Consider the following 276,662-nt stretch of genomic DNA (forward strand, 5'->3'; position numbering starts at 1 on the left):
GGATTTCTCTACACAGAATAACAAATGCACAGATAGTAAACACATACAACACAAATTGAAATTCTGCAGTATTATAAGCACAACTAACAAAACCCCAACCAATTAAAAATCAATAAAGCAATAAAATACTCCGCAATTAAATAAAATTTGAAGAGAATAATACATTAAAACACAAATAAAAAATTTAAAAATAAGAATAAAAAATTTAAAAATGTATATATATTTTAGTTTTTAGTGTTTTAATTTTAATCTAATTAGACAAAATATAGAATATAAAGCAGCTTGAAAAAAGAGCAGTGCAAGGTGCTGTCCGTGGTTCTGAATTATCCACAGACTCTCCATTCTGCTGAATAGGACAGATTGAAGACAACACCATTAATTCTGCATAGTTATGTGTTAAAAATAGTTCCACTTGAATCTCTCTATGTTGTGTGTCTTTCAAAATGTTTCTGTGTTTTTGCATTCCCGAAGTCCACAACAAACAAAATGACACTTAATGCCTTTATACAACAGGAGACAAAGTGGCTCAATACTCCAGCATAACAAGAAAACTGAATTATGAAACACCCCCAATACTTCACAAACATGACCAGAAATTACATCAGTCTGACTCTGAATACTTTTGTCCACACATATTAGCTTTCTCAACTCGGCCGGCAAATGTATTTCATGCCAAAATCTATTCCACTCAGTTAAACTCTCTCCTAAATTGCTAAAGTGTCAATGGGTCATCCATCAATGAAAGTCTTTTCAGCACAAATCCTCGGACACTTTCTCTTTGGTCACACACTTTCACCTTGACTCTCTTAAAATCTCAGACTGGGGCAAAATGTTCTCACACTCAATGGATTCAGAGAGGGAGACAAAGCCTCTTTCTGGCTTGCTATGGAAGCTGTGCATGCATTTGTCTGGGGATTGAGGGTATCGATCTGTAGAGGGGTTATCTTGAGGCGAGGATGTGCTGGTGGTATAGCAGCTGTATAGGGTGCTTTTGAGCAGACAAAGGACGGGCATGAGAAAAAGAAAGGAAGTTGGGCTTTGATTTATGGGTCTCATTGGCTAGTGGGTGTCTCTGGTGACAATGTCGGTATACAAGGATGAATGCACAAACATGCATGTGTGCGCACACACATATAGACATAGACATAACCCTACTAATGCTATCGCTTGCTTGTCGCTCTGTAAAGCTCATTGCACATGTTTTATGTACAAATTATATCTCCATTCACAAGAAATTTGCATTTTTGCAAACAAACAAACATATTCACTCTCAAAAGCTGTAATGCATTGGTGTGGCATTCTCAAAAAAGCATTGAGTCTGATTAGATAACCATAATTCAAAAGGACCGCATTGTCCCTATAGAGTTGTTCTCTTTGCATGGCTGCTTCTGTAATGATGCATAATGATACATCCACATTATTGCAGAAGCTCAACTTGTGCTGTTACTACAAAACCTCAAAGCAGTGTTTTCAGCATGTTTTGCAATCATTCAGTGGGATCCATATAAAAATGTTGTGTGTGTCAACACTTCACTTTCCCTAATTGCCCATGGCATGCTGGGACTGTTTAAACAAAACCCCACCACATTAGCTTCACACTGCTCGGTATGTGAGAGGTTAGGATCTTTCGCACTGCTCTGTGATCAGCTCTAACCACCCAAACATGGCCAACTCCACTACGAGAGGGGCTGCAAAACCGAACTGGAATCAGAAGAGGGCAGTTCCTTCCGCCTTGGAGGGATTACAGCTTTACCGGAAGAGGGAAGGAAAGAAAGGTTAAGCCACTGCTGGTTGCCAGATTCAGCACCTTTCTTTTCGCAGTGTTCATGTGCGCCTCACGCAGAGGGTCTAGCCCTTTATATTAGAGCACAGTGTTAACAGGACCCAGAGAGGAAACAGCACAGCAATCGTTGAGAACAGTAAGTTACTTATTTTAACTAATAATATATATTACAGTTTTTTACAATCGCTATGACAGTTTTTTCAATACATTTAACAAGTTTCCTAAACTCTTAACGCACTAACACACCTAAAACACACATTTGGCAAAACGGTTAATTTCATGCTCAAAATCACACATTGTAAACTAAACTCCAAAACTAATTTTCAAAATACAATAATACACTAACACAATACACTATGTCAAACAAAACACTGCAAGCATGTTTCAAAATCAAATAATTATTCAAAACACTAACACATGTTCTCTTCCAACAGCAACATTTAGTCAATCATAACACAATGACAAAAAAACAAACAAAAAAAACCACTATCATCAGCTGAAATTACAGAAACTGCATTATTTTATATGTGTCAGGTCTGCCCTTATACAATATACAGTATAATGTATTGATCATAGATTGTGTTTTGCACTGCAGTTTTTTTTTTTGTTTGTTTTTGAAGTCTCTACATTTTGGTTTTGTTTGTAATGTATGCATTTGCATTTTGTTGTTGTTTTTTGCAGCAGAAATTCAATACAACAAAATAAATGACCCTTCTTAGAGTAGCTTTATAGAATGTATGGTTTATGAAAAAAGAAGACAGAGACAGAATTGCTGCAGTAACGGCTTTATTTGCAACAGGACATTTCTGCAAGATAACAAAAATATGCAATATAGCTGCCATTTACAGTATTACTGTATGTGAAAATACAAAATATACAAACAGAAAAGGCCATCTTCTAATCTGCCCGGTCTTCTGCATTTGTCCACATGTTCTCATCCACATCATACCTGATATCTTCCCTGGCAAGGCATCTTGGGAAGAATCTTTTACAGTAACATGCCTTATCCACCCCTGGCAGTGTTCAGCTGTGATGTCTTGGTATGCAGCATCTTTTGCATACAGGAGGGACATTTGGTCCTGTGGACTATGGTCAAAAACCTTTCATCTCCAGGCTGAGAAAACTCCTCAATGGAGTTGAGGAAAGGGAAGTAAGGGGCAAGGAAAACGGACATCATCCTCTGATGGGCGTCAAACCAGCAGGATGTGACTAGACGGGAATGGTGGAATGCCACATTGTCCCATATTTGCATAACTTCAATCAGCTGTTTCTCACTAGCAATGGAATAATGTGAAAATACAAAATATGCGAACAGAAAAAGCACCAGAATAAAATAAAAAAATAAAAAATAAAAAAGAGTCATCTTCTAATTATTTGCATAATTCAATCAGCTGTTTCTCAGTAAGAATAGAATAAAATACAGGGGATATATTTGTGTTTCAATTCACAATATAAACAGCTGTTTACCTTGACTTTAGCCTGTAAGGTTAGGTTTAGAACATGGTGTTATCTGTTCTGACATACAGTGTTAAAGCATTGATAAATTTGGCAGTAAAAATCCATTGTTTTGGTCTTGTTTGAGCTTGTGTGTAAAAGAAGTTCAAGCATTTTAAATTTGTGTTAATTATATGCATTTTGTGTTAAAGCAACAAGAAATGTGTTAATAGTATAGCTTACACAGACAGATGTAGTGCTAACTGTGTTAAGAGTTTTGGAAAATTGTTAAAAGTACTGAAAAATCTGTCATAGCAATCGTAAAAAACTGTAACTAAACTAATGTTTGATTTAATAACCATGTGTTTGATGAAACGCGCTTGTTCTATTTTATAGGTTTGAAGCCATATGAAATGCCTTTTTACAGATTTTGCAGAGATAGATAGATAGATAGATAGATAGATAGATAGATAGATAGATAGATAGATAGATAGATAGATAGATAGATAGATAGATAGATAGATAGATAGATAGATAGATAGATAGATAGATAGATAGATAGACTTTCTGTAGCTTTGAATACTTTGAATGTCATGACTAACCAAGGCATTCATGCAATTTTAAGCTTTTTCTCTGGAAGTTGATAACATCTGCTTGCTGTCAGCAGCGGACTTGTCCAGGTTAACCTCAAGATAAATCTCCATCGGGCTGCAATCTCTGTTCTGCGTGATATTTGAAATGTGCCTAAGAACAGAGCGCATTATATATACTGCCTAAACTGCTTTTCTTGTCTGGTTTAAGCTGGTCTTCCAGTCTGACCAGCTGAAAAGTGGTCAGAAACCGTCTAAAACCAGCCAGCAGACCTGACAAGGATGGGAGACGAGAAATGTTGCTGTCTTTTTTTATGCTATTTTCTCAGTCTGTAATCTACGAGAACATGTTTGTTTTATAAATTTTTAAAAAAGGAAAAAAAGAAGAAAAAAAATGTAGCACTTGTTATTTCTGCAATAGCCGAAACAATTGCATTCTTTGGTCCATCTTTGCGAAGAAAATAGGCGAGGTTTGAGCATTTCCCCGAGCGCGAGCAGCAATGCAGTCCAATCAATTACGTTTAATTAAATTCACTTAAACTTCCAGCGCGCTGCGAAAGAGAAGCATTTATTGATAATGAATTCAGAGCGCTCCTCCTCCTCCTCTCGTACTCCTGCTCGCCGCTGCGCATTAAGAGACAGCTGGCGATGAGAGGAATATCCCTCTACTCTCATCTCTGTCACCTCACTTGTGTTTTCCTCAAGCACTGCGGACAGAAAACGCTGTGCGCGGAGCTTTATAAGACACGGCACGAGGAGGATGCGGACCGCCGGGGTTTGGCCAGCGACCGTCACTCTCCTGGTCCCCTGGGACTGATTTTCGGTCAAAAATATTGAATGGGCGTTTGTATCGCCGTCTCCACTGATTTCCGTGGATACCTGCTCGGATATTGTGTGACACGGCTTCAGGATGAAGAGGATGAACGTAAGCACTTCAAGTGTGTTACTGTGCAAGCATGCTGCCTGCATTCGGTGTGTGTTGAAGCGCGGCTGAGTTTATTTTGTTTGGCATTGGCTTTACTGTACGATTAACGCGCAACTTTATCGTCTTCGGATGCGTTTCAGGTGTAATGTTAAGGCATGAAACGCGACTAAGACAAATCTATCTTCAACTCTTAGAAACAAGGATTAAGATTCGTTGTTTGCTGAGACAGACATTTATCGATTGTTCGTTCCATTTGTGCGGAGATGCAGTTCGTGACCGGGTGCGTTTACGCGTTTACGCGTTTTTTTTTTTTTTTTTTTTTTTTTTTTTGCTACATCATTAACACTGAAAATAACACACTGAAATTAACACTTTATAATGATAAAGTGAGAAAGTATAGGCTACATGCTCTAGTGTGCCTTCTTACAAAGGCAATAGCAGGCATTGCTCAAACATAAGTCATTTACAATTAATTAGAAATGGGAATCGATTCTGGATGCGATTCTGATTCCTTTTAACGATTCAGTTTCCTTGACGGCTCTTCCTCTTAGTAGGCTAATAAAGAAAAATCCGATTTTTGATTGCACTCATCAGTATGTTGCATTTCTATAGGTAATATAGGAATTAAAAAGAACGTTTACACAGACTTTTAATTTGCTTATACCTTTATCAAATAAGTGGCCCTAACTACAGTTACTTAGTAAAATGCAATTAACTAAGTAAGATACAAATGCCATTTCATTCATTCATGCATTCATTCATTCAAATTCATACAGCTAACAAAACTCATAATGTCTATCTTTAAATAAATTAAGTCTACAACATTTGGGGGAATTTCTTTCAACTTGACAGCGTTCTAAAAACGAGCTGGAAAAAGACAAGAGCACATTGGAACGCAATCAAGCGTTTTGACGCTTTGACCATACCCTACCGTATAACGCCTACTACGGTCACAGAATTTTGATGGGTCACAGCTAGAATAAGGTGTAACACCGGCTCATTTGTTCGGGAATCGCATTACACTGACCGCTGTGTTTTGTCCACGTTCACACAGCTACAGATAAGGTTGTAAATCGTTAAGAGAATGCTAAATACGCTTACTTTTACACATCCGTTCAGTGATTAACAACAGTGACAACCTCATTTTAATACCAAACTGTCTCCCTTTAATTTTAACAACTGACAATCAAGTAAACTTGTGCGGAACCGTGAACTTCATTCACTAGGCTACAAGTGACGCCTGACGGGTATTTACTCATTTATTAAATAAGGTTGTTTAATAGTGTTAAACTATTTACTTGTTATGGACGCCACCATCTTTAGTCAAATAGCATTCTAACAGACGACTCTTACAATTTCTGCGATAGCCTTTAGTATGCTTGAAAATCTTGCACAACATGGATTATTTAAAAGATTAAAACATCTAGAAAATCTTATGAGCCATAGAAAATCTTACTCAACATTTAATAAACGAATCCAATCTAGATGCCAGTTCATCTGTCAAATCTAGTAGCCTATGCTGTTCCGAATTCAGCCACTGTCACTATGGTTACGAAAATAGAGAATTGAAAAGACACTTGACATAAGTAATTTGTTTATACAGTCACACCCGTTAATACATGTTTGTTAATCCCAAACACTTGACTGTGAATGTAATTTTTTTATTAATTAAAACAAAGCAGCTCATAAGATTCATTGTTTGGGGAGTCTGGCCATGCTTTATATTTTTGATAAACTTAAAATAACTGTATCAGGGTAATTTTTACAGGAATCGGACTGCACTGGTCGCTGTAAGTTTTGCGGTGTAAATTCAAATGCAAACTGCTTCTGAATAGAAACTGGTGCTTGTTTGTCAAGGTGCGGTCATGTTTACCACTGTTCAGCAGATTTCCACAGGCGAAACCCAGTCATTTTAATAGGAATCCACACGATCCGGCATTTCATGTGAACCTCAAAGATTTCTCCATATTGATTTTGTAACTAGTTCAAGTTGGTTACTCAGATTCATCACAATGGCAACAGAAATGTGCTCGGGTTTAAAGTGCCAACTGTGCTTTATAATTCATGACACTATTGACAATATTGGAATTTTTTTGCAAATGTGACCACATTCTCAGTCTTAAAGAAATTCCACCAAATTGTGTGTACATACGCAACCATCCATCCATTCCAGTCCTGGATTTCTAAAGTTGTTAAATTCTGTTTGCAGCCTCGCTGGAAGTCGCCACCCATGTGGCCGTCCGTAGTGGGCAGCAGGCAGCCCTGTCCCCGTGAATCTGCTCTGCGTAAGGCAGCCATTAGTGGGAACGTCCTTGCACTCCCACCGTTCCATGTCCCCACGGGCAGGAGCGTCCGGGTCTTCATCTGTGCCAACCCTGATGGTAAGTAGCTTTTTCCCTCACTGTAAATGTGAAAAAATATATATATACTTTGGGTTCTTCATAGTGCCACACTCAAAGAAGTCATTTAAAGGTTCACCAAATATCCTTTCCTAATAATGAGCTTACTGGATGAACCGTTTATGGTCTTTAGAGTTCTCAATTTTGCAAACTCCCCAGAGAACTTACCTTTAAAATTGGGCCTAGAGGTTCTCCAGAAGGTTCTGCCAATGTGATGACGAGGCACCATTTTGGAGTTCCTAAGATCAAATATCTTTCATTTCTAAATAGTTTAGATTATAGGTGCATGAATATGTGTGTATGAGAACTTGAGAATCACCTGGACCCAAGGACCATACTGACGGCAGTGCACAAACACACTGTTCTGTCAACCAGACTGACACCTGTTAATGCGCGAGCGATGTGTTAGACGTGCTTTATCATCCAATGTGTTAATGAAAAAGATTTTTCAGTAATGAATTCAGATGGCAATGACAGTTCCACATCATGCCGTTTCATAACACATGCTGCCATCCTCAGAGATATGGCCATTGCTAATGTCTGCAGGACCGCTGTCCCGTGTGCTTTGACAAGAGCAGCAGTGACAGCAGTTAGTGGAGCCGTCTGTCTCAGCACTGAACATGGGTTTCAACAGTCCACAAAAACACTGGCCAAGCAACCGTGACACAAAATACTGTGCTGCTTTACAGTCATACAGTCTCTAATATTAATATAGGGGAGCTCTTAGTCTTCAGTTTGCTCGTGGCTGTGCTTAACAGAGTGGGAATTTCTTGCTTCTATCCTGAGAAATCGGTCATCATTTCCACCATCGATTGCTCATTTTTACATCTTAAGGCTTAAACCCAGGGCTGCATAGAATTGACCTCAGATTTAATGAGTGCCAGGGGAACTAGGCGGCACATACAGTATGCAGTCATAGATTTAAATATGGGCTGCAGGGAGACCTTAAAATAGTCTTCTAATCTAGGAGTAAACAAGCCAAGGGAAAGTATAAAATGGGTTAGGAGGGAGATAGAGAAAGAGGAATGGAGAAATGAGCGCAGAGAGGTGAGAATGAAGTGAAAGGGGAGAAGATACCGGTGAATAAATTAGATCGGCGCAAGGACGTCTTAAAATGATGACCTTTCAAGCTGAAGGAGTCACGATAAAGACTCCTCTAAATCGCAGCTATAACATTGGCGACCTCGTCATATTCCACCCGTAGATGCACTCGTTCCTAATGCACATGGATGTGGTTACATGCATTATTCCTACAGTAAATAATAATAATAAAAAAAACAGGCCATTATTTACTGGTAAATAATAGTATCCATTATATATATATATATATATAAATGATTAATTATAATATTAATATTATAACTACTATGTACTTGCCATTTGTTACAATATACTTAACCCCTACCATAACTCTAAACATACCTCAAACTCATTAGCAGTAAATGTGGGAATTTTCCAGAACATAGCTACACAGTAAGTCCATTTTGTAGGTATTTAATGTTAGAACATATATAAAGTGTGAACAAACTTATTATATAAGTTACTTATTTTATAATTATTTTAAATTATAAGCTGGAATGTGTCATGTTAAATACTTTCTCATATACCTAATTTAATATGAAGAGACAATAAATAAGTCATTCATGCAGCTGATTGATTTTCCTGAAAAGTGTAAACACTGTGGCTCTGTAGTGCTGTCAAACACTGTTCAGTTTGTTTGAGTATCCTGACCAGCCGATACAGCAACATTGGCTCAACCAATGTGTGAGCTTGGGGCAGGACTATTTGTTTGTTTGGCCAGTAGCAGCCATATGGCGTTTTTCGGAAAACCTGCTTGAAATGGTTGTTATTTTTTGCAGTTTTATTTTTCATTTAATGAAGCTAATTTCAGCTAAGTTAAATAGCTTTAATTTCAAATAAAATAGTTCCCACGTTCAAATACCATTTTGTTAATCACATTCAACCTTCAATGAATTTATGCAGTGCAACTTGGTCTTATACTGGAATATTGTAAATAGAGTCTGAAGCCAATTTTCTGCTGAAATAGGAGATTAGAGAGATTTTGTTCTGGTCAAAAGCCCTGGAAAGTCCACTACTTGAAGATGGTTTAGAGAGAGGCAGAGGTGACGGTGTGTGTGCTGACTGAGAGAGTGTGAGGTGGAGTGTGGAATCTAATGTACTGAACCTGTAGATGCACAACTTAGAGGTGATGTCAAGGTAGAGAGTTAATGACACTTTCAGTGGCTGAACAAGCCAGCTGGGCTTTGGTGCAATGCTCTTCCCCCTTAAGCACTAGAGGGAGCAATTTATACATCACAGATTTACAAAAAGGGAGTTGGCCTTGCACACAGAGACTCATAACTACTGTTATGTCTTACTATTCTCACTCTTATACATCCCCCGACATGAGAGGAATGATTTCAATTGGGTTAGAGCTATTGGAGAAGTCAGCTCTGTGATTTAGGGGGTCTACTAGGGGCAGTTAGGAGAGCAGTTGCTGGAGTCTTGCTGAGGTTGAGATTGAGGCTTTGAGGAAATGAATGTGATAACATTTATATGTTTGTTTTTATTGTTGTTGTTGTTTGTCTCTTTGTAGGGTAACCAAGGGCAACTAGAGTTTTATGTGCAGGAGTTTTATTCTGCTTTAGGGACCTTGAATTTAACGCCACCGTGTTATAACAGCATGCGTGGTGTTAGCCATTGTGATTTATTATGGTGTATTCAGATTGCTTTCAATGCTGGGTTAAATGGGTTAAAGGACAAGTTCGGTATTTTACACTTAAAGCCCTGTTTTCAGATTGTTTCTGATGAAATAGAACGGTTAAGATTGAAATTTGGACACATGCTGCTGGCCCGAGAATTTTCGGTTTCTGTGGTAGCACCCCCCCCACCTCCACAATGGCTGCATAGGTGCACTGGAACAATCCTTCCTAAAACGCATTAAACTTTCGTTTACAAAGACGTGAAACTCACCGAGTGGTCAGGGGTGTTCACTGATATGCTCACACAAAAATCGCTGCAAAAGATGCTTTCCAACAGGTGTTTTACCATTCTTTGTAAAATTGTGGACCTATTTTTCCATACGCCTCACACCCGTACAGTCTTCCGTTGAGAGCTTGAATAATAGACACTCCAGCCCACAAACAACCCCATTTCCGTTTCCGGCGGCGGAGTAATACCGTACCTCACAGCACATCCAATACAAGTCAATGGAGTTGGACAAAAACTACGATAAAACCTGTTGGAAAGCATCTTTTGCAGCGATTTTTGTGTGAGCATATCAGTGAACACCCCTGACCACTCGGTGAGTTTCACGTCTGAGTAAACGACAGTTTAATGCGTTTAAGGAAGGATTGTTCCAATGCACCTATGCAGCCATTGTGGAGGTGGGGGGGTGCTACCACAGAAACCGAAAATTCTCGGGCCAGCAGCATGTGTCCAAATTTCAATCTTAACCGTTCTATTTCATCAGAAACGATCTGAAAACAGGGCTTTAAGTGTAAAATACCGATCTTGTCCTTTAAATCAACACATCCAATGGCCCTTACCAATCATGGCCTCCTAATAATCCCCTTCCATTGAATTGGCTCTATCACTCTCTTTCCTCTCCACCTATAGCTGGTGTGTGGAGAGCGCACTGGCGCCGTTGTACTGTGGCTGCCGTCGCATCATCCAAGTTGATCCTGACTGGATTGTAAAGCACTTTGGGTGTACAGTAGTATATGAAAGCGTTATATAAATGCCTCATTCATTCATTCATTCAAAACAGGCTTATTGGAAAAACGTACCTGAGGCAACATTTCTGCAAAATGCAAAATATGTACCAATACAACTCTATAGTGCTGCGCAAAACGGAAAATACGTACCTGGACAAATACATACCGCTGCAGTTTCCAAAAGAAATGAACACTGGAGGCAGTAAAACAGCAAGCTCATTTGATCCTTTTCATACAAAATTATGATTTTATTCATCATAATGTATATTATGATAGACTTATTTTCACGCAGCTCCTTGCAAAATATTATATTATGACCTCAAAACACTTTTTACCATAGTGCACGATTTGTCAACGAATACTCTGGAGTTGGCATCACTTGACCAGCTCCATATGTTTGGCTTTTCTGACATATTAAGCTTGCTCGGTTGCTCAGCTGGTACAGAATTGTTCTTGAGTTACGACAAAAGAGCTCAAAGACGACTAGAATCAAGCTAAAAGGGCATGGTTGCTTCAGCAATTGCGTTTTTATGTCACATTTGCTTTTGTAAACTCTTATCAGGTAGGTTTAGGGTTTAATGTAGGTGTACAGTTTTTAAAACGCGATGGACCAATAACTTTGGCACATTTTCCCAATGAGCCTAGGCTGAAAAAGTCACTATGTAAAATTCTCTGAATGTATAACTATTTCAATTTTAGGTTCAATTGAGGCTGTTGGTAGATGTCACAATGACATGCTCTGTGGCTGAAAAGCATCTCTCTTTATTTATTACAATTTTAAAAAATGACATTGTAGATTTTTTGAGTGCTTTTAAAGGTGCATTCAGTAGTGCAGTGCAGTGCAAATTTAAAAGTTTTACGCATAAATAAGTAATCCTCTGAATGGTGTACAGTAGGGTTGGGTATTGGTTGGGTTTTATCCGATACCAGTACCTACTCGGTATTTTTCAAACGGTTCCGGTGCTAAACGGTTCTTAAACCGGTACTTAAGAAAACGAAACCGCACACACTTTAGCAAAAAAATAATACCTGTGTGTGTTTTCTGAAAAAGATTTTCTGATTTCTGATTAAATTAAAAATTGTGCCGTTTAAAAGGCTATTGATGTAGCCGAAAACACTTAAGTTAAGATAAAAATGTTGTCTTCTCATATTATTTATATATATTATATATATATATATATTATATTACGTATTAAATATTATTGACTTTTACAAAACAGAGAAATATCTGACACTGAGCAGAAATATTTAACACACATAGTATAGCCTCATATAAATATACTTCATACTTGATATGCAAGATTTGCAGTTGGCATTAAAATACTAGACTTACCCTTAAGAGGAACACTGCAGCTGAACTTGAACTTTAGTCAAGAGTGTCAGAGGTTTTGGGTTCTAATCCACATTCGAAGTTTTTTGTTTGTTTGTTTGTTGTTGTTTTTTAAAACCGATTATGCTCATCAGTGGTTGTATATCAAGCAGGGACACTTTGTGTGCATTAGGCTATATTTTTTTATTTCACCAGAACTAATAGATAGGCTATGAGGCGCCGTCTAGGGCTTAAATCGAACTTCATTCACGCACACATAAAACGCTTGCATACACATATTCTAAGTAGTCACACTCACACATACATGTATACTGCTGAATGCTCCAACTATATGAAATGCACAACGTCACATCTAAAGTCTCACGCACACACACACAAACTCGCGCACATACTCATCTGAGACGCGAGCACACACACACAAACTCGCGCACATACTCATCTGAGACGCGAGCACACACACACACAAACTCGCGCACATACTCATCTGAGATGCGAGCACACACACACACAAACTCGCGCACATACTCATCTGAGACGCGAGCACACACACACACACACACACAAACTCGCGCACATACTCATCTGAGACGCGAGCACACACACACACACACACACAAACTCGCGCACATACTCATCTGAGACGCGAGCACGTGCGTTCACGCTAGATCGTCTCTTATTTAACAAACGAACTAAAGGAATGCTCTGCTGGTTAACTGGAGATGTTTTGTTATTGGATCATTCGTGCCGCGGGATGTTTTATAGGGGGCGGTGAAAAAGTCCGGCACCGAAATCAGGCACCGAAAGTTGCGTTCTTATTCGGTCTCGATACTACCGTTTACGTCGGAACCGGTTCTCTATTGGAACCGGGTTTCGGTACCCAACCCTAGTGTACAGTCACATTAGATGAAGACTGTTCTAGTTTTCTATAAAAAAATTTAAAAATTCTATAAATTGTCAAATGTCAACTTGCTCACGCAATTTTTCACGCTCGTTTGCTGTAGCCTCTGTATATACGCTAATAGTGTAGAGTTGTTTGGTGATGCGAAGAGCTAAAATTAGACAATGGAACACACTTATTATCGTCCTTTACCAGTCAAGACAATGGGAAAATCAATACTTGTACGGCCTAAGAAGCAGAAAAGGTCTCTAGACAAAACACAAGCATAAACATTGGTACGGCATACACAAGATAGAAAGATTTGAGTAGTGTTGCCCAAATTGCCATTTTTTGTTGGTTCGGTAAGGTAATTATTGTGTAAACCGCTCTCTAAAATGTACTAGTATCAGTTTAATTTACATAAAACTCAGAGACAATCGTACTGATCCACATCAGTAGATGGAAGTACAGTATCTTACACTATTGTGTTATCGCTACTTGAAGTACACATAGAACAGCAATGTTAGCGCTAGCAAAATAACTACTGAATGCACTTTTAAAACTGTAAGAAGGGTTCTTGGAGACATCAGCCAGTTAGCATTGTCATGACTTCATTTTCAAAGGCTCCAAAGTGATTAGTCACATGGCATTAAATTACAACTTAAGTGATTGGCTCAAAAACAACTCCCATGAGCAGAGATAGCAGACCTACGCCAACTGAGCAATTGCCATTGAGATATCGTTCTTAAGCTATGATAGACATCCTTGGTTGAGTCAGTATTACTGTTTTGGGATAGTCGAACAGTTCGAACGAACAGTTTGATACTTTTCGGGAGTATCAAACTGCTTATTTATAGTCGTATCAGCATGTTAAACGTTGATAGTATTTTAACATAGAAAAGATTAACACTCTTCACCTTTAATGCAGCATTATTTCATAAGCATTGCATTTAAAAAAACACTCAAATGGCTTATAATGATGGATAATTATGTGCTTTGAATATTCAGATAATTTTTTTGCCTTTGAGCTTTTGGTAATTAGTTTACTAATGCCATGTAGCTAATGGATTGCCAACAGGAACGTGTTTTAGTCACAGATGGGATTTCACTCAGTCGTTAAGCACACTTGGTCAGGCGCCTTTGATGGGGAGCAATTCTCGTTCCATCGTCCTCCATCTTGCGACCTCACCTAATCCCTCAGAGTCTTGTGCTTCAGCATCAGACAGCTGTATCAATACTGAGCTCATCTATATGCGACCATCCGTTCAGAGCCCGTGCTGCTGGAGACACATGTGAGAGCCCCATGGGAGGGACTGAACAAAGGCTTTAACCCAGATTATAGACAGGAACAGACACATCATTGAGAGTGAGATGCACGCTTGCTGCTTGAGATTCTAAATGACACCAATATTCATAAACTATTAAGGCGTTTAAAACGTTAAGTGACTATAAAGAAATGTCATTGATGGTAATGTGGCATCTATTTTTGCTAGACCATACATACCATTCAGTTCTAAAATGTACGTTGTGGGAACAAATTCTTAATTTGTAGCCACAATTTCTTGGCTGTGTAGGGCTCTGTACATTCGAGAATATTCAACAAGAAATATGTTGCAGGACCTGATTTTATTAACTGAAAAATGATTGACACATGAAACATTAGAATACATGAATACATTAGAATACATGCCAAAATGGAGCCAGGTGGTTGGAGGGTAGGGATTGTGACATTAGTTATTCCTTTTTGACAAAAGAATGCTAACCCAATTTTTTTTATATTAATTCACACAGAATGCGTTATAGCGTTTCAAAAAATCAAAAAAAAATTTGACCTGTTAACTGAAATGCACAGAAAAGGCACAACCCCCCCCCCCCCCCAAAACTGATACAGACAAGTAGAAGAGAAAACTATGCTTCAGAAGGGTTGAAATAATGCATATAAAATGGCAAAGAAGCTCAGATTTCCAATGATAATTAAAGCTTAGCAGACCAAGAAAGGCATAGAGCGAGTGAAAAGGGAAAAAAAAGATCTAGAAAGAAAACCATGTGATACGTTATAATGGTAAAAAATCTAGCATCTAGCATATGTTTAGACAGAAAAACAATTGAAAAACAACAGATGAATGCAAAAATGAATTCTGTGTGTGAACGGACATTAAATCCTGCAATGTGCGCTAAAAGTAAATTTAAAGTTCACTTTAAATGCATGGGAGCTAAAAAAAAATCTAATTCTTCTATACATCTGAGATGTTTAAAGTCAGCCTTTCAGGCTTTGATTGGGGCTACAAGGCTTTATTATAGAAATTATAAGTCTTGTTCAAGTCTTTTATTTCTTACAGCCTTTCACGACGCCCTCCTTCATCTTTCCTCGCTTTCCTTCCTTTATCCATTCAATGCAATCTGGTTCAATAAAAGCTTTACTGGCACCACCCACCCCCATAGTGAATGAGCTCACTAGTTTTCTCTCCTCTTTTTTTATATCTTTCTTTATCATTCTCAATCATATCAGACACTTCAAACATGCAACATGTAAATGTGAAGGCCAGTACCTCGGCTCATATAGCCGATGGTTCTTTCATTTCTCTCTGTCTCTATTTTTCTTCCTTTCTTTTTCTTTCTCTCTATGCACATTTCAAACCTATATCTTTGACACAATTTCCTGATGGATACACTTTGAAAGCTTCAATCTGTTATGGAAATGCACTGTATAAAGTGCTCCCCAGTGCGTGGCACGTTAATTCATTTATGACTATATGAAAGTATCTACTTACGAGGTGCTTTTCCCTGGTGTTTTGCCAGTCTATACGTGTCTTGTCTACTAACGGGACAATAAAGTGGTCTAAAGATTTTCTTTTGTTCTGGGGATGGTTTGTTGCATGTGGGGAGATTATTTCAACGTTTCATTATAAGACCATAACCTTTTTAAAAGAAGCTTCCCAGTAATGTTACAGGTTTAAACTCCTCTGTTGTTTCGTTTGTGTTTAAGGTCTAATGGTCTAGTCACTTTTACTGTTGTTTGACCAATATTGTAAGCGAAATCCAGTCATTGCAATCATGAATTTCACGTGAGGATGAAAGATTACCCTTGCTTATTTTACACCGGGTTCAAGTTGGTCACGTAAATTCACCGTGTTGAACAGAAAGCTGCTTGGTTTTGAAAGTGAACGAGATAATTCACCTTGTATCTACCTTTTTGTGACCACATGTTTTTAAGTTCTTTGCTTGCTTGGATAGTCAGTTTATCGTTTTTGTTAGGGTGAAAAGAAGATGAAAGTATAGAAAGGTAAAAAGCATTTATCACTGAGAAAGTCTGGAAAAGAACAAAAAATTGCACAGGGAAACATAGTGCAAGAGAAAAGTGATAGGCTGAGACTAGATACTTTATAGGACAGCCCCAAAAAAGAACTGAATGGAAAGTTATAAAAAATTTAAAACCTGAAAGCCGCCAAAAATCTTGACTAGGCTGACACAGATAGAGTTGCTGTAGTGAGCTGTGACACGCTATGTTGGCTGCCTGTACCCAGAGGGTTCAGAGCACATGATTGGCCTCATCTTCCACAGAGAGCTCTTCAGTCTGATTTTCCCATTCTCTGTCGAAATATCAACTATCAGCAGAGAGCCTGACCAATAACAAACTGATACTGACAAGTAGAAGAGAAAACCATACTTCAGAATCAAGTTCAGTTACCCTTCGTTCTCATTCCAAGGTAAATCAAAGCTTAGCAGACCAAGAAAGGCATAGAGGATGTGGAAAGGGAAAGAAAGATGCAAAAAGAGATGTTTGACTAAGGTCATCTACTATGCAACCTTGAAATCAGACTGTCGTCTTAGCGAAGCGAATTTCATATTCGTATTAGAGACTATTTTAGGTGTCAAAGGTTTGTTAATTGCAGCTTTAATTGGTTTGTGAATAGGGTACTGGGGGTGTTTGAGAGTGTTTGTTTATTTTTGCCTTGGTACTAGCAGCTGTGTACAGTAGTAAATACAGTAAGGCTGAGTATCCTCAATGTGTCAACTCTCATATTGTCTCATATTGCCCTGACTTTCTGTGACAAAGGGCATCATGTAATATTCAACGACATCCACTGCTGCTGTGTGCAAGATTCTGAAGGCATTAGTAGAAATGCTGCTATTTTGCATTTGTATTACGTAACACTTTTGTTCACTACAAATTAATTAATAATTGAATAATTTAATGATTTTTGCTTTAATGACAGCCAGGCTGCATGAACTGCACAAGTTTGTTTGTCATACCTGATCATCAGGTTCTCCAGCATGATTTGAGATGATCTTCAACGGAAGAAGAACATTGACCATCTGAACCAAGACAAGTCACATCAATGTCTCTAATTTACTTGTTTGATTTGAATACTTCTTAGTTTTATGTCATCTCGTGAACAGAAAGATTTCATAAAAAAAAACATTTTCAGAATCCTGCAACTTTCTGTTTATTTCCAGGTTTTGAATCCCAGATTGTCTATGTGATCACAGACGTCGTGCTTGTTTTTGCTCTGCTACTAGCAGCAGAGAACAGTAGTGACTACAGTGTAAGCCGGGGAATCTCTGTTTTCAAGCCTTGCTGGCAGCTATCCCCTGAGAAAAGAACAGAGTGTTGAAGTGACAGGGACTAAAAGAGAGATGTTTGGAAGTGTTTGTATGTGATTTGCTCATAAGCATTCATGCATATGATGGAAAGTATCTGAGAGGGAACGAACTACAGTGGTATTTTGGACAGAAACACCATAGAATTGTTTGAAGTATGTTACTGTAAATACCACGGTACATGACTACAGTAATCATTCATTTACAGCGTTGTTATTATTAACTGAAAATTAAGCTATAACTATAAAAAAAAAAAAAGGCTGAAATAAAATATAAATATTAGATGGAAAGTAAAAAATAAAAAAAACTTAAACGAAAATTTTAAATGTTGCTTTGGCAACTAATAAAATAATAGATTACAGTTTTTCTCGATTGCTTAAACACATTTCTTGAAACTATGCCTCGTATTCTCAAAACAGTAAACATAAATCCATAACGTCTCACCCAATTCCCCAAACATCCTATGTTCAGGTCAAAATGAAGCTCTACACTCCATTCACTCTTGTTAAAAACCAAACTTTGCCCTCAGACATCACACACAAGCCCTCACAAACACACACACACTACAACATAGTCTACACACTGGAGCAATACATTTAAATGTATGTTGCTAGTGGTTCCCCCCCTCACAAACCTTTTCACATGATGAACACAAAAGACACAACCAATGGATATATTGGCACATTTTTATTCATTCATGTACGACACAGTATAACACACACACACACACACACACACACACACACACACACACACACAAATATATATATTATTCCGCCTCAGCATCCCGTCTTTGGTCTGGGTCAGGCCAGAGAATCTCGTCCACATCACTGGCCCTAGCCAGGCAGAAGGGTAAAATCCTCTTGCATGCCTGTTCCCCGCTGGCACACATCAACTGAAATATTTGACAGGCTTCTTCCATTTCATTGTCTCTGTGTCCTGGAAAAATAGTACTGATTACTGTAACTGTAACACATCCTTTTTACAAAATGGAAGCATTCAGAAAACTCTATCTGTATGTGAGGCAATATGATGCATTTCTTTTTACAGTTTTTTCCAATTGCTAACATACAATTTTCCAAACTAGGCTGGTTTTATCAAAATACTTAACACAATTCACAAAACCACACACCAAAACTGCAAAATACCTAATATATCTTGCAAAATGAAGCACTGCAACCAAAACTACATATAGCATTATCAAAATCGAAATGGCACACACATAATTCATATTACCAGATTTTGTTTAACCAACTACACACTGTTGAGCATAATGAAAAGCACTCTCATATGCTTTGCCGTAATACTTACTGTAAATAGTTCAAATTGTAGAAAATTCTTCAGATTGTTCACATGCACAGAAATATTTGCAGATACACACACATGCTGTTGAAACATTTATTTATTTTATTTTTCACCAAACAAGTCAGTGCAACATATGCACAGCAGATATATTTACATTGAACATATGCTCACAAAAAACAGTAAACTGAAAAAGATAGAAGTGTTAACAATTACAGTTTTTGCCCGTTGCTTGAACACATTTTGCAAAACTTTGCTCATTGTGCCAAAACTCTACACACAAGTAAACATGACACAACACTGGGAAATATACCATTCACATCTGTGTCAAATTGAAACTCTACTATCAAAACCTAAACTCTGCCATCAAAACCTAACATTCCTTTGTCAAAATGTAACTCTGATGACAAAATGACACATACTTGCATCATATGCATACACTTTCAGATCAGGGGGAACACACTAGTCTACTTTATATAAAACACTGCAGTCTTGGATTTTCACTGTTTATTCAGAAGGCATATTTTCAGGAGGCACATTTTCAAACAAACAAAAACGCAAATAGGCCTACTCAATACTGTACATTGCAGCACTGTACATTGCAGTAACATGAATTCAGATAAAGCAAAAAATAATAATAATTATAATACAGTAATAGAAAAAAGACTATACTGTAAACACAGAAAATCATGGCAATTGTGCATACGTGGGCTCATGGATCCCGCCGTCTGTTGGGGTCTGGCCACAGGACCTCATCGACATCGCAAGCAATGTCTTCTCCCACTAGGCACCGGGGAAAATATCCCCTTGCATGTCGAAACCATCCATGGATTGCTGTCACCTGAATGTCGCCGCAGGCCTGTTCCAGGGCATGTGGTTGGCGGTCATATACACGCCATATAGCTCTTATAGACATATAGTCCTTTGACTCTGACACTGTTCCTCTCAAATGGGACCCTGTAGAGCTGCTTCATGGTGATGTTGTGTTTTCCCAAGATGCGTCTGATGGTGGTGATGCTCACATGGTTTATGTTGTTGAACACTTGCCTGTCTGCAAGTATTTTCTGTCGTATCTGGTGGAGACGGATGGCATTGTCTGCCCTCACTAGGTCCACAACGGCAAGTTCCTGCTGTTGTGTGAACAGGCGTTGGCGTCCTCCCCCAGAAGGTCTTCTAGTCATTCTAGAGAAATACAAACACAAATTGTCATCGGTTTGCTTCTTTTTCTTACAGTACTTTACTGTATATACTGTATCATCCACTGTACTGAAACATCTCAATATACTGTAAGTAATCATGGCAGGGGCGTAGCACAAGATCCCGGGCCCTAGGCAGTCCTGATGGCCCTCTCTCCCCTTGGCGCCTAGTAATCAGTACTGGTTTTACCCCCAGTCCGACGCCCCTGAATCATGGTATGTTTCACAAAAACTACCACTTTGGCTGCAAAAGGAGCATTAGCACCCTGCAATACCCTGTACACGTGATGTGGTAATGTGATATACTGTAGTACAGTGCTGTAAATACCATCTGAGTAGAGTAGAAGGTAGAGAGGTGAAGACATACCTGTTTTCTAGTCGGAATGTTCTTACAGTATTACAGATGCCACTGTGAAGCGGCTTAGATGTGGGTGGACTCTCTGCCCAGCTTCCCTCATATCAGGCCATGGTTGATGACATGGTCCACCAAAGTTGCTCTTATATCATCAGAAATAGGGGTCCGTGCATGGCCTCTTCAACCTTGACCTCCTCCTCCTCCTCCTCCTCCTCTTTTTGTAGCTGGCTGATTGGTGTTCAGTTTTGCAAGTATGTGCCTTCAGGTGTGTATTTGAGTGGTTGCAATTACCCGATGTGTTTTGTATTTTGGATACATGGGTTTTCCAAATGGCACCCTGAGATTTCATTTTTGAACGAAGTGTCTTATGTATGAAATAGAGTGTAGTATGCAGGACCAAGTGTGTTGCATAAAGGAGTAAGTGTGTTGCAGAATTGCAACTAGAGTGCAAAGCAGCGCTTTTGTTTAAGGTATGGGTACATGTGTTTGAGGTATGGTAACAAAAGCTTCAAGTTGTGTTACTTTAGTCTAAGCATGGGTCTATAGTGTTCAATCAACAGGCAAATACTGTAAGCATTGAGGTGTTTGGCCAGGTGGCACATGTATCGGCCAATCAGCTCATGTAGTGTCATTTTGAATGTTAGTGTTTTGAAATGGCAAGCATGTGACTTTATGTCAGATTGTTGTGTCTTATGCAGAGAACCGTGTTCAGTGCATTTAAAAAGTGCCATTTTGAATTGCAAAATGTGTGTAAAGCAGAAAATGTGTTTAGACTTTTGGAGACTTGAGAAGAGGTTTTGCTCTCTGTGTGACAGTTTAAATAATTGTGCTGTGCTGTGCATGCCATTTTAGTGTGTTAGCAATTGGAAAAAAACTGTATTACATGTATGTGTTGTAACAGCACATAGTACAGCTCTCAAAAGTTACAGAGCAGTCTGAAGTAGATCTACTGTACCAGTTTTTCTCCCGGAAGGTTCTTATGATTGAGGCGACGGTGAAGCGACTCAAATTTGGCCTTACTCTTAGCCCAGCCTCCCTCATAGTCATACCATAGACATGGGCAACTAGAGTGTCTGTCTCCTTCCTTGCCCTTGCCCTTCACCTTCCTCCTCCTCCTTCTCCTCCACTCCAGTGTCCTCAACCTCTTCCTTCATGTCTTTCTGGATCCATTGTTCCAAAACTGAATGAACTCTTGCCCTTTTATCTATCTATTGAAGGTTCTGATTGGTGTGTGATCAATTTTGACTCTTAGTGTTGCTGTTAGTATGCTAATTTAGCTGAAGTTGTGCTGACTTGAGTGAACAACATTGAATGCTAGTGCTTTCTAAATGACAACATGGTGTAGGCAATAAGAAATGAAGGGATTTGTGTGTTTTGCAGTGACAGTTCAACAAATCTGACTCATGTGTCAAAATAGGGGAAATAGTGTTTATGGTTTAGGGAAATGGATGTGCTTTTTGATAAATGGCGTTATGGTTTTGAAATTGTAGTTCAAAAGCCTGGTTATAGTATTTAAGCAATCAAGAAAAACTGTAAGTTGAAGTACTAAAATAAAAAACTAAAATTGAAAATCATATTTTTTTTTTTAGGAAATTACAAAAGTAGGCTACATAACAAAATTACTAAAAGAATGAAACCAAATATAAATGTATATATAAATATAAAATATATATTCAAATATAAAAATAAAAGCTAATTTAAAATATTAAAACATACTATAATAGTATGTAAATAATACAAACAAATTATATGAAATTAAACTATGATATACTATCAAAGACCATCACTGTACTTTGTTATTGACACACTTTTTTGCAATTGCACCTTTTTTAGAAGTCTGAATAAATCCATATACAGATTAAGGGGCAGATTTACTAAACAGGGCAAATTGTGAGAGCGCAATTCCAAAACAGCGCAGATGGGAGTGGAAAGTTCTGCATGTGATCTACTGACAGCGCGCAAATTAAAGAAGTCAGATCATTTCCATAACGACCAACGCAATCTACCAGATAGCGTCTGGTTTAAGACGCGTTTTTTTTTTTGGGTGGTAAATAATGGCACAACTACCAGTACATTGGCGAGCGCAAACCTTAGTAAATCACCTTGCATGATTCATTTAAATACTCTCCTCCCATAAACGTTGTGTCTGAAATGGAAACTCCTACAAATGCATATGCAATAAGGTCAGCCGCAAAAATAACCCTGTCCACGTCTTTTCAACGCTAATTTTTCACTGCATGTCTTTGGTAAATCCTGGCAGTAGTTTTTTAACACCAAAAGAGGGTTTGCGCTGGCGCAAGCTATTAGTAAATCTGGCAACTAAGACTTACAAACAAAGATGTATGAATATTTACAGATGATTGTTTTCCCTTTCTGAATATTCATGTTTGTTTGTGTTTTGTTTGTTGTCACAGATACAGAAGCAGAGAGAAATGCTCTGAAAGAACATGTCTATCCCAAACTACGAGACTTCTGCAGGGAGAACTATGGCATTGAATTTCAGGTAATACAGCCATAATACTCTTCAGCAACCATTAAGCTCAAGACAAACAGATTTCTTTCTCTTTTTTCTTTGCTAACCTTCTACCTTTTTTGATTTTACTCTGTGGGCTGGAAAGATAAAGTTTCTCAGGGACTATTATGTGATCTCAGCACTGATATGCTCATGTAAGGCGAAAGCATGTCTCTCTTATATTCGCCCTCGGGAGCAAGGCCCGGAATCCATCTCTCTCTTCCCCTCCTCTCCTCTGGAGTGATATTTACAATGCAAATGTTTGTTGTCATAGTGAATGGAGCAGTGGGGAGATTTCCATCATGCAATTTGATAATTAAATGCTTAGAAGAGGCACCGTGGCCATTGGCGCAGACAGCGTGCTGAGATTTAACTGAGGCTACATTGGTGTGGGGCTTGACCTGATTTCAAGACCACCCCCTCAAGTAACAGATCTTCATGTATAAGTCTATGCCTTGTTAAATTCAAACCTATTCTGTGATTTTTTAGATGTAGCTGACATTGATGGTTAGTGACATTTAGATGTAGTAACATTGAAAATTGTGATAATCCTTCATTTTCTTTAAAATTGTAAGAAAAACTCTTTGCATTTTTGTAGTTTGTTTCATTTCTGTAATATTTTGTGGCGGAATATCTTTAATGATAAAATGTGTATTGTCACAATACTTTCTCTTGTCCCAACTTAATTTGCAGAAAGTACAAGGAACCCTATAGTGAACAATCATGCTGTACAGTATGAAAAATTGATATTATTTTTGAAATTGGCCTAAGATTACATTTAACAGTGTCATTCAATTATTAGTGATGAAATGGAAGTAGTGATATATCTTTTCTTTCGTATTGTGACATACGTCTGAATGAAACGGATTATCGAAAAAGAAAAAAAAAATTATTTGAAGGAGACAGAATGTGAGCTTGCAGTCAATTGCAATTAAGGGCAAGTTCAAGTCACAAGAGAGAAGTCTCACGTTTCACCAGAAGAGTTTAGACATTTTGATAAAAAATAATGAGGTAAATAAAAAAAATAAAAAAATAAATGGCATGAATGAATTGTTTACAATAAGATCAATAACATGCATCCTTAAGACAATCAGTAATAAAATAAATAACAAAGAAACAAATTACAAGCAATATTACAAAGACACAAATGAGGTAAACAATGCTTGTTTTTTCCGAAGTAGCCTACCTAACAGCAGCATTTAACAATAGCAAGTTTTCAAGTAAACATACAGAAATTGAAAAGAAAGTAATCAGAAGTACAATAAAACTAATTCAATTAATTAACTAATTCATTGTCTTAACAGCATGATTTTTCAAAATAATACATTATTACCGATTCAGAAATTAAAACAAACTATATTGCCAGTGAAATAGCTTTATTGTTAATTTCTTTAGTCTAACATGCTCAGTTCTAAATGGCTTATTTAATCTAAAGTTATCCGCCAAGTGCAGTGAGGGTTTTCTCTTTTTCTTGTCAATATGGTTTAGTTAATGCTAATATCTAGTTATTAACTAGTTATTAATTAGTTCATGTAATTATTATAGACAGCAGCAGTTATTTTAGGCTTCATTTTCACTGCACATATTTGACAAAAATCCCATCTGTTTACATAGACTTAAGACATAAATGGCTGTGTTTACATAAATACTTAATCTGTTTCATCCCGCTCCTTTTCGGACATATTGTAATTATTGTTTATAATACTTTATAGATATTGTTTATTTCTTCAGTATGTTGCAACATACTTATTGTATTTTTATCTTTTCTTTTCTTTTTATCTTTTCTTGTTTAAAATAACATAAAGAAAGAAAGAACACTTCAAAAGGACAGGTGGTTTTTATAATGTGCGTACTAGCCGCTTCAGCTCAAGATTTGCGCTATACCACCACATGCATTCAAGTTATACATATTTTCACTTCTTGCTTTCCCAGGGAATTGAACCCATGACATTGGCATTGTAAGCGCCATGCTCTAATGCTTTAGCTACAGGAATACTGGTATTACATATCTGGAAATTCTGGTGACATTAACAAACACTCTGTAGCATTAAGTGGCCTGGTTTTTTCATTGTCTCATCCTTCAACATATGAGCCGTTCTATCACTGCTAATCCTTTCATGATAGCTTAGTCACATCAGGTGTGACTGATTTGAAAGTGAGATGAGACATCAAGGTCAGTCATCTACCCCAAATTATTCATTGATCCATTGTGTTATACATGTTTGGAGTGTTGAATGAAACCATCAGATATCTACAGTAGCCATAGTAACTGGTCAAATAAAATTTCTTTAACTGTAAATAAAAAAATGCCATTGAAACTCATGTTCTAATGCTGAGCCTCAGATCTCAGTGTTTATAAGTTGAATTAAATAATTATATGTCCAGTGGGCCTATAACAGCACATTATAGTTTTTGGCCTAATGTTTTGATAATCTGATATGATACATTTAATGTTGTTGATCACTGCAGAACTTTCGTTTTGTGGCCTAATATTCATAAGGTCTAATTTATATTTCAAAATTAATTTAAGAGTTTTTATTTTTATTTTTTATCTTTCACAATGTTATAAATACATTACAAGTAAATGTGTCTTGTTTTAAAAGGAGGTTTTTATTATCTTACTGGATATGTTGGTCAATAAATTGGCCAAATAATTGTTGGCTAATAAATTACTCTTTTGCATTTAATTTATCACATTTTCATTTAAAATAAACTGACAGGAAAGCAAAGTTATTTTCAGAGAGGAGAGGAAAACTGTGAAACGACTGGGGTGAGAGAGAGAGAAGGTGAGAGAGATAAATGAGAGACAGACATAAAAAGAAGAGAGTTCTCTCAACCAGAAAATATGATGTGGCAAATTGCGATTCTTTCTGGTCACCGTTGTTTGATTCTATTTCCTGTGACGTCCCTGAGAGGGATGGATGCTGGATTGAGTGTGTCTGTGTACATGTGTGAGCTTTGTGTGTGTGTGTGTGTGTGTGTGTGTGTGTGTGTGTGTGTGTGTGTGTGTGTGTGTGTGTGTGTGTGTGTGTGTGTGTGTGTGTGTGTGTGTGTGTGTGTGTGTGTGTGTGTGTGTGTGTGTATTCATTTATGGAAGGCTCTATCCTTGTCCAGTCACAGCACACATGCACACAGTAAATCCCTTTAGCAGTGGTGGGATATCAGGCCTGAAAGCGCTGTAACATGACAGTGTGGGACCTTCTCCGATGTGGGGAACGAATTACAGCATAAACCTTCTTTATATGACAACTTATAATGATAAGACTTTATTTTTTAGTAAAATTTTTTTTACACAAAGCATGCATATCGTGTTTACTCTTGGTTTTCCGCTTATATGTATTTTAATCAATAATTTATGGTTTATTACAGTTGGTTATATGTTATGAGATTTTACCCTCACCTTAATTGATATCATGATATCTGATTGCAAAATATATTTATTTCTATTAAAGGTTAACCGATAGTTGTTTTTGCCTATTTTAATAACTAAAACTGGAACAAATGGCAGATTGTTTTTAATCACAGATCACAATAATATCAATTAAAACTTTCTACTTAATGAGAAAATGAACAATAATGACTTATTAAAATAAAGTAAATACATAAACATTTTGATAGTCCAATTTAGACATTCTGCTAACTAATAAAATGACAAATACCAGTCATTAGAGTACAAGTAGACTGTCTGCTAATACTTTATTTTGATGCGCCCCCCCCCCCCCCCCCCCCCCGACTATAAGTAGCTTTGCAAGTGTCATCTTATTCTACTAACCCTAACTCTAAATTAACAATCTAATAATACTCTAATGAGAGTTAGACATGTAGTTGCAAAGTAACATATAGTTAGTAGAATGTCAAAATGGACCGCTTCCTAACTATTGTTGCTTCCGTGTGGTTGCCCTGCACGCTTAATAAACAAACTACAGCTGGTCCAAAATGCAGCAGCTCGAGTTCTTACCAGAACCAGGAAGTATGACCATATTAGCCATATTATGGTTCTGTCAACACTGCGTTCTCGAGCCACCAGGCTCTGTTTTGTGCGGATGGGCGGCCGGAGCATGTTGAGGGTTTTATGTTAGAGCGGTGTCGTGTTAGCGGCCCCTAAGTTAATAACTATCTAATAATGATCTTCGCAACGGAAGTGAATCAATCAATCAAAACTAACTTTAGCTGGACAATAACTTTATCCTAGAACTGCTGTAAAGCCAAAACAATCTCTGTTACTGTAATTTCCTATTATCACTGTAAAGCTGCTTTGAAACAATTCATATTGTTAAAAGCGCTATATAAATTAAGGTGACTTGACATGACTATTGACTTCTGAAGCAAGTAATCGGATAATCAAAAGTACGTTGGATGATCATAGTTATGTCTCAAAAAAACTCAGTGATTTTAATTAATCTAAAGAGGGCTAACTGATAGTTCAACAAAGCGACAATCAGTCGACCTCTAATGTAATAATGGAACCCACACAATTTTAAAATCTTTAATTGTTTATTTTCCTGCAAACACAACTAAAATATAAGATCTCTTTCCCCCATATGACCGTCTCGCTGGCCACAGAGGTTCTCACTGTCTTACTCAAACCTCAACTGACCATTTGAACAACTGTGTAATCTGTTCACTAACTCCTGATTAGCTTCCAGTCAACTTGATCACATCAACACAGGCCGAGCCTTCACACATCACACACACACACAAGCACAAAGTCCTGTTTTCATTCTAACAACACTTCTTAATGATGGGCTAAATAATCCAATGAGAGCGCAAGAGAGCTGTAGGCACTTGCACATTGCTGGTAATACTGTTTGGCTGCCATGACGACGGCGAGGTTTGATTACAGGGTTGGAATCAAGTCTAAATGTGTCAGGTAGCCTACTGAACCAACTCATACAAACACATATATTAATAGTTGGATTCGCAGAAAATGCTGAAAAGCATATGAAAAGCTTGTATGTTCATACAGTTTTTGAGAGTGATAATGGTAATTAGGTTCATCTTGCTGCTGAACACAAGACTGATGCTTTAAGTTGTGGGGCATGGTGTCACACTACATTGGGTAGCATAGAGGGTTACAATGGAACCTGCAATTAAAGGCACACTATGCAAGATTTGTACCTTAATATAACAGCTTCAAAATAATTTCGATTGTAAAACGAACTCGTAGTAGGGTGAATCATCCCGATAGCAAAGCAGGCTGGCAAAACCAGCAATGCAGGTTTGAGAGGTGGCGCCCGACAAATCTCGCGAGAATCACGACTTGCTTTACGGCACGACGTCACATAAGCCGCGTTTCCACCGAAATTACCCGGAACAATTTGTCCCAGGAACTTTTTTCCCAGGAACTTTTTTTGCCCCAGACCGGTTGCTTTCTGCGTTTACACCGCGGTCTAACCTCAAAGCGCTATTTCAATCCTGTTATAGTGAATTTGTAACATGGTTTGGAGTGCCTAGCAATAGATGACAATGTGTAAACATAATGACTTCATAATAAAAGCTGTGGCAGAAAAGAGACGAGCACTGATAAAGCGTGTTCAGTAAGCTCGTAATGCTAACGTTAGATATAAAATTTGTATGTTATCAGCTATTGCGGACATTGACCGTGAGATGGCTGGGACGAACGCGCAGAAAGTTTCCTCTTCCACAAATACCCTTAATAAAGCCTGAAACTCGTCGACAGTCCACCAGTTTTTTTTATTAAATTCCATATTTGCAGACAGACAACTCTTACTGCATGAAGCCACGACACGAACCGCAATAGATTTTTTAAAAAGGGAGGTTAAAAATAAATAAATGCTGCGTGGAGTCATCCAACCAAAATGCGGCATGAACACAACCAATCAGCTTGTGCAGCGCAAAAGTCCCACCCCTGAAAGTTCCTGAACTTTGAAAAAGTACTACCTCATGAGCAGGGACTATCAGAGGGGGAAATATTTACCCGGAACTTCATTTAGACCCTGGTTCCTGCGGTGTAAACACATCGAGTACCAGCCCAAAGTTCCTAGTTCCCGGGGAAAGTTCCTGCGGTGGAAACGCGGCTATACATCAAGTAAAACAATTGCAACACACAGCACAATTTATGAAACTACAAAAATATAAAATGTTACGAAAAATACTATTTGGTTAACAAATAAAATGTAAAGGATAATGCACATCCAGTCGGTTGTTATTGCAAAATAAACCCCGACTAGAGGAGCTTCTCAATATTCAAATTGATGCTTCTTCGTTTCCTCGCTCCTCCGTCCTCCAGTCTGTGACCCGGAAACTGATCAAAGGTAGCCATCTTGAAGGACTTTCAAATTTTCTAACTGCTACGTGAGGAGGCGAGGAGCGAGGAGACTTCCAGAGAAGCTATGAGCAGGGATATACAGTGGATCCCATGCGGAAGGCTTTCTTGTAGAGAAGCCTGACGCACGTATAAATTCTCTTCCCCTTCACATATGTCACAATAATTTTTATAATAATAATAATAATAATTTTGCAGTTTAAATAAACCATATATCACACATTTTTCAACAGGGCATCTTGCTTCATTATTATTATATATGAATTTCTTAAATAATCAGACTTCAACAACATAAGGGCAGATCCTCTGAGCACAGCCAATGGCGCTGTTTAGTGACGCTTGAGTGACCAAGAACATCCCAATATTGGGGTGTTCTTGGTCACTCAAGCGTCACTAATTCCTTCGATTCCTCCGTTCTCATTTTCTTTCCTCGCATCCTAAGGGGGTGGAGCTAAAACGCAAGGAAAGGAAGCAAGGAAAGGATGCAAAAATTAACAATGAGAAGCACACAGGTGTGTCAGTTTCCCTTGTTAAGCTCGTTTACCCCTCTGTTTATTAGCCCTTGTATTCTCTGGTTCTCTTTTGGTTGTTGTTTGATGTCATGCAGGTTTTCTGTGGTTCCCCGTGTTTTATTTGTTTTTCCTCAGTGTTATTTTGTTCCTGAAATGTTTATTTTCATTAAAATCTCCCTGCATTTGGATCCCTCATCTCTGCTTGCCGTCTTTGATTCCTCAGATCAGTGACACGTAATGTTTAAAGCTACTATGTAATGTTTGACCGTCTAGCAGTTGATGCATAAAACTAAATGTTAAGGAGGAACATTTTTTTGGTAATTACGTGAGCTGTGCTTTGGCTTCGCTATTCTGCACGAATTAATCTGATGGCTTGAAGCGTAGCGCTGTGCCCATGGTTACAGAAGATTGCCTTCAGTATGAATGTCACTAACAACATAAAAACTTTCCTAATAATGAAATCTGTAATATCGCCTCAGGTTACGTTTGTAACCCGGTTCCCTCACGCACAAGTCATGCGAGTCCCCAGGTGTCTGATACCTCTGACGCGGGGGCACACGCTCCTTGAAGCATTTTGTGCTGGTTTCCATTGTACTAGCCTCTAGAAACACTATAACATTACAGGCTGTCGCCGGCCAATGTCATTGTCGTGTTTGGATATGCGCTTCAAACACCGGTCACTCCGAAGGCATTCCCCATAGTGTCCTCTAGGGCGGGGACGCAGTGCAAGTTCCCATTCGAAAGGGAAACACTACTTGGGAGATGGTTTCATGTTGTACTCGCTCGTTATTTACATTTTGTTCATTTAAAAAAGAAGTTACAGTGTAGCTTTCATTAAAATGTCATAACTCCAAGTGAAAAGACAGACTTCTCTGATGACGTATGCCAGAATTCTTCAATCATTTAGTACCCTCGAACCCCACCCCTCCATAATCAACTTCATGCTTGCATTTATTTTTAAGTGCAACAGCCATATCTCCAAATTCAATCAACAACCAATGAATAAAACCAAGACCCTGCCCTATATATTTTATTTTTTATTTTTCAATAATTCGTTACATCTGGATGTATGCCAAAATATGAAAAATATCTGTCGCTATTTCCGTTTAATCACAAACTAGACACAAAACTACTGCTGGAGAAAATGCACAATTGGACTTTTGACGCCAAACCTTATAGTTAGAGATTATATATAATCTTTGAATGTATAGAGATTGTGACAACTGGTCCTACTCTCTCCTATATCTTTTGTTATGTTATTGTGATCAAATGAATATCCTTTAGAACTTTCCTGTGGAACTATTGGACTTTATGACATCCTGAATATGTGAGTTAACCCAGGAAAGTGTACTGGGGAAAAAAGCATACAAGCAGTTTGTGCCAGAGTTAATTGCCTTGCTTGAGGTTATAAAGGTGGTAGAGTTCCAGTCCAAAATTGTCATGCCCTTCACTCACTAACTTCCCTCCGCCTCGTTCACTCGGATGTGATTGCTTACGTGACATAATTGCCCACTACTGGCGGAACCTTTGCAATAGGCTGAATTGGAACGTGCTAAGCCCTTGATCACTTAGAATCCACTATGGGGTTGATTTTTTTTTTTTTTTTTTTTTACCTTACGAAATTGTTTAATGCAGCATTCTATAGGTGTGTTTGAGTTGTTTAATAATAAAAAAAATAAAAAATAAAATATAAAATATATATATATATATACTGTATATAATTAAGATATCATAGAGTTGTTTTTGGTGGGGTAAATTAAACGCAATATGCGTTGACGTCACAATCGTGTTGCATTGTGGTATCAAAATCGAGGGAGCGAGGGTCTGTCCATATAAACTTCCCTCGTCCACTTCACAAAGTGAAACACACTTCAAAATGGTGGCAGGGATTCCCCCGAGGGGAAGTGCTTAGGGTAGTTTGCAAGTGCGTGTCTAAAAGTGGACTGGAACACAGCCCTATGCAACCATCATTTGGTGGCTCATTCGCACTCCTCAGCAGGCTATGAATCCAACCCCAACCCCTCTGGTCACCCTGGGAATTCATGCCCTGTTGTGTAAGTGCTCCATGCTGGTGAGAGCACATTGTATATGTCAGCACTCATTGGTGCTTCAGCAGATGAGAAGGTGAGAAAAAGGGATGGAAAACAGCCGAAGGGTAAACAGAAAGAGACAGAGAGAGAGATGAAAAGGTAGAAGGACCGAGATACAAACGCTCATTCATCTCAGGGTTTGGAGGTTATGTCTTGCTGTTGGCTCGTTGATCTATGGATTTGCATGGAATTGAGGTGGGCTTCTACATTTTCAGGTGGAATGCATCGATTAGCCATTTTCAGAAAGAAAAAAAAATCGGCCATTTCATCCCAGGCATAGACATGATTGATGTAAAGGTTTTATGGTTTTAACATTTGTTCTCTCCTCTCTCTCTCTCTCTCTCTCTCTCTCTCTCTCTCTCTCTCTCTCTCTCTCTCTCTCTCTCTCTCTCTCTCTCTCTCTCTCTCTCTCTCTCAATCTAAATTGAAAAGGCAAGCAAGCTAGGCAGCTGGTTGCCATAGCAGTAGTCTAATTGCAGAGGCACTCAAGGGCAGTGCATTGTGGGTAGTATGAGATGAAATAAAGGCATGGAGATTGGTGACTGCTCCGAGGGGTTGAGGAACATGGTTCTCTCTCCAGGGTGGGGGAGCTAACAGCCTCTTAAATCAGGGGACTTCTGACATGCCTTTTTATTCCTTGCTTTCTGCCTTTCTCTATCTTACTCTTCTCATTTCCCGTCATGCCTGTTTCCCTCCAACTTTTGCTCTCATAGATGGTTGTGCTCCTTCTTATCTTCTTGTTTTCGATAATTGAACGTTTTAAGCGTAAGATATAGTGTTCGACCACCATACACGTTGGAGTATCATATTTCTCTTTTAATTGGCCCTTAATGGGGGCCATCAGAGGACTCATTTGTCTTCTCCTAAAGTGATACGTTCATATAGAGACAGAAGCCAGAAGGATGATAAATCATAACTCTTCTCAGGAGAATCTGTGGGCCTTTTCATCAGGCTGAAACTGACAACTGCATTGTAAAGATGTTTGTATCCTCCTCTCAGTCGTTTTGAATCTCATCATGAAATCTGCTCATAACTTCAGGATATCAAACTATTTGACTCTTATGGTGTTTACCAATTAGATTAACATTTTCTATTTTGCAGAAGTTGTGATCGCCGCAGGCAGCCATGCCAAACCGAATCTTAGATTACAATTTTTGCTTACTGATACAGTATAGCTGTCTGTGTAATTATATATAGTCAGTGTGCTAGTTCAGAATAAATGAAAAAAGAGCAAAAACAATTTTCTCTCTCAAAGTATATCATACCCCATGTTTCAAGGTGATTAATTTAATTAGTAATGTGTTACAATGTAATACTAATGTAGAACATTCTGGACCTTAAAAGTTTCATTTTTCATAAAAATTTGTGTTCAGAACCTTACCCTTATATACTGTATTACTACTATGGTAAGCCTAAAATAATGATTTAGCTGGACGGTTGACTTAATAATGAACTCCTAAGTAACACTATGTTAAAAAAAGACATATATATAAATAGACATAAAAAAATAATTACATTTCAAAACATTAAAATAGAAAACTTTATATTTTTCTAATAAAATTTCACAGTATGTTTTACTGTATTATTGTTTAAATAAAAGCAGATTTGGTGAACATAAGAGAATTCTTTCAACAACAAAAAGAAAATCTTACAGACCCCAAACCGGCTGTCTATAAATAAACAATAACTAACCAATATGGCCCTGATATACAGTATTGTTTTCCCCTACATTTTTGTAACAGTAAATTCATGTCACCATTAAGTAATCGATAGCATGTCACCAGATGCCTAGCCATTTTGGTTAAACCAGATTGTTCATAACAGCAGATTTATTTATTAATTTTTTTTTTTTTTTTTTTTCACATGCAAAGACGTGCCTGTTCTTTAATTCAAGGCTGTTCTGTGGGTTGTTTTCTCTGATAGTTTTCTGCATGCTTTCATTCCCTTTCGTTCTATCTCCAAGGCATCATCAGAAAGTTCTCTGTATAATCGTGAAAACCGAGGAGAAAAGAGAAGAAGAAGCGCGAGACGTGGTTCTTTGAAGACAGATTATAGAAACAGTGAAGCCTGAAAGTATTAAAACCTGTCAACAACAGTGCTTGAGTTGTTTTGTCTGTGAATTTTCCTATGGTTCGGTTTGAGAGACTAGTTTATGGTTACCTAGTTTGATGTCGCTTCAAATGTCTTACCAGGGCATGTTTTGAATTTAAATGTAGAACTTTTGCAGCATTGACATTGATACTCTTTTACCCTTTATCACCAGCCGTTTGGGATTTATGGAGCATTATGTTTGCAAATCCTCAGTTTGAGCTGTGCAATTATGTAAATACAGTCATATTTGCCTCATGTTATGAAATTTTATGGCCAGAGCCCTTAGTAGCTGAGTAAACCTCATCATCATTTCTATGGATGCACTATTAGTGGAAAATGACAGCTTTTCAGTCTATTTAACTCCACGCAGGGTTGTAATATACTGTGTTTAATGATACTCATTATGCATGTGTTTTCTTTTAAAAAACATGATTGTGTAGCCCTATGTGGTGTAGATGTGGGCTTTAATGCATTAAGGAAAGCAATAAAACAGAAGTCAGTATCTGTATTAGTTCTTTGCTCATGATACCAGTTAAAATGTAGCTGTTTTCATAGTTCATAACAATATGATTAGGTTGTCATTTACATATATGGGCATCATTAAAATTAGATGACAGCTGTCGTAATTTAAAGAATCAGTGGCAGAAGCTGTGTTCATAAAATATTTCTCATGTTAGCATACAGGGAATACACTAATACGCTATGGTGGATTTTGCTAACTCATCCACTCATTACAAAACTTATGCTTTAGGTCCCAAAAATATCATTTTTTTGCTGAACATCACAGCTTTTTTAGTGTCTGTCAGTTCCTTGATTAATTTTCTCAGGTTTGTTTTTTTGAAAAGCATCAGATGCAAGCTAATTATCTCCATGTGTCCCTCTTTCAGTCATTCAGTGAAACCTGAGCAGGATGTGTTTGTCGTCTGTGTTGTCATGTCCAGATGTTTGGGCTTCTAAACCTTCTATATACCTTGTTATCAGTCTTTCCCGGGGGCTGTGCTGTCACACTCTAATTGCTTGGTTAGTTGATAGTTAAGATCCATCAAGCTCAATGTGTGTAAGTGTTTGTGCACGAGTGTCAGCGCGCGTGCATGTGTGCGTGTGCGTGCGTGTTTGTTTGTGTGTGTGTGTGAAAGCATGACTGATTGCACTTACTCTGTTCTCCCACCACTTACTCCACAGCCAGCAGCCAAAACACAATCCAGCAAATTAGAAAACTTCTGGCTAGTCTTTACTGTGATCTGCCAATTACAAAGCATGATCAAACCTGACCATGTCACTTGAAGCCTATTAGTTCCCTTATGAAAACGTAGGGATATTTTCAGTCTACTTTTTAAGTATTTCTCAGAAATATAATTTATGTACTTCTCATAAATATACTTAAAATTGCACTTAAGTATACTTAACTTTAAAAGTTTAAGTATATTTGGAATATACTTGTACTCAATCTTGATATTCATAAAAGTATAATTAAGTATTCTAAGTATACTTGGCTTGTAGAAGTGTTTAATCTTTTGATTGAGTAGCCACATTTGTCAGCACCTTAGGCACATAGCCGGGTCTAGGGTGGAGAATAGCTCTCACTCTGCCAGGAGCGAACTCGAGGCAAGAGGGCGCAACGGATAGCGCCTGCAGGTCCCCGACTCTTTTTAGGGACGTAATAGCCAGCAGGAAAGCTACTTTTAAAGATACAAATTTCTCGACACCTCGTCCAAAGGTTCGAAGGGTGCCAGGGATAACCCTTCAAGAACCACTGCCAGGTCCCACGTGGGGACCCCCCCATGACAGGCCTCATCCTCCTAGCTCCACAAAGGAAACGTACTATAAGTGGGTGAAGGTGCCCACCCTTAGAGGCATGTGGAAGGCAGCTACAGCCGCCACATAGACCTTAAGCGTGGACGGGGAGAGTCCGTCAGAGAAGCGACTCTGGAGGAACTCCAGCACTGAAGCCACAGGGCAGTTAACTGGGTCCAACTGATGTTCTCTGCACCATAAGTTGAATACATTCCATTTTAATGCATACAGTTTCCTCGTGGAGGGGGCTCTAGATTTTAGGATAGTCTCAACAACCTCAGTTGAGAGACCAGCATTTACGAGCCAGAGGTATACGAGGTATTGTGCCCCCGGTCTGAGAAAGAAGGTCCCTCCTGATCGGGATTTGCCACGGAGGGCCTGCTAGAGGACCTATAATGTCTGAAAACCATACTCGGGCCGGCCAGTATGGGGCCGCCGGACCCTCTCTAGAACCCCTGGGAGCAGAGCGATCGGGGGAAATGCGTACAGAAGTTGCCTCGGCCACGCCTGCACCATGGCATCCAGTCACAAGGGAGCTGGATGAGTGAGGGAAAACCAGAGAGGACAGTGAGTGTTCTCGTGAGAGGCGAACAGATCCACTTCCGCCTGACCGAACTCCCTCCATATCAGCTCCACCGTCTCGGGGTGGAGTCTCCATTCCCCGGGCCTCAGCCCCTGCCTCGACAGGATGTCTGCTCCCATATTTTTGTCCCTGGGAATAAACATTGCTCTGATTGAGAGTAGTTTGCCCTGGGACCACAGAAGAACCTGATGTGCCAGTCTGCATAGAGGGCGCGATCTCAGGCTCCCTGTCGATTTATATATGAGACCACCGGCGTATTGTCTGTTCGCACTAGAACATGATGGACTCTGAGGTCCGGAAGGCAATGTCTGAGAGCCAGAAATACTGCCAACATCTCCAGGCAATTGATGTGCCACGAAAAATGGTGGTCCTTCCAAAGACCCCTGGTATAGCGGCCTTCCATGACCGCTCCCCAGCCTGTGAGGGACGCATCTGTGGTCCCTATTTTTCTCTGGCATGGTGCTCCCAGCACAGGGCCCTGGGACAGGAACCATGGTTTCTTCCACATGACCAAAGAACAAAGGCATCTGCGCGTTACTTTGATCGTGCGAAATGGGTTCCCCCTTGGGGAAAACCCTCTGGTCCTGAGCCACCACTGCAGGGCCCTCATATACAGACCCAGAACCCTTTGAAAATGTTTGACAGTGATGGCCTGGCCTAACTTGATATTCGTTACTGTGGTTTAGATGGTGTTTATACGAGCAGGAGACAACTGTGCCCGCATCGTAACTGAATCCCACACTACCCCCAGGAATATAGTTCTCTGTAGAGGAATTAGTGAACTCTTCTTGACATTGAGTCTCAACCCCAAGCACCTCAGATGGTTCAGAACAACATCTCGATGTTGAACCGCCATCTCCTCCGACTGTGCCAGAATGAGCCAGTCGTCGATGTAGTTGAGAATGCGAATGCCCTGAAGTCTAAGTGGAGCTAGAGCGGCATCCATGCATTTCGTAAAGGTGCGAGGTGACAGTGCTTGGCCGAATGGAAGAACTCTGTATTGATACGCGTTTCCCCCAAAAACGAACCTCAGAAACTTCCTGTGCTGGGGAAGGATGGATATGTGGAAGTACGCGTATTTTAGATCTATTGTGACAAACCAGTCCTTGGACCTGATCTGACTCACAATAATAGGGGTGGTTAGCATTTTGAACCGGGCACGAGAGGCAACACTCTCCTTCTGCTGCTGCAGGTGCAAGGAGCTGGCGGCTGCATCGTGGGACTGCCACCTGGAACGACGGTGGGGGATTAGTTGTTTAAATGCGGCTGACTGTCGTTTTGCCTCCCGAAACCTTTCGACGACACGTTGACTGCGTCGCCGAAGAGGCCAGAAGGTGATATCGGGGCATCGAGGAGGAAGGCCCTGTCCTTCTCCCCAATGCCCGACAAGTTCAGCCACAAGTGCCTCTCTGTTGCTACCAATGCTGACATGGAGCGGCCGATGGCACAGGCCGTCTCCTTGGTAGCATGGCAACGCAATGCGCTCAACGCAATTCTTTAATGTCATTGAGGGCGACTTCCCCGCTGTCGTCCACCTCTTTGAGGAGGTTGGCCTGGTATGCCTGCAAAAGCCCCATCGTATGCAGGCATGCACCAGTCCGACCTGCCGCCATATATGCTTTCCCCACCAAGGCTGATGTAGTACGGTAGGGCTTGGAGGGGAGCGACAGAGCTCTCAGGGACAATGCAGCGTTGGGCGAGAGATATGTTGCTAACGTCTCTTCGACCCGCGACATCGTCCCATAGCCCTTCTCTTTCAAGTCCACGATGGGTGAATATATGTGTATATTGGGGCTCGATAGACAGGCCGAGAAGGGCTTATTCCATTATTAATATTTTTTATTAAGAAATGGGAGGCTCCGGCGCGAAGGCTGTGACCGGGCTTGCAGGAAGCGCTCATCTAGTTTTCTCTTTCTCGTCGCGTCCTGCTTTTCTGCTGGCTAATCGATATTTAATTTGGTCACTGCCCTGGTCACAACCTCCAGCAGCTCCTCGAAGGCAGGAGATTGGGGTGGGGAATCCTCACATTCTCCTGCCTCGATGCTCAAAACATCTAACTCCTCAGAGCCAGATAATTCGAGCATCGGGTCCTTGTCACGGGCGGAAGAAGCCGCAGAGTGGGCTTCCGACCCGTGCGCGGGACCAATGGAGCTGGCTGCTGAATGCTTAGAAAGGGCAAGGGGACGCACACTGCCTGAATTGTTTCTCTTTGCTTGCCATAATATGCTTCCTTCATTTGCTTGAGTGCAGCGTTAGACAGACAACACCAAATAAGACAGAACAGTAACACAGAATGCTTGCTGAAGACCAGAAAGCTGACGCTGTTGTGATCCGGCGTCCCTTTATATCTTCCGCATCACCGTCACATGCGACGTCACGAGTGATGTAATGACGCAACACCAATCGAGATTGGACTAGTTCCATACAGGCTTCAGACACGTCACGTTGAAGGCATTCCCCAATGTGTCGATTCTCGACGCAGCGTGAGTTGTGTACTCAAAGTTTACTACTGTTATACTTAAAGTATACTTAAAAGTATAGTTTTACCAAAAAAGTGGATCAATTTAATCTCAAGTAATATTGAAATAGTACACTTAGAAGTATACTTCTAGTACATTAATATTAGTATACTTACTACATAAAGTATACTTAAAATATACTTGAACTTTACTGAAGTATACTTAATAAAATTCACTTTTAAACTTATATATACTTATTTTTTTGTAAGGGTTGTCATTTCTGGGATTAAACATGCCTGCCAGGTTCTTACTCCAGATGACAATGAATAAGGTAAATGAGTGTGTTTACATGCATAGTCTTACACTGGTTATGCTTAATAAACCCACAGCATATAAAGTCAGACATGGTCTAAACAAAACCAGATTGCCACACAGTGGTTTGTCCATTACCCTGATTTCACTCATATATGTGACCCTGGACCACAAAACCAGTCACATTGAGCAATTTTATGAAATTGAGATGAATAAATAAGCTTTCAATTGATGTATAGTTTGTTAGGATAGGACAATATTTGGCCGAGATACAACTATTCTGGAATCTGGAATCTGAGGGTACAAAAAAATCTAAACATTGAGAAAATCGCCTTTAAAGTTGTCCATTTATGTTTGCGATTGTGCTGCATTCACTCACAAAAATAAATGTTTTATACATTTATGGTCTGAAATTTACTAAATATCTTCATGGAACATGATCTTTACTTAATAGCCTAATGATTTTTGGCATAAAAGAAAAATCTATAATTTTGACCCATATTTGTTGTTGGCTATTGCCACAAATATACCCGTGTGACTTATGACTGGTTTTGTGATCCAGGGTCACATATAAACATCTTTAATGGCATTATGGCGGCACATATTTGAGGTGCACATGTCTACAGTATTTGCATTTTGACATCAAGACCAGAGAAAAACCTGTTTATTTCAAATATAATTTCCTTCAAAACCTTAACAGCATGCTGAGATTTTTGCCCATTACTCAAATTGAATTGTGCATAATGAACTGATAGATCAACATTATTGTATATAAACACATTCGACAAATTTTAAATATTAAAATGTATAAATTGGTAACACTTTACGATAAGGCTGAATTCGTTAATGCATTCGCTATCATTAACTAACAATGAACAGTGCTTTAGAAGCATTTATTAATCTAGATTCATGTTAACATTTACAAGTACTAATACATTATTATTAATTATTATGAATGAACAAGAGGCATTAACAATAAACACTAGCATATTTATTAAATTACCTATAAATTAACATGTAATTAACACTGAGTTACACACTGTAAAAAAAAGAAGTTACATATTTTCTAGTTAATGGGACCTTTTGATTCACAAATACTAAGAAATGTGAATTCCTTGTGTAATGTGAAACAAATACTGTACATAAAAACACATTATAGTCCCAAATAGTGAAACAGTTGTCTGAACAAATAATTTTATATTGAGCAAATATAGCTGACATTTTAAGGGGTTGTGAGTTCCCAGCATGCACTGAATGAATACATTATGTGTTTATTGTTGTAGGATACAGTTAATGTCTGATATAGCCTACTTGCTCATTCAGAAACAAAGATGTCATAGCTTACTTCACATGTGAAACGTCCTATAAAACTATAGTATATTATACATCAGTTTGTTACTAGTTTAAAAACAAGAAATCTGTAGCTGCCTTCACAAATGTATTGGTCAACCAGGCATTTTACATTTAGTGAATAAACAAATTAAAATTGACAAAACAAAGTAGTGTTACTTAGGAGTTAATAAAGTCAGTCGTTGAAATACGGTAACTTACAAATTTGAATCTACATTTTTCCAAATCTACATATATATATTTTTTTTTACTGTAGTAAATGCTGCAAAAACAAAAAAAATTGTTAATCATTTAGGTCATGAACTAATAATGTTAACAAATTTTACTTTATTGTAAAGTGTTATCATTTTTCATGACAGTGAGGGAAAATTTGGATGGATTGAATGGATTGAGGGGGAAAAATTGCCATGGATTTTCCCTTTGACATTATAATGTATACTTACAGAAGCAAGACATTTTTCATATGAAGTATTTCCCTCTTCTTAGAAGTTTGATTAGCATAGAGAGCTTGAGTGTAGAGTTCACATTATGTAGGGAGTCTCTTGTGCTTTATGTGCTCTTGGATGGAAGCCATGATTGAATTCGTTAAATGAAATCTGGAAGGAAGGCAGGGCTCACAGTGGCTTGGTTTTTGCCAGCCGAGCAAAAGAAATGTGTTTGGGGTCCTAAAGAGCTATGCGAATGGCACCAACATTTTTTTGGACTTGCTTTAGATTGTGAGAAAGAGAAACGTAACCAGCATAGACACATCAAATCAACATCAAATTAAACAAATCACACTCATACTCACACATTGAACAGACGTGATCAGCACACACAGAAACACATACTTGATTACCGAGTCCTTCAGCGAGACGCGCTCGCATGCGTGCAGCAGGGAGAGATTCCCCCTGAAGCGTGTTTGCCATTTGAATTATCTGCGCCAGTGACATTGATTCTGACAAATGTGTCCAGGGATATTCCTGTGTCCTGTCATACTGGTGCTGAGGAAATGTCCTGTCTCTCTTCATTAAGTCCAGTACCACATACACACACAAAGACAGGAGCCATTTTTCTATCTCAATTTCTTGTTCCTCTATTATTTTGCCATCATCAGGTACAGCTTTTTTGGTGTGTGGATGTAAAAGTGTGTGTATGTGTAAATGTATCTATGTTTGTGTGTTTTAAGCAGCAAATTTGTGCTTCTGCATGTACTGTACACTTGGGCAAAAACAGCTGAATATACGAAAAGTCAAGGCCAGAATTTCTTAAATGTTTCAATTTCTTTTTTTACGGAGCCTCGCTCATGACATGCGGGAGGGGAGGGTCTAGGGGGATATATACATTTATATCGTGGCCACGGATTAACAATTCATTCCCACGACTTACTAATACGTCAGCACATTTTACTCATTTGTTCCCTCGTTTTACTAAATTGTGGTCACGTAATAATTTGTTCACTTGTTTTAGTTAAATCAAAATGAAGGAACGAATTATTAGGAACGACTATTTCTTAGTTCGTTGACACGGTTTACTAACAAGTTCTTAATTCGTGGGAATTAATTCCTAATTCGTGGCCACAATATATTAGCCTGGCAAGCCAGACCTACATCAAGATGTTAGGTCTGGCAACTCATCATTGGCACGGCTCAATCCGAGGGGCGGGATAAACAGTTGTCTCTCAAAATCCCTCTGCACGCAATAGGATAGTGCTACAACCAATCAGAGCAACGAAGAAGGCTAGTTGGTATATTCAACTTTTGCCGTATCCAGTCGGCAAAACTCCGAACACATCTTCCTTTTTTTTTTTATTACTTAAGTGCCGTTCTTTGCTCTTTTCTCAAAGAAAAGCTTAACTCCAAGTCCTCCAGAGTCGCGGCCAAAGCCGATTCGAAAGACCGCTGTTCGCCAGCAGCAGCAGCCATTCTTTGTTTTCAAGTAGCAGGGAACCGTCGCAACTCTGTCGTCATTATGCTAAGCCCGATGTGATTGGCCTGACCTGAGTTTGGTTTTTCCAGCTCGAAAGTCAATGGAGAGTTGCTAGACCACACTGGCTGCAAAATACATTTTTGCTGCCGCTAGGGTGCGTCTAGATTTCTAGGCTAACAATATATTGTTATTCCCTGTCATGTCATGTGCGGGGCTCCGTACTTCTCTGCCCAAACACCACTGCAAATTAATCTCAGTCATGCTCCCAGATATAATGAATCATATAAACTTTTGGTTTCTATGAAATTGGCCTATAAATAACAACCACTTTTACAGTAGAAATTCAATAAATTAACTACCGTTCAAAAGTTTGGGGTTGGTAATATTTTTTTAATCCTAATAAATGCTCACCAAGGCTGCATTTATTTGATCAGAAATCATGTATAAAAAAAAATTAAAAAAAATCTTTCTAATATGCTTTTTGGTGCTCAGAAACATTTCTTGTTCTTAACAATGATGAAAACAGTTGTGCTAGGCCTACATCCTTGCTGAATAAAACAAAAATAATTTATTTCACAAAAATATCTTACTTAATAAAAAAATTGGAGCGGAAGTGTACCATAAATATGTTAAAGAAAATTCTGTCTGGATATTATCTGTCATAATTTTTTAATCACTTAAAATAAAATTTAATTCAAAACAAAACAAAATGACTGTTGCAAAATAAATGCCACACGTCTGTGGTTCCCTCTCTCTCCCTCCCACTGTTGTCATTCTTTCAAGTCCTTCCATAGCTCCTCCGTGGAACTCGAGACCAGTGTGCTGTGCAGCGCTCGTTTCTCCGGCCTCGCTGTGTTCTCACAGCTCTCAACCTTGCCCCTCTTGCCAAAAACATGAATAATGAGCTAGATGTGAAATCCCCTTTAAGATGTCTTTCTATTAGGGGTGCGGCAAAATATCGATATGGCGATATCTCGCGATATTTTCTCCCGCGATCGATTCTCGATGCGCTCTTGCCAAGTATCGATCTTAAAGTCCAACTGAAATCAAAATTGACCCTATTTACTTTGTTAGCGCATATTACTAGTCTTGTGGTGAACAATTAATCCGTGCAAGTTAAAACACAGAAAAAATTTGTTTGCCATCGTAATCTTTAATCAAAGTCTGAAAAGTTACTTCCGGTCTGGAATGGCGTCCCTTCTCTGATGACGTAGGTTTGAGGACTTGGGTTGGGAAACGCTTAACCACTCCCTTCAAATCGTTAGTCTGTAATGAGCGAGAGATGGAGAGGAGGAGCGCTAGAGTAAAACCCTGCCCTCTGTTCAATATTCCGTTTTACTGGGAAATACGTCACAGCACTGAAGAAAAGTCGTTTGCAACTTCCGGTTCACGCGGACTTTAAAAGCCGTTAGGGCGGGCGTACACGGTGCAAGTTCGGACACTCGGGAGGTCGTGAAATTGCACACGTTGCGAGTCAGTTTAATTGATAATCGCGTCAAAGCAGCTGGTACACGGCACGACTGTCCTGCACGAATTTTCTCCCGAGCCGGCAGCAATCACGTGGGCTTTCGCGCTAAACACAGAGACCGTCATGTTGCATGCATGCAGGCAAAGCTTCAGATAGAAAAATGACATAAATGTGTGTGCAAATGATTTGTTGAAAAGCAGAGAACAGTAGCCATTCCTTTCAACTAGGGCTGTCACGATATGATATCGCGATTATCGCATCCAAAATAAAAGTTTGTATTTTCATATTAAATGTGTGTGTACTGTGTATAATTATTTTGTATATTTAAATACACATACGTGCATGTATATATATATATAAAAAGTTATTTAGATATACAATATTTATATTTATATAATATAAATTATATATAAATCTATAAACTGTATATGCATGCAAATATTTCTTAAATATATGCAAGCATGTGTGTGTATTTATATACTGTATATAAAATAATTCTACACAGTACACACACATTTATTATGTAAATACAAACTTTTATTTTGGACGCGATAATCGCGATATCATATCGTGACAGCCCTACTTTCAACATAAAAACTTATTTTTAGAGAGAGAGAGAGAGAGAGAGAGAGAGAGAGAGAGAGAGAGAGAGAGAGAAGTGTGTGTGTGTGTGTGTGTGTGTGTGTGTGTGTGTGTGTGTGTGTGTGTGTGTGTGTGTGTGTGTGTGTGTGTGTGTGTGTGTGTGTGTGTGTGTGTGTGTGTGTGTGTGTGTGTGTGTGTGTGACAGTGTATGCGCACGCTGTATGGTTGCTGCCACACAGTGTATGCGCACGCTGTATGGTTGCTGCCACTGAGGTATAGCCCCATCGACGTGGTTGTGTATGATTATGGCAATAGGGGACAGCTGGTGAAAATCGGGCCGACTCCCCGAATTTTTTAAACATGTTTAAAAATTGTCGGGAGGTGCTCGTAACGTGCTCGTAACGTGCTCGGCTCGGCTCGTGATTCCTCTCACACGCTGCGAGCCGCGACCATGCGAGCATCATCGATTCCACTCGATTTCTCCCGAGTGAAAAAAATCATCTGCGAGCAAAACAAAAATAGTGTCTGTGACTGTTTTGTTGCAACTGATAAGACACAAGTTGTTTTTGTTATTGTGTTTCATCCAAAAAAATAAATGGAGATTCATTTTCCTAATAAAAAAAAATTTTTTTATTTCTTAAAACATGATATATTGTGAGTTATTACTGATAATATATCGATTATCGCAGTATCGCCATATCGTGATATTATCGGTATCGTGAACAATGTATCGCGTATCGTATCGTGAAGTACCCAGTGATTCCCAGCCCTACTTTCTATCCTAGTTTGTTGGGTGGGTGGGTACAGTATACACTGATTACATTATGAGCTGTCACAGGTGAAGCGCATATCGTTGATCATCTCCTAACAAGGCCACATATTAAGGTCTGGGTAAATTAGATGGTAAGCAAACAATCAGTTCTTGTAATCAACATGTTAGATTCAGGAGAAATGGACAGGAATAAAGATCTGAGTGACTTTGACAAGGGCCAAATTGTAATGGCAAGGAAACTGGATCAGACTATCTCTGAAATGGAAAGACTTGTGGGTTGCAGTTACACCCCTTCATGACAATGGTGTTCCCTGGCGGAAGTGGCCTCTTTCAGCTGGATAATGCACCCTGCCACACTGAGTGTTGTCCTGGCCTCCAAATTTTCCAGATTTCAATCCAATTGAGCATCTGTGGGATGTGCTGGACCAACAAGTTCCACCTTGCAACCTACAGGACTTGTAGGATCTGCTGCTAAAGTCTTGGTGCAATATACCACAGAACGTCTTCTTGTAGAGTCCATACCTCATTGGGTCGGCGTTGTTTTGGCAGCAACAGCATATTAGGCAGGTAGTCATAATGTTTTGGCTCATCGGTGTATGTGGAGAAATGAGTTCAACTAATTGAATGAAAATGATATGGCAGCTCAGCATATTGTTCTTCATAATAATCAGTATAAAGGATAACCCTTTTGAATGGCTTTGTGTGAGGTTCTTCAAAGACAAACACAGAATTATTAGCAGCTCTTAATTATGAGCAGTAAGCAGGGAAATGTGTCTCAGCATGAGTGTAGCGTTTAGCTGACTGCAGGAACACATTCTCAGCATTGCTCTTCTTGTTACGTTCCCCTCTTCCTTTCTTTCATTCTCTCTGTCTCTCTCTATCTCTTCCCTCATTCCTCTCCCTGTGGTTCCTTTTAACGTGCTAATGTGTGAAAGAGTGTGGAAATTCATACTCTTCCAGGCATTCATTACTCCCCAGATCTTTCTTACTTGGTAATAAAAAAGAATTAGGCATTAGTTAAGGGTGTTGATATACAGTAGGTCTACGAAAATGTTCTCTCTCTAAATTCTTTTTTTCATTGAAAAGAAAAAGAGTAGCCAGAACATTTTGCTAAACTTTTCTTTTTGAGTTCAATAAAGGATTTATTCATTTTAGAATTAATTTAATGAAAATTATTTATATCTTGCAGGTCCGGAAATTGTGTGTGTAATGTTTAGGTAAAAGTTTGTAATGTTTCAGTGGCTAAATCTTGATGTTTTAAATATCTGTGTATGTGTGTTTTCCAGGTGGTGGACCTGTACTGGGGCATTGATCCAGAGGAGTGGGATAGTCCGGAACTGCAGAGACTACGGATGAAACTACTGGAAGAATGTCTGAAGACTGCAGCCGGTCCATGCTTTGTTGTGGGTATATATGACATTTCATCAAACCCTAAACCAGCAACTTTATGAGGGAACATGTTTTAAATCCCTAATACATCATTAAAAATATAGAATTGGTGGTATTTTGGGTTAAGGTTACGGAAACTATAGTTACCATGGTGAATACACAATACTAACATGGGCTGTTAATAAGACATAAGACATATGGACACTCATACTGATGAATGATCATCATACCTGCATGCAAATCCTTCCCAGCTTAGACACAACGTACGTAATTTACTTTTTGTAATTGACAATGTAAACAATGTTGCATGCCTGTAATTTTAACCGCACAACACTTTCTGCGTGAACCGGCCATAACAATTTAGGAAAATAACATTTGTATTATCACACTGACATATAGCCTGACATCATCTCATCTGACAGCAGATACTGAATCAGTCAAACACATCAATCTAGTTCATTTACATAGAAAAATAATGGAAAAGTAGCGCAGTGGAATGGTAAAACGTGTTTTGTCTCAGAAGTGCAAAGTCTTTGCAGAAGTCAACAGCTTCCGTGCACATCTTTCAAAATCTTTCAAAAGTCTTGCATCAGAAATACATTAAGATTTAGTTGTTGTTGTTTCTTTGACTACACACTCCGTGACCCACTCGGAACGGTCTTGCAACCCACTTTATCAAGAAACACTGCTGTATCTTAAATGAGCATTTCCTTGTATTTATTTGAGAAAATATGATCACCAGTGCTCACAGACTTACTGAATAATTGAGTGCACTGTTGGTTACTGTCTTTACTTCATTTTTATTCATGTTTTTAACAAAATCTTTATTCATAAACATTATATAATTCTACAGAATCAAGAAGAAGAAGCTATCCAAAGTAAAAATTCACAGACTTGTTTTTTATCATATTCAGACTTTTTTTTTTTTTTATTGAATCATTTTCAAATGAATAATGTTTGGTTATTTTATATATACAAATGTTATTGTAGCGATGGTTATGCATGTGATATTTACGTCCTTTTTAATTAAATATATAAGACTATAGACTTTATATCAGCCGTCGGCCACCCTGCTCCATAAGATGTCAGCAACAACTATCAAAAAATCCATATTGGTTGCTCACTAATAGTAATATGCAGTATGGATAAATGAATAAATATATACAGGCAGCTTCTGTGTCCAGTGTGCCACCTTTGCAGTGTGAAGACGGCTCAAGAAAGAGGAAAAACACATAATTGATTATGCAAATATTCCAGTGGCATCATTACTGTCAGATTTTCAACATCAAACTTTCTAGTCGAATATAGGGATAGTAATACTACGTGTAAGGCAACTCCCTTATAACCGTACAACCTCACACCTCTAAAACTGAAGCATAGCACATACAATACAGTGTGCTTTGAAATCTTAGAGCGGCAGTAAAGCGGAGTTTGGGTGTGGGTATGATGTCTCTCTAGTCAGTGATAGAGAGGGGCTGACAGATAGACCTCGTGTAACACCCATATGGGAGCGAAGCACTTGAGTTCACTCGCTGGATGGAGCTCATTGTGCTTCGGTAACTCTCTCTCTCTCTCTCTCACACACACACACACACACACACACACACACACACACACACACACACACACACACACACACACACACACACACACACACACACACACACACACACACACACACACATATAGCAAAATGACTTTCAGATCTCTCAGCATGGCATGAGGAAGGATCTGGTTTAATGGCTGATGTTGTGAGAGATATGAGATCATGCAGAAGAAGTGAACCACACACACACACACACACACACACACACACACACACACAGTTCCAGAGCACCAGGTGGGTTACTAACAGATGAGTGGATTTATAAGGAATATATACATTCACACATGACCACACACACGTGTGTGTGTGTGTGTGTGTGTGTGTGTGTGTGTGTGTGTGTGTGTGTGCTGGGGGTTCAGAATCAGTTCTCAGGTGTGGAGAGAGATTGATTTTAAATTATTAAAATGTAAATGAGCAATCTGGGCAAGAGGATTGGGATCTAATTGGAGTCAGAGAGCAATGTTTGAGGTGAGGCAGAATATGTGTGTGTGGTAAAGTTAAGTGTGAGGTGAAGTGGTGTGTAGGAGCCGCTGAGCGGGGAACACTTCTAATTGTATCCTTGCTTTCTCTCTCTCTTTGTCTCTCTTATGCACGCACACGCATGCTGTCTTACACTTCACATTAGTGATGCTCACCATGGCCTTGTTTCCACCTGGTTTTAACATGCATTTAAAATGCATTTAAAATGCATGGCGGCTCGCCTCAGGGTGAGCTTAATTTCTCATTTGTGGTTCGCGATGAGGATGAGCTGTCGATTGCAGCATTGGAGGGTGGGCTTGCGCCAGGGCTCAAAATTAAAATATTTAATTGGTAGCACTGGTGCTCCCATCTTCAAAAAGTTAGGAGCACCAGAAAAAAGTTAGGAGTACCTCTACTAAAATGTTTATATAGATATAGAGTGCCAAGCATTTATTGTGCTTGGCACTCTCCCCATGTTTAATCTAGCTCTCACACTTAAAATGTGTGAATTAGTGATGCGGTTATATCCGCGGATAATACGTGGCTCTGGCAGGCCATTTGTGAGTGGGTCTCATCTCTGGATGAGAGATAAATAAACGTTATGTTGGAAATATATGATTTTCTTTCATCAGGCACTAATTTGCAGACTCTCATTAAGTTACGCAGTTCCGGGGTCCACTTGTTTAAGCAGCAATGGAGGCAAAACCTCCAGAGAAATTTAAAAAAGGAATTAAAAACAAAACAAAAGAAAGGAAGGAAGGAAACAAAAACAATATGATTAGATAATCTGGTTGTATATGTACTAACATATTGGTGCAGCAACTTTTGAAGATATTTGGGTAACAAACCTAATGCCTAAAGCCAAACCTAGGCTTTTTAAGCCTTGCACAGAAACAGACGGAGGCGATCAAGCACATCCTGCCCCGACGGCCAGCTGTTGCCTCCACCCTGCTGTCGGCTGCAGCGCCTCTGGCTGTTCATCGCCGAGGGCATCCCCTTGTGTCGGCCTCCGCTCCCACTCAGCCTAAGCAGCAGCCTCCACCCAGGCCACAGCGTGGAGCCGGCCGCAGGAAGACCACCCAGCCCGTCCAGGTCTCCAAGCAACCCTGAGACAGGCGACCCTGAGATGGAGGAGATAGCTCTTCAGGAGATGGTTACCGCACCACTCCCTCCCCCGGAGGAGGGCCGGGTGGAGAATGTTACATTTTCTTAATGTTCCGCCGCTGGCCCCACAGCCAGCAGTAACCAAAATTTCAATAGAGCAATTTCCTCTGTTCTCTTCTTGCTGGTCTTACAGGTGGAGATCGCAGTCCTACTGGCGAAGGACGCGATCGAGCCGGTCCCTCCAGCCGACATGAAAACAGGGTTTTACAGCCCCTTCTTAATTGTACCCAAGAAAGGCGGTGGGTTACAGCCAATCTTGGACCTGCAAGTCTTGAATCGGACCCTTCACTAGCTTCCGTTCACAAAATGCTAACACAGATGCACATCTTTGGATGCGGCCGTCCCCGAGATTGGTTTGTAGCGGTCGACCTGAAGGACGCGTACTTTCATGTCTCGATTCTCCCTCGACATAGACCATTCCTGCGCTTTGCGTTCGAGGGACGGGCATATCAGTATAAAGTCCTACCTTCTGGCTGGCCCTGTCACCCCGCGTCTTCACGAAGGTAGCGGAGACAGTCCTTGTTCCTCTGAGAGAACGTGCAATTCGCATCGCAATCACAAGATCAGTTGTGATCAGTGGTGCCCAGTCACCTCAGCCAGTTTCGGCTTTGGGTCAACTGGGAAAAGAGCAAACTTGCCCCCGTGCAGAAGATCTCTTTTCTCTGTATGGAGCTGGACTCAGTCAGCCAAACAGCACGCCTCACAGAGGAACATGCTTGGTCAGTGTTGAACTGTTTGAATTCGTTCAAAGGCAGGACAGCGGCTCCGCTGAAACTTTTTCAGAGGCTCCTGGGGCATATGGCATCCGCAGCCGCAGTAACGCCGCTCGTATAGCTTCATATGAGGTCGCTTTAGCACTGGCTTCATGGCCAAGTCCCGAGATGAGCTTGGCAACGCGGCACGCTCCGTGTGACAATCACCCTGGCCTGCCGCCAAACCTTCAGCCCGTGGTCGAAGCCTTCGTTTCTACGGGCAGGAGTTCCCCTAGAACAAGTGTCCAGGTATGCTGTTGTCTCCACGGATACCTCTGCCACCGGCTGGGGGGCCACGTACAACGGGCATGCAGTTACGGGGATCTGAACATCTTAAAAACTCCTGAACACCTTAGCAGAACACCTTTCACCCTCACGCAAAATTCCAGATAGCGTGGAATCGAACAACAGTATTGAAATGAACAACAGTAAATGTGACTGCACCTCTGTTTCGTCACAGTCTACATATTTTTTCATGGAAGTACTACTGAATGAACAAACCCTTGTTTCTCCTTCAGAAAGGAATCAAATGAAAAGGATAAGGAGAGCAGCTACTGTACATTTTACACCCAGAATACTCTAGCAACCATACAGCTTAAACACCAACCATATATACCTTCTAAAAACTTTTGAACGCTATAGCAGAACACCTTAGCAACTGCAATTCAGTGCTCTTCCATCTACCCACACCCTTCTTGCATTGTGGCAGCAAGTTTTACATGAGTGGAAAATATACGTCACATTTTTTATCTAGTTTGCTTGCATTTTTTGGATATTTTTCAATCTGCTTTATTTCCCAAACCAAACTTTCTCATTGAATTCCTGACACGCTTTCACCTTTAACCACTCTTTAATTGTCTTCTCAACCATCTCTTTTCTCTCGCTCTCGTCCTTCGAGAGGTTTCTATCTCTGTTTCTGTTCCACTTCACACCTCCATCTGTCTCCCACCTTCACCTACATTCAGTGCTCTAGTGTCCATTTCACCTCTCCTTTTACTCTGATTTGTGTGTCTACTGTTTCACTTAATCCTCCTCTCTGTCCTCTTCCTCTCACCCTCACCCCTCTCTCTCTTGGTCCCTCGCTCTCTCAATCTCTTTCACTCTTAGGAAATTATTTGAAGTGTATGACCTCCATCCATGTCGGGCAGAAACTACTCTCACCTTATTAGCCTTTTTTTTTCTGCTTGAGCATTAACTGGCAGGTTCTGCTGCAGTATTCAAATCACTCCTTTTTGTCACATAAAATAGTGATGTACTAATAAAAGTACTTTTGCTGCAGTTTAGTTTGTTAAAACCTTTTTCAGAAAGTTCAATTAATTTAATATATTTTTTTAAATATGTGATATTTCATTAAACACCATTCAAAAGTTTGAGGTCAGTAAGTTAAAGATTCATATTAATATTTTTTGAAAAAAGTCTCTTATGCTTACCAAGGCATTATGAGATCAATAATACAGTAAAATTGTAACAGTGAAATTATTATAATTTAAAGTAAATTTTTAAATCAGTCAATTAAAAATTTCTATTTGAATATATTTTCTTTTTGAGACTTTGGCCTCTAAATGCAAATGTACAATCAAATTAATTTCAATTAAAAGACATGGGGGGTCCATGTAAGTTCCCAAAAGTTGCTAAAATATTTAATGTTCACTATCGTTCCAAAGTTATACAAAGGATATACAAGTATCTCACGAAAGTGAGTACACCCCTCACATTTCAGCAAACATTTTAGGATATCTTCTCAAGGGACAATACTATAGAAATTAAACTTGGATATATTTTAGAGTAGTCAATGTGCTGCTTGTATAGCAGTATAGATTCACTGTCCTCTGAAAATAACTCAACATAAAGCCATTATTGTCAAAATAGCTGGCAACAAAAGTGAGTGCACCCTAAGTGATAATAGCTGTACGTCATTTAACCATGCAAAGCCCCATGTCCTATTCATCATTTTCATGTTTTTGTCTGCTTGGCAGGATCATACCAATTTGTGTATCTTGTATTAGAGCATTGAGTACAATTCTCTCATACTGACCACTGGATGTTCAACATGGCACCTCATGGCAAAGAACTCTCTAAGGATTTGAGAATTAGAATTGGTGCTCTCCACAAAGTTGACCTAGGCTATAAGAAGATTGGTAACTCCCTGAAACTGAGTTACAGTACAGGCCAGAGTCATACAGAGGTTTTACAAGACGGGTTCCACTTGGAACAGGCCTCGCAAGGGTCAATCAAAGAAGTTGAGTCCTCGTGCTGTGCGTCAGGTGCAGAAGCTGGTTTAAAAAAACAGACACATGAGTGCTGCCAGCATTGCTTTAGAGGTTGCAGAAGTGGAAGGTCAGCTTGTCAGGCCTCAGACCATACACCGCACACTGCAAGTCGGTTTGCATGGCCGTCATCCCAGAAGGAAGCCTCTTCTGAAGCTTGCTCACAAGAAACAGTTTTGCTGAAAGCAACCTGTCTAAGAGCATGAATTACTGGAACCGTGTCCTGTGGTCTGATGAGACCAAGATAAACTTGTTTGGCTCAGATGGTGTCCAGAATGTGTGTCGACGCCCTGGTGAGGAGTACCAACAAAATTGTGTCTACAGTCGAGCATGGTGGTGGTATAGCATCATGGTCTGGGGCTGCATGAGTGCTGCTGGTACTGGGGAGCTGCGCTTCATTGAGGGAAACATGCTTCATTAACAACATGTACTGTGACATTCTGAAGCAGAACATGATGCCCTCCCTTCAGAAACTGGGCCGAACGGCATGATAATGGCCCCAAACACACCGTCAAGATGACAACTGCCTTGCTGAGGAAGCTGAAGGTGAAGGTGATGGAGTGGCCAAGTGTGTCTCCAGACCTGAACCCTATTGAGCACCTGTGGGTCATCCTCAAGCGGAAGGTGGAGAAGCACCATGTGACTAACATCCATCAGCTCCATGATGTCATTTTGGAAGAGGATCCCAGCAACAACCTGTGCAGCTCTGGTGAACTTCATGCCTAGGAGGATTAAGGCAGTACTAGATAACAATGGTGCTCACACAAAGGGCCCTATTTTAACGATCTGAAACGCAAGTATCAAGCGTGAAACGCAAGTAACTTTGTGGGCGGGTCTCAGCAAATCTAAAATGGGTTGGGCTGAAGTAGCTTCATTACTCATAGGTGTGGTTTGGGCATAACGTCAAATAAACCAATCAGAGCATCATCTCACATTCCCTTTAAGAGCAGGCGCTCTTGTTCCATAGCGGATTGCTATTATAACGGCGGATTTGCCAGGCGCACGCCAGGAGCGGTTCACAGCCGAGGAGACCGACGTTCTCATCAGGGCCGTAAAACACAGAGAAGTGAGTACACTGTGTGTAGATGAGATAAGCAAAGTGTATGCGCGTTGTGCACACGCTACATTATGGCCAAGCATGCACCCTTAAAATAGCATATGAATAACATGCGCAACGCGTCATTTATTCCTGTGATGGAAAAGCTGTATTTTCAGCAGCCATTACTACAGTCTTCAGCATCACATGATCCTTCAGAAATAATTCTAACATTATTTTTCTCAGTGTTGAAAACAGTTGTGAGGCTTAATATTTTTGTGAAAACCCTGAAACATGTTTTTTCAGGATTATTTGATGAATAGAAAGTAAAAAATTTAAAAAAAAAAAGCATTTATTTGAAATACAACTTTTACCATAACAATGTAAAGGTCTTGGCTGACACTTATGATCAACTTGATGCATCCTGAATAAAATTATTTATTTTCAACATTTGAACAGTGTCACAGGCTGTGTATAAACTCATGAAAACGAAGGAGAAACAGGATAAATGTCTTTAATGACAAACTCAGGAGATCAGAGGGGTAAATCCAACATACATGACAAAACATCAATGAGAACAGACAGAGAATGAAGGAGAACACGGGGTATAAATACACAGGGAGTTCAAGAGTGTCTAATTTAGAGTGCAATTCAATTCTATTTCAGTTGATTACATGTCTATTTCGTGTAAAAATAAATTGCAAGTCTCCATCTCTGCTGAATGCGCTACAAAGCCACAATGTTTTCACTTTTTGCCAAAATCAGCCTACAAATGGCTTATTTTAGCTGTATGTACTACATATTAAAGGGATACTCCACCGTTTTTTCATATTAAACTATGTTATTCCCTTAACTAAGACGAGTTGATACATACCTCTCTCGTCTCAGTGCGTGCACTCAATCGCTCTGTCTTGCGGCGAAACTTTGTTAGCACTTAGCTTAGCCCAGTTCATTCAATATGGACCAAGCAGAGAAGTGACCAAACACCTCCACGTTTTCCCTATTTAACCCTTTCACACGTAAGTTTAAAATATTCTGACTGACCCCCCAGCGTGAGTTTTTCAAGGCGACCGTTATTTAGAATGTGTCACTTTATGGTTTCCGTGGTGACGCGTCATTGATTGTCACGTGACACACCGCAGCAACAACAGAGCTGAATGAATGATGATCTGCTTTTATGTCATTTTTCCTTTTTTGTTCAAAATATTCACAAATTTGTTAGATATGGCATGAAATATCTGATATTCCGGTTGTCAAATATATGCAAGTGGAAGTGTTTTGTTGTTTAAACACATTTATAACGATCGCGTTAGTTCAGCTGTATTCGCGATGGGCGCCGCCATCTTAGTTTGTGCCGCAGACGCGCAGTTCAGAGAATCGGATCTGTTGGATTTACAACACGTTAATTCATCCACTTCTCCCGAAATACATACAAGTAAGTGGCAGATCAACTGGGAGAAGAATAGAGTAAACTTTAAAGTTACTTACACAATGTATCTGATATGAATAAAACGAATTATAATGGAAAGGATTATTATTGCCTCTTCCTTTGACATCAGTGTGTATTTTACGAACTGTAATGTATTGTTTTTTTAGTACTTATATGTCTGGAACCTAAAATAAACATTATGTGGTTGAAAACACTGAAAAGTTGTGATATATGACAGCTCTGAGCGCGCCTGTCTCTGGCTCAGCGTCAGCCAACGCGCGAAAGCACATTTGAATTTAGCAGTTGATCACGTCATGCACTGACCGTTCTAATCACACCGGTGTGATCGTACGCTCCAGGGACCAGCTTAGACTGATCACACCGGTGTGATCGTACGTGCGAAAGGGTTAAATACAGTTACTCGCGTAGTGTAACTCGACCTAGGACGGTGACACAAAACAAAACGTTGCGCTTTTCTAAGCGTGTAAAATGGATAACTATATTGTATGGCGGAATACCATAGCAAGTGCTTGTAAGCACTTCGACTTGGCGCAGTAATATCTTCACTAGAGGGAGCGGGGGCCGGTGAGAGGATTTTTCACGAGTGAAGATATTACTGCGCCAAGTCGAAGTGCTTACAAGCGTGGAGGTGTTTGGTAGCTTCTCTGCTTGGCCCATATTGAATGAACTGGGCTAAGCTAAGTGCTATCAAAGTGTCGCCGCGCCCCAGAGCGATTGAGTGCACGCACTGAGACGAGAGAGGTATGTATCAACTCATCTTAGTTAAGGGAATAACATAGTTTAATATGAAAAATCGGTGGAGTATCCCTTTAAGTTGAAAGTATGTTACATTGAAAAATCACACACTTCACCTTTACTAGACCGGGCAAGATCCAGGCCACTTTTCTCAGTGGTCTAATTAAAATTTGATAAACTCGTCTCCTTTGCCAAAGAGACATATGGTTAGTCGTTCTGACTTGTGCACTTTTAGTAGTTACTGAGAAGTTTCCTAGAAACTCTGCTGGCTTTTCCCAAAGAGCACTTCATTATCTCATAAGAGAAAGAATAGAGGTCAGTTTGCAAAGAAAAAGTCTTGTCCCTTAAACCCCTTTGGATGGCCCAAAGCAGACTTGGGTTCAAAGCCTGTTCCCTTTAGACCTCATGGTTTGGAGTGCAAGTACAAGAAAACCCTGACACACTTGGAGCTCTCTAAGCGTTTGATCTATATGTGGGATTTCCTCCATGAAGTTCAGTGATGTTGTCTAGTGCCATTGCATGGAAATACATGTATTTGGGTCTATTTTAGAGTCAAAATGAGGCTTTGATCAGACAGATCAGATGTGAGCCGGTTTGCGGCTGACAGTTCTAGGTTGCATATGCTGGTGTGTCTCTAGAGAAGGTCTCTAGGCAGATTGAAATTGTTTAATTTAAATGTGACAGGCAGAGATGGGTAGAAACGAGAGAGAAACACTCAGATTAATATGGAAACAGACTACAGGACTGCTAAAACTGGTAACATTTAAACAGATATTACATTTTAAAGAACAGTCTGACTACAAACATCTACACACATTCATTTTGAGTTTGTAAGTTATTTTTAGCCTTATTATTTCAAATGTATACACTACTGGTCAATGTTAAAATATTATGTTAAAAGATTTCTATTTAAAATAAATTATGTTCTTTTGAACTTTTTATTCATCAAAGAATCCTTGGGGGAAATGATCACGGTTTCCACAAAAATATTGAACAGAACAACTGTTTCATTGATTTTTCATTCAATTCTGTGATTGCAGAATCACCAAATCCAGGAAGGACTGAAAATAAGAGCACCAAATCATATATTAGAATGTTTTTTGAAGGATCATGTGACAGTGAAGACCAGAGTAATGACTGCTGAAAATTCAGCTGTGCCATCAAAGGAATAAATTAAATTTTAAAATATATTCAAATAGAAAACATTTATTTTAAATTATAATAATATTTACCAATATTACTGATTTTACTGTATTTTTGATCACCTTAGGACCTTGGACCTTTATGTCTTTTCATTGTGATTTATTTCATTGTGCATTTGCATTTATAGCCCTGAGTCTTAAAAGGAAAAAACATTTTCTTTTTGAAACTGTTCATAATCTTAAACAATGAACTTGACATTCCTCAAAGATGAGTTAATCCTGAACAACACTCCCCACACTCTCCACTTCCCACATTGCTCTGAGGTTATGGTTTCTTAGAACAGTAGCAATAAGACAGACATCAAAGCTTGTGCAAGAGGAGACAGCAGCTGAAACTCACTGTCACACAGCCTGGAGCAGAGACAGAGCGAGAGAGATGGGCAGAAAGAGCCAGAAGGAATGAAAGAAGCATAAAGAGAGAACTCTAATAGAGCCGCAAAATAACATAAGAAGTAGATGATAAAAAGAAAGCGCTATACTCCTAATACAACTTCAAAGTGTCTGTTTATTCTAGTACCTGTTCATGTGCCATCAAAGTGTGTCACAGTATCAAGGGATTGTGTCTCACTGCACACGGTCCAGAGCACTCACTTCCATTGGCACTGAATGTTGAGGGGCTGCACAAAGCATATAATATCCTCTTGTTTTGACCATGCTAAGGAAAAATACTGGCCTATCTGGAAGTAGACTGAGCAAACAATTTCAGAGGCACTAAGCAACACAGATAGCACTATAGGGTCTCTCTCTCTCTCTCTCTCTTTTTCTCTCTCTCTCTCACAGACACACACACACACACACACACACACACACACAAACACACACACCTTGTTCTTTATGCCTAAGGGTGCAGATAACAGTGTGTATCCTCAGTGTGTATAATGCTTATTTGTGTGAGTGTGTGCGTCTCAATTGCCAACAGAACATATCTCCACATGACACCCTAACGCTCGTTTGACCAGTTTCTCACAGTCTCTCTGTTCCTGTTATCCATTGTCTGAGGCTGTGACAAAGACAGCAGCTGGAATGTCCTTCAGTTTTTGTATTTGAGCATAATAATATTAATAATAATGTTATAATAAAGTCACAAGAAAGCATCACCTTCTTCCCTTCAACCCATGTTTTTTTAAATATTTTATATACTGCTGTTTTCACAACCACAGATTAAAGATTGGTGGAAGAGAATCCTCACAAAAATGGATGTCCAAAATAATAAAATAACAATAATAATAACGTTTATTACAGGTCAAAAGATTCAGAGTTAGACTTGGTCATAAAGCATTGCTCATTTTCCACATTCAATGTGACGAGATTTCATGAAATTGTGAAGCCTGAAATTGAAACCAAATGATTTTCTGACATTTGCTGGAGGCTGAACAGTGCACACGTCTGAGCGGGATGATGCCATGCATTTTTTCTTTTCACGGTTTCATTCTGGTATTCAGGATGTGTGTGATTACATGATATTTGCACTCACACCAATCAGATGAAATCAATAGTGCCTTCACAAAGTTGTTTTTAATATTTATAGTTCCCCATCTTTCAGTCACTACAACGCTATGTCGACTGACAAATGGGGTCTCACTTGGGAGCCCCAGTCATTAGTTTTAGTTTTAGAAAAAAAAAAAGGCCAATGGAATTGGCGAGGGGAATGGCCAATAGAACTGTCACTCCCCCTTACATACAGGTATATAAGATGGCGGCACGCATCCACTCATTCAGATTTTTACTTCTGAGCTGAGTGGTTGCACAGCGATCACTCTTCCAGTCACCAAGCAATGAGTGTGCTACGGAGATTGTTTTACATCGCATTCTGCGAGTTTTGCCATTCTAAAAGACCAGTGCATAGATAAGTGCAGCAAAATTCCCCTGGGCGCTTCAGTGCTAAGAGCAGATTTCCCTAAAAGAGCAAGCATGGTCGGTAAGTGTCTTTTTAAAGATGCCTTTCCGTACGTGTGTTTCTGGATACAGTCGTTTCCTGTCTTCATCTGACGGCCATGATCACTGTCTCACATGTCTGGGGCGAGAGCATGCTGAGATGGCATTCGTGGATGGTTCATACCCTCACTGCAATGACTAACACTGTCGACACTACGGTCGCGACTCTCCTTCCTCGTGAAGGCTGGAGTCTCTTCTGCTGATACACAGGGTTTTTTCTTCTTTCTGTCTATGGCCAGCAGTACCCACATTTTAAATAAAATAGCAGTTTCCTCAATCTCTGGGATATACAGGGTACGGTCTTGCAGTGAACAACGCTATGCTTCCTCATTCCCCAGTTTGCGCCCTGCGTGTTTACGTGGAGCGCACGCAGAGCTTCAGAAGCTCTGAACAGCTGTTTGTCTGCTTTGGAGGTCAGCAGAAGGGAAGGGCTGTCTCCAAGCAGGCCCATGGATGCCATCGCTTTGGCGTACCAATCCCAAGGCGAGCCGTGCCCCCTCATAGTGAGCATCCATCCGTTACCTCCTCCTGGGCGTTGGTACGTGGTGCCTCTTTGGCAGATATCTGCAGAGCTGCGGGCTGGGTGACACCTAATACCTTTGCGAGATTCTGCAATCTCTGAGTGGAGCCAGTTTCTTCCTGTGTGTTGGGTACAAACAGGTAATGTGTGGGAAGGCTGGTGTCTCGCTTGCAGTGCCATTCCCCTCTAATCATTTGAAATGATTAACCCTGGTCTCACACTGTTCATACTTAATTAATCCTGGGTATTCAGATTTCAAGATTTCATACTGTTCACTTTTAAACCCTGGGTTACCATTCTTATTTGCATATTTACGAGGCCAGTTTACAATGTCCAGTCAATGTTATTGACCTCATAATATGCTAATAAGAATGCAGCATGCACTGGCATGCAACTGCAAAAGCTTTAAGGTATTCAAAACCCAGTGTTAAAAGCGGTGAAATTCTTCAAAATTATAAGTTTGAACTCTTGATTTACCCACAGTTAAAAATGGCCTTAGTCCTAAAAAAAAAAAAAAAAAAAGCCAGGGCTGTGCACAGTGACTCTTTTTTTACTCCTGCTTTTACACGTTGCTTTGATATGTTTTGATTGAGGTGTAAATACTTTTCCCCCATCTCTTTCCCAGGGGCTCATTGGAGAGAAGTACGGCAGCATTCGGGTCCCAGGAGAGGTGGAGTCAGCCGAGTTTGAGATGATCTTGGATGCGGCGGTGGAGGCGGGACTAGACACACGGATCTTGGAGGAGTGGTACTGTCGAGATGAGAACTCGGTCCCGCCTGCCTACTACTTGAAACCGAAAGCTGAGATGCTGAAGAACTACCAGAACTCTGTAAGTAGGAAGAGCAGGAAGGTATAAATAAAAGATAATATATTTGAAGAATTAGGACTTCCAGCTTTTAGAAAAAAATAAACTCTTGTTGGTGCTAAGAAAGGAACAAAGAAAAATCTAACTTTTTAAAGAGCTAACACTATACAAATGGAGAGGAAATATTTTTGATTGATTTAAACATTTTCTTACAATATCTTGGTTAACAGAGTTGAATGATGGAAAATGATTGAATGATTCCTCTGTACACCATCGTTAAAAATGTTGGGGTCTGTAAGCTTTTTAAAGATTTTTTTAAAGAAGTAGTGACCAATTATAAGGTTCTATCTCCGTTTAGGGTAGTTCTGAGATATTGAGCATCAAAGTTTTTACATCTCAGCTGGCAATGGAGAGATGGAACCTTTTTATTTTATTAATAACTACTAACAAAATATTTGTTTACAAAAATAACACCACACAGGCATTAATAAACACCTAATGGATCAGATTATGTTAAAAACTCAATTTCGACCAAAAGTGGAGATAGAACCTTATAATTCTAAGCTCACGAAGTATCTTATGCTCACCAAGGCTGCATTTATTTTATTTAATAAAAAATACAGTACATTTAATAATATTCTGAAATAGTATTACAATTTAAATAACTGTTTTCTATTGTAATATATTTTAAAATCTATTAATTTATTCCTGTAATGGCAAAGCCATTTCCAACAGTCATTACTCCACTCTTCAGTCACATGACCCTTCTGAAATCATTTTAATATTTCTTCTTATCATTACAGTTGAAAAAGTTTAGAGGAGGTCAAGACCTCTGTGGTGAGAGAGGTTTCTTTTTGGTTGTCCCAAGTGTAAGGTAAACTGTACAAGGGGATAAACTGCAATTGTTACATTAAATAGATATTTCTACCTGATCTTACCCTTAAAGGACAAGTTCGGTATTTTACACTTAAAGCCCTGTTTTCAGATCGTTTCTGATGAAATACAATGGTTAAGATTGAAATTTGGACAAATGCTGCTGGCCCGAAAATGTTCGGTTTCTGTGGTAGCACCCCCCACCTCCACAATGGTTGCATAGGTGCACTGGAATAATCCTTCCTAAAACGCATTAAACTTTCGTTTACAAAGACATGAAACTCACCGAGTGGTCAGGGGTGTTCACTGATATGCTCACACAAAAATCGCTGCAAAAGATGCTTTCCAACAGGTTTTATCGTAGTTTTTCATCCAATACAAGTCAATGGAGTTGGATTGAATGAAAACTGTTAACTTCTGATCTTGATCTGCCTCTTTTCTACAAGGCTAGTCTAAATCGCCTTATTGTCTTTGTTTGTGTCCGAATATTTTAAACTCAAATGGCTGCCCAGCCTCTCAGGTGAGTTCTGACCAATTAGACACTGGCTACGTTTACATGCAACCAAATAATCCATTAGTAATCATATTGACGGCTCAATTGAACTGAAAAGCCCTTAGTCACCTTAATCGATCCGATTGAGCTCGATCCGAATGAAATTTAGATCAGATTGAAAGGGGTGGTTTATTCCTTTTATAATCCAATCGAGAGGACATGTAAACCCTTGATGGGATTGAAAACCGAAACTGAAAGGACTGCGCGTGTGCAATGATGTAGAAATAGCATATGAAGCGCTGAACGAGCTGTTCTTCCTGTTGAATAATGTGTCATATTTATGAGTGTGTTCATTCTAAAATTCTCCTTTCAGCGTCTGTGAAGTAAAGCAGGACAACGTTCCACCAGTCCTTGTTCTTTCGGGTTCTCATCCACAGACGACTGGTTTTTGGCGTTGGGAGGGGCATTTTTACTGTGTGATGTTTTTACTTCCAGTTTTTCCAGTCTTACACTTGGCTCATCTTTACAAGCTTGTATGGCCATAAAGGTCTTTGCTGGGGGGGTTGTTAGTTTGCTCAGACTGAATGGAGTCTCGAATGGCATATTGTCTGATTTAGGTTCCTGCATGTTGATCTGGAGTTTCTATGAAATTCTGCTTCTTGATTAGTCTGAAAGATTCATTTGGGTCTGGTTCATTCTCAAGTCCTACAACTACATGAGGCACATTTTTAGGTTACCATTTTTTTTTTCAGTGTGGTGTTTCATTAACAATTGTGTAAACAGAAAATGCAACTGGAACATGAATTTAAACACCCAAAGCAAGATAGGGGACTTTACCACCTCATTTCAGAAGTCTAGCAAACACCAATGCTTTTGAGGCACATGAGAGGGCAGTCGCTATACATCCAGGATTACGTTCAGCTTTCAGCAGGTCTGACCTGTCCCGCACACACAGAAACAACCTGTAAATGTCAGTGGCTGACTGGTGCTGTTTTTGTTTTATATGGAGAGCTGTAGAAATGGTAGGCCTGAGAGAGAACACTGGTCACCGCTTATAGAGTTTATTAGCTTCATAAATTTAGTTTGCCTTTCATTAAACCTCACCAAGGCCTGTCTCCTCCTTTCTTATACACACACAAACTCTGTTTCGGTCACGTTGGTTGCAGCAAGGATAGTTGAGAGGCAGAATATTCGAAAATATATTGAGAACTCCGCAGCTAGGGTCCTCACATGGGAAGGGCTTTTTATATTGCTGCCCCAACTCTCTGGAATTATATTCCCCAACACATCCGCAACCTTTCATCATTACACGATTTCAAAAACCAACTTAAAACATATCTTTTTGCTACTTGTTTCCCTGACCCCTGACTTTATGTTCTGATTTCTATGTTTATGTACCACTATCTATTATGTTATCCATCTCAATTTATTTATATTGTTTCATGTCATGTTTCTATGTCATGGTTATTTGTACTTTATTGGAAAGCGATCTTGAGTTTCCTGAAAGGCGCTATATAAAATAAACGCATTATTATTATTTATTATTATTAGGATCTAATTCAGCAGTCCCTTTATTTAACAATATAAACAAAAGTACCAGAAACGCAGCAGCACTGGATAAACGCCAGAGAAGATACAGTCCATCAACTTAACACTGAAGTGAGAACGAACAGGTATAAACAAAAAATTAGGGCTATATATACACAGAGTTAGTTAATTAACTGGAACAGAAACAAGTGTGTAACTAATCAGAAACCATGGAAACAAACAAGAAAAGGTAACACAGACAAACGGGAACAGAACAGAACCAAACCAGAACACAATGGATGCATTTGAAATCTTATACTTCCCTAGTAGGTGATAACAGAAGTATGTCCGAATTCACAGTACTCATAAAAGAGTAGGCAAAAAGTACCCGGATGACCTACTACTTCCATCGAGATTCTAAAGTGTGCATACGATGGACACTTGAATATCCCATGAGGCCATGGGAGAGGATTGAAGCATGAAGTGACGCAACTGATGCCTGTAGGTGACGTGATAATTACAGCATGGCGAATGTAGTACATCCGACATTCATACTATATAGAATGTACTTTTTTCAATTACTTATTCAAAATAAGTACCTACCCAAGAATGTGCGATTTCGGACGCAGCCAATGGACCAAGCATACTCCTGACAGTTTCACTTTCTATCACACACACACACACAGAGAGAGAGAGAGAGAGAGAGAGAGAGAGAGGAGATCATGTAGTGTGTGTATAAATCAGGTTGCAACGCAGAGTGGCTGCAAATTGAGAAAGCGTCTGTGAAGCTGAGGGTCTCTGTTGGACTAAAATGAGAAAAACAGCAGGGACTGAGGATCTACCTGCACTCAGCAAAAACACCCACTGACCCACTGAGAGACCGCTCTCTCTCTCTCTCTCTCTCTCTCTCTCTCTCTCTCTCTCTCTCTCTCTCTCTCTCTCTCTCTCTCTCTCTCTCTCTCTCTCTCTCTCTCTCTCTCTCTCTCTCTCTCTCTCTCTCTCTCTCTGTCTCTGTCTGTTTCTGTCCTCTGTCTCTCTGGTAGGTGACTGGGTTCATGACAAACACTTCCTAAAATATTACTTCAATAACACAGTGTGTCTGCTTTCAATTTCTCTGTTCAGGCAGACAGAGCAATTTGTATTTTTTTTACTTTTTGACATCCTGCTACATTACATTTCAACTTTTAGAAACGTTCAAAATTTTGATTTTGAAAGCCATAACCTTTTCCCAACCTGTTTCTCATCCTCTGATTCAAACAGTCTGTTTTGGGGGTGTTTCCCCTTTTAGAGTTCAGTGTTAACGCCCACTGTTATGATTGGCTAACATCATTGGCTAAAAGTAGTTTTAAAGGACAAGTTCGGTATTTTACACTTAAAGCCCTGTTTACAGATCGTATCTGATGAAATAGAACGGTTAAGATTAAAATTTGGACACATGCTCCTGTCCCGAGAATTTTAGGTTTATTTAGCTTCTGTGGACCTATTTTGCCAAACGCGTCACACCCGTGATTCTTCCGTTGAGAGCTTGAATAATAGACACTCCAGCCCAGTTGGTGGCGATAATGCACCTTTGCCAATTGCAAGCAAACCACGGGCATTAGCGAAATAAACCTAAAATTCTCGGGACAGCAGCATGTGTCCAAATTTCAATCTTAACCGTTCTATTTCATCAGATACGATCTGTAAACAGGGCTTTAAGTGTAAAATACCGAACTTGTCCTTTAAGATGAAATACATTACTTACAGTTTGCGGCGGCGTTGGGACCCAGAATAGTCGGCACGGCCTGATCTTTAAGCAAAAGTTTTCTGGCAAAGCCAGCATCATACTGCGATTTGTTCTCAAAACAGTCATCCTTGAAATGTAGAGAACACACGCTTAAATTAACACTGCCGTGACTGGGACGTCCGCAAAAAATAAACTGCATCCATTTTTCCCTGACGTCTGGATCGTTCAGCAGCGTATTCAAACATTTTGTTTGTCCACAGCTAGGAACAGCACATCTGCGTGGCATCGCAATCTTCTTGTAAACAAACCCACTCGCTGTACGTCGACTGAACACCTGTGGGCGTGACAACGATGCGATGATGCGAAATGAGGCGTAGTTGTCTTGCGCTGGAGGCGGTCATATGCAAACGACTGGTACGTCACTTCGTACCGTGACGTCACTTCTTACCATGGATCCCCAACGAGCTGTAATTAGAGCTTGATTAAATAAATGCTTTGTTTATAATGGGGAGGACGTCTTAAGCTATGAAACTTGCAGGAAGTTTTAATGGTACAAAGACCTCTTATATACCAAAAGATCAATGCAAATTTGGTTTCTCATGTCATGACCCCTTTAAATTCATTAGCTGCTATAGGTAAATAACTAGAAGAATAACAATGTGCACTAAACTGTAAAATGATTTGTGCTACAAACCAATGTGTTTATGAATATGAACTAGTACATGACAACAAATACCAGTTTGCAGTATTAAGCACCATGCCGGCATGGTTTTGTGCTGCTAAAATAGCTGGAAATGACTTATACCAGAAGCCAGAATTCAATTAGACGAGTCATGTTTTAGCAAATGTATTCATAAAGTACAAAACTAAAATAATGTAGGAGCTGTGGCACAGCAGTTTCAGGTTTGATTTCAGGCCTGTGTCTTATCCTGATGCCCCTTCTCTCTCCCTCTATTTGGCTGTCGATTATAACAAGCATATAAATAGCCAATAAATAAATAATTAATTAAAAATAGAAAAATAACTTACATTTACAGTCATGTTCTTGGCACATTCTGTTTATCTGATTTGACTTGGTATAGAACAGTGCAAATATATTAGTGATTATGTGCGGTGACAGTGAAATTTCAGTGAAAATTTGCAGTCAATAAAGATCCATTATATAACGCCAATAGTGTAGCGATGTATGAAGCACAAAATGGTTTGTGCTAGCTATTCTAGCATTACAGTTAAAGCAAAAAATTTTAAACAGTACTAATGCATTTGTTATTGCTTTTTAGTGGAATGAGAAAAGTGTTGATTAATATAACTGGGACAGGATATGATGTGGGTTTTCTTTTGTATAGGTTCAAAAGGACAATATCCAAACAATGGAACCTTAAATAATTCGATGACTCCGTATGTACTTTTACCCCACAGATGGAGTCAAGCAGCATATCAAAATCAAAGAACGACAAGGCATGGAGGGCAGTCTCAGAGGAAATCAAGAGGATCTTAAGAACTTCTGTTTTACAGCTGCAGGAGAAGGGGACCATGACGAGCGATCAAGCCAAGAAATTCCTCTGCTCAGGTAAACTCTAGTTATTGTTACAGTTATGATTGAGCTCACAGCTAATAAATGTCTAGTGCTATTGCACATGGCTTTAAATGCCTGAGTTGGTTTGGAATGTGTTTTGCAGTACATTGAAACTGAAGTTGTCAAAACCTTTCATCAAAGTTATACATGAATTTTGAACAATACCCTTTTTTGTCTTTTTTGATCCACTTCAAATGTTGAGTACTGTGTAACAGGGGTACTCAAATTTAAATCACTTATTTTTCACTGAGCTGAAGGTCCACAGACTCATCATGGCTATAATACAACTTGATATTTTTTTATATACATTTTTGCTCAAAATGTGTTTTGATTCATTGTGGCGTTTAATGTTCCCACTCTTAAAGGCGTCCTATTATGCTTTTCCACTTTTTCAACTTTAGTTAGTGTGTAATGTTGCTGTCTGAGCATAAAAAAGATCTGCAAGGTTACAAAGATCAAAGTCCACTCCAGAGGAGGATATTTTATTTAACAGAATCCCCTCTTCAAGAACCAAAACAAACGGCTCGTTTGGACAACAACGCGATTTTTCCGGATCTTATGAAGTCACAATGGTACTCATTTAAATAATCTGTGCCTACAGAATATGCAAAAAGGGGACAAGGCCTGGTTAAGCTGCATTAGAGAAGACAGTGTTGTCGCTACGTCGAAGAGACATACTTTTCTCGACCCCTTTCCCAAAACTCATTAGTTTGACCTTCCTAAGGCTGACTACCTTAAAGTGGTTAAAATGTATTTTAAACACTGTTCCTGAATATCATAACTACAACGTTTATCTGTGCGCTGCACATTTTAAGGAGAACAGCTTGTTTTCTGTTTTCTCGCTTTTGTAAGACGGTTCACCACTCCTTAGGAAAATTAAGCAGGATTTTGTGATCGATTACTGTTTGTTTTACCTTAATTTTCCGACAAATACTGTATCATGATTAAATGGTGGATACATCATATCTATAATGTATAAGAAAATTGCAAAAATTACCACTCTGAAACGTCCTGTGAAATTAGTGCTTGCAAAGTCCGTGCATGAAATCCGTTCTGCATGATCCTCTTGTTCGTTAACATCGTCAGGGTCTGAATTGGGCTCGAATTGGTTTGAAATTGACGCCAACCTTATTTACACTAGAGTGGAACTTGCAGTTATGGAGGGGCGGGACATTTCCCGGGACGTTTTGGCTAAGTGCTGCCAATCACAACACATTAGGCCAGCTAACCAATCACAGCACATTTTGTATTTCTGAAGGAGGGGCTTCATCGAAATCGGCGTGTTCAAGCCAGACTGGGGAGAGAGGTGCTGTAATAATGTAAAGTATGTGAAAAATAATGCGTTTTTCGAACAATCAAGCATGAAAACATATTCTAGTATATCCCAAAACAAAATCAAGACTTTGTAAAACAGCATAATAGGACCCCTTTAACAATCATTACCCTCTTGCTGATTTAGTGCTTCTGTTGTGGAGAACAAATGCATACTTGTTTATCATCTTTACGGTCACTGTAAACACTGACAATTTGGAACAGGCCATTTTCGTAGCTCTTCCGACATTTACTGTTTTGCTAACGGCATTCTGAAAAACAGTTAGCTACCTGAGATATGTCAATGTCAATTCGTTAGGACTGAGAGTGTTACGATACGCTGCTCTGAATGGGCATAGCCATTCACACAAAGCTTTTATACACACATGCTTATACAATCACATAGGGCCTGTTAAATTTTCATCATCTTTTGTGTCAAATCCTTAATTTTTTTTTTACAATCGCTAGGACACATTTTTCAATACTTGGGTCACTTTTTCAAAACTCTTCACTCGTCTATGTGAGCTAAACTGTGGATCATTTATCATTTATTTGGCACAAAATTAATTCAATGACTACATCTTTCAAATGACATCAGTTCTTTTCATCTTCTTTTATACTTTCTGAAGGAGAATTATTGCCAGTGTTTTGGTGGAACGAACTTACTTTGAGACATACAGTATATGAAGTGTTTTGTTGGGCTGAGTGAGTTTTGGAGGTGAGATTAACTGTTTGGCCGAAATTCATTTTGGTAATGGTATGATGAGTTTTGAAAAAGTGGCTTCAGTATTGACCGAAGCTTGTTAGCAATTTAAAAAAAAAATGCAAACATGAAACTAAAACTGCTAGTAGGTGGTGGCAAATGTTACTATAATGAGTTAATCATTAAGTCACTCACTTAAGCCGATCGTTCATCTTTGGAAGACAAATGAAGATGTGTTTGATGAAATCTGAAAGCTTTCTGTCCCTCCATTGACAGTCTATGCAACTACCATTTGACGTTTCAAAATGTTCACAAAGAGATCATAAAACTAATCCATATGAATTGAGCGGTTTAGTCCAAATTTTCTGAAGAGACATGATCACTTTATATGATCACCAGATTGAATTTAATTAGTTGTGGTAAACGGAGGCTCAAGCATGTTTGCTTAACTTGTGAAAACCAATGAGGTTCATTCTCACTCGTTAATCATGTTCGGTTGAGCTTCTGTTTATGTTCGCTGATGAATGTTTATATGTGAATAAAAGCTTAAATTCAATCTGTTCATCATATAAAGCGATTGTGTCTCTTCATAAAATTAACAATCTCTTAATGAACTTTGAAGCGTCAAAGTGGTTGTTGCGACTGTCAACAGAGGGACAGAAAGCTCATGGGAAACCCTATGAAATGGGGACCAAATATCCCGAAAAGGACAGCAATGCCAGAAATGTTTGACCTTGTGGGAACATGTTTTTGTCCCCACTAGTAAAACAGCTTATAAATCATACTAAATTATGTTTAAGCTTAGTGGATAGAATATACAGTTTGTACAGTATAAAAATCATTACGTCTATGGAAAGTCCCCGTAAAACATGAAAACCCAACTCGTGTGTGTGTGTGTGTGTGTGTGTGTGTGTGTGTGTGTGTGTGTGTGTGTGTGTGTGTGTGTGTGTGTGTGTGTGTGTGTGTGTGTGTGTGTGTGATTTGTGTACTACACAATGTGTGAAGCAATTTCCACGCACCAGCCAGCCACATCAAGTAAATCTGAGAGTCTTAAAAGGCACAATTTTGCTCTGAACGCTTCAATGGTGCTTGATGCTTAACATTTAGGTTGTTTGTCTGTAGAATTACATGTATAATTAAAAAGGATGAATCATGCAACAGAGTCGTAGTTTAAAGCTTTGTGGTTTCAGGGAGAGGTCGCATTCAAAGCTCACAATGAATGTAAATGTTATTTTTATCCCGCTCTTGAAAGTCATTGTGACTAAATTAAAATTCGCCTGCATTAGCCAGCATAAGAGGAGATCTAATCAGGCTAACTTGATTCATCCAGGTTAATCCAATATTCAGTGATACAGTTAAGTCTCATCACCATACCCCACATTAGAGACAGTGGGTCGGCACTGGAGAAAGAACAGATTTACTGCTCACTCTTTTATGTCATCCTGGAAGCATGGGCTTATAATTCAATCACTGATACAGTTAAGTCTTCATCTCAACATGCAGTAGATATGAAACAACCACATTCAGAGGCTCCTCTATGCAAGGCATTTTTTCTTACGCGAAGAATAATTAGCTCTTAGTCGCAGTCTCGCAGAGGTTCCTTTCATTAAAACTGAGGTGTTCTGTCTGACTTCAGAGCATCAGTGAGTCTTTCCCTGAACTGCTTGTGTTCCCTCTCTGATGTCTGATGAATGTGGCATCTTGTAGGTCTTGCAGGTTTGCAAAACTCTCCCACTGTTTTCACCATTAAAAAAAAAATGGTGTTCTCTGAGAACAAACATAAAAGACAGTAATGTTGGTCTGAGATCAGATTTCCACTGTCTCCTCTTGATCAGTTTATTTTGTAACACAAGACATCACATGTAATGATAAATTATCAAATTTGAGGTAATTCGACATCACATGTAATGACAAAAGATCAAGTTTGAGGTAATTTGATCTAATATGTATTACATTTATTACAATAAATGTATAAATTATAACATATTTTAGACATTTTTTTTTTTAACTAACTGTTGAATAAGTGCAAGGATGGTATTTGAGGTAAAAAGCCCCCATGAAAAGACCCACAAAAACACTGCTTAGCATTGGAGGAAAATTCAGAATGTCTGTCTGAACTGTAACAATACTATTTTCCATAAATGAGGGGAATGAACTTGTGCTGAGTGGATTCACATTGACTGCTCCATTTACTATGGAGATTCAAAAGTGAAGTATGCATGCACTAACATTATACATACAGAATTATATTTTTATAAAATACTTAGAGGTTATGAAATGCCAGAAGTGATACAATTGGTGCACTTTGCTTTAGTACTTATTTTGAATAAATACTGTATGTACTTGAATGGAACTAATATACATTTAAATAAAAAGTATTTGCATATGGTGACCAGATTTTTTCTAGAAGCACTTTGTGTTTATAAAATAATGATATTGACTTGCCATATTAGTATTTCCCTTATATGTATAGGTATATACAGTACTACATTGCTGTAGTAGGACTTTTACACACACTTACCATGATTTTAATCATTTTTAATTATTTAAATTATTATTTTGATTACTAATATCAGAGTGTGAGGAAAATGCATATGAGATTTAAATGCAGAAACTCTTTCCTGGGGGATTTGCAGTCGTTTACTTGTCGACTTTGCATCCCCCTCTCTTCTCGTTTACAAAACAAGCTGCAAGTATGCGATACTAAGCTTACGAGGTTGGCAGGCTATCACTGGAATGCTGCCTTTGGAGGTCTTTGATAAAACCAGGCAAGGCTGGATTAAGAGATCATATCACTGTTTTTGAGACGGATCTAATCATTTGCTAAGGACTAGCAAACGATGGGGAAGTGCTCACATCATTACATCAAATTAAGTGTGTTTTCTGAAAGTGCCATGGAAGTGTTTTGGGAGTAAATAGTGGCAGAGATGAAAACCATGAATGAAACGCCTCGGTTACGACTGTAACCTCGGTTCCCTGAAGAGGGAACGAGCGTTGCGTCGAAAAGCTGACGCTATGGGAACGCTTTGCGTGATGACGTCTTGAAGCACATGTAAAATCAGTCCAATGGTGTGGCGGAACGTCAGAGGCGGGTGACGTCACGTACCAGGAAGCTATAAAAGCCGGCCCGAAACAGAAAACGAAAGCTTCGTAAAGTCTGAAGTCGCGCTGACAGGCATGAAGGAGATATGGCAAGGCGACGCAACGCTCGTTCCCTCTTCAGGGAACCGAGGTTACAGTCGTAACCGAGGCGTTCCCTTTCAAGGGAACTCCCGTTGCGTCGAAAAGCTGACGCTATGGGAACGTCTATACCAACGCCTCCATAGCTACAAATGTCTGTCCTGTGTGTAATCATGTGAGCAGCACTAAGAAGACAAAACATGAGACCCTAGAGTAGAGTCTAAATCCAGAGAGTAGAACCTGACGAAGGTGTGCGGTGAGGACCAGCCTGCCGCATCACAGACGTCCTGTAACGATACTCCTGATATAAGGGCCTTAGAGGCCGCCATACTCCTAGTAGAGAGCGACCGGACAGCCAAAGGAGAAGGCTGTCCAGCCGCCTCATAAGCCAGTGAGATAGTCTCAACCACCCACTTGCTCATCCTTTGCTTAGACACTGGACCTCCCTTGTTAGGGGAGCAAAAATCACTTTTACGCCACAGGGCAGCTCTGTGGACATACGCGTCTAACGCCCGAACAGGGCAAAGCAAATTATTCGCCTCCTGGTCCGATTTCGAAAGGGAGGAGGACCTCCAAGTGCCACGAAGGAAACGAGATACCAAGGGGTCTTTCCCCACAGACATTCCACCCAAAGGACTGTGGTAAGCACCTATGGCCGCCACATAGACCTTTAAAGTGGACGGGGTCAGACCTGCAGTGAACCGTTCCTGCAGGAACTCCAGCACTGTACCAATTGGGCAGTGGACTGGGTCCAACCGACGGTCACTACACCAAGAAGTGAATACTCTCCACTTCAGGGCATAAAGTTTCCTCGTGGAGGGAGCTCTGGACTGTAGAATGGTCTCAACAACCTCGGTTGAGAGACCTGACTCTATGAGCTGGGCCCCCTCAGAGGCCAAGCCCACAGGTTCCACAGTTCTGGCCGAGGGTGAAATATCGAGCCCTCTGCCTGGGACAGAAGGTCCCTCCTGACGGGTAACTCCAGAGGATGCCCGTCGAGGAGGGACACAAGATCGGGAAACCATACTCTGCCCGGCCAGCGCGGGGCTATAAAAAGCAGGCAAACCCGGTCCCTGCGAACTCTTTCCAGAACTCCCGGGAGCAGAGCAACTGGGGGAAAGGCGTACAGACGTAGCCTCGGCCACGTCTGTACCATAGCATCCAGTCCCAGAGGAGCTGGATGCGTGAAGGAGAACCAAAGTGGACAGTGAGACGTCTCTCGAGACGCAAACAGATCCACTTATAATTTCCATATCAGCTCCACCACCTCGGGGGTGGAGCCACCATTCCCCGGGCCTCGGCCCCTGTCTCGACAGAGTGTCTGCTCCTATATTCTGGACCCCGGGGATGTAGGCTGCCTTGAGTGACAGCAACTTCCCCTGGGACCACAAGAGGATATGGCATGCCAGCGCAAACCCCCTTGATATAGGCGACTACCGACGTGTTGTCCGTATGTACTACACATGGTGTCCCCTGAGACCTGTGATAAAGCTCCTCAGAGCCCGGAAGACAGCTAACATCTCTAGGCTATAGAATGCCAGGAACGATGATGGTCTTCCCACAGACCTTGAGATGAGCGACCCTCAGGATCGCTCCCCAACCCGTGAGGGAAGCATCCGTCGTTAGCAGTTTGCGACGACAAGGAGCTCCCAGCACTGGGCCCTGGGACAGGAACCAAGGTTTCTTCCACATAACCAAGGCACGTAGGCATCACCGCGTGACCTTGATTGTGCGAAATGGGTTGCCCCTCGGGGAAAAACCCTCTGGTCCTGAGCCACCACTGCAGGGGCCTCATGTGCAGCAGTCCAAAAGGTATCCCGTTGGAAGCTGCTGCCATGAGACCCAACAGTCTCTGGAACTGTTTGACAGTGAGTAGCTGGCCTAGCTTTACACTTCTCACAGCTGCCAGGATGGAATCGAAGCGTGGCGATGACAGGCGCGCCTGCATCGACACTGAATCCCAAACCACGCCTAAAAAAGTGGTCCTCTAAAATGGAGAAAGCACACTCTTCTTGGCGTTCAGCCGTAACCCCAACTCTTTCATATGGGCGAGAACAACATCTCGATGTTGAACCGCCATCTAATGCGACTGAGCTAAAATCAACCAATCGTCGATGTAGTTCGTGATGCGAATACCCCGGAGGCGCAGAGGCGCCAGAGCTGCATCCACGCATTTGGTGAAAGTGCGGGGTGATAAAGCTAGGCCGAATGGAAGAACTCGATATTGGTATGCTTTGCCCCCGAAAGCAAACCTCAGGAACTCCCAATGACACGGACGGATGGAAATATGCGTCCTTGAGGTCTATCGTGACAAACCAGTCCTCGGACCTGATCTGTGGCACGATTTGTCTCAAGGTTAACATTTTGAACTTGAGCTGCATGTACTCGTACAGAACTCGAAGATCTAAAATGGGACGCAATCCCCCGTCCTTTTTTGGAACTATGAAGTACCGGTTGTAAAACCCGGTTTCCCTGTTGGAGGGGGGTACATATTCTATGGCCCCTTTCTCTAACAGAGTGTTTACTTCCTGTTCCATAACCAGAACCTGCTCGGGGCCCACCACTGTGGGCAGGACCCCCATAAACTGCGGTGGGCGTTAATAGAATTGTATCTAATACCCTTTTTCCACGGTCTGCAGGACCCAACGAGAAACATTTGACAGTAGCTTCCACGCTGTCAAAGATTCTACTAGAGGTACCAGTCTCTCGAGACTGGTTTCTGGATTTTGTTGCTGTTGAGTAGTCGGTTCGTCGCCCTGTAACGGCGCACCGGCAGGGAACGACCAAACAGACTGCTCCAGCACCCTCCTCAGAGGGGGCGGGCATCCCGAGGCCACTACGTTTCCGGGTGGACCTTGAGATATGTGCTCGCCGGAGACCGCTGCGCCCTGTAACACCGGAGGCGGCAGGGTTGGCAGAACGGTCCCCTGAGGGCACCGAAGAGAGACGGCACCGTATTTTTCTCCTGCTGTTGAGTAGTCGGTTCGTCGCCCTGTAACGGCGCACCGGCAGGGAACGACCAAACAGACTGCTCTAGCACCCTCCTCAGAGGGGGCGGGCATCCCGAGGCCACTACGTTTCCGGGTGGACCTTGAGATATGTGCTCGCCGGAGACCGCTGCGCCCTGTAACACCAGAGGTGGCAGGGTTGGCAGAACGGTCCCCTGAGGGCACCGAAGAGAGACGGGCACCGTGAAAAGAGGTGTTAACCGCTCTGCTTCGGGGGGACTACCCTCATTTGTCCTGAGCCCTCAGACATCAGGACTTTTTCCCAGCAGCCTTCTTGGCGGTAATAACGGTCCGCAGATCCGTTTTACCCCTCGAAGACTGCTGGGTTTGAGAGCGCCCTCCGTGTCCCCGAGATTTTTGTGGGGGAGCACGAGAGGACACACTCTGTTTTTGAGTGGCACGATGTTCAGCGCTCTTTTTAGAGGAGTGAGGCTGCTCCCGCTCAGCAGCCTCAATGAAAGAACGGCGGGGGAGAAGTTTTTGTAATGCAGCTGCCTGTTTAGCAGCTTCCTGAGATTTAGCTACCGCACTGTTTACTGCATCACCAAATAAACCAACAGTGGAAACCGGAGCATCTAAGAGAACGTGCTTTTCTTTCTCTTTTATATCGCTCAAATTGAGCCACAGATGCCTCTCAGTGGCCACCAGGGCTGCCATAGACCGCCCGATTGATTTAGCGGTCTCCTTGGTGGCCCTGAGAGACAGATCTGTGGCTCTGCGTAGTTCAGCCACTGTGTCAGGACCAATTCCCCCGCCCTCCTCTAAATCCCCCAATAATTCTGCCTGATAGGCTTGCATAATAGACATCGTATGCAGACACGCTGCAGCTTGACCAGCGGCTGCATACGATTTATGAACCAGAGATGATGTGAATTTTACTGGCTTAGAGGGAAGTGAAGGAGCTTTCAGGGAAGATGCCGTTGCTGGAGAGAGATAGCTCGCAAGCGTCTCCTCCACCTTCGGCATCTCCCCATAACCATATTCTTTATATTTGTGAATGGAAGAATAGTGGGATGTTTGTGGTGCATACACTCTGTATGAAACCGGTTTTCCCCACGATTTCGACACCTCGGTGTGGAGATCGGGGAAAAACGGAAGGCTTCTTCGCTGAGGCTGTGTACGAGATGGCAGGAAGCGTTCGTCGAGCTTACTTTTCGAACGAACGTCCTGCCTATCCTCTGGCCACTCAATAGATAGTCGGTCAACTGCTCTAGTAATAACATCGAGCAGTTCCTCAAACGCATGAGACTGAGGTGGCGAATCCTCAGACTCAGCTTCAATACTCACAACATCCAACTCCTCAGAGCTGGACAGTTGCAGTATTGGTGCCTCCATCGGGGGGGAAGAAACCGCAGCGCGTGCTTCCACACCCTGATGAGAGGCACTGGATCTATCAGAAGGATGTTGAGATAAGGCAGAGCCCGTCTCAACATCCACTGATAGATCCATTTGCGAACCCCAGGTCTGTGATTGCCGCCGTGCCTCGGCAGCGGCGGGACCCGAGCCCTGGGGAACGCGATCGGGATCGGATCACGATCGCGGGATCGCGATCGTGAACCGAGCCAAGCGGGATCGGAGCGAACGCAATGGAAGCGCGTCGCAATGCACACAGTCACCACCCTCGAGTGCTGACTGGGCATGCTCCTCACCCAAACAAACAACACAAAGAGTGTGAGTATCACCTCCCGTTAAATAACGCGGGCAGGGATGGACACACACTCTAAACTGCTGCTTGCTCGCCATACTGAATATATATATATAATATAGACAGACAACACCAAATAACAAGGACAGATTCAACACAGAGCGCAACTGAAGACTCAGAAAGCTTTCGTTTTCTGTTTCGGGCCGGCTTTTATAGCTTCCTGGTACGTGACGTCACCCGCCTCTGACGTTCCGCCACACCATTGGACTGATTTTACATGTGCTTCAAGACGTCATCACGCAAAGCGTTCCCATAGCGTCAGCTTTTCGACGCAACGGGAGTTCCCTTGAAAGGGAACTAAAACATTATCATGCAGAACTGGGTAATTATTATGCTCTCTCTGTTTTCTCCTGTCTTTTAGCATTAGAGGATGAACTGGACTTCGCATTAGGCAAGCAGACCCCTGCCTTCCTCAAGAAATGTGTATGTTACATCCGGAAGATATCCAACTTTGACCGCTTCGCTAAACTCCCTGAGATGGCACGCTACATGGACATCGTTGTGAGCGACGACCGTGTCATGAGAAACCAGGAAGCCTACGAGCGTCTTCTGAAGGTCAGAGACGAGTTCGTTCCGATGGTAGTGGCAGCATCCAATCTTCGAGTCTACTCATCGGTCACTCACTGTGACATGAAACTTGGCTACTCACAGGAAGTAGAGAGCCACTACGTCGAAGGTCTGTGTAAACAGTTTTATGAAGACATGGTGGATATCATCCAGGCCACGGTCCAACAGAACTTTGACACAGAGACAGATACACTCTATGACGAAACCATACAACACCTGTCGCTGTGCAAGACATTTTCATCTTTTTATGTGTACAAGAGTGAAGCCTTGGACATAATCCAGGAGTACGTGTACCCCTCTAAAGGTGGTCGAATAACTCCCCTAGTGGTGTATGGAGGACCCTGCACTGGAAAGACCTTGTTACTTGCTGAAGTGGCAAAACAGGTGAAAAGCATGTATAGTATGCATGTATGTGTGTGTGGTGGTGGTGGTGGTGGTGGTGGTGGTGGTGGTGGTGGGGGGGGGGGGGGGGGGGGGGGGTAGAGGTAGAAAGCAAGTGTGAACACACTGACCTGCTTTTTAAGGCCATCTGGATGCCGGCACATGTTAGATTAATGCTGCGGGATGCCTGTATTTTGCCTACAGCTGTACTTTGCTTCTTCTGACTTAATATCTGATGTCATGGCATGAGATTCAAATTAACATTAAGGCATTTTGGCCTACTGTTACATGTATTTGCCAACCGGTCAAGAATTTTTTTGCATCACACAGTAATCCAAATACAGATCATTGCATTTACAAGCTTAAAAAAATCGCTGACATAATTGATAATAATAATTCGATATAATTATTCCTATCTATCAGCTTCAGCCAATATTTAGTGCTTATATAGATCAGTAGTGTATGTGTATGTCATGTGTTGATGGTCAGAGTCGACTGTGTTGATAAGTTTGGGGGCGAGGAACAAAGGAGGAAGGGTAGTGTTGACATTTCCCATCACCCATGGCAACCCGTCATAGACCTCAGCCTCTAATGTTAGTTCACAGATGATGAGCCTGGGGACCTTGACTAACTCCCTCGTCCTTGCTGATGTTCTCTCTCTCTTACTGTCCTTCTATGTAACATACACACTACAGAGACACAAACACTCTAAAATATTTATATATGAAATGCATTTTACATGGCCACACATTGCATGCACTTTTTATAATCAATTACTTACTCCTAGCATGATCTCATGTTTGGTACAGCTAGCACGTTTTACACTTCCCATGTCAGTGCAGTACTGTACTAAGAATCATGCAGCCAATATGAGCACAGTGATGCAGTCAAGCAGCAATCTGAGCACACACACACACACCCCTTGGCTAATCACACAAATGCACCGTCCTCTTGAAAATGAGGGCTTTGGAAAAGCGTATTATCATTAATTGTCAGCCTCTCCAGACAGAGATAAATAATATTTCATGTTTCCCTGAATCACAGCTGGGGGCACCCTTTAACCACATCCAAGAAAGAGGTATTGTGCTAAGGATGAGGGAACAATTCAAACTGATTTAGAAAATCCTTGGCACAAGAAATCCAGTGCTGACTCTATTGCTGTTGAGCACATTCGGTTATTTGCTATAGCCTACAGTCATTCATCTTGGTTTTCCTTCCTCACAATCTGAGTTGTTAAGGTTAGTGTACAGTGGATCTACTAAATAATGGATGGACTAGTGTCACTCGAGTTTTGTTTGCTAAAGTCATACTTATAGGTCACAGCAGTTCCTGGATTTTTAACCAGCAGTTCCTGGATATTTTTTTTATAAGAACAGGACATAGGATCCTGTTAAACATTAAATAATAATGTAAACAGTAGTTGTATTTTATGTAGATCATATCTAATGTCAAATGGCCAAGCTAATATAATCAGATTACATAATGATCAGTTTTGCACAAAATAACATCTTGAGCTTTACCTAATTGTAGCCTACAGGTAATTGTAAATATTATATGACTTAACACACTGGAGAATATTCAGTAAAATGTACATGTATGCTGTATTTCTGAGCTTCTGTTTCATTTTCATTTGTTTAGGCCTATTCTTGGCTACAGAAAGAGATGGGACCAGAAACAGACCCAGTGGTCATTGTCAGATTCATCGGCTCCACTGACTTCTCTGCTGACCTCCGCACCCTGCTACAAAGCATCTGTGAGCAGATTGCCATCAACTATCGGTGCCTGATCCATTTCTTGCCAAACAAGATCCAGGAGATGAGGGAACTGCTGGTGAATTTGCTCGGGGAGTCATCATTCCACCGACCTCTTGTCATCATTCTGGATGCCTTGGAGCAGTTGTCAGATGTTGACGAGGCCCGAAAGCTGTGGTGGCTGCCTGTCCACCTACCACGTACAGTCCGAATTGTAGTGTCCACCCTGCCCAACAAGCATGGGATACTGCAGAAACTACGTTGCCTGATACATAACGAAGATGGTTATGTTGAACTGATGCAAAGAGATCGCAAAGCTTGCAGTCAGACACTTAAACAGCAGCTTCTGAGTGTCAAAAGGAAGGTGACCTCTGGCCAACAGATATATGTGAATGAGGCAATGGCTAAATGTACACTGCCCATGTTTGTCAATCTCATCTACCGAGAGGTAGTTCACTGGCGGTCGCACAAGGATGTGGATGACAAATCGTTGTGTTCCACAGTGCACGAAAGCATTGAGCAGCTTTTCTACTCTATCGAAAACAAGCTTGGCTCACGCTTTGTCTTTCGGGCACTGGGCTACATCACGATGGCACGGGCAGGCCTGACAGAGCTGGAGCTAGAGGATATTTTATCTTTGGACAACAGTGTCCTTGGGGACATCATGGTGAGCTCTAATCTTAAAAGCCCGCTGCGTATTTCTTACGATTTCATAGCCCGGCTAAAAGAAGAACTTGAAGGTTATTTAGTGGAGCGTCAAGTCCGTAATGTAACACTAATGGTGTGGGCAAATCGCCATCTGCATCTCATAGCACAGAAGCTATACCTTAGTAATGAAGAAGATGTGCATCAAATGCATAGCCTTTTGGCTGAATACTTCCTTGGGGCTTGGGCAGGTGGTAGAAAGAAGATTTTCCACTGCGACAATAATCATTTAGCTTCACTGAATATCTCCCAGCATCGAAACCCTCATCAACAGCAGAGCCTTCATGGCCATGACAAAGCTTCTGCTGACAAGCACTCTTATGACAGACAGACACCCGAACAACCCTGGGTGTTCCAGTGTAACTTGCTGGAGCCGGATATCTTCTTTGTCAACCATCGAAAGATGACAGAGCTCACATACCACCTGACAAGGAGCGGCCGAACAGATGATCTCATGTATGGTGTCATCATGAACTTTAGCTGGCTCTACACTATGATAAAGATAGGGCAGTTTGACAAGGCCCTGTCAGACATCGACCTAGCTTACAGCTACACACAAGAAAAGGAGCTAAAGTTTCTTGCAACTACTCTCCGCAGTATAAAGCTCAAAGTGACAAAGAATCCTGCGTCACTGTCTGCTGAGCTACAGCAAAGGCTCCTTCCGGTTGTCACATCCCTTCCCAAGCTCAGACACCTACTTCTTGAGTGCGACAAGGACGGTCCTAAATACTGCTCCATTGTGCCACTGCATTCTTCCATGGATGTCACCTACAGTCCTGAGAGATTACCACTCTCTTCTAGCTACATGCAAATTGTGGAGATTCTACCTACATTAGCTCCAAACATAGTCATTGTGGCCCTCGAGGATGGATCCGTCAGCACATGGGATGTTGAGAGTAGACAGCTGCTAAGACAGATAGACACAGCAAGGTCAGTTGTTCTTGGCATCAGGTTAACCACAGATGAGAAGTATCTGGTAGTGGCCACTACAAAAAATACACTGCTCATTTACGACAACCACAAGTCCTGTTTGTTGTCTGAGGTCGAGGTAAAAGGATCCAAGCACTGTGGCATCACCGGCGGGGTGGCGTTCATCAATGGATTCACCTTGTCCAGCCACCATGCCTTAGCTTGGTTGGAGGCAAGCAAAGACGTCAATGTGATTGATTTGCTCTATGGCTGGCCTTTGTATCAGTTTCATTGCTGGTATGAGGTAACCTGTGTCCAGTGTTCCCCAGATGGAATGTATGCTTTCTGCGGACAGTATCTCAACACGACCACCGTATTCCACCTTGGTAGTGGGGACAAGATTGCCACAGTAACTTCTGAATTCTCTGGTGGTTTTGTTAAGTCAATCCTGATTCTTGACACAATCAATCAAATGGTGATGATTGACAATGAGGGCAGTCTCTCCGTGTGGAACACCAAAGATATCACAAATCCTAAGCTAATGGAGGATTATGACTGCAGAGGAGATGAGAGTGAGGTGGTGGGCATAGAGCTCTCAGAGGATCAACGATCCATCCTCATCTGCAAAGCAAGTAGCATTGAAGTGCTGGACACCAAGATTTGGAAAATGGCAGAGAAGTTCAAGGCCAAGCGAAGTGAAAAGTTTGTGGCGGCTGTTCTCTCCAAGAATAACCAAAGTATAATAGCCTCCATGGAGAACACATCATCAATATTTGTGTGGAGAAGAGACAGTGGGCAGTGCATGGCCAGCTTGATAGAGATATCTGGAGCCATTGTAAAGCTGATCAAATCAACACACCATAACTTGCTGCTGTCTGTGGCCAGCAGTGGCGTGCTTTCTGTGTGGGACATCGACATTATAACAGCCATGTCGAACATTGATAAAACTGGAAAACCCATCCAAAACCTGCAGCTCTCTGGCCGAGAGGATTTTGTATACACCACGGATGGGTCAGAGGTCATTCACAAGTGGAACTACAGCACAGGTTTCATTGAAATGGTGTTCAAGCATGAAGGACTCGTTGAGAACTGCGTCCTGACGACATCAGGTGACCTAATGGTGACATCTGATGATAAAAGTAGTCAGTACATCTGGCATACGACCACAGGTGAGAATATATTCCGCATCAATGGCCAGAGAATCTCACAGCTTCTCATCACACACAATGATCAGTTTGTTGTGTCCCTTTGCGAGCAGAACGCCTCTCGTGTTTGGAGGCTCGCCACTGGTCACAAGGTATGCAACATTCTGGTAACACTCCAGCAAGCCCTCATTACCACAGCAAACACATTCCTTGTGGGCGCCAACAAGAATAAGATGTTGGCTGTTAGCTTGTGGTCAGGTAGTGTTTCCAAAAAATTTATCTGTGACGATGGGATCACAATTGTTAACTTTAAATTAATCCCTGACAGTCCCGATTTTGTCGTCTTTATCACCTCCAACGAAACTGTTTTCATCTGGAGTGTCGCCGATGAGTCTGTGTGTAGGCGGGTGCAGCTGCCCACCAACTTCTTAAAGAACTTGGAAGATTTCCAAATATCACCGAATGGAAAGTTGGGCATTGTGTCGAAAGGTGATGAGAACATCAATGTTCTAGACCTGCACAGTGGTAAACTGCGTCTGGTCCATGCTGCTGGCATAATATGGCGGCAAAAGCTCTCACGGGACGGACGCTACTTAGTGTACATCTGTTTCCGGAGTTGCGATGAAGATGATGATGCAGGTGTGGTTTCAAGTCTGATTGTCATGAGATTGGCAGACGGTAAGAGCATCGGGACCTGTTCCCTTTACAAAACACCAACCTATCTGTGCCTATCACAGCGAGCTCTTAACATCATTGTGGGATTTGAGGATGGCAGCATTGGCACCTACACAGTTGTAGACCGTGTGGATGCTGCTCTAAAAATCAAAATCGCCACCTCAAACAGTCGGCAAATCGTTAACAATGCCTCACAGAAAGTACGACCCAAGTGTAGCACCAATGCCTTCAAGACCATTGCTGACTGTGTGTGGAGAGAATCCACTGAGGTTTTCTCTCGGGACAGTCCTATCAATGTGTCTGACAGTGGGGAGCCAGAGACCACAACACCCACAAAGAAAACTGAACTGCTGCAATGAGAGCGACCTCTGTAGGACATTATGGGCATAAAGGAACAAGGCCAGGTTTGGATACAGGTGATTATTGTTTACAGCCACTTTGATTCAGCTGCACAGATCAGTATCTGGATAACACACAGCTAGCCAATTGCTATTAAGCTGCACTTAAGCTGCAATCAGTCATCTTGATTTCTCTTATTTATCATCAACTTACTGTCACACAGAATTAAATATTTCAATATCAATATCAACAAATTAATTTGAAACAGATGCCATTCATTGCAAAAGCCAGTCCAATCGGCTTTATGATATGTTCTTCCTTCTCATGTGTATGCCAATGTGGCCATATAGTTCAGATTTTGTATGAGTTTAGTCAAATCAAGCCATAATGTCACTTTATACAGAAGCATAGAGAAATGTAATACATTTGTAGCCATATAAGTGTTGCTGCCTTTTTTTTCCCTTCTTTTTTTGAAAATGTTCATTATGTCTGTTTATTAATGTCCTCTGGTACTGTACTAAAATGGAAACTTATGTACATATGTGTACATATGTATTTTGGCTGCTGCAGTTTGTGCAACTTCTTTAAAATGCTACGTTGTGCTAAATGCAATCAAAGTGAGTGCCTGGATTTTAACTTTTTCTTTGTTACAGAAATTGATAAAGGGAAAATTGCAGGGAATTTCTAAACAAAAATACCTTAATACAAATATTCATCATTACGATAAACATTCAGCATACAACGAATACGAATTTTAAATTACAGCATCCAAATGAGGATCATTGGAAAGTATATTTCAGTATTCAGAGTACATGTATGGTCTGGAGTCATTATGAGGTTCTTAGTAAATTCAGAATGCATTCTAGACTTTCTCTGACCAGAGTGGCATGAAAGTCCATGTGTGTCAATTGCTCTAAATGACAGACAGTATTACATCTATCCTCATATTAAATTATTTATCAATGCCAATAATTACTGTCACTCTAGCTTTCTGATCAATCATATATATATATATATATATGAAGAGTTCAGATGCAAAAGCCTCTAAATGCCATCTGAAATTTTCTTATAGAATGATCATTTTGATCAAGCTTGTGTATTTAAGTTCAGTAATTTCACTTAAATGTCAATTAATAGGTAATCTTCATTGCCATTTAAGTGAAATTATTGAATTTAAATATACAAGCTTGATAAAAATGATCATTCTATAAGAAAATTTCAGATGGCATTTAGAGGCTTTTGCATCTGAACTCTTCATATATATATATATATATATATAAACATACACATACACTCACCTAAAGGATTATTAGGAACACCATACTAATACTGTGTTTGACCCCCTTTCGCCTTCAGAACTGCCTTAATTCTACGTGGCATTGATTCAACAAGGTGCTGAAAGCATTCTTTAGAAATGTTGGCCCATATTGATAGGATAGCATCTTGCAGTTGATGGAGATTTGTGGGATGCACATCCAGGGCACGAAGCTCCCGTTCCACCACATCCCAAAGATGCTCTATTGGGTTGAGATCTGGTGACTGTGGGGGCCATTTTAGTACAGTGAACTCATTGTCATGTTCAAGAAACCAATTTGAAATGATTCGAGCTTTGTGACATGGTGCATTATCCTGCTGGAAGTAGCCATCAGAGAATGGGTACATGGTGGTCATAAAGGGATGGACATGGTCAGAAACAATGCTCAGGTAGGCCGTGGCATTTAAACGATGCCCAATTGGCACTAAGGGGCCTAAAGTGTGCCAAGAAAACATCCCCCACACCATTACACCACCACCACCAGCCTGCACAGTGGTAACAAGGCATGATGGATCCATGTTCTCATTCTGTTTGCGCCAAATTCTGACTCTACCATCTGAATGTCTCAACAGAAATCGAGACTCATCAGACCAGGCAACATTTTTTCCAGTCTTCAACTGTCCAATTTTGGTGAGCTCGTGCAAATTGTAGCCTCTCTTTCCTATTTGTGGTGGAGATGAGTGGTACCAAGTGGGGTCTTCTGCTGTTGTAGCCCATCCGCCTCAAGGTTGTGCGTGTTGTGGCTTCACAAATGCTTTGCTGCATACCTCGGTTGTAACGAGTGGTTATTTCAGTCAAAGTTGCTCTTCTATCAGCTTGAATCAGTCGGCTCATTCTCCTCTGACCTCTAGCATCAACAAGGCATTTTCGCCCACAGGACTGCCGCATACTGGATGTTTTTCCCTTTTCACACCATTCTTTGTAAACCCTAGAAATGGTTGTGCGTGAAAATCCCAGTAACTGAGCAGATTGTGAAATACTCAGACCGGCCCGTCTGGCACCAACAACCATGCCACGCTCAAAATTGCTTAAATCACCTTTCTTTCCCATTCTGACATTCAGTTTGGAGTTCAGGAGATTGTCTTGATCAGGACCACACCCCTAAATGCATTGAAGCAACTGCCATGTGATTGGTTGATTAGATAATTGCATTAATGAGAAATTGAAGGTGTTCCTAATAATCCTTTAGGTGAGTGTATATATATATATATATATATATATATATATATATATATATATATATATATACAGTGTATATACAGTATATATATATATATTGTATATATACAGTCTTGACCACAGCAAGACTGACAAAGTCTAATATTAAAGAGGAAAAGTATATTTATATTTTATTTGATCCGGCAAACTGATACTGAGAAGGCCATCACCTGACTCGGCTTAATCCAAGATAATAACACTTTTAATGCTATTACTTTTAAAGAAAGTGTAAATTATTGCATCAAAAGACAGTACAACTGTACCAAGCTACAAATGGCGAGTTTTGATTTGAGGACTAAACCACTATTGAAGAGTCATGTGTAGCATCTCACCAAGGGTATCTACGCCTTAACAGTTGGTTTCATCTTATACAAAGGTGTATTTGCTAGTGTTAGCTTATGTTCTTTGTGAGGTAAAGGTTGAATGTGTGCTTGAAAAAAATAATACTTTGTACTTTCATGTTATAGGTGACTTAGAGATATTTATGAATCTATTTATAAATGGTGTTTGCCAAGGCAGTGTTTGGTGGTTGCACTTTATTTTAAACGGGTTGTTCACAGAGGTTGACTTTCAATAGGCGTCACGAATGCTAACTATACTGTTTTTGCCTTCAGTTCTCTGGCATGTCGCAAAAGAAAGTAATTTCAACAAAACGATCAGCCATGCCCCATTCAAACTCTTCTCTCCATAACTCAAGGGCTATTCCTTCAAATTGTATGTTTACCTCTGGAAATACTGACACATATACAATACTGGCCCATTCACAACCCACAAACTGTAGCAGTATTCAGGTGTGTTTAGCCTCTCCCACTTAAGTGTTTATAATCTATAGATATCATACAATATTTGCCAAAGTTTTATTTATTTTTTTATTTAATAATTATTATTTGTTTTCAGAATGTTAAATGGTGTTGTGACCTACTCATTACTTTCATGGACTTCTCTGGCTTTGTTGTGTTTGCTAGCATAACTATGAAAAAGAACATGCATTATCTTTGCTAAGATACTGACGAAGTCCATCTCTATTATATAGGAATGCCAGTTTTAGAGTAAATTTGAATGTGTCGATATGAGAGCAGTTGAACAGTATATTATATGTTATGTAACCTGAATGACTTTTAACTACATGTTTGCAAAACATAGTTCACATACTGATATTGAATGTGTTTATCGTATTATTTGTATTGTCAAGATTGAAGATCCCTGTTTAGAGATATATATTTTCATAAATGTTGTACTTACATTTTGTTACAAAGTTGTTTAAGTATTCTGAGAAGAAAATAGAAAAAATTGTGTCTGAAAGCAATATGACTTAGTGTGTATGCATTGTTTGTATGGAACATTTTAATGTAATAAAATGGTTTTCTTTCTGCCTATAAAATCTCATTACTTCTATATGGGTATATTGGTCTAAGAAAATATGAAACATTTATTTCTTTGAGAGGACTGAGTGGCTTATAGATATGTAAAAGTATAGCCTACTTAATTTTTCAAAAACTTGCTGTTATACCTATTGTAATCCAGCTAATACTAATCTTTCTTTATTGAACTTTTTATCACACTGATTCCTCATGAGGCATATTGTATAAATGAGGAATGCTTTGTTAAAAAGATTCCCTACATGCCACAATCAGAAGCTGAGACGTTGAATGATTTGACTGATAATAGTTTTACTCCCCTGTGCAACGCGCAAACAAATGTGTTAAACATTTTCCAAACAGTGGGCAGGTGCTTTACCATATCAATATTTCAATTACTGCTTGCAACACCTGGATTCTCTCGCACACGTGTGCAGCAGTGCAGGCTCCAACACACAAACACCACCATAAACAAATTCTAGCTCAGGGCAGGAATGCTGGTGTGTGGTCTCTATGGAAACTGAACCCTCAGCGGCATCTGCCCCCTGTCGTGATGACTATGGAACTGTGTATGAGGGGAAAACAAATGCATTCCCTTTTTTTTACATAAACTCATCACAGCATAGATGCTCTTAGTCATCTCTCCCCAGGAAGTCACTGTGCTGTAACTGAACAATTGTCACCAAATAGTCAATATTTGTACTACTAAATATAGCCTACCAAGTTTATTCTGATCCTCCTCCTGTTTCTGCTTTTATTTCCTGGTCTGACTTCTTTTGTACTATGATGCAATCTTACAGCAATTCGGCCCTCATTTTGTACCATATATGTGCAAATTTACTCTTAAAGTAGTTGTAAATAAAGCATACTTTTGATATACACACTACCATAAGCAAGATTTTTTGAACTAAATATTTTAGTCTCATCAAGACTGCATTTATTTGATTAATATATATTTTAAAAAAAATTTTTTAAATGTAATTAATTCCTGTGATGGCAAAGCTGAATTTTGAACACCCACTGCTTCAGTCTTCATTGTCACACGATCCTTCAGAAATCATTCTAATATGCTGATTTGGTCCTTAAGAAACATTTATTATTGATGTTAAAACAGTTGTACTGCTTTATTTTTGTGGGAACTGATACTTTTTTGTCAGGATTATTTGATGAATACAAAGAGAACAGTATTTGTTTGAAATATATTTTTCTGTAATTATGCAAAAGTCTTTACTGTCACTTTTGATCAATTTAATGCATCCTTGCATACAAGTGTGCATTTATTAATTAACATATCTTATTGGCCCAGAGCACAAACCGCTTTGATAATATCTTGTATTTAAAAAAACTATACACTGCATGATGTTGACTGAAAAAATTAAATAAAAATTTGATTGTAGCAATATGATTAATATACAGTTGTCAGAAAAATCCAGCAAAGCCTTTGAATGTATCTTGGATTCTTTATGAATGACTGCTAAAATATGATCTGATGGTTATGTAAATCTTGACCATTTCACAATTTAGGGGGGAAAAAATCAGAAACAACAATAATATTTCATTTACCATGGCCATAAAAAGATCTAAAGATTCTTAATTATAAATATTGACTTGACTGAATTGAAATATGATTCAAAACTCATTACAAAATCTATTATCACGATAAGAACATTTGAACAGAGAGGTTGGAAAAGGTGTGGAGCATTTACTTATGGTGTACACCCAAGCACTTTCATGTTGTATTACTGTAAAATTACTACGTACAGCTCTTTGGGTCTCATTGTATCCTGCAGCTGTTGATCTACTGCAGAATTACATATGGAAGATAATGACATTATGAAACAAACAAGCAATAAAAACAAGTGCATCATGTAACTCGATCTCCTAAGTAAAGATGGAAAAATTGACAGACAGAAAGAATATACACACCCATGTAAGAGAGTGAAAATAGGTGTCCTGTTGTCATTCTCACTGTGCGCTATGGTCACATGGATGTTACTTTGAATAAAATTCAAACTTGTGTTTTGATGTATTATTTACTATAGAAACAGTAGTGTTATATTCAAATGTCAAAAAAAAAAAATATATATATATATATATATATATATCCTACAAATGTAAAAACAATATGTGGTCCCCACATATGATCTCTAACAGCATTGGCAAATGGACACATGAACACATCTTTTTAAGAAATAACTTCTAGCTTATACAGACACTACTAGCCCAAGAAAATTACAGTAACATTAACTTAAAAAAAATAGCACCAAGAATACACATACATGTATGCGCAATTGTGCATATGTTTGTTTTTCTACCATAGTGAGGACTTTCTGTTGACTATTTTGTTTTATATTCAGATGACAAGTATGATTTAGCTGATTTATGGGCAACTCAAACAGTCAGGGCCATTTGAAATATCCTCACAAGTCAGTTTTTGCCATGTATCACTATATTTGTGAAGACATTTTAAAAATGTTGGCCCTCAGAAGTTTAAGTCAAGCCTGTACTCTCAGATTTCAGATTTAGATGTAGCTCACTTAGCCTATGTAGCCTACAAAATTGTCCCCAAAATATGGTCACGTAGACACACACATACATACACACACACACACACACACACACACACACACACACACACACACACACACACACACACACACACACACAACACATGTAGAGAAAGAAACAGCAAGGATGTTTTGACTTGATATTAATACTCAGAAATGAACTTGTGACTCATTTACAGTATCCTACATGAAGCTTCCGTTAACAGTTACACAAAGATATCCCTATGTCACCTTCAGCTGCCATTCAAAGGCGAAAAAGATAATTTATCACAAACATTCAGACTAGTCGATCAGATTATTGCTTAACCCATGACATCACACTCTCTTCTCCTGACTACTGATTAATTTTGAGCAAACACTCTGACCAATAACAGAAGGATTACAGAAATAAAGCCAGTGGCATTTGCTCCAGCATGTAAACGGTCACACTGATATTAAGTCTTTAAGGCCTAAGTTCATAATATATATAATATATAATATATTTTATTGTAATAAATGTTTTGCTTTAATTGCTTTATTTAGTTCAAATCCACTTGTATGCACCTGCCTAACATGCCCAGCAAGCAATGTAGCGTTTAAAAGACGTAGACCTATTAGCCGTCCAAACACAGCCCAGACGTCTAAAACAAGGCAAAATTTGGGCTGTCAGTGAAAATGTTATAGGTTTAGACGTCAAATTGCTTGCTGGGATGTTTGCTGGCATTGCCTACACTGCATGACGGTCATTTGTGCTGCTGAAATGATTTCCCAGCGTGCCAGTGGTTTAAACAGTGTTTCCCAGTTCGCCGCGTTTTCCTGATCCCTCGTCACATGGTTTGTCATTAATGTGCCGAGCACAGGCCTTTCCTTGGACTCAGACTGCCATCTGAAATTCAAATGGACGTGTGCAGGAGGCACGGCAGAGCGGAGTCACGGGGGACCTTCATCATCTCAGAGTCGGAAGCAGTAACACAAGGGGAAAATAAACATAAGGAAGGAGGAGGAAGCGGCTGCGATGTGTGCGCGACGTCTTCAGGTCATGGAAGAAGTTTTTTTTTGGGACACTTCGCTTTTTGAGGTCGCTTCTGTTTTAGTATATTAGGAGATACGAATTGGGAAAATAAATGAACGCCGGAGTTATTCGTAAAATTGTAGCCCCTCTGGCAAACAACTACCACACCTTTATCATCAGTGTAACAGGTAAAGGTTTTCGCTTAACGCGCTTTTTCATATAAGAGCTCAAGTTTTTCCTCTCACCTGTTGCGCGGATCTCAATATAGACGGATTGAACGTTTGGACAATATGAAGACACATCTTTAAAAGATAAACAGTAAGTCTACTTACTTTATTAGAACAAAAAATAAAAAAATTGTTTGCCCGTATCATTGCCTTGTTGGGAATATGAGTGAGTTAAACAACATAAAAAGTCGATTAACTGGTGTTTGGTAAGACTTATTTAAAATGTTGATAAAGCCTGTGCTCGACTGTGCATGTATTTACGCTAGAAGAAACACGGTCGTATGGAGGTGTAGTTTTTTCACTGTTAAAAGATAGTTCACTCCAAAATAAAAAAATACAAATATTTAATCTAGCTACTCACTCTCATGTCAAACCTATATGACTTACTTCTGTGGAACACAAATGGAGAAGTTTGAGAGTCTGTGCTGAGCAACATTTTCCCTGCAGTTACAATGAACAATGACTGAAGATATAAAGCCTCAAAAAGCAAATATGATAAAATATGTCCACGTGACTTGTCTGCTGTATTTAAAGCCTTCTGGAGCATATGAGAGCTTTGTGTGAAGAACAGACTGAAATGTATGTTGTTATTCACACATACCATTTCCCTATCCATTGAGCTTATAACAGCTGTGACTGAATCATTGCTATTGCTTCCCTTTTGAGTCGCCATAGGCTATATTGTCATTGACATTACTTTTACTGTGAACCGATGGCAGTAGAAAAAGGCTTTTACCTTAATAGGTGAAGGTGTGCAGTTTGTAAAAGGTGTAGATTTCCGAAGGATAATGTGACACTGAGGAGGAGGACTGAAGTAATGATGGCTGAAATTTCAACTTTGTCATCATAGGAATGAATTACATTTTAAAATAGAAAATGAAGTAGTTTAGTTTGTTTACACTGAATTTTTATCAAATAAATGCAGCTTTGGTTATCATAAGACTTTACCAACCCCAAACTTTTGAACGGTACGTGAATTAAATGACATCTTATTAAACCCTTTTGACACTTTTAAAGTTAAACCCAAAATTCCAAGCTTGTTTCGTGATTTTGATGTACTTTTTATATTGTATAATCTAGCCTTTATCAGGTAGTATCTCCATATATTCTCGGTAGGCTTGTGTTAATGTTTACAGTAGCCGTGAGGGGGGAGTGAGCAGGTTTATGCAGTTTGTGTTTACAGTCAGACTCAGTGTTTACTTTTGAGCAAGGTCTGCTGTGCTGTGAAGGTGTGGTCTGAGGTGACCAACAAAGGGCCACTGGGCCTCGTGCTCCATCAAGCTCCGGCATTTTACCTTGACATTTACACTGCTAGTGTGTACACAGACTAGCCTACATTGTACATCTGAGCATGACGTTGTGTAACACAAAGCAGCACCTTTTTCCATGGTTCACTATTCACAGTTTTAATCTCTCAATCTCTTTCCCTTTAGCCATTTCCCACTTTGTAAGCAGGGCTCTGTTTGAATGGCAGCACGTTTAACGATGATAAGGATTTTTTTAGTAGTCTGCAAAAAAAAACGAAAAAAAGAACATGTTGTGATGCACAAACCACCCAGGGCCTGTGTGATCCCATGACTGTGGATCTCTGATCATGAGCGCTAGTGTTGTGTAGATTTCATGTAATAACGCAGTATTCATAGATGTACTGGAGAAGGTTTTGCTGCTCTGGAGAAAATGAGTGAATTCTGTTTCTGAGTGTCATGGGATGACTCTTAGAGAAATAAAGCTGTTCCTTTTTTTGTTTCATTTTGGCCCTGCAGGCAAGATGTAAATGTTTAGAATTGGAAAATGTTCATTTGATTATCTCTTGTGATTTGGCAGAATGCTGTAGCTACTATAATTGTAATCAAGTGGCACTGTATAATGTTTGTATGTAAGAACACAAATAATATAATTTAATATATATTAAGAGACTTCTTTCAAAAACAACAACAAAAATCTTACTTTTGAACGGTAGTGCATATATGCGTAACGTTTAATATATCAAATGTATCACACTATAGACATATTCTGAAAACATGATTTCTTTAATTGAAGCTGGACATACAATTAGCCTATTAGTTATCAATGATAACTATTTCTAGAATTAGCATTCTTGTAGCTCAAACAGTAGAGCATGGCGCTAGCAACATGAAGGTTATACGTCTGATTGCCAGGCATTCACATTTACTGATTTTAAGCTTTCTGAATTTCAGCCTGGTCTCATTTTTTCGTTACTACTTACGAAAAAGTGTACTTTTTTAAAGGCTGTATTGTTCTCTCGCTGTAGAAGACGCTTCATGTGGTAACTGGTTTTATTCAAGTTAAAATATTTATGATGCATCAACCTGACTACATTTGGTTACAACATCAACAACAACATTTCCCAGGGTCAGATGAGGTAGAAATGACATCTTAAGGTAACGACCTCACAATTTCACTAGTCAATTTATGTACATGATTAGGATATTCAGATTTTTTTAAATCAGATATAAGACAATAGAGTATGTGTGAACAAGGAAGTGGCATTTGGGGACTAGATGTTGAATTTTATCCCTGCAAGGAACTAAATGCAAAAAAAAATAAGAGACTCTTTTATCAGTATGACACAGTTTTTATGCCTCAGGATGTAAGGTGGATCCTTGTTTTGTATATTTAGCGTATATTAAGTGATGATGCAGTCTCAAGAGGGCTGATTGTGTAAGCGCTGGTCTTCTGGTAATGAGGTCATGGCAACAGTGTCCAGGGCAGCACACCCACATTTGGCAGTATTTCAAGACCTATTAAAAAGGAGCTTTAAACGCGGTTATATTTTACACGGATGTGATATTTAGCTGGTCCAAACATATGGAGAAATATGTGAGATGTTCGTCATTGGATAGTCTCTTTTTTTTTTGATCCAACCAGATAAATAAAGATACAGAAATTACACTTTTAAATGTTTCCAGCTTTGTGATGGATTCTTCATGTTTCTTCCATTGTTAATGACCCTTGTCAATTTCATGCCATCTGTCTGAGTCCATATGGCGTAAATACTGTAGAAATGAACGGGAGCATAACACATGCTGAGGGAAAGAGAAATGCTAAACCAGTTTTCCCACTTGTCTAAACCACACCTTCGTGAATCTGATCCCTCTATGTATTAACCCTCCACCTGTACAAGACAGACACATCATCCAATACTCAGTTACACACACACACACACACACACACACACACACACACACACACACACACACACACACACACACACACACACACACACACACACACACACACGTATTGGTGGATAACCTAATATCCTTACTATCCCTCTCTCTCTCTATTTCTCTCTCTGTTTGTGTATTAGTCAATGAACTTTGTGAAAGATTGGCCCTGTCGTTAAGGTACAAAATATTGTTTAAGAGTAAGCCATTACCCCAGAGGCGTATATCTAAATGTAAGTCCTTGTAAATGACCCAGAACTGTGTGCGCCTTCGATTTGAGGAAATGTAAATTTGCTTCTTTCCTGTGTTCGGGTGGACAGGGTTGTGTAATGTTTTGACTGATAACATAAACCAGCATTTTAGCATAATAGACTAAACTGAGATGCTGCCACAACAGAGATCAGCTTCCTGTTCACTTGTACATTAAATAGATGCATTGCACACAACAAATAGCTTGGATGTAATGTAAAGAAGCTGGGTGTTTCTTGAGTTATAGACACAGTTGCAGTGCAAGTATAGATAATGTATATAGAATTTCTGCTCACTTTCAGCAGACTCCCGCGCTCTTTAGAACATTTGCAGTACATTCACAGCAGATGGTTCAAAATCCAAAAATATAAAAGTGAGGTGAGCAACGCTATGCATTTTGCAGCCTTCCTCTGCGTCATTTTTACCAAGCAACAGGGGTAAACAGCTGCTGCTTTGATGCAAATGCACAAACGTGGTTCAGACCCAAATTATATCATGTTAACACAATCCAGCTGGGGCAATCGATCTCTGCTTCGGAACAGGCAATCAAACTAAGTGTGAAAGCACCCTAGGTTTTGGAAACTTCTTGTAATACCTTATTCATACTTTTCAAATGCTTTATTATATATAGATTTGATTATTTTGCCCTTGTCCCAGAGCCAGACATTCATTCTTAAACGATTCACATACAAATATTCTTATAAATTATTTATTTTTTTAAATGAATTATACAACACAACATTATAATGATTTTAAACAAATAGTGAAATAATCATCAACCATTTCAAAACTTATTGTATACAAATTATTTACATAATTTTTTTCCCCATACTGTCCCCATATAATTTCCATTAGGACCAACAACTGCCCTTAATAAAGGTTTTGCAAATAGTTAACGTACTTTATCAAGAAGTCAACAGTGTCAGTGAAATATGAGACATGATGTGTTTAAAAACAAGATACAAATCACTTGTAAACATTTTTTATTATTGTGAATTATTTCCAAGCTGTAATTTTGTCCCCAAAAAAAAGAGAAAGAAATGCATTCATAAAAATGCTAGCTATGAAAGTAGCCATAGCAAGACAAAAGAGTTGGTAATTTTCTTCCAAAAATGTTCGAAATGTCCACAGAATGCCATTAACTCCTTCCCCCGCCATTGACGGAATTTTCCGGCAATCCATGTTTTCACTGTTACAGTGGGGAGAACAAGTATTTGATACACTGCCAATTTTGCAGGTTTTCCTACTTACAAAGCATGTAGAGGTCTGTATTTTTTATCATAGGTACACTTCAACTGTGAGAGACGGAATCTAAAACAAAAATCCAGAAAATCACATTGTATGATTTTTTAAATAATGAATTTGCATTTTATTGCATGACATAAGTATTTGATCACCAGTCAACCAGTAAGAATTCTGGCTCTCACAGACCTGTTCATTTTCTTTAAGAAGCCCTCCTGTTCTCCACTCAATACCTGTATTAACTGCACCTGTTTGAACTCGTTACCTGTATAAAAGACACCTGTCCACACACTCAATCAAACAGACTCCAACCTCTCCACAATGGCCAAGACCAGAGAGCTGTGTAAGGACATCAGTGATAAAATTGTAGACCTGCACAAGGCTGGGATGGGCTACAGGACAATAGGCAAGCAGCTTGGTGAGAAGGCAACAACTGTTGGTGCAATTATTAGAAAATGGAAGAAGTTCAAGATGACGGTCAATCTCCCTCGGTCTGGGGCACCATGCAAGATCTCACCTCATGGGGCATCAATGATCATGAGGAAGGTGAGGGATCAGCCCAGAACTACACGGCAGGACCTGGTCAATGATCTGAAGAGAGCTGGGACCACAGTCTCAAAGAAAACCATTAGTAACACACTACGCCGTCATAGATTAAAATCCTGCAGCGCATGCAAGGTCCCCCTGCTCAAGCCAGCACATGTCCAGGCCCGTCTGAAGTTTGCCAATGACCATCTGGATGATCCAGAGGAGGAATGGGAGAAGGTCATGTGGTCTGATGAGACAAAAATAGAGCTTTTTGGTCTAAACTCCACTCGCCGTGTTTGGAGGAAGAAGAAGGATGAGTACAACCCCAAGAACACCATCCCAACCGTGAAGCATGGAGGTGGAAACATCATTCTTTGGGGATGCTTTTCTGCAAAGGGGACAGGATGACTGTACTGTATTAAGGGGAGGATGGATGGGGCCATGTATCGCAAGATCTTGGCCAACAATCTCCTTCCTTCAGTAAGAGCATTGAAGATGGGTTGTGGCTGGGTCTTCCAGCATGACAACGACCCGAAACACACAGCCAGGGCAAGTAAGGAGTGGCTCCGTAAGAAGCATCTCAAGGTCCTGGAGTGGCCTAGCCAGTCTCCAGACCTGAACCCAATAGAAAATCTTTGGAGGGAGCTGAAAGTCTGTATTGGCCAGTGACAGCCCCGAAACCTGAAGGATCTGGAGAAGGTCTGTATGGAGGAGTGGGCCAAAATCCCTGCTGCAGTGTGTGCAAACCTGGTCAAGAACTACAGGAAACATATGATCTCTGTAATTGCAAACAAAGGTTTCTGTACCAGATATTAAGTTCTGCTTTTCTGATGTATCAAATACTTATGTCATGCAATAAAATGCAAATTAATTACTTAAAAACCATACAATGTGATTTTCTGGATTTTTGTTTTAGATTCCGTCACTCACAGCTGAAGAGTACCTATGATAAAAATTACAGACTTCTACATGCTTTGTAAGTGGGAAAACCTGCAAAATCAGCAGTGTATCAAATACTTGTTCTCCCCACTGTATATGTTAGGCGGAACTATTACACATAGTTCCGAATGAGTACCGAATCTCCGGATCAAAACACAGACGGAGAAGAAGGAAAAAACGAGCGATAGCATATGTAAGCAGATGCACATGTAAAATAACCTGATCATCAACATTCAACAGCATATAAATCAAAACTGCCTAACATTACTGACTGGGTGCTGGTGGCACGATCTCAATCTATGTTTTGATCATTGTTCGGAATCTGATCTGGATCTGAACGTGATTTTTCTCAGCTTTTTGCTCCAAAATTTAGCTTTTTTATCAAACTTACCCACATTCAAGTGTTGATAAAAAAAGAGTGCACAAAGCTAGTTTGTTTTTGTTTTAAAGCAGAGGCTCTGTTCTTTTTATTTTTATATATTGCATGTTCAGATATTAATAAAACAATTAATAAAATATTCTGGGGGCCATGAAATTGATGAAATTATAAAATGCTGGTGCTGACTGGCAACTTTTTTTCAAAAACGCTGGCGGGAAAAGAGTTGAACGCAAACTACAACTTGTGTGGTGGAAATGTTAATGACTTTTACAAAGAATTGACAGAAATGACAGAATTCTTAGTAAGACATGCATGTACACTATTGAAAATTGTTAGTAGACAAATTAAACAAACTAGTGAGAATGTGAAAACACCCTATTATAAGCTGCTTTCTATGAAGCAATAATAAAAAAGAAAACAGGACAGCGGCAGCATCTTACAGGTGTCTATGAGAGGATTTCAGTGTGTCAGAGCTGTATAAGTGAAATCAGCTGGTCATTAATAGCTCTGATTATCTCTTGATACTGGTTTATCTGACAGTTTGCTTCACATTGTTATCAACAAATTGAAAGGAAATGAACCATTAGTGGCTTGTGTGTTCGTTTATCTTGGCAGTGGAAGGCCAGTGCATGTGTGTAGGTCTGTGTTGGCACACACTGCAGTTGAACCAGTTGAAGGGATTTGAACGTTTGAGTAATGCTCAGAGCAGAGCATCTTCTAAAAAGTGTTTGTGTGTGTGCGTCGATCAGTCATACTGTGTGTCTGCCTTTGAGCCTAAATGCGTAAAGTCTGTGATTTAATGCTATCGCTGTGTGTGTGGATGCCTACCTGTGTGTGTGTGTGTGTGTGTGTGTGTGTGTGTGTGTGTGTGTGTGTGTGTGTGTGTGTGTGTGTCTTATAGGTTAAGGGCTAAGGAATGGAAAAACCCCTCATTTTGTTGCAGGAGATTAAGCATTTGTCACTTTCAAGGCACAGGCCAGAAAGCTGAACTGGAGGGCACACATTCTACAGTGATGAGAAATTCCCTTCTCCAATTTATTCCAATGGAGAAATGTCTGCCAGTGGCATATAGCTCAGTTTTCAATCTGCCTCAGTTTCAGCCCGCAATCTCCAGTAATCTCTACAGGAATCACCTTTCTCAATAGAACATTTCAATTCTGGATATAGAGTCTTGGATATGCCATTCATCATAACTTCATATCAAATTCTCTTGAATCTGTTAATCTCCTGGCCATCTGTGATGAGAGTTAAAATCCTGTAATTGTTTCTTAAAGAGCATGGTTAGTGATGAAATTCATGATGGATTTAGTTGGTAAATTTGTTGATTTGCAACCATCTTTGTGTTGTTTCAATGTCAGTTCTAGTTTATGTAAATTAACAATGTGTACTCTTTCTCCTTTACCTGCTCCCAGATATCCCTGTTTATTTGTCTGCTAATTTTGTCATCTTTTTAAAAACTACTGATCAAACTTCTGCATTTGGCACAAAATCAGAAATGCATTATGGGTGTTGAAATATTTGGCAAAAGGCAACGCCATAGCCCTTTATCTCTGTTTTCTCTACTCATTTCACAAGTTCACACTTACAAATAATCAGATAATCAGTTAAAGAGTATGCATATTTGGCGTGCTGTCTGAGGGGAGGGCTCCGAGCTTGGGATTTGGCCCGAACCCAGAGCACTTCTCCCGTATCCCAGGCTGGGATAGGAATCAGCCAATAGTGAGTCGTCGTGGTGGCGGAGGGATGCAGAACACTGTTGAGGAACAAAGGCGAGTCTGCTATGTACTGTATATAGCTATATACATGTAAGCCTCCTCTCGTGCTGATTGGATAGATCATTTCAACGTGTTCCTCCCGAACTTTGTTAATAAAACATAATGTAGCACAAACTTAATTTATTCTCATGTTTCTATAGCCAGGTGTTATTAAAAGCCCATCTTGCCAGTGGTGAATTACCCTTTTAATGATTTTTTTTGAACCAGTGTTGTTAACTAAAACTATTAAAAACATTTTCCTTGAAATAAAAATGATACTTAAACATTTTGTCTTGGCAACTAACTGAAATAAAATATGTTTAAAGGGTTAGTTCGGCCAAAAATGAAATGTCTGTCAGTAATTACTCACCCTCATTTCTAGTGATGCTCCGATCAGCATTTTTGGGGCCGATCACCGATTACCGATCACCAAAATCATGATCTGCCGATTGCCGATCACTGCCGATCACAGAATGGAAAAATGCTAGAGTCAAGAAAATCTTGAAGAACCACCAATATTTATTTAATTGTAGAAAACAAGATAACATAAGGCTACTGTAGGCCACCTTTTCCAAATAAGGCACAGTATAATTTTTCAAAACAAAGAGGGGTCAGGCAGACTACAATGGATGTAGTTGAGGAACTAACTACATCAGATCCAAAAAATAAAATAATGACAGTGACATGTGAGGTTATTAAAACAGTAAGTCCCGCCCCTCGACTGCCAAAAATAAAAGTGTTCGAGCGAGCAAAATCAGCAGGCGAGAGGAGATCAAGCGCGAGAGTGTGGGGAATGATCATGCGTGCGCGCGAGGGCAGAGATGTCATGCGCCCGCGCAGGGTTTGAATGAGCTCGCGAGTTCCCGTTTCCTCGCGCGTAGATCTGTTATCCTCTCTCGAATGTCATTTACCGCGCGCGCCAGCATCAGTTGTGCGCTCGTTTATAATTGCCATTGAATTACCGTCATAGGAGAACTCATTTTGCCACTGTTAAGCAAGTTCTGCTCTGCTGTTGTGTTGCCGCGCATGCGGAAAAGTTGCGCGAGTTATTTACGTCACGTGATCGGCTTTTTTGATCGGCGCTTTTGGGGGTTGCCGATCAAGCTATTTTTTGCCAATATCGGCCGATCATGATCGGCGGCCGATCAATCGGAGCATCACTACTCATTTCGTTCCAAACCCATAAGACCTTCGTTCATCTTCAGAACACAAATGAAGATATTTTTGATGAAATCCAAGAGATTTCTGTAAGGGCTGAACGATTAATCGCACTTTACATGTAATCGCACTTAAAATCGAGATGGCTTATCGCGATTTTAAAATCGCAAAGGCTGCGCTAATTTTTTTTATGCGCAGCTTGTCATTGATGTACGGCTCTGTAAACGCTGCTCCATCTGAAAGCACTGTGAATTTGAGTAACTTATAACATGCATTTGAAAAAAAAACACGCGTCAAACATCTTTCCAAAACATGAGAAGCATTTATGAACCTCTTGTCCAACAACAACAGACAACATTTAATAACATGCATTTACTCCAAACTCACTTCATAACGACAGACAGTTGAGCATCCTTCTGTGAGATGATGTGCCTTCTTACACAAAATAAGGCAGTCGTGTATTTATAAGTCATGTTTAATCAAAGCATTTCAATCTTCTGTTTATTCAGATACAGCGATTTCCTGGAATGATGCGCATTATTGTACTTCTGCGGCGGGGCATATTTATCGTGTTTGCGTGAGAGCGCCCTCTGGCGTTCAAATGGGGCAGTATTTACTACCAATCAGCCGCACTCCACTGACAAGCTGCGCATAAAAGAATCGCAGCCTTTGCCAAATCGCGTGCGGTTTTATTGCGATTAATCGTTCAGCTCTAATTTCTGTCGCTCCATAGACAGCAACGTAGTCACCACTTAGTAAAGATATGGTTAAATAGTCCATGTGACTACAGTGGCTCAAACTTAATGTTATAAAGCGACGAGAATACTTTTTGTGTGTGAAAAAACTAAAATAATGACTTTATTCGACTATTTCTTCTCTTCCCTATCAGTCTCTGATGCTGTTCACGTTGTAAACACAGTGCAGCGCTTCTTGGTTTTACGTCAGAACGTCAGCTCAGTATTGGCTGGCTCCTGCATCAGCTCCACACGCATGTGTTGTGGTGCTCACTTGAACAGCGTCGGAGACTGACAAGGAAGAGAAGAAATTGTTAAAGGCATACTATGCAGTTTCCGTTTTTGTCAAACAGAAACCCCTAGAGTCGTTGTGGAGTACTTGTGTTTAACGCTACTTTCGTAAATACCACTCACGCAGAGCCGTCTCTGCACTCTTCCGACCGCGCTTTCTTCGTTTTCTTCATCGACTCTGCCATGATTCACGTCTGAAATGCGTGCTAGTGTCTTCCATAGAGGCTGCTTCATATGTTGTTGATGTGCCGTAAAGAAAGTCGAGATTCTTGCGAGATTTGGCGGGGCGCCACCTGTCAAACCTGCATTGTTCCTTGCCCTCATTGCTGCCGCTTTGCTGTCGGGGTGATTGAACCACTGTAGTATTATACTATTATAGTACTATTTTAACAATGTCTTTACTACCTTTCTGGGCCTTGAACGTGGTTTTGACGTTGCTGTCTATAGGGGGGTCAGAAAGCTCTCGGATTTCATCAAAAATATTTTAATTTGAGTTACGAAGGTCTTACGAGTTTGAAACAACACGAGGGTGAGTAATTAATGACATAAATTTCATTTTTGGGTGAACTAACCCTTTAAGTTGAACTAAAACTGAACTAAAATTTGATTTAAAAAAAAGAAAAAATGACGAAAACTTAAACTAAATTTAAAACAAAAATATTTATAAATACTATAATTTTTTCGTTAGTTTACCCAAAATCTCAGTCTTCCAATGAAAATGATTCTTGCTGGTGACATATGCCCCTCCACAATTGACTGCAAGCTCATATTCAGATCTGCTGCCATTTAGTCAACAACCGATGGATAGAAGCAAGTCCCCGTCCTAATTTTTTTTCCGATAATCCAAGTTTCATTGCGACTTTAATTTCTTTCATTCTAATAATGTGTTAACCATACATGAAACTTTTGTCAGTGTAGTGATGGAAAGGTAGACGGTGTTCTATGCTGACTGCTGTAAAATGCAATAATCCCTAGCAGCTGACAAAGATGTTCCCAGGTGCCAGTGTCGTACTCCTGCTGTCAAACATCTGTGCCACATCTGCCTGCTAATCACCTAGCAAAGCTCTAGCCAGTTTCTTGTGTCCATGGCAATCAAGTTATGTTTCAGGATTTGTCTATAAATGTCTTCCAAATTTTGAATAAAGTAGCTTAATAATACAGTAAGTATAGAATTACAGTATACTTAACATTGTATGCATGTCATATATACATCTAACCAACTTGTTAGTTAGTGGTAGAAGGCTTCAGTTCTTAATCATATTTTAAAATCTTCATTACTCAAATTCAAGACAATAAATCTTTCAGAAATGTTTCACATACAGACGTCATATTGACTCGCAGTAAAGACTCTAGTCTAATTGCAGTGTGTTTTGAATTTTTCCACTTGTTAAATCATTTGCCTTTCTGTCACAGTGACTGGCTCGTCAGTAAACATGCACAACAAATATTGCTTAACTTGATATACCTGTTAAATTGAGCCTTATTTGTCTTAGTTTCAATCCCATGTGATGCAACAAGTGAATTAATTTAAGTAATTTTTGCTTCCTTAATTCTTAACTATCAACATTACATTAAATTCAGTTGTGTTCAAATTAATGTTTTTACCCTCGATTGGGGCATAATTAAATGAAAATGTAATGTAAAATGAAAACGTTACAGTTAGAAACGTTACGTTTTTAAGTTTCACTTAAAATGTTTAGTGAAATAAAATATAAGTACTGGCTACAAAAAGAATAAAAGAAATACAAAAGTGAAATGAAATAAGTTGAAGTTGAAGTAGGCTACTAAAATTATTAAAACTAAGTGAAATAAAAATTAATTAAAACAATTATATTAATAAAAAAAAAAACAAAAAAAAACAATAACTAATGAAAATGACAAAAACACACACAATTACTAAAACTAAATAATTAGTCCCATTGAGATTCAGAATCTCTTTTACAAGAGAGACCTGGCCAAGGTAGCAGCCAAATCACAACAAATGCAGTAATATAAATAATATTAAAACAACACTGATGTAAACGGTCTTCACAATGTGATAATATGGGTTTCTTCTGCATTGGCTTTAAATGTTTGTCTCTAACATATAGAACACGTGAGGTGACTTTTCCATGCTGCTGCCTCTCTCTGGAGAAAGGGAGGGAGTCTGGGAGTTAGGGCTGCACGATATATCGTTTTAGGATCGCTCTTGCGATGTGCGCATCTGCGATAGTCACATCAAAGGATGTGTGATGTCACGTATGGGCATTGTAGTTGATCCGTACGGATCGGGACCACAACATTTTCGGAACTTTAACCATCATATAGAGAAAGTTTATCATGTTCTGTCTTTTTCATTAATCTTAATTAAACAACAAAACGCACAGAAAACATGTGTAGCTTTAAAGGGCACCTATTATGACCCTTTTCACAAGATGTAAAATAAGTCTCTGATGTCCCCAGAGTATGTATGTGAAGTTTTAGCTCAAAATACCCAACAGATATTTTTTTACAGCATGTTTAAATTGTCATTTTTTGGGGCTCAGAAAAACGCGCTGTTTTAGTGTGTATCCCTTTAAATGCAAATTAATTGCTGCTGCCGACCCAGGGGGCGGAGCCTCACGAGCTCGCGCTTCAGTCAGGACAATCTCATCTGATGATATCAGAACAGAAACTCTCAGTAGCATGTTCATTTTGACTCGTAGTCGGACAATAATGCCCACAGGGCCAGATAATATATACTGTATGGAGATTAAACAGGTATAGTTTAGCTTAATTATGGTTATAACTTTGTCATCTGCTTTTATCCACTATTAATACAAGCCTGCTGTAGCAGACCTCGTCCGAATGATGACCAAAATATACTGATTAGTGGTGCAACGGATCATCATTGATCCGTGATCCGTTCGGATCAATATCTTCGGTTCGGCACTCACGTGATCCGCGGATTGATTGATGAAAAAAAAGTTGTGCGCATGTTCAGTCCACACACAGCGTGGTCATGGCGAGCGTTATGAACCGCAGAGAGCGTGACGCCTCATTCGCGCCGCAAAACCTCCAGACGTGCATAAACGCGTCTTTACATTGACTTCACATTGAAATCACTCGCGCCAGACGCTCTATTCGCGTTTGGTGTGAACGCAGCATGGGTGACGGCGAGAGAGAGAGAGAGAAAGAGTGCCTGCGAGTGCGAGCGAGCAAGGTAATACGTTGTCAAATATGTTTAAACTTAAATGAACTACACAAGTAGTTATGTCTCTTTGTATTAATTTGTCCTGTTATTGACATAGGCCTAATGCACGTCATTGACAAAATGCGCAACCAGATGTTCGAATAATTCGAATATGTGTTTTTTAGAGGGAATATTCGAACGTCATTTTTGAGCAATTTTGACAGCCCTATATGACAGTGGAAACACATAAAGCATTGGTCCATGTTTAAAGGAAGGAGATGCCTTTTTATGTTGCACTTTAAGTTGTTTTTCATTAATTATGTTAAAAAGAAGATATTATGCCTTGTGCACTTTAAGTTGATTTTATATATTTTAATTTAACAATTTAAAAGTGTTAATAAAGAAATAAAATAAAATTTTGCTGATCCGAAAAATGATCCGATCCGTGACTCTGATCCGAGAAACGATCCGAACCGTGAGTTTTTTGATCCGTTGCACCCCTAATACTGATGAGTTCAATGAAGTTTATTGTACATCACACAAAAGATGAAGTGTTAGTTTTACTCCAGAGAATCACTGTAAGAACAGCTAAATAAACACAGTATAAGATGTGAGCATTAAAGTCTTATCCATAAACTCTCTCTCTCTCTCCCTTTCATTATCATGGAACATACACAGCGAAGTACACAAAACACTCGTTACAACTAACAGCTAACAAATATATACACACCTTTTCAGTCTGTGCTTAATAAACTGGTACACTGTAAATCCGTAAAACTATTCGATGAGCTGTCATAAAGTGCGCGCTCTCACTTTAATTTCTGCCGTGGTCAGTAATGTTAGTCCTGTCGCTCCGGAGAGTGTAATCTGGATCACGAACAGTTGGTACAGATCCATCCTCGAGTAAGAACGAGAGTAAATGAAGACTGATATGTTCATTCTGACATCCAACAACAAAACACCTCAATCGCTTAGGAGACATTCTTGTCTACAGCTGCTCAAGCGTCGAACAATGGCGGACTGTGTTCAGCCATAGACTGTGTCCAGCTCACTCAGGGCGGGTCTATGCTCAAACTGAAGTGTCACTCAACAGTCGTGGGAGGGGCCTGCGCAATTCTACGTCACATTGCGCTGAATCTGAGAACAGCTCATTCTGAGACAGTGATTTATTGAGATTGTAAAAAAACACTGGGTGGATTTTTATCATTCTAGGGTGGTTTTGCTCACACACTGCCAACACACATTTATGTTCAAACACCATGTAAAAGTGAATTTTGCATAATAGGTGCCCTTTAAAAAAGATTATATTTAACTTATAAAAATTACTGAAGATTATGCAGTGTTATTTTACATTTGATTATTGAATTTCTGTACCTGAATTCTGTTAGACTTACCTGAAACTACAAACCGTTTTTTTTATAATTTTTTTTTATCTTTGTTCTATTGTACCTATGATTATATTTTGTTTATTATTTTCTATGCAGATGCACTCCCCCTACAAAATCACCACAATCATTCTAGAATGATTAATTCTTTCCAAATAGAGCTATTGAAGTCATCTGGTGAAATTGTTTCTTTTCATATCGCTACATCTACCACAGAAAAACTAAATATTTTCAGGTACATGTCAGTTTTTTCCAATATCGTGCAGCCCTACTGGGAGTGTCTTTGTTCTATTAGATGGATTTTTTCCCCAGACAGAACCATCAATTATTTACAAGGCAACTTGCTCATAAAGAGCACAAGAAAGGCCAAAGCCTGAAATGGCCTGACAGGCCGTGGAAAGGTCAAAGCATCTGTGTTGCTTTTCACAAAATGAGGATATATTAATAACATTTTATTTTACTGGCCACTGTTAGGAGTAATCTAGAATGTCACAAACACATGTGACTGTCCGTCCTTGTGTCCTGAAGGCACATACCTGGCAATATCATGCCAAGTTGACTCCATATGTCATGTCACTATTAAACAAAATGAAATGTCCCTATATGGCCTGGCAGATATTACTGAAAGAGTTGTTCAGAGATCACACCTGTCTCTGTGGAAATGGCACAATATAATCTGAACACATCAGCCAATCAGAGTGGTTTATCCCTGTCATTAGTGCTGCTTCCCACTTTGCCTACTTATACTACGCCCTGAAAGTATGTACTATTTTGTGAAGAAAAAACGACATACCTTTGAGTGTGTAGCAGAAGAGTAGACAAGCTTTGGTACATGCAGTCATAAACAAGTCATGTCATACAGTTGCATCTTTAACGGACACTCTGTCACATAGTTACATGCATCCTGTTATAATAAACTGGCCTGTCAATCATCTTCTCACAGTTAACATCCTCCACATTGTATTTAATTTAATTTCTGATCATATTGGAGAGAAAAGTGGCAAACACTTGATGCATTTAAAAGTTAATGGCAAAATGGATATTTATAAAAGTTCACATTGTTGTTGCAAAAAGTTGTTTATTAGGTTAAATGTTTGATTATTCACTCAAAGCCCTTTTTCGAAATCTCTACTTAACCGTTGGTCGTGCACAACCGCGTTTACAATGTTTGTAGTTTTTAACACATTTTATTGGTGTTTGTAGTTCTGAACCGAATCCTCCTCTAAAGCGCAGTGGGTTGTGGGCAATATTAGCCATTAGTGTGTACGGATCCACATTTCGAAAATTAACCGGAAATAGTAGACGATCCAGGGACTTTTCGCATACTCTTTTCAACATACTATGCTTTGGGACACACTTATTCTAATCTCACATACTATTTAGGATAGATAGTAAGTATGCACATTAGAAATCCTAAAAAAGGAATGGCACATTTGGTGCATACCCATGTTTTGGTTCAGTTGGTTAGTGTGCACAGGCAAAATGTACCCGAGTCCGCTTGTGAAGATGGTCTGCCGTGGTTCACAGTTGTTCGCTAAAAGAGTTTGGCGACTTTAAGTTTATCCTTGAGTAGTTCCGATTTCTTTCCCGTGTCAGCAGGTCTCTTTACACTGCTATAACCGTGATCACGTCCACATGTTCCAACAGCTGAGGTGAAGAATTAGCACACTTACTGAATAGCCCTTTGTTGAAATCATGTTCACTCTCCTAAGCACTGATTCAGTAGCCTAGTTCTGGCACAACACTTCATTCTTCAAATACCTTTTTAACAAATGTAACATGCGTATTGCAATCAACACATTAGTCTACAAGTACACTGTAAAAAAAACAAAACAAAAAAAAAACACTATGGTAACAATGTTTTAGATATTATGGGATGGTATATTGGTGTCTGTATATTTTACAATTTAGATTTCATTGTGATATATTGTTAATATACCAAACTCTGCTTTGTGCCTCTGCTACGTACTGATAACCACATAGAAAAAAGACATGATGAATGAGAGATCATCATAAGTGGCCTGTCCATAAAACATGGACAATATGTAGACTGTGCACTGGGTCATACAAACAAGACACTAAACTAATGCAATAAACATGAATAACAACATACAACACAAAACACCCTTATTAAGTCAAGTCAAGTCAAGTTTATTTGTATAGCGCTTTTCACAATACAGATTGTATCAAAGCAGCTTCACGGTATTAAATTAAAATAATACAACAAAGTTTGTTTCAAGAGGAATTTATTGATTGATAAAATTTAATTAAATATCCCCAACTGAGCAAGCCAAAGGCAACAGTGGCAAGGAACCGAAAAACTCCATCAAGTGACCTAATGGTGTCCTAAAACTCCATCAGGTGACCTAATGGAGAAAAAAAAAACCTTGGGAGAACCAAGGCTCAGTCGGGGGCCAGTTCTCCTCTGGCATTTATGAGCTAGAGGCCGGATTGTAGTTTGAACTGTAGGATTATATGAATGCCTGGCTGAAGAGATGCGACTTTAATCTAGTTTTAAACTGGGAGAGCGAGTCTGAGCAACGAACAGTATCAGGAAGACTATTCCAGAGTTTTGGAGCCAAATGTGAAAATGCTCTCCCTCCTTTGGTGGTTCTGGATATCCTAGGTATGACCAAAAGCCTTGAATTTAGTGATCTTAAAGAGCGCGATGGATTATAGGGTGATATAAATCCCTAAACGGCTTAGCTCCAGTCTATTTAACGGATCTTCTAAGTCAGTAGCAATACCTTGTAATTAATACGGAACTTTATAGGTAACCAATGCAGTGATGATAAAATCGGTGTTATATGATCATATTTTCTTGATCTCGTAAGAACTCTAGCGGCGGCATTTTGGACTAACTGTAGCTTGTTTACTGAGGATGCAGGACAACCAGCTAATAAAGCATTACAGTAATCCAGTCTCGAGGTCATGAATGCATGAACTAACTTTTCTGCATCAGAAACTGATAGCATATTACGTAGCTTAGCAATGTTTCTAAGGTGGAAAAAGGCTGTTTTTGTAACATATGAAATATGATTTTCAAAAGACAGGTTGCAATCGAGTATAACACCCAGGTCTTTTACTGTAGAGGATAAAGTAACAGGACATCCTATGATGTTAAAGTTGCATTGTGCGAGGTTTTGTGGGCGGTTTTTTGAACCGATAAGTATTACCTCTGTCTTGTCTGGATTTAATAAAAGAAAATTACGCGTCATCCAATCTTTTATATCTTTAACACACTCTGTCAATTTGGAAAATTTAGCGTTTTCATCCGGCCGTGATGAAATATATATTTGAGTGTCATCAGCATAACAATGGAAACTAATTCCATGTTTCCTTATAATATTTCCAAGTGGCATCATATATATTGAAAATAACAGAGGGCCTAATACAGATCCCTGCGGCACTCCATAGTTTACTGGAGTTATGATCGATTTTTCTCCATTTAAATAGACAAAATGGTAGTGGTCAGATAGGTATGATTTGAACCAGCTTAGTGCTTGTCCTTGAACACCAGTATAATTTTGTAGTCGATCTAAGAGTAATGTATGATCTATAGTATCGAACGCAGCACTAAGATCAAGTAAAACTAGTATTGAGATACAGCCTTGGTCAGAAGCTAAAAGTAAATCATTTGTGATTTTAACGAGCGCAGTTTCAGTGCTATGATGCGGTCTGAATCCAGACTGAAACTTTTCATAGATATCATTTTGTTGCAAGAAAGAGCCCAGTTGAGCGGACACCACTTTTTCTAATATTTTAGACATAAATGGAAGATTTGAAATGGGTCTATAATTTGCTAGATTATTATGATCTAATTGTGGTTTCTTAATGAGAGGTTTTATAACTGCCAGTTTAAATGTTCTTGGAACATGACCTAAAGATAAAGACGAGTTAATAATATTGAGGAGAGGCTCTTCCACTACAGGTAACACTTCTTTCAGTAGTTTAGTTGGTATAGGATCTAATAAACATGTTGTTGTTTTAGATGAAGTGATAAGTTTATTTAACTCTTTTTGTTCTATAGTTGTAAAGCACTGTAATTGTTCTTGCGGGGTGATAATTGAAGCTGAATTATAAGGCGCGATTGAAGATTGAACGTTTACAATTGTGGTTCTGATGCTTTCTATTTTCTCAGTGAAGAAGTTCATCAAATCATTACTACTGAACTGTAACGGGATATTTTGTTCGGGTGACGTCTGTTTATTTGATAGTCTAGCCACGGTGTTAAATAAAAACCTTGGATTGTTTTGGTTGGTTTCTATTAGTTTGCGGAGGTGCTCAGCCCTGGCCGCTTTTAGGGCCTTTTTATAACGTGACATACTGTCTTTCCACGCGATTCTAAAGACCTCTAAATTAGTTTGTTTCCATTTACGCTCTAAAATACGGGTTTCTCTCTTTAAAACATGCGTAGTATTGTTATACCATGGTGCTTTATTTTTCTCTCTGACCTTTTTTAATTTAATAGGTGCAACCACATCCAATGTTCTAGAGAGAATGGTGCTCATAGTGCTAGTTAGTTCTTCTAGTTCATCTGTTTGTTTGGGTTCAGGCGGCAGCTGAGACAGATTAGATAAGCAATTTGAGAAATTATCTATGGTGGATGGGAGGATTGTTCTGCCTGGTTGATAACGCGGCGCCGCATGACATATTACAGCAGTACGTAATATGCAAGTTACCATGTAGTGATCAGTGACTTCATCACTTTGTGGAATGATATCTATATCGGTTGGATCGGTTCCATGTGATATAATTAAATCGAGTGTATGATTAAGACGATGTGTTGGTCCGGTGACGTTTTGCTTGACCCCAAATTAATTTAATAAATCTGTAAACGCAGCTCCTAACGCATCATTTGGATTATCTACGAGTATGTTAAAATCTCCAACAATTAATGCTTTATCGACATTGACTAATAGGTCTGAGAGAAAATCTGCAAACTCTTTTAGGAAATCAGCGTAAGGCCCTGGCGGTCTATATACGGTAGCCAAGGCTAGAGATAATAGGGATGTTTTTCTAACATCTAAGAGCGTAACATTTAGTACAAGTACTTCAAATGAAATAAACTTATAACCCGTTTTCTGAGTAACATTTAGAATATCTCTATAAATGGTTGCAACACCTCCGCCACGACCAATCAGACGGGGCTCATGCTTATAACAGTATCCAGGAGGAGTAGACTCATTAATACCGAAATAATCATTTGGTTTAAGCCAGGTTTCAGTAAGGCAAAGTACATCAAAGCTATTATCTGTGACTATTTCATTTACAATATCTGCCTTAGGTGTGAGTGATCTAATGTTTAGAAGACCTAGCTTTAGAAATAGTTTTTGTTTACTAATAGCAACATTTTCTGTTTTAATAACAATTAGATTTTTCCTAGATCCTGCATTTAGATTTATTATTTGATCTCACTAAACGAGGAATAGACACGGTTTCTATGCAATGTTCTACACTAGTATTTATATCAGTTGAATTGGTGCAGCAGAGACTATGATTTGGACTTTTGGTTACTAGTCAAAGGGTATTTAACATTTTGGAGATGTTATCTGACAGAAGATCCGCTCCGAATCTGCTTGGGTGTAAGCCATCAGCACGGAAAAGCCTAGGACGCTCCCAAAACAGATTCCAATTATTTACAAAGAGCAGTTTCTGCTCATTGCACCATGACATTAACCATTCACTTAGCGCAAATAATCTGCTGAACTTTTCATGCCCTAGTCGGTACGTGGGAAGCGGTCCTGACACAATGCTCGTTGTTTCAGGCGATGTGCTGCGTACCGTATCGATTAGATTCCTGAAGTCTTTCTTCAGAACCTCCGTCTGGCGCAGCCTGATGTCGTTCACTCCCGCGTGCAGGACCACAGTTCCGACGCGCTCGTCACCGTTCAGGATCTCGGGAACGCGAGCAGCGATTTCAGAAACACGAGCACCAGGAAAGCAGTGACTTTGCACCTTACTTTTACCTAACGTAGCGTGTACGTGCCGAACGATGGAATCGCCGATGATCACAGCATCGCGTTCTGTTTCGCGTAGAGGGGAGAAGCGGTTTTGTGTGGATAACTCGAAAACCGGGAGGGTCGGAGAAAGTCTTGGTCTAAACCTGACTCGCGTCTTCCGCTGCGGAACCACCCAGGCTTCGTGGTGGCGTGTTGGAGCCGGAGTGAACGAGACCATGGCTGATTGCGACCGATGCTGAGGAACGCATGGAGTAGACGCGGTCGGAGTCAGCGGGTTAGTAACGTTAAACACTGATTTGTGTGCATCGGCGCGTGATGTTTCAAGAGCCAAACACCGGTCTCTCAGCTCGGCCTGTCTCAATAAAAGGTTGTGGATCTGTTTCTCAACAGCTTCCAGCTCAGACTGCAGTGCGTGCAGCTCAAATGTGTCCTCACCTGCACCAAACGGTAGACTACTTACATCTGATATATTCGCCATTTTAACAGATGGACAGTGAGTTAGCAACGAAGCTACCAGTGATGCTATCAATATTAATACTAATTTATGACTGAAGTCTTGGATATAATCTTGGATATAAAATGTTTGTTTGTAAGTGAGTGTGGAGAAGACGCGTTCAGCCGTGATCCACGGACGTAACCTTTAAGAGTATGCAGCGTTGGATCACTAATAGGCTTGAGTTAATCTGGAAATCACTAATCTGCTCAACAGTCCGTGTTGTAACTATGAGGTTTTTTAGGTTTTTTAGTGGTAGGGGTGTAGAGTAGACGCACGATAGGCGAAAAAAATGTTGTTTGTGAGTGTGGAGAAGACGCGTTCAGCCGTGATCCACGGACATAACCTTTAAGAGTATGCAGCGTTGGATCACTAATAGGCTTGAGACGCGTCTGCTCAACAGTCCGCGTTGTAACTATGAGGTTTGAGCAGTAGTGCTTCTCAGTGAGGAAAAGTAGAAAATGTTCGTTGTAAGCGAGTTTAAAGAGAAAAATCAAGAATTATAAATCAAATCGATAGAGCTCCAAAAAAACAACGCATTCAGACATGATAATAACAGGACAAGACATTACTCACCGTGTTTGATGAGTGTTTCTTACTCACCTGAGCTTTTATGAACTCAAAGGCGCGAGAGAAAATGAATAAATAAAAATAGCTGAGCGCACGGGTGGCGCGTTAACAGGCTAGCGAATTACTAGCGTGTTGTGCTAGTAGTAACGGAAGCTAGCGATGTTGGGTAAGCTGTATTTAGTAGTAGTATAAACAACTAGAAATTGTAGTAAATGATGGTTCAAAACAAGGAAATACTAAGTAAAATAAACTAAGACGGAGCTTACAGCACCGAAGCAAACACACTCACAGCAGGCAGCGAGGCAGACAGGAGCAATCCAACCATTAGTATTATTGAGGAAAAAATGTAAATGATATTTAATTATAAAATATACCATTAATCACTTCTGGGAATCACTTGTTTTACTATTGTAAAATTGACTGCAATTCATAGTTTTTTACTTGCAGAAACACTACATTTGACAATATTGTCATTGTCAAATTTTGTATTTTACAATAAAAGCATATATGGTAAGGTAAGTAAAGTTAATGTACAATCTCTAGAATGTTAAACAAACAGTGACCCCTTTTGTGTCTCCACAGGTTCTCTACACAACTGTCCAGATGGGTTGCAGTTGCTGTAGGATGATAAAAGGGTAAGACGGAAAGTATAAATAGTTGAGAAAAAAAAATTTCTCAAGTATTCTGTCTTGAAGATACTGATATTTCTCACATACCTGCTGTTGTTTAACAGCAATGTCAGATTGTAGTCTCTCAAAACCTGACCTGAGAATTGATTATTTTTTTAAACTCTGATTCAGCAATGCTCTGTTCTCTGTCAGTGGACGTATTCCTTTGGTTTATATCTTACACTTCAAAATATATGTGGGTTGTTTTGATGCAAAAAGTTTAATTCACAGTAAATACACACAGATTCACACTCTCAAACTGCCCTTTAATTGCTTAATGTCACATTTCTGGGCTTAGCTTGAGCTGCGAGAATTGCCTCATGCAAATACTACAAATACATGCTTTCTTATGGCATTTAACATTAGCGTGTAGTGTCTGATTGGCTTAGTGTCAAATCTGCGAAACAACACCCACATATTTGAACTTGATTTAATATGATGTGAAAGTATACAATTCTAAGAGTTTAGCAAGATTGTATCAGGATGTTCTACTACATAAAATTGTATTTTAATACCACAGGCCCACTTTTAACATACATACTTAAGGGATCTAATTCTGCTCCTACGAGGCCACCTTAATGAAAACCCTAATGAAACACACCTGAACCATGTAATCAAGAAATATCCAGGCAGTTTTTTTGGAGCAGGTGGAGTTAATATCTGCAGGAAAGCGGCCCTTCCAGGAGCAGAATTAGAACCCCCTGACGTACTGTTTGCATCTGCATATGTGTTAGACACTTGCTAAATTTCCTCAAAATGTATTATTACTGGCACAGTTGGTTGTGCACATGTTTAAGACATTTAAGTGCTGTTGGCTTATAAGGAGCCAGGTACAAGCCAGCTCTCTTGTGCCTACTTTCCTGTCTGCACTCTTCTGTCCTATAAAATAACATGCAAAAAAAAAAAAAAAAAAATCTTCATACTTTGTTCATGTATTAAAAATTGCAGTGACCACTTTTCTTCATCTTAAAGTAAAATATTTAAACATCACAAAATTACCCTTTTACAAGGGGTTGTGTGCAATGTTAGGTGAAAAGATGCACATTTTTGAAAATCCACTGGGAAAAGTATGCAGTCTGGGAACTGTTTAGGGTGGATAGAATGTGAAAAGTTCCCAGGCTTGTCTTGCATTATGTCAAATGCTGCTGCTGATAAACATTAGCATTCTACTCTGTTGCAACTTTTACCAGGCAAAACGGCTTTCATTACTAGTAGGCAGTGTGTGTTTTTATGGGGGCAATGTTTACTTAAGTTAAAATATCTTATCCTGTCAGGTAGAGTGGAAAATTCCATTTTATCCACCCTGAAACTGTTAATCTAAAATGGATTTAAGCAGAGATGGGTGCTCAAACATGTGGAGAATTTATAATGAATGTAGTAGTGAAAATGGTCTCATGTAATACATTGCATCAAATACACTAAATGTATTGAATATGACTGTGGAGACGCACAAGGACAGGCAAATAAATACATGAAAATCTTTTGAGTTTGACTTTGGCTGAAAACCTGCCTCTATTTTTCCATGTGGATTTTCGGCTGGCAAAGGGTGTGAAAAACAGAAGGATCTCAGCAGGAAGTGTCTGACAAAAATACACCTGGCACACTTTGCCACACACACACACACACACACGCACATACAATAGTTTTTGATACATGTCTCTCATTCTCTTGTTGTTTTCACAATTCTTGTGTTTACTGCCTATTTACAGTGTAATTTGGTGTATAGATAGAAATGGAAATATTGTTATGTCATAAGGTGGAAAAACAAATCCCTAAAAGAGGAAATAGGACACAATACAATGTTATCACTCATAGTAAACCTGTTTTTATAAATGCCGTTTCGCTGCAGTGACTGTGCTTTCGTCAGTAAGGCCGTTTGCCTGTACTATGCAAATTATTTCAGGTTATCAAGTTACAGATTTTATTACAGCATTTTAAAAGAAGTTGTGTATTCGGGGTATCTTTTGAAATTTCACAACAAATCCTGTTACATTTCACAAAATATCTTTTTCATTCTGGTTGCTAATATATTCAGTGTCGGAATGATCTTGGAGGGAGAGAGAACGCAACATTCCAACTTAAAAAAAAAAGCTCTTTACTTCAAGGTCAACCATCGGTCAACCACTAGTTTTGAAACAGTGTTATTTGACTTTATATCTTATATGACTGGTTATTGAATAGGGGTGTAACAATATATCGTGTCACAATATTTCGCCAATACAAAAATGCAACAATATGTATCGTGGATATAGTGACAATATGTAGTATTGTGTATAGCTCACCCAAAATAAAAATTATTGTGAGAAAATATTCAAGTTTACAGAGATTTAGTGTCAGTACTACATTAAACTACTATATAATATATATATATATATATATATATATATATATATAATACAATGGGGAAATATTTGTGTAAAGAGTGGCCTACATTATTTTAGATATATCTAGTCAGTGACAGAGTGCAAGCATATTCATCTAAAATAATTCTGTATTTTCAGCTTCAGAATCATGAATATCTTTATTCTGGTGTCACCATTGTTCTGTGCATTGGGTTACCAGCACCAAGTCCAAGCCTATTCATTTACACCCCCAATGTAACACCAAATTTAGCATTTTAATCAACAGTACATTTTTTGTTAACCTTTTACCATATGTCAAGTCAAGTCAGGTTTATTTGTATAGCGCTTTTCACAATACAGATTGTATCAAAGCAGCTTCACAGTATTAAATTTAAATAATACAACAAAGTTTGTTTCAAGAGGAATTTATTGATTGATAAAATTAAATTAAATATCCCCAAAATATATCCATATGTCTTGGAGTATCGCAATAATATCGTATTGTGAGTTCAGTATTGTGACATGAGGGTATCGTAACGCCTCTATTATTGAATCCAAAGTGGGTTATAATGTTTATTTCCACTAAAAAGACCACCAAAAGTAATTTCATTAAACCCTTTTCTCAACCCCCTCTCTGTTTCAGCTACATCTATGATCCCTCAGTCCCAGTAGATGTTCCTGGTCGGAAGCGGGACCCCACCGGCAGCTCTCTGTATCAGTCTCACACATTCCCCGAGGAGGCGGACCACATCCACAAGAAGCAGGGCTTCCACAACCTGGGATACAGCACCCAGCCCAGCCCAACCAAACTCGACATAGACAACAACCACATCAACCGGCTCCATGCTAATATTCCAGGCGAGCAGATCCGATCGAGCCCAGCGGAGGCTGACCCGAGCCTTTACATCCTCCAGCCCGAGGGCGAGGGGACGCCCATAAAAGCTGCTCCAAACTTACACGCCAACCAACCCTTACAGAACGAGCTGATGTTGGGAACGGAACCGGGTAAGCGAGAGGAGAGATTCCGAGACTCTGGCCTGGGCAGCGGGGGGATAACAGACGGGACAGAGGGATCGGATGGTTATCCCTATGGACAAGAGGAAGAAGACGAGGACAGGAAGAGCAGGCTGGCCGGTACTCCGGACACAGCCGATGAGGAAAGCGTGCTGTCTGTGGACATGCACACCAGCAGTACAAGCCTCTCCTCAGCAGACACAAAGCTCATGGTAGAGGACAGAGAAGAGAGAGAGCCCTCGATTGTGATAGGAGAGCAAGAGAGAGAGAAAGAGATGGATTGTGTGAGCGTCACTGAATCAATGGTGGCCGAGGCTTTGGCCGCCCTGGACGCAGCGACTGCGGGAGAAGATTCTGAGTGACGGTCAGGTGACGCACTACTGAATGGGAGATTTCCATACTCGCTCTCTCGCTCGCTCTCCACCTTTGAATACAGCCAAATTATAGCGCTCATAAAATGGAGCTTTCCTACAGTCAGTTTGTAGGTACTTTTATTTTGAATGGAAAAAAATCAAATGAAGACTTGATAACAGGAACTGCTGCTTGTTTACACAACAAAAATTGACTATTTATGAGATGTACTGAGCAAATGACGGTCATCTGTGCAATCTGATTCGGAGGCATGGACAAACTCCATTCTCAGACCAAACAGAACAGATTTTTGGATGATTTTTTTTTTTTCTCCGTGCTGTTTGCGTATACAGCATAATAATCAAATAAGCTGTTTCTTATCGTCAAATATTATTTCAACGTGATGAAAGCCCTCTCCTTCTGTAGCTTCCGTGTGGAGGTCGGGCTAAATCAAAGCACTTCATAATTATTTTCATACATTTTCTATACAAAGAAGTGGTGAAAAGCAAATAAGCCAGTGTCCTGGGGTGGGGTTACTTCTGTGCTTATTGTACTTTTAGAGATGTTATATAATTATCAAACTGCTTATACAGTGAAATCAAGCTCAGTCAATATGCTATTTCTTGCTTGTTACACTGTGAATATATAATATACCCTCATAGAGCTGTAGGACGACATGTGCTTTATTTGTACACATAAATGTACAGCAAGAAATGGAAGGAGATTGTGGGTGAATCTCATGAAAACAGATTTCAACCTGAAATTAAAAATAGGGAAATTTTATTTTGCATAAAAATGCATATTTATTCTGTTTTAAATGAAATATTTTATTAAAATACAACAATACTATCATAACGTATAAATACTATGTACAATATAAGTAATATAGTTAGAGAACTTTGACAGTGCAGTAAAGAAAATCTGATTAGAAAATACTTAATTGTCATGGAAATAATGTGACAGTGCAAAGAATCTTAGTGGTAAAAAAAAAGGCTTATTTTATGCAAAATATAATTTCTTTTATCCTTATATTTTTTTCATATCTATTCATTATAGATTCACCCTTGTATATTTATGTTCATTGTGCACTGTGGACTATTGGGGTTTGAAAGCGGTAGCGTGTAGAGCAGATTCAGGCCAGTGATGGTAGTTGATGCTCTACACTCAGGGGTTAAACGCTTAACTAGTCCTGGTTAACTATCAGAGGCCTGATGAAAAGAACCCTTCTATGATCACTAGAACTCTCATCTCATGCAAACATTCCTATACATTAGATTTTCTTAAAAACTAATGTAGCCCCATATACAATAAATATTTTTTTTTGAATTTGCACGGTACTTTATGAAGGTCATCGAGTATTTCCAAATGTTTTACCAAGTATGCATTGGTTGAACTTTATGTATTGGTCAAAATCATTTCTTTTAAACCTGTTAATGAGTAAATGTTATCGACAGGAAGTGATTTTCTAATGACATGGCATTGAATGATTTGAATCTATTGCACATTCACGGTGAATACACTGTGTTCATTTTCCATTCTTTCTGCCTTTACCAGAGGACTAAATTGTCACATGAAACTGGGGAAAAATAAAAACAATGTGCTTGATCATAAGACTTGCGATGCAATCTGTTGACATTTCTGTCTTGTGGCTAATGATGCCATTGGGCCTTTTATATAATCTAATCATATCTCCCCTCCAGCCCTCACTGGACAGTGGAAGACATGTCCTAAAGTACGTGTATGACTGCTATATTGTGCTGAAATCCAAAGAGATCACATATTGAGAATCGTGAGGTTTGTAAAGGTCTGCAAAAAGCCTGATGATAAATTATTAAAACATGCTTAAGATACAGATGTTATGAACTATTTTATTTTCTGATGAGCGTAAGGGTGAAAATAAGCCATGCTTGACTGTGTATACTATTAAATGGCTTGTATTGTGAACTTTGTTTCAAAAGATTTTAGTCCTGCAGTTCCGTTTTCTAACTGCGAGAAGTCATTTTTTATTTCTAAAAATCCATCAGTTTGTTTTTTGTTTCATTGTCGATGATTTTGTGCAGCAAAACCCCTTTTTTAATGTTACTGATTGATCTTTAATGTCTGTCTTTTTTAAGGATTCTTTGATGAATAGAAAATTCAAGAACAGCAATTATTTGAAATCGAAATCTTTTGTAACGTCGAACATGTCATTAGTCACTTTTGATCAATTTAAAACAATTACTGAATGAAAGTAACATTTAGAAGTTAAATACACCATTTGTGCAATAACTAAACCAAAATTCAGTCTCCTTTAAAGCCAAACACAAATGATCAACACCAAAGGTCCAGCTGTTTGTACATGCAGCACAGACAACATAAAAGTACCAGAATAAATCTGCTGCTGAGTGTACACGTCTCTTTAAAGTCTGTGTGGGCTTGAGTTAATGATTCACGAATCCCAAAACATATCCAGACTAATAATACTCTACAGCAGGTTAACCATTTATATTCTCCAGACTCACACGGTTACTGCACATTCTTGTTGCTTAATGTTACTTTGTTCTTAGAAATACCCTGATGCATAAAGTACAAAAATAAAACAGTGTATATGATGCTCAGTCACATACTTTCCAATAGGTCATGGGTAAGTAGGCAGCGGTCACGGGGAGATGGGAAAGAAAAGCCTTCAGCGTCTGAGTTTTGGGTCATTGAAGGTCATTAATGCTGCACCAGTCACCTATTAACAGACCCTCACTGATCTTTAACCCCAGTCCAGCTCTAGAAAACGTACTACACGTCCAAGGACTTCTCAGGTCTCACTGTGGATGTAGGCTTTGAGAGTTTGTTGTGCTGAGAAAGTTTGAAGGACATACAGAAGTTAAAGTTTCAAAGAATCCTCAAAAAGCCATTACCTTTGAGCTACACCAACAAGTGTAGCAAAATAGCAAGTGCATTCTGTGTGGGAAACTGTTGTCTCGTGCTCAGCATGGAGATGACGTGGTTTTTCGGGTAAAAGCAGCAGCAAAACAACCAGTCCGATGTTAGTTTAATCTTTTTAATGTATAAATTCTGGGTACAAAACTTTCAATAAAATTTAACAGTACATTCTCACTCATTTTATTGTTTGTTGAACAACTCATAAATGTTTCTGTTTACACATTTTCTAAATGTCTTAAATTATTGTGGGTTTCAGAAGTTACAGTACTTGAAGTGACCATTTCAATACACATTGAGATTTAAGTTGAATCTGAATTTGATCAGGAAGGCTATGGGCGTCTTATTTAAACGAATCATTCCAGCACTTCAACAAGCTCATTTGTATTGAGCAAGAAAACCTCCAACATCCAGAGGTTCACCTGTATAGTGCTTGAACAAGAACAAGGCAAAACATAATCACTGGCACTATATCAACATAATGAAAATACTAATGAAAGAAAAAGTACATAAAAAAAACAAAAACAAAAAAACAATGTATTTATTGGAAACTAGTTTTGATTAAAATGCTCAGAACTATTAAAAGTCCTTTATTTTTGCCTATGGTTGGCACTAAAGCAAGGACACTTCTCTTTTTTTGAGGTACCACAGTTTTTTTTGTTAGTTTGTTTTTTCCAAAGGTAACAATAATGTTAAGTATAGTGAAGGATACAGTCTTATCTATTGTATACACTGGACATTATATTAATTTATGTGCTATAGACTTGAGAGAGCGTGGGATTGATGTTGATGTTGGACGCATGCAAAAGCTATACTGAATCATGAAACTAAGAATGTTTAACATTTTTAAACCGTCGAGTGTTCGGATGACTAGTGAAATGATCACAGTCCTCTAAACCCAGACTAATCCATACACCAACAAGCAAACTTCCAGTCAGTTAAGGTGCTCGCTAGGTTGATCAAGCTATTAAATGTGAGATTTCATTGATTTACAGAAAAATGTTTTCAAAACAATTTAAGTCGTTAAAAAAACAAAAGGTGAAAAGTTGTATTTAGTGAAGAGATGGAAGCCCAGTCCATTTAAGACGATGGCAGGTTAAGAAAAAAGTTTGTTCTGGATTGTAACCAGTGAGATGTTTCATGGCTCCGTTTTTCCGTGTTTATCACAGCTTTCAATAAAAAGAAAAATTTCGAACAAAACTTTCCACTTCCTCGAAGAAGCCCAGAGAGGCACATACCAAAGATCTCACCATGGCGCCAGGTTGGATTAACTATTGACACGCTCATAGCCATTAACAAGCACAAATGATGCCATCCACCACTGATAATGACGTGAAGATGTTTGGCATGGGTTGGGAAAGGTGGGTTGGCATAGTGACAGGTTAATGTATATAAAACCGCTTCTGCTGTCTTTCCACGATCGACGCGCCACATGACAGATAGGAGGGTTTGCATTCATCCTCCTCTTTTCCTCCTCCATTACCACATCTATCATCACAGTTTGAGGCGTTTTCACTCTCTAAATTCCTCTTTGGAAGTGTGGCTTCCCGATTAAAATCTTTTTAAAATGTCACCAGAGAAGCAGAAGAACTATACAGATGTCACTTTGCACTGTCTCTTTTCTCCTAAAGACAAACGACACACAAAACAAGGGTAAAATTATCACTTGATAAACTGTAGAGTTTGCTTAACGTGCATTAAGGTGATTAGAGAAATTTCTGCAAAAATGCACAGGCAAAAATGTTTATTGTCAATAGGTAATGGCCTATGGTTTCCGTTATGCCAAAAAGGCATAATTGCAAAATCCATATAAAAAAAAAGGAAAAAGTCATAGAATTTCATGGAATTTACAGTATAACGTGTGACGGTTGGTCAGTGTGGTATTTGTCCCGCCCCTCCTCTACTGTTATTGGATGGCTGGTTAAAAACTGTCAAGTGCTGCATTTTACCTATACAACCGCTCAATGGCTCATCACGCTGCTGCAATTTTTCAATATACAGCGCTCCCTTTGCAGACAAATAAATAAATGCTTTTTGGTGGACACACAGCCTTAGGAATGACAAACCATCCCCGGGCAAAATGTGTTTTCTTGTACACTAAAGCTGCTCACCTGTAACTGTGGTCCTGTGCTGTGTTCAGGGGGGTTAGCTGTAGAAGGTGAAGAGGGGACACTACCATTGGGCTCAGTGATCAGCAACGTCCGTCTTTCACGTGCCGATTTGGGGTCGCACTTTGTCACCCGGAATCTAGAGAAAGAAAGGAAGATGTAATGAAAGCAATGTCCGCACAAAGCCCAGACTTGAATCCCATTTAGCACATTTGGAACAAAAGCAGAGAGCCAGGCCCAGTCCAGTTCTTCCCACATCAGGCTCAGTAAAGCATTTCTATATGGACCTGCTTTGTGCACAGTGATGCAGACATATAGACCAAAATGTAAAAAAAAAAAGGGCCAGACTAAATCGAAGAATGGACAGTCATTCTAAAGTTTAACTGGCAGATTTGCAACAAATTTACAGATTAATAAATATCTAGTTTAGTCATGAAACTCCAGATAGCACAGGCTGAATGTAAAGGCATTATATGCAGTCTGTTAGCGATCACAGTTTACGATATGGCACAAGCTAGTTGATTCTGCAGCATTTAAATAATCGGGTTCGATGTTTGCTGTAAGCTGGTCCTCTGAAACCCTCTACGTCCCCAGGTCCACCTGTCTAGATCTGCTATGGGATTTACATACAGTATGTCTATTCCTGCAGCAGCATCTAACAGAAACATGTCTGTATCTATTGGCAGGATCAACTTCGCACTTGCAAGACCAAATACATTAACACTGTCATATCTATTAACATGCTAAAAACTATTTAGTTGTAATGACTGAAATATTTACAATAAATATCTACTTTATTGTATAAAAATATACATGCATCATAAAAAGACCTGTTATTTCATAGTTACGATTTTAGCGCATTTCTTTTCTTCACTACGGTGTGCTTTCGTTTCTCCCAGAAAGCTAAAACTTAACGTCCAAATGAGTTAGATCAGTGATTGTTGTAAAATGCAGTCTATGCTGGTAAACTACAGGACGTGCTCGATTATAAAAAGAGTTATTGAATCTGAATTAAGCCGCTGTTCTCCAAGCGCCTTTTGTGCGCTCACTCTGAGATAGAGTGGGAACACGGAGAAGCAAAGTATACTTTAAGCTTCGGGTTCACGTCCAAATAGTCAAATACATACGGAAATATGTCAAAGTTTCTTGGCTCTAATTTCTTGGTGAGTATTCGCTTAAACACAGTCAGTTATGTCTTAAGTGAACATAAACAGTTGGGAAATAAGTCGCATGTGTAGCAGTATAATAGATACGTGCATTAGGTCTTAAAGTGACAGAAGCCCAATAAACCTGCTGCCGTCTGTTTCAATGCTAATGAAAACACGATAAAAAAATTTTAAATAAAATAATAATAATAATTCACTGTTCTTTAGTAGATTTAGAGCCAGATATACAAAACAGGGCAACTTGGTGTGAGAGTGCAACTCTAAAAAAGCACAGATGGAAGTGGAAAGTTCTGCACGTGATCTGCTGACAACATGCAAATTAAAAGAACACAGACGCAGTCAGATCATTTCCATAATGACCAATGCAATCTACCAAGAACAGCATCTGGTTTAAGACATGCATTTTTTGGGGTGGTAAATATGGCACAACTACCAGTAACCAGCATTGACTAACGCAGACCGTAGTAAATCACCTTGCATGATTAATTTAAATACTCTCCTCCCATACATTTTGTGTCTGAAATGGAAACTTCTACAAATGCATGCTGTTAGTAAATCTGGCCCTTAGTAGGATTAATTCATACAGTGAAGACTATTTGATTACTTTCTGTTGATAAAGACCGTTCTGTTTTTGTTTTTGTTTTTTTTTATTCAACAGAAAAGCTATATTTGTTAAGCACTAAGTTGCTCCTAATCGAATGGAATATGTTGCTTGCTAATAAAAGAGTTGTCAATTCATGATACTTTCTCATCACTTACTTTTTTTTATACTTAAAATGCATTGTTGTTGTTGTTAAAAATAGCTAAATAACCCCAGTAAGCCTTCTATTTATCATGTAGTATTAGTTATTTCGGTGATCGGTATAGGCCAATACTGTTCCAGTGATCGGTAATCTACCCCAAAAACCCTGACGGGAGCACCCTCAGTGTTTCTGTATGTAAAACACACCTGCCCACAGACAGCACGGTGACCTCTCCTATGTGACTGCGTCTCTCCAGTTTCTTGCTGGACGAGCGTCTCATCAGAGGCCATTTTTTCTGGTTGCAGCGGTTGCAGATATTCTTATGTCCTCCCATTCCTCCGATGGTGTGCAGGTGGTTGCAGGTGTGTTTGGCTGTGCTGGGCGGCAACCCTGGCAGAGCAGGGCTCTCTGGGCTGCTGGGTGTGTTTGGAGAAGTTGGCGTCACAGGGCCACTGTAGAAAATTAAACAGAAAAATATCAGCTTAACTGCATGAAATACCCAAGATGACCTAGTTACAGTTGCCCAAATGTGTTATGTACAACAGAAAACACTGCGCTGGTTAATGTGGCCCACAATGTGCTTAACTTGATATTTGAAATATTGAAAAAACGAATATTTGAAATGTGTATCAGCATAATGCACACTTTCACACGCTATTTAAACAAAATAACTATTTATGCAAATAACTATTTATACTAGCTATTAGCTTAGACCTTGGATCATGACCCATGAGTATTATCATTAAATATTTTTATAGCATCGGTTTACAATCTCAATTAAAGCTGCATCACAGTTGGTATGTTTTGATTCATTATTAATGCATTTTAAAATGACATTTATTTCTGTGATGGCAAATCTAGATTTACTTCATTTTTGATCCTTCAGAAATCATTCTAATATGCTTTCATTCTAATAGGAATAATGTTCAAAAGAAAAGCATTTATTTAAAATAGAAGAACAATTTCTTTACTGTCACTTTTGTTGGGTTAAGGCATCCTGCTGAATAAAAATACTAATTTCTTTAAAAAAAGAAGAAAAAAAAACCCTTACTGAATTTTGAATGGTAGTGTTTTGAATCGATTCACCTAAATAGACACTCTGAACTACACTTTTTAAATCAAATAAATGCAGCCTTGTTAAGAGACTTTCAAAAACATTTTTAAAAATCTGTAGTGTAAAAGTTTAAATAACACCATATTTAGGTACATGTTTATTACCATGTACTAAATATTGCTCCTTGTCTTTACTGAATCTACTCGGCGACAGTGGCTGTTTGATGGAAATGATGGTTCTTCTATCTCATTTCAGACATGTATTGTTATATCATTAATTTCAGATATATACGAATTGTTCCGAATATAAGATTTCCCAGATTATAATACTACACCCACTTTATAAAGATGTATCTTTTGGAAGAAGGCTTTTTGAGGACCAAAATCTTGTCTTTTATAAAGAAAATTTAATTTATTTTCAAATAAAATCATATGGAAGATATGCAATATTTTAATTTTAAATGAAATGCCATAAACATACATACATACCATAAACATAACATGTAGTTCTAATTTCCAGTAGATTTCACAATGACTGATTTCTCACCATTTTTATGTACAGTGACAGTCGCAGGCATGTCAAAAAACACAGGTGTTTTATCCACATTACCCATCTGGCCCAGGGGATATGAATGTTTTTTCCTTAGGCCGATCACACAGCACTGAATAGACAGCTGTTTCTCCCTGATTTCTTTCATTCATCTGAATTAAGTCAGAGGGCAAGCGCCAGGCAAGACCTGTTCTGTGGCGTAATGCTAATCTATTACGCTGCATCATTCTTACGCCGCATCAAAGCGGCTGCTTCGAAGAAATTGACAGGCAAGTGTGTCAGTACGCAGCCGAAATAAGAAATAAGGGGCATCGCTGGTGGGTATGTTCAGCTCTTTGGCGATTTCCAGTGCCTTCAGCTGGATGACGGCTCTGGTTATGGGTAACACCTCATTGCTTTTTTCAGCTACATACTGACACACTTGCCAGCCAATTTGAAGCGGCCACTTTTAGGACCGCAGTAAGCTTTTCTTCGACTGTTAGCATTTTTAAGACTGTTTGGGCTCGCGGTCTTCTACCATTACTGTATATACGCATGTATTTGTTTGTGTGTGTGTGTGTGTGTGTGTGTGTGTGTGTGTGTGTGTGTGTGTGTGTGTGTGTGTGTGTGTGTGTGTGTGTGTGTGTGTGTGTGTGTGTGTGTGTATATATATACACACACACACATACATATATATATATATATATATGTATGTGTGTGTGTGTGTATGAATGAATGAATGAATGAATGAATGCATATGCATGTGTGTGTGTATATATATATATATATATATATATATATATATATAAAAAAAAGCTTCACCTTTCACAGGTATTCTATTCTATTCTAGCTGAAATGCAGCATAACTGTTACTTTAGACAAGCAGACTCTCTCCCCCGCTGCTTTATCTGTCTTTCTCCCTCTATTTATTTTGTCCTTCCACTCTGCCAACTAAAAGAGGGAAATGTAGTGGTCTTCTCTTATCTGTCTTCATTACACTGCGGGATGTTGTTCTGCTCTGTGTGCATACACGCGCGTGCCTCACTCGAGAGGCAGGGGAAGAGCAGCACAAAGATACTTCAATTGTCACCTGCAAGAGGGACTATGAGGAACATAAAAGAGGAAGAGACACACACGCAAACGCACACTACACTACGTATTTTCGGTTTGTTTAGCAACGGAGAGCCACAACTAAACAGTGCAAGATCAGTTTGATCATTTATAAACACAAATGGTCCTGTCCCCTTAATGCAGTCATTAAGGAGACACGGTTCTGCTGGTTGCCATGGTCCCGTTTGCCCCTGCTGGTAAATGTTGAAACTACACCATCTTGCTGCCAGTTCTGGGGAGTAGTTGCGCGTAGCAACGTTAATAGCTTTTCAGTAACTTGACAGGAGTGACATTACTTTTAAAGTAACGTTAGTTTAGCGTTTTCAGTAGCGAGCTATTTTTTTCAATCAAGTAGCCTGTAGTGAAATGAAACGCTACATCACTATATTAAGATGCCTGCAAAAGATTCACTCTTTTAAGTCTGTTCTTTTCAATGTATGCGACAAACAGTAAGCAGAACAATCCAAATCAGTTCGAGAATAAGTCTGAATCATTCATCTTGTTTACTCTAGAACTGAAATGCTGGCTGTGGTAAAACAGTACAGAGATATACAATGATATGGTAAAGAAAAAGAGCGCTGGTCTGAATGAAGTGAAATATTTACCTAATATCCACTGAGAACAATCCTGGAATATTCAGCTTGTAAACAACTATGTACCGCAGGTAAAGACGTTGCACGAATACACCATGTTTTTTGACATGTATACCTTTAACAATGCTGTTAAACTGAATGTACGATGCAAAAGGTTTGCTGAAATATCCACAACATTAACACTGAAATATGAGTGTGCACCACTGATCTATATAATGACATTCTATATAGATCAGTGGAGTGCACGCATAATATTTTGTTGCTATAGCACAGTACAGTAGGGTTCTGTGCACTTTCTTCTAGAATCATTATTAGTCCAATTCATTTTTAATATTAAAACAAAGCGATTTAGCATCATCGAGAACTTAATTTAACAATGGATAAGAAAAATGTGATCTACCATTTTTGTTTTTCTCCCCTTTACAGTTTTTCAAAAAAATAAAAAAATAATTCTGCACATATGGAGGGATTTTTGTTTCTATTCTTCCGAGTATGTGGGATATTGCCTTCCTCAGCATTGCCATGTGGATCAGAGAGAAATATCCTGAACAGTGCACAATGATCCAATAATGCATTTTAAACTTCTTTTCATATGAATTTCATAAATGCAAAATACATACTTTATCTATACATTGTTATTTGTAATTTGATAACCGTAATCAAATAACTATGCACATAAAATATCGTCTCTTCAAGCAGCTTCAGAGTAGTTAGCTACTTTTTCTAGTAATGTAGCTAACTACTTTTTCAGAAGGGTATTGTCTGTAGTTAAACTACTCTAAATTAGGAATTGTAGCTTGGAAGTGGCAAAACTATCTTTCCCATGATAGCTGTGTATCCTAACAAAAGTAACATCTACTGTAAATTGCAAACTCCACCCCTCCACTCATAAGCCACACCCCCAGCCTCCTCCCCCATTGAAGCCCTGGATCATTTGGAGCACCTCTCCTTTTTTTCCCCCTTTTCCATTGCTCTAAACCTATCACCTTCCGTATGCTCTGCTCTTCTTTATATCAGTCTCATTCTCGACTTGAAGCAAATTCACTCTGCTGCTTATACAGCGTGTGAGACTCAAGCAGAGTGACCTCATTGTTCACCCAAATCTGGTATTCACATGAATGCTCAGACCAAAAAAAAAAAAAAAAAGACATACCACACACACAAAATTAGAGGACATTTGGGGGGAAATAATGTATTAAAGGGAATTTCCAAAAATTCCGTCATCATTTACTCCCATTCCTGTTGTTCCCAAACCCATATGACTTTCTTTCTTCCATGGAACACAAAAGGAGACATTTTGAAGAATACGCTGGTTGAGCTTTTCAATGTAATGGATGTAAATAAATAAAAAATGGATATCCAAGCCTCAAGAAGGATAAAAAAGGACCATAAAGGTATCAAGTAATTTATTTTTATATTTTTAGTATTGTAGTATTTTTATGTAGCGTCTGGACCAATCAGACAGACACACACAAATTATTCATTTATTTTATGAATAATCCAGCAAACTCACACTCCCAACAAATGCCTGTGAAACGTCCCCCAAAAACTAACATCCCAAATTAAGTTAACACACACTGGCAGAACCCGGTGTCTTGTTACAGGACACACACAGAGACTGATAAGAGGATTTTACGATCCAAAAGAATGTCCAGAAAGCTGCGACTCTTACTTAATTCTCACTGAGAAGGAGAAATAAACCCTGTTAATTCTATATATTCTATATATAACCATTTGAGAAATGTGTAAACATGTATCTAATTTTCCGATCTCATGAATTTCCTTTAATGTGGTTGTCTTTTGTATTCTTGTAAACTCTATTGGGTTAATATTTCAGACTTTGGATAATATTGTTAACCAAATCAAATGTGTGGCATTTTTGGTATCTATAAACTCCAATCTTCATCCCCGTTTTGTTAATTTACATTATATTCTGCTAACTTTGTGACGCATTAGTATTATAAGCATCTTAAAGATTCTTGTGTTAAACATCCAATCAAATTGCATGTTCAAAGGGACAATGGGTTGTAAAAATGTCCCTCCAAAGGGAAATCTTCTCATTGGCTCACACAGCTCCAGAGGTTGTGCCATCTTCATGCTTTAAAGTCACTGATCAGCTTAGCTCTCGCTTAGTTCCTTTCTGAAATGCTGACGTGAAGATGATGCTGAACTAGAAGCCTCTAAGGACCCACCAAGCTTGTGCCAGGCTGCGGCCTTGTCTTTCCATTCACCAAAGATCCTATGACTCCCACTGGTTCTCTCATCAAGACAACATCAGCAAAGATCAACTGGAGCCTCAACAGATTGCATCAGGACAGTTTAATTCAAATGGGCGAGACATGCAAGTATCAAACGTAGTCTCATTATTTGATACATTAAGTATCCGTACCCCTTTAAAGAAGGGCGTGTTAGAACTAAACTGATGGTTTGCTCAAGGCTGTTGATCTGCTGAATTTCAAACAATGCTATAATTTCTTGCTTTCCTGTATTCTGCTTCAGCTCTATTTCCCTTGGTAAACTGTATGCATGTGTGTGTGCGTATGTTAGAGTAGTTTAAGTGTTTAGACTAGTTAATAAAATCTTGTTCATGTCACACGTAAAGTTGTCCGTGTCTCAAGCTCATAACTGGAGTCAGTAATCATATAGATTTTGGCTACTGCTCTTAGTAGTAATGTAAATTAAGAAAGACATTTCCCATGCCCCGGAAATGTACATTTCTTAGAGTTAATAAACAATTAATCCTGAGTGTTCACGGGACAAACAAGTTAATTGATTGTAATATTGATTTACGACAGTAAGTTAATTATATTAACTGATCCAAATATTCATAAATCAATTATAACCAGTTATTATTGATTATTAATATTTCATAGAGATAATTTGCTACATTTATATTCAAAGTAAATTATATTTTTTGAAAAATCTGTAAAAAAAGAAAAAAAAAGTAAAGTTTTTAATGAATTGGTTGAACCTATCGAAATGATTCATTCAGGTGCTCTCACTGATCAGACTACAGCAATTTTCTTGTGTTAAAAGCTGACTGGAGGGAAAGATTATCAGTGAACAAGGACTATCATATAAAATCAGAAGCCCTAAAGAACACATTTACAGTAGGACCACTTTTAAAATACTGTCATGGTCCTTTTGAACTCTAGTTGAGGTGCTTCAACATCGGTGTTATTCACCTATCATTTCCCTCTGATTTTAGGGAAAAATTATGGGTAGGGTTAGGTTTAGGGGTAGGGATAGGGTAAAGACTACATTTTGGGACAGGAATGTTATTCCAGGATCAACAAAATATGTTGATCCAGGAAGATGTCTTACTTAGCAAAATCACGGTGACCGACAGAACATTAATTTTTTATGAGTGAACGGTCCCTTTAATCTAGCGACTGATGTGCAAGACTTTGAATTACATAAGATAAAATATAACATCTCAGGATGAATAAACATTTACTCATGTATTTTGAAATGTTTCAGGAATATGGCGTAGTATAGCTGAGGTAAGGAAAAAAAGTGAAATGTCACAATTTTTTTTATCTTTAATCTCATCCAGTGATTAGATTAAAGATGATCTTGATGATAGAAGTCATAGTACCAGGTAATGAACTGTCACAATCTATAAACTGATGTCATGATGCTGGTAAAATAGAGCATGATAAAACTGATTTCTTTTATGTATCAGGGTGGAGACTGCTCCACCCAGACTCATATTTCATGACTCCTCTGTATATGCGGTTTTGAAAGATCATTCCTGGATCTTATTCTGGCTTGCAGCACTGTCAGTGATTGATGCTTCTTTGCTTCATGGTGATTTTCCCCACAATGTGTCATATGAGACAGGCAGAACCACTTCGATCCCTCAACACGAATCTGTCCTGTTTTTCTGCTGCCGTTATTTGAGAAGTGACAGCGCCATCTTTTGGAGGGATGAGGTACTGCTTTACAAAACACCTTTTGAGTTTTGTAAGCAGTGGTTCACTTGTAAAACAAGCATGAATGTTTTTCTAGTGAATCATGTGATCAAGTATGCTACTGTGCTTTAAAAAAATACTCTGAATACATAATGAATTCATTTACCAGCATAATAAACTGAGTGATAAGTTTAATTAAATAATTAAAATGTATTTTATTTGTCCCTCTTTAAACTTAATTTTATGTCATTTACGCAAAAACAAAAAAGGTTTAAATCAGGGTTAATATCATTAGCTAAAACTAAAACTGTATATATCCATTAGTTGAAAAACTTAAACTAAACTAAAATTAGAAATGTTGCCTTGGCAATAAACTGAAATAAGTTGAAATAATTAACTGGAAATAAATAAAAATAAATAAATAAATAAAACAAAAGCACATTTTGAAATTACTATAAATTATACTACAATTAACATGAAAACTAAAAATATAAAAGCCAATTCAAAATATGAATAAAACTAAATTGCACTGGTTTAAATACACTTTTGAATCCTTGACGCCACTGTAGTGTGTGCGCGCGCGTGTGTGAGTGTGTGTGTGTGTGTGTGTGTGTGTGTGTGTGTGTGTGTGTGTGTGTGTGTACACTTTACGAGGGCCAAATGTCCCATTATTGTCATATTATGACAACCAACTAGCGAGGACATGTCACTGGTCCTCACTAGTTAAAAAGGCTTATAAATCAGCCAAAACATATTTTTATTTAAATCTAGTGTTTTGCACATGTTTCTGTGTGTAGGTTTAGGGGTTGGGATAGGCGATGATATCCTTTATACCATTAACTTTATATGTAAAATCAAAGGAAGTCTAATACATTGAAACAGAGATGCGTGTGTGTGTGGCAATGAGTATGTAAGCATATGATTTGATTTTGAAACAAATTCAAAACACCATCTGCGCAAATTATGAACAACTAAATTAAAACTGCAGATGTACATGCGGTTATCAAAACACCATTACAGAAGACACAAATAACAAGTATAAGAAAGTCATAAAGGAGGACTCACCCCTCTGAGTCTATACTGTCCTGAACCATGGCTTGGAGTGCATCGGAGTTGGCTGGTGAAAGAGAATGAGAGTTTATTAAATGACTTCTTAAATTCGCACAGGGAAGAGTCTACAGCCTCAGATGCAGAACCATTTGCTTGACTGGATTCTTCAGACTAATGAAAGCAGCAGACTGCCTTCTGATGCACATAATCGCACTGGACACAGGGCAGCTCCAGGCCATCAATACACACATTACAAATATTACTGTAAATCACATTTCACAGCTGTACAGGTCTCTTATTAATGCAACAGAGGAAGACAACATGGAGATGCCACACTAAATGTCATTTTCATAGGGTGGCACTTGAATTGTGCAACCACTGGCATTTCACAAAACTTTCAGTTCCTTCCATTCACACAGAAGAGCATCTTATCCATTTTAAGAAGTTGGCAGCTACATGAATTGTGTTCTGTGCTGCTATCATGCATTGTGACAAAGCTGTGGAGATGGTGAAATATGAAAGATAAACACGAGTAATGTTCATACATCACATTGAGGGGAATGAAACGTTTTGAAATGCTGGTGATCAGGAGGAGTAACCATGGATTGACTACTGATGTTTTTCTAAACAGGTCTAAATAGACTACAGTTCTGCTATTTTCCATTCTCAGATCAGAGTTTCCATTTCACACAACTGAAATGTCCTTGTATTCCTTGTATCCTGAAGTACTTTCGTTTATCTTCAGAACACAAATGTGACCCTTTGTCACATGAAAAAAAAAAATTTGTCGGTAACCAGACAGTTGATGGACACCATTGACTTCTACAGCAGGAAAAAAATACTATGGAAGTCAATGGTGTCCATCAACTGTCTGGTTATCGACATTTTTCAAAATATCTTCTTTTGTGTTCAGCAGAATAAAGAAATTCATACAGGGTTAGAAACAACTTGAGCGGGAGTAAATGATGACAGAATTTTCATTTTTAAGTGAACTATTAAAATATATTTATTTCCAGGTTTAAGTAGATTGTGTGAAGTCAGTTGAAACCGCTGAAGGTATTTGAATTAGCCCGGAGACACTCATCGGAGCTGATTAGAGAACATGTCGATTCACTGTTCTGAGGTCAGCTGAGGATTGTTAATGCTCCGTCACAATCAATGCTGCATCACGATCAATGTGACTGACTGGTTACCACATCTCATATTTCCCTCAGTGTATACAAACCCACAAAGACATGCTATCAGTTCTGAGAAGCCTTGTGTCCTGTGCTAATCATTAGCAAGTAGTGTGATGTCTAAACTTATCTTTATCCTCACATTCATTCACCTTACCTTCATTTTTCATGATGTAGTTAACAATTTGTCCCACCGTGTCAGCGTTGGCATCACTGAAGGTGTCATTCAGATCTGAGAGAGAGAGAGAGAGAGAGAGAGAGAGAGAGAGAGAGAGAGAGAGAGAGAGAGAGAGAGAGAGAGAGAGAGAGAGAGAGAGGTTGTGTTAAAAATAGAAGAACAACAGTTTGTTCAACTGAATATAAGTCACCTTGCTTTTGTTAGAAAAATTAATAAAGTGAAGATTAAAAGTTTAAGTGATGTTTATTTTTCACACACAAAAAAAACTCAGCTTGTTTAGTGTTGAGCAGAACCAAAGCAGAAATGCAACAACAGAGGGTGACAAAACATACAGAGAAAGTGTGCTGGTTTAACAGCATTTGTCTCCAACTGTCGTCACAAACCAACTGTTATTAGTGTTTGTTATTTCATCACATTCAATATGCAGGTGGTATGAAACATTATTTTTGCTGACACAGTAGTACTACAAAGGACTTGCTTATGATAGCAGAAAACACTAACATTTACAAAACTAACTATAAATACGGTCTGTTGACTTCAGTGAAAGGATTCAAAAAGGCATCTGGATATGGATGGGAATTTCCGCAAAACTACTGCTTAGAGGGGGCCGCTTACAGAAACACACACACACACACACACACACACACACCACCCATGTCCTTCCTGAAGCCATGGACCCCTGCTTGAAAGGACACACTTCCTGTGTTGGATCATTTCACAGCTGGGAATCAAGACAGAGAAATATGTAGTTCTGGAGTCATATAAAGTTGATGATGACTAATCTGTATTTGATCGTTTTTGATTTGCATGTATTAATCTACAGCTAAATAACTTCCATACACAATGCCAAAATACCTGTAGGGTCAGTCCAAGTTTACAAACAACAAAAAAGCCAAAATTACATCCACAATGATTACCCCAAAGCCGTGTTTCAGTTTCGCTCTAATCAGAGCCACAATTACTGTAAATCCATCCACAAATTAAATCAAATCACTGGACCCAAAGATCCTGATGAGAGCAGAGGCTCATGGGAAATTGGTGAGTGGCTCTAATTACTCTCAATATCTTTTAACAAATATATAAAAAATAAAAAAAACTTTCAAGAGGAAATGTATTGTAGGCAAAATAAAAAAATAAAACGATTCTAGACAAAGCAGAGATTATATTTACAGCACTTGACTCAGCATTGTTATCATTAACAAAAACGGTAACATTTTACAATAAGGACTCATTACTTAGCATTAGTTAGTACATTAACTTACATAAACTATAAATGAGCAATAGGCCTATATATTTACAGCATTTATTAATCTTTGTTAATGTTGGTTAATAAAAATGTTCATGTTAGTTCACAGTGCACGAACTAATGTTAACAGATCAATTTTTTTTATTTTAAATAATGTATTCTCTAAATACATTCTAAACATTCTCTAAATGTTGAGATTAACAACTAGATTGATAAATGCTATAGATGTAATTTTCCATTGTTAGTTCATGTTAACTAATATACTGTATATGCCATTATATAAATATAAATGTTGCCTTGGCAAGCTGAAGATACTGAAACTAAAATGAAAATAAAGATAAATCAAAGCTATAAAGAAATATTCAAACAAACATGAATAAAAATGACAAAAGCACATCAATTATTAAAACAAAAAAAATTAATATAAATAAAAGCTAATTTCACATATTAATAAATGTCACTGTCCAGGCAGATTATAAAGGGAAAAAGATCCATTTCTAGTGCTCAATAACATGCAATTGGATATGGGTGGACCCAAAGATTTGAAGACAAACGAAAAGACAAAGAGAGAGAGAGCGAGCGAGCGAGAGAAGGTTGTGTCAGGTTGAACAAGTCCACACACTTTTAAGTTTCCTAGAATTCAAACAATGCCACGTGAACATTCCTAGAAAAGTATGCAAACCATACATAGAGACTTTTAAAAATAAATACATTTAAAAACCATATAAAATTAGAAAAATAAAATTTTTGATCCTTTATCTTAAAAGTTGATAAGAAGAGAATGTGGGCCAGTTTCCTGGAGCTAAAACGCCTCCTTCAGTTTTAAACAACACAAAAACTGGTTACGAACAATAAACGTAAGAAAGGTGAACACCGAGAACAATACAATACAATTTGAATTACTGTGGCCAGCCCTGCTCTTTACATAAGGTGCGTCAAATTCTCTTCCTATAGTTTGTTCTTTAGCATGTTCTCTAGCATGTGTGGCGTATCTTTGGCAGGACGACCTGTAGTTTCTAGTGTACTTAGGTGCACACCTCACACTGTACTTGCCTGCGCAATGAACATAAATGGTACCTCACATTGAGCATCTTGTTGTTGAATATATGTGCGGGTACTTTTTGAAGCGTTCAAATTCTGGACCTATCAAAAAAATTATAATATATATATATATATATCTCAGACACTAAAGTGACCCAATCCATTTCTAGGAACCAGGGGGTGTATTACAGACACTTTCTATCTTAGTCTTAACTTAATGTATGGTAAGTAAATTTAGGATTTTTCAGAAATTCTTATTACAGAGGCAAATCTTCACTTGATTTAGGATTCTTATATTAATATCTTACAAAATCGTATCTTATGTCTAGCTAGGAAATCTTAACTCTCTCCATTGAGTTCGACCAAATACGCGCAAGCTGCTGCTGCGAGGTAAACATAAGATTAAAATGGAGAAACAACATTGGCATGCTTTTAATTTCAGGGCTGCAGATATAAAAGTTTTGATAAGCTCGGTAGAAAAGGTCAAATCTCTTCTATTTGGTAAGTTTTTACCTTGGCTCACTCTCAAAGACAAAGACAGAGAGCGGGCAAGAGTTGCCGAAAATGTGTCTGCGCCTGCGGTATCTGGCGTTTACGGTACTGTATCTGTTCTGTGATGACTCATAATGGCTACCATAATGTTGGTCGCAGTTTGTGTTCTAACTGTAATATTGCATGTCGTGGGAGTAATTATTTACAAGTATTTTGTCATCGAAGTGCAGCACATTATCTGGATCTTGCAAAAGTCTCTCCACCATCAAACATCACTGCTCTTCACCTTATACAATTAATAAAATGTAACGTCATTCTCGAACAAAACTATTGTAGTGTGATTTTTACTATTGGCTTTCAAAACGTTTTGAAGTTAGGAGGGGTTATCCTAAAGTTAAGACAGTTTTCAGGATTTTTTTGTCGAGTTAGGATGCTTCTGTAATACCCTTTTCCTATTTGTAGTTAAAATAAGCTAATGCACTTAGGAAATGTTATTCTGTAATAGCTTTTGTCCTAAATGTGGTCCTAACTGAAATTGCCATGGTTACCAAACAGATAGGATAGGATTCTAAAGTTAGGATCTTTCTGTAATAATACACCCCCAGTATATTATAGAGACATGAGATGGATTCTTTTGACCTAACCCAGTAAGTAACAAACGTACAAGTCGCAATCACAGAGAACGGTTTATGTTATGCTGCATAAACTAGGTCAGTCGGCCCGGGGAACACTTCCTATAACACCCGATGTACTTGTTAAATCATAAAAAGAACGGCATCTACGCAAATTTTAGTCTCTCTGTTTATCCCAAGGTTTACTGTAATCAGCCGGATCCGGGCTGTATCCAGATCAGATGGTGGAACTGCGCCTAGACACAACCACAACACATGATGTAGTCAGCCGGATCTGGGCCAAATCCAGATCAGACGGTGGACCTGCGCCTAGACATGACCACAACGCATCCCTGACGTGTCAGCAGAGATTGTGTCAACTCTCCCCTGTGAAGGACTCGACAGCCATCGGCACTGATCCTCAACAAACCCGTCTCCATACTGGCGTGACTCCAATCTTCAACCAGATGGAACTGGATAACTATTCTGAATGTTCCGATCTGATTTCTGACCTGTAATGCCCCCTGAATCATAATCATACACTGTCCGCTCGATAGCCAGAGGAGAACTGGCCCCCGACTGAGCCTGGGTTCTCCCAAGTTTTTTTTTCTCCATTCTGTCACCTGATGGAGTTTTGGTTCCTTGCCACTGTCACCTTTGCTGCCTTTTAGCTAGCTTAGCTGGGGACACTTAATATTCAACAATATTATTGATCTGCCTGCATTGACACCAATTATATGAGAACTGAACTGAGCTGGACAATGACATCACAGTTTTCTCCAGAGCGGCTGTATAGATAAATTAACTAAATTAATAACTTTTTCACATCAAAAATGAACCATCACTGAACTTACCTAAGCAGGACTATGACACTATTTTCTTCTAGTTCTGCTGTACAGCCGAAACAAACTTTGTTGCAGTATTTTCCTGTTATCACTGTAAAGCTGCACTTTCTGTATTGTAAAAAGTGCTAAATAAATAAAGGTGACTTGACAAGACCTTTATTGGCTGTTACTCACATTTTCTTAAGAAAATGAAAGTCAATCTAGTTTGTGCAGCACTTTTCACAATACATATTGTTTCAAAGCAGCTTTAGAAAATAAAGGCTAAATGCCATCAGTAAGACGACTGTGGCAAGGAAAAACTCCCTAAGATGAGGAAGAAACACGATGGAGTGGAGTATTAAGTACTGGCTGTTCTCCAATCTAAAATTGACGGTACTAAAACTGATTACTGTTAATACTTAATCAAAGACATGTCAAAACAATGAGAAGATGAATATTTTTTTATGAGATAAAATAAGACTAGAGTGAGTGTGCTAAAAGAGGCTTAACAGAAGGGGCTACAGTTTTTTCTTTTCCATGACATTTCTTCACCTCTCTTCCAAAGCAAAGAATGTCTGAAAACAAGAAAAAACTAAATTTGCTTTCAAGTGGGCTGAATATAAATCTTCGCTTAAGTCCGCCATCCCACAAGAACTTGAAACACCATGGAATGAGGTCACGTATCCACTTAAAACGGTCCTTCAACTGATTGCTAAGAGGAAAGTAGTTTAAAAATATTTACTTCTTCAGTTTTCATTTTCATTTCAATCTACTGCTTATACACCATACAGCTTTCAAATCATTTTAATAAACAAACCATCTGACTTCAGCAAGCAACGAGGAGCCAAATAATAGAAAACAAATAAACAGCTGCTGCTCGAATGTTCATTTTAAGATCCCTGATTTCACAAACTCCTTCCTGCAATTCACTGCCCATAACAAAAATCACAGGAACTGAATGATGAGGTGCCATTTATTTTGGAGGAAGTTTGACCATCTTCAGCCATTTTAAGAAACACGGTCAATTTATGCAAAATATTAACCAAATTTCAACAAAACACTCACCTCCTTTTTCTGGATCTTTATCCTCTTCAACCTCCTCTTTCTTAAGCTCTTCATCTTCTGACTCGGTTGTACAGCGGTAGCCCTTCCTCTTCAGGATGTGGCAGATGAGGACTCCCAGAAGCCCCATCAGAAAGAAGAAAGGCACCAGACCAAAGGCAATATACTCTGGGTTACCTGAGTTCCCTGAGTTCCCAAAAGTCTTGGGAGCTGAAGAGAGGAGACAATCAATTAATAAAACAAGTTTGGTAACACTTTACTTATAGCCATTATATATATATATCTTATACTGCATATAACTATTATGGCTATTGATTTGATTTAACGTGTTAATTTAATTCATTAGTTATGGCGAAAAATAATGCATTAAAATGATTAATACATTAAACACACCCACCCCAGACCTATGCAAGTTAGGGGTGTGCGATATGACGATTTTTTATCGTGGACGATTAAAATGTCTCCACGATCTGGTTTTGAAGAAATATCGTAGTACCGCGCATTCTCAGTTGCTGCTCAGTTGCTGTTGCTGTCCCAACATACTGAACAACGCGACGTATATTCAGATCAAATGTTAACGCAGCAGAACGGGACACTGCAGTTCACAAAAGTTCATAATTTGCATGTGCTTTAATGCCTTGTCGGTTAAACATTTAATTTGCGTGCTGATGCGCTGTTCTAACGTGTGCGTTTCTCAGCGCGTACATGTGAAGCTCACATGCACTAAAGCCAGTCTACCAGCGCCAGTCTACTGGTCTAAGTTATCTTTCGAGTCTTATTGTGCTAATACTGTTATATACACACAAGGTTTACATAAACAAAGTCGGTGATGTCTAAAGTGAAAGCAAACTTGAGAAAATTGAGAGAAAATCTGCTTGTCAAATGCGTGTATAAAAGACGCGTCGAATGCAGCTCTTAAAGAGACAGTAGTAATAGTAAACACGCTGCCGTTTGTCCTTAAAGGGATAGTTCGCCCAAAAATAAAAATGATCTCATTATTTACGCACTATAATGTTGTTCCAAGCCTGTATTAATTTCCTTCTAATATTTTTCTAATATTAATATTTTGAAGAATGTGGCTATCCAAACAGTAGCTGGTCCCCATTGACTTCCATAGGAGAAAAATATACTATGGAAGTCACATTCTTCCAAATAACTTTTATTTTCAACCGAAGAAAGAAACTTATTCGAGTTTAAAACAACTTGAGAGAGTAAATTATGACAATTTGACTTTTTAGGAGAAATATCCCTTTATTGTTAATAAAACAACAAAATGCAAAGAGAAAATCACTCACTGCTCTTGACTGATAACTTTAATAGTAGCTTTAATAAGTATCAATTTATAATTTATACAGTGAAGTCTATGTTTTGTTTTATTTTTATATTTGTTCATTTAATTACTTTCTTCAATGCTACTGTTAAATACACCTGTAGCTGAAAACAAAGCACTGTTTATTTAATTTGGATATTAAGTTGTGTGTGTAATGTGTATCTTTGATCTTAATATTTAATAACAAAGAAAATAATGACAAATATTTTTTATCTTTGCCCCGTCTGCCATTCTTTTTTATTTTATATTTTATATTTTGTTACCTAAGGCTTTGTTTTTAAAATATGGACATTAGTTTGGCTGTAATGCTCAGTCACAAAATAGTAAAACCAACATAAAAAAGAATCGTGATAAAATCGTTAATCGTGATTTTCCTGAAAAAAATCGTGATATGATATTTTTACCATATCGCCCACCCCTAATGCAAGTCATCTAAAAATTCATACAGTTGATTGGTGACGAACATGAAGCAGGGCAACAAACTTACTCCGTAATGGAGCCTGTATAGAATGGCCCTAAAACTCAAGATATCAGGGCAAAAATGCCCCTGCATGAGTTATGTATATATATCATTATATAGTTAACAATATCACACAAGTAACAAGCACAATATCACACAAAAATAGTTCTTATTCAATTCTTATTCAATAAATAAGAAGTTAATATTGTGTTATATTTTAGACACAATATTGTCTGCTAGTGCTTTTACTCAATTTTTCCAACAAAAATATTACCTATAAAGAGCATACAGAGCAGAATTGTTGTATGTCTCAGAACAACACACAGTGGTGTTTAATTTCTATTAATCCAAATGCCAGATATGTCTTCAGTGAAGTTAAAGGGGTGGTTCGGGATTTTTGACATCGGACCTCATTTTTAAGTCAGCCTGGTTGTTATTCATCAGTGGAGACATTTTATTTTATTTTATTTTCCAGTCCTTATATTTGGATAGTTAGCCGATGCTAGGCTAGCGCGAGTCAATGGTATATGTTAGCCAGCCATTAAAAACCATTTAACCCACTCCACAGTGCACCAAACGCAAATCAATTATAACACTAGACTATCGATGTATATGTCCGTTGAGAGAATAATGTTAGAAATCAAACTTACCTTTTCATCACATTGCATTAGTTATAATTTGTTCCCTGTAATCATAAGCCTTGTCTACAGCAGCAGCGGAGTGATATTGATTACCTAGGCAACCGAGTGAGCCGGTACACACATGACGCAAGTGTATTTACCTGCCGCAACTTTGATATCGCTGAGGAATGCTAGCTAACGTTAGCTGGATGTAACGACTGTAGTGCGCTTCTGTTCTGTGTTTACTTTTTGCCGCATTACTAACCGGAGCAAAGTAAAATTCCGCAGCTGCTGAGAAACTAGTTCCTTTGGGATCATTGAGATGAAAGGTAAGTTTGATTTCTAACATTATTCTCTCAACGGACATTTGCATCGATAGTCTAGTGTTATAATTGATTTGCGTTTGGTGCACTGTGGAGTGGGTAAAACGGTTTTTAATGGCTGGCTAACATATACCATTGACTCGCGCTAGCCTAGCATCGGCTAACTATCCAAATATAAGGACTGGATAATTTTGAAAAATAAATGTCTCCACTGATGAATAACAACCAGGCTGACTTAAAAATGAGGTCAGATGTCAAAAATCCCGAACCACCCCTTTAAAACTATCAATCGGAAGACAACCTTATGTGTACCGCCAATGTGCATTTCATTTTTCAATATTATTAAAAAACCCATTAAAGGTTCACCCCCCAAAAAATCGAATGCATTATACATAAACCAAAAGTTCTATATGGTACAAACTGACAGAGATTAGTAAGATTAGATTGATTTTATAGTTACAGAGATCAAAGACTTTGTGACAAAGGGCTTTGTGTACATATCTGTTAATTTTTATATACTACTAATGTGCCCCTTGAAGTTGACCAAATTTACACACTTTCTGTTCTCTGGGAAAATGAACCAAAAATAATGATTACTCGTCTTGCACTCAAGGGTATAAAATTTTTTTGTCCAATTACATGTTGGCAAGAATGAGAATGTCCCTCCCCTTATAGCATCTAGGCGTCTTCAACTGGATTTAACCGCTTTGCAGTCGAGAGAGGAGTTGAAAAGTGCCCACCCACTTTTTCCACAGCCTCGCTTCCAGAAGTATTTTTCGCATAGGTTTATATATACACAAAATGACTCTTTCGCACAAAATCGACAATTTAGTTGACACATTTCTAGATTAAATCATAACTTTATTCAGTTACTAGGCTATACTCTGAAACTTTTGCCATAGAGGAGAGCTAACAGCAGAATTAGCTCAGCTTATTCAATAAGTGCTGAGAGCTAGTGTCTGCACAGACAGAAAAACACATTACACAGCTCTAAATGAGACAGGCCAAGTGTTTGGTCAGTCAAATACATAGAGGATGACAGAAAGGGCAAGAATGAGTGAAAGCAAAGGCTGCAGAGGGAAAGAATGACCTCGGAGAACAGCACAGAGGACAGACACTGGCATGGTATCCTGCAGTGAGTGACTCAGGGGATCAGTAATCCCTGTAAATTTCCACTGTACAGTTACACTCATTTCATCACTCTCTACATCTTTTACTCATAACCCTTTACGTATTGCCGAAGAAATACCATGGTACTCTGATATAATAATTTCCATGTACCGAGGAATTTACATTTTACTCAAAAAAAAAAAAAAAAACACACAAATTTACCAAGGAACCATGTGATAAAACCAATCGGAACACCTTTGCAACCATACAGTATATAAACACTCTGGCAATCTCCAACATCACAGTAGCACCATATCATTAATTTTCTAAAGAAAATTCCTATTTTTTTCCATTGCAAAAAATACATAAATATAACAGGTTTCGAAACTGGCAGTAATGTAAATTTTAATCACAGGTGCATGGGAAAAGGTGTTTGTTCCTAGAGTCTGTCAATAGTTCTTGAGAAGAATATCGGTTGTTGACTTCAGATATAATGTCTCCATTGATCCCATACAAAATTAATTTCCCTTCTCAAAACAACTCCCTCAGTTTCCGAGGATTCGCAAACAGGTTTCTCTCTCAGTCTCTTCCCTTCATAAATTCATAAAAGCAGAAAAAAAATAATCAATATGCACACCAACACCTGACTTTCACCCAAAACTCTTATCTGGAAAAATCGAACACTACACAAATAACTCTTTATTCAAGCATGTCTTGCACACCAGAGGTCAAAGGGTTATATAAACTGTATTTTGGGCATTCCTGCTCATCCCTGCTCAGTCTCTGGGACTGAACTCTGACCCCCAATAAGCTATGTGCCAAGCACACATGCAGACAAAGAGCCAATTGTAATGTCTGTTACTGCATGTCTGCATATCACATGCACTGATGCTTGGACTTGCTACATTTACAGACCGCAGAGGCCTACAATACAATGTACTAAGGAATGAACGTACACAATCGGCTTCTTGACTTATGCCTTTGTCTGCTGGTAAGAGGTGATATGTTTACAAGTGTACAAGTGTTATATGTTTGGCAACAGTTCTTCTAACCCTAATCAATGGAGTGTGTAGCTTGTACAAAAATTGCATTATATGACCCCTTTAAGTCTAATCGAGCACCAAAGAGTTTTAATGAATTTGAGGTCTGGACTCAGAGGTGCCAATTCATGTGTGAAAATAATTCTTCATACTCCCTCCCAACCATTCTTTCACAGATTAAGCCTGATGAATCTTTACATTGTCACCCTGGAATATGGCCATGATGTGTCTTTCTACATGGCATATATGCACACACATAGATGTGGCCTCATTAGTGGTTGTGTCTATGGTCTTCCGGCCGCCATATTGGAAGGGTCAAATCCGGTCCGTGAACATTCAAGAGCAAGTTGACAGTGTCTGCAACTGTAGTTCGACGCATGTATGAATATCTATATTTGCAATAGACTTCAGCAGATGATTTTGCTAAACTAACATACAAGGCGAAGGCGACAGCTAACATGACATTAAAAAGTTACACTAGTAAAAACCTGTGATAGTAAAGGCCAATTTATACTTCTGCGTCGGGTGCGCGTAGAAGGTACGGCGTAGCATACGCATTGACGTGTACCATACGTCGTACCCTTCGCCGTACCCTGACGCGCACCTCCTCAAAAATGTAACTACGCGTCGCGGCGACGCGGACCGCAAGATCTGTGATTGGTCGGCTGGATAGCATCGCGTTTCCTCCTACGCATTTCCGGAATGATCTTCTGCACTCTGCACCGCCCGCCCGCCATTTTTTAAATCCGAAGATCAGTGAAGAGCCATGGAAATAGACCAAGTGACCGAGAGATTGCTTGAAGAAGTGCGGAAATACAGCCATCTGTATGACTCCTTCAGTCGCCATTGCTCGTAGAAACCTAAACTCAAAACAGCCGCGAGGAATGTAAACACAGTGGAACATTAAAACCCACCCGCGCCAACTAGCGTTTCGGCGGTGTAACTGCAGAGCAACACAGACATTCGCAGAAGTATAAATGCTCACGACGGCGTCGCCTACGTGCGTAGCCTACGACGTACACTCGACGCAGAAGTATAAATTGGCCTTTAGTTATTACAAAAACACAAACTAACACATTCTCACCTGTGAACTGTTATCTGATTTCTTCGGGAATTTAAATCTCTTGATCCTTACGGTGAGTGACGACACGCTGACCGTTCCAAGATGGAGGGAGTGCAAAGATGTGTCTGTAGTGGTCGAATGTGGCATCTACGTATACATATCTATTGATAAAAGGTTATCTATATAACTGTAAAATTGTAATAATCATTCTAATTCTTTCAGAATAGAGATGCCCACACCATAACTAGAACAATAATGACAGAGAGGAACACTATTGTTGGAATCACTTTCAGAACTATTTTCCCAGCTGATGAATGACAAAAACATTGACAGCCAATCAGAACCCACCTGGCTTTAAATAGCTTGAGCATTTAAAGCAGCAGAAGACATAGCCTAGCAGCAGCATATGCTTATAAAAAACAGAATGCTATCGTGCGTTGGTGTTGGCGCTAATATAGTTGTCAAGTGTGTCAAGCAAGCGTTTTTGAGCTTCTGTTGGCCCCATTTAATATGCACTGTGTGTACTGATTATCCTGATTGGACAATCCCTTTAACTTACATTTTTATTTTCAAGTAATTGATAACCCCCTTTTTTACATTATGGATTATAGTACTCAGCTACAAAATTGAGATGCCCATCCCTATAATAAGGTCTAGTAAGCCTACACAGATGATAATACAGCAAGTTTGGGTGAGTAGGAAGTGACCATCCATCCTGTTAAACTGGCTCAATGCCAGAGCAGTTCTGAACAGACAGAATGACTAGCAAGACAAGGATCTGACGTGACTCACATACACGTGAACAAACATCAAGCTACGCATTACAGTTACCACCCACTTCTGCATCCAGGCTTAACAACGCAATGGAAGAGAATCTCAGTAATCTAAAGTCACAAGTGCAGTCATAAAAAAAAAAAAAACACTCAAATCACTCGAGTAAGTTGTGGGAAGGCATTCCAACTAAACAATCCTTCTTTTTCATTCCGCTTGCTTAATGGAGCACTAAAACGGGCAGATAAGACATGACGTCAAAATCGCAATCTCATTTCAATATCTGCGCAAACTACACAATGACATTCAGGCAGAGTGCAGTTTAAATGAAAGACAGATTTCAGACTGGTAGTTTCCAATTAGCAATCCAAACATGTGACTGCTGTTCATCAAATTGAGTAATAATCCAGGGACGCTGTCCTTTTAGACAACAGCTGCTGCTTGTGACGCTCCAGTCAGAAATAGGTGTGGTGGGGAAATTGAATAGGCCTATTCTATTGTATTCAATCTACATTCCAAACAGATCTTTGCTACAAAACTGAAAAGAAAAGGAAAAAAACTGCTTACCTCACTCCTAGATCTAGTATTATATAATTTAGATTAGCAATCAGAATGGCAAGTTAGAACAATGCTGACAAACACATACTTTAGGATACTGTGTGGGTTAATACAGACCGAAGTTTTATCATCTTCACTATCTCAAATTTCCCACCAGAGAGAGAAAATGGAGACTTTCACTTAAGTCCCCTTGCTTCTTCGATTTTTCTCCTGGAAAATTGTAATGTAAAACTGCAATCTCTCGTTTATCTCATACTAAGCACTCAATAGTTTCAGAAAATATCTCATTGTCTTTTCAAGAGTGTCTGTGTTTTTACATCATGTCCACTGCAAAGTATACTGGACAAGCGAAGTATACTTTGGGTTTTAGATGGGGTTTCTCTCTATAAATGCAACAGCCGGGTTCTGGAAGTAAGAGAGACATTCATTTTCTCCACAGGGAATTTGGCTGATTTTTAACAATAAACCTTTACAGACAGACCTTGAGCGAAGGTTAAAGGCATATGCTTTTGTTAACGCCATGCATTTTTTCAACTTTTTATTTCATTATTGGGTTTTAATTGGGTTAAACAGCAAAACTACATCAACCAACATCAGTTTCCCCAGGATTCTACAAAAAAAATATCTACCAATGAGAGAATCAAAAAGAGCTAACCACAACAAAAGAACTCTTTAGCAATAACTGCAAATGACGAGACAGTCAGTTTCCCTTCGTTCTCAAACTACGTGTAACACAATCAACAGTTTTATATTTATCTTTCTTTTTTTTTTTTTTTTTTTTTGTCATTTGCAGTGCTTCATGGGATTGTTGTTCTTTCCTTCCTTAAAGCCAAAAGTACACAGTCGTGTAACTGTCTTTTTGTCTGAGTTTCAAATACTTTTTTGTTTCAAATCAAAGTTATTAATGTTGTGATTCGCCTCAAAGCTGGTTGGTTAATTCACAATTTAAAATTCCTTTTTAATAATTTCTATGGAAAAAAATAAATAAATGGAACAATACTTCCGGAACCAAGGTCACTGAAGAAGTTGACATGCAGTATTGCGCTGCGTCCAAAATCTAAAAGTATGAATCAAATAGTATGCAAAAAAACAGTAGGCAAAAAGTCCCTGGATGACCTACTACTTATGGAGAGATTCTGAAGTGAGCATTCGATGGACACTTTACCATCCCATGAGGCCACAGGAGAGGATTTATGAATGGCAGTGAAGCGACGCAACTGATGCTGGAAGATCAGGTGATAGTAACAACATGGCGGATGTAGAACCGAATATCATTCTACCAACAATCAGAATATAGGCCTAAGTAATATACTTTTTTTAACGATTGCGAAGTAAATGTGCGTTAAGCCATATCGTTATTACCGTTTTACGAGATTTCAACTTTCGTAAAAAGCTTTAATGTCCTCATAGAGCTCGTAATTACAATTTGTGCTACCACCTGACCACAACAAATTAATTTCGGCATTGACAGTGTTGTTATAATAATTTTTTGCGGAAACAAACTTCCATAGATTACCGAACGCTTTGAGTCGGTCGCTTCGCTCCAGTCATATTCAGTTCCAATCCAGCTTTCAGTTTATGTTGCTTGGTGACACAAAAATATTTTGGTAACACTTTACAAGAAGGTTCATTAGTTAACATTAGTTTACTATATTAGTTAACATGAACTAATAATGAACTGCATGTATACAGCATTTATTAATCTTTGTTCATGTTAATTTCAACATTTACTAATACTTTATTAAAATCTTGTTAACATTAGTGAATGCACTGTGAACTAACATGAACAAACAATGAACAGCTGTATTTGTATTATCTAACATTAACAAAGATTAACAAATACAGTAACAAATGTATTGCTCATGGTTAGTTCATGTTAGTTAATACTAGCTAATGTTAACTAATGAACCTTATTGTAAAGTGTTACCAATATTTTTATTAGCGAAGACTTATTTACTGTTTATAGAACTACTGTTTGAAAGCAATAACAACACTCTTTCGCATGTGATATAGGCTACACCGCTTAATTACAGCTGCCCTTAATACAGTAATTGTAATTTAGGAGTTGATAGTAAAATTAAACATAATTGATAACCCAATTAAGTCCCCTGAGATATGAAAGAGCAGCCTGAGCAGTGCAATTTCTAATGTCAACAAATCTGTTCGCACGACAATGAACTAAAAAAAACCATATCGATCCATCGATCAGCGCGTGCTGGGTCGCGAGCAATGCCAGGTCATCATAACTTTATGATAGACAGACGCACCTTGCGCAAAGGACCCCCAACATTCACCCAAGTGCGCCACAAACATACTGATACAATACAGGCGTGTGTGGATGCGTGATTATCAATTGCCGGAGAAGGAATGAATCGATCTGCCCAGCATGTCTTACGCGGGGTGGGTACTTACGTGACGCGGTAACGGGCTGTGAGGGATCTGCCATCGGCCCACCGGTGTGACCGACGTTCTGTCGTCCACAGATGAACTCGGACACGGACTGGAGTGTCCACAGACTCGTGAGCTTTGCGCTGTGCTTACATTCACGGCTACTGGTGTTTCCTCATTCTTATCACTGCTATGATGAGGGACATCCCACTCTTAAAGTTGCAACTCCGTACAGCAATGCTCAAAGCTGTTACCCACGAGGTCCGGTGGACTTGAGTTACTCGGATTCGAAAGTAGAAAAATCCCCAGGACAAAAGGCGTTTGTAAAGATACTTGGACGTACAAAATTGTCAACTCTGCGAGTGCATGGTGTTGGTTTGCATGTATGCAGATAGTGCGTTTCCAGTCCTGCGGAGGGCAGCATGATTCTACATGTGTACAAGCGCAACACAGAGGAAGAGGAAACCCGGAAAAGTCTGGAGTCGGAATCTGCGCTTTAAAGGAATAGTTCACTTAAAAATTAAAATTCTGTCATCATTTACTCACGCTCAAGTTGTTTCAGCCCTATATGAATTTCTTTCTTCTGCTGAACACAAAAGAAGATATTTTGAAGAATGTCAGTAACCAAAACAGTTGGTGGGCCCCATTGACTTCCATAGTATTTTTTTTTCCTACTATGGAAGTCAACGGGGTCCATGAAATGTCTGGTTACCTACATTCTTAAGAAAGAAATTAATACATGTTTGGAACACCTTGAGTGTGAGTAAATGATGTCAGATTTTTCAGTTTTAAGTGAACTTCCTTTAAGTGTTATGAATTTCTATATTCTGCATGGCAAAGACTATAAGCATCTTCCAAAATAATCGCTGCAAAAATCCTTAATTCTTATTATGAACAAGAAAATTAAACCCTATTAAATGTTATAGACAAATTATTCAATAGAATGCCCCTATACTATACAGTCCTAAAAATTATGGATCTTGAATTTGTTTTGGGAGAAACAAATCATTTAATGATCATTTTTAATTTGTTAATATTGTATTTTATAATTACCTCTTGATGTTTTTTAAAATAAATCTAGTTGATGATGGTAATCCTCACTATCTCTTTCAAGCATTCTCGAAGTAGAGAGAATACTTGAAAAGACTGTGGCTTTTAAGTCACTTTGACGGTGATACTCAACTTTGAAAAGCAAATATGCTGAATTCGGAATACTAGCATACTACTCTTACTATTTTTGCCATAGAAAGTTATGGTAAAAGCAGTAAGAGTACTATGCTAGTATGCGGTTACGAATTCAGCAATAGACCTTTCCACTACGCTGACATATGCTCTCGCACAGTTTTCACATTTAACAAGAAAGGCACTGTTTTATCTACAAAGACTGTGCTTTAAAACACTTTATTTAAAAAAAAAATATATATATATATATACCCTCATAAAATGTCTTCCACAATTTTCCTTTTTTTTTGACAGAGGGAGTCTTATAGAGAGCTGCCATGTTGAGATCACATGACCTGCTAAATAATACTTGGCTGCATCCAAAATCACATACTTCCCTACTGTAAAGATTGAAAAACAGTATGTGACTAAATAAGCGTGTCTGAATTCACAGTACTCATAAAAGAGTATGCATACGATGGGCACTTGAATATCCCATGAGGCCATGGTAGAAGATTTATGAATAGCGCTGATGCTGGTAGGTCACATGATAATGACAGCATGGTGAATGTAGTACGTCCAGATTACATACATACTACACACATTTATAGTACACTATATAGAACATACTATTTAGCTGTCGTAAAGTAATTACTCATTTCAAAATAAGTACCTACACAAGAGTATGTGGTTTCGGACGCAGACCTTGTTTTATTTTAGTAACCCGTCAGATTGAATCACGCCTTTAAACTACCCATGATGCATTTTAAAGGACATTACACAAGATTAATTAAATTGCACATCACACTGATGTTATCTTTATTAAGTGACGCCCAACTGTTCTAACAGTTCCAAAATACAAGCATTTCAACCTGTGTTAGTTTACTTAACACACGCCTCATGATGTTCACGTGTGGCTCAGCTAATTTAGCACACACTTCTGTGGCTGTGAGGACACGTGTCTTTGTGACGGCAGAGCTCCTTCCACTCAGTGTCAAATCGGCTCTGTGGCAGCTTCAGGTGAATTGAAATCATGGCCGAAGAGAATTCAGGTCAGCTTTCATAAAATAAAAAAATAAACAAGTGCACAGAGACACAATTCATCCATACATTCACCCGGCACTACATCAATCCATCGTTCCTTCTCAAGTATCTCTAATCTTCATCTTTTCCTCCAGTTTTGCTCAGCTATAGAAAAAAACAAAAACAAGAAAGAAGACAAGAAATATGTAAAAGTATTATAAGCGTGGACTACCGTTTAAAGATTTGGGATTGGGAAGATTTTTTTTGTGTGTTTTTGAAAGGAGTCTCTTATGCTCACAAAGGCTGCATTTATTTGAACAAATGTGGTAAAAACTGTAATATTGTGAAATATAATAATTATAAATATATTTAACATTATTAATGTCTTTACTGTCACCTCAATTTAATGTGTCCTTTCTGAATAAAAGTATTACTTAAAAAAAGATTAAAAAAAATTCTTACTGACCCCAAACTTTTGAACAGTAGTGTATGAATTACATAATTCATTTGAGAGTTGTAGTATTCCAAGTAGTCCAAGTTGTAGTATTTCATAATGTCAATTGTTATTTAAAAGCTATTAACATTGTTTCATTATGCCATTCACTAATATGATTACCTGAATATTTAATTCAAAATACAGAGGCCCCAAAAATATATGAATACATCAGCAATACATAATCTGTATGTATCCATTGCATTAGATAATAAAATATCAAACCAACTGGCATCATAAAAATATATGATGCCAATACATCTACTCCCAAGGTGATTTGTAGTGGATGGGATGTATGAAGTCAGTTCACACAGGTGTCCTACACTAGAGCATATCAACTAGGCTCAAACACTTTTGTCTTATTTAAAGCCTCAATTTCACATTTCCGTGAAACACTTGGATAGTTTTTCTTTCAAATAAACACTGTTTGGTTTGATATTTGTTATCTAATGTCACAACATACAAACAGTTTGTCTTAAGTATGACCTTAGAGTCCAAACACTTCTTGGGCCACTGTATATTATATCTTATATAATATAAATTGCTTACATGCTGTTTGGTGAACAGAAAACGTGGCAACGTATGGTCGGGATCCCCATACAAAAAGAGAAAAAAGACAGACATTATAAAACAAGTCTCTGAATGTTTAAAGGCCCTGAAAATACTTCGGCGAAAGAACTGGTGTGACGTCATTTCGAACAAAATCAGGCCAAAAAGAAGTTTGTTTGGTGTTCATTTAGGGAGTTCAAAACAGCTTGATAGCTTTTCTGGAAAAGTTCGCTCTGGCCGGTAAAAAAGTCAAGTCAAATCACCTTTATTTGATATAGCGCTTTATACTATACTGATAGTTTCAAAGCAGCTTTACAGTGATAACAGTTGTTCAGCTGAAGTCAGTTCAGTGTTGATTCAGTTCCATTGTAAAGATCATCAAATATTAGTTCATTTCATCTATAAAGCAGTTCTGCAGAAAACAGTGATGTCATCGTCCAGCTCAGTTCACATCTCATACAACAGACTCAGTACAGTCAGATCAATAATATTGTTGAATATTACGAATATTAAGTAAACATATTCGAGCTACCATTGGTCCGTGTCGATTGCGTAATAGGTAGGTGTGGCTCTGAGGCTCCACCTTCTTTGGCGTTGAAATCTTCTCCGGGTATAGATATATACACTGGATGTCGCATTGGCTACGGTTTCGTTCCAATGAACTGCAGTAGCCAAGGCGACTTCTATTGTATATATCTATACCCGCCCGCCCTCTCAGATCACTTGGACGTGGTTGTGTACAAGAGGTAAAAACGATATAAATACTGTTCGTTTTCTCACACAAACCGCTCGTTTCGTGTCTTGGGCCATCAATGTGTACTTGCGATGGGGAATTGTTTAATTTGGACGACGGGGAATTGTTTTAATTTGGACTCTGTGCATGCTCTTTGAGACAGTGACCATCGACCTGCATTATATGACTGACAGACAAGAACGGTTTGACCTAAAAATATCAAAATTGAAACAACTGCGGGAAAAAAGACACCTACATCTTGGATGCCCTTGAGGTAAGCTAAAACATACCAAAATGTTATTTCAAAGTGAACTATCCCTTTAAATGTACAATCAGTCTCTTATTTGCATTGCGTTTACACTTTGTTGGTTGTAATGAAAGGATTCGCGAGTGTGCAGCTCATGTTAAAAAAAACCTGCATTTATAGCTGTGTTCTGACTAACTTACTGACTAGCACCTCTGATTGGCCATTGTGTTCACATGCTCGACAGATATGTTTGTGATTGGCTACAATGCTCAACACTGTTGAGCATAAAAAACGCACTGTTAAAGGGTTAGTTCACCCAATCATTTTAATTATAAAATTTACTCTTCCTTATGTTGTTCCAAAACTGTTGAGTTTCTTTCTTCTGTTGAACTAAAAAGAAGATATTTTGAAGAATGTTGGTAACCAAACAGTTGACAGTAGCCATTGACTTCCATAGTAGGGGAAAAAAAGGAAGTCAATGGCTACCGTTGACTGTCTGGTTACCAACATTCTTCAAAATATCTTCTTTTGTATTCAACAGGTTCGGAACAACATAAGGAAGAGTAAATGATAGAATTTTCATTTTTGGGTGAACTATCCCTTTAACCTTTGAGGCATAGGCGCGCTCAACCAAACACAAACGAAAACATTTGAAAGCATCGTCTATAAGCGGAAATGCTGGTACAGTCAATTTTTCTTTTTAGTATTACTGGTACTTTTTTAGTACTACTGACAACCCTAATTTCTTCTGTTCAGTCCGTCTAGGTTAAACATGAGTAAAAGCATGAACACACTGAGCCGCTTTATAACAGAAATTAAAGTTGTATTTCTAAGCCACTGACACTGTTTTTTCTTGTTTAATACTGTAAAGCTGCTTGCTTTTAAACAATCTACTGTATAAAATGCTATATAAATAAATGCGACGTGATTTTACTGGAGAGACGAATTGCAGAGATTGTGCAAACATCCACATCGCTATGATCAGATGCTTTTTTAACTGTTGTTTTTTCACTGCTGTCTTTTTGTAGTGTGTTTATTTGGTTATTGAGAGAAAAGTGTGCAGCACATATTAAAGGTGCATTAAGCAAGATTCTGAGTTTTTGCAGAACTATGCCACCTCTGGCGGGAAGTGAAACTGCAGCCAGAGATGTGCACGCTCATGGACCACACGCACACGCACGCTTGCACGAGCACGAGCTGTTCATAATCAAAGGAGCATCAGCCGCAAATCTTTTGTTTACAATCATAATGTCTTCAGAGGTAATAAAGTTATAAATCTGCAAGTCATTTGAAATATGTGAAAGGAAAGGCAATTGAGTAAATTACACACTTATGTGTGAGGGAAAAACGGGGGTAGTAGAAAACTTTGTTTTTTATTTCCATCTATCTCCATGTTGAACTGTGTTATGTGTTTACTGTATCCACTTATGATTGTATTATTATGGAAACACGTTCATGAACAATATAAGTTGTTACTTTGTAAAAGCTCAAAGCACAGTCGGTCAAAAAAGTACACTCAATTGTCTCAAGGTAATAAACAATTAAATGGCACTATGAAGCCAAATATACCATAAAAGCCAAACAGGCTAATCCGCCGAAGATTTGCGGGGGTTTAGCCTGTTTTATTGATCTGCTAAGTAGCATATTCCAATAGCAATACATCCTAATTAAGCAGTAATTTGCTCAAAATTTTTGTCTAATTATCTAACTTATATATCAGCATTTTATATCACACTCAAGATATTTGAACTGTTTTAATCGAATAGCAAATCATTAAACTACATGTAGTGCAGATTTATTTAGTAGATATTTTGCCAGGGACAATACACACTGATGAACATTTATGTGAAATGTGTCAATACTTTTCAACTGCTGTCCCTATGTTTACTCTCGTCTTATTCCGACGCCTGTCTGAGTCTAATTTTGCCCTTTTGGTTGCACTAGAGACAAGTTTTCTTTTTTTTTATCTTGCGTGGAGTTTGCGTTGGTGTTTGAAATGAACTACAAGCAGGTCTCTTACAATCCATCTTCTACAGAGAATGCCGGCGAATACACAAACCTGCCAGACATAGCTATGTGAGCGTGCCGTGAACGCGCATGACGTCACGGTCACGCCCAGTCTAAAATTCCGGCCCGAATCCCTCTTATTTATTTTACTTTACAGGATTATAGAGACAATCTCAGTGATCAGAGAAGGGCTCATTCAGCCCATCAGGCAATTGTTTAAGCATGTATGGGTTAGAAAACGGGTATTTTTACCATTAAAAGTTGCTTAATGCACCTTTAACATATTCATCTAAACGCGCTCTCAGCAGCGTGGACGGCGTCGGGATGTTCAGTATATGCCACTGCTTACTTATACCAAACTCATTTTTATCCCTAAGCGAGGAACGAAAAAGAACATCGCTTTAAGTACATCAGGGGCCTTAAGAATGTGCATTTATATTTTAAGCATCAAATGGCATTTGTAGTAAATCATTCTATTTTATCTTACCTTAATAACATCTACCCAGTTCCAACCTCTTGGTAGTTCACCCTTATTATCTGTTTATTGCAAAGGGCAGATTCACATCAGTGTGCATTCAAACAACAAAGCCAAACTTCTTTAGTTTTTTAGCCAATGATACTAACCTGTTCTTCCAATCAGTTTCCTCTTCTGTGATTTGGTTAGTTGCTCTTTCTTGTCCTTCTTCTTCTTACTGACAGAGGTGGAATTATTCATGACATCGCTGTTGGATATCAAGGTCTGAGAAACAATACCAGTCGTTCAATTTTTTTTTACAGGAGCTGTGAAAAAGTCATTCTGAACAATCAGTTTCCATAGCTACAGTACAAGAGACCTTCACTCTGTTCTTTTGAAGTGATTTAATTGTTTAAAGATATAATGTCAAATATATCAGAAAGCACTAGTGCAGACATTGCACAATATATTCAGAGAGCCCAGCGCGTCAAGAATACAGACCACAGCGGTTGTCACGGGCTGGTGGTTTTCCATGAGTGTTTCCTGGTTCTCTTTGGCCCACTCAAAAAGAGTGTACATCATGGCAGTGCCGAGGTTGACCTCCACCTGTTCGCTCATCTTTGAGAGAATGTACTGCTTTGTCTCCAGCGATCTAAAATTAGAAGGTTCATTTAATCCTGTTAAATCCAATAACCTACTTGCACTATGAAATATGATATTCAATATAAATCTAATAGAATGTCAAGTACCATTCAAAAGCTTGCGGTCAGTAAGTATAAAAAAAAAAAAAAAAAAAGTGCATACATATACACTTTTATTAAGAAAAATATGCATTAAATCTATCAAAAGTGGCAGTAAAGACTTTCACATTGTTACAAAAATTTCTATTTATTAACGAATACTGGGAAAAAAAATTATCACGGTTTCTGCAAAAATATTAAGCAGCACAACGGTTTTCAACACTGATTGATAATAATAAATGTTTCTTGAGGACTAAATCAGCATTTTAAAATGATTTCTGAAAGATCATGTGACACTGAAGACTGGAGTAATTATGCTGAAAATTCAGCTTTGCCAGCACAGGAATAAACTACATTTTAAAATATATTTAAAAAGCAAGCTATTTTAAATTGTAAAAATTCCATACTTCTCCAGCCTCAAATTTGCATACCTCTCTGTAGATTTTTTCATGCCATAGTTAACATAAATGGTTTATATACAGCGTTATTTTCAGCATTAAATTAGGTGTATAGTAGCCTGGTAATACCAGACTCTGCTACTTCACTTTGCTTCGTATACAGAGTCTGGAAGGGCATAATAGAGAAGTGTTTTCTCTCTCGCGGGGGGGCGCTTGTCTGAAGTTTAAAATCATTGGTTACCCGTAAGCCAATCACATAACGTTTGGTTATGGCGTGTGTTATGCGCATGATCAGCCGCATCTAACTTCCACTGTAAACGCATGTATGATGCAAAAACTAAACCATCGAGCGAAATACCGGAGTGAACATGGCTGTGAACGACTTTTGCAGATTATGTGAAGTAAATCTACGCATCCACGGTACAATCAGCGTCTACGTCACGGCTCTCAGCCCGCCCTCTGTTCGTTGATTGGCCCGGCTGTTTTCAGGCCGGTGGAAAACTGAAAGATAGGCTGCTATCTCAGACTGACTACAGGAGCGAAATGAAATTAGCGGAAGTAGGAAGTCTGACGTAGTCAGGCTAGGTGTATAGGTCAGTCACCTGTAAATATTATTTTCAATGGTTTTCTTAAATGGTGTGAAGAAACCAAAAATGCTTTATAACCTGCATATATTCAACTCTGACACATCAGTTCGATACTGTAAATGTGGTCTGATGTTGCAACCAGCAAAGTCTGATTTAGATGATTGTTTGCTCCTTTATTTGTCTCTGGTTTAAGTGGCCCTGGCAATTGAGTAAACATTCCTTCTTTTAGTGAAGTTCAAAATAGGCTCACTTATGGTTACAGTTTTGCATAATTAAAAGTTGCAACATGAATTCATTAATTCGTGTTTGACAATCACTAAATGATCACTAAACTTTTGCCATGGAAACACTGCTAATACGATACATTTATTTTTCGAAATTCGAAATTTTATAGTTTAGAAAACTGAATAGGGCCAATAGTCTGGAAACACAAATATTTTTCCATACTCTGTTTTTTCCCCCATCCTTATCCAGATCAGACTTGGATATTACTCAAATCAAATTCCATACTTTTCCAAACTGCGTAGGAACCTTGTGTAATAATATTTCACAATACAGCCTTGGTTAGCATAAGAGACTTCTGTCAAAAACATCTTACTGAACCGTAAACTTTTGAACACTTGTATATTAAAAATATAAACATATCCAGTGCACATAATCTGACATATCTTGGTCAAGTACAATCTATGAATTTAGGTTAGAACATTTTAGCCACAATGAAAGGCTAAAACAATTATACTGTGAACAACTTACATTCTGTTGTTGAAAAAAGTATCTAATGATATGTGCGGTGCAGTTTCAGGATAGTTCTCTGGCCAAGACACTTCTAGCAGGAAGGATTTAGGGTCATCAACATCTCCTATCTACAAAAGAAAAAAGAAAAAATACAAAAGAAGAAGAAAACACAATTCAGACACAAAAAGTACCATGATATTAGCAAAAACCTTTGGACAAGGTACAATAGTAGTGCTATACTATATGTTTTTATGCAAACATATTATTAATACAATATCATCTAAACCAACAATATATGAATAGGTTAATCAGTTAAATACATTATACCATCACAAAAGTGTAAGAGTGTTATACCACTAAAGAATGTATAAACCAAGGCACTCTTATTTATTTGTTTATTTACTTTGCATTTCACTTCTGCTCTAGCTTGTTTACTAAACCAGATAGATAGATAGATAGATAGATAGATAGATAGATAGATAGATAGATAGATAGATAGATAGATAGATAGATAGATAGATAGATAGATAGAGATTTTGGATAAAAGTGTCTGCTAAATAAATGTATGTAAATAGTGTTCATTTTATCTGTACGGCATAGGCTAAATAAAACATCACTGTAAGTCAAAGTAAACAGTATTTGGTGTATTTATGACTTTTTTCACACCACTGAACTAAAGTATTAGTGTCGAGAAGCAGTTCTTACCCTGAACTGGAAAGAAACAGAGCTGAGCTCTTTAAAGCAGTCATCTCCTTCATAGATTGAACGCAGAGCCTCCAACTCCATCTGGACAAGAACACTTCAGTGTCAATAACCCTGCAATACCATGGTATTACCCTGTTTTGGACATTTACCGTTGTATTTTCCTAGTATGATACCATGGAACATAAAAATGGAAACACTATACAGTAATATCATCGCTGTACCATGGTACCACCACTTTCCTTTTTTGTATAGTGTTATTCAATTTCAGAATGAAATGTGGGCATAAACAAGATATTCATTAAGTTTGTGGTTAGGTTAGTATACACAGCTTTCATAAAACTTCCACAATGCATTTAGTGAGCATCCTTTAGCTCATGTTAGCTTTAGCTATATCTGTCTCACCTCCTGGTCTTCATTGGCAGTCATGTTTTTCGCCAATCTAACACTTTAATCCAGTCATAAACAGCGCTGGTGTATCAGCGGACTGTGGTCAAAACAAAGTTTAAACACTAATGAAGATCAACATGCTTTAAGAATCCTGTAACTGTAACTCAGAATATAGTCAGTCTCGCACAGTCAACTCAAAAGAGAAGAGTGTCATCTCTCAGATGATAGTCACGGTTACTGTCCCCTGCAGGACTGGAGTGCAGAAATGCACTGGCACTGCAACACATCTTAATACACACTAGATGGCGACAAAACACTATATGTCTTTGAATGGAATTGTGCATTATGTCATATTTCGAGTATCAAGCAAAAAAGATGGCGAATGAGTGTAGGCTACTACATATCAAAGATTAAGGAAATAAAACATTAAATCCTAAGAAAATATGCATCTAACGTTACCCTCCAAAAGTGTTATTGCCCAGTTAAAAAGCACTACACTATCAAAGTAATATTAGAGTAATAGAGTAATTTTTTGTGACTCTAATCCAACAATTCAATAGGCCTATATATCATATTTTGTAACAGTTATTGGATAAATAAGATAATAAAATAACAAAATAACACTGAAAACGAAGACAGCAGTTAATTTTATATTAAGATTTTAATTGTGTGCTCAAGAGTAGACCTATTTTTCATAAATGTCAGGTTAGGGCAAGTTGTCATAAATGTTTAAAATGTTATATTTATTAGGTACAATGTGTGTGTGTGTGTGTGTGTGTGTGTGTGTGTGTGTGTGTGTGTGTGTGTGTGTGTGTGTGTGTGTGTGTGTGTGTGTGTGTGTGTGTGTGTGTGTGTGTGTGTGTGTGTGTGTGTGTGTGTGTGTGTGTGTGTGTGTGTGTGTGTGTGTGTGTGTGTGTGTTCCTTTATTATTATTTTACTGTTGAATTCACTGTTTATCTAAAAATGTAAATTCTGTCATCACTGTCATGTCATTGCAAGCCTGTATGACTCCCTTTTTTCTGTTGAATATCAAAGAAAATACATCCCCATACACCAGAAGTCATTGGTTAATGAAAACTGTTACATTCTTCAAAACATATTATTTTGTGTTCCACAGAAGAAAGTCATACAGGTTTGGAAAGACAATAAATGATGACTGAATTTACATTTCCAGGTGAACTATCCCACTAATAGCAGGTATCATTGTGACAACTGAAAACTGAAGTAATCTGCTAAGTATTTAACTCATGTTTTATGCAAAAAGTGGTCATTATGCATTATCTGTAGCTCATCAATTCCTATCTGCATTCTAATTAAAAAGGCTTCACTTATATAATCTAATCAGAACAAAACAATATAATTTTACACCTTTTGCTTAATAGTTCACATCTACATAGTAATCAGGAAAAAGCACCTTCACAGCGACATGTTGATTATTAGCACTCATTTACATGTGGTTTACGGGTCAACACTGAGTCATGATTAAAGCCCTCTCTGATTATTGAGCAAACCCTGCCTTTGAAGACCGAGCTGAGACTCACCAGAGAGTCGAGGGGCATCCCAGCTCACTTCTGACAGACCGATAGCCAAATTACCTGTTGGGAAGATTTACTGTTCTAATTTCAGATCTATATCACCAGACCTCTTCCATTAAACAAGCCATCCAAAAATAAGTTTAGAAAAGACACAACTCAGGGTCAAGAATAAATCATTTATCATCTCTCTGAAAATGCAATATTTATCATAGCTCCATTGGGCTAAGGTATCTTACAGTGGTATGAGCACATGAGACAAAGTTTGCTGTTCTGAGTCAAACCCACACATTGTGATGTGGGAAAGCAAGGAGCCATTTAATGACACACCACTCTCCACAAACTTTCTGTTATGTGCATTAATTTTTGAGCATTCTGACCGTTTGATTCAGTTGTGCGACTTGTTTTTGTGCTCCCAAAGCATTCGTGGCTGAGCATATGGCACTGTGGAGCCAAAAGTATATTTTACACCATTGTATGTTTCTTTAGGCAAGGAACTGCAGGCAGCTGGCCAAAGCTTTTACTCCCACAGTCTGAATTACATGACTGGTTGGCTCTACACAATCTCTTTTACGACAAAGTTGCAAGAGGACTATTGTGCGTGTGTGTTGTAACCATTTGTATGCTTGCTTTGATGGTATTGCAGTGTTTAAAAACTGAATGGCATTAACATTTCCTGATGAGTGAGTAATGATAGTCACAGAAACCACATACTGAACATGATCCGTTTAGAGATCCATTGTTTCCAAGCCCACAGCCTCTCTTGCCAGCCTTTCATTTTGGATCGCAATGTTGTTATGTGCAAACATAAAGCTTGTTTTGGAAGCAAAAAGCTTCAACTTAAACCAGTCTAAGCTCTAACTTATGCAGAACTGTAAAAAAAATAAAGTAATTAAAAATTATTTGCAAACTTTTAGTTAATTCATTCATATATTAGTCTCTACATTTTTAAAATAATAATACACTATAGTGAATTCTTAATTCATTGTCACTGTAATTAATTATTATTGTTTAATTAGCTCATTTGTAAAGAGTTAGGTAATGTTTTTTATACTTTGTTAACAACTTATTAATAGTAAATAGTTCTCACTTTAGATAAGGTCACAGATAATCTGAAAATGACATTAATTAAATGCTTTATTAGTATTAATTGCATTAGTGTTCACACACACAATGAGTTTCCATGTTTTATGGGGACTTTCCGTAGACATGATTTTTATTCTGTACAAACTGTATATTCTATCCCCTAACCCAAACTGATCTATTTTTACAGTGTGAACTCATGAGTATTTTTATATATTTTTGATACCACACGTACATTAACTTACATTTGCAAAGACGCAAAAACATGTATTGACCACTGATCTATATAGAATGACATTCTAATTCTATATAAGTCATTATATAGATCAGTGGTATTGACCCACTGACATCATGTTTTTTTTTTAAAAAGTGGTTATGTTTAGCTTGCTGTCTATCTATCTATCTATCTATCTATCTATCTATCTATCTATCTATCTATCTATCTATCTATCTATCTATCTATCTATCTTGATCCATGTGTGAGTGTGTGTGTGTGTGTGTGTGTGTGTGTGTGTGTGTGTGTGTGTGTGTGTGTGTGTGTGTGTGTGTGTGTGTGTGTGTGTGTGTGTGTGTGTGCATGCTTAATGCGTTTGTAAACATTTAAGGAACACTGAAAATGAATGCAATTAATGTCCAATAAAGGTTGGTTTAAAGCACTTAATTAATGATATTTTCCTATTTTCCATGACCTAATCTAAAATGAGAACTATTTATTCCTAATAACCAATTCACAACTCATTTATTACTGGTTTAAAGTACTGTACATCATTTATATGTTTGTTAATAAAGCATAAAACAACTTTTAACTATTGTATGAGCTAATTAAATAATAAACATTGTGTTATATACAGTGACAATGAATGAAGAACTCACTATTTGTACATCTAATAACATAGAAACTACAATTTATAAACTATAAACTAATGTTTTGTTAATGGTATACTCTATTAATGTAAGTGTTACCAGAAATTGTACAAGAAAAAATGGCAAAAGATTACATTTACATGTTTTAATTAATGTAAAAGTAATAATTATCTCATAATGTATGGCATATGATGTTTTTAAAAAGACAGTATAATCATTTCCAGAATTCCATGCAAGAACAATCAAATTATGGAAGCCCATTTCACGTGGAAGCCCATTTCCACCACATAAAAAAATACCAAGCTTTGGTAATTGTGAGATAAAAAGTTTAAATTATTACATTGAGGTAAAAAGTTATAATTTTGAGACAAAAAAAAAGGTGTTAATTATTACCATAGACTGTCAACAAATATTATTACATAAAAAGTCGACATTTTGAGGTAAAAAGTCAACATTATGACATAGCCTAGGCTACTAACTCAAATCATGAGATCAAGAGTCAAAATTGTATCCAATTATTTTGGAGCCTAATTATGCCTGATTATATCATAATTTCAACTTGTTGTCATCATTTAGACTTTCAACTCGTAATTATGACTTTTTATCTCACATTTTCTACTTTTTATGTGATAATTTTGACTTTTATCTCATAATTTCGCTTGTATGTCATCATAATTAGCCTATAATTTACCAAAGAGCATTTTGTTATAGGCCTTATTATGTGGCTAAAATGAGCTTCCATACATTATTCATATAAACCTTCCTTCCTCGGTTGTGTTCTCTGCTCGTAGTAGGACAGTTTGCGAACATATAATGGTTCGTGTGGCTCACGCAAATCGAGAGGGCAGAGCTTAGCTGGCTCAATTGCATCTATTTCTTCAGTTCCCTCTCACGCTGGCGAGTGAATCCAGCGCGAGGCGAGACGGAGAACAGCACCGACCGCCACAGGGATGTATACCAAACACAGACAGAAAAACGGACACATTTCATCGACACGATATGTGCTTGTATTGCTATTGCTTTTTCTGTTCAACGGTTTACTGGAAATTGTAGGCGGAAATCCTCGGGAGGAAGGTAAGACAGCGCTTTCATACCCCAGAACCGAGGCTACTTGAAAAGTTGTTCTCCTTTATCAACCAGTTGCGCGCATCCACGAATAAGTTTTTTTGCTGGGAAACCGCATTTAAGTCGCTTCTAAAAGTGTAGGTCTGATGCATAAATACATTGTTTGCTTAGGTTACTGTGTAAAGAAAAGCTTTTTGAGCAATAATTCATCAGTGATTTCCCTTCCATATAAGGATGTGGATGTTGCCCACGTTGACTAATGCAAGAAGACTTTATTCTCAGCTGATTGTTTACTTTAATGTTGCTATAAACGTCAGGACATAATCAAATGTGATTGCACCTAATATTGACCTCAACTGAAAATGCAAAAGGAGAAAAGGTGACATTGTAACATTCTATTTGTTTTGTTCAATCTAACCGTTAAATCGGAACGATTTACATAGACATTTAAAAGTACAGTAACCCTATAGGGTAGCCTAGTGACCGAGAAGCAGCAGTAGCCTACTTTCTAACAGGATAATTTTTTAAGTTGCACTAGCCTACTATTCAGCAATTTAGTAACCTAACCGGAGTAGCGCAACGTTGATAGCCTATACTAAATCTACAGCGTGAAACATCAGCGCTGTTCTGACTCTATGACTCTCAGAACTACTCTAATCAGTAGATTCTTTTAAGTGAAAATAAAAAATAAAAAAACATCCAGCTCCATCTGTGTAGTCAGATTCCCAAACGAGTGAGTAGGAGCCGGTTCTTTTTGTGAATCAAAAACATAGCCTACATCGCAACCGGAGTAATCCGAATTCCAAATGATTGACTCTTATAAGTCCTTTATGTTGTCTAATGCTGTGTTGTTTCAACCCATGTTTGGGTCGAATATGGACAAACCCACCCAACCATTGACCCAAACATGGGTTGAAACAACCCATGTTTTTTAGAATGTATGTTTGGGTTCAATCTCCTGCTCATTCAAGGCTCTGTCTTATGATGATTCAATGGGCCATCTCTCATCATACGTGAGAGACTGTACATTCATTTTCTTGGCAATGGAACATGCCCTTGGCAATGTGTGTGTGTGTGTGTGTGTGTGTGTGTGTGTGTGTGTGTGTTGGTGTGTGTGTGTGTGTGTGTGTGTGTGTGTGTGTGTGTGTGTGTGTGTGTGTGTGTGTGTGCAAACATGAACATGCAAAATCTACACAGGAAGCCGGGACTTGAACCAGGGATCTCCTTGCTGTGAGGCAACAGTACGACCCAATATGCCACTGTGCCGGCCAATCCCCAATTATAGGTTTATTTAACATGCAAAAAAGTGATAAGTCAAACAAACACCCTTTTAGCTCTAGCCTTAATCAAACACACCTGAACCAGCTAATCAAAGGCTGCATCCGAAATTGCATTTTCCCTTACTAGTATATAGCCTATAATAGGTGAAAAACAGTGTGACAAGAGTAGTATGTCAGAATTTACAGTACTCATTAAAGAGTGGGCAAAAAGTACCCGGATGACCTACTACATCCAGCGAGATTCTGAAGTGTACGTAGGATGGATATTTAACCATCCCATGATGCCACGGGAGAGGATTTATGAATGGCAGCGAAGCTATGTAACTGATGCTGGTTGGTCACGTGATAATGACAACATGGCAAATGTAATGCGTCCGGATTATATTCATACTACATACATTTTTAGCGGACACAAAGTACTTATTTAAAATATGTACCTAAGAGAGTATATGCAATTTCAGATTCAGCCAAGGTCTTTGTGATTGCTAGAAAGTTACAGCCAGGTAAATTTTGAACAAGGTTGGAGTTAAATTGCAGGTAAATGGATCTTGAGGGCCCAGAGTGTTACTGAATACTGAAAGATACTGAAAGAATCATTATGGAGCCTAATCATTTACAGGACCACAAATCCCTATAAAGCGATGCATGTTAGTCAAACTGCTAAACTGCACACAATGAATCGATTTGATCATTAGACATTGATCAATTTTTCAGTTGTGTAAAATAATGATATGATGTGAGTCGCAATGACAGTTCTCCATTAAAACAAGACTGTTATTGAAATCCTTTACTGTCAAAATTATAAACCACAACAAGATCCAGGTTACTTTTAGCATTTAAATAGTTCACATTATCAATGCCTCAGATTCTCTGAATCACTGAGCAACACATGAAAAATATAAAGGAAGACTGCTGATCGTGTTTTTTTTTTCCCACTATAATATTTCATTACAGGCATCACTTCTCTGTAATTTAAACACTGTGTGTTTTAAAGAAACTCAAACAGGCTGTTGGTCTCAGGATATCAAGTTAACAGTCCTGTTCCAACATACACTACACGAGCTCTCTGCGTGTTCTGTGTGTTTGGAGAAGTTCCTACATCTCTCTGAGATTTGACCAGGGACTCTGGGACCTGCGCTGAGATTCAGTATCCATATTGTGTGACAGACCTTTAATGCATTTATAACAAGCCTAGCGATATAATCTACGACAGGCAAGAGCTATTAGCAAGAGTAAATATTCTGCTGAGCTGAGAAGTTGATGTTAAAATATACTTATGGCTTGTTTTCACATATATGTGGATAATCAACGATGCACATTTAGCCCATATATATATATATATATATATATATATGGGGTTTATACTAGAAGGCAGTCTGGTGACATAGTGTAATAATAAAACTAGGAGGCTAGGAAGCAGCTTGTGTTCTGTGCTTCAGTTGCTGTAATGAGGAAATGACCAATCAAATTTTCAAATGCAATAAATTCAAGAAGTGAGATCCTAATTTAGAAAGCAAATATTAAAAAGACATAACTTCCCATTCAGTTTTCAGTACCAAACATTCCAATAACTGATTCTTGAAGAAAAAAAAAGAAGAAAAAAAAGAAGAAGTTGTATGTGGATTTTTTGTTGATTTTGACAGCTTTCTGAAATACTTGATTCTTGTCAAGTATTTTTAAGTAATTACTGTTGTCTGGTGCAACTGTATAACTGACTGCTCATATGGGTAATCTTTCTCTCTCTCTCTCTCTCTCTCTCTCTCTCTCTCTCCTCTCTTTCTCTTTTCATACAATGCAAGTTGTTAATTAATGCCATCTTTCAACTCAAAACAGGTATCGACCGTAGTAAAGCTGGCCTTAGAAGACTTCAGGGTTACTTACATTATGAACATAAAACTTTGTTACGCTCTAAAAAATGCTGTGTTGTTTCAACCCATGTTTGGGTCAAATATGGACAAACCCACCCAACCATTGACCCAAACATGGGTTGAAACAACCCATGTTTTTTAGAATGTATGTTTGGGTTCAATCTCCTGCTCATTCTGTTTATTCCACTCCCTGTTTATTCCTGGTATTTTTTTATTTTACTTCTGTCGTTTTTGTCAATCCAATAACAATAAGTTAACGACGCTAAATACAAATGTAAACAGGGTCTAAAACATTTTGAGTTTGTCCACTTTTGACCACTTCCGGAGTTAGTCGAAACACATTCGACCGTATTGCTTTCGTAGTGCAAACGCTCATGTGGTCGAATGTGTTCAAACAGCCACAAAGAGCGCCTACTCATACTGACCTAATGCATAAACATAGAAGCTCGTTAACTAGACCGGATTTGAACTTTGTTGGCTGAAGACCTAATTTTGGTTTGAAGACGAAAAGCGTACCAAGCTAGCCTGGGAAAACCCAGACAACTTCCGGCAAATTTAGATTTGCTCTGCAAGTAGTCTGGCAAAGAGCTCATTCAAGCCCATTTCTAATCCGTCGAAATCGCGGCACCAATCAGAAACGTTGGGGCGGGCTTTACACGATGACGATCGCTCTGATTGGTTTTAGGTCTATCCAATTGCGCCCAGAGGCATTTGAGCGACGTCCGTTGGTGAAGCGCACCAACTTTTAAATGCATATTAAAATTGCAAACACATGAGGCCAGTCTCCATGAAAGACTCACTGGCAGATGAACGTGCTACTACATTTCTCTCCGAAACGGTAGGAAATGAAATGGGATTTAATAGAGGATTTTAACTGTGACAAGATGATTGACAGGGCAGTTTACATGACAGGATGCACGCGACAGATTGTTGTATGTCCCAAAGCTTGCCTACTTTTTTGCTACACATTCAAAAGTAAATACCTTTTCTTCACAAAAAGAGTAAATACTTTTATGGCGTAGTGTAACTTAGGCGAATTGGGACGCAGCATATGGCTTTACACGATGACGATCGCTCTGATTGGTTTTAGGTCTATCCAATAATGCCCAGAGGCATTTGAGCGACGTCCGTTGGTGACGCCCCTTTGGAAATGAGTTATTAATGAAGCTTTGCCAGACCATAACTCAGTTACTACTGAGAATGGTCTGGTTTTAACCTGGCTAGTACCAAGCACAATGTTCTCTCACCATTCATGATTTCTAACATGCACTCACCGCGTTCGTCGTGGTCTTGCGTCTGCCAGAGCAGAAACGATAGCTACTGCTCTCCGTATGTTTTTCCGTTGTCTCCTTTCTCGTTCATATGTAAATTGCACATGCTTGTTTCGTCTATAAGATCAAAAGATTAGAAAAAGTCCATACATTTACTCACCCATATACCCCTCCCCTCGAAGAAATCAGGACAGAAGTGGTCGAAAGTGAAATTAAGAAAATTAAAACACGGTAACACCAAGTGTAAACGGAAATGTTTCTCCCTCGTCTATTTGTGATTCAATCGACCAAAACGCATTTTACCAGGTGTAAACAGGGCCAAAATGTGCTTTTCCTCGCCTGTCACTCCAATACATACCGGTATTATACAGTGTGTTAAATACTTATTATAAACATTTACCAATCTAGCATTCACTTGAATTAATAAATGTGTGGCAAAATAATCATATTTTGCACATCACACATGTATTATTGGGGAAGACATTTTTTTCTGATGTTTTACTATTTGGACCTACTATCATGGTTGTGACAGAAAATGTACAGCAAATACAATTACTTAAAACTCGCCAGAGTCAGTTTGACCTTGTTCGACCTGTAGCAGGCGAAATACTCAAATATAGTTTGAAAGGGGTCTGTACTTTAAGCAGTTCATGCTGAATTAATTGCAAAAAATTGTAGAGAAAAATAATTTGAAGAGGAATTTCAATAGTGTTGCTTTGTGAGCACAGGATAGTCTTACTATTCAGTGGCCTTATTCTGGGATTTCGATTGGGGACCAGCTTCCGTATTTTCTGTATACTGTGCTATTTGTTGCGGAATGATTTGAAAGCTTAAAATATTGAGAATAAGACAAATACTGGAAGAGAATAATGGTTACGTCAAATCAAATAGAAACCTTGCTACAGTACAAAATAGGAAAGAATTGTAGATTTATTTGGAATATGTACATAATAGCATAGGAGGTATAAATAAGGCAGACTTTTTGCAGTGGTCTACTCACAGTGCTTTGTGCTCTCCACAGCTGCATGGGTTCGTTATATCACCATTACTCATTTATACGCCTTATGTTTATGCGATGAGAAGAAAGATGGATGACTTTGGGTTTCATCAATATGTCTAAAAAGCTTCTTGTTCCTGGAATTTTCCATTAGTCCCTGGACTACAGTTTCTCTATCAAGATAATGACTTTCATAAATTGGCTCACAGAATAGATAATGGTTGTTTTTCCTTGTGAAAGCGATTTTTGTGGCATGGAATATTATTATAACACCATCTTCTTTTCTCAAACAGTAGGCCCAGTGTATGTCATTATAAATCATATCTGTCTTCTTAAATACCACATATATTTTTAAAATTGTGTGTGTTGTCAGGTTTTACCGCTTGCCGCCTTTGTGAGAAATAAATGTACTTAAACTGTGCTTGCTGAAAATATAATATGAATTAAATAAAAAGCCACTTAAGTGTACTTAAAGAGAGTACACTTTCTTGAATATTTCTTAAAACATTTAAGAACACGTTTAAAAAGTGCACTTTGTAACAATGTCAAATTAAGCGTTACTCTAAAGGATATTTTAAATCATTATGTTTTTGTTTTTTTCATGCTTTAAAGAAGTATACTTTGAATACTTGTATTTTAGTATACGTTGACTAAAATACAAAAGTCCATGTAAAGTACTTGATTATGATTTTAACTTGTGCAGTGTAGTGTATTTGATGTTACATTTAAAGTTCATACGTTTTAAATGTACTTAATTGAAACTTTATCGTTACAAATGTGTAAATAAGAATATATTTAATGACATTCAAGTTTAGGTGGAAATTATATTGAAGCATATTTTAGTTTAGTTTAGTTTTGGGGATATTTTGGGGATATTTAATTTAATTTTATCAATCAATAAATTCCTCTTGAAACAAACTTTGTTGTATTATTTTAATTTAATACTGTGAAGCTGCTTTGATACAATCTGTATTGTGAAAAGCGCTATACAAATAAACTTGACTTGACTTGACTTTATCATAAATGCTTGTCAGAACATTCAACAATAACAATATTTCAAAGACGAATACAAGTAATTATGAAATTACTTAAAAAGATGTACTTGCGTCCTCAAAAAAGTACTCTTAAGGTTAAAAGTACTACAAGCTGGTCCCAGGCGGGTGGGACTACGCTAAAACCTTTATGTACCCTTTACAAACAAGCTGTGAAAGTTCTTGACAAAAAACCAAGAAACTACCACCACTGCACCATCATAAAAAAATACAACCTATTAACCTTTGACAGTTTTCTCTGTTTTGCAGACATGTGCCTGATGTATAAATTGACCCATGATCTTGCACCACCCCCACTCAAGCAATTTTGCAGAGATAATGTAAGGGTCACCAGGGCTTCTGTAAGAGGTGACTGTTACACTCAATTTAGGAAGACAAAATTTGGTCAATCAGCTTTTTCATTTACTGTAGTAGAAAAGTGGAACTTAATTCCACTTCACATTAGAGGTTGTGCAAGTCTCAGCAGTTTTAAAATGTCCTTAAAGACTTGGCTGAAGGCGAATCAACTATGTGATCATTGATCTTTTTATAATATGGAATGTATATTTGTATTTTGGTCTATATGTGAGAAATGCTTGTCACATGTTGTTTGTTGTTAAGTTTTTATCTGTTTTGATAGTATTGTCTATATTGTCTATATTGTCTTTTATCTTCCTTGCCCAGGGACCACAGATGTAAATTAGCTGTATAGCTAACTCTGGTACAGGGCCTGAACTGTGCATGGTCCCTGTCAAATAAACAAATAAAATAAAATAAAATAAAATAAAATAAAATAAAATAAAATAAAATAAAATAAAATAAAATAAAATAAAATAAAATAAAATAAAATAAAATAAAATAAAATAAAATAAAATAAAATAAAATAAAATAAAATAAAATAGATAAACCAATTGCTTTTAACATCAATGTAAACTATAATAGATTTCCATTTTATTGTTAGTGTCCGCAAACATTACATTAGATTTGCACTGAGGTATCTTCTTTTAAAGTATATTATTTACGTAATAAGTACTCTTTTTAAAAGTATGCTAAAGTGTATTTCTTTTTCACAAGGGTGTATGTTGTTAGCATTTCAAACAGTGGTGTATGCTTTGTGTTTCATTGTGCATTTGACAAGTCAAAAACTTCCTTCTTTGAAAACGACTTATAGGCTATCAGCATATCTTAGAACAGTTGGAAATGCAAGGGGACTTTAGTGCACTCCTACACAATCAGTGCTCATGGCATTTGAAAAAAAAAAAAAATAAATAAAAAAATATGGAAGGCTGTATGAGTCAGATAGCATTATAAATTGACATTCTTATGTGCTACAGTATATAATGAGCGCAAGAGAAAAAATTTGTGTGTGTCTGAGAGAGAAAGAAAAATAAGAAGAGAGACAAAGAGACAAAGGTAATCAGAGAGTGAATCATAGAGACAAAAAGCTAAAGACAGAGATGGGGAGCGTGGCGGAGCTGTTAGTTGGAAGGTAAGGGTAGGGAGGAGTTTTTCTGTGTTGTTTAGAGCTGTCACTGAAGACGCCCGGTCCCTGCAGCGCTTTGTGATTGCATTTGGTGTAAAACGGCACCCTGGAAACAGTGATAGAAACAGTTCCATTCAAACCTCTCTCTTTCACACACGCATCAGGCACAATTCAGAGAAGAGATCCCCCACACAGAAGCAACATTCAATCTTGTGCCAGCTTATCTCACACACACACATACACAATCATAGTCCGCCAACTGCACCATGCTGCATGTTTTAGAGTGTCACTAAATTGCAGATGCTTCCTGTCAATCTGATATTGACATATTTTTTTAGTCCTCGTCTCTCAGTGATGGTTCATAAATTGGTCAATCACACAGATGATGGCTGTGGTGTCTGTAGAAATCCTCACACAGTCACACAGCCGCTGTGATGGACTGATACATTCTATTTTAACCCGTTTAAGGCAAGAACATAATGTTTTATGTTCATAAGGAAAGTTTATAATTTACTAGAATGTATGTATAAATATATTATTTATTAAAATGTATTAATAGATAGATAGATGATAGATAGATAGATAGATAGATAGATAGATAGATAGATAGATAGATAGATATACTGTCTTATAAAATATTGATATAATTTATTTATAATTTAAATAAATCATTTCCAACATATAGTCTCAAATAAAACATTTTCATGTTCTCCCCCTCAAAGTATTGCTTTTATTTTCCATTTTACAATTCGTATATCCCAAGAAAACAAAATTTAGAGGAATAGTTCACTTAAAATGTTTTATTCTGTCATCATTTACTCACCCTCAAGTTGTTTCAAACCTGTATGAAGAATGTCGGTAACCAAACAGTTGATGGACCATTAACTTCCAAAGTATTTTTTTTCCCTTACTATGGAAGTCAATGATGTCCATCAATTGGTTACCGACATTCTTCAAAATATCTTCCTTTGTGATCAGCAGAAGAAAGAAATTCATACAGGTTTGAAACAACTTGAGGGTGAGCTATTCCTATAAGTGAACTATTCCTTTAACATTGGCAGTGGTCTTCTTACAACACACTGCTATTTTAATGTTACTTTGAGTTATTTGAGTTTATTTTAAAATGTATTTTACTTTTTTTTTTAATGTATTTATTTTTACACTTTGTTTTTGAGCAAAAATTTGGCAAAATTGTTTCATTGTTTCAATTTTAAGTTCTAATTTTAAATACCCCTTTTATCTGTTTCTCCCTTTCTATCTCTCTCAGTTGTGACAGGAAATCATAATCATCTTATCGGTTTTTCTTTATATTTGTATTCTGTCCTCTCCTATATCAATACGTAATCCTATAACAGCAATGCTGCTTTATGGATCTTATTTGCCTTCTTACATATGTGTTGGATGTCTGGATTACACTCATTAGGCCTCTTATAAGATGCTTTTGCAACATCTGGTGCAGTATTTCAGTTGTGACATTTAAAAGCTGACATCCAGTCAAATCTGTCAGTTGCACTCAACCTATCCCATCCTCAGGGCCGACCACAATATTGTTCATCGCCGTAATGAGGCGTGAGAATCAAATCAAAGATTTTATGCACATTCCTTTGTGGAGGTGTAAAAATTAAGTGTAGCTTCAGTTCTGGCAGGTCACGTTAGATCCTGACTCTCAGCTGATACACGTCGTCTACCTATAGCAATACGACGCCTATCACTGTATACATATATAAGCTCCTTCAGTGTTATCAACAGCTATTGTGATTCTCAGGAGCTAATTACCCTCCTCCATCCCCAGTTCCTCCTCTCGTCCAGTCGGTATGGCATTCTGATTCCCCTTGAATCAGAATAAATTCTCTAATTATGTTGTACTTTAAAATCTTGAATTAATGATATCTGCAATACATTCATGTTGGTTCTGTTCTGTTTACCCCAAGGGGGGTTATTGCTGCTCTCCCTGCCCTTATCCATCCTATAGGCTGCATGGATGCGCAGGGAGTTCTCGCCCAGAACAGAACCATACTGCCAATCCTAACTGTATGCTAATTGTCAAACGTTTTTGACGATAGTGGTCCTGACAGTAATATGAGGAAATTCGTTTTTTAATAGTTCTTTTATTTAGCTGTACATAAATTGAGCAAAACTGTAAATTAATATTTGTATTAACTATAAATATATTATTGATTTAATGAGACTCCAAGGGAAAGCAAGAGAGGAAAGTGAACAGAAGCAAAAAGAGGAAGAATACTAATCCTCTTCTCCTTCAGGCCTTCACTTTTCTCCTGAGGTCTGTTCCTAAAAAGCCTGGTAAGAGAGGAAGGGAAAAGCAAGGCTCTCTGGGACCCCCATGGCAGTTGAATGACTTGACGGGCAGATAATTGTCAACCAGAGGAAGGTCAATTTCACTGTGTTTGAAGAGCAAGTGCCCTCAAGCCAGCTCTGGCCTTCTTAGATCATTCTTCGGGAACAATGTCTTAGGCTGGCTTGCAGCTAATGCTTTCTCTAAACCTATTAGTTTTGGAAAATGGTTTTCTCTAGAGGGCCTTAGTCTGCGTTGATGGATTCTCTGGATTTATGCCGTGCAGGCGACAGGCTGATTATTTTACGTCCCAGAACTCAAACTTGGCCTTTGATGATGTTTATTGTGGAAAAGAACTGCGGTTACAACCAGAATAGACTTTGCGATACATTCTGATTGACAACAAGCCGCAGTGATTTAGATCACGCCGACTTTAGACGAGTCTGATATTTTAGCATTAGCGGAGATGAGACCATTTCAATTTGGAAATAGAAAAGAAAATTGGAAAAAGGATGGTCTTGTGAAGACCATACCGACACACTGCCCTCCCGATCAATTCTATTGCTTCCTTTTACCTCCTGTCATATTTTATAAACTCCAGCCATAAATGGATATGGCAAGGTCAGTAATGATCTTATTTTTCCACATTTGTGTGCATGACAGCTCTGAGTGAGACCTCTGAGATCAAGCTTAGAGGGGATGCTTATTTGTTTCTTTTTGCAAAGAAAAGTACAATCATTGAGGAAAAGAGAGGGATGTAAGAGAAAAATCTCCTCTCTTGTCACTTTATCGGGGAGAATGAATAGCCAGTTTCGCTGCGCTGATAATCAACTTGTAAAAGCTTGTAATTTTAGTGTCTAATTTTGAATCCCACAAGAGGTTTAAATCAAGTGCATGAAAGCTGTACAAAATGATTTATGAGGATGATTATTCCTCTTAATCATGAGTGATTGAGGGAGATTAATAGCCTGACCTACTGCCCACTTTCAGCTGCCTCTCAAGAGTTGATTAACTTAATGCCAGGCCTGGATTGCCAAGCTTTATTGTACTGTCTTAAGTGTTACGTCCATGTTCAACCTTTATAAGATTTCAGGCTTGATAACAGCAGCGCAAACATGGTTAGTAGTCTGGGACGCCTGCAGGATTTCATTTCAGGGTGCGCACAGAAACCTGACCATGCCCAAAATGCAATAAATCTCAGAGAATATCAGATCCTTTGGCTTTTTTGTGACACGACAAGGTCTGAAAAAATGTCATATAGCACAACCACTCAAAAAACTCATTTAAATAAATTATAGATGAAATAATAAACAAACAAACAAATAATACAAGAAATACACTTCCATTGAAAAGTTTTGGGTGGCCTTTTTTTTTCTTCTTTTTTTTAAATGTTCACCAAGACTGCATTTATTTGACCAAAAACACTGTAAAATTAAAAAATATCTGTTCTCTATTTAAAATGTTTTTTATTCCTGTGATGGCAAAGCTGAATTTTCAGCATCATTAATCTAGTCTTCAGTGTCACATGATCCTTCAGATCTATGATGATATGAATATGAGGATTTGCTGCTCAAGAAACATTTTTTTTTTATTATCAATGTTGAAAACAGTTGTGATGCTTAACAGGAACTTTTTTTTTTATTCAAAGTCAAATGAACAGCATTTATTTGAAATTGAAATCTAACATTATAAATGTCTTATCAATTGAATTCATCCATGCTGACATTTTTTTTTATTCATTTGTACTTTTCTTCATCATGGACACTCGTATATGCCATTGATCCTTAAAGTGAGGTTGAAATGTCATTAACCATTGTTTTTTTTTTCCTTCTCATGATCTGTGCATCTCTTTCTTTTCAGTGGAAGACAGGGGACAGAGAGTGACGGCACACTGGATCTCTCACGGTACAGCACAGCAGGAGACTGAAACTGCATTTAAGGTAAGGCACTAGGTAATGATAATAAAAAAAATATATGTTTAAATATTCACCACAAACATATTCTTATATTTATAACATAAAATATTCATCAGTTGTATGCAAACTGCCAGGAGACTCCTCACTAGGGTGACATTTAGTTAGATAGTGTACTAAAGACACATTGTACACTGTTGTCTTGGTCTTAGTTGTTACATTTCCATACATATACGAAGAGTTGAGCAAGAGTGGATGCAGCTTGGCCAATGTGTTTGTGGATTTCAGCACGGTGGCAAACGTTTTTAGTGGTGCGTTGACCCAGATATGTAACATGATGGACAACATAATGAGTTTTCTCTACATGAAAATGTTCAAGCCAGCGTCTTACAAGCCAGTCCAATGGGTCCTTAGAAGGAGTTGTTCCCTCTTGCAGCTTTCTTCAATTATGAGGAAAGGCCTGGAATCCAGACAGAGCCTTGCTTTTGGCCACTGCAGGTGTTCTAACATTTAGAGTTTCTAACAAGCAACTAAAAAGGTTTCCCTTCATGTTCTCTTGGAAGAGCTTGATAATTCTGTGCAGCCTAGGAGACCGCCTGCCATCTGAATGATCTCAAAGAGCCCCCTTTTGTTCAAATCAATGACAACAATGTTGTGGGGTTTCAGACACCTGCTCTCATCATGTTTATTGATTATGTGTTGTCACATGAAGAGTATCATTCTACCCATTTTCCATCTACTTACCCATCTATCCACCCGCTAGATTGTTTTTAAAAGCAATATGAATATTATATACCATATATATCGACCACCCACTCTCCAGTTGTCTGTATTGGCCATTGAAAACCCCATGTCAATTTTATATATCTTATAAATAATCCATAAAGTTCACTAGTGAAATAGTTTGACCTGCCCAGAGGCATCCATTCCCATTGGCTGATTTAAATTCCCAGCTTTCTCTTCTAAAGTTTTCCACTCTAATGGATCTTTCCTATCCTTGAATAGTGTTGCTGCATTTCATGTGCTGTAATACACGGCCGGCCACACACATGTGAATGTGCACACATCCTTGTGCACTCCTCTGGAACATCCACTCAGTCTGATTTCTCTGCCCTCTTCTCTGTTGTATTGACATCTGTGCTCGGTCTCAAACTCAATGCCCTTCGGATGCAACTAACCTGTTTGGCTTGTTGTGAAACCCTGAGACAGCCTGCAAATGTCAAGATAATTGCCTCAAACAAACCCAGTCCAGTTGAACCTACATTAGAACAATGATGAACATACAATAATAAGCACTAAAATATTTTATATTTATATGCACAGAGATCCTGTAAGTTTGTTGTTTGAGATATTTTTGCCACTTATAATTTGTTGCATGCCTATCATGCCGTGGCATAACTCAGCAGAGGCATCATACATCTTTTTTTTTTCTTTTTTTTTTTGAAGTGGCACTAGTGCCAATCCTGGCTCACTTTGTGCCTTAGGCGAGATAAGATAACATATGTATATTTTTTAATTGGCTATTTAGTAGTTCTTTATAAATGTAAGATTATTGTTATTAACAAACCAAGTAAAATTGCAACTTAACTAGTGATTACCATACATTGGGGGAAGAGTCATACAAGTTGTCAGCATTAGTTTTAAGTTTTAAGCAACTGATCTGCACAAAATGCAACTTAATTGGACAAACCAAATTTAGATATGTGAATGGGTGAATGTTTGTTTGTTTACTTAAAATTCGCTTTTTAAAATCCACAGAATTGGGAAGCATGTGCTCTGTTTGAATAAACGTGATAAACATCCGAGTGTCTGGAGCCAAACAGATTCTGTCAGCTGTTGTTTTGCTAGTGGTGCTGACTATTGATGTGATGGCAACTTCTTGACATTTAGGCCCAGTCTGTGAATATGTCACCATCTGTAGAGAGGAATAACCAATCACATTGCCAGATTTCATGTAAATTGTAAGATTAGTCAATTTACTGGAACATGAATTACTTTATACGGCTCAATAAAATGATCGGATATCATTAATTTTCTATAAGAGTTGACAATTTCCTGCAATACACAGCGACTGTTGCCAAATGCAGCAAGAGCAGAGCTCAACTTTCTGCAGATGAGGACCAAAGCGACAACCAGTGGGAGTGAGGAGATTCCTACTAGAAACCAACAGCGATTGAATAGCTGTCACTGTGAACGCAGCTTTGTTGGGGTCTCTCACAGGCTCATATGTTCACTTAATAGTTGACTTCACAAATAGACAGATAAAAAAAATAAAAAATAAAACATTATATGTGTGTTCGTGAGAATCTGGACATTTGATTGAACTTCTGGCTCTTCTGGTGATGATGTAACGAGTCACTGTGCTGTTTGGAGCTTGGCTGAATGCATGTCAGGCGGATGCAATTTTATACGCTGAAACAAAGACACACACACAGACACTCTTCCCTAAGGATGGGGGCAGGGGAACAGGACGCCTGCCAGAACACTGAGCGTATGAAGGAAAAATGTTAGCTACTTATAGCAAAAGAAAACCACTCTCTGGCTCCTTTTATGTGTGTCTCACCAAGCATTGAGCATATGGTCTAGTTTTTCCATTTTTCCTGGTCTCAAACACTTAGGGCCATATTTACTAACAGCTTGCGCCAGCGCAAACCCTCTTTTGGCGCTAAAAAAACTACTGTCAGGATTTACTAAAGACACGCAGTGAAAAATTTGCGTTGAAAAGGCATGGACAGGGTTATTTTTGCGGCTGACCTTATTGCATATGCATTTGTAGGAGATTCCCTTTCAGACACAACATTTACGGGAGGAGAGTATTTAAATGAATCATGCAAGGTGATTTACTAAAGATTGCGCTCACCGCTCGTCAATGTTCTGGTGTTTGCGCCATTATTTACCGCCCCAAAAAAGCACGTCTTAAACCAGACGCTACCTGGTAGATTGCGTTGGTCATCATGGAAATGATCTGACTGCGTCTGTGTTCTTTAATGTACGCATTGTCAGCAGATCGCGCAGAGCTAATTTGCCCTGTTTTGTAAATCTACCCCTTATTTGTTAAATTTACATGCTTCACAAAAAGTATGTGTAGGCCTATGTACATTCAAGACACAAAATGTCAATGTCTTTGCAAAATATCAAAACAAGGGACATTTATTTGAAAGAAATTTAGCACAAACATATTTTTCAAGCAAAACATTTCACAAAAAGAAGTGTGTAGGTTGAAAATCACAAAACAACAGAAACATTGTATTGGTAAACTTTCAGATTATCAATCATGTTTATTGTTAATGTGTGAAAGTAGATAATAGCTCAAAAGTGAAGTTAGTTAGAAAATTTGTTGGCAGATGAGACTTGGTTTGATATTTTGTGTCTATTGCAATTATATTTTAAAATTGCATTTAAAGTGTGACTTCAGTGTCCAAATACTTATAACTTTGTCTGGTATTGTCTTAGAGAAGACATAAATCAGATTTTTTACTAAGATTTTTTCAGGCACTACGCCGAGCTATTTATAATGAGCACACCAACATGAGCCAAGGCTAATGAGTTGTGTTTGATATCTGAGATAATTGTCAGGTTTGTTTAGGCTAATACTTAACATCTACCGCAATCACAATGAATGCTGTATAACTGTTTTAGTCTTTTGTCTTGAGTTACACACAAATAATTTCAGTTTATTTGTCAAGTTTATGTTTTTGCTTCGTGTCACTTTACTGCTGGAAAATAGTCTCATGATGGACCTGTCAGTTTTGCTTCAGCCATACTGCGCTCTATGACAAATTTCCCAGTTCCTCCTGCTGAAAAACCCAGAGCAGGATGAAGCCACCAGTATACACGACAGTAGGAATTACTATTCCTGAGTCTTGAGGAAAAGAGGCTGAAAATGTGAGACTGATCTGATTTGCCACTTTTATTAAGACTACTTAAAGTCACTTATATTTATTGTGGAATTAAGAAATTGAACAGCTGAAATTTTTGTGTTATATTTTTTTTCCCCAGAATTTATAGCAAGTATACATTTACAGATTATGCTATAATTAAATTTGAATATATGTACAGTATAGGTGAAATTTGCATTTTTTGAATAAAAATAAATGTCATCCCTTGGAAAATGAGAAGATGAATGGACAGAGGAACGAATGAAAGGCTGAAGGATTACTATGAAGAGGTTGAGCTTCATAAACAGTTGTGCCTTGCAAAGTACTTACATAATATATTTTGTTTCTGTGTTTGTGCTTTTATTCCTTATTTTATATAATTTTAATTCCACCTGATAGCATGTGATGATCGATACTCAGATCAAGTTACAATTTTTACACCAAATTATTGGTGCTTGACATTCTATATAAAATACAATTTAGTAGAAATACAACATTAAGAGAGAAAATACCTTCAGTTCATTCAGAGAACAAGAACCGAAAGAAGTGAGAAGTTACTCGGGAGGATTCCATGAAACAAAAATAAGCACGTTCGACACCAGCAATCCTGCAAGGAATTAAATTTGTTTTCCCCCTCGTTCCTCTTTCTTCTCTTCACTATCTCTCTCTCTGGCTTTCACCCTCAATCATTCTCTCCTCCCTTTCATTCACCGCTCCATCACAGTCACTCTCCGTATGGCTCTATCTTTTTTATTTTATCCTTAACTCCATCTCCCTCTGTCCTTTCTCTACCACCAAGGCATTTTCTGTCCTCCTCTTGTTTCTATTTTTGCACTGAAAGCATTACACTTTTTTGACCTCCAGAAGTAGAGCAAACACTTAAATGGAATTGAATTGAATTGAGTATGAAGTCCTACTTTAAGAAGTGAAGTAGTTGAAGTTGCTGCTGAATTTGCAGCTATGACGGAATAGGCTCATTTGTCTCAGGCCGTAGGTCCCCGAGATGAATCCGACTGGCATTTGGGTCACACTCACAAGTAGGTGAATACATGTTCCTTGTATAAAGAGTAAATAATTACAGTTTGTATTTGAACTTCTAGTTTAATAGGGTTTTTAATGTGAGTGTGTGTGTGTGTGTGTTTGTGTGCTAGTCTGAGGTGTGTTAAAGAATTGATAAGCCAAATAATAAGACAGTCTGGCACAACATGCTCCAACTGAATGTCGCCTTTTGTATGGTTCAGCAAATCTTATATAAAATGATGTGGGGAGTTTAGAAAAGCAGCACTGCATGCTCAGACACACACACACACACACACACACACACACACACACACAAACACACACACATCGGCACACAATGCAGCATACAAAAACTAGCTGAGACATGGCCAGTTTTATTATTTAATAATGTTTCTTCATTCAGTGTTGTTTTGTTGGACAGATGACTCACTTTTGTTGAGAGGTGGATGTGCATGAGAACAGCTAACCAAAAATAAATTCATTTTAATGGTTCTGTTGGAGGACATCAAGGTTTCTTTTTTTTTCTTTTTTCTTTCTCAAGTATGTTGTGAGTCATATTTTCATTCCAAAACTGTCTGGACATATGTTCAAAAAGGTAGGCATTCAAAGATTTTGCAGGTCTTTGTGAGTAGAATGTGAAGAATGTGTGTAATTAAGCAGTATGCATCTGACTTTGTGTGCCAAGGTTAGATTTAAGTGTGTGTGTGTGTGTGTGTGTGTGTGTGTGTGTGTGTGTGTGTGTGTGTGTGTGAATATGTGCACTACTGAACACCCTCGATCTGAATTACTGAATAACATCACGACTTTTTGATCAATATTGTGATATCCTGTATTATGCATCTCTCCTTTATCCAAAATATTCCCAAACCACAGATGTTGATTTTTTTTTTTTTTGGCCAAATCCTTATCCGGCCCTGAATTCACCTTCCCTGTTTCTGTGCTCTCTTCTGTCATAACGATAAACTTGTTCTGTTCTGTTCTTGCACTTGCACACTGAGGGGGACTGGCGGTAAAAAAATCATGCTTTCTGAGGTTTAGAAATTGCGGATGCTCACATCGCAATTTTATTATGATTTTGATTAATCGCACAGCCATGGTATGAATGTCTTTTCAGGTGTTCCATGTATTCAGATATATACTTCAGTACCATTATTCTAAATGACATTGAAATACTTTTATTTAAAAAAGGTAAAAAAAAACCCAGCTGTGTCAGGTGATGTTGTGCAGAGGTTTTTATCATATGTTCAAGCACTGAACACTATAAAGCCAATGAAGATTTGAAGGCCAAATGTAAATTGTACTGTCCTGTGATCTAGAGCCAGATTCACTACACATTATTTTGAATACAATTCTTCTTGACTGCTATTTATTTAATTTTTTTCTAACTTAAGAATACAGTTGCACATGTTTTGTATTGATCTTCTATGATCTTCATTGGCTGTCCACAAACAATGTGTACTTTGACCCGCCCTCAAAAACAGTTAAGTTGTAGCTGAGGCATTGTTTCGTTATCGAGAGACTGCTTTTTTCTGCGCTGCGAAAGCAAATTCACTTTCCATGAACACTTCCAAAGGATGAGGACTAGCGTTCAAATTAATACTGTAAAATTGATGCTATCGTTACTGTTTGTGTACAATTGCTGAGGAAGCTTCTGGAGCTGAAATGCAGATATGGTCATGGCATGGGCATTTAGTTTTGCCACACATGCTGTAAGAGGTACACCATCACATTCGTAACAGCCATCTGACCAATCAGAGCAGAGCAGGCTCTCGATTTTGGATTTCAATGTTAAAACATTTTCGAACATTCTTTTTATACACTTTTTACTATTTATCCTAAGAAATGTTTGTGAATCTGTCCCCAGCTTCCTCTCCCAAAAAAAGGAAGAAATCATGAAAGCATTTTCTCAATCTGGCAAATCTTATTGACAAAATCTACACAAGATCTACTGTATATATTTCCAAAAAACTGCCTCAGCATGTAAAACCAAAACAAATTGTGAGTCGTTGTTCTTGGCCAGAATAAACTGAACAAGATGGTCAGAAGTCTGAGACTGAGGTCTTAGATACATATAGAAGAGTAACTTCTATCAAAATCCTATATTTGATGGCCAGGAGCCGTTGGTTTGGCTAGCTGACTTTAGCCCCAGTTAATTTCCCACAAATCATCTCTTGTGTGACTCCTCTTTGACATAGTCACACACAAAGAATGAGCGATGATGAGCCCTTCAGGATAGAATGTCATGAGGAGACTGTGGTAAATTTGATCTGGTGCACACAGCTCCCTTAATGGCAGACAGGTTATATTAAAAAGATTGTCCTCATAGCTGATTCCACATCTCTCAAAGCCGTCTGTCTACGAAAGCTGATAACTGCACTATAAAAGGTCTCATGTGTAGCACCGGGAAGCTCAATAATTTCTTACCTCCATTAGTGAAAATGTGTCCAGTAAGTTCAAAGGAAAATGTATGCACAAAAAAGCTGAGAATTAGCATCCTAAGTGAAGATGAAACTGGGACAATTTGTCACACTGAAAAGCGAAAAGATTTAACATGAAATCACATTTCCTTTGATTTTCCTCAGCTGATGTAAACACACTTTTATGAGGTTCCTCTGTGGTCCCAGCTTGCTATTATGTGCTATCATGCTCTCTGATAAAGGATGTCATGTTCCTAAACTTATCAGAATATTAACCAAAGCAAAGCCTAAGTTGGCAGTCTGTGAAGCAGGCTGAGTGAAAAACAGAGTTTGAAAACACTTCAAATTTGAATGCATCTCTATAATTCCAATGTTTTCAAAACACTTCACACGGACACGGCAATACATTATTTTTGACCCCTACAGCTCTCGTAGCTAGAATTCATTATTTCAGTGTGGGATTGCCTAACCTAAAATGCATTGATATAGATCATTACATCATTTGGAAGAGTAATCACAAACATAAGGAGGGTGCTTTTAAAAGTCTACAATTTTTAAAGGGATATAGTTCACCCATTTGACTGACTTTCTTCAATAAAACACAAAAAGAGAAGTTTCGAAAAATGTTCCTGGTGCTCTTTTTCAATCAATGAAAGTGTATTGCAAAATATCAGACTTGTATCTGATTTAGGACCTCATATGGAAGTGGACCTTTCTGATGTGGTTTGTGCTGTTCACGTTGCTATGAAAAAAACAAAACAGACATGAGTTACTGTATATACAGTACCTGCCATAAGTTTGGAAACATTAACGTTTTAATGTTTTTGAAAGAAGTCTCACCATTGAAAATAGTTATGCTGCTTAAAATTTTTGTGGAAATGGTGATACATTTTACTGTTTAAATTACTGTTTTTACTGTAATTTTTATTAAATAAATGCAGCCTTGCTGAGCATAAGAGACTACTTTCAAAAACAGAAAAAAACAGGTACTGTATGAGCAAAAGAATTATGGCTTGTTTCCACCGAGCGGTACGGTACAGTTCAGTACAGTACAGTATGATTCGGGATGATAAACCATGATCCGGCTTGCGTTTCCACCGCCAACAGTACCCTTACTTGATAGGTGTGGTGTACAGATCTACGTCATTCTTGTGCAAAGAAGAAGAAAGCGTCACAGTAAACAACAACAGAGGACATACAGCAGATCTTGTTCTTGCTTCTCGGCATGTGGCTTTTTGTCACAAGAAGAAGACAAGCTTTGTTTGAGCAAAGGCTGCAGGCTGCAAGGAAAAACACAGCTGAAATGCACGCGCAAGTGACGATTCTCTGTCAACCAATCAACTTTCTGCAGTGAGTCTAGCTCCACCCTTTAATAGCGGACTACTGTGCTAGGGAAAAGTGGATGTCACGTGTCAGTGTATGTTTGGACTTTCAGTTTGTGTTTTGATTTGTTCCTGTTTTGATTTGTTCTTTTCCCGCCAGTCCTTCGTTTCCATGGTGATTGTCACTATCAGTTCAGTTGTATAACCTGTTTAGTCATCATCATCATCTGTATCACCTGTGTTCTGTTAATCAGTGTAATCTGTATTTGTATTTAAGTTCCGTCTTCAGTCAGTCTTTGTCTGATCTCTGTTATATTTAGTGTGAGTTGCTACCTGTTCTGCTGTCCTGTATTTAATTACATTAAACCTTTGTTCTTGGAAATATATCTTTGTCTCTGTCTGCCTTCCTGCAACCACCCGTGACAATGGAACGGTACGGTTCGGAATTAGGGTACATTCACAACTTCTGACAATGGAAACGGCAAATTGTATACCATACTGAACTGAACTGTGCTGTACTGTGCTGTACTGCTCGATGGAAATGAGGTGTTAGATTTGGGCCACTTTTGCCTACAGTCTGAACGTAGCCAAAGTTATTATTAAATTTAAGAAGATTTGGAATTCTGCTAAATGTCTCCTTTTGTGAAAATCTAAAATTACAGGTTTGGAAATGCGAAGAGTAGCTTTTCCTTTATATTTTTCTTTTGAATGTTCTATTATGTATGAAAATGTTCAGCTGATATGCATGCCTTGGCACAAATGTAAAGCCCTAGTATGGTTCAGTCTTTCAAAAGACTACAAGCTTGCAGCCCAGCATGGGCTCTGGGACTGCGGATACCACGCACCTCAATGCCCACCTCCCTGGCTTTGTGTTGCTCTTTCATTTATCATTCAGATGTAATCATGTCAACAGTGGAACAACCGATTCCCCTCATATAAATATTTAAACTTGAAGTGATGAAGAGTCTAGAGAGGTATCTGAAAGGGTACTCTTAATCTGTGTTTTTTAAGTAAGATATCATCATCAATAAAGGAATGTGTCTGGGGATACAAGTACATGTTATTTCTACCTACTATTCAGAAAAAGGTTTCTTTTTTTTTTAACCAAAGTGACCTAGACTAAATTGGCTGTGCCTGTGACATAGAGTGCAAATAGTACTAACGCAAATCAAGCATTTGACAGGAATGAAATATTAAACGATAACAGATTTAGGGTGTGCCGTCATGTTTTGACTTCTAAGTCTGGGGATCTGAATTCCAACAGCATTACTGAAGGAACTTAACACAGAACATTACGACAACTTCTGTCATCTACACTTCTGTACAATCAATTCCAAGCAGTTTTGTTTTTGTGTCTTCATCTTTCTATCTCCCTTTTTCTAACATCATTTTATCCCGCTGTCCTCTGACATCATCTTTCGACCCTTCACCTGTCTCTTAGACAGCGGCATGCAGGGCTGGATTCACCTCATATTGTGACATAGGCTAAATTAATTTTGATTTCATGTTAAAAAAAGATGAAGAGCTACGTGCAGGCTATTTAAGACAGTACTGACAATAGAGTGCAACAATGCCCTCACACTTCTTCAGCGCTGCTGGCTTTTTTCTTTCTCCATTTTTTCAGTTATAAGTCATGAACCAAGCAAATTGGCTACGAAGTGAATCACAACACTACAATTTTCATTTAAATAAAAAAATAAAAAAATATAAAAAAATCGGACAGAATGACAAATGTACAAGACTGTGTACTTAACGGTTTTAGTGAGGGAAAGAACTACAAGCCCATGCATGAAGCACTGCGAACAGCATAATCAAATTAAAAACTATGGATAAATATAAAACTACTCATTTACAAATGTATACAAAAAACAACAATGTATTTTAAGTGTATTGCAAAATATGCAACATTTCAGTATTTTGAGAGCGATGACTCGATTACATCATTCGCAGTGCTCCATGGGAGTGGGCGGAGCTATTTTGGACCGTGTTGGTTTTCCGACTCTCTGATTGGTGTCATTTTCTGTACAGCATCATGTAGTTTTTCACCAGAAATTCCACTGTTAAACACTGTTATTTAAAAAAATAAGATAAAATAATCCGGGTTGATGGCTTCAGTGGAAGCAAATACCATGGATTAACAACTTCATCTTTAAGGGTTTATAAGTTATTGTTCAAAATCAAAATCAAGTTTTTACTTCTGGAAACCAAACTGTTGCACTCTATGATGATTCGACGGTAAAGAGATAGATTTCTTGTGTAAAGAAAATGCTGTTCTTATTCAAACAACCAGTTCTTTATTTACCTTTGCATTGCAAGCAAGCAGAGACGGTCAAAACTGTGTGTGGCAATTCATTCAAGATTCAAGAAGGTAGTGGAGTTATGAGGTTTTACCGACAGTTTGAGGAGCCAATGGAGTTACGAGGTTTAGTAATAATACGATTTACTAATTATTTTTATTGTAAGCATTGGCACCTGCCTAGAACACTGCAAAAAAATGCTTTTCTTACTAAGTATTTTTGTCTTGTTTCCAGTCCAAATATCAAAAAATTCTTAAATCAAGATGTATTTACTAGATGAGTAAAATGACATAAGATATCAAAATTAAGTGAGTTTTTGCTTAAAACAAGCAGAATTATCTGCCAGTGGGGTAAGGAAAATAATCTTATTTCAAGATTTTTATTATTTTAGTCATCTTAAAACAAGATTATTTTCCTTACCCCACTGGCAGATAATTCTGCTTGTTTTAAGCAAAAACTCACTTAATTTTGATTAAATCCCCCTTAAAACAGGACATAATATCTTATGTCATTTTACTCATCTAGTAAATACATCTTGATTTAAGAATTTTTTGATATTTGGACTGGAAACAAGACAAAAAATACTTAGTAAGAAAAGCATTTTTTGCAGTGAATGCCTATGCATAAATCCGGCCCTGGCGGCATGAAGCTCTTGCATGTTCAGGAAAAGTAACCCCCTCCGCAACTCCTTATTTCTTCCATCTCAACGTTTTTGATTTGTGAGATGTGATTGTTTTAAACATCCTCATCTCATCTTCCTTTATCCCATGGAGCGAAACTCCCCCTCAACCTAGAACATTCTAACAGATGTATATATGTGTAGTCCTGTGATTTCTAATGCATTTCCTCTCTTCACATAGAACATATGTCTTTATGTTCCAATAATTCCTCCACAGTTGCATTAGAAACTAGATTTTTACTTTTTCTGACATTTTATACATTTGTTTGAGGAAAATGTATAAAGGTGATGTGGGTGGTTGTCAGGGCATTACTATGCAGTTTCTAAGGATGTTGCTACATTTTCTAAAGAAAATATGAGTGTAAATGTTGTCTGTGGTTGCCAGGACATTGCTATGTGGATTAAAATTTTGTCTTTCCCATACAAAAGTTGCTAGGGTGTTATAGGGGTTGCCAGGGAGTTTATTTGTGGTTGCTATGTGGCTCCTACATTTGTTGAGGAGTGGCACTTGTCTGTGCAAAAGTTTATAGGGAGTTGGGGTGATGGCAGGGTGTTGCTATGGGGTTGCTACATTTTACAAAGATATTAGTGGTTCTTCCCCATGCAAAATATGTGCGTGGATCCCAGGTTGTTGCTATGCAACAAATGTAAAATATTAGTGGTGGGTTGGCTGTGCAAAAGTTTCTAGTGTGTTTCCACGGTCATGCTTAGTTTCCACGGTCATGTTTATGTGGTTTCTTGGGTGTTCTGGTCTCTCCTGTCCCTAGATATATCTTACCTCCTTTGTTGTAAATCTAATTGTTTTTTTTTTGTTTTTTTTTTGCTGGTTTTATCATCTTCCATCTTCCTATATGAGCAATAGCAAGCAGGATAGTAATAATTCACAAACACTGCCACCATCAAATTACTTTCTCAGAATGTGCTAGCAGCAAGATGTTTCACATTTGGAATCATCACTATTCTCTGCTACTCCAGTTATTTCATGTGTGGTCCCATAGGGGTACTGTTTATACAACACTCTCCCCAAGGTCTATTGAACATCTTACTGACTTGGGTTGCCGCTGGACTAAGACATTTTCCATTTGTATCGCAGGACTTTTGATGGCTGGAGGGAGGAGTTCATGTCTACTGATGTCTGACTTTTTGGAAAGGGTTTACATGGAGGATCAAAGTCTTCAGACTCCTACCCGTTTTATCTGCTAGCACAGCTAACCACAAGCAGGGCATGCAGAGTAAACACATGCTAAACACTAGCTCTGGCCCGTTGGCTTCAACACAATGTCTTTCCTTTGCTCCTAAAAGAGCTCATTTTATTTTTTTAAAACAATACAGTTGTTTTGGATGATATGGTTCTTGGAGAGAGCTTTTTACTTATGATTTGACTTCCATATTATTGAAGCTTTAAAATCTTCACTGAAAATATCTCTAAAGCTTAACGCTTAGCGGGTTTTATGTCAGCATTCGTTCAAAATGTAGTATATTTATTTAAATATACACAGTTCCCGCTGCATTAATTTCATCAAAATAAAAAATTACAGCAAAACAGTATTATTGAGAAATATTATTACAAAAATGTAATTACACAGTTAATATTATTGAATTTTTAGCAGCCATTACTGCTGTCTTTCATAGTGGCAAAATTATAACCTAATATATAATTTCATCATGACGATAACATTCCCATGTTCGTATGACGCCAAAGGTTTCTTATTTCAATCAATAGAGTTCCCTGTTCGTCGATACCGTGATGCCTAGGGGAATCTTTAACGTCTTAATTGTGACATGGAGAGCACTTGACCATGCTTCAGTTTTTGACACCTTGAGAGTGATAATTTGTGTATTATATAATATAAAACACAGGATATAACAGGCAGATACTGTTACATGTATAATGTACATATACCGTCCGCTGGAAGAACACACTCTGGACTTTATCCAATTTGCCTGCCAGACACACTACCCGGACCGCTCCAAGGCACGCATTACAAGGGACGGTCCAAGGGAAGACTTCGCCGCATTCGTGGAGTGGGTGCTGGTGAACAACAACTCCCCGTTCACCATCAGCCCGGCTGAGGACGACACCAGCCCCACTTTACATCCAGAGACTAGGCATCCGCCCCTGCTGACCGGCACGATGAAGATACAAGAGCCCATCGTAGACCGCAGACTTCAGTCTGCAGTGTCGTGTGGGCTCTTCGGTGTGTTAGCTGCACCTGGGTCTCCATCTCCAGGGGTGTCTCCATCGGCCTCGTCATGGTTGGTCACTGGACTAACATCTGGCTCCTCCTGCTCCGGGCTCCCCCTTGGCTCCTCCCACCCTCCACTCCCCCTTTGACTTTTTTTGTTGAACTCTTCTTTCAAAAAGAACAAATATTCCAAGTGTTCCGAGTCCAAATGTTGATTTGTGTGAAGATCACCGTCTCCATCCGCGTGCATCCTGTGCACACATTTAAAAATTGCCGCCTGAGGAAGGGTTACATCAGCTTTAATTGTGAAACAGCATTGGCTGCCGTGTGTCTCATGACCAATTGCATCATTACGTCAGCTTTGATTGTGAAATATTCTTTGATGAATAGGACATTCAGAAGAACAGCATTTATTTGAAATACAAAACTTTCGTAACTATGTAAATGTCTTTACTTCCACTTTTGGTGAATTTCATGCCTTCTTGCAGCATAAAAGTACTAATTTCTTAAATATTAAAAAAGTAAGATTTTCTGATCTGAATCTGTAAAAAAGTAAGATTTACTGACCTGAGTCTGTACTTTTCTGCTCATCAGGACCAGTTCCCAGAGAGGGGAGAGATTCTGGTCTCAGCCCAGGACTTGAAATTGGTTCTACAAGTTGAAAAGAATCAGTAAGTAACCTCTTAACATGACTTACTAACTAATTGAAGAAAAAAATATCTGATTGCAGATGTGATTAATGCACTGCTGAAAGATTTTCAAATTGCTTTGTTGAATACATATTCAATAAAATATAATTTCTAGATCTAGCTAATAAGGTGAAGATGTGGGAGTGGTGCTGAATTTATCTGTAAATGGTAAAATGGCTCCAGGATGTGTGCTGGAGTTTAGACAGTTGAATAATTACTTGAGCCACAGATCTTCTGGAAAAGGGAACAGGTATCTCTATCATTCTCTGATTGTTCTGCCAAATGCTGAGATGAACCAATGCCATGGAGTCATAGTCTGAGTCTGACTGTACTGGAATCCTTTGGGGATGGATTGCCTTTTCCTCCTCAGAAATTGCAGGACCAGATTATTGTTACTTGGCAGAGTTAATGTTTATTTTAACCACATATGAACCTTGCATTCCCAGTCTGGTTTTCCAAATGTAGGTCAGAAGAAAGGACACCCACATTGACACACATAAACACAGAGCAGCCTGACTTGCTGAGTATTTTCGAGGCCCGAAGGAACCCTCAAAGCGGTCCCACAGTCTTTTTTGGAGTTTTTACAACACAAAGTACTCTCCAAGCAGGTCGAAGTGAAGAAAATTAGGAAAGTCAGGGCATAGAGGACTGGCATAGAATCTAGATCACAGCCGTATTGTAATGGATCCAGGAAATGGAGGATAGCTTGAAGACTTTTTAATGAAGTCACTCAATCTATAGATTAAGGTTTTCTCGAAATGGATAAAGGAAGGTGCATTACTTGAGTGTATATGCCATTTGTCTAATTGCTTCTTTACATTGCATCTCTTGCAGTGGAGTGCTTTCAACACACAACAGGAAGCAGAGCATACAGAAACTAAAAGGTTATTTTAGCACACCTGCTTTTCTACACTATAGGGCAGAACGATGATAGAATTGATATATTATAAAATACTTATTTTGTGTATGGCAACTGAATGTCGTAGCAAGCAGAGATCTGTGTCCCTGAATTGCGTTTTTGCTATTAAGACAACCTCACAATGACTATGTTAGTAGTAACAACGCTGTTGTATCTTGCAAAAGTTGCCATTATAATCAACAATGCTGTTGACAGTGCGTTGAATTGTTATTAACAATGTGTCTATGCCTTTTAGTGTTTAGGTGAAATTCTGGTAAAATTTCATGGGCAAAAAACATACATTTTCTATTGTCAGTAGTGTAGTGATGTATGAAGCACAGCTCACAGAGAAATCACCTTCAAACTAAGCAGCTTTCTGTCAATGTGACAATGCACACGACCAGCTTGAATTTGTTGCGAAATCTATGGGGGAAATATTTCGCCCTCTTTCCAGATTCCAATTCCAGATTGCAGTTTTCTAAACTGGAGCTGGTGTAATATCATCCCGAGATGAATGAGAAACAGATATGGAAAATAATTAGTGTATATTGTTCATTTTAAGCAATAGATAGATCATGCACATTTGATGTGATATAACTGGATTGATGACTATCTTGTAAGACTAGTCTTAGCGGTTTATGCAACCGGCTTCTGGTAAGAACTCTAGCAGCTGCATTTTGGAGAAATTGTATTTGACAGGTAGCCTGGTTAAAAACCAGACCATTCTCAGTAGTATAACTGAGTTATGGTCTGGCAAAGCTTCATTAATAACTAATTTCCAAAGGGGCGTCACCAACGGACGTCGCTCAAATGCCTCTGGGCGCAATTGGATAGACCTAAAACCAATCAGAGCAATCGTCATCGTGTAAAGCCATATGCTGCGTCCCAATTCGCCTAAGTTACACTACGCCATAAAAGTATGTACTCTTTTTGTGAAGAAAAGGTATTTACTTTTGAATGTGTAGCAAAAAAGTAGGCAAGCTTTGGGACATACTACTTCGTCATCTTTATCGGATGGATCTGTCGCGTGCATCCTGTCATGTAAACTGCCCTGTCAATCATCTTGCACAGTTAAAATCCCCTATTAAATCTAATTTCATTTCCTACCGTTTCGGAGAGAAATGTAGTAGCACGTTCATCTGCCAGTGGGTCTTTCATGGAGACTGTCCTCAAGTGTTTGCAATTTGAATATAATAATGCATTTAAAAGTTGGTGCGCTTCACAAACGGACGTCGTTCAAGTGCCTCTGGGCGCAATTGGATAGACCTAAAACCAATCAGAGCGATCGTCATCGTGTAAAGCCCGCCCCAACGTTTCTGATTGGTGCCGCGATTTCGACGGATTAGAAATGGGCTTGAATGAGCTCTTTGCCAGACTACTTGCAGAGCAAATCTAAATTTGCCGGAAGTTGTCTGGGTTTTTTGACAGGCACTTTTCAGTCCATTTTATTTTCCAGGAGAATATTAGTTTTAAATGTGAATTGTTTTATTTGAAAGTAGATATTTCAAGCTTTCTTTAGACGTACGTTTCATGTTTGTGTGATAAGTATTCGCTGAGGTTCAGTTCATTATTCAGACGTCTTTCAGAAAGTTTCTAGCGGAGACAGTGACAGCTGAAAGCACACCCTGTTTATTTTCTTTATTTGACAAAAACACATCGATTTGTTGTTATTGTGAATGTACACAAATAAAAGAAGACCCTTTATAGTTTATTATGATGTATAATGTCTTATTTGTATGGCCAAAAATGACTATTTTAAGTTGTTTACGCTATCATGAGGAAAATTTCCAGCATAACGCGCCGGCGCGTTCTTCGGGCTCAGAGGGTTAAAGTTGATATATAAAAAAATAAATAAAAAAAAACTGGAAGGTGAATATGGATTATTCAATTTGTAATAATAATGTAAATTAGTATAATAATGAAAGTAATAATAATGAAATTATGTATAAAATGTTTCATTTGAAATATTCACAGCTTAAACATACAATCATGTTGAATTTTAGCTCCCAAAAATATAAGCCCTGAAAATGCAATGCATTAAAATGCCAGCACTCTTCAATTAGTGCATTAGTGCAATTCAAGATGTTTTTTTGTTTCAAAGACATCTGTAGTTATTTTACTTCCATAAACCACATTCCACAGTCTACATTCCAAGAGAGTGCAATCTAAATATCAAACCAGAAAATAAATTCAAATTACTATCAGTGCTAAAGCACTCATTTTTGCCTACCACAGCACACAGTTTAAACCAGGATGAAACTGTTTTAGGATTGGTTATAGCTACTGGTAATGCTTGCATTTATTAACACAGCGGAAATGTATGTGATTGCTTTAAATTCTCAACTTCTGCAAAAACAAACAAAAAACACACACACACACACAAGAAAATACAAAAAAATTGCAATGTTACTTATTATCCATAATCATGGATGTGATTATTCATTATGCAGCTCTAATACACCAACCACTTGAAAAAGAAGTTGAAAAAACAGAAGGAAATAATTGCCATAGGGGTACTACTTTGGTAGTTTAACCATGAACTAATTTTAAAACATAAGTAAAGATCATCGTTTAACTTTAGACTGGCATTCTGACCTCTGCCAACTGGGGTTAAGGGTCACTTTTCTTATGGCTGTGTTGCATCCATCCATAACATGACCATAAAAACATTTAGAAAACATCCAGGCATATTTTTTTCCTTTTATGGAAGTACTTAGAAACTTAGTTTTCTAGGTGAAAATGTAGGCATAATTTAAATGGTTCTTGAATAGCTCCATTGTGTATTCCATACAGTGAGTCTGTCTATCCCACATCTTTTCTTTCCATGAGAATAACAATGTAAGAGGCTCTCATTCTGCAAACGACAATAAGAAATAGGTACAGTGTTGTGTGTGTGTGTGTGTGTGTGTGTTTTTTTTCTTCTTCTCACAATTCCTAATACGTGCATGGTTTTGGCATTTTATTCATAGCCAAGTTATTTGTGATGTAAATGAGCATGTTTGTGTGTGTTTGCAGCTGAGCTGGCATTTAATTGAAAAGGCTGATATCCAGTTTAAAGAGAGTGAATGAGCAGATACGGGCAGATGCCGGGCATGCTTTAGGCAGTGTTTATAACCTGGAGTAATGAGTTTTAATCTCTTTTGGGGAGGATCTTACCACATATTTTAATTAAATTTTAAACTGAATAATGCAGAAGTTTGTCCTTTAACATTTGGTATTTTAAGGAACTACAGTGATTGTTAGCCATCTCATTTCTAGCGATGGCATTGTGGAGTAGTCTGTGGGTTTCCTTTAAGGTCAAGTGGTTTGTGAAAAGGTTGCGTTTTAGAGAGAGAGGGGAGGAGATCGTGGTGTATCGAGGGTGAAAGAGATTAATAGAGTTTATATTGCTTAATATGAGAGAGAGAGAGAGAGAGAGAGAGAGAGAGAGAGAGAGAGAGAGAGAGAGAGAGAGAGAGAGAGAAACTAAAAGGAACGAATGTGATTGGAAGGCGTGTGAGAGAGCAGGAACGTATTTGAGAAGTATAAACTGATGGTGTGAAAGAAAAGGGATAAAGAAGCATGGAGGGCGAGAGGGGTTTAGGGCATGGAGAGTGGTGATAAGGAGACAGAGGATAGGGGGATGAAAAGAAAACGAAAGGGGATGAAATGAAGAGTCCTAACAGGTGGTTGTGGTTTAGCTCCATTGGCAGTTGAACTCCAAAGATCCGAACCTCATTTCCCATTAGAGCTGAAGTGACTGACCTACATATTTTATTATGAATATTTTAATGTATTCATCCCTGAGGATATGATATTTTAAATATTTTTTTATGGAATTGCAGCACATGTTCAGGATTAAGCCAATAGCTGTCTGTATAATTCAACACAGTCATAAATCATGAATTTTTAAAACCTTGCCAGAGGTGTCATGGTATCACTAATGGTTAGGGCTGTCAATCGAATGATTTTTTTTTTTCATCTAATTAGTAATATCATACTGCATGCTTATTAATTAATCAAATGAATCACATATATTATTAGTTGTGAAAATCCCCTAAATGAATATAATTTAAGGCATTGGTGGCTTATATTATAAAGTCAATATATTGATTGTTTTATTTGCATATCATTAAACCACAGTCCACAGCAATCTATTCAGTTTGTCATTCTGTCAGAGGCAGATTATTGCCCATTAACACAGGACACTTCCTTGCATTCAGTCTGCTCTTTTTTTTTTATAACATGCCAAGCACGTCTTAGCCGTTGTCACATTTCACTGTTTTCACAGCCTCGCACCACAAGTAAAAAAAAAAAAAAAAACTTTTAAAAGGTACACTATGTAACTTTTGGCCTTCTAGCAAAAAAAATGCATACATTTTTGACTGTGCAAATGAATATTATCCTACAGCTCATAAAACATTCACCACTAGGCTTAAGAGATATAACCAGTTAAGATAGAAAGGATCTCAAGCTGACAAGCTGAAGACGTTACTGTAGCTATACCCATTAATAAACATGGTACTTCCTTGAGAATAAATTCCAGCACAACGCTAAAATAGCCCATAACGAAAGGACTCTTCTCAATAGATAATGCTTTACAATCAACTCTGTTAGAGAGCTTCATATGGCAATTTATCTGTTCATACCTGATTCACCTGCTGAGTTTAACGGTTATGTTATGTTTAGTTCTGCTTTATTATCATGATGTTTTGGTTCTCGCCATCTCCAAAAAGCTGAACAAATGTTGATTGTCGTTTTATAACGAGTTCTGCCGCGTTCTCTTTTTGCCAGCAGACTATCCTGTGTTCTCTTCTGTTTTTAAAGACGGGTGATTTCCCAGAGGTTTGAGATTTAGCGTGCTTCATGAGAAACGTTTCTGTATTTACTGGTATGACGAGACACACACGGGCGATTGACGTATGTACGTAATTTCCTGGGAAAACCATACCGCTAGGTCTAAAATATAAACACTGGTAACACTTTATTTTAAGGTGACATAGTTATATGTTACTACATGTACTTACTATAGTAAACCAAACCCTAACCCTAAGCATAACTCTATAGTAAGTACATAGTTAATTAATACTACCCAGTACTAATTTGAGTAAGTGCAATGTAACTGTCACCTTAAAATAAAGCGTAACTTAAACACTTATAATAGGCTTACCATAGTGAATCAGGGTAAGACAAAAACTCGTTTTGGAAGAAGGTTTGATGATATATTGACTCGTTTTTGAAATTGTGTACATTTTGAACAAAGAAAAAAGTTACAATGCTAAAAAATTTAAAAAAAAGTTTGGGGTCAGTCAGAAATTGTATTTTATTTTTGGGGGAAAGAAATTAAATAAATCAATATTTGTATTCATCAAGGATGAGTTAAACTGATCAAAAGTTACAGTAAAGACATTTATAATGTTAGAAAATATTCTATTTGAAATAAATGCCTTGGTGAGCAGAAGATACTTATTTGAAAAACATAAAAAATCTTACCAATCTAAAACTTTTGACCAGTACTGTATAAATGAAATAAATATAAACATGTATTAAAAAATGTAAACACTCTCATTGTAAGATTTGCATACTAAACTGTGGCAGGTTTTCTTTGTTATTTGCATGCTGAATTGTGATTCACACTTTTACACTGCATACATATATATATATTTTTTTATATATATAAAATTCTGGTAGAAAAATCCCTTTACATTTATATAAAGACTATTGTATTTATACAATTATTAACAAAATGTGTGTGTTAAATTAACAGCTTTACTACGACTACTACTACTACTACTACTAAAACAGAAGAACGCTGTATGCTCAATGAACGCTCAATGCTTGAAATGCAGCAGAAGAATAGTGTTAAGGTTTAAGTTTTAGCCTTTGGTTCTGTGCAAATGAAATGCTGTATCAGAAGCACTTCACTGTTGTCATGACACTCAGCATGTGTGAGAAGCGACAAACAACACAACAGTCTTTGCAGTGTAAAAGTGTGAATCACAATTCAGCATGCAAATAACAAAGAAAACCTGCCACAGTTTAGTATGCAAATCTTACAATGAGAGTGTTTACATTTTTTTATACGTTTATATTTATTTCATATATACAGTACTGATCAAAAGTTTGGGATCGGTAAGATTTTTTATGTTTTTAAAATAAGTATCTTCTGCTCACCAAGGCATTTATTTCAAATAGAACATTTTCTAACATTATAAATGCCTTTACTGTAACTTTTGATCAGTTTAACTCATCCTTGATGAATAAAAGTATTGATTTATTTAATTTCTTTCCCCCCAAAATTAAATAAATTCTTACTGACCCCAAACTTTTGAACGGTAGTGTTTAATGTTACAAAAGCTTTCCATTTCAGATAAATGCTGTTCTTTTGAACTTTCTATTCATCAAAGAATCCTGAAATAAAAATGTAAAAAACTATTTTCAACATTGATAATAATCATAAATGTTTCTTGAGCATCAAATCATCATATTAGAATGATTTCTGAAGGATCATGTGACACTGAAGACTGGAGTAATGATGCTGAAAATTCAGTTTTGATCACAGGAATAAATTACACTCAACTATATATTCACATAGAAAACAGCTGTTTTAAATTGTAATAATATTTCAAAATATAATTGTTTTTGTTTGTATTTTTAATCAAATAAATGCAGTCTTGGTGAGCAGAAGATACTTCTTTTAAAAACATAAAAAATCGTACCGATCTAAAACTTTTGACCGGTAGTATATATACAGATTTTTGGTTAAGTACAGGCCCCAAGGGTAAGGTTTTAAGTTATAAGTCTCTATGAAACATTTATGGTCGGTGTCACAGACAAGCTTTGAGCTGTTTTAACTGAAAACAACTTGGACTGACATATCTTAAAATGTATCAGTGCCATTGTTCTGTCTCAAGATGCACACCAGTCATGTTTTATTCTAAGGCACGTTTTAAAAAGCTACTTCAATGTCCTAATTTAACTAAGGCCTAATCATGGCTTAATCTAAGCCCTCTCTGTGAAACCAGGCCTTTAAAACATACGTCTAATCTTTCACCAAAGAAGCTACATCTTGAAAAAAGGATATTGCAGCTTCTGCTTGCATTTATGTGCTAACCAGAACTGCATTTAGCAGTGCAGTTCTTAGAAAAACAACTTCTCGTAAGAGCCTAACATTCTTTTGCCATTAGACTCAGAGCTAAATTGTGCATGATGTGATTATGCATTTATGAATGCCATCTGCAGCGGCGAGAACGGTCGCATGCTTCCTAACACAACTCTGATTCACCCTGATGCATTTCTCAGACTCTCTGCCCTGCAGTCCCATCTGCAGAAGGCTTGTTTTGTTCTCTTCCTGACAAGCAGCCAGTGTTTGTGTAATCTGCTCTCTCGTGCATCCTCAAGATTAAGTAAGCCTTCCCTCTTCAGTCTTCGCTGAAAATATCACTGAGAGTGATGATTCCATATTTGCGTTTAGATGAGCACTCATAATGCTCACTGATTATAGTGGAAATATTGTTGTTATTGCCATATTTAATATGTCTGTGACATGTAGCAGGAACAAGCTGGTGGAAATAACAGTTTGATATTGAGAGCGACTCAGATTTTGAAACGGAATGAGACGCAGGGCTGTCAACTCTACACAGCTGTGTTGGAGTAAAGATTTTTCCTGAGAATATTTAGTCCCACGATATAGTGTCAGAATGTATTGAGATTCCAAACAAACCAGTGTTGAACTGTCCAGTCAAATTAGTGCTTTTTGTCAATGTGTGAGATAAAGACCAATATTTAAGTAGTGGTGATTTAAATGATGACTGAATTTTCATTTTAAGGGTGAACTGTCCCTTTAAGTATGTACAGCAGATCTATGCGTTGGCTAAGCATTCATATTTGAATTTCCGTACTTGTGTATGAGTTTCTGACTTAAATGCCTTCAGTACAACAGTTACGTTTCATCTTTGGCAGATCTTGTGTGAGAGGTGTCAGCAGTGCTTTGTTGAGGTACGGTCCTTATAAGGGAACAGCAAGTACGTTTGTATTAGCATGACATACAGTTGAGTCTGTCATTTATTGTCAGTATTGAAATATTTATAGCCTCCAACTTCCCCCAAAATATATAATGCCACGTCTTGAGTCACTAAACTTCAGACAAATGTACACAATGGATGATATATAATTTTTGTCTCTTCCCTCACTCTTTCTCAGTCTTCACTCTCTCTCGCTTGTACATTCTCAGATGATCTTTGTTGCCTGCTCTCTGCACCCATCCCCCATTTCCTTTGTTTTCCCTCTCTCGTTCTCTCTCTCTCTCTCTCTCTCTCTCTCTCTTTCTTTCTGTCTAGTGTACAGTACTGCTGGTTTGAGGTGATTGGTAACAGATGGTGCTGCTTTAAAAGGGCAAGGAATTTTTTTGCCCTCAGTAGGTCAATGGGCCACGGTCTCTCTCTCTCTGGCTCTTGTCCACACACACAGCTGACTTATTTTGTGTACTTTGTCCCCAAAAAACCTTCAAATGAGAGTAAAGTTTTAACATAAGGATCAAATGTAAGGATCATCACAGGCTAGATATCAGTGTGCATGTTAACAATATTTAAAGGCAGGGTTCTCAAGTTTTATCAAAAGCTTGGAGTGAGATCACATGCGGTTAGGGGAGGAGCCCTAATGGAGCCCCGCCCCCCAATTTTACCCATTGTTCATAATTAACCAGCACAAATTGAAATTATAACAATTGGTAAATCTAATAAATGACAGAGCAATTCATCACATCAAATATACTCTTTTATGTTATATTTCAAAATTACAAATATACAAAAAATAAAAAAAATATAACAAATTGCTCCAAACAGTTTGGAAAAACAAATCTTTTTGCATTTTGAATGTGTCTAGTCGAAATGGTATAATGATTTATTGTGTGGTGGGACATTGTGAACAAATTACATATTAGAGTAAGGTGTGTGTGTGTGTGTGTGTGTGTGTGTGTGTGTGTGTGTGTGTGTGTGTGTGTGTGTGTGTGTGTGTGTGTGTGTGTGTGTGTGTGTGTGTGTGTGTGTGTGTGTGTGTGTGTGTGTGTGTGTGTGTGTGTGTGTGTGTGTGTGTGTGTGTGTGTGTGTGTGTGTGTGTGTGTGTGTGTGTGTGTGTGTGTGTGTGTGTGTGTGTGTGTGTGTGTGTGTGTGTGTGTGTGTGTGTGTGTGTGTGTGTGTCAGTGTTGCCAGATTAGAAATGTCGAAGTATCGTACCAAAACCTCAAAATTATCGTTTTTTGAGAAAAATTATCGTACACGAACCAAACACATAAAATATAGCTATTTTCCAACAATTTTATTTTCCAAATAATTTTACAGCCAATTTAAACAAGCTGTGTAATACGCTCACACTAACTGGAGGAAGTCTGGCTACTTAACTTTTTTTTTGCCAAAGTGCAAAAGATATGCCGACAGTCCACATTTTGAACTAGACCATAATTAAACTATGAGACAGAGAGAAAAAAGTGCACAATTAACACTAGAAAGATTCAAATTCCGTCTCTAAGTCGCTGTCATCATCGGATGCCACATCCACTTGTGCTGTGTTGGCAGATGTTGTTGATTGGGGAATCCTTTTACGGTACAGATTGGATGCCGTCATGGAGCTGATCTAAACTGAACTGTCTTCTTCGGCAAAACTGTAGTTGACGTGCGGTCGACACCGTGTGGTGTGTGTGTGTGTGTGTGTGTGTGTGTGTGTGTGTGTGCTTGCGTGCAGGCAGGCGAGCCTGCGAAATGATTCGGGGTCAGAGAGAGAAGCGGTAGGATGTGTGTTTGGACGAACGACTGAAAACTCTGAAATTATCGTACATTATGGGATTTTTTTCATTATTGATCGTACATCGTACAGAGGTCAAATTTATCGTACAAATACGATAATTATCGTACATCTGGCAACACTGGTGTGTGTGTGTGTGTGTGTGTGTGTGTGTGTGTGTGTGTGTGTGTACATACACAAGAGTACACACTCCAGCTTATGAAATGTGTTTTGTGTTGTAAGTGTTTGTTGCACATTTTGATGCCTTGATAACAGGGGTAGGGGGCTCCCACTTGAAGCACTGTGGCTCGATGCCAGACATTTTCACTGTCATAATGGATGACAGTGTTCCATTAGACTATTAATACAGTATAATATAATTTAAAATAAAATGAAGAAATACATCTTCATTCCTTACCATACCCACTAACATTTCCCTTAGTTTCAGATAACGTAAGCTAGCCAAACTGAGCCAAAGCCTCTGGCCTGGTTGCAAAGTAGTTGTAGAGTTTTTGACTGCATCAATAATAATGTATACGATGGGCTATATATATTAAATGTTCTAGCCTAAAAATGTTAGACGAGCTTTCTTCCAACTTACCTTCTCCATCACGACGTGTGTTCGCGCGATGTTGTTGGTTACCTAGTAACGAACATACGGTGGCCGAGAATGTTCCGTCAACTTCCGTGTGTTCGCGCATCTATGTTGCCTAGTAACGAACGCAATCTGGCCGAGATACGTGCTGGCGGCAGGAAACTTCACTTTGTGTGCCCGCGGGCCTCGTATACAACGTTATATAAAGCTTGCAGGACAACTTGGTTGGCATTGCCTTTGACTTGAGAACCCTGTTAAAGGGTTAGTTCACCCAAAATGAAAATTCTATCATTAATTACTCGCCCTTGTGTCGTTTCAAATCCGTAAGACTTTCAATCATCTTCGGAACACAGATGAAGATCTTTCTGATGAAATCTGAAAGCTTTCTGTCCCTCCGTTGACAGCTACGCAACTGACGCTTCAAAATGTTCATAAAGAGATTGTAAAACTAATCCATATGGATTGAACGGTTTAGTCCAAATTTACTGAAGAGACACGGACGCTTTATATGATGAACAGATTGAAATTAGGCTTTTATTCACATTTAAACATTTATCAACTCACACATCAGTTGTGCGAGAACCAATGAGGTTCATTCTCGTGTTACGCAGCACGCTTGAGCTTCCGCAAGAACCAATGAGGTTTGTTCTTCCGCGTCAAGCATGTTCGGTAGAGCTTCTATTTATGTTCGCTGATCAATGTTAATATGTGAATAAAAGACTAAATTAAATCTTTTCATATAAAGCGATTGAGTCTCTTCAGAAAATGAACCGCTCAATTCATATGGATCTCTTTATGAACTTTTTGAAGCGGAAGTTGCATAGACTGTCAATGGAGGGACAAAGCTCTCAGATTTCATCAGACCTTCATTTGTGTTCCGAAGATGAACGATAGTCTTGCGAGTTTGGAACGACATAGGGGTGAGTAATTAAAATGTACATTTTTGGGGTGAACTAACCCTTTAATGTAAATTTTCAAGTTGGCTACAATAGTACTTTTCAAGAAATACTAAGCCATCTTAGACAAAATACACTGTAAAAAACATTATAATTGTGTTACATTAAGAAGTTATTTCGGTAACGCTAATGTTAATTAATTAGTTAAATCTGTTACAGAATTGATTAATCTTTGTTAACCTGTTGTTGTAAAATATAACTGTTAATTGTTGGTTCATGTTTGCTAATGTTAATTATTGGGAACATTAAATTATATTAACAGATACAACTTTTGATTTTTGATATACACATTAGAATTGCCTGCAAATAGATAGAAACAAAATATGATGTAAAAAAGGATGATTATAAAATAAAAGACATTTAAATAATGATAATATTTTTCAAATATTATATTTTTAATATGAGTAAAACATTTGACATTTTTACTCAAGTCAGACAGAGGAAAATGAAGTGGCTTAGCAGGCAACTCCACTGATTATAATTGGAGTGATTTAGTTTTGTTGAGTTGCAACATGCTGCTTACTTCAGGATAGACATAGTGCCAGAGGTGGCTGTCCATTGTCATGACAATCAGTTAGTCTCTTGTTTTCTGTCTGCAGTAAAATGTTTGTTTTTAATTATATTAATTGATGAGAAATTATTTGGTCCACATTCCTCTTATTTTTACCTCCTGCTCTTGACTGTTCACTACCTGATTGGCTTCACATTGTGAATGAGACTCATTCCTCTCATTTGAACAATAAAACACGATTCAGTCGACTTCCCAGTGCTGTGAGCTCAGCTCTTCTCTCTGCCACACTTTGAGTTCAGCGTTTTTAAAACTGTAAACACCTTCAGTTTGCCAGACAGGAAGGACATAATAGCAGTTGCAGACTGCAGAATACATACCGTTGAGACCTGATATGTCGCACCATATTGACCTTGAGCAAAACTATGGCATGCTTTGATAGTCTGGTGCTATCAGATGGTAGTTGTGAATCTCTTTGACAATTTATAGTGTTTTGGATCATAAGGACCAGAAGGAAATGTAATTTTGTGATACAGCAGAACAGCTGTTATGAGAGAGGCTGGTGGTTATTCTTCTGTGCTCAGAATGGGGGGGGGGAAATGCTATTTATGATGAGCTCTTTGGGTGTTTAAAATATTAAGCAGAAGCTTGTCACACGTTCCTGTCTTAAAATTGTACTGTAAAAAAGAAGTCTGCCTCTTCTTGTTTTAAAAGTAAAATAAGCTGAGCTATAGCTGCTTTTTCACAATCTGAATAACCTTGAAAACTCTGAACTTTACCGAAACTAGACTGAAACTTGTTTTTTACCTGCTGCCATTGGATGGTTGCCAGGCCATTGCGCTGTGGTTCCAAAGATTCAAACAGTTTTTATTTGTTGCTGTTCTGGGATGTTAGGGTGTTGTCAGGGGGGTTATAGGGCGTTCTAGCCAAATGAGCCCAACATAGTTCTTTATAATATTCTGCTTTCTAAATATGACTCACGTCCCACCTTCTGTGTAAGTCTATGAATGTTTTTCCTGGTGAAATTTGTACGTTTGTTAATAGCATTAAACACCTCTAATCAACAAGACACACATTTTAAGGTGTCATTTATGTCTGTAGCAGGGTTTTGTTGTACACTAAATACTCTACATTTGAGTGATAATAATAGTGATTCTGCCTGGAAATTTTACACTTTATTGCCTATTAGCATCACACTTTGCGCAAACCGCTGAGAGTCGGTTACACATTCTGGGTTGTGGTGAATCTTTAGTGGAAGATAAGGTTTCATGTTTGCTAACCGAGTTTCACACTTATTCACATTCATCAAACAAACATCCTGCTCACACCTGTTTTTACTCTTAGAAACCAAGCAACAACAAAAAATAACGTGTGCTTTGAAAAAGGCAGGAAATGAGTAAATGCCTGTTATAGACATTTTACACTTGCATTAAATGTAATGAAATTACAGTACTTTACTTTTAAACTGTTACAAAATATTTCTATTTTAAATCAAATGCTGTTCTATTTTACTTTCTATTCATCAAAAAGAGTCTCAGTGTTTTATACGATAGAGAATTTATTCATTTATGTGAACAGAATACGATGTGAATGGTGTGTTTCTTCATTATGTGTTTTGGAAAGATGTGTGGTCATAAGATAGCTTTTGCTCCTGAGATAGTCTCATTTTTCTTTTTCTTTTTTTATTCAAGATTATTCAAGCAAACCTTTCAACTAAGAGCTATGAGTAATTTCTTTCTACTGCTGATTGCTGAATTGCACCTGTTTTCCCTCAGAGAAACACACACACACACACACACACACACACACACACACAGACAAGTCCAATTCCTTTTGTTCCTCCAACCCAGCTGTGCATAAAACAAGCACATTAATCTAAGGCGAAGTCCACTGGACAGTTATCCCAGACTCTGGTGGCTGAAAATAGAAGTGTAATAAGACACACACTCACACACTTATCTCTGCCTGTGCTCAGTGCCTCCTTCACCGCAAACCCTCACAGTTGTTTCTTTATAAGTTGCTGTAGTGAGCATTTCCTCTCTGTCTCATGTCCAGAAGGAGAATTGGACCAGCACAGCTTCCTTTGATTTTTTTCTCTTTAATTTGTCTGCTATATGATTAAACTATCAACATCAACATCCTTATCATTAAAGGCAGGAAAAGGACAAGATAACACACGGACTACAATACTGACGCTCATCATGCTTGGATGTTTGAAGTCCACAACAAAAAAGCCCTGGATTGTAGTCACAGTCACCAATGCTCTTTTATAATGAAAACAAAAACAAAACATGAAACATTAAATTGGCCATAACAATCCTGCATCCCTGAACAACACACAGTAACAGTGTCAGTTTTGGTTGAGTGAATGATTTAATGACTCACTCATTAAGACAGTCATCGAACTCGGAAGAAGATTGTGAGGGCTCAGGGTTCCATTTGGGAAAGGGCCTAACTTTTTTTGTTCCTGATTGAATCAGTGTTTTGAATGAATCAATAATTTATTCAGTAATTCACTCATAAGATATGTCTTTTAATTTGTCATATTTGTTGGCCACGTACGCCATCGAGCCTGTCATTACACTGTTTTTAAAATGGTTGTTTTTCTGAAATGAAACAGCCTCAATAACGTATGCCACCAACAGATGTGACCTCTGAAGGTTACAGCCTTCAAAATGAGACACAGCCATATAGACCAGTCACTTGTTATGTTCCTAAATTAATCCGTGTTTTTGAACTAACCACTTGAGTGAATGATTCAATGACTCTTAAAGACAAGGCTGAATTCGGAACTGCAGACTAGCATACTGCTGTTAATATTTTTACCATATCTTCCTATGGAAGAAAAAGTGTGCTAGTATGTGGAATGTGGCTGATTTGAGTGAATGATTCACAGACTTATTCCTAAAGACAGTCACTTGTCTCTTTTTTCCTATCTGAATTGAAGAACAGTTTCCTTCCCGTTTGTTCAAAAGAACAAAATTGCTGCTTTCTATGGAAATTGCCACAAAATATCTTTAATAAAAATGGAGGTCGCTACAATAGGGGAAGCCACTGTGGCTCTTTTTTCATACGTCATAAATTACTTGCGTCTCAGAGTGTGCTGAATTAATGCAATAAACACTGTCAGGTTATCTTGCGTTTGGATGTGGATACCTAGTGTGTAGGAACTCAATCGTGTAATACAGTTCTAGGAGGGAATGACCAAAACAACATTTTAGAAGCTATGTAAATTGGTCCATTGGTTAGTACAGTTATCTGTTGCTCATCAAGGGTTTTATTTGGTAAATGTGTTTTTATCGTATTTTATGCGCATGCCTTCTTATCGGATAAAAAAAAAATCTTCATTTTTTTTTTTTTTTTTTTTTTTTCATTAATATCATTCATTTATGTGCATTTTAGTTTCCATTCAGTGTTTATTTATGCGATATCACACAATTTGCATAAAAATATGTGGATAGAAACATCTGACTATTGACATACTGTCTGGAACATGCAGGCACAGACAAACGGAGTGATACAGTGCTGTGTATCAGTACTTTTAGAATGCCACTTCCAGTTATTCTCCAGTCTACCCCTATTGCTTAAAGCTAGAAGTTGATACAGTGTTTACACTCTTCAGGAAGTCAACCTACAAATGGCTGTTGTCTTATGGCTTAGGAATTACAGCGATGCTTGATTCCTAAACAGTCTTACATTTTCTCATGCCAGCTATTCATTCAGTCAGATAACTGTTAGAGGGTGTTACATCAGTGGGAGCAAAAGGATAGATGTGCTACATTAGTTGGAGGACGCAGATGGATGTGCACTTGCTTACATTTGGCAGCCAGCCTTTGCACAATACGATGTAGAAGCTGGTACTCAGATTGCATGTGCAGAAACATGAATATGTAGTCATGATAAAAATTATTTCACATCATTTCCTGGCTCATTTGGGAACATTTTATTGATTTATTGAAAAATTTCCCTCCCCCAACCCCCCCACCCCAAAATATTTTTTTGTTGCCTGAGGGCAACGTTATGCAACAATGGTAAAGAATCATAGAGAAAATGATCATTATACAATTCTCAGAGAGCAATACAAAAATAAAAATAAATATTAAAAAATGTCAAGAAATCATTTAAGTAAAAAGGGAAAAACACTTAAATAACTCTGACTGGCAATCCAATGGACGAGTCTGGGTTTGGCAGGAAAACGGTACTTGCCTGACTGCATTGTGCCAAGTGTAAAGTTTTGTAGAGGGGGGATTATGGTGTGGGGTTGTTTGGTGGAGGGGGGATTATGGTGTGGGGTTGTTTGGTGGAGGGGGGATTATGGTGTGGGGTTGTTTTTCAGGGGTTGGGCTTTGCCCCTTAGGTCCAGTGAAAGGAACTCCTAATGCTTTAGCATACCAAGACAATTTGGACAATTTCATGCTCCCAACTTTGTGGGAACAGTTTGTAGATGGCCCCTTTCTGTTCTAACATGACTGTGGATGCTGCACATTAGTGTCACTTTGGTGACTTTGGGTGTTCCTGTGCACCCAGGAACCCTACATCTTCCCTACTTGTAACACATTATTTGCCATTGTGAGGTATTGTCCAAGACATCCTTGAAAAGTACCCCTTATCGCATAACGTTGCCCTGAGGCAACAAAAAGAAAAACTGAATTTGTGAACATGCAAAATAAAAAGAAATTCTCAAAACCTGCCAAAAGGCTTCTCTACACCTTCATACACACACACATATTTTTTATGTACAGTTCATGTCATTTTAAATATGATTACTAAAGCAAATAATCTTGCTTTCATCTCACACCATGTGCTCCTGTGACCATGTGTCAGAAAAGGACGTCCCGCCTTCAAATGGTGCTTGATAGTGACTCCCAAACCTTATTGGACTGTTCTTTGATACTTTTTCAAACATTCTAATTGGTTGCAATCATTTAAAGAAAAATGTACTGAACACAGGGCTTAAGAAAACTTTCCGTTGCCTGGGGGCAACGCTATGCAGTAGAGGGATAAAAAAAAAATCTTCATTTTTTTTTTTTTTTTTTTTTTTTCATTAATATCATTCATTTATGTGCATTTTAGTTTCCATTCAGTGTTTATTTATGCGATATCACACAATTTGCATAAAAATATGTGGATAGAAACATCTGACTATTGACATACTGTCTGGAACATGCAGGCACAGACAAACGGAGTGATACAGTGCTGTGTATCAGTACTTTTAGAATGCCACTTCCAGTTATTCTCCAGTCTACCCCTATTGCTTAAAGCTAGAAGTTGATACAGTGTTTACACTCTTCAGGAAGTCAACCTACAAATGGCTGTTGTCTTATGGCTTAGGAATTACAGCGATGCTTGATTCCTAAACAGTCTTACATTTTCTCATGCCAGCTATTCATTCAGTCAGATAACTGTTAGAGGGTGTTACATCAGTGGGAGCAAAAGGATAGATGTGCTACATTAGTTGGAGGACGCAGATGGATGTGCACTTGCTTACATTTGGCAGCCAGCCTTTGCACAATACGATGTAGAAGCTGGTACTCAGATTGCATGTGCAGAAACATGAATATGTAGTCAATTCAAATGCTTAAATTTAGAATCAGAGCACATTTTAGCAATTTCATTGAATCTGAGCGTGTCAGTTATAGCGGATGTTTGCATTGCGCACTGTGAGGAAGGTTAAAGTTTTTTTTCTTTACTATAAAAATGGGAACTAATGTTGTATAGCTTTTTGCTGCAATGCTGTAACTAGCCTGTGCACCTCTTATAACCAACATAACTCCTGCCGGGAAGCCGTCTGTCTCAAATCATGCACCCGTCCTCTCCCCTATCTTTTGCCCACTGGGACTCCACCTTAGAATGAATCGCCTTTCAGTTTTCACTTGATTGAGCTGCACAGACCACTGTGCGGCTGCCTGAGTTTACCTGCTCAAAACTACTAACGGGTGATTTGGCTTCCATTCTGAGAAAAGAATGAATGGTTTTAGTTCAGTGGTTCTGTGACCACAGGGACCTTGTGAAATGAATTAAAAGAAAGCTCATAATTTTTATATTATTGTGCTCAATTGTAAAGGTGTTTCCTCAGGATAAAATGATTTAATTTTCCCCCTTATTCTATCTTGGTTAACACTAGAAGTGCCATGACGGTCATTTTGACCGTTTTGAATGTTATATCTGCAATAACTTTGTTGAAAAAATAAATAAAATCCTGCTGGTACCTAGCTTGGTTAAAACCAGACCATTCTCAGTAGTAACAATCAGAGCGATCGTCATCGTATAAAGCCATATGCTGCATCCCAATTCGCCTAAGTTACACTACGCCATAAAAGTATGTACTCTTTTTGTGAAGAAAATGTATTTACTTTTGAATGTGTAGCAAAAAAGTAGGCAAGCTTTGGGACATACTACTTCGTCATCTTTATCGGACGGATCTGTCGCGTGCATCCTGTCACGTAAACTGCCCTGTCAATCATTTTGTCACAGTTAAAATCCTCTATTAAATCTAATTGAATTTCCTACCGTTTCGGAGAGAAATGTAGTAGCACGTTCATCTGCCAGTGGGTCTTTCATGGAGACTGTCCTCATGTGTTTGCAATTTGAATATAATAATGCATTTAAAAGTTGAAAGGACGTCGCTCAAATGCCTCTGGGCGCAATTGGATAGACCTAAAACCAATCAGAGCGATCGTCATTGTGTAAAGCCCGCCCCAACGTTTCTGATTGGTGCTGCGTTTTCGACGGATTAGAAATGGGCTTGAACAAATCTAAATTTGCCGGAAGTTGTCTGGGTTTTCCCAGGATAGCTGGTACCATGACTTTTCCTAAAAGTGTCTGTATTTTAATTTAAAATGTTTTTTTCATATAAATTACACACAAGGCAAAAAAACAAATGAACATATTTACCTATTTCGGCCATAGACAGTCATATTGACCGCACTGAATTTCGCGGTATTATTATACATATACCAATATACACAATAATAAAATGTGGTAAAAAATACACAAAACATATTCCACAACAAATCATTTAAATGTAATGATATTCAGAACAGAACAAGAATGAAAAAATAACTATAAACAAGCCAAAATGAAATACTTTATAAGCGAAAGTGAAAGTAAGCGGCGTTGGGCTCACGTTACTATTCTTTATTATAGGCTTTGTACTTCACTCACATTCCAATATCGACGGAAAAAAAACATCCTCTTCATATGTGAAAAATGGTACGAATTGTACTATTGACTATATAAACAGAGCAGTTGATTATTATGTTAGGTTGACTATTTTATTATTATATTTTATTATGGCTATAATGAACAGGCTGCAATGTCAAGATTGCAATGCTGGAATATGGTGTGTGTGTGTGTAAGGCGCGGGCGCGATCGAACAGTGGAAACATGAAAACATAGGCTACTCCGTCATTTTGTTCAGGACATCTATGGATATTATTATTTATAAATGTATAATTAAACTTGTTTAAATGTACAGTTTGGTGTTGTTTTGTTTTTAAAAGATATCCTAATACAATAATAAATGCATTAATCTCTTAATTGGGTATTTATCATTAAAGATATAGTTTGTAATCTAGCGGTCAAAATGACCGCTTGCGCCAGTTCTAGTAGTTATGGAATTCTAGTGTTAAACAAGTAGAATACATTTGCCACCAAATGTGTTATGCCTATTTGCTGAAGCCATTTCAAAGTTTTATAAGTTACTCTCGTTGAGGTCCATATTAATCCTACAAATCAAACATCAAGAAACTTCTTTCCCAGCTCACAAAGATTGTTTATTGAAACTAAACTGCAAAAATGTCTCAGGTTATGACTGTAATCATGGTTCCCTAAAAAAAGAGAATGAGACATCTGAGATAGCTATGGGAACGATAATACCTACTCCGCCAGACAAGTGCCTTTCTAGTATGAATCATGGTGAGCACAACTAAGACATGAGCACCTGGGACCCCAGTGTGGGATCCAAGTCTAGTTTGTAGAACCTCATAAATGTGTGCGGAGAGGACCAGCCTGCCTTATCACAAACGTCTTTCAGAGAAATTTCTCTGGAAAGTTTTCATAGGCTCGAACAGGGCAATTGAGAGGCCTTCCAAAACAACGGCCAAATCCTAGGCAGGTTCCTTCGTGCAGCTTTCAGGCCTCAGCCTCAAAAGCACCATGGAGGATGTAGTAAAGTTAGTTGTTATGGGAAGAAGGAGGCGGGAACCGGCAAACATTCAAACAACTTTTAATAATCATAAAATAAACAAATACAAAACGAAAGTAAAGACGGCAGCCCCTCACAGACAATTGCCGCCACATATAAAAGCAAAACATAAATTTTATGCTTCCGCTCCTCCGTGAGAGATCCTCACGCAGTTCCCCCACGGCCCTCGGCCTCGTCCTGCTCGCCACAGAGGAAATGCAACACCTGCACGTTTCCATCCAAAGGTGTATGGTAAGCAGCAATGGCCACCAGAGTTGAAGGAGATAACCCTGTGGAGAACCAAACCTTCAGGAAATCGAGCACTGTACCAACCATACAGTTAACTGGGTTCAGCTGGCGATTTCCGCATCATGAAGTGAAGACTCTCCACTTTAAGGCATATAGTTTCCTCATGGAGGGAGCTCTGAAGTGAATTATGAGGTCCAAGAACAATACTCGGGCAGGCCAGAACGGGCTACTAACAATAGATGGACCCTGTCCCAGTGGACTCTCTCCAGAACTCCCGGGAGCAGAGCATTCAGGGAAAAGGTGTACAGATGCAGCCTTGGCCACTTCTACACCATGGCATCCAGCTGAGGGAGAATGAAAGCGGACAGTGTGTCGTTTCTTGAGATGCGAATCCGCCTGGCTGTACTCCCTCCAGTACGACTCCTCCACCATGGGGTGGAGTCTCCATTCCCCGGGCCTCAGCACTTGCCTCGATAGGATGTCTGCTTTTGGTGCGGATATAAACTTCTCTCACAGAGAGCAGCTTTCCCTGAGTCCACAGGAGGATCTGGTTTCCCAGTTTGTGAAGTGAATGCGACCGCAGACCCCCCAGACGAAAATGGTTTCCTCCACAACCTCGTCACCTCTGTGTGGAGATCTGGAAAAAACAGCAGGCCCTGATGTGGAGGTTGTATTTAAGAAGCCAGAAAGCACTTGAAAACAGAAAAGAGCTTGCTTTTTGGACCTCTCAGCCAGCCAGTCAATTTTCAGTTTGGCCACGGCATAAATTACAGCTCCTCATAAGCAGGAGAATTAGGTGGCGTGTCCTCAATATCTCCTGCCTCAATGCTCAGCACATTCACCTCCTCAAAGCTGTATAGCTGAAGCACCAGGCCCTCAGTCTGGGCAGATAAAAAACAGCAGAGCGTGCTTCGGATCCCTGAGAGTGGGTGCTGGATCTAGCTGGTGAGAGCAGAGACATGGCAGAGCCTATATCTCCAACCCCTCCATTAGATCTCAGCCGCCACTCTGCCTGGGCAGCAGCAGGGCCTAAACCACAGGGAGCGCCCGGCAGGAGCGAAGTGTACTTAGCAATAGCTGCTCACAATGAGCAGTCAGCCCCCTTGAGAGCTGACCGTGTAGGCTCCTCTTCCAGGCAAACAAACCATAAATTGTGTGATATAGCGAGGGCAGGAAGGAACACACCATTTAAAACCCTGTTTGCTCACCATTTCTTTAATATATTATTTATATATATGTATAATCAGCGTTATAATATAAGTGTTCCCATAGCGTCAATATCTCCAGCGCAGCATGAGTTGAAAGGGAACAGCTTTTTCTAAATTTGTTCAGCAACTTGTTTAATTCTAAGGTTCAGGGGGAAGGTCATAACTTTTTGCTGAAAAATACTTCACTATCATTAAGTGGACCTCAGGGGAGAAAAAAATTAAATGGTTACAAAATATGACCCTTAAAGTTCCTCTCACTGAATAAATTTACTGAATCCCACTAGCATTGTCCCTTTCTCAGCCATTACTGAGCATTTTAGCAACAGTTTGGCCACTCTTTGTTTTTTGTGCAACATCATTTTAGGCAAGTAACCAGAGTACATATTTTCAAGAGATTTCTGAGAGCTATGGATGCACATTGCCCACAGTGCTCCTTTATTAAGATCAGGAATGTACAAAAATGAAGTTGACTTGTATGTAAGTTGTATGAAGGGCATAAAGAATTAGGCCTACTAGGCCTGCTTTAGATTACACAGCCACAGTGATTAAATGTATTTCTTAAGGAAATATGGATGCTAAGTGCAGCACTTTAGTTAGGTCATAGTTATCACAAGTAAACATTGATTATGAATAATCATGGGAGCAGATGATTTGAAGGCTGTTACAATCACATTAGTCTGGAGTCATTGTTTTCACAAACAAAGCAATTCAAATCTCATTGCTTATCTCTACTTTTCAGAACAAATGGTAACACTTTATTGAAAGGTTATGTAGTTACACGTTACTAGTACTACAGTAATAACAGTACATTATGCATAATTGTAATATAATATAATATAAAGACCAATACATTATTATGCACATCATTCCTCAACCTTAACTGTATATATAACTTTCATTATGCACATTGCTTGACTGCAAGCTATTCCTTTGAAATAGGCAACTATTGTTTGAGCTATCAAAAATGATTGCCTATAATGCTCTTTAGAAATGTTTTGGGTTCAGTGCCAGACAAGCTGGACAGCATCTGTGGTATAATGTTGATCACACACACACACACACACACACACACACACACACACACACACACACACACACACACACACACACACACACACACAAAACTTTGTTGTTTTTTAAAGCAAAAATCACAGAATATGGGGTTACTACATAAAATGCACCCTGTTTAAAACCCACAAAACATATTGTTATCAGACAAGTCTTACAAAGATTTGCTTAATGGCTTTGTATGAAATTATATCCAATAGTTTAGCTTTGTTGTCATGACGACTTGATGTACTGAAAAGCACTGTTTAGGAAAAGTAAATAATTATGTTGTAAATGCATACCAAGAAGTTCATCCACCTATAATTATTCTCACTTAATGAAATCATCAAACAACTTAATATTTCAAGAAATAAACAGGTTTTTACTTCATTTGTGTAAGTGGAAAAGCACTGGATTCACATTTAAACTGCGGGGCAAATTATATTCTTTGGTACCCAATATTATGCCTACAGTGTTGATAGAGCTTAACTTGTTTTGAACCCGGAACATTCCTTTAACTCAGGTATACAGGTAAAACATTACTGACTATTGCCTCTCATGCTAAACTGATTACACCTCTAGCAAACACAGCTATTGCTGTTTATTGCCCATAATGCTCTGAGTAACAAAGCTTACCTGTCTAAGAACAACTACACAATTTCATTCTGGGGATTTTAAACATCAAAGTAAGTGAAAGTTTTCTGAACATGAATGCACAAAAAACACTGAAGTATTGGTGTGCAAAGTCTAAGTGAGCTGTTTATGTCACAGAGCTTTAGCCTGAAGGTTCTTTTAATAGTTACCAGCATTTGGCCAGTTAAAATAGGTGTTAGATCAACACGTACGCTGTAGTTCCCAACATATACTAAAACAATGTGACTCATGCCTTGTTGATCACATTAACTTTGTGTCCCCCCACCCTCCGAACCCTCAAATGTTTGCCACTGTGTCAGCATGGCTAAGCGTGGAAGATGTAATGAGTGTGTGGCTCAGAGCAGTGATTTTGAGTGGTTAGTGTTTATGTGTGGATGTGAGCTTTGCTAATAGGCAGGTTTGTTTTGTCTGTTGACTGTAATACAGAAAGAGAGTGCATTTCTCACTATGCTGTAAAAAGTGTTTACCTTTTAAATGGTGGTAATTCAAAGTACAGGGTGATTGACCAAAGGAAAAGTTCAGTACACTGAGGGTTTTTGGCATTTATGAAGCGCTTTTCAATCGCTATAGAGTTATTATGGCTGGAGTTTGGGGAATTGGGGACTCATAAAGTCTGAAAATCATAGAGGTAATTTATGAAAGCGCAGATAATGGTGCTCTCTCAGTAATAATACACAAATCAAACTGCCAGCTGTGTTCTTTCATTGAAATGTTATGGACACACACACACATAACAATCTCCTCCATCTCAGCAGCGGTCTCCCCACCAACTCTAGATTGAAAATGTGCCATCATTTCATTCTTGTTGGATGCGAAAGGTCATCACTCTGATTCGCTGCATGTTTCAAGATTTTTTTCATTTCCTAGCCCATTCCTCGCTCCTCAGCAGCTCTTTCCAAAATGGTTGTCCTTATGACTCACCTCTAATGTTTTGGTGGTATTGCCATGTTAGAGTTTCACCTCTTTTAAAAGCACAAAAACCAAGAAGCAATATAATTCAAAAAGCGATATTGAAGTCAGATCTGCTGAGAATAAAGAATGTCTCACACAGACGTTTCTCAAGGTTAGTCTGTCCACTTCACTACGGCTTCTATAGGTTGCCTGTTATGTAAGTTGCCTGAAAAGTATTGCCTGTCATAATATCAGAACTATAATTAAAAAAACACTAATTGTTCTGAAGTGGGTTCTCAGTGTTGAAGTGTATTTTCATTTCAGTATTCAGATACTTTCTCTAATCTCAGTTTATGCAGAGATAATTTACTCAACTATTCATCCCATTCAACCCATTCAAGGGTAAATGCATTGCACTGGTGCTTTTAAAATGTTGTTCAGTTTGAGCAGCTTGACCTCTCTACTTATGGCTCGATAATAATGTGGGTTGGGACGTTGGGCTGTTTTTTTTTGGGGGGGGGGGGGGGGGGGGGGGTGGCTAATAGTGGCATTCGCAAAAAGATCTGAAGTTGAGAAAACTCAAAAACTTGAGGCAACCAGCTTCAGGACTTTTTGAGTATACTCAGCTTTGCATCAACAAAAAAAGTTGCATCAACTTATTTAAAGTTGGACTGTGCTTTTATGAAACATAATATAATACAATCTATAAGCATTTTTTTTAACTCATGAATCCAATTTCACTAAGCTTGCATTTTTAAGTTATGGTGAGCATTAGCATTACATAATAGTGGCTCTGAAATTACACACTTCACCTTCACCAAGCATCATATCTCATTGTTTGAATGGGAATATGCTGCATGTGCTGTGGATCGCAATCATTCTCCATCTCCATCTCCAATTGAACAACTTGACTTTACGGTTATAAATGTTGTAGTGTCCCTCTGCATGTATGTGTGTGAGCGTGTTTTTATGTGTGCATGCCCTGATGGATAGACTAGATTACAGAGTCAGTCCTCACATCCTGCACACTCCCATCTCTAATCACAGCCTCCCTCTCTGACGGGATCACGGCTCTGACCACCCGCCCTTTTCAAAGCCACACAATAACACTCCAGCTGAAGCCTGGCCTCTTATCAGCCAGATATTTTACGAGAGGATGGTGTGATGAAGAAAGATTCACTTCTGGAAGGAATGATGGGATAGAGTAGGATTGATGGCGGAGATATATATATATATATATATATATATATATATATATATATATATATATATATATATATATATATATATATATTTCTCTCTCTCATTCAGCCAGTGCTTTGAAGCATGTGAGGCCTTTACGGAAAAAAGACATCTGCAGTCTGAGTGGAATCATATTAACAGGTTTTTAGTGATTCAGAGGGACTGTGATTAAAATGATGTTCACATGAACACACTTATTATGGGAACGTACTGGTCACTGGAGAATATTTGGTATCAGTCTATACATACATAGTCTACTAGGGGTGTAACTGTTCTCGGTAAAAAAAAACTAACCGTACCGTTCTCCATCCCACGGTTCTGCACGCACTTGAACGAGGTTCATCTGAGGGTACGTTTACATTGCAACAATATGCTTAAAATGGAGAAGTTTTTCCTTTGAGTTTCCTTACAGACAAACACCATTGTCAAAACGATCCCTATTCACACGGATCCGCGAAAACAACTAAAAACGCTGTATTCTGTTGCCAGGCCTTTAGATGGCGATGAAACACTATAGATTTTTTTTATTTTGTTTATTTTGTTTTTTTATTGAAACAAATGAATCAAATCACTGATTTCAGCATACAACAAGAATGCTTCATAGGACAGATATCACATATCCTAAAACAAATTAACAAGTCAAACAAAAAAAAAGAAACAACAACAACAAGAGAGAGGAAAAAAAACAAATCTGGAATGATAAATAAAAAAACACAAGCTAGCTAAATATTTTCTTCCTTTTTCCTATTGACACATTCAAGATTCATAGAATTTGGTAAACATAGTGAGGACATTACAATATAAAGAATTCCTCCATAAAGTTTAACAAAATTTCATTTTTCATAAAATTTCAATAATTAATTATTTTTAATGAACTTCAATGACTTCTTCAGCGATTCCATCTCTATTAAGAATAAATTACATTTAGGTATGCATTTTGCAAATTTTTGTTTATGGATAGACGTTCACCACATATTCAAACATTTTGCTTCTGTGTGTGAAAGAATATGTGTGTGTTATGACTGCTTCAGTATAACATCTTTTAGAGATAATTTATAATTCACCTTTCTTGGGGCAAAAATAAAAGAACTAACATCAGACCAATATTTTAAAGATAAATCACATCTGTAAAACAAATGAGCCAAGTCTTCCTCGTGTACAGTACAAAAATAACATTGTCAATGTCCATGAATTTTGAGAACGAAGCTTTACATGGGCAGATTTTGTGAAGCATTTTAAAATGTACCTCTAACTTTATTCAGCATGCATACAAAATTGATATGAATTTAACCATGCCTATTTCCAATGAATATCAGCAATTTGTGCATTCCAAAAAAAAAAATCCCTCTAGGAGAGATTTTATGATTGGATTGAAAAATTAATATGATATGTTTATTATTACAGGAATGAGAAAATAGTTTGATACCATCAACTATTAACTCAGGAAGTTTCCTTTCGTAACTTCCAAAAGTAAGATGACTTTTCATCAAATGTTTCAACCCATTTGGAATAGCTTTTACAACTTTCTGAAACTCTTGAAACACTATAGATTGAACACGTAATACGCATGTGCATGACGTCATCGTTTTTTCAGATTTGCGTTTTTTGTTGTTTACACAGAGACCGTTTTCAAAAACTTGCACTTTGAAACCTGTTTTCAAAAGTTAGCATTTTCAGGCACCCAAAAAAGTTGTTTTCGTGTAAATGAATGGCCAAAGAGCATAAAAAGTCATCTGTTTTTAGTTGAAAACAGTGTTGTGTAAACAGCCCCTTAATCTGACCACACATGGTTAATTGAAAATAACAACACGTAAAAGTGAAAACAGACAGACAAAATTTTGCTAATACATGTTTCAGGGTTTTTTGGGGGGTTCCCAATACATTACAACAGCGATGCTAACATTTTTTTTTTTTTTTTACTCTGGTCAAAACAGTCGCTTTTTGTAAACTTTATTCAATGTGAGTGCTGTATGCTCGAATATGACCAGTCATTTACGCCGTCATCACGTGTATATTGATGCGCAGATGAGACCTGAACAGCAAACATTGCTATCTGTTTAAACTAAACTCATTTAAGCCTTGTCAATTTAAACATTTAAGAGTCAGAAGACGCGAATGAGAACTTGCGCAAACTCAGACAGAGCACAAATATTGAGTCCTCTTTCAAGTCAACATGGCCATCTTGGTCAGTATCCTAGCAGACATGGGGCCCTATTTTAACGATCTGAAACGCAAGTATCAAGCACGAAACGCAAGTATCTTTGTGGGCGGGTCTTGGGCGCTGTTGCTATTATACTGGCGGGATAAATGACTCTTGCGCCCGACGCAAATCTAAAATGGGTTGGTCTGAAGTAGCTTCATTATTCATAGGTGTGGTTTGGGCGTAACGTGAAATAAACCAATCAGAGCGACATCTCACATTCCCTTTAAGAGCAGGCACGCTTGTTCTATGGTGGATTGCTATTATAACGGCGGATTTGCCAGGCGCGCGCAAGGAGCGGTTCACAGCCGAGGAGACCGACGTTCTCGTCAGGGCCGTAAAACACAGAGAAGTGACATTGGGATGGAGAAACCCACCCAAAATAACTTCGGTTAAACAGGTGTATGATAATTTGGGTAAATGTGTAAGCTAGATTTATGCTTTTATAATAAACTGTTTATCTATCTATCTATTGTAATAATGTATGATTTGCAAAAATGAGAACTGCTGCTTCTGTGTAGATGAGAGAATCAAAGTGCGCGTTGTGCACACGCTACATTGATTATGGCCAAGCATACGCCCTTAAAATAGCATATGAATAACATGCGCAACACGCCACTGAGGTTAGTCTGCAGGTTTAGAAAACAATTCCGCCACTGACCAGGAAAAACCTAGTCTAAAGTCAGTGGCGGAATTGTTTTCTAAACCTGCAAAATAGCACCAGGGAACGTTTGCGCCGGAACCGTCCCCGGGGAGCGCAAGTGTATTTCCTAGTTTACCGACGTGCGTCTGTGGAGGGAAAAGTCCGCTGTGCGCGGGTGCAAAATAGGAATGATTATCATTATCAGTGTACTGGATCCGTGCATTGTGTCTTAAAGTGACAGCAAGCTAATATTCCTGCTGTATGTGTTTTAAATTTTTATCAAACAACAAAAGACAAGGAAAACATCCAATGCTCTAGATTGAATAGCTTTTGCAACTTTAATTGTATGCAATGTTATTTTACAATGTCTGTACCTAAAAAGTAATGTTAGATCTTTACCTGAAAAACCTGAAAAGCATGTTTATGTTATTTGTATCTTTGCTCTGTTGTATTTGTTTGTGCTGCTGCTTGTAGTTATTGTCATGTTTATGTTCAGTTAGTGTCACCTTCATGGACTTTTATTTTGTTTGTCTTCAGTCACATGTTTCTTTTGTTCTATTTTCCCACCACTCATCAGTCACCATGGACACTAATCCTCCCCCACAGCTGCTCATCATTTAGTTTGTTATCTCTGTGTATTTAGTTCCTCTGTTTACAGTATTTAGTGTTGTTGTTTGTTGTTTGTTAGCAGTACACACTGTTACACCGTTTTGTCTTTAGTTTTATTAAACTACGTTGATAATTTGATCCTGTCTTCAGTCCCTCATCCTCATCTTTATCTTGTGACAGTAACAGTATATCATTTGTTCATATTTTCTTTATTTTTATTTGACAGTAGTCCTTTTTTTCCTGAACATAGCACATACCGAATCGTACAGAAACCGTGACCCTAAAACCGTAATGCAAACTGAACCATTAGCAATTTGAACTATTGCACCCTTAATACACACAAACTATATATATATAAGCATTGATTATTGTCATGGTTATGGACTCTTATTCTGATATTCTGTTTTGTTTTCTTGGCTTTCTGATTATGTACTTGTTTGATTCTATGATTATCCGCTGTGTCTCGTCTAGTTCTCAGTGTATATATACTCCCTGTTTGGTTATGTCCTTTGTCGGTTACCATCATAATTTAGTGTGTAAGATGATTGTGTATTCTCCTGGTTAATTAAACACTCCTTGAATGTTGCATCTGCATCAATTGTATTGAATTGCGATAACACCACACATTACATTGATTAATTCCTGTTGATTAATTTACCAAACTTTTGAATGTGATGTATTGAATATTAAATTTGCCTAAATTTTACATTTTGATTACCTGTTGTCTCATAATGGTCACTTACAGTAAACATAAATAATTTCAAACTGTTAAATATATCCTTAAGTAAATTTCAAAATGAATATCCATTTTTATACTGTACTTTATCATTTTGCGATTCCTAATTGCACTTTTAGCACTGGAAATAATTAAAATGTTTAGTGACCTAGAGCAAGGTTTCCCAAACTTTCCCAAAGACAAGTATAATCTATCTCAAGACCCACCAAAATATTTAAGATTAGAAAACAATTGACATTACTGTAAGCTTAATCTTAATCAGTAGTTTGATATGACGAGTATTTCATAATAATAATATATATTTTAATAGTAAAAAAAAAAAAAAAATCAATAGCCTACTAATATTTACATTTTAATTTCTTCACTTACAGACATTAAAGGCTATATTAAAAATGTCCATTGAACTTGAAACACGCTCACTCCGGTCCGGATATGAACTGTAATCCGCGCTGTGGGTGTTGTTAATCGCGGTGTTCAGCGCAGAAAACACTCTCATGCTCGAAGACAAAGTATTGCTGTGGAAATGGCAAAAACCTCCACCATATGTGTATATGTGTGTGTGTAGTGATATCACAGTGACAGCTTGTTTATTCATTTTGTCTCTCTTAGGGAGCTCCTGGGTCACGACTTCACTGAAACTCACTATGAGAATGGCCTCCCCGTCACCAAAACCAGCAAGCACACTGTAAGCAGGACTGAGACCTCTGTATGTGTTTATGTGTGTGTGCCTCTTTATCTCTGCATCTCTGTTCCTCTCTCTCTGTCTCTGCTTCTCTCAGTTCCCAGACTTCAGTTTCAGTGTGTATTATTTGTGACACAAAGCTTCATTTATTTTGTAAAAACAGTGCAGTATTTCCCCTAAATGTTGTATTTGCTCTATCAATTAAACAGATTCATTTATTGGGATTAACTATATAAAAAAAGCACAAAAAATTTCAATGATATGGACATACAACTAAAATTGTATTTACTTCTAAAGACACTTTTTGTAATTCATTCGATCCTTTCTCTATTCATTGTTTTAATCTGCCGCAATAATTTAATTTCTTAGAATTATCTCAAATATTTCCATCTGATTATTTGCATTAACTTGGATTATTCGGTGAGCACATGATGTGATGAGCCATATCATTTAATGAGCAGTCAAATAAAGAAAAAGATCGACAGCTCTAATTTGTAAATAATTTGTTTAGAAGTGTATCTCACAAAAACAAATCTCAGTCATATTTTATCCCGAAATAAAAAAAGATGACATTTTACATGAAGCTTTTTTTTTTTTTTTTTTGCATTGGGACATCATTGTCATGACAATTAAACACATTGTCCTTCAATATTTTCATTACCATAATGCATTTTACTTTTGATGTGATGTAAAAACAATTGTATTGTTGTTGTGTTCAGTGTTGGGGGTAATGCATTACAAGTAACGCAAGTAACTAAAGCAACGCATGACAAATGAACAAAATATCTGAGTTACTTTTTCAAACATGTAACTCAATTTGCTTTGTTTTCCCATTTATTGACTGACACCTCTTCTGTCCCCATGTTTTGAACATGCATTTACTCATCTCACTTGCACAAAAACAGATTCAGTATTCCTCAAAATGAATAAAATCAGTGAAATGCAAACTCAGAATACTACACAAACCTGCAATAATTAAATATGTTAAATTACACGAATATACTTAATGTATTTAATCTCACTTTATAAACCAATGTCTTTGCTGCTGACCCTCAATATTTCAGTTCAACCATACCAATAAGCAAAAATTACTTTAGATAAACATCACATTTGTGTTGAATTTTTTGGTTTTATTGCACCCTTCGAAGGCCATTGCGTCAAATGCGCTCTTCGTTTCTCTGGGCAATGAAGAATACAACTGATGGACCTATCGCGTCCTACCCTACCCCAGAATTCATTGCGCGCCAATGATAAAAAAGGATTTTTATTCTAAGAAAATGGTGGGTGGTAGTTCTGTGGCGGTTGAGGAATTCACATATAAATGTAATTATTGTGTTTTAATTTACACAAATAGCTAGTGAAACGAGTGTTAAAAGCCAGAGGTCTTTTAACACTTGAAAAAACGTGAACTTAAACTAAAAATGTTACCACTGCGCAGCTTCATTTGTTAGGTGGTCTGAGGCTAAACTTCTTGTAATATTTTGTTTTGTTTTAGGGAGCAAAGAGCAGACCACTCAATTTATTCAAATGAGGGCTGACATTGACCACCGGGGCCAAAAAATCTGGCGTTGAAGCATGTCAAAATCCAATAAAAACTCATAAAAGCAAATAAAAAGAATCTACTTTTCTGCCTCCATTTCTTTTTTGAAAATCCCCTCACAAATGTCCGCTGTCTGCTGTTACAAAGCTGCTAGGCCATTTAACGACGGTTCAGTGTTGCTAAGTCTGGAATTGAACTGTGATTCCAGTACTTTTGATTAGGAATTGGGTGGGTTTTGTTGTGCAGACATGGCAACCCTGGTCCTCGGTTCGCCCTTCGTGCAGCCTCCGAATTGGGACATCCTATTGAGGCTGTGTGCTTAGTCCAGTCCTTCGGTGGCTTGTAGGCTAGAGTCCTCCTCAGCATTAAACGCTAGAATGAGACGGTATAGGAAGTGCGCATGGCTACTTCATAAATTTTCCGCCCCGCTGTCACCGCACAAAAATACTATTTAAAATTTGTATTACAAATCTTTATATTAACTGGCTTTCTATTAATACAGTACAGTGAATGACAACCATGGGGTCTCCCAGTGGCTTACATTATTGACAGTTTAATGTTAAGTGATAAATTTACAGCAAAACAAAAGATAACATCTATACTTTCATACATTATTTCTGCCTTACATTTCATAATAAACTCAGACGAGCTCAGTTTTCCGACTCATTTTCTGTCAGTTTATTCTTGTGAATTTGAATATGTGCAAAGGATTGTGGGTGATTTAAGGCTGCGAATGATACATCCGATGCGTGCTTCAAAACATGCCGAATGAAGGATGCGAAACGAAGGCTGCCTTCCAATGATCCTTCAAATTGAGATGGCCTTCAGTGACGTTTCGTGGCAGCCGAGATTTGCAACCTTCGTAGGATGCAGCCTTCCATTTGAGAAACACCCAAACACCCCTATAGAGTGTTAAACATCCTATTCTTCTGCAATCCAGAATGTCAGCCCAGCTGAAAGGTTTGCTTGAGCTGCGCCCTCTACTGTACAAGTGTGAATTTGCATTTCCTTCAGCCTGAGGATTAGTCATTTCACTTTTCGTTATTAAAAAACAAACACGCAAGCTCTGTCCAGATAAGAAAAAGTAACGCAAAAATAGGCAAGGCAAGGCAAGGCAAATTTATGGAACATTACTTTCCATAAAAAGTAACTAGGTAATGCTGGTTGTGCTCACTGATTTTATTATATTTTACTGCATACAATTCTGTAATATAGTCATTTTATTTCAGATCGACCATCATTGGTGTGCCATAGTAAATCTTATTAGCAAAACTCTAATGTGATACTACATGATCAGACCTGTGAAATCATACCTGAACAGAACACTCAAATCACAAATAAAACAGCCTTATACAATGTAGCCAGTAAATAGTCTAAAGTTGCCAGTAGGGATATTTTTTGTTATGAATAATTCTTTCCTTATTTTTGATTCCTGCAAAACATTCAGTTAACGGGCAAAAAAGACTCTGGAGATTCCATCACGGTATATTTTAGCTGCAGAAGGCAGATTTCATACGGATAATTTATTGCTAACTCTTGCAGAAAGTTGTGAAAACTTGTCACTTATGTTCTTCCGTTGAATGTGGTTGAGGTGTGAAGTGCCGGGTTCAATCAAGGCCGAGAGCGACTTGATATCAAAAAAGTGTGACTCGAAATATAGGACAAAATTGCTCGATTTTTCACGCTGTCTGTTCGTTGCAAAACAGTCTTGTTTTGCTGCACGCATCTCTAAAATCCGACTTATTGATCAGCCAGAAAAGGATACAAAACCACAAGCGGATTTCTTCAGCCGTAAACTGCCTTTCCAGACTGTTATGAAGGATCCTTGCTGTCCCTGCACAAGCTCTGAGATTTGTAATTGGGTTTTCATCACTTGACAAGGGTTGATGGGAGTGAAGTCACACCCCTGATTATTTTTGAGCCCTTTTAACAGCTTCCAGATGCCCCCTCGAGTGAGCAGCACAGGATGGGCGTACAGCTCACCACTGGGCGCTAACACACAAAGAGCTTTTCAAGGGAATGAGCAGGTCGCTTTAGGTAGCGCAGAGATCACAGCACCCTACTCTGTTGTGATAGATGTGGTAATTCAATCTATAGAAAATCACAGAGGATTTATTTTTCTTTTTGTCTTTCTTTTGAAAGCAAAATATGACACAGGGGACTGATGCCTAAGCCTGCTGGTTAACTGTGCATTGCAATCAGGTTGAAATGTTTCCCCTTTAGTAAGCACACACACACACACACACACACACACACACACACACACTCACATACTCACAAACAGAGGTTTAATTAGCGTTGTATTTATAACTTCATAAAAAAAGTAATTAAGCAAACCTTAGTCCTATCAAATCAAAGAAAATCAAATATTCATGAGTCCTGCAGCGGAAGATTAAACTGTCAGTGCGCAGGCTTCACATTATAGCAAATCAGTTTTATGTCTTAGTTCCAGTTATTGGAAATGAAAATATTCCCTATGATGGCATGACATTATGATATGGAATGGATCTGTGAATAAATGGTGCGCAAGCTGCAATTTTGATCTACTGACAACAGAGACAAAGAGGAAACTGACAGGAAGAGGAAGTTCTGCTGTCGATTTCACAACACGCGCACACACAATAAAATACACATATATAGTTGTGTGTGTGTGTGTGTGTGTGTGTGTATGTATGTATGTACATCAAATTATATACATACATATATCATTTATATATATCAAATTCTCCTACACTGAAATATTTGCATGTTTCCTATGAAATCAATAAAAAAAACACTGCACTGTGGTATAATAGTGGTCAATCTATGATGTCAATAATCATTTTAGATAAAACTAATTTAATAAAATGTATAAAAGGAAACAAAAAAAGCATTAAAAGGACAAATAAATGGTAAAAACGGCATAATTAATTGTATAAAAATATTCTGTAAAATTACAATAAAATATTGCAGTGAATATCACATTCAGGACAGGTGAGATTTGATGAGGAACAAACTTTGCGCTGTTAAAAAAGTATGTTCTATATAGTATGAATGTGTGTAGCGTGACTAAAATTCTGATGTGCTGCATCTGCCATATTGTCGTATGACTTACTGCAGTCAGTTGCATCACTTCACTGCCTTTCACAAATCCTGCAGTGCACTTCGGATCTTCGGTAGAGGTACTAGGTCTTCTTTTTGCCTACTGCTCTTTTCAGACATACTACTTTCTGACATACTATATAGTAAGGAAGAAGGTATATTCGGAGACCGTTGATTTGTGTGCCTGCTTAACCATCCCTCTTTTGCTTCCTGTCTTCAAATAAATGAACTAATTTCACGGTCTGACCATTCATATAAGCCTTTTGAATAGCTGAAAGAATATCACTTATACATAGTTTGGATCAGTTTCAGCACAGTTAAATGAAGCGATTCTTTTCCAAATGTTAGCAGCGAACTCCTGAGGGAAGTTTTCCAGGGCTGCAATCAAAAAGAGGCAGACTAATTAAGTCCAATAAACCTGAAAGCCAAAAATGTAACAATTGTAATTGTGATTTACAGATGTAGTCTCTTTTTACTACTAATTAGATAGATGTTCCATTAACTCGGTTTTGCCCATTTTATGAACAACATTAACTCCGCAGCCTGTCTGTTGAGCGAACTGCTGCCTTTTATATCGTTTTTCCCCGTCCTCCCTCCAGTAATCTCTTTCTCTCCTTTCATTTCCAGGATCATTGCTTCTATCACGGGAGGGTCAGGGGTCATGCCGACTCTTGGGTCGCTCTGAGCACATGTTTGGGAATGAGGTATGTCATGTCTGGCATAATTGGATTCTCTTGGTTCACCACAAACACAATACATTCAATTCATTCGGTCACATGTCTCCGGAAGGCTAAATGCCACACGGCTTAGTGTGATCTTGAGCATTCTGCGAGCATTGTATTGTATGACTGTTTTGTTGTTGTTGTTTTTCAGTTAGTAGTGTGAATGAGACTTTGTGAGCAAGCGTTTTGCATGGGAGTGTGAAAGTTCAAAATGCTCTGAAGAGAGCGAGCAAATCTTGTTGTTACCCTTCATTTGTGCTTGCAAAAAGTCGGTAATTTTTAATTTAGCATATGCAGCACAATTTTGTGCGCTTCATTTGTGAAGAGAGGCAATGTTTTGGCCAGGTTATTGAATAAAAGCACTGATGACTAATGGTGTGGGCCTACCAGAATGTTAATAGTTTGTTGTGCTCAGTCCTCATTCAGCACTGAAAGCTTCCTCTCTATGTATAAACAATATTCACAAACAGCCTTGAAACTACATCTGCCTCTGTTTGTTCCAGTTCATTTTAAACCTAATGCCTAGATATATAAACCAAACCTATCTGTCTTTGAAAGATACAAAAGCAAAGCACTAACCAGGTGCTAAGGTTTTTTTGTGGTAATAAATAAAGGGTTATTTAGATTTTACCATACACATATGTATTGTACTGGTGGGCTTTGACAAAGAGAGCATGAAGGTCATGTGTAACATGTAGATTTTACAAACAATTTAAATACTTTTTTGATATTTTTGGTTACATACTTGTGGCTAGATGGGAAATTAAGCTGCAGTTTACTGTGTGAGATCAGAGAGCAGCAGCCAAGATAGTTGTGGGATGAATCAACATTCCCTTAAGTGTGTTTGCTTGACTCTATGAGAGCAGTCGCTCCTTTGACACACAAAGTTTGTTGTATACGTTTAGTCGACGAGCCAGTTTAATGAAGAAGAAAAAACAGTGTTATTAAGGGCAAAGCCCTGGAGAGTCTATCTCTAGATATTGCCAAAGGTCTTGAATTTCTTATGAAGTCAGATCAAGTCATTGAACAGCTGTTGCAAGATTTTGCAAGAGCAAACGTAATTAGCACTGCATGTTTTGTCAAGGCGACTCTTGGGTTTCTTTACCTTTAGCTCATTGGAGGTTTTGTGCTGATGTCCGCCATAGTCTGCAGTTAATAGAGACAACAGTCCATTTGAAAATTTGACAGCGATGTAGCTGATTGTTTTATTTTTTGTATTAAATATTTATTTTATTATTTATTGTTTCATGAATATCATTACGTTTATGCCAAGGCAAATCAAATCACTGCCAAATTTGCCTACAGTTTTGGTGTCAGGAACCGTTATAATGCCACACCCAGAGTCATTTCTGCTTGCCTGTTGTCAGCTTGGGGAAAATGACAATCCTCATTTTGAAGATAATAGTTGGATGCCCTGGGGCGTAAACAAATGGTTTTGCTACTAAATGGATTTTGGACCAGTTGTGAACAATTTGAAGGCAAAACACATTTCCAATAACCATAAATCTGTTTTGTAAACAAGAATGAAACAAATGAATAATAAAGCAAATTAAAACAAATTCAGCACTGGAACTACTAGGGAACAGTAGATTATCTTTTATCTCTTTACAGTGAGTAAAACTTTTGAAACATCCTGTTTACATTAGCATATATTAGTTGCTGGTGATGAAAGCTGTTGGTAAATACATCATCGTTCAAAATTTTGGAGGTGATGTAATTTTTTATGTTTTTGAAAGAAGTCTCTTTTGCTCACCAAGGCAGCATTTATTTGACCATAGTAATGCAATTAATGGAATAGTTCACTTAAAAATGGAAATTCTGTAATTTACTCACCCTCAAGTTGTTTCAAACCTGTATGAATTTCTTTAATCTGCCGAACACAAAGGAAGATATTTTGAAGAATGTCGGTAGACAGTTAGGAAAAACAATACTATGGAAGTCAATGGGGTCCATCAACTGTTTGGTTACCAACATTCTTCAAAATATCTTCCTTTGTGTTCAGCAGAATAAAGAAATTCATACAGGTTTGGAACAACTTGAGGGTGAGTAAATGATGACAGAATTTTCATTTTTAAGTGAACTATACCTTTAATGCAATCATATTAATGCAATATTAAAGGTGCAATGCGCAAGTCTCTGAGTTTTTGCAGAACTATGCCCCCTCTGGCGACAAGCGAAACTGCAACCAGACATAGTCAGGTGAGCGTGAACGCGAACGCGCATGACGTCACGCCCAGTCTCAAATTCCGTCCCGAATCCCTCTTATTTATTTTACTGTACAGGATTATAGAGGCAATCTCAGTGATCAGAGAAGGGCTCATTCAGCCCATCAGGCAATTGTTTAAGCATGTATGGGTTAGAAAAACGGGTATTTTTAACATGAAATGTTGCGTATTGCACCTTTAAAGCAAATAATAATCATTTCTATTTTAATATATTATTTATTCCTGCAGTGGCAAAGTAGAATTTTCAGATTTTGTCATTTTCTGTTGATTTAGAGCGCAGATAAAAAATTTTTTATTATTATTATCAAAGTTGAAAAATGTTGTGCTAAAATGAAATATTTTCTAACATTATATATGTCTTTACTGTTGCGTTTGATCACTTTAATGCATCCTTGCTGAATAAAAGTATTCATTTCACTGACAGCTTCTTCACCAGATCCATCATTATGTGACAGTGATACTAATATTTGATTGCATACACACAGTACTTGCTCTACAGTAAATCACTGAGCCAGTTCTATTTTCTGATTATACTTATGTATTCTATCATCACTTCATAATTGTGTATTAGACATTGCCTCCTTGAAGAATAATAGTTATTTGCACTCACTGAGTCATCAGAGATTCAATTATTGTAGCACAGAAAAAAATATACTTACACTATTACATACCTTGGGTGACTAGCAAATTTTTTTTACAAAGCAGGCATTCTTTTTTTTTATATTTTTTTTTTTTTATATGGTTTATAATTAATAGATTGAGGAATACTAAAAAGGGTGGTGTCTAACTTTAAAAGATGTATGAGAGGCAGGGTAGTGATTGATGTCTGGGGTCGATAAAGACCTGAGGTATGTATTTAAGGGTTTAAAAAAAAATCTTATTGACCCCAAACCTTGTTCCAAATTCAGCCCCAAGTCCTGCTGAGACTGTTGAATAGGGGTCCACTGTGGAGCCCACATCAGTGCAGACTTGAGAAAACATATTGGCATATTGAGGACACATACAGTAGTATGCCCTCAAGAACACTGAAACTTGAAATGACAAATGGGACACCCTCAAAGCTTTATTTTAAAGATATTTTTCAAACGTACCGATCATTTCTTTAGAGGTAAAACTTTTTACTGAAATTAAATTTCGAGTGGTGCTGTAGATGTGCTCTGGGAGACCTCAATTCCAGTGGCCCCCTGATCCCTATGATTAGTTACTGAGGCCAGAAGAAGGATCAAGAGGAATTCAAATTCCTCTCTGTGTTTCTATGTGTGCTTGTGAGAAAAAGAGAGAGATCAAATGGAAATTTTTACTGCCATTCTTAAATGTTATTGATAAGGGCAAAACCTTGAAAAAACGTACAGGGATAAAATGATGTCATCATTTACTCTCCTTAATCTTAGGCCCTGTCCACACGGAGACGCGTTTCGCTGTATACGTATACATTTTTTATCGTATTGGTGTTTCGTCCACACGGATCCGGCGTTTTCGGAGACTGAAACCGCTATTTTTTGAAACCGGGTCCCAAGGTGGATAAATCTGAAAACGCCGCCCTTGCGTTTTCGTGTGTACGGCCAATCCGTATATTTTGCGAAACGATGATGTCATCACACCAAGTGTCAACTAGTCAGACACCGTTAAGTCACAGCAACTACATTTATGGTTTTTCATATTGTTCAACAAAGTTCTTGATTAAAAAAGAAAAAAGAAAAAAAGAAGCTACTGTGCCTAATATTATTGTTGTATACAGCGCGCAAGGTTTATGCGCGAGCTCCAAGTCTTCTTCTCCGTTTTTAGTGTATGTCTGAGGCAGAATTACAGCGCCACATACTGGTCTGGCATGTATACTACATCGTTTTGAGTCGGTTTCAGTGGTTTCGTGTGTACGCAGATATTTCTGGGAACGGGAAAAAAAAATATCGGATAGGGAAAGCTCTGGCTTCGTGTGGATGTGGCCTTAATCCAAACCTGTATGACATTTCTGTGGAACATAAAAGAAGATATTTAAAAAAATGTCTCAGCATTTTTTGGTCCATATAATGAAAGTCATTGGTTTCCAGTGTTTTTTGGTGTCCAAAATATCTTATTTTATGTTCCACAAAAGAAAAAAGTCGTACAGGGTTTATCACCTGTAAATGATGACAGGATTTTCATTTTAGGGTGAAGTATCCATTTGAAAGCTGTTGTGATACAGAGATCCCTTCCCTTCATCTCTAATTGTTTTTGACACAACCTCAACAATGGAACTGACATTGCTCTGGTTTCCTTTTTTTAGAGGTCTGATTGTCTTGAACTCAAATGATACATACTACCTGGAGCCAATCAGAGGCCATGAGGTTCTCCACCACACCTTCCATCGCACTGAAGACCTGCCTATCAAAAGCGGCACATGTGGACACAGCCATCAAACTGGACACCTGAGCCTGTTCAGTGGTCATCTTAAACCTTTGCATCAAAGGGTCAGTCAGAAATGAAATCATTTGTCTTCATATTATATCTGTAAATGTTGATCTTTACAGAATATATTTCATTAAAACAGATGGCATGCAAAAAAAAGTATATTAATCAATCCTTTGCCCAGGTGACAAAAGTCACATTTTGTAAAGCAGCTCTCACTAGTTATTAAGCATTATGGTAATTATGGAAATAATAACAGAGTTATTACCGTCATTATTCAACATGTAAAGTCTCTATTTCTGATCTCATGAGTGGATTGTGAGTGTCAGAGACAATTTCTCTTTCACAAAAGGAAGGATGTTCTGTTCCCTCCATTCTATAATGACTAGATGGCTATTAAATGAAGGCCACTCACAGGAGAGAACATTGTTGTCTGACACAAAGCTGTTGTGTTGCATTGTGAGTCTGCAATTCAACCAATTTTCGTACATTTTCTTTCCCCCATAATGCGCTGCGGAAATAAAAATGTGTTTTGGCTTATTACAGTACAGAAATAAGCCCAGGTTAAGTGTTCAGACTGATGAAGTGCATAATGTAGGCTTATTATAAAACTCTTGAGGATCATTAGCAGGAGTTGGGAGCCCTCCTACTGCTTTTATTCTGCCTGCACTTGCTTTCTCATTAAGCAGTGAAGTCATCTAACTGGCCAGCTGTTTACAAATGAGAATTAGAGGGTCCATAAATTAATAAACAGTGTGGAATAATGTGCTCGCTCCTCAATAATGATGTATTCCTGGTGCTATTGTATTACAAAGTTCCTGAACTTTGAGGTTCATGTATACTATAGTAGTATGTACTACAGTGTGTCCCTGTTTGGCTTTTAGCCTTTAAATGTCACAGATCCTTCGTGTACAGTCATATTGACATTGTTTAGCCTTGGAATCTGATTTCTAGAACAAATGGCAGTGGATCACTCTGTTTCTCCTTGGTTTTTTGTAGTTTGCAATGTGTCCTCAAAACTAAAAGCAATGTAATATCGGAGCGACTGTGCATTTCTGAGTCCATGACATTCTTTACATATTAAAAACATTCAAATGTACATCTACATACTGCATTTGTACATAAGCAGGACCCTGCCAAAATATGTGTAGACAGTCACTATGTATTTTTGTATTATTATTGTTATTAAATAGTTATTTTCTGTAAGATTTTTTTTTTTTCCTGAAATATAATAAGGGGGAGCTAAACATTACTAAAGGAATCATTGGAATTTAAACTGGAATTAAATTCCTTGCGATTCCCATTAATAGTCATACAAATGAGTTCCTGACAAGACTCTTTTTGGCATGCAGTGCTTTGATTTTTATTGCTTATGAACATTTATTAACTTGCACTTTTATTTTCCTTTGGTTTGGTTGACAATGAAGATGATTTAAATGCACATCCTCATCCTGTTCTTCCCCTTATTTTATTGTTTCATTCTCATTTTATTTACTGCTTGGTTGCTGTAAAGTGCTAGCTGTCACTTTGAGACGACTGAACACTTTTCTGATTACTATGCCAAAGCAGTCTTTTAGACCCATCAATTAAAATGCAAATAAAAATGAAACGTGAAGAACAGCAGTGACGGCAAGCAGTTAAAAATGAGCAATATTGCTACAATATTATTGCATACAGTCTTTGAGCTTTTGTAGTCAGTTTGTAAAAATAAAAAATATGTGGCCATGGATGACAATTAGCATTTAAATTAATCCTTATTTTATAGTAAATTCAATATGTGTGATTTAATACAATTGTCACTTCCTCACTTGTCAAATTGTTGCAGACATTTATTGTATGCATGAAGAAACAAGCCGCAAGAGACTAGAGAAACAAATCCATAAATCCTGCCCTCCAGCAATTAACGTTTCTTTCTGCTTGTCGTTTGTTTGTTTCTGTATTTATCCCCACCCCTAGGTTAGACGAAATGCCTGGGGTACTACAAAGTACATGGAACTGTATATAGTAGCTGACAACACACTGGTAAGCTGATGATGCCTGTGTCACGCTCACTACTGCTAATTAGAAACTTCCACCCAGAAAAGTTCACCACAGGAATTAAGGCTTTAGAGCTTCAAATACCGGCCGAGTTATATAAACTTTGCTTTAGAACTGGCGCTTTAAGCCTAGTGTTACTTTCTCATTCAAATGTGGTCACTGAGCAATTGTTGCTTAAATATAGAGCTTCGGAAGAGCCTTTTTCGCTCTCTCGCACTCACTCTCTTTTCTGTCAATACCCTTTGATGATATCTTACGTCTATAAGAAGTTTTTCAAGAAGTTATCAGTGAATTAAATTTTTAGTTCTTATTTTCATGAGGGTCATGCAGACAATCTTTTCAGTGTTACATTCTGTTGAGTTTTCTGATTGAGTTCTTTCATACATTTACATTGAATCTGTATAATATTCACCAAAAGCCAAAAGAGGCAGGAGGTTATGTAAGATTTCATTACAGCTGGATTTAGTTAATCAAATTTCTCTGTAGCAGGTTTTTGCTTTTTCTCATGCATTTGTATGTTTGTCTCGATCAATTTTCATCCTGCCGTGTCTCTACAGTACAGAAAGCAAAACAAGGACCTTGACAAAACTAAACTGAGGATAATGGAAATTGCTAATTATGTAGATAAGGTATGTCAAGCCTGGTGCATTTCTTTGGTTCAAAGGTTTTGTTGACTGTTTAGAGTGCATATTTGTTTTCTGAATGCAAAATGAATAGATGTCTGTACCTTGTCCCTAATTTTTTGTTTTTGTCTGATCAGTTCTACAGAGTCTTGAACATTCGTGTGCCTCTGATTGGTCTAGAGGTTTGGACAGAACATGACCAGTGCATTATCAATGAGGAACCAAATTCAACTCTTTGGTCCTTTCTTCAGTGGAGACAGAAACTCAAATCCCGCAAGAAACATGACAATGCCCAACTACTCACGTAAGTCACAATACACACCAACCCTGTGCACATATTTAAAACAAGACTGTCCTGTAACTTATTCTTAATGAAGTATGTTTAAAATATATATATTAAAGTTTGCTTGATATTATCGTACGTTATACATTTTTTTGTAAATTTGGAGTGCTGTCAGTACAGAGAACAACGACAAAAATCGGTGTTGCCTACACCGTGTTATCCTCTTTTTAAAATTTGCACCCTGTTGACTTAAATGGGGCAAGTTTTAAACCTGCTTTTAGCCTCTTAACATCCTTGATGTGTCATCACAAGTGCACAGCCAATGTGAGTGATTCCTTCAGAGTGAACACGGTGAATCTGACTGCAGTAGATGTGAAAGATATGAATAAAAATGAAGTTAATTCGGCCAGCGCTCATACCTGTATTTATTTCCTGTTTTCGGTCGAAGTCCATAGTAGTCGATTGTCGAGTTCACGCGCGTGATCATAGGTAACTAAGCAACAGTGGAGAACTCGACAATCGACTACTGTGGACTTCGACCGAAAACAGGAAATAAATACAGGTATGAGCGCTGGCCGAATTAACTTCATTTTTATTCATATCTTTCACATCTACTGCAGTCAGATTCACCGTGTTCACTCTGAAGGAATCACTCACATTGGCTGTGCACTTGTAATGACACATCAAGGATGTTAAGAGGCTAAAAGCAGGTTTAAAACTTGCCCCATTTAAGTAAACAGGGTGCAAATTTTAAAAAGAGGATAACACGGTGTAGGCAACACCGATTTGTGTCGTTGTTCTCTGTACTGTGACAGAACTCCAAATTTACAAAAAAATTAGCTCAATGTTAAAATTGACCTGAGTTCTCCTTTAAAGGGATAGTTCACACAAAAATGGGAAGACAAATTTACTGTTGTCATTTACATTTACCCTGTAGTCGTTCCAAACCTGTATGACTGTCTTTCTTCTGTGTAACAAAACATTTATTTATTTATTTTTAATGTTCAATGTTAAACGAAAGTGTTCGGTTTTCAGCATTCTTCAAAATATCTACTTTTGTGTTCTGCTGAAGAAAGAAAGAAAATCATACAGGTTTTTTTTTTCCTTTAGTGTGTTCCTTTAGTTCCTTTAAGAATGGCTCTTGCATTTTTATTGATATCAAAGCTGAAATTATGTATTGTTTTCCCTGCAGTGGTGTGGTTTTCAAGGGCACCACCATTGGCATGGCTCCGCTGGAGGGCATGTGCAGTCACGAGAACTCGGGCGGCATCAACGTGGTAAGAAAGCGTGAATGCTTGCATCTGGAACAGGCTGTAAACAGTGTGTGTATAGATTGTGTGTTTGTGTATGGCTCATGAGGGGATTTGATAAAATGATCAATAGCTCCAACACACCTGATTAGCCTCTTATTGGCTCTATTGCTTTGTGTGGCGGGAGAGGAGCACTTTGCAGAATACCAATGAGGGGTGAAGCGTTTCTTCTGGATATTACACCTGGATGGGCTCATTCTACATTACATCAATATAGCCTGCTTAGTCCTACTGAGATCAATGAGGTACACGAAAAAACTTTTTTTTTGATACATGTCAACAATAGTTGCATATTACATTTTAATCATTTGGATCATTAAGGACTGACCTACTATGTTCACACAATGGCATAGTTTCTATAATTATGAGTAACTATGTGATGATTTTTGACCACATGTAGTATCTGAGAGGATAAAAGCAGTGTAAATGCCAAAAAGTTAAATTTAAATGTCACATTGTCAAAAAGACACACTACAAAGTATTGATATTTACTGTCTTTATCTGTCACTGTGGTTACAGGCATTATTAGTGAGTTAGAGAAGTGGATTGGCTTTGTTTACCCCTTCACCTGTACTCGAACCGCTTCTGTCTGCAATTTGTTTTAAATATCCAATTATAAATTAGGGTAAAAACGGTAGGTGTGGATGCCAGAAATTCACTGTAAAAAATATGGTCACTATGTTTCAGGTATTACGTGATGAGATATTGGTGCTTGAAAATGAACTTATCCACCTTATTTAGCAATTTCTGTGAATGTGCAAGACAATTCATTGGCCTCTATAGGTAGGCTATTGTGTTCATGGGGAACATTGTATTTTGAAGTGTTGGTTAATGATGTAATGTGTGGGAGAGAAAGAGTAAAGAAGATGGATGAAGTTCTCTACTTCTGTCTCGTGTGTTTCTTTGCTTATTAACTCCTGACAGACCCCACAAATTGGTGACGAGGACTAGGCATTTTTTCGCTATCGTTGGTCACAAAGATGTCCGTTTCTAACGTGCCTTTTCCTGAGTTTTTTTCCTGACTTGCCCTGGTGAGCCTGCTATGCTGTTCAGCACATGGCTGCTGAATTTTGAAAATGACCTTCTTGTTATTGATGCAACAAGGGATACTTGGTTGGATGAAAGACAGAGAGCTGTACTGCTTCACCGTCTTGGTACAAAGGTACAACGGATTTTCTACTCATTGCCTAAAACAGGTACAACATATAATGATGCAGAGGATGCATTGAAAGCATGATGCAAAAAGTTGGCGTAGTTTCTCAAAGCCACACCTTCAAGCGGTCTTACAATGACTAGAAGCTGCAGGCTTGCAGCTCAGTGAAGACAAGTGTCACTTCCAGCAAACCAGTGTCCTGATGAATAACATGTACAGGCGATTCAAAATGCTCCTGCTGATTATCGGTCACATTTGCCCTTGTCTACTTCTGCAGATAATGCTGCAGAAGTGCTGCAGCATTATCTGCAGTTTCTCCAGCTCCTGTTGATGATGTTGAAGAGGAGTTTGATTATTTTCTATCTGCTGCCTGTAATTCTCTGTCTGCAGCAGATGTTGATGCAGCATGCGGTTCTTGTCCTGCACTAACCTGCACCTGCACTAACTTCTTACACATTTCAAATGGTTGGTTGGCCTCCTTCACCCAAGGGACTAGATGTTGAGTTGTTGCCATACAATGACCTGTGAATGGAGCTGTCTGTTAAGGATAACTTCGTCTTCCAGAGCTCACGGCTGATTGCACCTGCCTCTCTTCTTTCTATGCTGATCTCCATAGCGCACGAAGGACATCAGGGAGAGGTGAGAACCAAACAACGTCTCCTTGATCTCTGTTGGTGGCCAGGGATGGATGCTTAGGTTCATGATGCTGTATGTTCCTGCCATGTGTGTCAGCTCAATGACTAAACTGTCAAGTCACATCCTACTCCTCTCCAGTCGGTGTCGCTGCCAGATGGACCATGGCAGAAAGTGGCTGTCTGATATAGTCGGGCCTAGGGTCACGATACCAAAATTCCAGTAGTCGGTACCAATACCATTAAAATTTTACGGTTCTCGGTACCAGTTTCGGTACCACAGCAAAATCTGTTGGAACTATTTAACTATTTTATTTAACTATTTGAAGACATTTTTTTTAATTAAATTCAATGAATGTATTATTTATGATGGTAATCATTATAAGTAAATAATACATATAAACATTTGAAGACCACATGCTGTTTAATAGTAAAGCTAAATCTACTGTACAACAGTAGCCCAATATATTTCTGTCAATTTCTTCAAGTTAAACCAAATTTTTATCTTGACGGGTTGCCGTGAAGAACTTTCTGTGGGTGTATGATGTGATGCTAGTTTTTTTCTCAAATGAAAAGGTAAAATGCTCATGGTAAAATGGTAAATGGACTGCATTTATATAGCGCTTTCATAGACCTATGGCCACCAAAGCGCTTTACATAGCCTCACATTCACCCATCCACTCACTCATTCATACATGAAGTGAATCAGACCCAGAGCGGCTCTGGAGATGAAGTTAGTTTGTGCATTCATGTCCTCATATAGTGAGGTGGAAGAGGCTTATACCACAGCGAACGTCACGCGTGCTTCAGTGTGTGTCTGTGTGTGTGGTAATTGAAACTGTGCGTCTACGCCATTCACACAGAGATGCGCAGAACATCCAGGATTCATATTTAAATAGTCTTTTTGTGGTCAGTTAGTCTGGAGCCCTGCACTTAGATAAACACGGAAACGACTGAAAGCAGCCGCCTGTCAGCGGGTACCGAATATATCCAGTACAGTCTATACTACCTGTAGCTGCTTCACTGTAAAGCAAGCTGCTTTGAAACAATCTGTATTGTATAAAGCGCTATATAAATGAAGGTGACTTGACTTGACTACCGGTACTACAGGAATGCTGGTATCGTCATATTTTCAAAATGTCAGTACCGACTTGATGCCAAAGAACCGGTACTTTTGACAACCATAGTCGGGCCATTTGACACTGCTACATCTGACTAGAAGTTTGCTATAACATTAAGTGACTATTACAGCAAATGGTGTGAGGTCTCCTTTACTCACACTGTCACTTATGGATTCTGTGGTTTCGTTTCTGTCATCAGTCTTCAGCCGCCATGGAAATCCATTGAGTATAGAAATGGAAATCCATTGAGTATATATGCTGCTTTTTCTGCTTTTCTGGAAGTAAGAATTATTCTTTACCATCTTTCCTCTCTCTACTACCTGGCAGTTAATGGTGCTGCAGAGAGGTTCAACCGTGAACTCAAACACACAGTCCAAATGGCCATCCCGCATCATAAGTCATGGAAACCTGTGGTAACTGACTTCTTGCAGGTGTAACGTGCTCCTCTATGGCAGGCAAATTCACACAAGGCTGTCTATTTTGCCATCTTTTGTTGTGCACCCACCAACTGGCATGAATGTTCACCAAAGAGTTAAATGGTTGCAACACAAAATTAAAAAAAATTCACGTATGCTAAGCGGGGTGCTTGCATGGGGGATAATATGCGGGTATGAAATTCCTTGCATGTTCCTAAGGAACACAGACAGTTTACTGATCTGGTCATGGTTGCCAAATAACTTAAGCTGGGTACATACCTTCTTAGACATGGAATGCTTCCCATCTTACTGCATTTCAATGCACACCAACAAAAGAAAAATTTCCAAAAAAGAATATTCTCTAACAATATTTTCTGTGTATTTCTGGATGTGGTCGACACCAGACAGCTTCATCAGATGGCCACGATCACTGCTGCAGTTTAGGCCATGCCCATGCTAAGCTGGTTTTGTGGATAGTTCATGCTGCTCATTGCAAGAACGTACCCATGGGAACATTGCGGTCACTTTTCCTACCAAGCAGAATGTCACCTCAGTTACTGAAAGTCTTGGTCCTTCTGCTACTATGCACAAGGCCTCGGCTACAAGCGCTAAGGGCGATCTGAGGGTACCAGTGGAAGCATTTCAACCGGGTGAGTCTCCACAGACCTTCCATTCTTCAGCACAATTGTCTCTCCCGGTTGAGTTCATGGATGAGTTAAGCAGTTTCCCTGCGGGCGAACCTAATTTCTCAAAATGAGGATGAGTTGTCAATCGCAGAATTAAAGGGTGAGTATTTGCCTTCTGACGTGGAAGACTAACCTGGGCCCCACCAACAGGTGGATGCCCAGACTTTGCAGGTTCGTCCGCCCTCACTACCCTCAACGATAGTGTATTACTCTACAGCCAGGGATTACTCCGACATTCTCAGGTTGAGTGGGCGATTGCAGGGTGCTCCTGCTGTGCCCACAAGACACCATCACCTGGAAGAACCATCCGAGACTCCCGTCCAAAGCATGTAAGTTCACATCCTTTATGACGGCAAGTGCCTACAGCGCTGCTGGACAGGCCGCCTCTGCCTTGCATGCCATTGACATGCACGAGGTTAGTCCCAACCCAGTGCTCATGCAGAAACTGAGCTCGGTGACCGATTTCACAGGCATTTGGTCCAGCGATGTCCACTTTTCTTTGGAGATGAAGGAGATGAAGGAAGCTGAGAAAGGACACTTTTGCAACACCTCATTTTGCAAGGAGATTTTGTGGAGGATTTTTACCCAGCAGCAGCGGTAAAAAACAAACAAACAAATAACAGACAGAGGTGATAAAATATTGCAGTGAGACCCTGCCGCCAGCCTAAAGAGCAGGCCACCCAGGTCCCACACCCCGTCTGTCCGCCGCCAAAGTCCTTCCCCATTGGAGCCACCTGCTCGCCAAACAGCGCTGAGAACCCCAAATAGGATTCAATGGCTTAAAATCCTTAAGAAAGCATGATTATCAGGTTCCTCAAGAGGTGCCAGGAGGTTAAGTCCTCCAAGGAAAAGGAGGGACTGCCTTAGTGTCCTGTAACCAGAGACAGGCTCCACACTGATGATAAGCAGCCTTAAGGGGAGACATGGCAGGCAAAAACATTGTTTCACATGCTTTCAGACTTGTGGTGAAAAAAAGTCCAAAAATACACAATTAGGTCTTTATTTTACTACACTTTGTCTATTTTCGTCTGTAGATTTCTCCTAAATTCAACAAAAGTTGGCGTTCTAAATCAACATGAATTAGATGCTCCGCGATCGCTGTCTGCACCCTGTCATCAAATATACCATTGGAAAGCTCTCTCTCTCCTGTACAATGTTGTCGGATCCAAATATGGTCATTTCCTTTTTATCAGCAACCAATCGTGAAAGTCCAATGGGGCATTTAACTCTAAAAGCAAAATCTCATTGGCTGGTGTCAATTTCTGACAACGTGATTCGTTCAGATGCTTCACGTGACGTGCTCTGACATTTCCAGAGAGTGAAATATATGTAAATTTGTGAATTTTTTATGAGATAATACCTAATTTGCATATTTAAACATAAATATTCAAAAAACTTGTAAGTAATCAACTGGGGAAGTTTCATGCTGATATCTGTTAGTTTTTTTCTTTCTTTCTATTCACCTGGGGTGTCTCCCCTTAAGCCTGGTCATTGCATGGGTCATAGACCTTTGTAAAAATCCAGGTTTCAACACCTTATTCCCTCCTGGGACCTTTCTGTAGACTCCCTGTTGAGCCCCAAGAGTCAGTTGGGTTAAATACCCTCTCATTAAAGCCAGCCCTCCTGACCATGCTCACTTCCATCAACAGGGTTGAGAACCTGCAGGCGTATTCTGTCAGCGAAACGTGCCTAGACTTTGCTCTGGTATATTCTGATGTAATCCTGAGACCCCAGCTGGGCTATATGCCCAAAGATCCCACTGCCTCTTTTAGGGACCAAGTGATGAACTTGCAAGCGCTGTGTTGGGATAAGGCATACCCATACCCAACCCACTCCCGCTTTGTCGCCAGGTTTGAGAAAGCATCCCTTATCTTAAACGGGCTCCTGCATGTTCCTCCAAAAAATTTTTTAACCAGTATGACAAGGACAGTGTGGTTCCTGGGAAAAAAATTGGATATAGAAAATAATTTGTAATACAACTACGTGTCATATTTCACCCTTCATGTAATGGTGGAGATATTATCAGTGGCGTCTATAAAAAATCAACACTGCATACCCTTTGCAGAGAGATCTCTTTGTCCCTGCTTTTTCTAGAAATATGTGTGACTGTGTGTGCATTTCTGTTTGTGTCACGGTATGAAGATAAAAGAAAGGCTATTCTGTTTGCCCTTAGCCAAGGTACTTAAATTACCACCTGCAGGTCAAAAAAACAACATTCTTTACAATTTATGGCATCATTGTAACATAACAAAGATGTCTTTTGAGATCAGTGATGTCCTCTGGGCTTCTACTGCCATTTACCTACTGTGGCACAGCAACGATGGAAGCCTGTGGGCTACAAATAGCCTTTATGTCCAATTTAAAGCATAAAATACAATTAATCTATTGCATGGCAGTGAGAATGGCAAATACTCTAATCCTGTATATGAATTCATCATTTTAGATAGACTCTTAAACCAGTGCTTGAACTGCTACTTCATTTATTGTGATGTTTGTTATAGCTGGTAGATGAAATTATCTTTTCTTCCAGGACCATTCTGAATTACCCATTGGGGCGGCTGCCACCATGGCACATGAGATCGGCCATAACTTTGGCATGAGCCACGACCATGAGGGCTGTTGCGTGGAAGCCACTGCTGATCAGGGCGGATGTGTTATGGCGGCAGCTACCGGGTAAAGACTGAAACTCTTATACATTTGCATTACATTGATGCCTTTAGCAGATGCTTCCTTTTATAAATAACCTATAATGCAGATCACAAATCATGGTATTGAAACACAGAAAACATGCTAATTACACAAAGAACCCTGGAGCTCTTGCAAATAATTTTAACTTCTAATTGTGCCACTACTGAACTAATACATAGACAAGATGCTACTGTACAAGTACATACTTAGTTGCTAATGATGAGTCTCTAAAGATGAGTCCAGCAATATTAGTCCCCACTTCAGATTTCACGCCTTTATGCCTCACTGACCGTCTGATGTATACTACCATCGAAAAGTTAAGACATTCATTTTTTTTATTCTCTATTTAAAATCTTTTTGAAATTTCTATTTATCCTGAAAAAAAAGTGTATGATGGAAATTACATTTTCAAATTACATTTTAATATATATATATATATACTCATGCCAATAAATAGACTATAGTAAAAACTGAAGATTAGAGTAATGGCTGCTGAAAAATCAGCTTTGCGACACAGGATAAAATTACATTTGAATATATATATACAGTATGTATGTATATATATATATATATATATATATATATAAAACTAAAACTAGAAATCACAGTTGCAATGTTGTGTGGCTCGTTTGGCTTGCTGGTATAACTTCAGCTACACTGGCTTTTAGAAAATCTGCTTGGAAACCTTTTTTGTGTGATACCTAAGAAATTAGAAAGTAAACAAGATACTATGTGCATCAAGTTTGATATGGCGCCATCTGTGATGACATTGCATGATAGCAATTTTCACCCTTTCTGTGATAAAGACTATAAAAAATTATTTAGATGATAGATAAAAAAAACAAAAAAACAAAACAGTTCTGTGACAATTTTGCTAAAAAATAAGTGCATTGTATAAGTTTTCAAACCGTAAACTCAGTATTTAGTCAAATAACTTTTACTTTTTGGGTATGATGTGACAACAAGCTTAGCACATTTGCATTTGGAGATTTTCTGCCATCCTTTTCCTCAGATCCTATGCTCTGTCAGGTTGGATAGGGACTGTCGGTGGACAGACATTTTTAGGTTTCTCCAGAGATGTTCTATTGGGTTCAAGCCCAGGCTCTGGCAGGGCCACTCAAGGACATTCACAGAGTTGTCCAAAAGCCACTCTTGCATTGTCTTAGCTGTGTGCTTATAGGGTCATTGTCCTGTTGAAAGGTAAACATTCTGCCCAGTCCGAGGTTCTGAATACTCTTGACTAGATTTTCATTAAGGCTAACTCTATATTTTGCTGCCACCATACTCTTTGTCCTTTTGTAAATTTCTCCCATTTCCATATATGATCATGGAACTCAACCAGAGAGACCATCAACTTCTTGATCACCACTCTAACCAAGGCCCTTCTCCATCCATTGCTCAGTTTGAACAGGAGGCCAGCTCTAGGAATTACAGAATAACTGGTTGTTCCAAACTTCTTCCATTAAGGATTATGAAGGCTACATGCTTCTGGGAACCTTCAATACTGCAGAATTTATGGTAGTCTTCCTCAGATATGTGCCTTGATACAATCCTGACTCTGAGCTCTACAGGCATTTCCTTTGACCTATTTTTTTTTTTTTTCTGATATTCATTTTCAGCTGTGCTTTTATTGAAAGGTGTGTGCATTTCCAAATAATACCCATTCAATTGAATTTGCCACAGGTTAACTCCTGTGTGTAACTCCTAAGTGTAGTAACATCTACAAGTGAAATTGAAATTCTCCGGAGCTAGATTTCAACTGTCCTCGAAAAGACTAGGAATACTTATGCAATGTAATTATTTCAGTTTTTTATTTATAAGAAATTTACAAAGTTATCACAAATCAGTTTTTTGCTTTGTCATTATGGAGTGCAGATTAATGTGAATTTGTTTTTATTTAAAGCAGTTTAACATAAGGCAGTAACAAAAAAGGTGTGGGGAAAAAAAATGAAGTGGTTTGAATACTTTCGCAAGCCACTGTAGAGACAGGAGGGTACAAGATATTGTCAGCACATCAGTGGTGCAATGCAATTGGAGAAATGTTCTGAGAGATCTTGTATAAATAGAGAACAGCAAGGGGCCCAAGCACTGAGCCCTGTGGAATCCCAATGTTGAAGGTACAGCAGTTTCCAGCTCACTGGGTAAGAGCTAAGTAAGACTTAAACCAGAAAAAAGCCTAAAATAACTTTAAAAAAAAAGAAAAAAAAAAGAAGAAGATAATGCTAGTATGAGATCAAAACTGGCTGACATAAGCACATCACTCGTGGCAAGGATAGTAGTTTCAGTAGAGTAAATTGTTTGCCCACTGGTTCTCATGCCCCTGCAGTAGGAAAGGTAAGAAAAAAAGATCAGCGGAGATTACTTAGAGGAGGAAAGGGTTTTTTACTTGTCCAAGGCATAAAATTGAAAAAGATTTTGGAAAACCTCACTACTTATCTCTCCACTTTAAATCAAAACCTTTCATTCTAATCCTGTTACTTGATTCATTACCAATATTAATGAACTGCACTGACCTCAACGTCTATGGCTGATTGTTGTTTATGTACATCGGAAGTTTTCCTGCTTATTTTCATTAGTGCACCTTTTGTTTTCAAACATTTGTATGCTCAAAAATGATATATATCCCTTTCTAAAATGGTCTGCAGGCACCCGTTTCCAAAAGTTTTCAGCCGCTGTAGCAAAAAAGACTTGGACAACTATTTCCAGAAGGGTGGAGGAATGTGCTTGTTCAACATGCCCAACATGAAGGATCTGGTCGGGGGCAAGAGGTGTGGAAACGGCTTTGTAGAGGAAGGGGAGGAGTGTGACTGTGGAGAACCAGAGGTGATTTGTGCCTAAATTAATTATTGAATGGAATGACTTATTGATTTAGAGAATATTGAAGGATGAGGGTATGAAATACATGTAATACATACAAATTTAAGGAAGAGGGTATGAAATACATGTAATAAAAAAAAATGTGATAGTTAATATGGATTAACTTTAATTATGTCTATTTTTATGCATGTATTATTTATTCATGGAATGCTTAGTATACAATGTATTATTTTATAATGAAAGCTTAACCAGAAAAAGTTTTATTTTACCACATAGTAGGTAGACACTTAGATGTTAGCAAAACTACAGCGGAAAAATTGTGCCGTAACAAAGAGTAACAGATGAAAGCGTATAACGTTTTTATGTTTGCTCGCATGTCATGTGTAGAGAGGGTCACCTTGATTTTGACAAACTAAACTTGGCCCTCAAAATCTGATTGGTGGATTGGAATGTTGTTCCAGGAACAACAAAGCTGATGATCCAGGAACATGTTGTACATGGTGAAATAATGTTCACCGTGTAGAGAGAGAAAGAGGAGCATTCCACCTTGTTGCAAAGCCATGTTTGACAGGCTGTCAGTGCGCATATAATGGCTGGATGATTTGCCATCTGGTGTAGGTAGACTGAGGTAGCGTCTATAACTCTTAGTCAATACATAAACACCTGGACTACTGTTCTGAATTTTACCTGCTGCCAATACTACATTCAGTGAAACAATACTTTCACCCCACAGAAAAAGCTAGTTTGAGGCACTAAACTGAGAGCTGTTATCGTACACCTTTGTTCTAACCGTTTAAATCCAAACTATAATCTGCTAGCCCTCTCTACTTCCATGAATACATAAAAATATATTTGACAGTACAGGCCTATCATGTATGTCTTTTTTTCATTATAGTCACCGAATCACACCATTTATTTATTTATAGTGTGATAATCATAGCTGTCAGTCGCACTTGATGCTCTGAAACCATATCAAGCAGAATAGAGGTTGATGTGTGTGCTTTTATGTGACTGAGAAATGATATGCAAACAGGGTCTAAAAACGTGGTGTGTGTGTGTGTGTGTGTTGTGACCGTTTCCTCTTCATTGAACACCCTAAAAACACCACACACACTTCCTCCCCTTCCTCTATTCATTTTCAGCTGTACGGTATAATTATTGTCCGTCAGACGCCTCCACGCTGTATATATCAGTGTCATATATATATATATATACAGTATATTCAGAGTGTGTTTTCACAACTTGCCCCAAGTGGTTGACAATGTAAGTTGAGAGCCATATGTTGATTTGCTTGGGTAGCCTTTTCTATCTGTTTTCTATCTCCCACAGGAGTGCACCAATGATTGCTGCAACCCCAGCAATTGCACTTTGAAGGTAGATGCACAGTGTGCCCACGGGGTCTGCTGTGAGGACTGCAAGGTGCCCAACTATTATCTGTCTATTTATCTATCTATTTATTTATTTATTTATCTCCCACTGCTTCCTTCTCTCACTCCATCTCTGGTCTGACTTTCACTTAATGCGTTTCATACAAGTGTTCAAGGTTTAGCGGGTTAGCCTGGCCCTATTAACCCCTGCTGGTAGAGGTCAGAACCACCATCTGGCAACAAAAAGCATCTTTCTCAATTGACGCCTTAGCAAATTAGCTGTATATTCTGAAGAAATTACATTTTGGCAAGCAATATACGTGTATGTATTGAAACGACATTGAAACGTGCCAGGATGAAAAACTGCAGTAAAAGTGCAGACAGTAAGTGCAAAGTGATTGAGACAAATTCACCCTATAACCTGAAAGCTTAGAGAAAATATTAATTGTTCTAAGGAGGCAAGGTATAGATTGGCCAGGGACAGATTTATTTATTTATTACTTTTTGTTCAGAATAGTTTCTAGTGAAGGATTTAGGCCTTGACTGTGTTTCCTCTTCCTGAGATGTACCAGCTGCCACAGTTTTATATCTACTTTTTTTCTGTACTTTGCACACCACCTGCTCTCTTTTACTTTCATCAAAGTCCTCAGTCTCCTTATCATGCACTCTGCCCACAGTTGAAGCAGGCCGGCACCATGTGCCGCGGACCAGCCGGAGCCTGTGATCTGCCGGAATATTGCACGGGAGGTTCGCCCTACTGCCCCTCTAACGTTTACATCCTGGACGGGTCATCATGTCAGCATGGTCATGCCTACTGCTATAATGGCATGTGTCTGACCCATGAACAGCAATGCCTGCAGCTGTGGGGTTACGGTAAGATTTATGCTGGCTGAGAGTGCCTTTAGTTTGCAAGGACATTTTATTTGTAGCATTTCAAGAGTTATGTTTTCAAGGGATGAATCAGTTCAAATTAAGGACCTGTTTACACTAGTGCGTTTTCGTTTTAAAACGACGTTTTAGAATGAAAACGATCCTCGTCTATACTGGCTTTTCCACTGCGTTTCAGGAACAATCGCTTGTCAAATGACGTAAGGTTGCCAACTGTCCCATATTAGCTGGGACGTCCCTTAAATTGGGGCTAATTGATTTGTCCCATACATGACCTCCCTTGTCCTGTTTATTGACTGCTACACTGATCTAACCAATGACTGATACAACAGCAATAGCAGCTGTCAATCACGACACTTGAGAATGATCACAGACACCTGTCGTCATTCAATCACAGCCCCCTCTCACACGCATCAGTATACGTTAAGTAAATGCACCAATTCCTCTACAAAAAATTTACAAATAACAAAAATAGGGCAATGTGTGACACTTCGATTTGGCATGAGGAAATACAGATTAAACTCCAAATATGGATAAACCTGCAAAAAAGAAAAGACTGTTCAGCTACAAAAGTAAAAAAAGACATGGGTTAAAGGGATAGTTCACTTTGAAATTAAATGTTGGTATGTTTTAGCTTACCTCAAGGGCATCCAAGATGTAGGTGTCTTTGTTTCCGCAGTAGTTTCAATTTTGATATTTTTAGGTCAAACCGTTCTTGTCTGTCAGTCATATAATGCAGGTCTATGGTCACTGTCTCAAAGAGCATGCACAGAGTCCAAATTAAACAATTCCCCATCGTCCAAATTAAACAATTCCCCATCGTAAGTACACATTGATGGCCTAAGACACGAAACGAGCGGTTTGTGTGAGAAAACGAACAGTATTTATATCGTTTTTACCTCTTGTACACAACCACGTCCAAGTGATCTGAGGGCGCGCGCGTTTCCTGGTGTGTGAAGTGTGCGCGCGTTCTGGCTTAGTCTACACTAAGATTGTTGTTAGATTTTGGTATAAAAACATGGAAATATGTTAACAACAATGTTAAAATAAGAACAAAGTTTTTGAATCCCAACTGGCCCTTTCAGTCTTTAGTCAGCATCAGTGATCAAATACTGCTTGATGTTGATTATTTAGTGAGAGCTCATGGCATTTGGCTATACACCTCCAGTGTGTTCTGGGCTCATGTCCAGTCAGGCTCTTTGGCTGTCAAACTAACACACATCACAGCAGATGTACTTTGTCGTTTGTGGGGCGAGGGGTTGTTGACATGTTTGATGTTCACTGCGTCTAACAGATATTATCATATTCACAATTTCTAATTGAGCAGTTATTGTTTTATTGGATTATTTGTACATGGTGCATTGTAGAATGTATCATAAAAACTTTTGATCACTTGAAATCCAAAACTTAATCTTGAATCTAATAATATTATCACTAATCAAATATTAGCTAGTGGCATGAAGCCAGCCAACCCATGTTCTCACTATGGGTCTGTTTGAGTCCCTGAATGTAATTGACATTTCTCCAAGGTAACGTAAGTTTAACTAAATTTGTCCAGGTGCGCAGCCGGCGCATGACGCCTGTTTTCAGGATGTGAACGCTGCGGGCAATGCCTTTGGAAACTGCGGCAAGGACAGTCATGGCAACTACATGAAGTGTGAGAAAAGGTGAAGTGCTATTTCAGTTTTTCGACCAGCCATATAAGAAATATATGGTTTCTTTCAAAGAACTTACTGACCTGAAGTGAAGTGGAATATGCTTCTTTTTTTTTTTTTTATAGCAATTTGGGCTACACTAAAGCACTGCAGACTCAGCAGTTATGAACTTTTACAAACTTTTTCAAACAAGACTTTTTTTCTGATTATTCATCATTCTCATAACATAACAATATGATGTTAAGATGAGATTTTTTTTATCATACTATTATCTAATTTCCCATGGCTGAATTTATGCTGAAATGGCTGTGAGCAAAGATACCTACTGTAGTGATCTCTCACGATATCTCGCATATAAAATCTCCCAACAGTGATGCCAAATGCGGTAAGATACAGTGCCACAGTGCTGCCAAGAAACCAAAGGGCACGAATGCTGTGTCCATAGACACCACCATCCATACAGACGGCATTGAGGTAAAGTGCCGGGGCACCTATGTGTACAGCACCCAAGATGGACAGGGCGATCTTCCTGACCCGGGACTGGTCATGACAGGCACCAAGTGTGAAAAGGGCAAGGCAAGTAAAAAAAAAAAAAATGTTAAGCTGTATATTTAATATTTAACTGAGCAATTTATTAAACAAAATCTATACTATTAAATGGCCATTTGTGTCTCCACTTAATTTGTTAACAAAAGCATGTATTTTATGTTTTGCATTGAAGGGTCGTGTATCCTATTTTTACTTGCTTTCAGGTGTGCAAAGATCGCAGATGTCAAAATGCCTCTTTCACTGAGTTAGAAACCTGCATCGCCCGTTGCCATGGGCATGGGGTAAGGGATCATATATAGTTCTTTCTACCGAATTCTGTGTGAGCCTGATGATGACCTACACTAAATCATCAATGTACATCTCGGGTTCAGCGTAGATAATGTAAATGGACACAGTTTTTCATGTACAACGTTGAAATTGCACAAGACTTGATTCAGAGAATATATTTTCTATGTTTAGATATTTATACATCTTTTTCTTGTTTTAAGAATACATAAAAAAATCTAGTACATCTTCAGTTTATGTCTAAAATAATAATATGTTGCAAATGGAATAAAAAAATTAAAGATAATGTATATTAGAAATATACAATATACTTAGAAAAACATAGAAAAACAGTCTTTTTTTGTCAATTTTGCTTCATTTGCTTATCTTGTTTTGAGCATGGTTAGATATTTGTACTAGAAAGTTTGTACTAAAAAGACTTTTTTTGCAGTGTAACAATATTTATTATTTAACATTTGATGCTAGCAAATTTTTTTTAATGAATCATACAAATATTTGTCCTAAATTATGGCTAAATAAAAGCTGTCTTAGTATTCCTTCTCACTCTGATTTCCTCTTTAACCCAGACTGACTCATTGTGGATTTCACACTTCTAAATCCTTTAAACCGCCCTCTGGGTCGCTCATATCCTGACACATACTGCCTCTAATAAAAAACCAACGCTTTTCTTATATTAGCTGAGCTATAGCATTTGATTTGTGTATTTTCTGGTCAAATAGTCTTAAACAGCCTTCAAGCCGTATAAACTCAAATTCTGTCTTTCTTAATCCTCTGTCTCTCTCTTTTGTCAGCTTTTCTTTTATTTCTTGCTTATTTACCCAGTCGCTTTTCAAAAGGGCAGCCAAATACAACAGGTCTTTGAGGGGAGATTAGAGATTCAGAAAGTGCTTTTTTATTATTCATTTGCATTATCATTTGATTCATATTGATTGTATGGTTTAGGGAAGTGTGGATGGAGAATAAAGTGAGTGATCTTGGTATTTGCACACAGCACATTTTCTTTCCTTTCCACTGTTCCTGTCTTGCCTCTGGGTTAGATTGAAGCGTGTAAAATATTCTATGTTAAAAGAAATTCCATTAAGATGAAAGGCGGTATATTCTCTATTTGCCCTATACTCTTAAAAGACGTGACAAAAAACGATCCCTGCAATTGCAGAAATAAAAGTGAGGATAGGTAAATGGCAGCATATGATTAAAACATCTAAAACTTACTGAAGTTTATTACAAACTTACAAATATATATTAAGACCAAACTATTGTGAACAGTTGTTAGTGGTGTGTAGCTCACTCAAAAATGGGTGGATTGTAATTGACAGGATTTTATAAAAGAGTAACCTGGGCATCCTTGTTTTCATCCTTGTGTAAAGTCATAAGGTTTAGACATGAAGGCAAGTGAATGATAAAAGGATTTCCATTTATGTAGGATGAACTATTCCTTTAAAAGTGAAGTATGTAAGATTGTTTATGTTAAAATACATTCTCTTAACCCAGTTTATTGTTCATTGACTACTATTAGTTTGCAATTTTCTGTGTTTATCTCCCCCAAAAGTGTAAACATTAAGCCCCCCAGGCACCATCAAAACATTGAGAGTGGTCCACTCAGATCCATCAGTCTCTTTCCAGCTGAACCTATAGCGAGAGTTTGGGTCGTGGCTACTTTATGTGGAGCCAGAGGGTGTTTAGCCGGAGTGGGACCATGTCTGATGGGTTACATGAGACCCAGATAGTCAGCATTGGTTACAGCAGTGTGAGCCAAAATTTGCTGCATTTAGACAACAAGTCAATGATCACGTCAAAGCGAATGTGGTATTGCGATGCTGCGTGGTACAGTGGGCGCTTCAATACAACATTATCATGCACCCGTTCATAAAGACAAATGCACCAGTTTAGAATGTTTACTTTAATGTATCCAGGGTAGACAGCCTCAAACAGTTGTAGAACATCATGTCAAAAATGCGCTTGTGTTACATCAGGCAAGGCAGGTGAAGGTTGGATCTGACAGCAGCTACATCGCAAATCGGAAGTAGACAATTTCATAATGCTTTGTCTGCAAATTACACTTTTATATGGATAATGTTTTCAAAACATTATCAAAACATTGCAATAGTGGGTTCGGGCGTTGATACTGTTTCCTATGCATTGACGTTGGCCAATCATAACAGTGGCCGTTTAGTGACAAGCCTTAAAGCAGATGCCCCTTAAAATGGATCATTTCAGATAGAGGGTCAGAATGAAGGTGAATTTTTTCAATTAAAGGAACCGTATGCAAGAAATGTATTTCAATTAATCATAAAATGGACCTGATATGTCACTAGACATTAAGCAATCATGTTGATTTCAAAAACTTATATCACTGACAACAGTAGTCCGGCCAGGATATTGTCATTTAAAAGTGAAGTTGCAGCCCTCAACTGATGTTGATGTTGTCATCTTGTGTTTTGGCCTGATGCTCCACCCTCCACCTATCTACCAATCACGAAGTCAGTAGTGTTTCGGCATCCGGGTTGCCAGCTCTGCTCTAGTTACCACAGCTGCAGCTACAAACGTGTCGGATAAAAAATGCCAGCCTATCTGGCAACCAGTGTTGTTTTTGGCAGCCCTTTTAGTTTTAGTCTTAGTCTTAGTCTTTTGGACGAAAATGCTTTTTAGTTTTAGTCACATTTTAGTCACTTATAAACTTGATAGTTTTAGTCAAGTTTTAGTCGACGAAAACACAAAAAGGTTTTAGTCAAGTTTTAGTCAATTTTAGTAAAAAAAAAAAAGTAGTCTTTAACAAATTAATTTAGGTTAAAAAGTATTGGAAATGGGCTTAGGTTTGACAGGTTGTAGCAAGTGTTGCAATTCAAGTGTTGTAACTCAATTCAATTTGAGCTACTACAACATTACACACAGATAAAGTGGTAACAGTGGAATTCCATCACTGTTTTACTCCAAAAAAGCCAGGAATAAAAACATTCTTACTTTGGCAATTGTGGCTTTATTATATAATTAGTTAAATAATCATTTATGTTATAAGTGATGTTATAATCTAAGTTATATAATAATGATATATTACTTTGTACCAATTAGCCTACTAAACTAATGCTCGGACACACTCGGTCTCTCTCGCGCGCAGACACACTCGGTCTCTCTCGCGCACTGTCGCTCGCTCGCGCAGTTCGTTTCGCTTTTCTCCAGTCCGGCGCCTCATATCGAAGATGTGTGGCGAGTGACTAGCCGCAGCCGCAGGTGTGTTGTTGTTGTGTGGAATCCAGTGTTGCCAACTATTTTCAAAGGAAAGTAGCTAACGCCTCCCCTAAAAGTCGCTAAATGTAGCTAGATGACGTCATACGTCAATTAGCATATTCATGACCTCATCGCGGCGTACTTGCGCTCTGCCTGCCTAATGTTTTTTCTCATTAAAATCATGCTCACATACTGTATTTTAATATAATATAATATAATATAATATAATATAATATAATATAATATAATATAATATAATATAATATAATATAATATAGCCGAATGTCCAATAAAGCTGTTCTCTTTTACTATATTTTTTTTTTGTCAGACAATAGAACGAGTAGCTATTGAATGACTATTTTTTATATGTGTAAAATTATCTGAATTGAGAGAGTTCGGGAACTGGGTGAACTAAAGCACTAGATAGTGAGTATTACAAGATAAGCACAATAAAATAAAATGGTCAAACTAAATTCTTTAAATATAAAACAAAAGATAAGTGATAAGTCCGTGGAAACAACACTGCTCATTCACGTCTGTTAGCTGCGCTGATCCTCTCTCAGCCATTCACTGAACGGGGTAGACGCAGAGAGAGGTCTGTGACGGCAAGGAGAAAGCAAACCTCGCGCTCGCAGGACTGTGCTGGCAACATTTTGAGGTTACCGAGGTTTGTTCAAAAAGTAGCTAGATTTGTCGCTAGTCGCTTTTTTGAAAAAATTTCGCTAAAGGGGTCTGAAAAGTTGCTAAAAATAGCGACAAAGGCGCTAAGTTGGCAACACTGGTGGAATCTGGTGCGCGGCATGGCGGCAGCCGGGTGGTGGGCGTACCCAAAACAAAAAAAATACTTTTTTAGCTCAAAACAGACAGATTTCACGCAAAATAGGAAGAAATGACATGCATTGTGAACGTCAGACTTATAATCATTTTCGTTCCGTCTCGTCTCGTCTCGTCAACGAAAACTCGAAAACGTCTCGTCATGTTTTAGTCACCTTAGAGCCATTTTTAGCTAGTCATCGTTGCGTTATCGTCATAAAAAAAAGGTGCGTCAACGAAATAATTTCGTTATCGTCATCGTTGACGAAAACAACATTGCTGGCAACCTCGAGTCAGGGGGGAGGGGGAGGGGATACACTGCTCTACAGTAATTTGAAAGTGATTGCAGTACCAGTTTTGGCCACAATCTTACATACGGTTCCTTAATGTAAGTGAACATCAAGGAACATATAAAAAAAAAAAACATGCCATGACCTCTTTAAATACACAGGACTTAATGACAAACTTAACCAGAACCAGGTGTGCAACATAATTAGTCACCATGACAACAAATAAACAGCAGTTACATAGGAAACAGGAACAAAACACTGGAAAACAATGTGATACAAACTAAGAGTCCATGAAAACAGAACATGACAGCCTGGTGCTGATACAGTATGTTATATGGGTTTGTTATAAGACAGTCGTCTTATAACAGTATAAGACGTGTTCGCTCTAGAGTCTAGACAGTCTATATTAGTATTCCTAATACGTCTGACCTTTAGAAGTAGCCTAACTTTACCCGTTGAGACATCCTTCACTTCACCCGTGAGAGCGGTTTGAGATTTTTTTGTTGTGGGAGGCATGACGTACGAAATGGGTGTTTGCGAGGTAGTTTGAAAATATGCTTTATTTTTTAAATTCCGCTTGGTGCCACTAGTGTCGCAGAAACGACACACTTTACCTTAAAAAAGGCATGGCAAAGTTACACCCAAACCTTCCAGATAGAAATTCCCATTTGCCCTAATTCCTGTGTCATTTTGTTTTGCATGCAGTTGTGTAACAGCAATGGGAACTGCCACTGTAACCGTGGATGGGCTCCCCCCTTCTGTGAGAAACCAGGACTCGGGGGAAGTGTGGACAGTGGACCTGTGCAGTATGACAGTGAGTTCACCTTCAGCTTTCAGTGCACATGGGCCTCTCCTTATTTCTCTTCTATTCTTTAATCCATCTCATAGATAGATTTATCTGAGATTGTATCAGTCGGGTGCTTTCTCCCTCTTTCTCACTTTCCCTTTCTTCCTCACACCTCTTATCAGATGTCACCATGACCATTAATCTCTACCGTTCAGCTTTTCTTCACAGAACTTAGGACAATGATATCTTTGCTGTGTTGAAACATTTCAAGAGCTTTTAAGAATTTCTGAATGCATTACTCATTTCATTTAATATATGACTGTATCTGCTACACTTCCTGCTCTTCTTTTTAAAAAAAGGATTTGAAACAGTATGAAATATGCTAAATATTTCAATAATGCTGTCACTTAACCCGCTACCGTTCAAAAGTTTGGGGCCATTAAAACTAAATGAACTTATAGACTGTCTATAAAGTAAATGTATCTTATTAGTGGAATAATAAACAAAATATAGTAACGCCTATATAGCTGTGGTGTGCGAGCTGATAAGCGTAAAACACGCAGTGGATTGAGCGCACAGCGGCACAGACGGTCGAATATGGCAATGGCAAAGAAAGTAAAATGAGGCATGTATTATTAAAGTTAACTGAAGCTAAAGAAAGAAAGAGAGAGAGAGAGAAGGAGGGAGTGCACTTCTGTTGCATGTGCTTGGTTGCATCTTCGCTGATCGTTCACTCATCACACAGGCATTTGGATTAAAACTAAATCTTATATGCAAGTAAAACTTGAATGGATACGTGATTTATGTATAACGAGGGGTTCCCAACATTATAATAGGATGTTTGCTGGTCAACAAGTTTTATTAACACAAACATCCAAAGCGCACGCCCAGACAACCTTGTCGAATTTGAATGCTGAATTGAATTCTTTCACGTCTTGCGCTTGAATAAACAAATTCACACAAAATGATGTAAAAACGCCTGTCTTGGCGAGTATCCTAGTAAACATAGTTGGTTAAATCTTAAATGAACATAGACAGTTGAGTAATTTGTGTAACAGTATATTGATCCATGCATTCGGTCTTAAAGGGGCCGCAGCCTAATGAACCTGCTGCTGTGTTTTAATGTTAACTAAACAACTAAGGACGAAGAAGCCACTCACTGCCTTTGACTGAATAACTTTTGTAACTTTATAAAGATCCATCTATATTTAATTTATAACTCTACTACACCCTTGTCTCATTTAGTATACGCAGTTCTATGGATATGCAAATTAGCCCCGCCACCACTCACTCACTCACACCAGTTCAGAGATCGACTCGTTGACGATCACACATTGACGTGATTGGTTAAAAGGTAGTTTGTGACATCAGAAACACCAGCGATTTCAAACCTTTTTTTTTTTAAACTGTCTTTGGTTCGCTGCAGTTTTAAGGAGAAAAAACACCACATAGACAAATAAACAACATTAAAAGCTTTAATGGGGGACTTTAAGATACTGTAAGATACTGTATATTTAAATAGAAAACAGCTATTTTAAATTGTAATAATATTTTTAAAAAATTCTGTTTTACTGTATTTTTGATCAAATAAATGCAGCCTTGGACAGTATGAGAGACTTCTTTCAAAAATCTTACTTTTGCATTTAAATATGTGTATAAATGGCTTACTTTTTGGCAATCTGGTAACATAATAAGTAAAGTAAAAATTTAAAATCACAGCTAATAATCCTTCATGTTCATGAGTCACACTGAAAATGGAACGTCAAATTGCATTGCATTGCTGAAGAGAGAATTTACTGGTTGTGTGCTGCACATTTTAGAAATGCAGTAAGCCAGTTGGTTATTCTATTCATATGCTAGATGCTGCTTTAAAGTAGTATAGTAGAGACAGTAGTATGGTAGTTTGCTATTCTGGACATAGCCATAGAAATTATTATAGTAGAGTGAATGCAGTGCACACCAGATCTATTATTCAGAGTGGCAGATATTTGGCAGGCACTTCTCATTGTGTTTGCTGTTGACCATTGTCTAACAGTCGTTGTATGTTCTATATCTGTCCTCAGGTCAGATGGGATTGGTTGTTGGGCTGCTCTTTGCTTTTCTAGTGCTTATTCCTGCTGTACTTATTGCCTTCTACTGCATCAGGATAAAAAGCTCCTACTACCACAAGTGGAGAACACAGAGAGAGAAGAGCAAAGCCAGCAGGTATTACTGTTGAAACACACACACACACACACACACACACACACACACACACACACACACACACACACACACACACTTATACAGTGTAATTACAAAATGGGTTCATAGAAGTTAAAATGGATTAATAGCAGAAAGCTAAAAAATATATATTTTTATACAGTAAGTACTCAGACCCTGTATCAAGCTCAATCTGTACTATTTCTTTTGATCATCTTAGAATTTAGTCCCATTATACAAATTAATTTGATTGGACATGATTTTAGAAAGATAAACCTGTTTGTGTTTGTACCGCACAGCAGAGAAAAACCTCCAAAAATGTCTTTGAAGTTTTAAAAGAACTCAGTTCTTTGAAATTGCATCCATAAAAAACATGCCTGGTCATTCAAGGTTGCTAGAGGTGGCCTTCGGTGTCATCAGATGGAAGAAGTTTTGAGCCATTCATCCTGCAACTGGCTGTTTAGGTAAATTGGGTATTTGGTTCCAGGAGGGACCCATTGAATTCACGCTGTGAGTGAGAGAATAACTGAACCGAAGTGAGCAATTTCGATGGCATTGACTAGTACCACCTGTGGCATGCTAAGTAATTCTTCGTGCAGATTTGTGGAGTGACTGATTTCTAGAGTTTTTATTTATTCAATTCCTAGAAATAAAAGTGATAAAAAAAAAAATTCTTAAATTCTTTCTTCAAGCTCATTCATCTTATTCAAGGATATTTCTCTCGGATAAAAAAACTGCCTCCACTTGATTGTGTGGCTGTTCTAATATCTAATATCAAAATTTTCAGATGAATAACTCACTTCAGGTGAGTAGACTCTGGAGACATTTAAATCATGTTTTGCTTTGATTGAAGCAAGACTTGAATTGCTTTTTTTAGATCAGCTATTGATGTTATGCCCAAATAAGTGAAGAAAAAAATCATACGCTACTCAATTTGGATGACAGAAATAGACATTTAAAAGAATATTTAGAATGAACACATTGATTTTAACTACAAAATTAGAACATAGTAGAAAATAAAAAAAATTCTATGGAATGTACTTAGCCTTTACTTTGGGGTCAGTATAAATGGGCTCTCAAGCTAAGGTTGATAGAAAATGGGATCAAAACACTTTACGTCCTCTCTGATAGAAATCATACTTTTGGAAATCTTCTTTTTAAGCAATATAGATGTCATGGCTTTTGTGATTGGACTTCTTTTCTGGAACTGCAGTTCAAAATTCAGTTGGAAAACCATCCATTCCCGAGGCTTTGCCACTCTTCAGGAGATTAATGCCATTATAATAGAAGCCATATTTCTTCAGCAGGTATTGGTTTTTCAAGAATGTCCTCATCATTCCTATATCCAATATCTAAATTCCTCTGTTCAAGAAGCTGCTCATACCACTGACTTGTTAGATGATACATTTGGGAAAAAAAGGTGAATTGGTCAATCTTTCTTTGATCCGTAACGCATTTCTTCTCTCAAACCAAGCTGCCAAATCCACTTTGAAGAGAATTTCTTGCTTTATGTATATATATTTTTCTTTTTCTGAATACGGTGGTCATGTATTTCTGCTCTATTGAAGACAAGAACCCCTTCTATTCATTCACACAATTAAGAATAATATCTGGCCCCTTATATAATATTTCCTCAATGGTTCTCCCTGCCCTTATCTATAGCCAAGTTTTTGTTTTCTTTTTCTTTTTCTTTCTTTTTTTTAAATCGATTTCAAACACTACCAGTCTATGTTTCAATGCTTTCAAACTATTGTTTTGTGACCTGCTTATAACAGTAGCTGCTTTACAGAGGCAGTGCTAGAACCCTGTCTTTCATCTCAGCCAGCTAAAAATCTGTGATTAGTTCAGCTGTCAGCATCCTTTGAAATCTAATTATGTGATCTCTCTTCACATTTGCTGTAGTGAGATAACTGAGGATACTTCACTCTGAATTTTCCCCTTACCAGTCGTTAAAAACAGAGTTATTCACATTAGGTGCAGTATTATGCTTTCTTCTAGTCAGTGGTTTTGCTTGGCACGGAGCGATTCCCAGCACTTTCTGCTCATCTGAACTTTCTCAGTTCCAATAAATTCACTCTGGACTCTCTCATTGCCAGTAAAAAAATAAAAAAATAAAAAAAAGTTGTCAGTTAAGCAAGATTTTGCACATAAAGGGTTAGTTTAGAAAATTCTGACATCATTTACTCACCCTCATGTTGTTCCAAACCTGTATGTCAGTGGTCACCAAAACTGTTTAGTTACCAACATTCTTCAAAATATCTTCTTTAATGTCCCACAGAATGAAGAAAGATTTGAAGTCATGATTTGAAACGATATGAGGATGAATAAATGATGGCAGAATTTTTATTTTTGGGTGAACTCTCCCTTTAAGTTAATTCATGTAAGACTTGAAATTCCATCTCTCATGCTGCTCTAAATGGACATGGTTAAATCTGTTTCACATCTGTGTCAGTTAAGAAAAAACAAAAAACAGAGGTCTAACACTTCCGAACTTTTACTAAGCTTCTAATATGGCATACTGAGTGTTAGCTGATGATGGAACAGGCACGATTGCGGTTCATTATGTATTTTAGGAACTAATCTAAATTCAGAAAGAATAATTGTTTGTGCATACTCAATGTTGGAAAGCATTTTCTTGTGTAATTTTTGATTAAGTCATCATTCTTACTTTAAGAACTGATCATTTCACCTGATAAAGAACTGCTTGTAAGAATGAATGCGTAACAGCACAAAGCACCATAAGCATATTTGACTACTACCATGAGCCACAGTAAGTGCAGCTGCAGTGAAACATAATGCTGAGGGAGTTATTCTCAGCAACAGGCTTTAGGATTGGCAGGCAACACGACAGAGGTTGAATAGAGCCAAAAATAGAGGGATCCTTGAAGAAAACCTGCACACAACCTCTATCAAGAGAAAATATTCTTCATTCAGTGTCAGAATGGCCTGGAGCGCAAAGCCAAGATGATACTGTGCTTTAGGACAAATAATGTCCTTGAGAATCCCAGCTAAAATGACGCCATAGAAATACTGTGGACAAAGTCAAACCTTTCACAACCAAGCTGACAAGTTTGAGGGGATCTGCAAGGACAAATATGAGAAAGCATCCAGGTGTGCAAAGCTGGGAGAATCACACCTAAGAACACCTCCTGCTGTCATCACTGCCACACGGCCCTGAATACTAATGCCAATATTAGATTTCAGATTTCTTTCATACATGCATAATAATTCACATGTTCACTTTGTCCTTTTGGTATACTGTCAAATGCAATAAATAATTCAGTCCTGACAAATTCTCTCCAAGGGGTTTGAATGCTTTCTGATGTTACTGTAGAAACATACACGCATGTTATCTATTTTTTATATAACATGCATACAATTATGGTACATTGAAAAAAAAATCTTAAATTAAGTCAATCTTGTGCTGTAACAAACAGAAAACACATTTTTTGTTATACATACTGTTCTGAATCAATTTCCTTTAAATCTTCCATAAACTATTTGTATGTTTTTTGTTATTGTTGTTTGTTTGTTTGTTTGTTTTATATGTGATCTCAGACATGAGGACTCCATCGAAAATGAGAAGAATGGACACTTAAACCATGCTTTCCATTTGAAGGTGGTGGGACCATCCAGAAATGCTAACCTTAAGGTATGGACACTTTAATTTCATGTTATAGATGAGGTCACATTCATTTATAATCTTTAATGAGAATTATTACATTAATATGTACTGTATACTACCATTCAAAAGTTTGGGGTTAGTAAGAATTTTTTTAATGTTTTTAAAAGAAGTCTCTTATGCTCACTGAGGCTACAGTAAAAATAGTAATATTGTGAAATATCAATTTTAATGAACTGTTTTCTATTTCAATATAAAATGTCATTTATTCCTTTGATGGCAAATCGATGAATTTTCAGCATCATTACTCCAGTCTTCAGTGTGATGTGATCCTTCAGAAATCATTCTAATATGATGATTTGGTGCTCAAGTAACTTATTATTATCAATGTTGAAAACGAAGTACATTTTGTTTTCAGGATTCTTTGATGAATAGCATTTATGTGAAATATATATATATATATATATATAAATATATGTATATATATATATATATATATATATATATATATATATTATACAGTGCCCTCCACAATTATTGAACCCCCTGGTAAATATGATCAAAATGGGCTGTAAAAAATAAATCTGCATCGATTATCCTTGTGATCTTTCATTCAAAAAATGTGCAAAATTCTAACCTTTCATTGAAGTAAAAGAATTGAAAGTGGGGGGAAAATCACATTATGAAATAAATGTTTTTCTCCAAAACACGTTGGCCACAATTATTGAAACCCTTTTATTAAATACTTTTTGCAATCTCCTTTTGCCAAGATAACAGCTCTGAGTCTTCTCCTATAATGCCTGATGAGTTTGGAGAATAACTGACAAGAGATCAGAGACCATTCCTCCACACAGAATCTCTCCAGATCCTTCAGATTCCCAGATCCATGTTGGTGCTTCTTCTCTTCAGTTCAGCCCACTCATCAGGTCAGGGGACTGAGACGGTCATGGCAGAAGCTTCATTTTGTGCTCCACAACAAATTTTTGTTTTGATTTTGATGTTTGTTTTGGATCGTTGTCCTGATGGAAGATCCAACCACGGCCCATTATAAGATTTCTAGCAGAAGGCGTCAGGTTTTGATTTTTTATCTGTTGATATTTGATAGAATCCACAATGCCATGTATCTGAACAAGAAGTCCAGGACCTCCAGCAGAAAAATATGCCCACAACATTAAAGATCCAATGGTATATTAAATTGTACACATGGGGTACTTTTTATCCTTGTGTTCACCAAACCCATCTAGTGTGTTTGCTGCCAAAAAGCTCTGTTTTAGTCTCATCTGACCACAGAACCCTGTGTTGTTTGAAGATCCAGTCGTGTCTGACAATTAAATTTGCTGGAATTTGTTTTTGGATGAGCGAGGAGGGTTTTTTTTAAACCCTCCCAAACAACATGTGGGGATGTAGGGGTTGTTTGATAATTTTTTTTTTAGGCTTTCTGACCCTAAGACTCAACTAATCTCTGCAATTCTCCATCTGTGATCCTTGGAGAGTCTTTGGCCACTCAAACTTTCATACTCGCCGTGCATTAAGACAGTATAGACACACGTCCTTTTCCTGGCAGATTCATAACATCTTTAGTTGGTTATAACTTCTTAATTATTGCCCTGATGGTCAAAATGGGGATTTTCAATTCTTTAGCTATTGTCTTACAGCCACTTTCTAGTTTGTGATGCTCAACAATCTTTTGCTACGCATCAGAACTGTATTCTGTGGTTTTACTCATTGTGATGGATGATTAAGGGGATTTGGCCTTTGTGTTTCCTCATATTTAAACTCCTGTGAAACACGAAGTCATAGCTGGACAGTTTCATGTTCCTAGTCACCCTGGTGTACTAAAAAAGGTAAATATTAATGGGAATATACTTCAGAGATATTTTACTCGTAAAAAATTCTAGGGGTTTCAATAATTGTGGCCAACATGTTTTGGAGAAAAACATTTATTTCATAATGTGATTTCCCCCCACTTTCAATTCTTTTACTTCAATGAAAGGTTAGAATTTTGCACATTTTTTGAATGAAAGATCACAAGGATAATCGATGCAGATTTATTTTTTACAGCCAATTTTGATCATATTTACCAGGGGGTTCAATAATTGTGGAGGGCACTGTATATATATATATATATATATATATATACACAGTAGCATTATAAATGTTTTTACTGTCACTTGATCAATGTAATGCATCCTTGCTGAATAAAAGTATTCATTTAAAAAAAAAAAAAGTTTGCTAGGGTTATTATGAAAAGTATAATAAAGCATTATTTAGAGATAACAGCCTTATAAAGATGCAATATATGTTTAAAATGCCTTTTATGACCCCGATGACCTCTATCAAGACATTAGTTCATTGCATTTGTGCAGTCATTTTGATATTTTGTGATGGGGCTTATGTTTTAATAATGACGATTTAATATATTAAAATGTTCTAATCATATCACCATTAACCCGTCACTTTCTTTTTTTCCTCTCAAGCTACCTCACACCAGTAAGGAGGTGCTTCCTCTGAGGCCAAACCCAGCCTCCAACGGTACTCAGCTAGTCAATATTGTCCGTCCTCTCCGACCGGCTCCGTCGCCATCCCTGAGCAACGTCAAAGGACCTCGACCTCCTCCGCCTATCAGCAAGCCGCCCAACTCACCCAGCACACCAAAATCTGTAGCCTCACCTCAGAAACTCAGTCCTCCCAAGAAGCCTCTGCCCCTCAACCCTACACGTACACCACTGGTGAGAGTTCAGGGTCCTCAAATTCTTTGGTTTGATCAAAATCACTGTGGGAGCCAAAGTGGGTCACGATCTCATCTTATAAATTCTGCTTATAAACCCTGTTATCTGTATTGAAAACCTGTCAGAAATCCTAAACGAAGCACTCCTCAATTTCTTATTGACTTCTCTTTCCTTTCTCATACAGATGGTATCAGAAAAACAGTCTAGACCTCCGTCCACACCCCCGCATAGGCCTCTTCCGCTCAGCCCTGCTCGTGGAGCACAGCCCAAACCCTCCGGTGGGGGGCTCATGGTGATGATGCCCCCTGCAATCGGCCCCAAGCCTGTGGGAAAGGTCACTGCCGTTCCCCCTTTGAAAGCATTCCGGTAAGTAAACACATCAAAAGTTCTTCAAGTGAGGACGAGAACATTTGAAGGGCAGGGGACATATCATGCTAAATCCACTTTTTTAGCCCTTAAATGCATTTTGTTGTATATTTGGAGTGTTTAGAAGTACAGAAAAGTTGAAATGATTCTCTTCAGGTGCTTCGTTGATATCTTTATATTCTGTTTTGGTCATATTTTTCAACCTGTTCCGATTTTTCTGTTCTCTATGACGTTTTTTGAACTATTACGTCACAGTATTTGCAGCGGAACTGCCAAATAAGGACATTGACTTCCGGCCCACCACTTCGAGCAATCCGCCATTTTTATTTCTCGCTGCAATTTTGTAGTCCAAGCTAAAGGATGCAGAAGTTACGAGAGGGTAAGTTAAAATGTTCGGTTGTTGGATGTAGTAACCCACACGCTTCATTACACCGTCTAATGTAGATGAACTGCCGCGCTTGTGACAGGGCGCATGTTTAACTGAAAGAACGAGCAACGCGCGCGCGTGCACTCTCTCTCTTCGGAGCCAGGCGAAAGTGTAAACAAGACTTCACCGTCTCCAAACTAGACGCTGTCTTGCTCTCTCTCCCTCGCACATATTAATCAAAATAAATCGACACGGTGGTAAAAGGTCGGAAGACCAAAGTTTCATGTGTAAATACAGTAACACACCATTGCGATACATCCATATGAAGACGTTGTTCTGCAGGTTCGTCGTCTTCATTTTCATCTCGCTCCGGCTCCGACTCTGGCTCGAACATGTAAGGCTGGCTGGACAAGTCTTCCGTTGTTGACATTTTGTTAATAACGTGTGAATAAAACGTTTCTGTGCCGCTAGATAATCGTATCTCTGCTATCAAACTACAAAAATGGCCGAACAGGGTGGAGTTGATCCGAATGGCACCGCTACAACCTGGAGAGGGGGCGGGGTATGAAGTGTCTCAATTGTATTTAAAGAGACCGCACCAAAACGAGTTGCTCTCAGACGTACATCAGAAAAAGGGTATAAAAGGGGCCTGTGGAGCTATAATAATGAGGAATTCAGACCCAAGCATTGCAGTTCCGCTTTATATAGACTACAAATGTATGATTTATATGTAAAAAGGAACGATTTAAAAGCAAGATATGTCTCCTTTAAATTGGCATGAAATGGAAGTTGCAATACACTTTTTCTCCCTGTTGTGACGTATAACCGAGTGAAATGGCTTCTCAAACAAGAAAAAATGTAGGGCGGGACTTGATTTTGTCAATCGGGATTTGATTGGATGGATGGGTCTTTGCCGTTTCTGTTGTTGCAATCTCTTGTGAGTGGCAGATTGTCCCGTCCTCCCGTCAGTAAACACGTCATCATAAAAGAGAAGAAATGCGTTGCAAGAGGGAGGGGAAGTTAGTTTGATTAACAATTATGAGGGCACATGAATTAAAAAAAATAATAATAATGATGTGCAAAGATAATTCATTTACACTAAATACTGCAATATTTGGTCACACTTTAGTTTTTAGTTTTTGTTTAAGGTCCAACTAGTTAATAGTGAGAATTGGACCCTAAAGTGTTTCCCTATATTAAAAAATGATGTTCATTTAGATTTTATGGTGACTTTATCATTAAAATATAGCTGCATACAGAGATTGCGGGCCACTCCTACTGGCGGCTTTAAAAAAAAAACTCACGGAGGCCACATATATTTAAGCGGGTACATTTCAAAGTTTGTTGTATGTGTCTCTCTTTATGCTGACTGCTGGTGGCGCTATGACCGTGCACTAAAATATTTACATCTATGTGATCAGCCTCCATGCCCAAACCAACTACACCAGTTTGATCTAAATCAGACAATGATCTTAGAAGATATCAGACTCTTCCTGTTTCCCTTTTTTGTCATTAATCCCTTTATCCTGTCATTAATTTAATCCCTCACCTTGGCAATGCCGTTTGAGATATCCGGAATCTGTTAGCAATTTACCATCCTCAACAGCTACATATGCACCCAAATAATCCATTAGAAATAGTACTGATGGCTCAATCGGATTGAAACACAATCCTGTTCCTGGAGATCTGAACTCTAGGTACCCGCAGAGTTCCGATCCAGTCTTGATCCAACACACCAAGTGCTCCTGAAGATCTTAATTAGCTGGTTCAGTTGTGTTTGAAAAGGGTTGGAGCTGAGGTTTGCAGGAAGGTTGGTCTCCAGGAGCAGGATTGGGCATCCCTGTCGCAGTCGATAAGATTGAGCTGGTATATTTGGTCTGATTGGATTGGACTGGACCTGAAATAATCCGATCAATAGGAAAAACGAACTTTGTGCACGTGCACGGTGCTGTGATGCGTATGTTTAAAAGAGCCCTTTTATAATAACAGCTTTAAATATTACGAACTGGTCATTGGCGGAGACTGAATATTTATTAATATTTGTAAAAAAACAAACTCTTTCGACATATTTGTCAGCTTTCTATTTTGTCATCGAGGCAAAAACAATTATGCTCACGGTTGCTCCAATAGCTGTGCTTTCTCCAGTTCTGAACATGTGCTTAAGTTTTGTTCATAAAACATAAATGCACATTAACAAAATGTGAATCGGATTGAAAAGTTAAGGGCTCATATAAACAGAGCTTTCAGAATCTGGAATCAGATTGGATTCATTCGGATTGACAAAATTAGTGCATGTAAACATACCTGTTGTCTTGGCATTGTGTTGACCAAGTTGACGATCACATGACTCCCCCTAGGTCAGGGATGGGCAAACTCGGTCCTGGAGAGCCTCTGTCCTGCAGAGTTTTGCTCTAAATCAAACACACCTGAACCAGCTAATCAATGTCTTCAGGATTTCTGGGCTGCATCCGAAATCACATACCACCCTACTATATAATAGGTTGAAAAACAGTATGTAACAAAAGAAGTGTGCAAATTCATGGTAGTCATAAAAGAGTTGGCAAAAATTACCCTAATGACTTACTTCTTCCGGTGGCAGTGACTTGACGCAACTGACGCTTACATGATAATGACAACATGGCGGATGTAGTACATCTAGATGACATTCATATTACACACACTCATACTATATTGAACATACTTTTTTAGCGGTCGAAAAGTAATTGCTAATTCAAAGTAAGTACCTGTTCAAGAGAGTATGAGATTTCGGACACAGCCCTAAAAAAGCTACAGGCAAGTAAGTTTTATCAGGGTTGGAGCAAAACTCTGCAGGATAGTTACCCTCCAGGACAGGGTTTGCCCATCCCTGCCCTAAGAGGAGTATTATATGTTCACTGCATTTCCTTTTCACAAAATTCCAAAATGACCACTTTCCTGTTGGGCGGAGCTAATGAATATCAGTGCAGAACTTGTTCTGGTCAATGAAAACAATATACTGAGTTTCATAGAAGTACATACATGTATGTACGGTACATGAACCAAGTTTATATACTACATTAAGGAGTCACCTGCGTCATAATTTTTCCACTCGCCATTTGTGACTCATTTTCTCAGCAAAATATGTAAATTGTGACACCATTAGCAGTTGATTGAACAGTTACTCTCCAGTAAGAAAGGCAGTCCTAATTAGTGAGAGTCTTGTCTATCCTAATTATGTGATGCTTTGTTTTTCTTTGCCAAACCAGACGGATCAGAGGCATTGTTAGATTCAAATAAGCATGCTGAACAGTCGGGGGTGAGTCGTGCGGTTTGGATATTTTATGGGATTCTTTTCACCACCTACTCTTGAGCGCAGTAAATATAGGACTGAATTTTTTACTACACATCAAACGTTCGGATGGGTTTTTACTCATTTATATACAGTAGTAGGTTTTATGGGGAATTACACATGCCCCATTGGAATCTCCTAAGCAGTGACATTTTCAAGTTTAAATAATCTTTTCTCTCCTCGAGTCTCCATACCAATGCTAGTGCACTATTAGTTCTCAAAAGCAGCCGTCTAGCACTTATTTTCAGAAATGACTGCACCTACATACAGTACATCCAGGCCTCAGTTCTGCTTGTCTCTAGCACTACATGCTCCTCCAATCTAAGAACAACCGGATCTCACAGAGTTTCAGCTTGTGAAGATAAATCTTTTCGCAGCTTCCAAGTGTCTGCGGAAGCTTAGCACTATCTTGTGATAAAAAGACACATTCATTTTCAACACATAACGGTGAGACTCTGAGGAATCTAATGTGTATACTGAAAACTGCATTTCATTTTGACAGGCTCAACAGGGTATCATATTTAAATCATGTTTTTTACACAAAAAGAAAGGCATAGTTAGTGTGTGTGTGTGTGTGTGTGTGCGTGCGCGTGTGTGTGTGTGTGTGTGTGTGTGCGTGCGTGTGTGCGTGTGTATATAGTGTGTGTGTATATATATATACTGTATATATATTTACAAAAGACATGTACCACGGCTGGAAGGTGGATGTTAGAATTATAATAAAAGGCCTTTTACTTTTCAAGAAAGTATGACCTATTAATCAGAGGGCACGTTGTGTACAACAGGTGTAACTTATTGCCTTAGTAATTTATGTATCATATATGATTCAGTATGCTTTTTAAGGTTAAATAAAGGCCACAGAATCTGACACCTTCGCTTTCAAAGTTCTATACAAAGAGTATTGCATCTATTGACAGTGAACCTCAGAGAACTAGATATAACTAGTGTTTTTTTTTTGTGGTTTTTTTCAGGCCTGTTTCAGGACCCAAACGACTCATAGTTCCGTCCCCTTTCCGAAAATGACTCTTGCAGGATTCATTTTGAAAGACTGCAGCCAGCCTATTTGCACTAAATAAAGACCCTTGACGACTGGTACTATATGGAGCTGTCTCACAAGGGATGGAAGAGCATGGTGAGCCGTGGATGAGGCCTCGCAAACCACCGTTCAAATACAGTCTCTGCACAGCAGAGATGACGCGGTTTTGCATTAAAACATGCAGACTGAGACATTTTTGCATAGAACATTACATTGCCAAAAACTCGCATTTTATCACCTTGCAATTTTTTTGTACTTATTTGTTGTTGCGTTTTAATGTAATGCCTCTGTCTTGTTTACATTATTTTATTTTTTTGGGATTATCATCTATTTGTCAAGTGCCAAAGATGTTGTTTTGTTTAATGCCTTGATTGTTTAATTTGTTGTACTGTTCTGTATGAGATTTTTTGTTTGGAACATAAAATATGTTATACCTTTTTAGTAAAGATACCATGTTGTTGTGGTTGTCCTCACTCTATTGCAGACTTTACATCAGGTCTCATTCTTTATATTATCAGGTCAATAAAAAAGAATTTGCAGTGAATGGGTTCTTGGATAATGGAAATTGAATAATGGAAAAAATGGAAAAAAAAATAACAAAAATTAAACTAAAAGTTAAGTGTGTAATTTTGGTGCAAAATTGATCATGCAAAAATAATGACATGTTTTCCAAACATTCTTAAGTATATCTAAATGGAGTAACACTTTATTTCGATGGTCCACTTAAGACATTCTACTAACTATAAGTTTGCAACTACATGTCTACTAACTCAGAGTATTAGTAGGCTGTCTGCTTAATGTAAAGTTAAACACTTTATCGTGATGCTCCCCCAACAGACATTCTACTGACTATAAGTGACTTTGCAACTTATTTTACTAACCTGAAATCAGTCTACTAATTCTCTAATGATAGTTAGTTGACATGTAGTTGCAAACTTACTTATAGTTAGTAGAATGTCTAAAGTGGACCATCAAAATAAAGTGTAGCCCCATTTAGATATACTTAAGAATGTTTGGAAATTATTTTTGCACTATAATGCATAAATGAGGAGTAAAGGTTTATTAAAATAAGCTAAAACTGTTTTCCTGGACAAAGACTTGGATTAGACAGCTATGAAAACGGAAACCCGTCACTGAAGACTAATTTAGGAGAAGACTGTTACAGCACTGACATTAGTCCATAAATGTGCTTCTGCATAGCCTTGGGAGCGCTTCGAAAACATTTCTAAACAGGCTTTATAAGGAAAGATTCATGTGCTGTTTCTGTGAAAGGACTGATAATGTATCTGAGAAATGAACTGCTGGCGTATCTTATCAATCAATGCATTCTCCTAAACTCAGCATAACTTTTACTAAATCATTGTCAGAATGTAATTTTTTTTGTGAATCATCCAAGTCTATTTTGCAGACATTGCAATTTGATGATTTTGTATGCATATTTCACTTATTTATAATAGAAAAAAGTATGTATGAGTTTGTTGATATACGAGACCATTTCAAATGTTTATCGACTGGCTGGCCTTCAGCAGAGATTTTGGCCTTGAAAACCATGTTTAAATTTCTTTCTATCACTCTTAAAAAAATGGTTCTAAACAGTACCAAATTAGGGTTCTTCAACTTGTAACAATAGCAGAACCCTTTTTATAAGGTTCCATAAAGAACCATGCTTTGAAAGGGCAATATAGGACCTTAATGGTGTTATTAATAACCTTTTCAACAATATTTATTTTCATTAATATAAGTTTATTAGTATCTTCATATTATTAATATTAATATTATTAATATTATTTGTGTATATTATTTATTCATATTGTTTTTTAGTCCTCTATCTGCCTGGTCTTATTATATCTTGTTGCCTCTATTTGGGTTTAAAAAAAAAAAAATAATAATAAACAGCACGGTGTATCAATACTTTAATTTTTTATTGACATGGCAGATTTAGCAAAAATTATTAATATAAGTTTTTAGCTGAATACATTAATAAATAACAATTGACATTGAACACGATATAGATGTAATGAAGACCACGTTAGTGAAATATCTTCACAATCCTCATATGATGTCTTTACGTCATTCATTATGTGTGTATTCTGAGTGGCAGTTTCTCTCTTCAGATGATACGTTATGAAACGTGACAGCATCTGAAATAAACAATTGAGTTTAGAGTTACAATTGACTATGTAAAAACAATTATGTCAATGAAGGCCAAAATAAGCAATGGACAGTATGAGCCCTTTACCGTGTTAAAAGGAAAAAGTGATATAAAGTCATGGGTGATTATAAAAGTGATTATAAATTCCATATCTCTGTTACTTTGTGGAGAAGAGAAGATGACGAGTATCCTTAACTGAACAGAGCAGCTCACACTTACATGTTCTGTTAAACTAAAAAGAGAAAAAGACATGATTGGTAGGGAACCAGTTAAAAAAAATGTAAAGTTATAATTTATAGACATTTTAAGAAATAAATAATTTACCTGCTGGGAGTATGTTGACAGTCTGTGTATAGTTGTATAGCTGAGCTCCAGAAATTCAGTAATGAGGTGGCTTTGACAGTTACAGATTTGAAAAACAAAAAGGTGGGAATAAAGAACCCTAAACTCTAACACAAAGAACCATTTCAGCATTTAAAAGGTTCTTCAGGAAGATACAGTTCTAAACAGAACTGTTGTAAAGAACCTTTAAAGAACCATCTTTTTTTAGAGATTTTGGTTTCACTTTATTTTAATGGTCCCTTTAACACATTATGTTGTTGACTACAAGTAACGTTGCACCTACATGTCTACTAACTTGTCAAGTGTCAGTAGAGTATTAGTAGACTGGTAGGGTTGGGGTTAGAATAAGTTGACATGTAGTTGCAAAGTTACTGATAGTAGAATGTCTGTTGGGGAACCATCACAATCAAGAGTTAGCAGTTTACTAATACTCTAATGAGAGTTAGTTGACATGTAGTTACTTATAGGCACAGAATCAATCAATCTATCAATCAACTTTTATTTGTTAAGCACATTTAAAAACAACACAAGTTGGCCAAAGTGCTGTACAAATCAAAAAATTACTCAAACACTCAACAAACAGTACTCACACAAAACACTGGGTTAGTATACAACCCTGATCAGTATCCTGAAACATAGGGACAATTGTAAGCCACAGCGTAGAGGTGTGTTTTCAGCATAGATTTAAAACATTCTAACGAGTCAAAGGATCTGATATGCAGAGGAAGACTATTCCAAAGACGCGGGGCTGCCACAGAAAATGCACTTTTGCTTTGGTTTTTAACCGTGATTTGGGAACATGTAGGAGCAAACTCTGGGATGATCTAAGGGGTCGAGCAGAATAGTGACGCTGTATCTGTATCAGACGTGCTACATACTCCGGAGCCAGACCATGCAGACCTTTAAAAACCATGGACAAAACTTTATATTGGACTCTAAATTCAACCGGAAGCCAGTGCAAAGAGGCCAGTACCGGAGAAATCCTAGACCATTTCCGTGTGCCTGTCAATAGTCTGGCTGCTGCATTTTGCACCAGCTGCAACCTTGATAGCAATTTTCTAGACAATCCTAAATATAACGAGTTGCAGTAATCCAATCTGGATGAGATAAAAGCATGAATGACAGTTTCCATGTCCTTAAAAGACAAAATGCTCTTTAATTTGGCGATGCTCCGCAATTGATATGTTCAAAAAGGACACGCAAAATAAAGTGATCCCGAGATTTCATCTCCATGACATCCGTAAAAGTTGGGCTTCGCCAGCCTTTGTAGTCAGTGACTCTTATTGAGCTCCGCTATTAAGATGTTCAAGTGAAGTGCTGCTGGATTGTAGTACCATATGACCCCACCTGGATGAAACTGTGGCTCACTGCAACTGAAATGCAAATCCTAGAGATGTTTCTGTTTGATTTGCAGCTCATTACACAAAGTCAGACCTGCCTCACCCCCTCATATGGACCAATAAAGCTCCACTGACAGCTGTGGCTGGTGCAATTTAGGGAAGGGAGGAACTGAATCCATGCTGTCAGCAGAAACCCTCATCGCTCTAAATTGACGAGCAGCCTTTCCGCCTCAATTTTTGTTTTTACTTGAAATGAATCCTGCACTGTCGTGACCATATTCAGTCTGCTGAGCAGACACTTATCACACTGTGCTCTTACATTGCATTGCATTGCATTGTATTAGTTTTAATTAAATTTAGTTTCTCACTCTCCTACATGCCCCGAGTCCATCCTTCTCATGTCTATAGGAGATGGTGTGTGATTAATTATGTAGGAATAGGTAAAGGAGCTGTTAAGTCAGGGGAGGAAATTGAGCAGTGTTGTAGAAAATAGGACTGAATCACCCACTCTCAATATCAGTGCATATTCCCTTTTTAATAAAACAGGACACTAAAATGTGTGATTTAAACTGTTGCAAATATTAAAAAAAGGGGGGGGGGGGGGGGAATTGAGAAATTTAAATGCTTGTGGCACTTTCAATTAATTATTCTCACACATTTTTCTTAATTTTTTGGCACGTTTAAATGCATTTTTTGTTTATTATGTGTCAGGGTAATTTGTTTTTGTTCATTTTACCATGTTTCCTTTCAGTTCAGTTCAGTTCTCATTTCTATAGTTACTAAGTTCTCCTTGTTTGTCATCTAGGTTACTAATTAATCCCACATGTATCAAGTTAAGTTCCCTTTCTTTCAGTCACTATGAGTTACGTCAGTGAATGATGAAATGGGCGTTTCGCTAGAGAGTCCTCCTATCACCTTCGAGTTATTAGAAAACAATGGTATGAAAATACCATGGGTCTGCGGAATTTGCCTTTGCGAACTCTGGCCCACTGCGTGGGTATAAAAGGAGCCGCTATTGCAATCTCGCATTATGTTTCTGCTTCGGAGCCGAAGTGTTGATGTGCTTTTCTTCACCTTCATTAAAGCAACGAGCATCTCTCTTCAGTCGGTGTTGGTGTGACGGCGCATTCCACTTCGATTCACGATCCTGCTGCTGATCTGTGCAGTGGCTTGCATGCAGCTTGTGTTTCTCCCCTGGGCCCTTCTGAAAGAGCTGCACGGGCATGTGCAGCTTTTTAAAGATGTGTTGCCCATGTGTTTCTGGATGTGGGCGCATGATCCATCCGTCTGACGGTCACGAGCACTGTCTAGCGTGTTTGGGCTTTAATCACGCTTAGACAGCGCTCGTGGATGAGTCATGGTCTCATTGCGGGAACATGACCATCGCAGTGTAAAGATCGAGACTCAATGACCTCCGTAGAGGTAGAGTCCCCTCTGCCACACCCCAATTTATCTCCTCCTCGAGAGGGGATACTTTGGCTGGTGGCCAGGGTGATCTGAGGGTTACGGTGTGGAACAATCCGACGAATTGTACATCGCAAGCCGTGGAGATTCCTGATGAGCCTGGTTCCTCTCGGGGACCCAGTGTTTCATTCGGGGCTCCGGTGGATGATTCCATGTTGCTCACAGCGTCACAAGGTGGGCTGGATTCTTCTGGCGATGAGGATTCTGCTGCGATGCCTCCCTCTGGAGTGCCAGCGTTGCCCGAGTCGGATCGCTCGGATCTCGGACTCTCGTGGCCAAAGCCTATAGAGCTGTGGGGCAGGCCATCTCCGCTCTGCATGCCATGGCCATCCTTCAAGTCCATCAGGCGAAGGTGCTCAGGGACATGCAAGAGTGAAGAGCTGACCCAGGGCTCATGCAAGAGCTGCGCACTGCTACCGGTCAGGTGATGTCCACCTGTGTGGTCCAGGAACGACATCTTTGGCTTAACCTGGCGGATATGTGGGAGGCTGAGAGAACTCGTTTTCTCAACTCCCCCATATCCCAGGCTGGGCTCTTCGGCGGTGCGGTCGAGGACTTCGCCCAACAGTTCTTGGCCGCCCAGAAGCAGACTGAGGCCTTCTCAGGAGCTGGTAGCAGGACCACTTCTTCCCCCTGCCGAGTGGGAATCTTTTTTTCTCCTTCCCCTGCCGCTGGCCTCATGCTTGGCAGCACACTAAAACCGTTAAAGAAAGAACTGACTCCCCTTCCTCCGAGCCCCAAGAGGCCGTGGAGGGCAGTGTTCGACGCTATGCCTCACCACTCTCGTCCCCCTCTGTCGCCAGACCCCTGTCAGAGCAGGCCGCTGTGGAACGCTCGTCCTTCCCTGGCCTCCTCTGTCAGGACGCGGAACTTGACCACGCCCCCACACCGGGATGCTACGCCTCCCATGTCTGGCCCAGTCCTTCCGCATCGCTGCCCCTTTGTCGGTACGCCTGTAGTTCCAATGACCCCGCTGGTACAGTTTTTGGGAGCCTGGCTAGAGTTTCCCAATCTGACCCGCTGGCTCGGCTATGAGATTCAGTTCGGACGGTCTCCTCCCCGCTTCTGAGGAGTCCGCTATACCATGGTGGGTGGCAATGCCCCTGTCATGCGTGCGGAGGCGATTGAGACCGTCCCTCCAGCCGAAATGAAGTCCGGCTTCTACAGCCCCTACTTCATTGTACCCAAGAAGAGCGGTGGGATACGGCCAAACCTGGACCAGCTTCCATTCAAGATGTTGACAGCCAAACGCATTTTTGAATGTGTTCGTCCGTTGGATTGGTTTGCAGCAATCGACCTGAAGGATGCGTACTTTCATGTCTCCATTCTTCCTCGACACAGACCTTTTCTACGGTTTGCTTTCGGGGGGCAGGCATAAGGGCTAGACCTGTCTCTTCGCGTTTTCACGAATGTCGTCGAGGCAGCCCCTGTGCCACTCCGGAAACACGGAGTTCGCATCCTGAACTATCTTGACGACTGGCTGATTCTAGCTCACTCTCGAGAGCAGGTTTGCGAACACAGGGACCTCGCCTGTTTGGGCCTTCGGGTCAACTGGGAAAAGAGCAAACTCTCCCCCGTGCATGAGGATCTCTTTTCTTTGTATGGAAATCAACTCGGTCGCCATGTACGCGCAGCTTACGAGCGAGCGTGTGCAGTCACTGCTGAATTGTCAATTCGAGGGCAAGAATGTGGTTCCACTGGAGTTATTTCAGAGGCTCCTGGGGTATATGGCACCCGCAGCAACAGCCACGCCGCTCTGACTGCTTCATATGAGACCGCTTCAGCACTGGCTTTGTGATCGAGTCCCGAGATGGGCATGGCAACAGGGCACGCTCCGAGTACCAGTTACCACCTTTACCCCGTGGTCGAACCTCTCCTTTCTACGGGCCAGAGTGCCCTTAGAACGAGTTTCCAGGCATGTTGTTGTATCAACAGATGCCTCTGCCACAGGCTGGGGTGCCATGTCCAATCGACATGCTGCCGCGGGCCTCTGGACAGAACCCCAGCGCCTTTGGCATGTCAATTGCCTCAAGTTGCTGGCAGTACGTTTGGCTCTGCACCGTTTTCGTACGTTGCTCAAGGACCAACACGTACTAGTCCGTTCAGACAGCACAGCGACAGTAGCGTCGCTTCGAGCCATTTACATTCCAGGAGAGCTGAATCGTGCAGCCGACGAGCTCTCACAATTTCGGCCACATGGGGAATGGAAACTCCATCCCCAGATGGTTCAGCTGATTTGGGAACAGATCGGCGACGCACAGGTAGATCTGTTTTCCGCCCCAGACCCTTCCCACTGCCACTGGTTTTACTCCCTAACCGAGGGGACACTCGGCTCGGATGCACTAGCGCACAGCTGGCCGCAGGGCCTCCGCAAGTATTGCAGGCCACAAGTTTCCCCCAGTGAGCCTTCTTGCACAGGTCCTGTGAAAGATCAGGGAGGACGAAGAGCAGGTCCTTTTTTGTTGCGCCTCATTGGCCCACCCGGAATTGGCTCTCCGACCTGGTGCTCCTCGCGACAGCCCCTCCCTGGCCAATCCCTCTGAGGAAGGACCTCAAAAATGTGGCAAAAATAAATATATAAATAAATACTCAGACCTGAATAGTTGTGTGGCTCCCTGTTTTCATTTCATTATCGTTGTACACAAATGGCGGTTTAGTTTAGTAACACTGTGCTACAACTAACCCAGCTGTGTAAAAAATATTTTAAGCCTAGCTAACAGTTGCTAGGAGTTGCTGATATGTTTCAAAATGGTGCTATGTTTTAGCCAACAAGACAGTGATTAAGGTAATATAAAGTTAGATTTGGTGACGTACACACCCAACTCAGAAACCGAAAAAAACATATGATGAAAAAATGTACTTGCATGGTGTCAAAACCCTCTTTGTCCAGTATCTTCATGAAATCTTATCAAAACTTTCCACAAATCTGCGGGAGACTGTCTTCTGGCAGCGAGAGAAATAAACGGAAACACAACCTGCTTGACCCTGACTAACTATGTAAAAGGTCTGTGTTACATTTAAT

The 276,662-nt window shown here is 38.5% G+C and overlaps 6 protein-coding genes and 5 long non-coding RNA genes across 14 annotated transcripts; 5 read left to right on the forward strand and 6 right to left on the reverse strand.

The window, feature by feature from the left end:
* Positions 1 to 1,822: 1,822 nt before the first annotated feature.
* nwd2 (NACHT and WD repeat domain containing 2) lies at positions 1,823 to 84,097 on the forward strand. 2 transcript variants are annotated; one of them, XM_082151307.1, is made up of 8 exons: positions 1,823 to 1,919; positions 6,942 to 7,113; positions 22,924 to 23,012; positions 46,515 to 46,631; positions 60,369 to 60,572; positions 66,587 to 66,737; positions 77,012 to 77,601; positions 79,237 to 84,097. In XM_082151307.1, exons 2-8 carry the CDS (start codon positions 6,963 to 6,965, stop codon positions 83,140 to 83,142), a joined length of 5,208 nt encoding a protein of 1,735 aa, XP_082007433.1. In that variant the 5' UTR covers positions 1,823 to 1,919; positions 6,942 to 6,962; the 3' UTR covers positions 83,143 to 84,097. The 2 variants fall into 2 exon arrangements, with proteins under 2 accessions (XP_082007433.1, XP_082007432.1); XM_082151306.1 differs by lacking the exon at positions 1,823 to 1,919 and adding an exon at positions 4,521 to 4,732.
* Positions 9,884 to 10,648, reverse strand: LOC309493437. Its single transcript, XR_014203933.1, has 2 exons — positions 10,138 to 10,648; positions 9,884 to 10,076 (listed from the first exon to the last, which is right to left on the reverse strand). It is a non-coding gene; the product is annotated as an uncharacterized lncRNA (long non-coding RNA).
* Positions 84,098 to 90,345: 6,248 nt separating the features above from the next.
* Positions 90,346 to 118,808, forward strand: LOC309485970 (uncharacterized protein). 2 transcript variants are annotated; one of them, XM_082153014.1, is made up of 3 exons: positions 90,346 to 90,759; positions 113,405 to 113,457; positions 116,476 to 118,808. In XM_082153014.1, the coding sequence occupies exons 2-3, from the start codon at positions 113,426 to 113,428 to the stop codon at positions 117,206 to 117,208; spliced, it is 765 nt and encodes a 254-aa protein (XP_082009140.1). In that variant the 5' UTR covers positions 90,346 to 90,759; positions 113,405 to 113,425; the 3' UTR covers positions 117,209 to 118,808. The 2 variants fall into 2 exon arrangements, with proteins under 2 accessions (XP_082009140.1, XP_082009139.1); XM_082153013.1 differs by having other exon boundaries at positions 90,353 to 90,889.
* LOC309485856 (uncharacterized protein) lies at positions 111,204 to 113,398 on the reverse strand. Its single transcript, XM_082152915.1, has 2 exons — positions 112,599 to 113,398; positions 111,204 to 112,397 (listed from the first exon to the last, which is right to left on the reverse strand). Exon 2 carries the CDS (start codon positions 112,235 to 112,237, stop codon positions 111,317 to 111,319), a length of 921 nt encoding a protein of 306 aa, XP_082009041.1. The 5' UTR covers positions 112,238 to 112,397; positions 112,599 to 113,398; the 3' UTR covers positions 111,204 to 111,316.
* Positions 118,809 to 120,217: 1,409 nt separating the features above from the next.
* Positions 120,218 to 149,074, reverse strand: rell1 (RELT like 1). Its single transcript, XM_082152986.1, has 7 exons — positions 148,693 to 149,074; positions 139,009 to 139,215; positions 133,709 to 133,783; positions 132,392 to 132,443; positions 124,334 to 124,579; positions 122,222 to 122,357; positions 120,218 to 121,735 (listed from the first exon to the last, which is right to left on the reverse strand). Exons 1-7 carry the CDS (start codon positions 148,724 to 148,726, stop codon positions 121,712 to 121,714), a joined length of 774 nt encoding a protein of 257 aa, XP_082009112.1. The 5' UTR covers positions 148,727 to 149,074; the 3' UTR covers positions 120,218 to 121,711.
* LOC309486658 lies at positions 135,161 to 136,166 on the forward strand. The gene is made up of 2 exons (XR_014201632.1): positions 135,161 to 135,437; positions 135,556 to 136,166. It is a non-coding gene; the product is annotated as an uncharacterized lncRNA (long non-coding RNA).
* A 1,541-nt stretch (positions 149,075 to 150,615) lies between the features above and the next one.
* On the reverse strand, positions 150,616 to 159,100 carry rwdd (RWD domain containing 4). 2 transcript variants are annotated; one of them, XM_082153188.1, is made up of 8 exons: positions 158,903 to 159,100; positions 158,501 to 158,581; positions 157,814 to 157,923; positions 155,837 to 155,987; positions 155,506 to 155,620; positions 152,158 to 155,418; positions 151,895 to 152,000; positions 150,616 to 151,017 (listed from the first exon to the last, which is right to left on the reverse strand). In XM_082153188.1, the coding sequence occupies exons 1-6, from the start codon at positions 158,924 to 158,926 to the stop codon at positions 155,360 to 155,362; spliced, it is 540 nt and encodes a 179-aa protein (XP_082009314.1). In that variant the 5' UTR covers positions 158,927 to 159,100; the 3' UTR covers positions 150,616 to 151,017; positions 151,895 to 152,000; positions 152,158 to 155,359. The 2 variants fall into 2 exon arrangements, with proteins under 2 accessions (XP_082009314.1, XP_082009313.1); XM_082153187.1 differs by having other exon boundaries at positions 151,895 to 155,418.
* A 4,094-nt stretch (positions 159,101 to 163,194) lies between these two features.
* On the forward strand, positions 163,195 to 268,886 carry adam19a (ADAM metallopeptidase domain 19a). Its single transcript, XM_082151747.1, has 23 exons — positions 163,195 to 163,440; positions 175,515 to 175,594; positions 189,961 to 190,037; positions 221,042 to 221,117; positions 226,363 to 226,439; positions 230,946 to 231,129; positions 233,024 to 233,089; positions 233,662 to 233,733; positions 233,865 to 234,031; positions 235,203 to 235,287; positions 241,859 to 242,001; positions 244,662 to 244,839; positions 246,163 to 246,252; positions 246,878 to 247,073; positions 248,647 to 248,755; positions 249,115 to 249,319; positions 249,496 to 249,573; positions 254,611 to 254,719; positions 256,756 to 256,897; positions 260,453 to 260,546; positions 262,994 to 263,245; positions 263,430 to 263,611; positions 268,278 to 268,886. Exons 1-23 carry the CDS (start codon positions 163,317 to 163,319, stop codon positions 268,327 to 268,329), a joined length of 2,838 nt encoding a protein of 945 aa, XP_082007873.1. The 5' UTR covers positions 163,195 to 163,316; the 3' UTR covers positions 268,330 to 268,886.
* Positions 165,628 to 169,688, reverse strand: LOC309486570. Its single transcript, XR_014201602.1, has 2 exons — positions 165,716 to 169,688; positions 165,628 to 165,674 (listed from the first exon to the last, which is right to left on the reverse strand). It is a non-coding gene; the product is annotated as an uncharacterized lncRNA (long non-coding RNA).
* LOC309491093 lies at positions 177,179 to 185,919 on the forward strand. Its single transcript, XR_014202913.1, has 2 exons — positions 177,179 to 178,540; positions 178,585 to 185,919. It is a non-coding gene; the product is annotated as an uncharacterized lncRNA (long non-coding RNA).
* On the reverse strand, positions 197,242 to 201,875 carry LOC309486688. The gene is made up of 2 exons (XR_014201647.1): positions 200,907 to 201,875; positions 197,242 to 199,765 (listed from the first exon to the last, which is right to left on the reverse strand). It is a non-coding gene; the product is annotated as an uncharacterized lncRNA (long non-coding RNA).
* Positions 268,887 to 276,662: the final 7,776 nt, after the last annotated feature.

The sequence above is a fragment of the Leuciscus leuciscus genome, assembly GCF_965113295.1.
Source record: "Leuciscus leuciscus genome assembly, chromosome: 2".
NCBI classification, from domain to species: Eukaryota; Metazoa; Chordata; class Actinopteri; order Cypriniformes; family Leuciscidae; genus Leuciscus; species Leuciscus leuciscus.

Coding starts and splice junctions, on each gene's coding strand:
- rwdd (XM_082153188.1), bottom strand. CDS start 158,926: ATGACTGCCAATGAAGACCAGGAG. Junction 155,621..155,836: donor AGCCCGTGACAACCGCTGTG/GTCTGTATTCTT, acceptor ATTGTTTCTCAG/ACCTTGATATCCAACAGCGA. Junction 155,419..155,505: donor GAAACTGATTGGAAGAACAG/GTTAGTATCATT, acceptor TGCAATAAACAG/ATAATAAGGGTGAACTACCA.
- adam19a (XM_082151747.1), top strand. CDS start 163,317: ATGTATACCAAACACAGACAGAAAAACGGACACATTTCATCGACACGA. Junction 163,441..175,514: donor CGGAAATCCTCGGGAGGAAG/GTAAGACAGCGC, acceptor CTTTCTTTTCAG/TGGAAGACAGGGGACAGAGA. Junction 234,032..235,202: donor GACAATGCCCAACTACTCAC/GTAAGTCACAAT, acceptor TTTTCCCTGCAG/TGGTGTGGTTTTCAAGGGCA.
- rell1 (XM_082152986.1), bottom strand. CDS start 148,726: ATGGCAGATCCCTCACAGCCCGTTACCGCGTCAC. Junction 124,580..132,391: donor GACAGTATAGACTCAGAGGG/GTGAGTCCTCCT, acceptor AATTTTCTACAG/TGGCCCTGTGACGCCAACTT. Junction 121,736..122,221: donor GCACAGGACCACAGTTACAG/GTGAGCAGCTTT, acceptor GTTTGTCTTTAG/GAGAAAAGAGACAGTGCAAA.
- nwd2 (XM_082151306.1), top strand. Junction 66,738..77,011: donor CAAGAAATTCCTCTGCTCAG/GTAAACTCTAGT, acceptor CCTGTCTTTTAG/CATTAGAGGATGAACTGGAC. Junction 77,602..79,236: donor TTGCTGAAGTGGCAAAACAG/GTGAAAAGCATG, acceptor TCATTTGTTTAG/GCCTATTCTTGGCTACAGAA.
- LOC309485856 (XM_082152915.1), bottom strand. CDS start 112,237: ATGGCGAATATATCAGATGTAAGTAGTCTACCGTTTGGTGCAGGTGAG.
- LOC309485970 (XM_082153014.1), top strand. CDS start 113,426: ATGGGTTGCAGTTGCTGTAGGATGATAAAAGG. Junction 113,458..116,475: donor TGCTGTAGGATGATAAAAGG/GTAAGACGGAAA, acceptor TCTCTGTTTCAG/CTACATCTATGATCCCTCAG.